At 46.0% G+C, this 216,636-nt stretch overlaps 4 protein-coding genes, 3 long non-coding RNA genes, 4 other non-coding genes and 3 pseudogenes across 391 annotated transcripts, besides 67 other annotated features; 9 read left to right on the top strand and 5 right to left on the bottom strand.

Moving 5' to 3' along the window:
• Window positions 1-5,435: 5,435 nt before the first annotated feature.
• Window positions 5,436-5,626, top strand: LOC124904137 (U2 spliceosomal RNA). The gene has a single exon (XR_007066010.1). It is a non-coding gene; the product is annotated as a U2 spliceosomal RNA (small nuclear RNA).
• Window positions 5,627-9,929: 4,303 nt separating this feature from the next.
• On the top strand, window positions 9,930-10,120 carry LOC124904136 (U2 spliceosomal RNA). The gene has a single exon (XR_007066009.1). It is a non-coding gene; the product is annotated as a U2 spliceosomal RNA (small nuclear RNA).
• Window positions 10,121-11,188: 1,068 nt separating this feature from the next.
• On the top strand, window positions 11,189-11,379 carry LOC124904135 (U2 spliceosomal RNA). The gene has a single exon (XR_007066008.1). It is a non-coding gene; the product is annotated as a U2 spliceosomal RNA (small nuclear RNA).
• Window positions 11,380-17,322: 5,943 nt separating this feature from the next.
• Window positions 17,323-17,510, top strand: RNU2-1 (RNA, U2 small nuclear 1). The gene has a single exon (NR_002716.3). It is a non-coding gene; the product is annotated as an RNA, U2 small nuclear 1 (small nuclear RNA).
• Window positions 17,511-20,030: 2,520 nt separating this feature from the next.
• Window positions 20,031-29,883, top strand: CCDC200 (coiled-coil domain containing 200). 2 transcript variants are annotated; one of them, NR_047479.3, is made up of 6 exons: window positions 20,031-20,042; window positions 22,289-22,531; window positions 22,754-22,850; window positions 26,751-27,136; window positions 27,686-27,744; window positions 29,703-29,883. NR_047479.3 is itself a non-coding variant. In NM_001363254.2 (4 exons), exons 1-4 carry the CDS (start codon window positions 22,746-22,748, stop codon window positions 29,727-29,729), a joined length of 507 nt encoding a protein of 168 aa, NP_001350183.1. In that variant the 5' UTR covers window positions 22,677-22,745; the 3' UTR covers window positions 29,730-29,880. The 2 variants fall into 2 exon arrangements, 1 of the variants encoding a protein (NP_001350183.1); NM_001363254.2 differs by lacking the exons at window positions 20,031-20,042; window positions 22,289-22,531 and having other exon boundaries at window positions 22,677-22,850; window positions 26,751-27,066; window positions 29,703-29,880.
• Window positions 21,266-21,940: an enhancer, noted in NCBI's record as "H3K27ac-H3K4me1 hESC enhancer chr17:41381411-41382085 (GRCh37/hg19 assembly coordinates)". NCBI's record gives its function as "activates a minimal SCP1, AML or CMV promoter by ChIP-STARR-seq in naive H9 embryonic stem cells {active_cell/tissue: H9 hESC(naive)}" and the evidence as "EXISTENCE:reporter gene assay evidence [ECO:0000049][PMID:30033119]".
• Window positions 23,858-24,047: a silencer, noted in NCBI's record as "fragment chr17:41379300-41379489 (GRCh37/hg19 assembly coordinates)". NCBI's record gives its function as "represses an EF-1alpha promoter that drives an FKBP-Casp9 reporter gene in an ReSE screen in K562 erythroleukemia cells {active_cell/tissue: K562}" and the evidence as "EXISTENCE:reporter gene assay evidence [ECO:0000049][PMID:32094911]".
• Window positions 29,884-31,258: 1,375 nt separating the features above from the next.
• Window positions 31,259-39,425, bottom strand: TMEM106A (transmembrane protein 106A). Of its 4 annotated transcripts, NM_001291587.2 has the most exons (10): window positions 39,378-39,425; window positions 38,906-39,073; window positions 38,255-38,279; window positions 38,048-38,110; window positions 37,409-37,472; window positions 35,359-35,512; window positions 34,711-34,851; window positions 34,560-34,603; window positions 33,988-34,041; window positions 31,259-33,619 (listed from the first exon to the last, which is right to left on the bottom strand). In NM_001291587.2, exons 3-10 carry the CDS (start codon window positions 38,256-38,258, stop codon window positions 33,499-33,501), a joined length of 645 nt encoding a protein of 214 aa, NP_001278516.1. In that variant the 5' UTR covers window positions 38,259-38,279; window positions 38,906-39,073; window positions 39,378-39,425; the 3' UTR covers window positions 31,259-33,498. The 4 variants fall into 4 exon arrangements, with proteins under 4 accessions (NP_001278516.1, NP_001278515.1, NP_659478.1 ...); NM_001291586.2 differs by having other exon boundaries at window positions 38,048-38,279; window positions 38,906-39,095; NM_145041.4 differs by having other exon boundaries at window positions 38,048-38,279.
• Window positions 34,236-34,530: an enhancer, noted in NCBI's record as "tiled region #10579; HepG2 Activating DNase matched - State 5:Enh". NCBI's record gives its function as "activates a minimal TATA promoter and a strong SV40 promoter by Sharpr-MPRA in HepG2 cells {active_cell/tissue: HepG2}" and the evidence as "EXISTENCE:reporter gene assay evidence [ECO:0000049][PMID:27701403]".
• NBR1 (NBR1 autophagy cargo receptor) lies at window positions 39,612-80,891 on the bottom strand. 9 transcript variants are annotated; one of them, XM_011524813.3, is made up of 21 exons: window positions 80,357-80,891; window positions 75,399-75,509; window positions 73,302-73,364; window positions 71,888-71,906; window positions 70,483-70,505; window positions 64,856-65,050; window positions 62,181-62,258; window positions 61,498-61,712; window positions 60,524-60,691; window positions 59,719-59,928; window positions 58,047-58,206; window positions 57,662-57,952; window positions 56,801-56,950; window positions 56,261-56,336; window positions 54,709-54,819; window positions 54,194-54,358; window positions 50,692-51,133; window positions 49,520-49,614; window positions 48,588-48,645; window positions 47,514-47,619; window positions 39,612-41,399 (listed from the first exon to the last, which is right to left on the bottom strand). In XM_011524813.3, the coding sequence occupies exons 2-21, from the start codon at window positions 75,498-75,500 to the stop codon at window positions 41,226-41,228; spliced, it is 2,901 nt and encodes a 966-aa protein (XP_011523115.1). In that variant the 5' UTR covers window positions 75,501-75,509; window positions 80,357-80,891; the 3' UTR covers window positions 39,612-41,225. The 9 variants fall into 9 exon arrangements, with proteins under 9 accessions (XP_011523115.1, NP_114068.1, XP_024306517.1 ...); NM_031862.4 differs by having other exon boundaries at window positions 80,689-80,891; XM_024450749.2 differs by having other exon boundaries at window positions 80,802-80,891.
• Window positions 79,946-80,055: an enhancer, noted in NCBI's record as "active region_12239". NCBI's record gives its function as "activates an Ori minimal core promoter by ATAC-STARR-seq in GM12878 lymphoblastoid cells {active_cell/tissue: GM12878}" and the evidence as "EXISTENCE:reporter gene assay evidence [ECO:0000049][PMID:35858748]".
• Window positions 80,336-91,012, top strand: LOC124900391 (uncharacterized). The gene is made up of 2 exons (XR_007065760.1): window positions 80,336-80,884; window positions 83,451-91,012. It is a non-coding gene; the product is annotated as an uncharacterized LOC124900391 (long non-coding RNA).
• Window positions 80,376-80,485: an enhancer, noted in NCBI's record as "active region_12238". NCBI's record gives its function as "activates an Ori minimal core promoter by ATAC-STARR-seq in GM12878 lymphoblastoid cells {active_cell/tissue: GM12878}" and the evidence as "EXISTENCE:reporter gene assay evidence [ECO:0000049][PMID:35858748]".
• Window positions 80,736-80,785: an enhancer, noted in NCBI's record as "active region_12237". NCBI's record gives its function as "activates an Ori minimal core promoter by ATAC-STARR-seq in GM12878 lymphoblastoid cells {active_cell/tissue: GM12878}" and the evidence as "EXISTENCE:reporter gene assay evidence [ECO:0000049][PMID:35858748]".
• LOC101929767 (uncharacterized) lies at window positions 80,897-102,934 on the top strand. The gene is made up of 2 exons (NR_110868.1): window positions 80,897-81,174; window positions 102,517-102,934. It is a non-coding gene; the product is annotated as an uncharacterized LOC101929767 (long non-coding RNA).
• Window positions 80,973-207,005, top strand: BRCA1 (BRCA1 DNA repair associated). Of its 368 annotated transcripts, none has more exons than NM_001407696.1 (25): window positions 125,936-126,029; window positions 127,185-127,283; window positions 132,035-132,179; window positions 135,521-135,574; window positions 140,720-140,835; window positions 144,767-144,844; window positions 146,344-146,432; window positions 147,039-147,178; window positions 151,420-151,525; window positions 154,011-154,056; window positions 155,378-155,454; window positions 156,440-159,865; window positions 160,268-160,356; window positions 168,725-168,896; window positions 174,686-174,812; window positions 176,779-176,969; window positions 180,062-180,372; window positions 183,605-183,692; window positions 187,349-187,426; window positions 187,927-187,967; window positions 194,165-194,248; window positions 200,183-200,237; window positions 202,106-202,179; window positions 203,597-203,657; window positions 205,498-207,005. In NM_001407696.1, the coding sequence occupies exons 6-25, from the start codon at window positions 144,774-144,776 to the stop codon at window positions 205,620-205,622; spliced, it is 5,451 nt and encodes a 1,816-aa protein (NP_001394625.1). In that variant the 5' UTR covers window positions 125,936-126,029; window positions 127,185-127,283; window positions 132,035-132,179; window positions 135,521-135,574; window positions 140,720-140,835; window positions 144,767-144,773; the 3' UTR covers window positions 205,623-207,005. The 368 variants fall into 368 exon arrangements, with proteins under 368 accessions (NP_001395387.1, NP_001394625.1, NP_001394656.1 ...); NM_001407727.1 differs by lacking the exon at window positions 132,035-132,179 and adding an exon at window positions 126,392-126,563; NM_001408410.1 differs by lacking the exons at window positions 132,035-132,179; window positions 140,720-140,835 and adding exons at window positions 129,624-129,742; window positions 171,901-171,966 and having other exon boundaries at window positions 125,936-126,563; window positions 156,440-156,556.
• Window positions 81,056-81,265: an enhancer, noted in NCBI's record as "active region_12236". NCBI's record gives its function as "activates an Ori minimal core promoter by ATAC-STARR-seq in GM12878 lymphoblastoid cells {active_cell/tissue: GM12878}" and the evidence as "EXISTENCE:reporter gene assay evidence [ECO:0000049][PMID:35858748]".
• BRCA1P1 (BRCA1 pseudogene 1) lies at window positions 81,346-83,230 on the top strand (annotated as a pseudogene).
• Window positions 91,358-91,888: an enhancer, noted in NCBI's record as "NANOG-H3K27ac-H3K4me1 hESC enhancer chr17:41311429-41311959 (GRCh37/hg19 assembly coordinates)". NCBI's record gives its function as "activates a minimal SCP1, AML or CMV promoter by ChIP-STARR-seq in naive H9 embryonic stem cells {active_cell/tissue: H9 hESC(naive)}" and the evidence as "EXISTENCE:reporter gene assay evidence [ECO:0000049][PMID:30033119]".
• Window positions 94,066-94,416: a non allelic homologous recombination region, noted in NCBI's record as "sub-region c', recombines with sub-region c in the BRCA1 intronic recombination region, resulting in a gene conversion event". NCBI's record gives the evidence for it as "EXISTENCE:nucleotide sequencing assay evidence [ECO:0000219][PMID:26171949]".
• Window positions 94,066-94,737: a biological region, named in NCBI's record as "BRCA1P1 intergenic recombination region". NCBI's record gives its function as "recombination_partner: LOC110485084".
• Window positions 94,180-94,416: a non allelic homologous recombination region, noted in NCBI's record as "sub-region d', recombines with sub-region d in the BRCA1 intronic recombination region, resulting in a deletion". NCBI's record gives the evidence for it as "EXISTENCE:nucleotide sequencing assay evidence [ECO:0000219][PMID:11880951, PMID:19405878]".
• Window positions 94,494-94,516: a non allelic homologous recombination region, noted in NCBI's record as "sub-region b', recombines with sub-region b in the BRCA1 intronic recombination region, resulting in a deletion". NCBI's record gives the evidence for it as "EXISTENCE:nucleotide sequencing assay evidence [ECO:0000219][PMID:11880951]".
• Window positions 94,550-94,737: a non allelic homologous recombination region, noted in NCBI's record as "sub-region a', recombines with sub-region a in the BRCA1 intronic recombination region, resulting in a deletion". NCBI's record gives the evidence for it as "EXISTENCE:nucleotide sequencing assay evidence [ECO:0000219][PMID:16772120, PMID:17561994]".
• On the bottom strand, window positions 97,629-125,743 carry NBR2 (neighbor of BRCA1 lncRNA 2). Of its 2 annotated transcripts, NR_138145.1 has the most exons (8): window positions 125,530-125,743; window positions 120,030-120,092; window positions 118,577-118,701; window positions 118,163-118,344; window positions 112,940-113,144; window positions 112,378-112,643; window positions 108,724-108,843; window positions 97,629-97,698 (listed from the first exon to the last, which is right to left on the bottom strand). It is a non-coding gene; the product is annotated as a neighbor of BRCA1 lncRNA 2 (long non-coding RNA). The 2 variants fall into 2 exon arrangements; NR_003108.2 differs by lacking the exons at window positions 97,629-97,698; window positions 108,724-108,843; window positions 112,940-113,144; window positions 118,163-118,344; window positions 118,577-118,701 and adding exons at window positions 106,072-106,572; window positions 111,017-111,484.
• Window positions 104,109-104,718: an enhancer, noted in NCBI's record as "OCT4-NANOG-H3K4me1 hESC enhancer chr17:41298599-41299208 (GRCh37/hg19 assembly coordinates)". NCBI's record gives its function as "activates a minimal SCP1, AML or CMV promoter by ChIP-STARR-seq in naive and primed H9 embryonic stem cells {active_cell/tissue: H9 hESC(naive and primed)}" and the evidence as "EXISTENCE:reporter gene assay evidence [ECO:0000049][PMID:30033119]".
• HMGN1P29 (high mobility group nucleosome binding domain 1 pseudogene 29) lies at window positions 105,977-106,455 on the bottom strand (annotated as a pseudogene).
• Window positions 123,744-124,557: an enhancer, noted in NCBI's record as "H3K27ac-H3K4me1 hESC enhancer chr17:41278760-41279573 (GRCh37/hg19 assembly coordinates)". NCBI's record gives its function as "activates a minimal SCP1, AML or CMV promoter by ChIP-STARR-seq in primed H9 embryonic stem cells {active_cell/tissue: H9 hESC(primed)}" and the evidence as "EXISTENCE:reporter gene assay evidence [ECO:0000049][PMID:30033119]".
• Window positions 123,744-126,805: a biological region, named in NCBI's record as "BRCA1 promoter region". NCBI's record gives its function as "regulatory_interactions: BRCA1 | LOC111589216 | NBR2".
• Window positions 124,138-124,161: a protein binding site, noted in NCBI's record as "Sp1-1". NCBI's record gives the evidence for it as "EXISTENCE:protein binding evidence [ECO:0000024][PMID:15252835]".
• Window positions 124,195-125,951: a promoter, noted in NCBI's record as "-1714/+42 promoter fragment". NCBI's record gives the evidence for it as "EXISTENCE:reporter gene assay evidence [ECO:0000049][PMID:21668996]".
• Window positions 124,564-124,581: a silencer, noted in NCBI's record as "18 nt h4 element". NCBI's record gives its function as "negative regulation of promoter activity" and the evidence as "EXISTENCE:reporter gene assay evidence [ECO:0000049][PMID:15777733]".
• Window positions 124,606-124,635: a transcriptional cis regulatory region, noted in NCBI's record as "E-Box Y". NCBI's record gives its function as "mediates promoter activation by Myc" and the evidence as "EXISTENCE:site-directed mutagenesis evidence [ECO:0005528][PMID:21668996]".
• Window positions 124,831-124,887: a protein binding site, noted in NCBI's record as "CTCF-1". NCBI's record gives the evidence for it as "EXISTENCE:protein binding evidence [ECO:0000024][PMID:15252835]".
• Window positions 124,847-124,868: a protein binding site, noted in NCBI's record as "Sp1-4". NCBI's record gives the evidence for it as "EXISTENCE:protein binding evidence [ECO:0000024][PMID:15252835]".
• Window positions 124,986-125,015: a transcriptional cis regulatory region, noted in NCBI's record as "E-Box X". NCBI's record gives its function as "mediates promoter activation by Myc" and the evidence as "EXISTENCE:site-directed mutagenesis evidence [ECO:0005528][PMID:21668996]".
• Window positions 125,333-125,356: a protein binding site, noted in NCBI's record as "EBS". NCBI's record gives its function as "positive regulation of promoter activity" and the evidence as "EXISTENCE:protein binding evidence [ECO:0000024][PMID:23433111]".
• Window positions 125,467-125,516: a protein binding site, noted in NCBI's record as "CTCF-2". NCBI's record gives the evidence for it as "EXISTENCE:protein binding evidence [ECO:0000024][PMID:15252835]".
• Window positions 125,486-125,575: an enhancer, noted in NCBI's record as "active region_12235". NCBI's record gives its function as "activates an Ori minimal core promoter by ATAC-STARR-seq in GM12878 lymphoblastoid cells {active_cell/tissue: GM12878}" and the evidence as "EXISTENCE:reporter gene assay evidence [ECO:0000049][PMID:35858748]".
• Window positions 125,542-125,565: a protein binding site, noted in NCBI's record as "Sp1-2". NCBI's record gives the evidence for it as "EXISTENCE:protein binding evidence [ECO:0000024][PMID:15252835]".
• Window positions 125,626-125,755: an enhancer, noted in NCBI's record as "active region_12234". NCBI's record gives its function as "activates an Ori minimal core promoter by ATAC-STARR-seq in GM12878 lymphoblastoid cells {active_cell/tissue: GM12878}" and the evidence as "EXISTENCE:reporter gene assay evidence [ECO:0000049][PMID:35858748]".
• Window positions 125,685-125,951: a promoter, noted in NCBI's record as "0.27 kb promoter; similar to L6 fragment from PMID:10773883 and -202/+20 fragment from PMID:10085126". NCBI's record gives its function as "bi-directional promoter" and the evidence as "EXISTENCE:reporter gene assay evidence [ECO:0000049][PMID:9261099, PMID:10085126, PMID:10773883]".
• Window positions 125,692-125,700: a transcriptional cis regulatory region, noted in NCBI's record as "Nfe2l2/Nrf2 site". NCBI's record gives its function as "mediates positive regulation by Nfe2l2" and the evidence as "EXISTENCE:site-directed mutagenesis evidence [ECO:0005528][PMID:23353771]".
• Window positions 125,700-125,740: a protein binding site, noted in NCBI's record as "HMGA1 site". NCBI's record gives its function as "negative regulation of promoter activity" and the evidence as "EXISTENCE:protein binding evidence [ECO:0000024][PMID:12640109]".
• Window positions 125,701-125,727: a protein binding site, noted in NCBI's record as "Ets site". NCBI's record gives the evidence for it as "EXISTENCE:protein binding evidence [ECO:0000024][PMID:12637547]".
• Window positions 125,705-125,729: an enhancer, noted in NCBI's record as "RIBS element". NCBI's record gives its function as "enhancer when multimerized" and the evidence as "EXISTENCE:reporter gene assay evidence [ECO:0000049][PMID:10773883]".
• Window positions 125,705-125,732: a protein binding site, noted in NCBI's record as "BRIBS GABP site". NCBI's record gives its function as "positive regulation of promoter activity" and the evidence as "EXISTENCE:protein binding evidence [ECO:0000024][PMID:10773883]".
• Window positions 125,705-125,732: a protein binding site, noted in NCBI's record as "BRIBS GABP site". NCBI's record gives the evidence for it as "EXISTENCE:protein binding evidence [ECO:0000024][PMID:10773883]".
• Window positions 125,708-125,743: a protein binding site, noted in NCBI's record as "PRR; single stranded DNA binding site". NCBI's record gives the evidence for it as "EXISTENCE:protein binding evidence [ECO:0000024][PMID:12748281]".
• Window positions 125,708-125,743: a protein binding site, noted in NCBI's record as "PRR; single stranded DNA binding site". NCBI's record gives the evidence for it as "EXISTENCE:protein binding evidence [ECO:0000024][PMID:12748281]".
• Window positions 125,708-125,747: a protein binding site, noted in NCBI's record as "YY1 site". NCBI's record gives its function as "positive regulation of promoter activity" and the evidence as "EXISTENCE:protein binding evidence [ECO:0000024][PMID:21666725]".
• Window positions 125,725-125,754: a protein binding site, noted in NCBI's record as "BRCREO AP-1 binding site". NCBI's record gives its function as "positive regulation of promoter activity" and the evidence as "EXISTENCE:protein binding evidence [ECO:0000024][PMID:17434164]".
• Window positions 125,734-125,743: a protein binding site, noted in NCBI's record as "CRE; binding prevented by cytosine methylation". NCBI's record gives its function as "positive regulation of promoter activity" and the evidence as "EXISTENCE:protein binding evidence [ECO:0000024][PMID:11536045, PMID:11704836]".
• Window positions 125,861-125,902: a protein binding site, noted in NCBI's record as "E2F A/B site". NCBI's record gives the evidence for it as "EXISTENCE:protein binding evidence [ECO:0000024][PMID:17106239]".
• Window positions 125,861-125,902: a protein binding site, noted in NCBI's record as "E2F A/B site". NCBI's record gives the evidence for it as "EXISTENCE:protein binding evidence [ECO:0000024][PMID:17106239]".
• Window positions 125,861-125,902: a protein binding site, noted in NCBI's record as "E2F A/B site". NCBI's record gives the evidence for it as "EXISTENCE:protein binding evidence [ECO:0000024][PMID:17106239]".
• Window positions 125,861-125,902: a protein binding site, noted in NCBI's record as "E2F A/B site". NCBI's record gives the evidence for it as "EXISTENCE:protein binding evidence [ECO:0000024][PMID:17106239]".
• Window positions 125,861-125,902: a protein binding site, noted in NCBI's record as "E2F A/B site". NCBI's record gives the evidence for it as "EXISTENCE:protein binding evidence [ECO:0000024][PMID:17106239]".
• Window positions 125,862-125,884: a transcriptional cis regulatory region, noted in NCBI's record as "UP element". NCBI's record gives its function as "negative regulation of promoter activity in context of native promoter" and the evidence as "EXISTENCE:site-directed mutagenesis evidence [ECO:0005528][PMID:17663789]".
• Window positions 125,862-125,884: an enhancer, noted in NCBI's record as "UP element". NCBI's record gives its function as "Gabpa-stimulated enhancer when multimerized" and the evidence as "EXISTENCE:reporter gene assay evidence [ECO:0000049][PMID:17663789]".
• Window positions 125,862-125,901: a protein binding site, noted in NCBI's record as "UPFR6 GABP site". NCBI's record gives the evidence for it as "EXISTENCE:protein binding evidence [ECO:0000024][PMID:17663789]".
• Window positions 125,865-125,888: a protein binding site, noted in NCBI's record as "53BP1 site". NCBI's record gives its function as "positive regulation of promoter activity" and the evidence as "EXISTENCE:protein binding evidence [ECO:0000024][PMID:15970701]".
• Window positions 126,134-126,161: a protein binding site, noted in NCBI's record as "Sp/AP-1 site". NCBI's record gives the evidence for it as "EXISTENCE:protein binding evidence [ECO:0000024][PMID:18377656]".
• Window positions 126,146-126,161: a protein binding site, noted in NCBI's record as "AP-1 (ERa binding site)". NCBI's record gives the evidence for it as "EXISTENCE:protein binding evidence [ECO:0000024][PMID:16229810, PMID:18377656]".
• Window positions 126,146-126,166: a protein binding site, noted in NCBI's record as "AP-1/CRE". NCBI's record gives the evidence for it as "EXISTENCE:protein binding evidence [ECO:0000024][PMID:18377656]".
• Window positions 126,605-126,640: a silencer, noted in NCBI's record as "36 nt BstNI/BseRI element". NCBI's record gives its function as "negative regulation of transcription" and the evidence as "EXISTENCE:reporter gene assay evidence [ECO:0000049][PMID:11313975]".
• Window positions 126,782-126,805: a protein binding site, noted in NCBI's record as "Sp1-3". NCBI's record gives the evidence for it as "EXISTENCE:protein binding evidence [ECO:0000024][PMID:15252835]".
• Window positions 131,000-131,350: a non allelic homologous recombination region, noted in NCBI's record as "sub-region c, recombines with sub-region c' in the BCRA1P1 intergenic recombination region, resulting in a gene conversion event". NCBI's record gives the evidence for it as "EXISTENCE:nucleotide sequencing assay evidence [ECO:0000219][PMID:26171949]".
• Window positions 131,000-131,671: a biological region, named in NCBI's record as "BRCA1 intronic recombination region". NCBI's record gives its function as "recombination_partner: LOC110485085".
• Window positions 131,114-131,350: a non allelic homologous recombination region, noted in NCBI's record as "sub-region d, recombines with sub-region d' in the BCRA1P1 intergenic recombination region, resulting in a deletion". NCBI's record gives the evidence for it as "EXISTENCE:nucleotide sequencing assay evidence [ECO:0000219][PMID:11880951, PMID:19405878]".
• Window positions 131,239-131,343: an enhancer, noted in NCBI's record as "CNS-1 (105 nt)". NCBI's record gives the evidence for it as "EXISTENCE:reporter gene assay evidence [ECO:0000049][PMID:15990270]".
• Window positions 131,239-131,563: a biological region, named in NCBI's record as "BRCA1 intron 2 regulatory region". NCBI's record gives its function as "regulatory_interactions: LOC111589215 | NBR2".
• Window positions 131,369-131,563: a silencer, noted in NCBI's record as "CNS-2 (195 nt)". NCBI's record gives the evidence for it as "EXISTENCE:reporter gene assay evidence [ECO:0000049][PMID:15990270]".
• Window positions 131,428-131,450: a non allelic homologous recombination region, noted in NCBI's record as "sub-region b, recombines with sub-region b' in the BCRA1P1 intergenic recombination region, resulting in a deletion". NCBI's record gives the evidence for it as "EXISTENCE:nucleotide sequencing assay evidence [ECO:0000219][PMID:11880951]".
• Window positions 131,484-131,671: a non allelic homologous recombination region, noted in NCBI's record as "sub-region a, recombines with sub-region a' in the BCRA1P1 intergenic recombination region, resulting in a deletion". NCBI's record gives the evidence for it as "EXISTENCE:nucleotide sequencing assay evidence [ECO:0000219][PMID:16772120, PMID:17561994]".
• Window positions 158,982-160,181: an enhancer, noted in NCBI's record as "BRD4-independent group 4 enhancer chr17:41243136-41244335 (GRCh37/hg19 assembly coordinates)". NCBI's record gives its function as "activates an origin of replication core promoter dependent on BRD2, P300/CBP, MED14 and CDK7 cofactors, and independent of BRD4, by STARR-seq in HCT116 cells {active_cell/tissue: HCT116}" and the evidence as "EXISTENCE:reporter gene assay evidence [ECO:0000049][PMID:35650434]".
• RPL21P4 (ribosomal protein L21 pseudogene 4) lies at window positions 171,484-172,039 on the bottom strand (annotated as a pseudogene).
• Window positions 179,057-179,262: a silencer, noted in NCBI's record as "fragment chr17:41224055-41224260 (GRCh37/hg19 assembly coordinates)". NCBI's record gives its function as "represses an EF-1alpha promoter that drives an FKBP-Casp9 reporter gene in an ReSE screen in K562 erythroleukemia cells {active_cell/tissue: K562}" and the evidence as "EXISTENCE:reporter gene assay evidence [ECO:0000049][PMID:32094911]".
• Window positions 187,786-188,321: an enhancer, noted in NCBI's record as "OCT4-NANOG hESC enhancer chr17:41214996-41215531 (GRCh37/hg19 assembly coordinates)". NCBI's record gives its function as "activates a minimal SCP1, AML or CMV promoter by ChIP-STARR-seq in primed H9 embryonic stem cells {active_cell/tissue: H9 hESC(primed)}" and the evidence as "EXISTENCE:reporter gene assay evidence [ECO:0000049][PMID:30033119]".
• Window positions 207,717-208,259: an enhancer, noted in NCBI's record as "H3K27ac-H3K4me1 hESC enhancer chr17:41195058-41195600 (GRCh37/hg19 assembly coordinates)". NCBI's record gives its function as "activates a minimal SCP1, AML or CMV promoter by ChIP-STARR-seq in naive H9 embryonic stem cells {active_cell/tissue: H9 hESC(naive)}" and the evidence as "EXISTENCE:reporter gene assay evidence [ECO:0000049][PMID:30033119]".
• Window positions 214,714-215,008: a silencer, noted in NCBI's record as "tiled region #8675; K562 Repressive non-DNase unmatched - State 23:Low". NCBI's record gives its function as "represses a minimal TATA promoter and a strong SV40 promoter by Sharpr-MPRA in K562 cells {active_cell/tissue: K562}" and the evidence as "EXISTENCE:reporter gene assay evidence [ECO:0000049][PMID:27701403]".

Raw genomic sequence — 216,636 nt, 5'->3', positions numbered from 1 at the left:
AAGTTCTGGGGTACATGTGCAGGACGTGCAGGTTTGGAACATAGGTACACGTGTGCCACGGTGCTTTGCTGCACCTATCCACCAGTCGTCTAGGTTTGAAGCCCCGCATGCGTTGGCTATTTGTCCTAATGCTCTCTCTCCCCTTGCCCCCCACGCCCCGTCAGGGCCCGGCGTGTGATGTTCCCCTCCCTGTGTCCCATGTGTTCTCGCTGTTCAACTCCCACTTAGGAGCGAGAACATGCGGTGTTTGGTTTTCGCTTCCTGTGTCAGTTTGCTGAGAATGAGGCCTTCCAGCTTCATCCACGTTCCCGCAGAGGTCATGAACTCATCCTTTTTTATGGCTGCGTAGTAATTCCATGCTGTATACGTGCCACACTTTCTTTATCCAGCCTATCATTCATGGGCATTCGAGTTGGTTCCAAGTCTTTGCTATTGTAAATAGTGCTGCAGTAAACATACGTGTCCACGTGTCTTCCTAGTAGGAACTTCTTCCTCTTCAGCCCGCTGAGTAGCTGGCACTTTAAGGCAGGTGCCAACGCACCGGCAGCAAGCTTCCTTTTTTGCCCGGGAAAAACTGAGGTGCAGGTAGTATAAGCCATTGATCACGGAACGCACAGGAGCAGAGTCGAGTCCAAGCATCGTGGCTCCACCCGTCATGCTGGATGCATCTTTAGGCTCCGCTCTAGGTATGTGTATCCTTTACGGGATCAGCCACCGGCAGTTGCCTTGCGAGCACGATGACAAACCTCTGCCGGCTCTTTTGGGTCTCATCCCTGTATCTATACGTTGCATCCCAACATAAAGACCGGAATGTTCCTTTCGCTGACCCAGTCTCTCACCCTTTCCAAACTCCAGAAATCTTGTCTGTCCTCGGAAGAACTCCCCCTGCTTCTTTCTCTAAAGGCTGTCTTCAGGCCGGGCACAGTGGGAGGATCGCTTGAGCCCAGAAGGCCGCAGTGAGGTGAGATCGCGCCATTGCACTGCAGCCCCCGGCGGCAGAGCCGGAGCCCCGTCTCGAAACAAACAAACAAAAACCAACCAACCAACCAACCAACCAACAAACAAACACAGACAAAGAAAGAAAGAGCCCAGGCAACCTAGTGAAAACCTGTTCGGGCTGGGGCGTACCTGTACCCCAGCTGTTCCGGAGGCTGAGGCCAGGAGGATGGGTGGACGCTGGGAGGTGGATGCTGCAGTGAGCAGTGATTGCACCACTGCACTCCAGCCTTGGGTGACAGAGCCAGACCCCGTCCCAAATAAATAAACATAAAAATAAAGGAACCAGTTTGTAGAAAGCGGGAGAGGGTCCCATTGAACTTCAAGCCTTCGAGCAACAGCTGTGGCTGGACAGGTTGGACCAGCAGGCTGGAGCAGTCGCCATCTTGGCAGGGATCATTGACCCTGATCTATCGTCGGGAGGAGGAAGAGCTGATCTTACGCAGGGAGGGCAGGTGGACTATGTGTGGACTCTGGTGACCTGTTTGGGTGCCAGGTGTTACTCCCAGGGCCACCGTAACTGTGAATGTGCAGGAACCCTGACTTGAGAAGGGCCTGGCACGGGGGGCTTAGCGCTGGGGAATGAGAGTTTGGTTCCCGGTACCCAGGGAAACCACCAGCATCGGCAGAGGTGATAGCTGAGGAGGAGCGGGGATTTGGACGAGAGACACAGGATGAGTACCGGGGGGCAGCCCGTGATCAACAACTGCTGCAAGAGGGGCCGTTTGTTCGACTCGCTAGTCTTCTGCGGCTCTATGCGGTACTAAAGAGCAGAAGACAGAAGATACAAAAACCACAAAAAGTAGCCGGGCGTGGTGCTGCCGTCAATAATCCCAGCTACTCGGGAGGCTGAGACAGGAGAATCGCTTGAACCCGGGAGGCGGAAGTTTCAGCGAGCCGAGATCACGCCGTTGCAGTCCAACCTGAGCGTCCGAGCAGGACTCTATCTCAGAAAATAAAGACAGAATGAAAGAGCCCGGCGCGGTGGCTTACGCCTGTAATCCCAGCGCTTTGGGAGGCCGAGGCGGGCGGATCGCCTGAGGTCAGGAGCTCGAGACCAGCCTGGCCGACATGGCGAAACCCCCTAAAAATACAAAAATTAGCCGGGCGTGGTGGCCTGCGCCTGTAATCCCAGCTACCCAGGAGGCTGAGGCAGGAGAATCGCTGGAACCCGGGAGGTAGAGGCTGCAGTGAGCCGAGATCGCGCCACTGCACTCCAGCCTGGGCGACAGAGCGAGAGTTTGTCTGGAAAAAAAAAAAAAAAAGCCAGGGTGAGCGGTGGCTCAAGCCTGTAATCGCAAGCAACACTTTGGGAGGCGGCAGCTGGGCAGATCACCGGAGGTCGGGAGTTGGAGACCAGCCTGAGCAACGTGGAGAAACCCCATCTGTACTAAAAATACAAAGTTAGCCGGGCGTGGTGGCACATGCCTGTAGTCCCAGCTGCTCGGGAGGCTGAGGCAGGGGAATCGCTTGAACCCGGGAGGCGGAGGTTGCAGAGAGCCTAGATCGCGCCATTGGACTCCAGGCTGGGTAACAAGAGCGGAACCTCCGTCTGAAAAAAAAAAAAAAAAAAAAAAAAATTGGGAGAATTTTGCTCCCACTGCCGTCAAAATCCCACGTGTATTTCACACTTAACAGCGCAGCTCCATTAGAACTGACCACATTTCCAGGGCTCCCTAGATACCTGTGGCTAGCGGCTGCCATACTACACCGTGCTGGGCTGTAGAATGGGGATGACAAGACAGGGCGGCGGAGATTGTGTTGGCGTGAAGCGAGGGAAACACTCGGCCGCAGGACAAAACTAAAACAGCAAGGGGGCACCGAAAGACTCAGTAGTCCACGTGAATATCCTGATTATGTTGTAGCTGAGATAATGTAGGGTCCACCCCTACCGGGTCTGTGGGTTTTCTCTTCGCGTGTGTGCGGAGACGAGAGATCGAAGAGATAAAGACAGAAGACAAAGAGATAGGAAGAAAGACAGCTGGGCCCGGGGGACCACTGCCACCAAAGCGCGGAGACAGACAGGTAGTGGCCCCGAGTGCCTGGAGGCGCTGCTATTTATTGTAGTCAAGGCAAGGGGGCAGGGTAAGGAGTGCCAGTCATCTCCAATGATCGATAGGTCACGCGAGTCACGTGTGCACTGGACAGGGGGCCTTTCCCTTTGTGGTAGCCGAGGTGGAGAGGGAGGACAGCAAACGTCAGCGTTTCTTCTATGCACTTATCAGAAAGATCGAAGACTGTGGTACTCCTACTAGTTCTGCTACTGCTGTCTTCTAAGAACTTAAAAGGAGGAGCCAGGTGTACAGGCTGAACATGAAAGTGAACAAGGAGCGTGACCACTGAAGCACAGCATCACAGGGAGACAGACGTTGGAGCCTCCGGATGACTGCGGGCCGGCCTGGCTAATGTCAGACCTCCCACAAGAGGTGGTGGAGCGTCTGACTCTGTCTCCCCTGGAGAGAGGGAGATTCCCTTTCCGGGTCTGCTAAGTAACGGGTGCCTTCCCAGGCACTGGGCCACCGCTAGACCAAGGCCTGCTAAGTAACCAGGGCCTTCCCAGGCACTGGCATTACCGCTAGCCAAGGAGCCTCCAGCGGCCCTTCTCTGGGCGTGAATGAGGGCTCACACTCTCGTCTTCTGGTCACCTCTCACTGTGGCCCTTCAGCTCCTAACTCTGTGTGGCCTGGTTTCCCCAAGGTAATCATAATAGAACAGAGATCATTATGGTAATAGAACAAAGAGTGATGCTACAAACTAATGATTAATAATAGTCAGATATAATCCTATCCGTTTCCTATCTCTAGTAAAACTTTTCTTATTCTAATTATTTTCTTCGCTGTACTGGAACAGCTTGTGCCTTCAGGCTCTTGCCTGGGCACCTGGGTGGCTTGCGGCCCACAAGATAAGATACATTGCGTTGAACTATAATTTATGTTGATTGCTGAATGATTTAGGGCGGGGGGTTGGGCACCCCCTGAAATTCTGCCCTGGAGGAGTGGCCTCACCCTAACCCTGGCCGTGGCTAATAATAAGGCCCACCTCTTAGGGCCGTGGAGTGAAATAAGTTTTCCAGGTAATGCGCAGTAGAGCCCTCAGCCCTCCGCTGAAGTTGCGTTAGGAAGGAGGAAGGGAGAGGTAAATGCTGAGCCCGCAGGCGGCAGTCTGTGCCTCGGAGAGAAACTTTATCCCAACCTTGCTGGGGGCCTTGACGCCCACCTTGCCCCAAGAGCACCCCGGCAGCCACCCCTGCCCTCTGGGGTCCTGCCACCCCGAGCCCGACCTTCCCCTTTTTCCCCCGCGCCGGGCCAATAGCCTCCTAACTGCGTCGTGCTCATCACCTTTGCGTCGTTTCTTCGCTCCACAAACGTTTACTGAGCGCCTTCCACACGCCAGGCGCCAGACTCGCGCGGGGAAACAGGGATAAGCACTGAGGAGGGGTCCCAGCCCTCAGCGATGGGATTTCAGAGCGGGAGATAAAGGGTTGCCCAGAAGGGTGGTGAGTGGAATGGCTGATATAAACAACGGGGGCGCGATGAAATACACAGGAGGGCTGCTAGTCACATATGGGGCGGGTGCCGAGGGCCCTTGACTAAGGGAGGCTTCCTGCACGGGTGACACCCAAGCGGAGTCCTGACGACCTGCGTCAGAAGTAGCCAGGCGAGGAGGAGGGGAAAGGAATCCACGTCCCGAGCAGAGAGGCAGCGTTCCCTACACAGCACAGGACACGGTCCGCGCACAGAAGCCGCAGGAGACGCAGGCACAGGGGCTGGGGAGAATCCTTGCTGGGCCCTCGCCGCCTCCCTCTGCCGGGTGTCTGGTGCCAGCCTCCTGCCTGGCAGAGGAACTCCAGCCCCTGCTCCCGGAAGCCCCTCCAGGCCTTCGGCTTCCCTGACTGGGCATGGGCCCCTCGTCCCCTCGTCCCCTCGGGTACGGGGCCGGTCTCCCCGCCCGCGGGCGGCGAAGTAAAGGCCCAGCGCAGCCCGCGCTCCTGCCCTGGGGCCTCGTCTTTCTCCAGGAAAACGTGGACCGCTCTCCGCCGACAGGTCTCTTCCACAGACCCCTGTCGCCTTCGCCCCCGGTCTCTTCCGGTTCTGTCTTTTCGCTGGCTCGATACGAACAAGGAAGTCGCCCCCAGCGGAGCCCCGGCTCCCCCAGGCAGAGGCGGCCCCGGGGGCGGAGTCAACGGCGGAGGCCACGCCCTCTGTGAAAGGGCGGGGCATGCAAATTCGAAATGAAAGCCCGGGAACGCCGGAAGAAGCACGGGTGTAAGATTTCCCTTTTCAAAGGCGGAGAATAAGAAATCAGCCCGAGAGTGTAAGGGCGTCAATAGCGCTGTGGACGAGACAGAGGGAATGGGGCAAGGAGCGAGGCTGGGGCTCTCACCGCGACTTGAATGTGGATGAGAGTGGGACGGTGACGGCGGGCGCGAAGGCGAGCGCATCGCTTCTCGGCCTTTTGGCTAAGATCAAGTGTAGTATCTGTTCTTATCAGTTTAATATCTGATACGTCCTCTATCCGAGGACAATATATTAAATGGATTTTTGGAGCAGGGAGATGGAATAGGAGCTTGCTCCGTCCACTCCACGCATCGACCTGGTATTGCAGTACCTCCAGGAACGGTGCACCCCCTCCGGGGATACAACGTGTTTCCTAAAAGTAGAGGGAGGTAAGAGACGGTAGCACCTGCGGGGCGGCTTGCACGCCGAGTGCCTGTGACGCGCCGGCTTGACTTAACTGCTTCCCTGAAGTACCTTGAGGTTCCTGATGTGCGGGCGGTAGACGGTAGGCTTATGCGGCACGCTGTCGTTTCCACCGTGGCTACTGCGCTTTGGGAAGGCCACGACCTCCTCCTTTGGGGAGGTCCTTAGGATCTCAGCTTGGCAGTCGAGTGGGTGGCGACCTTTTAAAGGAATGGGACCCACCCGGAGTTCTTCTTTCTCCTGTCTCTCTCTCTCTCTCTCTCTCTCTCTCTCTCTTTCTCTCTCTCTCTCTCTGTCTCTCCGTCTCTCTGTGTCTGTCTCTGTCTCTCTGTCTCTCTCTCTGTCTCTCTCTCTCTCTCTCTCTCTCTCTCCTCTCTCTGTCTCTCTCTCTCTTTCCCTCTCTCTCTCTCTTCCCCCCCCCCCGCCTCTCCCTCGCTCTTTTGGTTTCCCCCACCCCCTCCCAAGTTCTGGGGTACATGTGCAGGACGTGCAGGTTTGGAACATAGGTACACGTGTGCCACGGTGCTTTGCTGCACCTATCCACCAGTCGTCTAGGTTTGAAGCCCCGCATGCGTTGGCTATTTGTCCTAATGCTCTCTCTCCCCTTGCCCCCCACGCCCCGTCAGGGCCCGGCGTGTGATGTTCCCCTCCCTGTGTCCCATGTGTTCTCGCTGTTCAACTCCCACTTAGGAGCGAGAACATGCGGTGTTTGGTTTTCGCTTCCTGTGTCAGTTTGCTGAGAATGAGGCCTTCCAGCTTCATCCACGTTCCCGCAGAGGTCATGAACTCATCCTTTTTTATGGCTGCGTAGTAATTCCATGCTGTATACGTGCCACACTTTCTTTATCCAGCCTATCATTCATGGGCATTCGAGTTGGTTCCAAGTCTTTGCTATTGTAAATAGTGCTGCAGTAAACATACGTGTCCACGTGTCTTCCTAGTAGGAACTTCTTCCTCTTCAGCCCGCTGAGTAGCTGGCACTTTAAGGCAGGTGCCAACGCACCGGCAGCAAGCTTCCTTTTTTGCCCGGGAAAAACTGAGGTGCAGGTAGTATAAGCCATTGATCACGGAACGCACAGGAGCAGAGCTCGAGTCCAAGCATCGTGGCTCCACCCGTCATGCTGGATGCATCTTTAGGCTCCGCTCTAGGTATGTGTATCCTTTACGGGATCAGCCACCGGGCAGTTGCCCTTGCGAGCACGATGAAAAACCTCTGCCGGCTCTTTTGGGTCTCATCCCTGTATCTAAGGGGAATCGCTTGAACCCGGGAGGCGGAGGTTGCAGAGAGCCTAGATCGCGCCACTGGACTCCAGGCTGGGTAACAAGAGCGGAACCTCCGTCTGAAAAAAAAAAAAAAAAAAAAAAATTGGGAGAATTTTGCTCCCACTGCCGTCAAAATCCCACGTGTATTTCACACTTACAGCACAGCTCCATTAGAACTGACCACATTTCCAGGGCTCCCTAGATACCTGTGGCTAGCGGCTGCCATACTACACCGTGCTGGGCTGTAGAATGGGGATGACAAGACAGGGCGGCGGAGATTGTGTTGGCGTGAAGCGAGGGAAACACTCGGCCGCAGGACAAAACTAAAACAGCAAGGGGGCACCGAAAGACTCAGTAGTCCACGTGAATATCCTGATTATGTTGTAGCTGAGATAATGTAGGGTCCACCCCTACCGGGTCTGTGGGTTTTCTCTTCGCGTGTGTGCGGAGACGAGAGATCGAAGAGATAAAGACAGAAGACAAAGAGATAGGAAGAAAGACAGCTGGGCCCGGGGGACCACTGCCACCAAAGCGCGGAGACAGACAGGTAGTGCCCCGAGTGCCTGGAGCGCTGCTATTTATTGTAGTCAAGGCAAGGGGGCAGGGTAAGGAGTGCCAGTCATCTCCAATGATCGATAGGTCACGCGAGTCACGTGTGCACTGGACAGGGGGCCTTTCCCTTTGTGGTAGCCGAGGTGGAGAGGGAGGACAGCAAACGTCAGCGTTTCTTCTATGCACTTATCAGAAAGATCGAAGACTGTGGTACTCCTACTAGTTCTGCTACTGCTGTCTTCTAAGAACTTAAAAGGAGGAGCCAGGTGTACAGGCTGAACATGAAAGTGAACAAGGAGCGTGACCACTGAAGCACAGCATCACAGGGAGACAGACGTTGGAGCCTCCGGATGACTGCGGGCCGGCCTGGCTAATGTCAGACCTCCCACAAGAGGTGGTGGAGCGGAGCGTTCTCTGTCTCCCCTGGAGAGAGGGAGATTCCCTTTCCGGGTCTGCTAAGTAACGGGTGCCTTCCCAGGCACTGGGGCCACCGCTAGACCAAGGCCTGCTAAGTAACCAGGGCCTTCCCAGGCACTGGCATTACCGCTAGGCCAAGGAGCCCTCCAGCGGCCCTTCTCTGGGCGTGAATGAGGGCTCACACTCTCGTCTTCTGGTCACCTCTCACTGTGGCCCTTCAGCTCCTAACTCTGTGTGGCCTGGTTTCCCCCAAGGTAATCATAATAGAACAGAGATCATTATGGTAATAGAACAAAGAGTGATGCTACAAACTAATGATTAATAATAGTCAGATATAATCCTATCCGTTTCCTATCTCTAGTAAAACTTTTCTTATTCTAATTATTTTCTTCGCTGTACTGGAACAGCTTGTGCCTTCAGGCTCTTGCCTGGGCACCTGGGTGGCTTGCGGCCCACAAGATAAGATACATTGCGTTGAACTATAATTTATGTTGATTGCTGAATGATTTAGGGCGGGGGGGTGGGCACCCCCTGAAATTCTGCCCTGGAGGAGTGGCCTCACCCTAACCCTGGCCGTGGCTAATAATAAGGCCCACCTCTTAGGGCCGTGGAGTGAAATAAGTTTTCCAGGTAATGCGCAGTAGAGCCCTCAGCCCTCCGCTGAAGTTGCGTTAGGAAGGAGGAAGGGAGAGGTAAATGCTGAGCCCGCAGGCGGCAGTCTGTGCCTCGGAGAGGAACTTTATCCCAACCTTGCTGGGGGCCTTGACGCCCACCTTGCCCCAAGAGCACCCCGGCAGCCACCCCTGCCCTCTGGGGTCCTGCCACCCCGAGCCCGACCTTCCCCCTTTTCCCCCGCGCCGGGCCAATAGCCTCCTAACTGCGTCGTGCTCATCACCTTTGCGTCGTTTCTTCGCTCCACAAACGTTTACTGAGCGCCTTCCACACGCCAGGCGCCAGACTCGCGCGGGGAAACAGGGATAAGCACTGAGGAGGGGTCCCAGCCCTCAGCGATGGGATTTCAGAGCGGGAGATAAAGGGTTGCCCAGAAGGGTGGTGAGTGGAATGGCTGATATAAACAACGGGGGCGCGATGAAATACACAGGAGGGCTGCTAGTCACATATGGGGCGGGTGCCGAGGGCCCTTGACTAAGGGAGGCTTCCTGCACGGGTGACACCCAAGCGGAGTCCTGACGACCTGCGTCAGAAGTAGCCGGGCGAGGAGGAGGGGAAAGGAATCCACGTCCCGAGCAGAGAGGCAGCGTTCCCTACACAGCACAGGACACGGTCCGCGCACAGAAGCCGCAGGAGACGCAGGCACAGGGGCTGGGGAGAATCCTTGCTGGGCCCTCGCCGCCTCCCTCTGCCGGGTGTCTGGTGCCAGCCTCCTGCCTGGCAGAGGAACTCCAGCCCCTGCTCCCGGAAGCCCCTCCAGGCCTTCGGCTTCCCTGACTGGGCATGGGCCCCTCGTCCCCTCGTCCCCTCGGGTACGGGGCCGGTCTCCCCGCCCGCGGGCGGCGAAGTAAAGGCCCAGCGCAGCCCGCGCTCCTGCCCTGGGGCCTCGTCTTTCTCCAGGAAAACGTGGACCGCTCTCCGCCGACAGGTCTCTTCCACAGACCCCTGTCGCCTTCGCCCCCGGTCTCTTCCGGTTCTGTCTTTTCGCTGGGCTCGATACGAACAAGGAAGTCGCCCCCAGCGGAGCCCCGGCTCCCCCAGGCAGAAGGCGGCCCCGGGGGGCGGAGTCAACGGCGGAGGCCACGCCCTCTGTGAAAGGGGCGGGGGCATGCAAATTGGAAATGAAAGCCCGGGAACGCCGGAAGAAGCACGGGTGTAAGATTTCCCTTTTCAAAGGCGGAGAATAAGAAATCAGCCCGAGAGTGTAAGGGCGTCAATAGCGCTGTGGACGAGACAGAGGGAATGGGGCAAGGAGCGAGGCTGGGGCTCTCACCGCGACTTGAATGTGGATGAGAGTGGGACGGTGACGGCGGGCGCGAAGGCGAGCGCATCGCTTCTCGGCCTTTTGGCTAAGATCAAGTGTAGTATCTGTTCTTATCAGTTTAATATCTGATACGTCCTCTATCCGAGGACAATATATTAAATGGATTTTTGGAGCAGGGAGATGGAATAGGAGCTTGCTCCGTCCACTCCACGCATCGACCTGGTATTGCAGTACCTCCAGGAACGGTGCACCCCCTCCGGGGATACAACGTGTTTCCTAAAAGTAGAGGGAGGTAAGAGACGGTAGCACCTGCGGGGCGGCTTGCACGCCGAGTGCCTGTGACGCGCCGGCTTGACTTAACTGCTTCCCTGAAGTACCTTGAGGTTCCTGATGTGCGGGCGGTAGACGGTAGGCTTATGCGGCACGCTTTCGTTTCCACCGTGGCTACTGCGCTTTGGGAAGGCCACGACCTCCTCCTTTGGGGAGGTCCTTAGGATCTCAGCTTGGCAGTCGAGTGGGTGGCGACCTTTTAAAGGAATGGGACCCACCCGGAGTTCTTCTTTCTCCTGTCTCTCTCTCTCTCTCTTTCTCTCTCTCTCTCTCTCTGTCTCTCCGTCTCTCTGTGTCTGTCTCTGTCTCTCTGTCTCTCTCTCTGTCTCTCTCTCTCTCTCTCCTCTCTCTGTCTCTCTCTCTCTTTCCCTCTCTCTCTCTCTTCCCCCCCCCCGCCTCTCCCTCGCTCTTTTGGTTTCCCCCACCCCCTCCCAAGTTCTGGGGTACATGTGCAGGACGTGCAGGTTTGGAACATAGGTACACGTGTGCCACGGTGCTTTGCTGCACCTATCCACCAGTCGTCTAGGTTTGAAGCCCCGCATGCGTTGGCTATTTGTCCTAATGCTCTCTCTCCCCTTGCCCCCCACGCCCCGTCAGGGCCCGGCGTGTGATGTTCCCCTCCCTGTGTCCCATGTGTTCTCGCTGTTCAACTCCCACTTAGGAGCGAGAACATGCGGTGTTTGGTTTTCGCTTCCTTTCAGTTTGCTGAGAATGAGGCCTTCCAGCATCATCCACGTCCCGCAGAGCGCCCTCTGTGAAAGGGCGGGGCATGCAAATTGGAAATGAAAGCCCGGGAACGCCGGAAGAAGCGCGGGTGTAAGATTTCCCTTTTCAAAAGGCGGAAGAATAAGGAAATCAGCCCGAGAGTGTAAGGGCGTCAATAGCGCTGTGGACGAGACAGAGGGAATGGGGCAAAGGAGCGAGGCTGGGGCTCTCACCGCGACTTGAATGTGGATGAGAGTGGGACGGTGACGGCGGGCGCGAAGGCGAGCGCATCGCTTCTCGGCCTTTTGGCTAAGATCAAGTGTAGTATCTGTTCTTATCAGTTTAATATCTGATACGTCCTCTATCCGAGGACAATATATTAAATGGATTTTTGGAGCAGGGAGATGGAATAGGAGCTTGCTCCGTCCACTCCACGCATCGACCTGGTATTGCAGTACCTCCAGGAACGGTGCACCCCCTCCGGGGATACAACGTGTTTCCTAAAAGTAGAGGGAGGTAAGAGACGGTAGCACCTGCGGGGCGGCTTGCACGCCGAGTGCCTGTGACGCGCCGGCTTGACTTAACTGCTTCCCTGAAGTACCTTGAGGTTCCTGATGTGCGGGCGGTAGACGGTAGGCTTATGCGGCACGCTTTCGTTTCCACCGTGGCTACTGCGCTTTGGGAAGGCCACGACCTCCTCCTTTGGGGAGGTCCTTAGGATCTCAGCTTGGCAGTCGAGTGGGTGGCGACCTTTTAAAGGAATGGGACCCACCCGGAGTTCTTCTTTCTCCTGTCTCTCTCTCTCTCTCTCTCTCTCTCTCTGTCTCTCCGTCTCTCTGTGTCTGTCTCTGTCTCTCTGTCTCTCTCTCTGTCTCTCTCTCTCTCTCTCTCTCTCTCTCTCCTCTCTCCTGTCTCTCTCTCTCTTTCCCTCTCTCCCTCTCTTTCCCCCCCCCCGCCTCTCCCTCGCTCTTTTGGTTTCCCCCACCCCCTCCCAAGTTCTGGGGTACATGTGCAGGACGTGCAGGTTTGGAACATAGGTACACGTGTGCCACGGTGCTTTGCTGCACCTATCCACCAGTCGTCTAGGTTTGAAGCCCCGCATGCGTTGGCTATTTGTCCTAATGCTCTCTCTCCCCTTGCCCCCCACGCCCCGTCAGGGCCCGGCGTGTGATGTTCCCCTCCCTGTGTCCCATGTGTTCTCGCTGTTCAACTCCCACTTAGGAGCGAGAACATGCGGTGTTTGGTTTTCGCTTCCTGTGTCAGTTTGCTGAGAATGAGGCCTTCCAGCTTCATCCACGTTCCCGCAGAGGTCATGAACTCATCCTTTTTTATGGCTGCGTAGTAATTCCATGCTGTATACGTGCCACACTTTCTTTATCCAGCCTATCATTCATGGGCATTCGAGTTGGTTCCAAGTCTTTGCTATTGTAAATAGTGCTGCAGTAAACATACGTGTCCACGTGTCTTCCTAGTAGGAACTTCTTCCTCTTCAGCCCGCTGAGTAGCTGGCACTTTAAGGCAGGTGCCAACGCACCGGCAGCAAGCTTCCTTTTTTGCCCGGGAAAAACTGAGGTGCAGGTAGTATAAGCCATTGATCACGGAACGCACAGGAGCAGAGCTCGAGTCCAAGCATCGTGCTCCACCCGTCATGCTGGATGCATCTTTACGTGCCGCTCTAGGTATGTGTATCCTTTACGGGATCAGCCATACGCAGTTGCCTTGCGAGCACGATGACAAACCTCTGCCGGCTCTTTTGGGTCTCATCCCTGTATCTATACGTTGCATCCCAACATAAAGACCGGAATGTTCCTTTCGCTGACCCAGTCTCTCACCCTTTCCAAACTCCAGAAATCTTGTCTGTCCTCGGAAGAACTCCCCCTGCTTCTTTCTCTAAAGGCTGTCTTCAGGCCGGGCACAGTGGGAGGATCGCTTGAGCCCAGAAGGCCGCAGTGAGGTGAGATCGCGCCATTGCACTGCAGCCCCCGGCGGCAGAGCCGGAGCCCCGTCTCGAAACAAACAAACAAAAACCAACCAACCAACCAACCAACCAACAAACAAACACAGACAAAGAAAGAAAGAGCCCAGGCAACCTAGTGAAAACCTGTTCGGGCTGGGGCGTACCTGTACCCCAGCTGTTCCGGAGGCTGAGGCCAGGAGGATGGGTGGACGCTGGGAGGTGGATGCTGCAGTGAGCAGTGATTGCACCACTGCACTCCAGCCTGGGTGACAGAGCCAGACCCCGTCCCAAATAAATAAACATAAAAATAAAGGAACCAGTTTGTAGAAAGCGGGAGAGGGTCCCATTGAACTTCAAGCCTTCGAGCAACAGCTGTGGCTGGACAGGTTGGACAGCAGGCTGGAGCAGTCGCCATCTTGGCAGGGATCATTGACCCTGATCTATCGTCGGGAGGAGGAAGAGCTGATCTTACGCAGGAGGGCAGGTGACTATGTGTGACTCTGGTGACCTGTTTGGTGCCAGGTGTTACTCCCAGGCCACCCGTAACTGTGAATGTGCAGAACCCTGACTTGAGAAGGCCTGGCCACGAGGCTTAGGCCCCTGGGGAATGAGAGTTTGTTCCCGTACCCAGGAAACCACCAGCATCGGCAGAGGTGATAGCTGAGGAGGAGCGGGGATTTGGACGAGAGACACAGGATGAGTACCCGGGGGGCAGCCCCGTGATCAACAACTGCTGCAAGAGGGGCCGTTTGTTCGACTCGCTAGTCTTCTGCGGCTCTATGCGGTACTAAAGAGCAGAAGACAGAAGATACAAAAACCACAAAAAGTAGCCGGGCGTGGTGCTGCCCGTCAATAATCCCAGCTACTCGGGAGGCTGAGACAGGAGAATCGCTTGAACCCGGGAGGCGGAAGTTTCAGCGAGCCGAGATCACGCCGTTGCAGTCCAACCTGAGCGTCCGAGCGAGACTCTATCTCAGAAAATAAAGACAGAATGAAAGAGCCCGGCGCGGTGGCTTACGCCTGTAATCCCAGCGCTTTGGGAGGCCGAGGCGGGCGGATCGCCTGAGGTCAGGAGCTCGAGACCAGCCTGGCCGACATGGCGAAACCCCCTAAAAATACAAAAATTAGCCGGGCGTGGTGGCCTGCGCCTGTAATCCCAGCTACCCAGGAGGCTGAGGCAGGAGAATCGCTGGAACCCGGGAGGTAGAGGCTGCAGTGAGCCGAGATCGCGCCACTGCACTCCAGCCTGGGCGACAGAGCGAGAGTTTGTCTGGAAAAAAAAAAAAAAAAAGCCAGGGTGAGCGGTGGCTCAAGCCTGTAATCGCAAGCAACACTTTGGGGAGGCGGCAGCTGGGCAGATCACCGGAGGTCGGGAGTTGGAGAACAGCAAGCCAACGTGGCCCCCCCCCATACTTTTAAAAATACAAACTTAGCCGAGCGTGGTGGCACATACCTGTAGTCCCAATGCTTGGGAGGATGAGGCAGGGGAATTGCTTGAACCCGGGGGGCGGAGGTTGCAGAGAGCCTAGATCGCGCCATTGGACTCCAGGCTGGGTAACAAGAGCGGAACCTCCGTCTGAAAAAAAAAAAAAAAAAAAAAAAATTGGGAGAATTTTGCTCCCACTGCCGTCAAAATCCCACGTGTATTTCACACTTACAGCACAGCTCCATTAGAACTGACCACATTTCCAGGGCTCCCTAGATACCTGTGGCTAGCGGCTGCCATACTACACCGTGCTGGGCTGTAGAATGGGGATGACAAGACAGGGCGGCGGAGATTGTGTTGGCGTGAAGCGAGGGAAACACTCGGCCGCAGGACAAAACTAAAACAGCAAGGGGGCACCGAAAGACTCAGTAGTCCACGTGAATATCCTGATTATGTTGTAGCTGAGATAATGTAGGGTCCACCCCTACCGGGTCTGTGGGTTTTCTCTTCGCGTGTGTGCGGAGACGAGAGATCGAAGAGATAAAGACAGAAGACAAAGAGATAGGAAGAAAGACAGCTGGGCCCGGGGGACCACTGCCACCAAAGCGCGGAGACAGACAGGTAGTGGCCCCGAGTGCCTGGAGGCGCTGCTATTTATTGTAGTCAAGGCAAGGGGGCAGGGTAAGGAGTGCCAGTCATCTCCAATGATCGATAGGTCACGCGAGTCACGTGTCCACTGGACAGGGGGCCTTTCCCTTTGTGGTAGCCGAGGTGGAGAGGGAGGACAGCAAACGTCAGCGTTTCTTCTATGCACTTATCAGAAAGATCGAAGACTGTGGTACTCCTACTAGTTCTGCTACTGCTGTCTTCTAAGAACTTAAAAGGAGGAGCCAGGTGTACAGGCTGAACATGAAAGTGAACAAGGAGCGTGACCACTGAAGCACAGCATCACAGGGAGACAGACGTTGGAGCCTCCGGATGACTGCGGGCCGGCCTGGCTAATGTCAGACCTCCCACAAGAGGTGGTGGAGCGGAGCGTTCTCTGTCTCCCCTGGAGAGAGGGAGATTCCCTTTCCGGGTCTGCTAAGTAACGGGTGCCTTCCCAGGCACTGGGGCCACCGCTAGACCAAGGCCTGCTAAGTAACCAGGGCCTTCCCAGGCACTGGCATTACCGCTAGGCCAAGGAGCCCTCCAGCGGCCCTTCTCTGGGCGTGAATGAGGGCTCACACTCTCGTCTTCTGGTCACCTCTCACTGTGGCCCTTCAGCTCCTAACTCTGTGTGGCCTGGTTTCCCCCAAGGTAATCATAATAGAACAGAGATCATTATGGTAATAGAACAAAGAGTGATGCTACAAACTAATGATTAATAATAGTCAGATATAATCCTATCCGTTTCCTATCTCTAGTAAAACTTTTCTTATTCTAATTATTTTCTTCGCTGTACTGGAACAGCTTGTGCCTTCAGGCTCTTGCCTGGGCACCTGGGTGGCTTGCGGCCCACAAGATAAGATACATTGCGTTGAACTATAATTTATGTTGATTGCTGAATGATTTAGGGCGGGGGGGTGGCACCCCCTGAAATTCTGCCCTGGAGGAGTGGCCTCACCCTAACCCTGGCCGTGGCTAATAATAAGGCCCACCTCTTAGGGCCGTGGAGTGAAATAAGTTTTCCAGGTAATGCGCAGTAGAGCCCTCAGCCCTCCGCTGAAGTTGCGTTAGGAAGGAGGAAGGGAGAGGTAAATGCTGAGCCCGCAGGCGGCAGTCTGTGCCTCGGAGAGAAACTTTATCCCAACCTTGCTGGGGGCCTTGACGCCCACCTTGCCCCAAGAGCACCCCGGCAGCCACCCCTGCCCTCTGGGGTCCTGCCACCCCGAGCCCGACCTTCCCCCTTTTCCCCCGCGCCGGGCCAATAGCCTCCTAACTGCGTCGTGCTCATCACCTTTGCGTCGTTTCTTCGCTCCACAAACGTTTACTGAGCGCCTTCCACACGCCAGGCGCCAGACTCGCGCGGGGAAACAGGGATAAGCACTGAGGAGGGGTCCCAGCCCTCAGCGATGGGATTTCAGAGCGGGAGATAAAGGGTTGCCCAGAAGGGTGGTGAGTGGAATGGCTGATATAAACAACGGGGGCGCGATGAAATACACAGGAGGGCTGCTAGTCACATATGGGGCGGGTGCCGAGGGCCCTTGACTAAGGGAGGCTTCCTGCACGGGTGACACCCAAGCGGAGTCCTGACGACCTGCGTCAGAAGTAGCCGGGCGAGGAGGAGGGGAAAGGAATCCACGTCCCGAGCAGAGAGGCAGCGTTCCCTACACAGCACAGGACACGGTCCGCGCACAGAAGCCGCAGGAGACGCAGGCACAGGGGCTGGGGAGAATCCTTGCTGGGCCCTCGCCGCCTCCCTCTGCCGGGTGTCTGGTGCCAGCCTCCTGCCTGGCAGAGGAACTCCAGCCCCTGCTCCCGGAAGCCCCTCCAGGCCTTCGGCTTCCCTGACTGGGCATGGGCCCCTCGTCCCCTCGTCCCCTCGGGTACGGGGCCGGTCTCCCCGCCCGCGGGCGGCGAAGTAAAGGCCCAGCGCAGCCCGCGCTCCTGCCCTGGAGCCTCGTCTTTCTCCAGGAAAACGTGGACCGCTCTCCGCCGACAGGTCTCTTCCACAGACCCCTGTCGCCTTCGCCCCCGGTCTCTTCCGGTTCTGTCTTTTCGCTGGCTCGATACGAACAAGGAAGTCGCCCCCAGCGGAGCCCCGGCTCCCCCAGGCAGAGGCGGCCCCGGGGGCGGAGTCAACGGCGGAGGCCACGCCCTCTGTGAAAGGGCGGGGCATGCAAATTCGAAATGAAAGCCCGGGAACGCCGGAAGAAGCACGGGTGTAAGATTTCCCTTTTCAAAGGCAGAGAATAAGAAATCAGCCCGAGAGTGTAAGGGCGTCAATAGCGCTGTGGACGAGACAGAGGGAATGGGGCAAGGAGCGAGGCTGGGGCTCTCACCGCGACTTGAATGTGGATGAGAGTGGGACGGTGACGGCGGGCGCGAAGGCGAGCGCATCGCTTCTCGGCCTTTTGGCTAAGATCAAGTGTAGTATCTGTTCTTATCAGTTTAATATCTGATACGTCCTCTATCCGAGGACAATATATTAAATGGATTTTTGGAGCAGGGAGATGGAATAGGAGCTTGCTCCGTCCACTCCACGCATCGACCTGGTATTGCAGTACCTCCAGGAACGGTGCACCCCCTCCGGGGATACAACGTGTTTCCTAAAAGTAGAGGGAGGTAAGAGACGGTAGCACCTGCGGGGCGGCTTGCACGCCGAGTGCCTGTGACGCGCCGGCTTAACTTAACTGCTTCCCTGAAGTACCTTGAGGTTCCTGATGTGCGGGCGGTAGACGGTAGGCTTATGCGGCACGCTGTCGTTTCCACCGTGGCTACTGCGCTTTGGGAAGGCCACGACCTCCTCCTTTGGGGAGGTCCTTAGGATCTCAGCTTGGCAGTCGAGTGGGTGGCGACCTTTTAAAGGAATGGGACCCACCCGGAGTTCTTCTTTCTCCTGTCTCTCTCTCTCTCTCTCTCTCTCTCTCTCTCTCTTTCTCTCTCTCTCTCTCTGTCTCTCCGTCTCTCTGTCTCTCTCTCTGTCTCTCTCTCTCTCTCTCTGTCTCTCTCTCTCTCTCTCTCTCCTCTCTCTGTCTCTCTCTCTCTTTCCCTCTCTCTCTCTCTTCCCCCCCCCCGCCTCTCCCTCGCTCTTTTGGTTTCCCCCACCCCCTCCCAAGTTCTGGGGTACATGTGCAGGACGTGCAGGTTTGGAACATAGGTACACGTGTGCCACGGTGCTTTGCTGCACCTATCCACCAGTCGTCTAGGTTTGAAGCCCCGCATGCGTTGGCTATTTGTCCTAATGCTCTCTCTCCCCTTGCCCCCCACGCCCCGTCAGGGCCCGGCGTGTGATGTTCCCCTCCCTGTGTCCCATGTGTTCTCGCTGTTCAACTCCCACTTAGGAGCGAGAACATGCGGTGTTTGTTTTCGCTTCCTGTGTCAGTTTGCTGAGAATGAGGCCTTTTCCTCCCTCCACGTTCCCGCAGAGGTCATGAACTCATCCTTTTTTATGGCTGCGTAGTAATTCTGCTAAGTAACGGGTGCCTTCCCAGGCACTGGGGCCACCGCTAGACCAAGGCCTGCTAAGTAACCAGGGCCTTCCCAGGCACTGGCATTACCGCTAGGCCAAGGAGCCCTCCAGCGGCCCTTCTCTGGGCGTGAATGAGGGCTCACACTCTTGTCTTCTGGTCACCTCTCACTGTGGCCCTTCAGCTCCTAACTCTGTGTGGCCTGGTTTCCCCCAAGGTAATCATAATAGAACAGAGATCATTATGGTAATAGAACAAAGAGTGATGCTACAAACTAATGATTAATAATAGTCAGATATAATCCTATCCGTTTCCTATCTCTAGTAAAACTTTTCTTATTCTAATTATTTTCTTTGCTGTACTGGAACAGCTTGTGCCTTCAGGCTCTTGCCTGGGCACCTGGGTGGCTTGCGGCCCACAAGATAAGATATATTGCGTTGAACTATAATTTATGTTGATTGCTGAATGATTTAGGGCGGGGGGGTGGGCACCCCCTGAAATTCTGCCCTGGAGGAGTGGCCTCACCCTAACCCTGGCCGTGGCTAATAATAAGGCCCACCTCTTAGGGCCGTGGAGTGAAATAAGTTTTCCAGGTAATGCGCAGTAGAGCCCTCAGCCCTCCGCTGAAGTTGCGTTAGGAAGGAGGAAGGGAGAGGTAAATGCTGAGCCCGCAGGCGGCAGTCTGTGCCTCGGAGAGAAACTTTATCCCAACCTTGCTGGGGGCCTTGACGCCCACCTTGCCCCAAGAGCACCCCGGCAGTCACCCCTGCCCTCTGGGGTCCTGCCACCCCGAGCCCGACCTTCCCCCTTTTCCCCCGCGCCGGGCCAATAGCCTCCTAACTGCGTCGTGCTCATCACCTTTGCGTCGTTTCTTCGCTCCACAAACGTTTACTGAGCGCCTTCCACACGCCAGGCGCCAGACTCGCGCGGGGAAACAGGGATAAGCACTGAGGAGGGGTCCCAGCCCTCAGCGATGGGATTTCAGAGCGGGAGATAAAGGGTTGCCCAGAAGGGTGGTGAGTGGAATAGCTGATATAAACAACGGGGACGCGATGAAATACACAGGAGGGCTGCTAGTCACATATGGGGCGGGTGCCGAGGGCCCTTGACTAAGGGAGGCTTCCTGCACGGGTGACACCCAAGCGGAGTCCTGACGACCTGCGTCAGAAGTAGCCAGGCGAGGAGGAGGGGAAAGGAATCCACGTCCCGAGCAGAGAGGCAGCATTCCCTACACAGCACAGGACACGGTCCGCGCACAGAAGCCGCAGGAGACGCAGGCACAGGGGCTGGGGAGAATCCTTGCTGGGCCCTCGCCGCCTCCCTCTGCCGGGTGTCTGGTGCCAGCCTCCTGCCTGGCAGAGGAACTCCAGCCCCTGCTCCCGGAAGCCCCTCCAGGCCTTCGGCTTCCCTGACTGGGCATGGGCCCCTCGTCCCCTCGGGTACGGGGCCGGTCTCCCCGCCCTCGGGCGGCGAAGTAAAGGCTGAGCCCACTGCTCCCACCACCTCTGTCTCTTCCCACTCAGACCCCTCTGCCTATAACTGGAACCACCTCACAATGTGGTTACTGCCAGGGCAACTGGGCAGGCCCCGCCTGCTTTGTTGAGGGAGGGAGGCATTTTTCCCAAGGCTCCCAGGAAACATCTGCAAAGTATCTTTCTCTCCTGGGTCCTGATCAGATAGAAGACCTTCCCACCTTAGCTTTGAGTCTCAGTGGGCCCCATGGACAATTCAGCAGTAAAGTCTTTTCTCTGTGGCATCTTTCCCCCACTCTTCCTCAGAGGCTTTTTAGTACAGATTGGGGTTTCTCCATGTTGGTCAGGCTGGTCTCCAACTCCCAGCCTCTGGTGATCCGCCTGCCTGCCGCCTCCCAAAGTGCTGGGATTACAGGTGTGAGCCACTGGCCCAAGCTTTTTTTTTTTTTTTTTTGAGACGGAGTCTCACTCTGTCGCTGAGGCTGGAGTGCAGTGGCGCATCTCGGCTCACTGCAAGCTCCACCTCCTGGGTTCGCGCCATTCTTCTGCCTCAGCCTCCCAAGTAGCGGGGACGACAGGCACCTGCCACTACGTCTGGCTAATTTTTTTGTACTTTTAGTAGAGACGGGGATTCACCGTGTTAGCCAGGATGGTCTCGATCTCCTGACCTCATGATCTGCCCGCCTCAGCCTCCCAAAGTGCTGGGATTACAGGCATGAGCCACCGCGCCCATGCTTTTTTTTTTTTTTTTTTTTCAGAGACAAAGTCTTGCTCTGTCACCCAGGCTGGAGTGCAGTGGCGCGATCTCGGCTCACTGCAGCCTCTGCCTCCCGGGTTCCAGTGATTCTCCTGCCTCAGCCTCCTTGGGTAGCTGGGATTACAGGTGTTTGCCACCACGCCCAGCTAATTTTTGTATTTTTAAGGAGGTCTCGCCAAGTTGGCCAGGCTGGTCTCGAACTCCTGACTTCAGGTGATCTGCCCGCCTCGGCCTCCCAAAGCGCTGGGATTACAGGCGTGAGCCACTGCGCTGGGCACTTTAATTCTGTCTTTACTTTCTGAGATAGTCTCGCTCGGACGCTCAGGTTGGACTGCAATGGCGTGATCTCAGCTCGCTGAAACTTCCACCTCCCGGATTCAAGCGATTCTCCCATCTCAGCCTCCCGAGTAGCTGGGATTATTGACGCGCAGCACCACGCCCGGCTAATTTTTGTGGTTTTTGTATCTTCTGTCTTCTGCTCTTTAGTACCGCATAGAGCCACAGAAGACTAGTGAGTCGAACAAACGGCCCCTCTTGCAGCAGTTGTTGATCACAGGGCTGCCCCCGGTACTCATCCTGTGTCTCTCGTCCAAATCCCCGCTCCTCCCCAGCTATCACCTCTGCCGATGCTGGTGGTTTCCCTGGGTACCGGGAACCAAACTCTCATTCCCCAGGAACCTAAGTCAGGGTTCCTGCACATTCACAGTTATGGGTGGCCCTGGGAGTAACACCTGGCACCCAAACAGATCACCAGAGTCCACACATAGTCCACCTGCCCTCCCTGCATAAGATCAGCTCTTCTTCCTCCCGATGATAGATCAGGGTCAATGATCCCTGCCAAGATGGCGACTGCTCCAGCCTGCTGGTCCAACCTGTCCAGCCACAGCTGTAGCTTGAAGGCTTGAAGTTCAATGGGACCCTCTCCTGCTTTCTACAAACTGGTTCCTTTATTTTTATTTATTTGGGACGGGGTCTGGCTCTGTCACCCAGGCTGGAGTGCAGTGGTGCAATCACTGCTCACTGCAGCATCCACCTCCCAGCATCCATCCACCCTCCTGCCTCAGCCTCTGGAATAGCTGGGGTACAGATAGGCCGCAGCCCGAACAGGGTTTCACTAGGTTGCCTAGGCTCTTTCTTTTTGTTTGCTTGAACCCAGGAGGCAGAGGCCACTGTGCCCAGCCACTTGGGGTGATCTTAAATGCACAGTCCCAGGCTGGGCGTGGTGGCTCACACCTGTAATCCCAGCACTTTGGGAGGCTGAGGCGGGCGGATCACCTGAGGTCTGGAGTTTGAGATCAGCCTGACCAACGTGGAGAAACCCTGTCTCTACTAAAAATACAAAAATTATCCGGGCATGGTGGTGCATGCCTGTAATCCTAGCTACTTGGGAGGCTGAGGTAGGAGAATCTCTTGAACCTGGGAGGCGGAGGTTGCAGTGAGCCGAGATTGCGCCATTGCACTCCAGCCTGGGCAACAAGAGTGAAACTCCATCTCAAAAAATAAAAAATAAAATGAAAATAAAATTAAGAGGTAGACGCTAGGCTTGAGTCCAGAATTAGAAATCTCCAGAGCTAGGGTGTTTTCTAAGAAGCCCCTTTGCGTTCTGGGGGCTCAGACCTCAGTGAGGCTTAGTAGGATTTTGTATTTTCTTTCATTCTGACTCAGCACAGACATTTATGGGGGAGATGGAGAGAGGAGAGATTAAGGAGAAAAAGGTAATTCCGGAGACCTAAGTGGGGAGAGATGAGCAGAGGAAGGGTCAGATGATGATGCTGGAACCCTCTGAGGAAGAATGGGGGAAAGAAGCCAGAGAGAAAAGACTTTACTGCTGAATTGTCCATGGGGCCCATTGAGACTCAAAGCTAAGGTGGGAAGGTCTTCTATCTGATCAGGACCCAGGAGAGAAAGGTACTTTGCAGATGTTCCCTGGGAGCCTTGGGAAAAATGCCTCCCTCTCTCAACAAAGCAGGCGGGGCCTGCCCAGTTGCCCTGGCAGTAACCACATTGTGAGGTGGTTCCAGTTATAGGCAGAGGGGTCTGAGTGGGAAGAGACAGAGGTGGTGGGAGCAGTGGGCTCTGCCTGTCCCCACCCCCACCTGGGGCCTCATACCATCCCACTATCATGGGTAGTGCCTACCACTGGGAGGCCCGGCGCCGGCAGATGGCTTTGGACCGAAGGAGATGGCTGATGGCCCAGCAGCAGCAGGAGCTGCAGCAGAAAGAACAGGTGCATGGGATAGGCTGGGTTCTTCAGGGTCCTCTCTGGAGCAGGAAGGGAATGGAGAATGGAGAGAGATCCCTAGGAAGCTGCCTACTATTTGGTGAATGCTGTTTGCTGGGGGTAGGAGGAAAGCAAGGTCATTTGGCGTTCTCTCAGATAGACTGTGTCTGTGTTGGGGGGACCACTATCAGCTGACTCAATTTCCCTCTTGTAATAGTCTAGGGGAAGGCAAGGGTACTAGGCCTGGGAGGTTTAAAGATGTTCTGTCCAATAGGGTAACCCCCAGCCTGTATGCTATATTGAGCCTTGGAGTGTGACTGAGGAACCAAATTTTTTTTTTTTTTTTTGAGATGGAGTTTTGCTCTTGTTGCCCAGGCTGGAGTGCAATGGTGCAATCTTGGCTCACCACAACCTCTGCCTCCCGGGTTCAAGTGATTCTCCTGCCTCAGCCTCCCGAGTAGCTGGTATTACAGGCATGCGCCACCACGCCCAGATAATTTTGTATTTTTAGTAGAGACACGGTTTCTCCATGTTGGTGAGGCTGGTCTCAAACTCCCGACCTCAGGTGATCCACCCACCTCAGCCTCCCAAAGTGCTGGGATTGCAGGCATGAGCCATGATGCCCGGTCAGTGTTATATAAATTTAATTTAGTTTTTAAAAATGTTATTTTGGCCGGGCATGGTGGCTCACACCTGTAATCCAGCACTTTGGGAGGCCAAGGTGGGTGGATCAGTTGAGGTCAGGAGTTCAAGACCAGCCTGGCCAACATGGCGAAACCTGGTCTCTACTAAAAGTACAAAAAGTAGCTAGGCATGGTGGCGCTTGCCTGGAATTCCAGCTACCTGGGGAGACTGAGGCATGAGAATCACTTGAATCAGTGAGGTGGAGGTTGCAGTGAGCCAAGATAGTGCCACTGCACTCTGACCTGAGTGACAGAGTGAGACTCTGTCTCAAAAAAAAAATTAAAAACTTTATTTGATTTTATTATTGTAATACAGACAGGGTCTCACTATGTTGCCCTGGCTGGTCTGGAACTCCTGGACTCAAGCAATCCTCCCACCTCAGCCTCCCAAAATGTTGACAAGTGTGAACCACCATGCCTGGCCTTTAATTAATTAATTCACTTATTTATTTTATTTTTTTTTTGAGATGGAGTCTTGCTCCAGTCTTGCTCCCAGCCGGGCACAGTGGCTCACACCTGTAATCCCAGCACTTTGGGAGGCCAAGGCAGGTGGATCACCTGTGGTCAGGAGTTCGAGACCAGCCTGACCAACATGGTGAAACCCCATCTCTACTAAAAATACAAAAATCAGCCGGGCGTGGTGGCGCGCACCTGTAATCCCAGCTACTCGGGAGGCTGAGGTAGGGGAATCGCCTGAACCTGGGAGGTGGAGGTTGCAGTGAGCCAAGATCGCGCCGTTGCACTCCAGCCTGGGTGACAAGAGCAAAAATCCATCTTAAAAAACAACAACAACAACAACAAAAATATAAATATTTTAAAACAACATACATACTGGAAAAATTTTAAGCATGTTTGGGACAATTTGGATATGTACATCTACTTTTTCAACTGTAAATTTATGAAATCTAAATCAATGAAATATTTTTGATGAAAATTTAGTGTCCAAATTAAGATGTGCTGTTGTTTCAAATTCAAGCTAGGTTTTGAAGACTTAGTATGAAAACAAAGAATATAAAATACTTCACTGATATGTTCATATTGATGTTTTGGATGCATGGGGTTAAGTAAAATATATTATTAGGCTGGGTGCAGTGGCTCACGCCTGTAATCCCAGCTCTTTGGGAGCCAAGGCGGGCTGATCCTTTGAGCCCAGGAGTTTCAGACCAGCCTGGTATCATGGTGAAATCCGTCTCTAAAACAAATAGAAAAATTAGCCAGGCATGGTAGTGTGCACCCATAGTCCCAGCTACTCGGGAGGCTGCAGTGGGAGAATCACTTGAGCCTGGGAGGTCAAGGGCTACGGTAAGCCTTGTGATCACGCCACTATATTCCAGCCTGCGAGACAAAGTGAGACCCTGTTGCACACAAAAAAATAAATAAATACAAGTAATTAAAATTAGTTTCACTTGTTTTTTCTTCTTCTTCTTTTTTTGAGACAAGGTCTTCCTCTGTCACCAAACCTGGAGTGTGACGGCCCATTCATAGCTCACTGCAGCCTTGATCTCCTGGGCTCAAGCCATCCTCCAGCCTCAGCCTCCTGAGTAGCTGGGACTACAGGCATGCACCACCATGCCTAGCTAATTTTTTGTAAAGACCAGGTCTCACTATGTTGCCCAGGCTGGCCTCAAACTCCTAGCTTCAAACAATCCTCCTGTCTCAGTGCCACAAAGCGTGGATTACAGGCATGTGCCACTGTGCCTGGCCCTATTTCTTCTTCTATGTGGCTATTAGAAAATTTAGTGGCTGGATGCAGTGGCTCACGCCTGTCATCCCAGCACTTTGGGAGGCCGAGGCGGGTGGATCACAAGGTCAGGAGTTCGAGACCATCCTGGCCAACATGGTGAAACCCCGCCTCTACTAAAAATACAAAAATTAGCTTGGCGTGGTGGCACATGCCTATAATCCCAGCTACTCAGGAGGCTGAGGCAGGAGAATCGCTTGAACTCAGGAAGCAGAGGTTGCAATGAGCCAAGATCAGGCCATTGCACTCCAGCCTGGGGGACAGAACGAGACTCTGTCTCAAACAAAAAAAAAAAAGAAAAAAAGAAAGAGAATTTAAAATTACACATGTAGCATGCAATATATATATATACTTTTTTTTTTTTTTTTTTAGACGGAGTCTCATTCTGTCGCCCAGGCTGGAGTGCAGTGGCATGATCCTGGCTCACTGCAACCTCCGCCTCCTGGGTTTAAGCAATTCTCCTGCCTCAGCCTCCTGAGTAGCTGGGATTACAGGTGCCTGCCACCAAGCCCAACTAATTTTTGTATTTTTAGTAGAGACGGGGTTTCACCATGTTGGTCAGGCTGGTCTCGAACTCCTGACCTCGTGATCCGCCCGCCTCGGCTTCCCAAAGTGCTGGGATGACAGGCGTGAGCCACCGCGTCCGGCCCAGCATGAATTATATTTTTATTTGACACTGCTATTTCAAAGCACTTGTAAGGTTTAGAAGCACCCTTGGGCTATTAAAAAAATCACTTTGGGAGGCTGAGGTGGGAGGATCGCTTGAGGCTAGGAGTTCCAAACCAACCTAGGCAACATAGGGGGACCCTGTCTCTACAGAAAATTTAAAAATTAGCAAGGCATGGTGGCACATGCATTTAGTCCAAGCTGCTCAGGAGGCTGAGGTGGAAGGATCGCTTGAGCCTGGGAGGTTGGGGCAGCAGTGAGCCAAGATTGCACCACTTACTGCACTCCAGCCTGGGCAACATAATGAGTCCCTGTCTCTATTAAAAAAAAAAAATTAACCGGGCATGGTGGTGTGCACCTGTAGTCCTAGCTACTTGCGAAGCTGAGGCAGGAGAATCACTTGAGCCCAGTAGTTCCAGATTACAGTGAGTCATAAAAGTGCTACTGCACTCCAGCCTGGGTGACAGAGTGGGAACCTATCTCTAAAAAACAAAACACAAGACATTTGCAGGGAATTACTCTTTATCCTCCAGCACTAAAAACTGCTTTCAGTGCTGAGCTCTCAAGTGAGGAAGCAGGTGCTCAGAGAGAGTGCTATTTCCTGGGCTGGGGCTGTGCCACCCAGAAATCGTTCTTGGGTGTCACAGTGGGTGAGGCAGACAGCGTAGGCCCAATTTCAGCCTCCAGCTCTAGGGAACAGAGACCACTGCCACCTATACTTCTCTACTCACTTGCCTTGTTCCCTGAAGTTTCTCTGGCAGATGGGTGATTGGGTGGGGAGAGGATGATGCCACTTGCCCGGGGGCTTCTTGCCAGGAACTGAAGAATCACCAGGAGGAAGAACAACAATCGGAGGAAAAACTCCAGCCACATAAGAAGTTAAATGTGCCGCAACCACCAGTGGCGAAATTGTGGACATCACAGGAGCAACCACAGCCATCACAGCAGCAGCCATCAGTGCAGCCACCATCACAGCCACCACCACAGCCATCAACATTGCCACAGGCACAGGTGTGGCCAGGGCCACAGCCACCACAACCACAGCCACCACCTCAGCCAACACAACCAAGTGCTCAAGCCCGTTGTACTCAGCACACCTCCAAATGCAATCTCCAGGATTCCCAAAGGCCAGGTCACCAGCCTACTTCAGCGGGGATCTACTAAGCTGGAGGGCAATCTCTGTATCAACAACAGATTCCAGGGTGGGCAGAAAATCCTTACAGACTCTGGACTGGAGCCTGGGAGTGGGAGGTGGTAAGGAGAGGAGCCCTTTGCTTCCATCCCGGCCCTGTAGTGTAGAATCCATATCTACCACCCTACCCTCTCTGACTCTCCCAAGTACCCTCGGCCTTTAATGCCTTGCTGGTCAACTCCCCCTGGGTGGGTTAATGCCAACCTACGGCTGCAAAGGAGCCTTCCAACTTCTGCAGAGAGTGGTTGAGAAGCTGTCGGCCCTTCTTCCAGAGTAAGCGTGACAGAGGAGGTGGGGGTGATCAGAGGGTGGGACATGAGTTGTAGGCTTATTAACAGATATACTGAGCCCCGTGAGGTCTGGAACAGGGAACCACAGCACAGCTTCCTAGTTGAGAATCTTCAGGAAGGGCTCAGTCTGTGCCCTGTCCCAGGTAGGAGCCTGTCCTCACTGCACCCCCATCACCCCCTGGGTCACCAGACACAAGCACTCCAGGCTTGCAGTATTCCATCCTTGGAAAACTGCTGGATGAGTAACCTGTACTTTGTTTCATCATCAGGTCTCATGAACCCATGCCAATCTAGCCCCATCAGAAACACTGGGTATTCACAACTCAAGGTAAGATAGGGACACAGACTGTGAAAGACAGACTCTGGGTGACAGAAAGAAAGAGAGAGAGAGAGAGAGAGTGTGAGTGTGTGTGTGTGTGTGTGTAGTCCAGAGAAACCTCCTTAGCAGGAGTAAGGGGAGGAGACTAGAATTATTTCAAATTACTTCTGGATGGTCTATTCCTCTATTCTTTGCCACCATTAAAAATGTTTGGGTAGGAAGCTGGGTGCAGTAGTCTTGGCTACTTGGGAAGCTGAGGCAGGAGTATTGCTTGAGCCCAGGAGTTCAGGTTCAGACATCTCCAAAAAAAAAAAAAAATTGAAAAAAATTGAAAAAAATTGAAAAAAAGCCAAGTGTGTGGGGCTCATGCCTATAATCCCAGCACTTTGGGAGATCAAGGTGAGAGGATCGCTTGAGCCCAGAAGTTTGAGACCAGCCTGGGCAACAGAGTGAGACTCCATCTCAACAACAACAAAAAATTTTAAAAACTAGCTGGGTAGCCAGGCACGGTGGCTCACACCTGTAATCCCAGCACTTTGAGGGGCTGAGGCAGGCAGATCATGAGGTCAAGAGATCAAGACCATCCTGGCCAACATGGCGAAACCCCATCTCTACTAAAAATACAAAAATTAGCTGGGTGGGTGGCATGTGCCTGTAGTCCCAGCTGCTCGGGAGGCTGAGGCAGGAGAATCACTTGAACCCAGGAGGAAAAGGTTGCAGTGAGCCAAGATCGTGCCACTTCACTCCAACCTGGTGACAGAGCGAGACTTCGTTTAAAAAAAAAAAAAAAACGAAAAAAAAAAACAAAACTAGCTGGGCATGGTGGCACATACCTGGAGTCCAAGCTACTTGGGAGGCTAAGGTGAAGATCGCTTGAGCACCAGAGGTTGAGGCTGCCGTAAGTGGTGATCACACCACTGCACTCCAGCCTGTGCAACAGAGTGAGACCCTCCCTGAAAGAAAAAAAAAAAAAAAGGAAAAAATGCCTGGGTATGGATGGCCTATTGCTCAGCGCTATCCATAAAATGATAGATGATACAACTTCCTCAACAGAGGTGGCATGAGGACTGAATATGGCAATTATTAATAAAGGAAAGGGGCCAGGCGCAGGGGCCCATGCCTGAAATCCCAGCACTTTGGGAGGCCGAGGTGAGCAGATTGCCTGAGCTCAGGAATTTGAGAACAGCCTGGGCAACATGCTGAGATGCCATCTCTACTAAAAATACAAAAAATTAGCCAGGTGTGGTAGGGCGCATCTGTAGTCCCAGCTATTCGGGAGACTGAGGCAGGAGAATCACTTGACCCCTGGAGGTGGAGGTTGCAGTGAGCCAGGATGACACCACTGCACTCCAGCCTGGGTAAAAGAGTGAGATAGACAGACAGACAGACAGAGGAAAGAGCATTAAAAGCACTTAGCTTGGAGTCCAGCTCATTGTAGGCTATCAAACTCAGGATGGCAACCTTTTTCTTTTTTTTTGAGACACAGTCTCACTCTGTTACCCAGGCTGGATCTCAGCTGCACTCCACCTGCAACCTCCACTTCCCGGGTTCAAATGATTCTCCTGCCTCAGCCTCCCGAGTAGCTGGGATTACAGGCATGTACCACCACGCCCAGCTAATTTTTATATTATTAGTAGAGATGGGGTTTTGCTATGTTGGCCAGGCTGGTCTCAAAAGATCTACCCGTCTTGGCCTCCCAAAGTGCTGGGATTACAGGTGTGAGCCACCACGCCTGGCCTGGATGGCAACTCTTAACAAGAATATATAATTGTGCAATTGTGCAAGGCATTGGAAAGGTGTCTCTGACAGAGGTGCAACAGATGAAAGAAACTGATGCTAGCACTTCTAGGATGAAGAGTGGGCTGCTACATTTCACTTTGATTCCTCTGGACTCAAGGGATTTCACACAATGTTCTGAAACCAGAAGCTGCTAACTTGTTTTGTTTCCTGTCTCTCCCTCTTCTCAGTCTACCAATTACATACAGCAGTGGTGATCCAGAGATTGAACCCAGGACCCCATGGCCATCCCCAAAATGCAGATGAGCAACCACATCTTCTCAGCATCCAGCAATATCTCCACTCCAAAAGCCACCCACTCTAGAAGAGGAGGCTGCCAGGAATAAAATGTAATTTTTTTCCTGGGAAGAATCACGGGACCGGACAGCTTTATGAGACAGGGATGAGAGGAAGAGGGCAGGAGGACTCACGAAGGGGATGGAGAGGGTGGAAAGAGAGTGGAAGGCAAGTTTATGCTTCTCTAGGCAAAGCCAATGGGAGAACTGGGTCTTGGGTCCCCCCCAAGTATGCAACTCCTACTACTATCACTACCTGCCCTCATTCAGCAGTGATAAGTCTGTGGGGGGCTTCAGTTTATGACTGTCACTGGAGCCATCACCCATTCCCCCAAGCCCATGCTTACTGAGATATAGCCTGGGGAAGGAGGGGTCGCATCACATCAGAGCAGGCCTGCAGCAGCAGAAAGTGGTGGCAGGCAGTGATGCTCCCCACCTCCAAGCCCAGTGCAATGGCTGGCCTACAGTGGGCACTCAGCTGTCAAATGGACAATGGAGGCAGGGATGGAGCGAAAGAGCTTGGAGGAAACGGAGGCTATAGCCTCAGGAACATGACACCTGACCCTGGGAAGGGGAGGGAGTCTTGCCTTCTAAAACCCACAGCCCTCTCCCTTCCTGGCTCTCAGCCTCTCCATCTAGCAGAGACAACCCAGAGGTTCACCAGCCCAAGGTGAAGGAGTGGGTAGGGCTGGGGGCCCTGGGTGTTAGACTTCAGGAAGGTGCAAGCCCTGGGAAAGCCTTTCTTCCTCCATGCTGAGAAAGGCTGCCTCAGTCACCTCAATCACAAGCCCCGTCCGAGGCATCAGCTGCGTATTTCATTTTAGCCTACATAGCATTGCCTTTGGTCTGAAGGGGCCGTTTCAGTGCAACCCACGAAATTTCCTGATGAGAGCAGCTGGGGAAGATAACGGGATGGTGGTGGCACAGAACAGGAATAGTAAAATTGGAAGAGACTTTAGAGATACACAATGGGAGCAAGAGGGAGAGTGAGGTCCTGTGAGCAATCTCACGGAAAACAGAAGGGCAGGATATGTCATCAGTGGCTCAGAGGCCTGGGGAAGAAACCTTGCTGCCCGTTAGAACATTAAGGAAACAGTTTCTGCCAGGTGCAGTGGCTCATGCCTGTAATCCCAGCACTCTGGGAGGCCGAGGCGGGCAGATCGCTTGAGGCCAGGAGTTTGAGACCAGCCTGGCTAACATGATAAAACACTGTCTCTACTAAAAATACAAAAATTAATTTGGTGTGGTGGTGCATGTCTGTAACCCCAACTACTCAGGGAGTCTGAGGCACGAGAATCACTTGAACACAGGAGGCAGAGGTTGCACTGTGCCAAGATCATGCCATTGCACTCTAGCCTGGGTAACAGAGCGAAACTGTCTCAAAAAAAAAAAAAAAGAAAAGTTTGTGAAATAGGGAGTATCCACTAGCTCCCTTCCCACTCCCAGGAGACTTTTTTGAACACTCTTAAGTATAGTTTATTGAATACAATATAAATACTTCACATTTGGCAGTCTATACACAGCAGCTCCAGCCTGGCTTCCCTGGACTTTTGCGCTCTTGCCAACACCACCCTGACCTCAGCTTGGAGACAGCAGTCTCCTTCCTTCCCCTCGTTCCCCCAGCCAGCTAGTTACCAAGTTCTGTCACCACTTCTCCCTCTCCATGCATCCTACTTCAAAATTAGCTTTCCCTGCTCACCTGTGTTCATCGTTCTGTCTGAATGATAAAGAGACAGCCATCTTTTTTTTTTTTTTTTTTTGAGACAGAGTCTCGCCCTTGTTGCCCAGGCTGGAGTGCAGTGGTGCGATCTTGGCTCACTGCAACCTCTGCCTCCCAGGTTCAAGTGATTCTCCTGCCTCAGCCTCCTGAGTAGGTGGGATTACAGGTGTGCGCCATTACGCCCAGCTCTTTTTTTTTTTTTAAACGGGGTCTTGCTAATGTTGCTGCTCATGTTAAACTTGAATTCCTGGGCTCTAGAGATCCTCTCACCTCAGCTTCCTGAGTAGCTGGGACTACAGGTATATACCACTGCACCCAGCTGTAAGACCAAGCCACCTTTAATGAACAAATATCCTTCCTGTTCTGCTAAAGTACAGAAACTATTTCTACTAGGAGCCAGTGGGAACCTAGGGGTTATCTGGAGCTTAGCTCCAGCTAAGTGACAGGAAAGGGAGGGTCTAGACCAGTCCCTGCTGATGTGCTGCTCCACATTGTCAAAGCCCAAGGAGAGATGAGGCCTCTGGGACCAGAGAGGGCCCTGGTGCTAAGGTGGTGGTGGAACAGAACCCAGCAGCCTTCAGCTGGATACTGATAGCTTCATCTCCTGAAGGCTTTCAGATGACAGCAGCTGGACCCACCGTTTTACCTACCTGTGTCCACTCACATGGGCTCAGGATGTGGACTTAGAGGCTCTCCTTTAATAAATATCTTATACAATGATTCTGTCTTTGGCTCTGTTTTTCCTGTGCAGGCCCGCAGAGTGCCAGGTGCCTCTCTCCCCTCCTCTACTATTTTGGCTCCTGCTATGAAAAGAATAGTAAAACTACTTTATAGAGAGGAGACGCTTTAGCTGGAGAACAACTCTGTCTTCCTAGGAACCAGGGACAGTCAATAACCAGAAAGGACAGAGGGCTAAAGGGCCTTGGCTAATCTTACTATCAGATGGGTGGCAGACAAGTTACCAGAGAGAAGCAGACTATCACTTTTTCACATGGTCAAAGCAGATAGGCACAGAAAAGCATCTATGATCCCCTGAAAGTCCTTGGAGATGGCACTGGATATCCCCAAATTTTCTTATCAGAGGGTAGAAAACTTGAAAAGAGTCTTTTTTTGAGACAAAGTTTTGCTCTTTTGCCCAGGCTGGAGTGCAGTTGCACGATCTTGGCTCACTGCAACCTCTGCCTTCCGGTTTCAAGTGATTCTGCTGCCTCAGCCTCCCGAGTAGCTGGGATTACAGGCGCATGCCACCACACCCAGCTAATTTTTGTATTTTTAGTAGAGACAAGGTTTCACCATGTTGACCAGGCTGGTCACGAACTCCTGCCCTCAAGTGATCCACCCACTTCGGCCTCCCAAAGTACTGGGATTACAGGTGTAAGCCACTGCGCCCAGCCGGCAGGTCCATGTTTTAAAAGCCAGATAAAACTACAGCTCTCTCCACATTCAGACGGGACAGCCAGCCCTGATGGAGCTGGGGTGAAATGCCCCCTTCAGACTGACCAGGTGCTCAGTACAGAAAGGCCAGGTGCCACTCCAGGGAATCTAAGGTGCCTCAAGAAAATGCCAGGTCAGATTTTCCTCAAGAAAGACCAGCCAGGCACAGGCTCACATCTGTAATCCAAGTGCTTTGGGAGGCCAAGAAGGGAGGATCGCTTGAGCCCAGGAGTTCAAAACCAACCTGGACCAACAGTGAGACTCTGTCTCTACCAAAAAAAAAACAAAAAACTAACCAAGGGCAGAATCTGATGGCAGCCCCTGAAAGAATCTGGGGGAAACTGGAGGATATGAGTGTGTGTGTATGAAGTTAACTTCAAAGCAAGCTTCCTGTGCTGAGGGGGTGGGAGGTAAGGGTGTGATGAGGCAGGGCTTCTCCTTTGGCAAAGCCTCTGTAGTCCTTCCTTAGTCACCAGGGAGTTGTGGGAGATATAGACCAGGGTTGCAGGTGCCTGGAGTACAGGGACAGCAGACAGGTCATGGTGGGTGAGGGGTCAGCTGGTGGGGCACAGATGCGTTTCCTCGGCAGTCCACATATTCATAGCTCTGAAAGACCAGCTGCTCTGAATGGCTCAGGTATGAACAGGTCAGGGTGCCCCTGGAGAGGAAGCAGGCCTTGTTGCCATGGCTGGGAGGAAAAGGAAAGCTCTGGCCCCATTATACTGTCTGGGGGTGGGGAGCGGGGAGCTCCCTCATTTGCCCTTCCCTCTGGCTCCCCACTCTGCCAAGGTACCTGGGACAGCTGCCCCACCTGTTTTCCAGCAGCTTCCAGACAGCCCTATGCCTGTTGCCCCTAATAACTTATAGGCAAGGTGAGACTCAGAAAAGGGGCTAGACTTGCTATTCCCAAGAGCCAACAAAGATTCATGGGGTCAGCTTGGAAGACTCTCTGCCCATGAGGTGTAGCTGAGTGAGAATGAAGTCAGAAGTGAGAGCAGGGATACCAGAGCTCCAAGCTCTACTTACTGGATGTGCAAAAGCACATGGTGGACTTTGATTTCCAGCCAGGTACAGATTTTGCTGAGAGAGAAGAAAAGAGAACGTGGGACCACGTGTCACATGGAGCAGCCTGTCAGCTCAGAAGATGCCTGCAGGTCCCAGTTTCCTTACCCCACAGAACTCTTTCCTTCCATCAGGTGCCCCCAAAATGTCACTCCCACCCCTTCCCACCCTTCAGGTGAGTGTAGCAGCATGGCTGCACTATCACTCTGACCTCCACTCACTTGGCCCAGGCACATGCTGGACCCCCATTCAGGAGACAGACAAAACATTCTTCTTCCTCAGCAATGCAGGCTGAAGAGCCCAAGGTCACATATTGTAAAGATTAACCAAATTCCAGCCTGTTTTTCATTCTAATCAAGGTCCAAACAAGCAGAGGCTGGGGACCCTGAACCCTTGCTTATTACATTCTCGGCCATGGGAGGGCAGGCCAGATGCTGGCTGAAGAATTTGCTAAGCAATCAGGAAAGCTGGTGGGTATTAATTGGGTCCCTAAGCCAGGCAAGTGGCTAGGGGAGAAGAGATCAAGGGGTACTCACTATGTGTTTTCATCCCGTATCTTGGTAGCTACTGCGTAAAACATCTGTCAACCAAATGGGCACAGGGTTAGCCCCAACTCCAGCTGCCCCTTTCCCACTACCACACATCCACACACCAGTGGGCAGGGCTGGCCAGGGAGAGGGGAGTCACCTGTTCACTGGCCAAAGGGCCAATGTGTAGGAGAAGGTTGTTGGAAACCTGCCCCACCACGAGGGACAGGTGCAGAACCTCGAGGGTCAGCTGTGTCACCATAATGGGGTAGTAGTTGCCATTGGAGATGTTTAAGATATTCTGGGGATGAAGACAAGGGAAGGGAGGAGTGAAGATGGCCCATCCTTAGGAAAAGCCAAACAGTTGCAAAAGCCTGGCTGTCTGGCCTGAGCCCCATCTACCATGACAAGCTTCAGGTGCAGAGGATGAAAACTGGGAGCCCCTTGGAGGGGCATTGAATGGTGAGGGGTCAACTTTACGAAGTTAAGCTGCCTCAGGATCCAGGTCCATCCTGTACAGCTTCTTTCCATTCAGTCCTGTCCATCCAGAGAGTCTCAGGCACTGTCACCCCACTCCACCCCTGTGGTTTACTTATCTGGCCCGGATTCTGACCCCTTACTGTGTAGAGTCCCAATCCTTACCATCTGTCATGGAGCTCATGGTTGCTCCTACTTCTCTTCAGGCTCCCAACACCCTCTGGGTGCCATAAGATCTCTGGCTTCCCATGCCCAGGGTCATAACACTGGACAAAGGTTACAGCGAAGTATTGCTAGGAAGGGGGGTTTGGAGCCAAGGGCACCCACCCACCGTTATGTTGAGGTAGATATCAGCCTCATCAAAGGCCACTGTGGAGGAGTTGAGGCCTGCAGGCTGCACAATGACGGACCGGGGAAACAGGAAAAAGACGATGAAGGAGGAGGTCACCAGGCAGATGAGCACGGCCAGGAACACAAAGAGCTTCCTGTGGGAAAGCAGGACCCAGGATGGAGGAATGGAAAAGTCTGAACACCAAGGAAACTCGGAGAGGGGGTTCAGACACTCCTCTCCATATACAAAGCTTTCCCCTGCACACTACCCCAACAACATTTAGCTCCCCAGATGTGGCCCGGAATGAGTAGGAGCACAGGATTGGCAGGCAGGCAGCCTGGTTTCCACTCCCAGATCTCTGTTCCCATTGACCCAATAACATGGAGCAGCCCACTTAGCCTCCTTAAGTCTCAGTTTCCTTGTTGGTAAAAGGCAGATAATTGTACTGACCTCACAGAATTTGTTATCGGCTAATATATGAAAAAATACTAATCACAGGTCCCTGCACATGGCAAAAGCACAATGAATGCTAGTTATTATCACTAGAAGAAATAAGTCCATATTTGGAAGTTCTGAATTTTAACATTCAGAACAGGACACCATCCATCCAATTCAAAATTCAGATATGCATTAAAGAGATAGTACTTTGTTAGTATCTTATGATGTGCACTGCTAATTTCTTTTTTTTTTCTTTTTTTTGAGATGGAGTCTTGCTGTGTCGCCCAAGCTGGAGTGCAGTGGCACGATCTCGGCTCACTGCAACCTCCACCTCCCGGGTTCACGCCATTCTCCTGCCTCAGCCTCCTGAGTAGCTGGGATTACAGGTGCCTGCCACTATGCCCGGCTAATTTTTGTATTTTTAGTAGAGGCGGTTTTGCCATGTTGGTCAGGCTGGTCTCAAACTCCTGACCTCGTGATCTGCCCGCCTTGGCCTCCCAAAGTGCTGGGATTACAGGGTTTTTTTTTGTTTTTTTTTTTTTTTCAGATGAGGCCTCGCTCTGTTGCTCAGGCTGGAGTGCAGTGGCATGATCTTGGCTCACTGAAGCCTCCACCTCCTGGGTTCAAACAATTCTCCTGCCTCAGCCTCCCAAGTAGCTAGGATTACTGGTGTCTGCCACCACGCCCAGATAATTTTTCTATTTTTAGTAGAGACAGGGTTTCGCCATGTTGGCCAGGCTGGTCTTGAACTCCTAACCTCAGGTGATCCGCCTGTCTTGGCCTCCCCAAAGTGCTGGGATTACAGGCATAAACCACCACGCCCAGCCTGATTTCTAATTCTGGTATAGTGGGGTGGCGGAGAGGGTTCGGCTTGGTGGTGACTCCCAGGTTGACACCAGGACCTTGGGAGGAGGTTGAGGGAGCTCCATGTCAGATGGACTCAGATCACAAACACAGTAGGCCCCAGGTCTGCCTGAGGTTCTGAAGTATCCCAGAACAGCGGACAATAGGTTTTTCATCTCTACTAGAAGAAAAACAAGCAAATCTGAACTGCCTCAGCAAGGGAGGTGCTTAAGAAAAATAACATTTTCAAATCAATTGCAGCCAGGGCCACATGCTTGTTCCCTCCTTCCTGGGAGGACTTGCAGAGCTACCAGATCCTTCCTGTCTTGGAGAGGGGGCCATGCTTTCTGGAAGCAGTGATGCTTAAGGAAGCCCACCAGGTGGCCTCAAGTGACATCTGCTGTGCCCACAGCTGCTGCTTTTTTCTTTCTTTCTTTCTTTTCTTTTTTTTTTTCTTTTTTTTTTTTTTTTTGATAGAGATGGGGTTTCACCATGTTGCCCAGGCTGGTCTTGAACTCCTGAGCTCAAGTAATCTGCCTGCCTTGGCCTCCCAAAGTGCTGGGATTACAGGCATGAGCCACCACACCCGGTCCAGGAGCTTCTAAATCAGGAAAAAATCCTTGGACGTAAGGAGCTGGTACCTCTGAGGCTCAGGCTTTCTATGGAAGAACTAATAGGAAGAAATTAAGGGAGATCAAAACAGGGGAGACAAAGGGAGCAGCCCCCAGGGGCAATGGCTTGTGAAGCTAGGGGAGGAAGGGGGGCTTACGTGTGCTTGGGCTTCAGCCTCTGGTCCCCATAGGGAATGAGAGCCACCAACTGCTTCTCCAGCTCTAGAGAGAGAGAAGGTGAGAGGGAGGGCCAAGATGCAACTGTGACAAATATTTACTGTGCCAGCTTCCCAGAAGCACGCCTCCACCCACACCATAGAGCAATGTTAGAAACATGCCACATCTGCCCCAGAGCAGGACTGGAAGCACTGGACTCTGCTACCAAAGTTGGCAGCTCAGCTTTGCCATCTCTAGAATGGAAGTGAGATTTCCACTAATAGGTATGAAGAATCTCTGAAAGTCACCAGCAAATCAGAGATGCCCAGCATCTTTGGAAAGTTCATTTGTAACTTCCTGAACTGAATGAATCCTAGGACACACAGTGTTGCTCAGAAGCACAGTGGCTAGAATCCTTCTTTCCCACAAGGGGCTGGAGAATACAACCAGGGAAGGAGGGCAGGTTTTTGCAGGGAACCCAAGGATAGTTAAGTATCTCCCTGGCCAGCCTGAGACTGGGAGGTCAAGAGCTGGGAGCAGATCTAACCCCATCCAAGGAGACTCAGAGGGGCTGCCCCAGGCCAACAGGCTAAGAACTTTCCCTGGATTCCAGGCTATTTCCAGAGCCTTGGGCCACTCACCTTGGGGAATCTTGCCACTGCCCTGGCAGGTGGGACAAGTCACGAAGCTGGCATCAGCAGTTCCTTCACAAGGCACACAGGAACAAAAAGACTTGCTGCTACCGGTGCTGGAGTAGTTGACAGCCTTGCTGCCAATGGCTGGTTTGGAGGACAGGATTGACTTGTTCTCATCCTCCCGCCAAGAGCCCAGCTGGGAAAACGTCTTACCCATTCTTCAGGGGCGGGGGTTTCACTAATGAGAAAAGACCAAAGTTCAGTGCTAAGCTTGTTAGCACTGACGCCAGATGTAATTTTGGTTTGAAGTTCTCAAGACTGGCAAGGAGCTTCACCACAGTTTAAGCAAGCTCAAGCCTAAGGAAGATAGGATGTGAAAAACTGGGTGGTCACATGGGACTCTCAGAAGTCTCAATGCATTTCGACTCCTTTCATTATTTTAAAAGAGACCAATCTGCCTACAAAAGGGAAAACAAAAGAAAAGCAGAAGTTACTTCACTTTAAGGAACTTCCATAAGTGATTGTCAGAGCATTTAATTTTTCTCTGGAAAAGTTGCTGAGCTGTCATTCAGTTTAAGGGAAGGAAGTTGGATAGGGCAGAAAAGAGATTCTTTGAATCAAGGAGAGAGGAGGCCAGACTGGTCACAGGTGTGGTTAAGACCCCTATCTAAAGAAGCCCTGGGAGAAAGCAGACACCTCACTGCTTTCTGAGGCGGGGTAAGAAAGCCTGAGGAGGGTCATAGTGATACCAGGGTCTGTCTTTCACTAGGAAAACTCAAGGCTAAATCTGGACTCTGTGTGACAGAACGAGGCCGGCAAGTGAGCCACACAGATCTTTCTGGGCTAAAATATAGGGATGCTCACCTTGTTCAGGTCTGGGATCCCAGGCTCCTCAGCCGCACGAGGGCGAGACTTCTGGAGTGCGTCTTTGGGGAGAAGGGCCTCTAAGGGCAGAGTGGGCTGGGCTGGGCTGAGCTGAGCTGGGCGGTGGTGGGGAGAAGCACCGCCTGGGGCCGGCAACCGGCCGGAGTCCTAGGGGAACGAATGTGCCGCACTGGAGAGTGGGGATAGTAAGGACGCTGACCTCCCCGAAGGGCCAAGCCGATTCCTGGGCTACATGGGGGCTCTGCCATGGGCCGACCGGGTGGAAGCGGACGGAGAAGGTGTGACTTCATTAAGGGAGGATTTCAAGTCCCACCACACACCCCTAGAGGCCGTTAGTCAAGCTTGGTACCCGTGCGGGGGGCGCCTGTGTGTTGGGCGAGGAGGCGGCAACAGGAGGTGTCTTGACCTCCGAAAGGTAAAGTAGGTATAAAGGGTCTAGGGAGGGCCTTACCCGCGGACGACTGCAGCGACAGAAACGGAAGAGAGTGGAATCGAAAATGCGGGAGCGAACACTCCCCTCAAGCTTTGACTCAGTGCCCAGGGAAGTCCCGCCCCAGCCCCTAAGGGCCCACCCCCCCGTCCCCCGGTCCGCCCCTTCGCCACGCAGCAGCCTGAGACGCTGCCAGCTCTTCAAACGTTACCCGAGGGCCCGGACGCTGCTTCCGCAAGGACTAGCCAGTCCGGGTAGGAATTTCCAAGAACATTTATTTCACCATTCTTTAGGTGGTTATGTACAAGTACATACATAACCAGGAGAGCAACCCGGGCCCTCCTGGCCCTCGATTATAAAACTCCGATGGTCAAGACAGGTCCCACCCATCAACCCAATTACACCCTGCCGCTCCACCTTCTACCCGGAAGCCCCGATTAAAACGTTTTAAATAATGAACGGCCTGGCTGGCTTGCAGTTTGAATCCTGGTTTATTTAAGTAGCATTCAGGAGTTATACTGTAAATAAACATCATTATGGCTAATGACTAATTAAAATCACCATTCATTACAAATACCAACCAGGTTAGATAATACTATTAACTATCTTTTCCCCTTCGGTCTGGGGTTCATATTCTTCCTTTTCTGGAAGTCATTTTCATGGATAAAATATTTAGCATTTTTTGTTACCTCTTCCTTCACCAACTGTACTCAACACACTTCTGTAAACAGAGTGAGAACCTGGGTTCATGGACAAGCTCTTTTCCACTTATCTTCGGGTTAAACCAAAACTTTTTCAGCAACTTTGCCCCTGTCCAAGTTTTGCAGAACACCAGCTGCCTCTTCCTGTTCTAGGCATTCTAGGGCTAGATACCTGTGAACGGACTTCAAGCATTAAAGAAGTCATCAGCATTTCCTATACCTCACACACACTCATTTGCCCACCCTGAACTTCACTGACATTAATTTAGGAGCCTGCCTTTTGCCTTTCACATGTTTCTATTTCCCCCACTGTACTGTAAAATAAGATCTGCCCTGACATTAAGAAAAAAGGCAACTGTTAAATTTACTTTTCCCTTTAAATAACGGGATTTTTTCCTTTTCTATAAGATTAGCAAAATATTTCACAATACCTATATTTTTTCCCTTAAATAAAAATGTATGCAAAATTACTATAATAGACATTGCTCAATAGGTGCTGGTAGGTTTATCAGCACACTCTTCCTCCTTTCATTGAAATGCGGAGATTCCCTTGAAGTTGGATACTCTTGAATGCACCATGGAGTCTTTAGAAAGCAACGGTGCCAATTATTAAGTATTGCAGGAAAATTACTTTCTCCTTGAGAGAGGAAGAGTAACAACATTTCTATCATGCTCTGGGTGTTATTTCAATGCCAAATAACTATGAAGCTTGAGGTGGATTACAGAAATTATGAGAATAAGAATTATGAGAATAATTCTTAAAAACAACTTCCGAGGTTAATGTCTTTCAAAACCTGAAAATTAACAGATATCCCCATAAAAAATCCACATTAGCCAAAGAAAAATACTCAGTTTCAATAAAAGCAGAAAGAAAAATGGTTCTATATGAAGTTGAAGTTACACTTGTCAATGCACTAAAATAGTTTTATCCAAATCAACTGAAAAACTGTCTTCATACTATTCATCCAATGTCTAAAGTGAAAATTTAAGTTCTGGTCTTTAGTTTGCTCCCCAAAATACTGTAGCAGGTATTGTCTTGGTAACTCAACGATGGGCTCTATACAGATTCATCAGATTAAAAATAAGCAAGGGCTTCTATCCCATACCCCAATGACAGAATAAAGATCATCTCTGAGCAGCAGGCAGTTATTTAATACAAGGTCACTCCTCAATAGCGTTGGCTGTACCAGTCGTTGTTGTTTAACTGAAGAAGTTCTGTCACAACCTGCAGGATATTGTAATTGTGTTTCTTCAGCAGCCGTAGGTTCAGCTGCCTGTCACAGAATCCCATTTCAAAGAGATGGGCCATCAGGGCTGCTGTCTGATCTTCAGAAATTATTGGCTGTGTAGAGACAAGCAAAGCAAAAAAAAAAAAAAAAATTCTGTATAATTTAAATGTTTATTTTATACATTTGTATCATCTTGCAAGCATACTAGTCTTTCCAGATTTATTCAAAGTACTAGGTAATTAGATTCAAGGCTATGGCACTCCTGTGTACTTGATACCAACGGTTCGGACTGGGAAGGCCCTATTTTAGATTAGTTATCTGTGTACTTGAAGGAGGAGAAAAGGGAAACCGGGGAGCTAATGAACTGTACTTAGAACCAGGAGAATGCTTCACTCGGGGCTTTCAGGAAGAAGCATTTTTTGGCCAGATGAAGGAATGACAGCAAGCCCCAGAGACCCTGTGAACATAAGTGTAATTGTGATGATGGGGGAAGTATGAGCAAGATAAAAGTGTTACTGAAAGATGCTATGGGAAATTTTGTCAGATATGCAGAGGAGCTGGACAAAAAAAACAGCTTGGGAAATTACAACCTGGGAAGGCTTCTTGATTTTTTCTCCTCCAAAAGAATAGGTAAGAGGGGCTGGGTGCGGTGGCTCACACCTGTAATCCCAGCACTTTGGGAGGCTGAGGCGGGCGGATCATGAGGTCAGGAGATTGAGACCATCCTGGCTAACACAGTGAAACCCCATCTCTACTAAAAATACAAAAAATTAGCCAGGCGTGGTGGCAGGCGCCTGTAGTCCCAGCTACTCGGGAGGCTGAGGCAGGACAACGGCGTGAACCCAGGAGGTGGAGCTTGCAGTGAGCCGAGATCGCGCCATTGCACTCCAGCCTGGGTGACAGAGCGAGACTCCATCTCAAAAAAAAAAAAACAAGAATAGGTAAGAGGAAGTTAACATTCATTCATTCAAGCCCTGTGGTGGAAGCATTACCTTCCTAAATCCTTAAACGCTTGTTTTGTTGTTGTTGTTGTTTTGTTTGTTTTTTGAGACAGGGTGTCACTCTGTTCCCCAGGCTGGTGTGCAGTGGTGTGAACACAGCTCATTGCAGCCTCAACCTCCTGGGCTCAAGTGATCCTCCTGCCTCAGCCTTCCAAATAGCTGGGACCACTGGTCTGCGCTACCACGCCCGGCAAATTTTTAAATTTTTTACTAGAGATGAGGTTTCCCTATGTTGCCCAGGCTGGTCTTGAACTTCTGGGCCCAAGTGATCCTTGAACTTTGGTCTCCCAAAATGCTGGGATTATAGATGTGAGCCACCTCGCCTGGCCTCTGGTTCTGTTATTATCCCAATTTCACAGACTGGGGATACTGAAACTGTGCAGCAGAAAGATTATTAACTTGGGAGGCAGATAGGCTTAGACTCAAACCCTAATCTTCCATTTACTTACCAACTGTGCTATCAATTCCTTTATGAACTGAAGATATATCATACCTCCTACTTTGCAGGGTTGTTGAAAAAGTATGTAAAGATGAGAACAGTATGCAAACATGTTAAGCATTTCCCTCCAAACCTGATTCCACTGTTCCATTCTACCTTCTTATTTCAGAATAGATTATCCATCCTCCTTTGCAGGTTAATGGAATGTACCTTGCATTGTATCTTATTACCTCTCACCACTTCAGAAATCTTTCTCCATCTCCAATCTGTCTTCTCATCTTTATCATTAACCTCTTTCACTGCTGGCTTGCCCATCTCTAAAGTCTCACCCAACTTTAAAAATGCTTCCTCTTGTCTTATGTATCCTAGCTTCTGCCTGTTGTAGCCTGTCTATTTGAAAGTGTGGCATACTTCTACTCTCAAATTCCTCACCACCAGTTCATATCTCTCTGTAGCATCTAACACCGTTGACCATGTCCCCCTTATTAAAACACCCTTCCTTAAGTTCCAGCATAGAACTCTCTCTCTTCATTTTCCTCCTAGTTCCCAGCTTTCTTTCAGAGTATTCCTTTCCCTGATCCTTAAAGGTTGCTTCTTGCTTTCCCCATTATTCCTGGATCATCTCATTCCATCAGATGGCTTCTGCTATAATCTGTAGGCAAGTGACTCTCAAGCATGTATCACCAGGCCAAATCCCTCCCCTGTGATCTGGATGGATACCGTTGGCTTGCCATTATCTGTGGGTTCCTCATCTATGGATCAGTCACCAAAGGACTGAAAATATTTGGGGAGAAAAAAAGGAACACGTACAAACTTTTTTGTCATTATTCCCGAATACCGTATAACAACTATTCAGATAGCATTTACATTGTATTGGGTATTGTAAGTAATGTAGAGATGAAGTATATGAGATGGGCTGGGTGCAGCGGCTCAAGTTTCTCATCCCAGCAATTTGGGAGGCTGAAGTGGGAGGATTGTTTTGAGGCCAGGAGTTAGTTGCCCTAGGCAACACAGTGAAACCCCATCTCTTCAAAAAGATTTTTAAAAAACTAGCTAGGCATGGTGGTGCCCACCTGTAGTCCCTGCTACTCAAGAGGCTGAGGTGAGAGGATTGCTTGAATCCAAGAGTTCTAGGCTGCAGTGAGCTACAATCTAGTTATTGCACTCCAGCCTGGATGACAGAGCAAGACCCTGTATCTAAAAAACTAAAACTAAACAAGCAAGCAAGAAGATGTGCCTAGGTTATATATAAATACTACACTATTTTATATAAGGGACTTAAGCATCTATGGATTTCAGTATCCCACAGGGGGTCCTGGAGCCAACCGTCATAGATACTGAGGGACAACTATATATCCAGCTGCACTCTGGATATCTTTACCTTTACCTGGATATGCCACAAACTCAACACTGTCCAGCAAAACTGACCTAGTTCTCTTCTTCTGCTCTTAATGAATGGTACTAAGCCAGAAACTTGGGATTTATCCTTGACTTTTTCCCCTCCACCCCAAGATAGTGTCTGGCTTTGTTGCCCAGGCTGGAGTGCAGTGGCATGACCTCAGCTCACTGCAGCCTCTGCCTCTGGGGCTCAAGCTATTCTCCCACCTAAGCCCCCCAAGTAGCTGGGACTACAGGTGTGCGCCACCAAGTCCGGCTAATTTCTTTGTATTTTTTGTAGAGATAAGGTTTCACTATGTTGCCCAGGCTGGTCTCAAACTCCTGAACTCAAGTGATCTGCCCACCTTGGCCTCCCAAAGTGCTGAAATTACAGATGTGAGCCACCGTGCCCAGCCTATCCTTCTTTTTAGCCACTTAATCATCATCTCAAAGTTATGCCATTTCCATCTCTTAATTATCTTTTCTACCCTTCCTTTCCACCAATACATGGATTCTCTTAGGGATTTCCTTTTTTTTTTTTTGAGACGGAGTCTCGCTCTGTCACCCAGGCTGGAGTGCAGTGGCATGATTTCAGCTCACTGCAACCTCTGCTTCCCAGGTTCAAGCAATTCTTCTGCCTCAGACTCCCGAGTAGCTAGGACTACAGGCACGTGCCACCACGCCCGGCAATTTTTGTATTTTTAGTAGAGATGTGGTTTCACCATATTGGCCAGGCTGGTCTTGAACTCCTGACCTCGTGATCTGCCCGCCTCGGCCTCCCAAAGTGCTGGGATTACAGGCATGAGCCACCACGCCCAACTGGATTTCTTTACTGGCTCTACCAGCCTCTACAATGTAGCCGGTAATCTTACTAAAAACAGATCTCATCATGTCAATCACTTCCTTAAAACCCTTCAATTGCTCCTCCTATTAATTAGCCTTAAAATAAAATCCAAACCTCATAACACAGCATCCTGCCTACATATTTGGTCTGTTTTTCTTTTTCTTTTTTTTTTTTTTTGAGACAGAGTCTCGCTCTGTCACCCAGGCTGAAGTGCAGTGGCGCAATCTCGGCTCACTGCAACATCCGCCTCCCAGGTTAAAGCGATTCTCCTGCCTCGGCCTCCTGAGTAGCTGGGATTACAGGCACGTCACCACGCCTAGCTAATTTTTGTATTTTTAGTAGAGATGGGGTTTCACCATGTGGGTCAGGCTGGTCTCGAACTCCTGACCTCATGATCCACCCGCCTCAGCCTCCCAAAGTGTTGAGATTACAGGCGTGAGCCACCACACCCAGCCTTTTTTTTTTTTTTTTTTTTGAGACATGGTCTCACTCTGTCACCCACATTGGAGTTCAGTGGTGTGATCTCAGCTCACTGCAACCTCTGCCTCCCGGGCTGAAGTGATCTTCCCACCTCGGCCTCTTGAGTATCTGGGACCACAGGCGTATACCACCATGCCCAGCTAATTTTTTATGTTTTTAGTAGAGACAGGGTTTTGCCCTGTTGCCCAAACTGGTCTTGAACTCCTGGACGCAAATAATCGACCAGCCTTGGCCTCCCAACCTGTTGGGATTACAGGTGTGAGCCACCAAGCCCAGCCAGTCTTTTTTCGTCTTACTCCTCTTCTTAGACCGGATTCACACTCCATGCTCACATTTCCAAGTCTTTTTTACTGGCTACACTGTCTACAATACCCTTTCCCTCCCTCTTTCCTGATGAACATTTACTCCGTCCTTTAGGACTCAGTTCAGGCATCATCTACCAGAAAGCCTTACTTGGGCACACCAGGCTGAAGTGTTTCATCTGTCTGATAGCACTGGCATAGTATCTTTCTTTTTTTTGAGATGGAGTCTCACTCTGTTGCCCAGGCTGGAGTGCAGTAGCACAATCTCAGCTCACTGCAACCTCCACCTCCCAGGTTCAAGTGATTCTCCTGCCTCAGCCTCCCAAGTAGCTGGGATTACAGGCACACATCACCATGCCTGGCTAATTTTTGTATTTTTAGTAGAGACGGGGTTTCATCATGTTGGCCAGGATGGTCTCGAACTCCTGACCTCACGATCCGCCCGCCTCAGCCTTCCAAAGTGCTGGGATTACAGGCATGAGCCACCACACCCGGCCAGCATAGTATCTTACTATGTACTTTAAGTATCCATGCACCTCACTTGTTTCCCATAGTTTCTGGGCAAGACTCAGTGTCTTTTTTGTTGTTGTTTTTTGAGACAGGGTCTCGCTCAGTCACCCAAGCTGGAGTGCAGTGGCTCCATTGTGGCTCACTACGGCAGCCTCAACCTCCGGTGCTCAAGTGATCCTCCCACCTTAGTTTCCCAAGTAACTGGGACTGTAGGTGCATGCCATCATACTTTTTTTTTTTTTTTTTTAAGATGGAGTCTTGTTCTGTCGCCAGGCTGGAGTGCTGTGGTGCCATCTCGGCTCACTGCAAGCTCTGACTCCCTGGATCAAGCAATTCTCCTGCCTCAGCCTCCCGAGTAGCTGGGACTACAGGTGCCTGCCACCACGCCCAGCTAATTTTTGTATTTTTAGTAGAGACAGGGTTTCACCATGTTGGCCAGGATGGTCTCGATCTCCTGACCTTGTGATCCGGCCTGCCTCGGCCTCCCAAAGTGCTGGGATTACAGGTGTGAGCCACTGTACCGGCCATACTTATCTAATTTTTAAATTTTTTTGTAGAGATGGGGGTCTCACTATGTTGCCCAGGCTGGTCTCAAACTCCTGGGCTCAAGCAATCCTCCCACCTTGGCCTCCCAAAGTACTAGGATTACAGGTAAGAGCCACCATACCCGGCCAAGAACTGGTGTTTTATTCATGCCATAGTGCCAACACCTGGAATAGCTTCTCTCTATAGAAAATATTAATAGATCATCAATAATACATTCTTCTCTTTTCTTCCCTTAAGTAACTTGGCTAAAGTCATATAGTTAGAAAGTGGCAGAGTTGGCCAGGTGCGGTGGCTCACACCTGTAATCCCAGCACTTTGGGAGGCTGAAGCGGGAAGATCATGAAGTCACGAGATTGAGACCATCCTGGCTAACACGGTGAAACATCGTCTCTACTAAAAAATACAAAAAATTAGCCGGGTGTAGTGGCAGGCGCCTGTAGTCCCAGCTACTCGGGAGGCTGAGTCAGGAGAATGGTGTGAACCCAGGAGGTGGAGCTTGCAGTGAGCCGAGATCGCGCCACTGCACCCCAGCCTGGGCAACAGAGCGAGACTTCGTCTCAAAAAAAAAAAAAAAAAGTGGCAGAGTTGTGTTGTGTGTTAACTAAAGACTAAATCTAAAGCCTATGCCCTTTCCACAATGCCATGTTACTCTTCAACCCAGACAGATGCCATCACTTTCACTGGTGACATGGAGTTGAGATTCAGGAAAATAAAACACACACACTGACCTGTGCAGTGACTGGTGGCCCAGCAAACAGGGCCTTGTATGCAGAGGCAGCAACAGACAAAGCCCCCTTCACCAGTCCTCCAGCAATGCTGCTCCCATGATGGTGCCTGCAGAGGAAAACCAAATTATCTCCCCAAACAAACACAAATCATTACCTTTTTACAAGATAATCTGGGCTCTAATCCTTGGAATAAGATTTCCTTAAGAGAAAAAATTAGATGGAAAAAGAGAACACAATTGCTTTCATTATCAGCTTTATAGCTACAGATCATGGTTTGATGGAGGGCCCAGCTCTACTGGTGCAAGCAAGATAGGGGCACTGCAGGAAACACACCACTCTGGTAACCATGATGGCTCTCACTCCTAGCTGAAAATTAATGTGATCGAGGACACACAAGGATATCAACAGTTTGTCTGCTCAATTATTCTCTCAGAGAAAACACCTTGCAAAGGAAATGTGATTTTCTGGACACTGGCCTAATATGAGTGGAAGCAGAGAACCAGGTATGTCCAAGAAAAAATTATTTAAATGTATACTGGGCTTAACCTTTCTACCTTTTCCCCAGTGCTAAGAGTGAGGTAATTTGTGGACACTATTTCCTTGTCTGAAACATAAAACACTCTTTTTTTTTTTTGATGTTGTTTCACTTGTCAGCCAGGCTGGAGTGCAATGGTGCAATCTCAGCTCACTGCAACCTCCGCCTCCTGGGTTCAAGCAATTCTCCCACCTCAGCCTCCTGAGTAGCTGGGATTACAGGTGCCCGCCACCATGCCTGGCTAATTTTTGTATTTTTAGTAGACATGGGGTTTCGCTATGTTGGCCAGGCTGATCTTGAACTCCTGACCTCATGATCCACCCGCCTCGGCCTCCCAAACAGAACACTCTTAAACATCAGCTTTAGCCGTTTGTTCAGTGTTGCTCAAAGCCTTTAGAAGAAACAAGAATAAGACGGAACAAAGGCTCCCCTTCTCTGCTCTCTGAAGATGGGTACATACTGTGAGAGGCTCTTTTAAGCAGAAGGAATACAAGAATATCCACCTGCTTCTGAAAAAAGAGACTGCACAAGGTTGTTACCTTGAGTGGTCATAGCTCTTCTGTCTGCTGTTTACAAGTCCTGATGAGCCTCTGGGCTCTAAAAGCAAAAGAGCTGTTGGTTAGATGCAGCATCCATAAGCACCTACTGTTTCCTAACTCACAGCAAGGCTATTATTGAGGCAGGTGGCAATCTGATCACAGTGTTTGAAGTCTTTTTTTTTTTTTTTTAAAGTATTTGGGAAGTTTTAAGGGTAGTTTAAGTGATAAGGAGAAACTGTCCAGAAATGCAATGCAAGATGATTGTTTATTGAATCAGAAAAATCAACTCTATAATCCTAACACACTGATATATTTTGTAGTAAGAAAACAGACTCACAGCCATTAGAAACCTGCTGAACTGCTAGTCAGGAAAGGGGGAGATGGAGCTGGAACCTAGATTGTTTGGCTCCAAAGCCTGTGTTCTTTCCACTACCTCTATGAGGTCTAACAATATATTCAGCCAGAGAATAGAAATTAGAGTATGCAGGAGGAGCATGGAGAGAGTGAAGGGCAAGTTTTTTTTTTTTTTTTTTCAGACGGAGTCTCGCACTGTTGCCCGGGCTGGAGAGCAATGGTGCGATCTCGGCTCACTCCAACCTCCGCCTCCCAGGTTCATGTGATTCTCCTGCCTCAGCCTCCCAAGTAGCTGGGATTACAGGTGCCCGCCACCATGCCTGGTTAATTTTTGCTATTTTTTAGTAGAGACAGGGTTTCACTATGTTGGCCAGGCTGGTCTCGAACTCCTGACCCTATGATCCGCCTGCCTTGGCCTCCCAAAGTGTTGGGATTACAGGTGTGAGCCACCACGCCTGGCCTGTGAAGGGCAAGTTTCAAAAAACCACCAAGAATCACGAAGAGAGAGAGGCTATTTATACCTGGTTTCCATTAGACAGGAGCAGAGAAAAAGAGAAAAAGCTTAGGCTGATCATTACCTCCTCTGATCTGATCAGGGACTGAAGAAACTTCTGGTATGGTAACTGGTAAATCCACTCCTGGGGAACCATGATGATGTACACAAGGAGAGCTCCTTTCAGAAAGACACAATATGGAAAGTAAATTGAAAAGGCACTTATGGCAACAGTGGAGAAATAGTAAACACAGCACAGCAGTGCCAAATTCTCTACAGAGGCTTCACATTTCTGATCCAGATCACATGTCTGGATTTAGGGTTCCATCATAAGGGCTACATTCTACCCCATTTTCCTCTTTAGCCACAGGCAAGCTAGAAATGTTGGCTTCAGTCTGGTCATGTCCCCACCTATATCAAGTGGTGTCAATAAACGGAAATGTCTAGCTTTTGGGGAGAATGGTTTACATTATAGTCAAGGCTCCAGCATTTTCCCTACTATTAGGAGACAAGAATGATTCAGATAGATTCACCAGAGAATTAAAAATAATTAGTTTGGTTTTATAGTGTTTTTTCCCATAATGGATTTAACTTCCTAATTATGACTGTTTGGGTTGAGTTTTTGCTGCCTTTACTGAAGAGTCAATAAAACAAGGAGGGAAGGTCCAGGGATGTTTGTGTTTAAAAACTGGCTCTCAGCCAGGCATAGTGGCTCACACCTGTAATTCCAGCATTTTGGGAGACCCAGGCAGTTGGATCGCTTAAGGCCAGGAGTTCAAGACCAGCCTGGACAACGTGGCAAAACCCCGCTTCTACAATAAATACAAAAATTAGCTAGGTGTGGTGGCCCATGCCTATAGTCCCAGCTACTCAGGGGGCTGAGGTGGGAAGATTGCTTGAGCCTCAGAGGCAGAGGTGGCAGTGAGCCAAGATTGTGCCACTGCACTCCAGCCTGGGCAACAGACTGAGACCCTGTCTCAAAAAAAAAAAAAAAAAAACACAACCAGCTCTCAATAATCAAAATATAAGCAGACAGACTATACTCAGATAATTTAAGGCCAACTAAAACAAATATTTCTTTAAATCCAGAATCCACAAATACTGGGAAATACAACTTTTATTCATCTAAATTCAGACTTTGCTATGGAAAATAGTCTCTTTCCATACTGAGGAAAAAACAGGTTTTGAGATCAGGTCGATTCCTCTCTTTATTTCACCTCTGAAGAACACCCCAGCTGAGGGGGCTGTGAGTGGTACCTGGGCAGTGACGGTGGAAGCTCCACTACCTCTGGGATTAGGGGCACTGTTTCCAGAGTCTGTGAGGTCGTGAGGATGTCACTTATGCTGTGCTCCTGTGGCTGGTTCTCCCCTCCAGGGAGTCTTTCCCCAGCCTCAGCTGGTTCCTGCCCAGCCTCAACCCCAGGCTTGCCTTCAGCACCTCGCTCCAGGCCTGGCTGTGAGAGCGCAGAGCTGTACATAGAATCCCCCAGGGGGCGGCTGGTATCAAAGCACTCAGGCAGGATGATGATGTAATCCTCTGAGGAAGCAGAGGACTGACTTTGAACTTCATCTTTGAGCTCATCCTCCTCCTCCTCATCCTCCTCATCCTCCTCCTCCTCCATGACAGCTTCTTCCTCAGCGATATGGATAATCTCCTCCTTCTCATTTCCAAGTGGTCCTTCAGGCAAGGCAAATGTCACTAAAGGATGAAAGCAACCAATTTTAAGGTGGAAGCTAAAAGCAGGCCTAAGTACTATCCTTACTTGGTAAAGCCTTGTGGATCATAAGCTAGAATTATGAAAGCCAGAGGAGAGGGAAGAACTAAAGGGAAGGGCTGGTTCTGGAACTATGACCATATTCTAAGTTTGAAGACTATGCAAAACAAAATAGAATCAAAGCTCACAGAAACAAGGTAGGCAGAAACACTCAGGTTTCCAAGAAGCTCTATGAATCATAAAAGGAGGCAGCTCCATCCCTTTTTTCCTTTTTATGTGATGGTTAATATACTGAGTAGAGTTTAAACCAAAACTGATACACTAACAGTGCTATAAAAAGAGAAAAAGTTAGGAGATGAGTATTGCAGGATTATATGTCTATCTCCTCCTCTTCTTTACAAAGATGATGCAGTCATGGGAGAAAACTGGCCAATCATGTTTGAGAGGGTAAAAAAGGATAGAAAAAAGCTACCCAGGGCCAGGCACGGTGGCTCACGCTTGTAATCCCAGCACTTTGGGAGGCCAACGTGGGCAGATCATGAGGTCAGGATATCAAGGCCATCCTGGCTAACACGGTGAAACCCCATCTCTACTAAAAATACAAAAAAATTACCCGGGCATGGTGGCGGGCGCCTGTAGTGCCAGCTACTCGGGAGGCTGAGGCAGGAGAATGGTGTGAACCTGGGAAGGCGGAGGTTGCAGTCAGCCGAGACCGCGCTGCTGCACTCCAGCCTGGGTGACAGAGACTGTGTCCCAAAAAAAAAAAAAGCTACCCAGGCCAGGTGTGGTGGCTTACGCCTAAAATCCCAGCACGTTGGGAGGCCAAGGCAGGCAGACTGCTTGAGCTCAGAAGTTTGGGACCAGCCTGGGCAACGTGGCGAAATCCCATCTCTACAAAAAAAAAAAAATTTAGCTCATTGTGGTAGCATGTGGCTGTGGTCCCAGTTGCTTGGGAAACAGAGGTAGGGGGACCCCAGGATGTTGTGGCTGCAATGAGCCATAAACTTGCTACTCGCACTTTAGCCTGGGCGAGTGAGACCTTATCTCAAAAAAAAAAAAAAAATTACCCATAAATCCTATCAGAATAACAGCTGTGAACATTTTGGTACTGTCTTTCCAGACCTTTTTGTTATGTATTTGTACACACATGTGGAAAAAAATATAAAGATATACATGACTGATTGATTTGAGATGGAGTCTCACTCTGTTGCCCAGGCTGAAGTGCAGTAGCATGATCTCAGCTCACTGCAAGCTGCACCTCCCAGGTTCACGCCATTCTCCTGCCTCAGCCTCCCGAGTAGCTGGGATTACAGGTGCGCCCGCCACCACACCCAGCTTATTTTTTGTATTTTTAGTAGAGATGGGGTTTCACCGTGTTAGCCAGGATAGTCTTCATCTCCTGACCTCATGATCCGCCCACCTCGGCCTCCCAACGTGCTGGGATTACAGGTATGAGCCACCGCACCTGGCCACATGTACACTTTATTATTTTTTTTTTTTAGACGGAGTCTCGCTCTGTCACCCAGGCTGGAGTGCAGTGGTGCGATCTCAGCTCACTGCAACCTTGGCTTCCCGGGTTCAAGCAGTTCTCCTGCCTCAGCGTCTTGAGTAGCTGGATCACAGGCACACGCTACCACGCCCAGCTAATTTTTGTATTTTTAGTAGAAATGGGGTTTCTCCATGTTGGTCAGGCTGGTCTCAAACTCCTGAGCTTGTGATCTGTCCGCCTCGGCCTCACAAAGTGCTGGGATTACAGGCGTGAGCCACTGCGCCTGGCCTTACATGTATACTTTAAACAAAAGTAAGATAAATAATATTTAAAGATATAGGTCAAATTTGATTATAATAAAGAGATTCTCCAATATTATTTTGACATAGTATATTTGAATTTTTGGATACTTCTTAAAATATATGCTATTGGTTCTATCTATCTGATACCTAGAAGTTTCTGTTATAAAGGTATTTATTCCTTTTTTTTTTTTTGAGACGGAGTTTCACTCTTGTTGCCAGGCTGGAGTGCAATGGCGCCATCTCGGCTAACCACAGCCTTCGCCTCCCGGGTTAAAGTGATTCTCCTGCCTCAGCCTCCCAAGTACCTGGGATTACAGGCATGTAATCCTTGGCATGTAGCCACCACACCTGGCTAATTTTTAGTATTTTTAGTAGAGATGGGGTTTCTCCATGTCGGTCAGGCTGGTCTCGAACTCCCAACCTCAGGTGATCCACCCGCCTCAGCCTCATAAAGTGCTAGGATTACAAGGGTGAGCCACTGTGCCCGGCCTATAAAGGTATTTATTACAGCAGAATTTAACCTTGAGAAACTTTGTTGGTACTCCTGCTTCTATCCACTGTTTCTGGGACTGCTGCCCTTGGAGAAAGCAGACAACTCAGCTACCCATAGGGGTCTCTGCTAAGGAGCTCTGTCAAATTACAGGAAGATTCCTTACTGCAGAATCCAGGCAGCACAACTGGCTGCTATTCCACTGTGGAATGCAGCTGTAATTCTGCCCCTGAGAAGATGGAGAAATGAGTATGATGGCTTCTTTACTCCTGATGCTCTAATTAGAACAGTCAGGTAGCATACGTAGAGTCTAAAGACACAAACAAGATCAGAATTTCTTTTTTTTTTTTTGAGATGGAGTCTCGCTTTGTCGCCCAGGCTAGAGTGCAGTGGCGCAATCTTGGCTCACTGCAAGCTCCGCCTCCCGGGTTCATGCCATTCTCCTGCCTCAGCCTCCCGAGTAGCTGGGACTACAGGCACCCGCCACGTCGCCAGGCTAATTTTTTGTATTTTTAGTAGAGATGGGATTTCACCATGTTAGCCAGGATGGACTTGATCTCCTGACCTTGTGATCCGCCTGCCTTGGCCTCCCAAAGTGCTGGGATTACAGGCTTGAGCCACCACGCCCCGCCAAGATCAGAACTTCTAACTAAGATCACTCTCCCTTCAGTCTCAGTGAAGAAGAGCACATCTAACTAGTCAAGTCTGGCAGTCACAATTCAGGTGCCACCCTGCTAGGTAGGGGAAATGCAAGGACACTCACTCTGCAAGGACTTCTGTCTGCAAGGAGGGTTGTGGTCTGGGGCAGCATCCAAGGTAAGGGATCGGATTACTGTCTCACACACAAACTGGGTCCCACTCAGGTCTTCTTCTGCTTCCTCCACAGAAGCAATGTTCTCAGCCTTCCTCTTTACTGACACCATAGAATCTGAAAGACACACGAACCTTATCTGCACTGGGTGTTTAAAGTGCTGAGGAACATTCACCAGTCATTACCCATGCTAAAACTAAACCAAGGAATAGCTGCTATCTAAACTTTGTCTGCACTTGGTGTTTAAAGTGCTGAAGAACATTCACCAGTCATTACCCATGCTAAAACTAAACCAAGGAATAGCTGCTATCTGTGCCATGTGAAGGTGAGGAGACTTCAAAACATGAGATGCTACAGAAAGCAAGCCCATTTACATGCTAAGGTAGGGTCAGTAGGGGATAGCTGTAAAATAGGGTATGATATGGAAAGGGAGGATGCAAATACTTTACAAATGTTTAATCCCTTACCAGGAAGTGCTTTAAATCCTGCCCCTTCATTCTCTTCCTCTATCTGCCCCAAGCCTGGCTTCTCTATTAAAGGACTGTCATGTGGCAGAGGAGACATGCAGGGAGTCACATCTGGAGAATGAAGACAGGAGAACCATCAATCAAGAGAAAGCATCATATCATCAACAGTCAGTGTCCAGAAGTAGCAGTTTGTAGGCTTCTTGCCTCCCGCAGGGCTAAAATAAACCAAGATATGCTTTGAGGTCTGTTACAAAAAATTTCTCCAGACCAATAAGTAAGCAAAATATCTCAGATCAATCAATGCAGGAAGAATCACAGTTATTTAGCCTGGAAAGCTGTGGCCAAGACACAAAACCATGAACATAAAGGAACAAAAGGACACAAGTATCTAGAGGGAAAAAAGAGAAGAGGATTCCTTTATAGTGGAAAAGCCTTGCACGAACTTGTTTTATTGCTTTTTTTTTTTTTTTTGAGATGCAGTCTTGCTCTGTCACCCAGGCTAGAATGCAGTGGCACAATCTCGGCTCACTGCAACCTCCGCCTCCCAGGTTCAAGCAACTCTCTGCCTCAGCCTCCCGAGTAGCTGGGATTACAGGCACCTGCCACCATGCCTGGCTAATTTTTGTATTTTTAGTAGAGATGGGGTTTCACCATCTTGGCCAGGCTGGTCTTGAACTTCTGACCTTGTGATCCACCAGCCTTGGCCTCCCAAAGTGCTGGGATTACAGGCGTGAGCTACCGTGCCCAGCCTCTTTTTTTTGTTTGTTTTTTGAGATTGGGTTTCACTCTGTCATCCAGGCTGGAGAGCAATGGCACAATCCTGGCTCACTGCAGCCTCTGCCTCCTGGGATCAGGAGATTCTCCCACTTCAGTCTCCCTGGTAGCTGGGACCACAGGTGCAGGCCACCATGCCAAGCTAATTTTTTTTTTTTTTTTTTTTGAGACGGAGTTTTGCTCTTGTTGTCCTGGCTGGAGTGCAATGGTGCAATCTCAGCTCACCACAACCTCCGCCTTCTGGGTTCAAGCAATTCTCCCGCCTCAGCCTCCCGAGTAGTTCGGATTACAGGCATGTGCCACCATGCCCAGCTAATTTTGTATTTTTAGTAGAGAAGGGGTTTCTCCATGTTGGTCAGGCTGGTCTCAAACTCCCGACCTCAGGTGATCTGCCCGTCTCAGCCTCCCAAAGTGCTGGGATTACAGGCGTGAGCCACCGTGCCTGGCCACACCCAGCTAATTTTTAAAAGTAATTTTTGTAGAGATGGGGGTTTCACCATGTTGCCCAGGCTGGTCTCAAACCCTGGCCTCAAGTGATCCTCCTGCCTTGGCCTCCCAAAGAGCTGGGATTATAGACACGAGCCACCATGCCCAGCATGTTGTTACTTTTGACAAAGGACAGGAAAGAAGAAAAACGGATCCATGATTGCTGCTTTACTATCCTACTGTGGGAGAAATCCTTGCCATTTCCTCAGAATAAAACACTACCAGTGTCTAGGCTGTGGTACTTTTGTGCCTATTAGTAAGACGAACAAGATGAAATGAGTGACATTCTTACCCACAGGGGTGTTGTGGGGCACTCTCTCCAACTCTTGAACAATGTTTATATCCAACAGCTCAAAGGACAGCAGGTCCTATAAAAAAAGACAATGTTAGGCTGTTTGGAGTGCATGCTGGAGCCATGTCTTGATGGGACCTGTAGACCATTTCCACATCATTTCGTATTCAACTCTGTTCAAATTCATGCCTGTCCCCAGACAAGTGAAAACAAGAAGAGTTAAATGGGAATTAGATGTTGAAATAACCCAATAGCAGGAAAGAGAAAATGCAGCAGGTATGAAGGAGAATTAGCTAGGCCAAGGTGAAGAGGCAACTAAAGGGAGTTTGTGGGGAAGTACAGGATTGAGTTCCCAATTCAAAGAGGAAACATCTAGTTTACAAACTTGCTTCCATGGGTGATCTCCTTCCCATTAAATATACCTGACTAGATCAAAGTGGGCATATCTCTGATTTCCTGATTACTGCCTATGGCTCTACCACCTTCTCTCCTGTGCTCTCTCCCTCTGTCCCTTGCCCTTCAAAGTGCTGAATCTTCCACCTGGGCAGTCAGAAGATCCACAGATGGGATGTAGAGCTCCCTCTCACTGGCAACATTTTTTGCCTTCTGTGGGATGCAGGCTGCTGTCCCTTCTGTCTGCTCAGTCACTTCACCAAGCTGTCTTTCTTCTTTAGCCAGAAGAAAAGTTTCCTATAGAGACAAACCATTGAGACAAATTTTAGGCCTTCAACAGAACTGAAGAGGCAGGCTGACAATGCCCCCAAAAATAAAAACGCTGCTGTACCTCCATATTTTAAAAAACAATGTTTTTGATATATTTTTACAGTTATAGAAAAAGTTGTAAAAACAGCAGAGAGAATTCACATTCCCCAGCTTCCCCTAATGACGATAACTTATATTAACTATAATAGTCAAAACCAGAAAATTAACATTGGATAACTTTAAGCAGTAAACACTCTGCCCCACTAATACAGAGAAATTGCATTAAAAAACTGTTCACTAAGTAGCAACCAGGGCAAGACTTCATTAGTATTTAGGGAACATACACAGGGTATTTCAGGAGAGATGGATGTTAAGGAGTAAAGCTATCAGTTCAGCAGTTCCACAGGCCAGCCCAGGCCAGGAGTCCCTTTTTCCCTTGTGCAGCCAACAGGCTGACCATGCAACATCACAAAGAGGTACAAAAGTATTCAGTATGCAGCAAGACCCTAAAGACGCTAAAACAAACACCCTAAGGAAGAGGCCAAATATCAGCATAGAGATGTGTTGGGGCGGGGGGAGATGCTAACCTTTCAAGGTTTCTGGAAAACAACCAGCTATGAGTGGGTTCTTTTAGTTTTAGCCATCTCCTCTCTAACTAAGATTTGGATACTAGGCCAAAGCCTGTCAGTCAATGCTCACCTCTTGCTGGCAGGTGAGATCATCAGTTTTGCTTGAGCTGATCATGCCCTTTTCAATGTTATCAGGGCTCTCTTCGGAGGGGAAAGGATCTACTATGATACTGCACCAGACCCGAGGCCCAAATTGCTGGCCTTTGTGAGAAAGACGCCAATGGGAAGTATACGTTCCCTCCAAGGCTGGGGCAATGAACTCCACAGATACAACTCCCACATGGCCGGCCTTGAGGCAGGGAACCAAAACATCCTTCTTTTCTGTGGAAGCCAAAGTCAGGTTTCCCCACATGAACTTGAGCTGAAAAGAACAGTAAGAAGAGAAAGCAAGCTTGTCAGCTGAGCACTCTGCCACTTCAAATCACCTCATCTTTGCATTTTGTGGGAAAAATTACCTTTGTGTCTGCACTCCACTTTACATTTCCTGTATTTTTCATCCTCCAGTGTTTGATAAACTTGGTTCCTGGCTGAAGGTGAGTCCCATCAGGCAAATTCTCATCCACAAATGCTGCACTGAGCATTGGCATAACGGAGGTACAGGGCTGCAAAGGGAGCCTGAACAGAAATTCAGATGCTTAGTCACTTGCTGTTGGGTGTGAAGGCTTCTGAATACCTCACACTAGCTTGAGAGTCTGACTGTGACTCTTGAAAATGTGCTAACCCATTTGCCTTAAAAATAATACTGATATTACTAGTATAGGACCACATATTAGAAACAATAAATTTTCTGACAAACTTAAAACAATAAAACAAAACAGAGGATAGGTCTCACTCCTGAGCTAAAAAAGTCATGGTAAGAGTAATTAAAAGGGCCTATAAATACAACACCTAGAGAGTCAGGCTTTTAACACATTTGTTCCTTTTGCTTCAATTCCAGATTGCCTCCAATGAAGAGAGGGACCCCGCCATTTTGAACTTTAGTGGTTTCTATCTTTCTGAAGAAGGAAACAAAACAAGTGTCAAAAATAACTACGAAACTTGGCCAGGCGCGGTGGCTCACGCCTGTCATCCCAGCACTTTGGGAGGCCAAGGCAGATAGATCACGAGGTCAGGAGATCGAGACCATCCTGGCTAACACGGTGAAACCCTGTTTCTACTAAAAAATACAAAAAATTAGCTGGGTGTGGTGGCGGGCACCTGTAGTCCCAGTTACTCGGGAGGCTGAGGCAGGAGAATGGCGTGAACCCAGGAGGTGGAGCTTGCAGTGAGCCGAGATCGCGCCACTGCACTCCAGCCTGGGCAACAGGCGAGACTCCAAGACTCCGTCTCAAAAACAAAACAAACAAAAAACTACCAAACCACCCTTTAATAATACTAAGACCACGCCAGGCAGGCGCAGTGGCTCACACCTGTTATCTCACCATTTTGGGAGGCCAAGGCGGGCGGATTCATGAGGTCAGGAGTTCGAGACCAGCCTGACCAACAGGATGAAACCCCATCTCTACTGAAAAAATACAAAAATTAGCCGGGCATGGTGGCATGCACCTGTAATCCTAGCTACTCAGGAGGCTGAGGCAGGAGAATCACTTGAACCCGGGAGGCAGAGGTTGCAGTGAGCCTAGATCATGCCACTGCACTCCAGCCTGGGCGACAGAGCGAGACTCCATCTCAAAAAAAAAAAAAAAAAAGCCGGGTGCTGTGTGGCTCATGCCTGTAATCCCAACACTTTGGGAGTCCAAGGCGGGCGGATCACGAGGTCAAGAGATCGAGACCATCCTGGCTAACACGGTGAAACCCCATCTCTACTAAAAATACAAAAAATTAGCCAGGCGTGGTGGCGGGTGCTTGTAGTCCCAGCTACTCAGGAGGCTGAGGCAGGAGAATGGCGTGAACCCGAAAGCAGAGCTGGCAGTGAGCCGAGATCGCACCACTGCACTACCGCCTGGGTGACAGAGCAAGACTCTGTCTCAAAAAACAAACAAACAAAAAATACTAAGACCAGATAATGGAAAGTTTTAAAGATTTAGGTGTTAAGGGCTACCAATAAATAAGACGGAAATTGGTTGAAGTTCCAGTTTCAGAGAGCTGGGCCTAAAGTTTTGGCTCCCACCCCAGTCCTGGGCTTACATCAGGGTATTAGACTGGAGCAAGCTCTCAGGTCGGCCTAAAGGAGACTTGGGGCTCTGGAGTCCATGGATTGAATTCCACAGGTGAATTTTCCTATGGAGTTTAAGCTGCTTTTTAAGTTCCTTGACCTCTGCTTTACGTTGTTTCTTCTCAGCTCGCAACCTTTGCTTTTCTGCTTTAAGAAAGTTCTTATCAACCTGTTTCTGGAGCCTGTGAGATAATAAAAGCAAGTCTTAAAAGAAAGTCACAAATAAATTCTGAAGCTATGTGGAGCCAATTGCAATTTCCATCAGTGTCAGCTTCCAGTTTAATTTCTTTTTTTGTTTTAGAATTAGGGTCTCACTCTGTCATGTAGGCTGGAGTACAGTGGTCTAATCATGGCTCCCTTCCACCTCATATTCCTGGGCTCAAGCAATCTGCTCACCTCAGACTCCCAAGTAGCTGAAACTATAGGTACGCACCACCACGCCTGGCTAATTTTTAAATTTTTTTTGTAGAGGCGGGATCTTGCTATGTTGCCCAGGCTGGTCTCAAATATTTGGCTTCAAGCACTCCTCCCACCTTAGCCCCTCAAGTTGCTGAGATAACAGTTATGGGCCATTGTGCCCAGCCTACTTTAGTTTCTTAATTTCTTTTTATAGCTATTATTTCTATTTCACTAACTTTGGATAACTGTCTTCATTATTGCACATCAATTGAAAATGAGCAGAACTAAGGAGACTATCTGTAGTTTTGTGATTCATACCCTGTCACCAGAACCAAGAAGTCAATCAGAGAATAAGCATCTCCATGTAGAGGGTTTTACCTGACTTGTTCCAGAGCAGCAGGAAGACGAGGAGTAGAGTACTTTGAGTGACAGAACGGTTCAGAGGAGCCCACAACAGGTCTCCGCAACTTCAGCAGGACGTGGTTAGTGTCATGGCCATATGGCCCTGCTTCACAATCTTCACAGATATTGTAGGATGGGCATAGGCTGTGGGGAAAGAATGGCACAATACACAATGGCAGAATAGGAAGTACCTGGGGTAGGGAGATATAAGACCATACTTCTATGTTTGCTCCAGTACCAACTAGCAGGTAACCTGAGCATGCCATCTGACTATGCCATGCCTCAATTTTCCTCATTAATAAAATGAGGATAATAACACTTAACCCATATCCATTTTAAATGAAAATCTATGGGAGGAAGGTAAGATGTGAAAGTACATGGGGCCAGGCACAGTGGCTCATGTCTGTAATCCCAGCACTTTGGGAGGCCATGGAGAAGAGGATCATTTGAGTCCAGTAGTTTGAGACTAGCCTGGGCAATATAGGGAGACCCCATCTCCAAAAAAATAATTAAAAGGCAGTCTGTGATCCCAGCTACTTGGCAGGCTGAAGTGGGAGGATTGTCTGAGCCTGGGAGGGTGAGGCTGCAGTGAACCATGATTGCACCCTGCACTCCAGCCTGGGTGACAGAGACCCTGTCACCAAAAAAAAAAAAAAAAAGGCATTTGGAACAACCGAGGAACTACCCTTAGTGATCTAATTTTGTCCGTTCAGGGGAACATAATTTTGCCTGGCTTTGCTAATCCAAATGCACATTTGAACACAACAATCTGAATAGTTACAACATACAAAGCATGTGGGTGAAGAGTAGCTTGTGCTTCCAACTCACAGCTACAACATCTAATGCTCAGAAACAGGGTACAATTAATTTCCCTTTACCTACACAGAAAGCCAGGGAGGTAAAAGCTGTAAGGTCTATCACTAGCTAGCTACTCCCAAGCAACTGCTTACCTACACTGGTAGCGGACACCAACAATCCTTCTTTGGCAGTTGTTGCAAGCAATATGCCAGCTGAACTGGTTTTCTGGCAAAAACAATGTTTCTTCTGAAGTAGGCATTGAGACTTCTGAGGGACAAGAACCCAAGGATGGGTTCTGGAGGACAAGCTTTTCATGTAATTTCTGTTCAAGCTTCTCAACCGTTTCGTTAACCACTTGTTCTCTGAACTAGAATATGGAGCAGAAGGTAGGGAAAAAACTCAGTTCCAATATCAGAAAAAAATGTGAAGATATCAATAGATCTGAAACCTAACTGTCTCTGGTATAATACAAAAACACAATAAACAACTGCTACTGAATAGACAGAAACATAGCAAAAGGTCTATTCCTTCCACAGCTAAACTGGTTCGAAGAAAATATCAAAACATCCTTTTGATAAGTAAATTTCTAACTTTTTCTCAAGCAGAGAGTTGTCCCTCTCCCTTACATGCTTAGAATTAGACTCCCTCTTTTTCTGACACTTCACTGCAAAGGTTAGAGCTTTCTCGACTGGAACTGTTCTAAGTTTGGAAATTATAAGCTACCACTCTTCACCGGTACTAGAGGCAGCAGCCACCTGGGTTCAGTTTTCTATTTCTTCCACATTCCACCTGTGCCAACACCGCAGTTAAAACCCAAGCGAGACAGAACACTCACCGTCTCCAGGTAGCTTGTGAACCAGTCTGGGGGCTTGTCTTGAGGCTGGTCTGTGTCACATGGAACAAGTGGAAACGACTGGGAGAAAACACAAGCCGAGATGTTAGAGGTTACTTTTTCTATTTAAAATACTTTTCCTGGAGTGTATTATTTTGAGGTTTCTTTTGTGAAATCATACAAGTATATAATTTTTTAAAAAGTCACAGTATGAAGGCGTACTAAAGGAAAACAAAGTCTCTAGCCTGCTCCCCTTCTACAGAAGTAAACTATTACCAGTTTCAAAAGTCAGAGAGAGGAGCACACTAATTCCCAAATCTCTGATAAATGTGCAAATCTTACAACAAAGACAATGAGAAATAAATCTAGAAATTGGATAGACTGAAACAGGCAATGGGGAAAGGATTCCCTATTTAATAAACGGTGCTGGGAAAACTGGCTAGCCATATGTAGAAAACTGAAACTGGACCCCTTCCTTACACCTTATACAAAAATTAACTCAAGGTGGATTAAAGACTTAAACATAAGATCTAAAACCATAAAAACCCTAGAAGAAAACCTAGGCAATACCATTTAGGACATAGGCAGGGGCAAAGACTTCATGACTAAAACACCAAAAGCAGTGGCAACAAAAGCCAAAATTGACAATGGGATCTAATTAAACTAAAGAGCTTCTGCACAGCAAAAGAAACTATCATCAGAGTGAACGGGCAACCTACACAATGAGAGAAAACTTTTGCAATCCATCCATCTGACAAAGGGCTAATATCCAGAATCTATAAGGAACTTAAACAAATTTACAAGAAAAAAACAACCCCATCAAAAAGTGGGTAAAGGATATGAACAGACAATTCTCAAAAGAAGACATTTATTCGGCCAACAAACCTATGAAAAAAAGCTCATCATCACTGGTCATTAGAGAAATGCAAATCAGGCCGGGCGCAGTGGCTCACGCCTGTAATCCCAGCACTTTGGGAGGCTGAGGCGGGTGGACCACGAGGTCAGGAGATCAAGACCATTCTGGCTAACATGTTGAAACCCCATCTCTACTAAAAATACAAAAAAATAGCTAGGCGTGGTAGTGGGCGCCTGTAATCCCAGCTACTCGAGAGGCTGAGGCAGGAGAATGGCGTGAACCCGGGAGACAGAGCTTGCAGTGAGCCCGGATTGCACCACTGCACTCCAGCCTGGGCGACAGAGTGAGACTCCATCTCAAAAAAAAAAAAAAAAAAAAAAGAGAAATGCAAATCAAAACCGCAATGAGATACCATCTCACACCAGTTAGAATGGCAATCATTAAAAAGTCAGGAAACAGGGCTGGGCATGGTGGCTCACACCTGTACTCCCAGCACTTTGGGAGGCCGAGGTGGGCGGATCACAAGGTCAGGAGTTCCAGACCAGTCTCACCAACATACTGAAACCCTGTCACTGCTAAAAATACAAAAAATTAGCCAGGTGTGGTGGTGTGTGCCTGTAATCCCAGCTACTCGGGAGGCTGAGGCAGGAGAATCACGTGAACCTGGGAGGCAGAGGTTGCAGTGAGCCAAGATCACGCCACTGTACTCCAGCCAGGGCGAAGGTGCAAGACTCTGTCTCAAAAAAAAAAAAAAAAAAAAAAAAGTCAGGAAATAATAGATGTTGGAGGCCGGGCGCGGTGGCTCACGCCTGTAATCCCAGCACTTTGGGAGGCCAAGGCGGGCGGACCATGAGGTCAGGAGATCGAGACCATCCTGGCTAACACGGTGAAACCCTGTCTCTACTAAAAATAAAAAAAATTAGCTGGGCGTAGTGGCAGGTGCCTATAGTCCTAGCTACTCAGGAGACTGAGGCAGGAGAATGGTGTTAACCCGGGAGGCAGAGCTTGCAATAAGCCGAGATCGCGCCACTGCACTCCACAGCCTGGGCAACAGAGTGAGACTCCGTTTCAAAAAAAAAGAAATAATAGATGTTGGAGAGGATGTGGAGAAATAGAATGCTTTTACACTGTTGGTGGGAGTGTAAATTAGTTCAACCATTGTTGAAGACAGTGTGGCGATTCCTCAGGGATCTAGAACCAGAAATACCATTTGACCCAGCGATCCCATTACCGGGTATATACCCAAAGGGTTATAAATCATTCTGCTATAAAGACACATGCAAACGTATGTTTATTGCAGCACTATTCACAATAGCAAAGACTTGGAACCAACCCAAATGCCTATCAATGATAGACTGGATAAAGAAAATGTGGCACATGTACACCATGGAATAATACGCAGCCATAAAAAAGGATGAGTTCATGTCTTTTGCAGGGACATGGATGAAGCTGGAAACCATCATTCTTAGCAAACTAACTCAGGAACAGAAAACCAAACACAGCATGTTCTCACTGATATGTGGGAGTTGAACAATGAGAACACATGGACACAGGGAGGGGTACATCACACACGGGGGCCTGTCAGGGGGTGGGGTGATAGGGGAGGGATAGCATTAGGAGAAATACCTAAGGTAGATGATAGGTTGATGGGTGCAGCAAACCACCATGGCTCATGTATACCTATATAACAAACCTGCACATTCTGCACATGTATCTCAGAACTTAAAGTATAATAAAAAAATAAAATAAAGAAACCTGTTCAGCTTTATTTAAAAAAGAAAAAAGAAACGATATTGGATAGACTGGGCCATACCCTTCATACCTGCACTGCAGGATCCTCTGGGGTCTTCATGTCTGATCCCAAGACTCTCACCAGTGAAGAGTAATGTGCAAGTGGCTTCTTCCCTGCCCTGGCAGCTAGTCGTTTTGCTCCTACAACTGGGGGTGGGGCTTCATCAACGACATGGTGCCCTTCGTGGACTTGCATCTGCAGTTGGTTTCCCTGTTTAACTGCCATCTAAGAGCATACATTATGAAACAAAAACATGCGACGTGATTATCTTCTCCTAAATAACATTTCAAAGACATCAAAACAGAAGAGTGTGGTAAGTTATGCTAGAAAATACTAGGATTTGTGTTTGCTTTATTAAATCCAACAACAAATGTAATGTTTACACTCAACTTGCTATTTCTTTGGTAAGAATGTTAACTAGAAATTTATTTATTTATTTATTTATTTATTTATTTATTTATTTATTTATTTTTGAGACGGAGTTTTGCTCTTGTTGCCCAGGCTGGAGTGCAATGGCACGGTCTTGGCTCACTGCAACCTCCGCCTCCTGGGTTCAAACGATTCTCCTGCCTAAGCCTCCCAAGTAGCTGGTATTACATACAGGTGCCAACCACCACACCCAGCTAATTTTTGTATTTGTAGTAGAGATGGGGTTTCACTATGTTGGCTAGGCTGGTCTCGAACTCCCGACCTCAGGTGATCCACCCACCTCGCCCTCCCAAAGTGCTGAGATTACAGGCATGAGCCACCGTGCCCAGCCTAGAAATTTATTTTTATTTTTTTGAGATGGCAATTTGCTCTGTCACCCATGTTGGAATGCAGTGCATGGCTCACTGCAGCCTGTCTCTTGGGCTCAAGCGATCTTCCCACCTCAGCCTCCCGGGTAGCTGGGATTACAGGCGCATGCCACCACACCTGGCTAAGGTTTTTGTTTTAGTTTGGAGACAGGAGTCTCACTGTGTTGCCCAGACTGGTCTTGGACACCTGAGTTCAACTATCCTCCCACCTCAGCCTCCTGAGTAACTGGGACTACAGGTGCGCACCACCATACCTGGCTAACTTTTGTATTTTTGTAGAGGTGAAATTTCATGATGTTGCCCAGGCTAGTCTCGAACTCCCGGGCTCCGCCCACCTTGGCTTTCCAAAGTGCTAGTATCATAGGTTTGGGTCACTATGCCTGTTGGCTAATTTAAAAAATTTTTTGTCATACATTACCCAGGCCGGTCATGAACTTGGTTTTGTTATTAAAACCACAAAAGTATTGTGTTGCTTTATTCCACAAAAACAAACAAAAAAACCCATAAAAGTAGGTTTTAAGATGGCAAATTAGGTAAGATTCTCCTTAACTGGGTTACTATTTTTCTGTTTTTTTTTTTTTCTTTTTTTTGAGGTGGAGTCTCGCTCTGTCACCAGGCTAGAGTGCAGTGATGCAATCTCGGCTCACTGCAAACTCCACCTCCCGGGTTCAAGCGATTCTCCTGCCTCAGCCTCCCGAGTAGCTGGGACTATAGGCGCACGCCACCACACCCAGCTAATTTTTGTATTTTTAGTAGAGATGGGGTTTCACTATGTTAGCCAAGATGGTCTCAATCTCTTGACCTCGTGATCTGCCGCCTCAGCCTCCCAAAGTGCTGGGATTACAGGTGTGAGCCACTGCGCCTAGTCTAATTGGTTTTTATACAAGACTCTCTCTATGGAATCTTAACTCAGGTTTCCAAAAAGGTTAATTCTAGACTAACAAAACTCAAGAAACTTAAAGATATGTCCTATAATTAAGCATTTACTTTTCCAATAAAAATAGTATTTTGGGGCCAGGCGCGGTGGCTCATGCCTGTAATCCCAGCATTTTGGGAGTCTGAGCTGAGCAGATCACCTGAGGTCAGGAGTTCGAGACCAGCCTGTCCAACATGGTGAAACCCCATCTCTACTAAAAATGCAAAAATTAGCTGGGCATGGTGGCATGCACCTGTAATCCCAGCTACTCAGGAGGCTGAGACAGGAGAATTGCTTGAATCCAGGAGGCGGAGGTTGCAATGAGCTGAGATGGCGCCACTGCACTCTAGCTTGGGCAACAAAGTGAGACTCTGTCTCAAAAAAAAAAAGAATAGTATTTTGGGGCGATGAGAGGTGGGTCATGCCTGTAATCCGAGCACTTTGGGAGGCTGAGGCAGATAACTTGGGCCCAGGAGTTCAAGACAAACCTGGGCAACACAGCAAGGCCCTGTCTCTATTAAAAAAAAAAAAAAAGTTTAAAAATCATCGGAGCATGGTGGTATTTTCCTGTAGTCCCAGCTACACAGGAGCCTGAGGTAGGAAGACCACTTGAGCCCAGGAAGTCAAGGCTGCAATCACACCACTGCACTCCAGCTATGTGAGCTGTGATCATACCACTGCACTCCAGCCTGGGTGACAGTGAGATCCCGTCTCAAAAAAATATATCGAAGTGATTTTTTTTAACAAGTGCTGTCAGTGAAAAAAAACTTTTTAAAAATAAAAATAACTAGCCAGGTGTGGTAGCTGGGTACAGTGGCTCACACCTGTTATACCAGCACTTTGGGAGGCTGAGGCAGGCAGATCACTTGAGGCTAGGAGATTAAGACTAGCCTGGCCAACATAGCGAAGCCCTATTTCTACTAAAAATACAAAAAACAGTTGGGTGTGGTGGCACATGCCTGTAATCCCAGCTATTAGTGTGGCTGAGGTATGAGAATTGCTTGAATCCAGGAGGCGGAGGCTGCAGTGAGCTGAGATTGTACCACTGCACTCCAGTCTGGGTGACAGAGCAAGACTCAAAAACAAACAAACAAAACCAGCCAAGTGTGGTGATGCACACCTGTGGTCCCAACTACTCAGGAGGCTGAAGTGGGAGAACTGCTTGAGCCTGGGACGTTGAGGGGGCAGTAAGCCATAATTGCACCACTGTGCTCCAGCCTCTATGACAGAATGACACACGTGTCGCTGGGCGCAGTGGCTCATGCCTGTAATCCCAGCACTTTGGGAGGCTAAGGCAGGTGGATCATGAGGTCAAGAGATTGAGACCACCCTGGACAACATGGTGAAACCCCATCTCTACTAAAAATACAAAAATTAGCTGGGTGTGGTGGCGCATGCCCGTAGTCCCAGCTACTCGGGAGGCTGAGGCAGGAGAACTGCTTGAACCCGGGAGGTGGAGGTTACAGTGAGCCAAGGTCGCGCCACTGCACTCCAGCCTGGCAACAGAGCAAGACTCCATCTCAAAAAACAACAACAAAAGGAATGACACACACGTCAAAGAAAAAAAGAGGCCGGGCGTGATGGCTCACACCTCTAATCCTAGCACTTTGGGAGGCTGAGGTGGATGGGTTGCTTAAGCCTAGAAGTTCAAGACTAGCCTGGGCAACATGGTAAAACCCTGTCTCAAAAAAAAAAAGACGCCAGGCGCAGTGGCTCACGCCTGTAATCCCAGCACTTTGGGAGGCCAAGGCAAGAGGATCACCGGAGGTCAGGAGTTCGAGATGAGCCTGGCCAACATGGTGAAACGCCGTCTCTACTAAAAATACAAAAATTAGCTGGGCATGGTGGCATACACCTGTAATCCCAGCTATTAGGAAGGCTGAAGCAGGAACATCACTTGAACCTGGGAGGTGTAGGCTGCTGGTAGCCAAGATCGCACCACTGTACTCCAGCATGAGCAACAGGGCGAGACTCCGTCGCAAAAAAAAAAGAAAAAAAGCATTCAATGGGTAACTACATCTGAGGTGATGGATGTGTTAATTAACTTGATTGTGGTAATCATTTCACAATGTATACATATTTCAAAACATCACATTTTATACACATTTTTATATTTAAACATACAAATTTTTAAAAATTAGAAACTAAAAACAAAAAAAAAAGCATTCCATGTCCAAAAAGTGGCTGTCATCTCTGCCTTAAACATAACATTGTATGGGCTATAGAGAACAGAGTGACATAGGCTGTGCACAGTGGCTCATGCCTGTAATCCCAGCACCTTGGCAGGCCAAGGCAGGCGAATCACTTGGGTAAGGAGTTTGAGACCAGCCTGGCCAACAAGGCGAAACCCTGTCTCTACTAAAAACTACAAAATAAATTAGCTGGGTGTGGTGGCGCACACCTGTAATCCCAGCTACTTGGGAAACTGAGGCATGAGACTCACTTGAACCCCAGAGGTGGAGGTTGCAGTGAGCCAAGATTGCGCCACCGCACTCCAGCCTGAGCGACAGAGTGAGACTCTGTCTCAAAAAAAAAAAAAAAAAAAAAAAAGGAGAGAACAGAGTGAGGGAAAGAGGTGAAAAATGTGAACCAGTAAACATAGTTCTAGAACAGGCATGGTGGTGCACACCCATAGTCCCAGCTACTCGGGAGGCTGAGGCAGCAGGATCACTTGAGCCCAGCAGTTCAAGGCTGGCCTGGGTAACATAGCAAGACCCAGCCTCTTTAGGAAAAAAAAAAGGGGGGCATCAAGAGTTTTTTGGGTTTTTTTTGTCTTTGAGATGGAGTTTCCCTCTTGTTGCCCAGGCTGGAGTGCAATGGCGTGATCTCAGCTCACTGTAACCTCTGCCTCCCAGGTTCAAATGATTCTCCTGCCTTGGCCTCCCAAGTAGCTGGGATTATAGGCATGCACCACCACACCTGGCTAATTTTTTGTATTTAGTAGAGATGAGGTTTCACCATCATGGTCAGGCTGGTCTTGAACTGCTGACCTTGGGTGATCCGCCTGCCTCAGTCTCCCAAAGTGCTGGGATTACAGGCATGAGCCACTGCACCCGGCCAAGATATTTGTTTTTTGGTTTGTTTGTTTTTTTTGTTTTGAGACAGAGTCTCACTGTCGCCCAGGCTGGAGTGCAGTGGCACGATCTCGGCTCACTGCAAGCTCCGCCTCCGGGGTTCACGCCATTCTCCTGCCTCAGCCTCCCAAGTAGCTGGGACTACAGGCACCCGCCCACGCCCGGCTGTTTTGTATTTTTAGTAGAGACAGGGTTTCACCACGTTAGCCAGGATGGTCTTGATCTCCTGACCTCGTGATCCACCCACCTCGGCCTCCCAAAGTGCTGGGATTACAGGCGTGAGCCACCACGCCTGGCCAGTTATTTGTATTTTTAAACACTAGAACAGTAGCACAAAGACCAGCAAAGAGATGGGACTGTAACTGAGAAGGACCTTTTTATTATGAATTGCCTTTTGCTGAGTGTCGTGCCCATTCATCAGTCTCCCTATAAACAGGTTTCACTGTGTTTATACGTACTAGTCTCTCCCCATAACTAATGGAATTCAGGTTTGAGTTTCAGTCAATAAATATTTTAGGCCAGACGCAGTGGCTCATGCCTATAATCCCAGCACTTGGGAGGCCAAGGCCAGCAGATTGCTTGAGCCCAAGAGTTCCAGACCAGCCTGGGAAACATGGTGAAACCCTGTCTCTAAGAAAAATATAAAAAGTTAGCCGGGCGTGGTGACGTGTTTCTGTAGTTCCAGCTACTCGGGAGGCTGAGGTGGGAGGATCACTTAAGCCTGGGAGGTGAAGACTGCAGCAACCCCAGATTGTGCCACTGCACACCAGCCTGGATGACAGAGCACAACCTCATCTCAAAAAAAGAAAAAAAACCAACCCATAATAATATTTTTTAAATTATTTAAAAATGAGATTAAATAATCATTACCTTAAGCGCTTCTTCATATTCTCCTAAAAGAACAAAAAATATACACCATGATACTTCTTCACACACCCCAAAAGATTCTATTATTTTAAAATTATTTTTATTTTGTACACATCCATTCATTCATTCAAGAACCAAAGATTCCATAAGATTAAGGATAGCCAATCCTAAAGATGGACTGTACAACATGAGGAACATATTATAGTTAAATAATCGTAAATTATATTCATGATTTTTGCTAAATGAGTAGATTATGGCTGGTTTCTGGGGAGGGCTCAGGGCACCACAGGGCCACTATAATGAGATGATAGATATGTTAATTTGCTTCACTACAGTAACCATTGCCACATAACATTTTGGTCAACCATGTGTATGATGGTGATCCCATAAGATTATAATGCCACATTTTTACTGTACCTTTTCTATGTTTAGATATGCAAATACCATTGTGTTTCAACTGTCTATAGTATACAGCACAGTAACATGCTCTACAGGTTCGCAGCCTATAAGCAATAGGTTATACCATATATCCTAGGTGTGTACTAGGCTATACCATCTAGGTTTGTGTAAGTACACTCTATGATGTCCATATAATGACAAAATCACCTAATTGATGCATTTCTCAGTACAAATCTCTGTCATTAAGCGATGCATTACTGTATATGTATTTCATAACATCATGTTGTGCACCTTCAATATATACAATAAAAATTTGTTAAATGTACAGCTAATCCTGACTTTAAAGAATTCTTAGCTTATTATATATGAACAGCAACTATCTTTTTGCTGACAAACTCCCTTTTTGTTGCAAACAGCATCTACTGTAGATCAGTTCTTCCCCTTAAATCCCTCCTTCATCACTACTGGGAATCTTCCAGTTACAAAATCTCAACCCAGGTCCCTCACATTTACGCACTGAGAGTTCAATGTTAATACTATCATTTCACCTGATTAAATTAAGATTTTAGGGGCTATCGTGGGAAACTAATCTTCAACTATAACATGGTTCCTATGGGAAAATGCACTCCAAGCTCTGAACATCTGATAAATAAACTTTTGGAATACCACTTGTTTTATAAGTTGATATTAACATATATACCAAGTCAGAAACAAATGCAACACCATGGGAATACTTATATGTGTTGAACTGGGAGGCATATTAATTTCAGAGGACTGGCATCTTAAATATGAGAACCTCCCATTAAAGCTGTCCTTAGGGTCCATTCAAAGGCATCATCCTATATATAAAAAACTGCTATACAATAAAATCCCCTAGGTAACTAATGTCCATCAGTGCAATGTCACTCTAAAATTAATACTGCAATAAGGTTTGAGTATAAATAGAAATGCCTCAATGAGCAGATTAAGGTTTTTAAACAAGGCTGAACAGACTCTCTTAGGGACTCACCTTGACTGTTGATGGATACCTATAAAAGGAAAAAAAGCAACAGTGAATTATAAGTGTCTCATCAGTTGAGCATTTCTGTTACTAGGACCAGCCCCATAGGACAGACAAAAACTCAGGCCAAGCGTTCAGCTTTTCCATATCACTTGCTAGTCATGAATAACACTTAAGAAATTTTATTGCTTATCTACTGTGCCCTCCTTTATTTCAGATACATTAAAAGGCAGTGCAATATAACAGTTAGGAGCTTGAGTTCTACAGCCAGAGGGTATGGACTGAACGGCTACTTTACTACTTCCAAGTTTTTGTGCATTTGGACAAGTTATTTTCACCTCTCTGTGCCTCAGTTTCCTCATGAGTAAAATAGTGATGATAATAATGTACTCAATACATGGTACTGTGGCTAGTCTGACACACTGTAACCACTCAATAAAGCTTAGCCATTAGCCTGAGCAACAAAGTGAGATTCCATCCCTCCAAAGAATTAAAAAATTTTGCCAGATGCAGAGAGGTATGTCCTAGCTACCCAGAAGGCTGAGATGGGAGGATTCCTTGAACCCAGGAGCTCTAGGTTGCAGCAAGCTATGCCAATGCACACCAGCCTGGGCAACAGAGTGAGACCCTCTTTAAAAAAAAAAAAAAAAAAAGCTTAGCCATTATATTTGTATTATTATAAACTAAGTGGTAGCTTGTGCTATATGTGAACTTAAGGTCACTATATAATTTTAAAAGTTATCTTGGCCAGGTGTGGTAGCTCACAACTGTAATCCCAGCACTTTGGGAGTCCGAGGTGGGCTGATCGCTTGAGCCCAGGAGTTCGAGACCAGCTTGGCCAACATGGTGAAATACCGTCTCTACTAAAAATACAAAAATTAGCCAGGCGTGGTGGTATACACCTGTAATCCCAGCTACTCAGAAGGCTGAGACAGGAGAATCACTTGAACCCAGGAGCTGGAGGTTGCAGTGAGCAGAGATCGCACCACTGCACTCCAGCCTAGGTTATGGAGTGAGGCTTCATCTCACAAAAAAAAAAAAAGAAAAAAAAAAAAGGTTCTCTCAGGCCAGGCCAGGCATGGTGGGTGTCTCACACCTATAATCCCAGCACTTTGGGAGGCTGAGGTGGGAGGACTGCTTGGGCCCAGGAGTTCAAGACTGGCCTGAGCAACATAGTGAGACCCTGTTTCCTTTTTTTTTTTTTAAGTGAAAGTTATCTCTGAGATATTCTTCAGTGTTGCTTCTCCATTTCTCAACTCCATCTCAGATGCTGCAAGTCTTCTTAGAATATTCAGTTATCAAATATATTTAAACCACCACACAAATAAGCTAAACACTATTTTGAATTATTAAAGCCCATATCACTGGAGAAATAAGATCCCTATTCTGAACACCTAGCAATAAGTGCCATAATATATTTTACCTCTTCATTTTCCTCATCCAGGTATTTTATTTGAATAGTATTCAGATCAAATGAAACTTTTACCTATAAAAGAGATACATATTTAAAGGCAGGTTATAATGTACACAGAAGTCAAAGTAAAAAAAACCCACAAAATCAAAAGACAAACAACAAACAACCTTAATAACCCATAACAAAGGGTTAATATCTGCAACACACCCAGAGTACCAGCAAAACTGCTAATGATACAATTAACAACCCAGGTAAAAATATACATAAAATTCATACAAGAGGAAATCAGAACACCTAACAAATACATCAGAAGACTTTCAAACTTTCTGGTGGTCAGAACAATGCAAATTGAAGCAATGAGATGACATCTCATCAGAATACCAAACTGTGTGTGTGTGTGTGTGTGTGTGTGTGTGTGTGTGTGTGTGTGTGTGTTTTGGGTGGGGTGTGGGGTAGGGAACAGCAAATGTTTTTTAAAGCCATAACATCCAGTGTTGTCAAAACTTCAGGACACTGTCATGTATTTCTGTGTGCTGCTACAATTGTTCTGCAAAGCATTTGGCAGAATCTATTAAAATTTCAAATAAAATGCTTTGTGACCCATTAATCTCACATTTGTATAGGACAGAGTTTATCCTGTAGAACAGTGTATAAGTTATGTGTATAGATGGATATCTCCTGAAGTTTCAAGATAAGAAAAAAAAAAAACGAAAAATATCTTTTTTTTTTTTTTTTTGAGATGGGTCTCACTCTGTCGCTCAGGCTGGATTATAGTGGCTTGATCTTGGCTCACTGCAGCCTCAACCTCCAGCACTCAAGCAATTCGCCCACCTCAACCTCCGGAGTAGCTGGAACCACAGGTGCCTGCTACCAGGCCCAGCTAATTTTTGTATTTTTTTGGTAGAGATGGGGTTTTACCATGTTGCCCAGTCTGGTCTCAAACTCCTGAGCTGAAGTGGTCCACCCATCTTGGCCTCCCAAAGTGCTGGGATTCTAGGCGTGTGCCACTGTGCCTGGCCAAATAATGTTTATAGTATGATCCTAGTATGATATCTGCATGAACATGGAAAATTTAAAGTACATACAGGGCTGTTAACATTGGTTACCCAAAGAAGGTGGGAGTAACAGATGAGGGGGGGGAGAATGGAGGGCTATTAACTGCTTGAGATGGTTTCTCTTCTTAAAATGGGCATGTATTATACTTATACAATTTAAAATTTACAAGGAAGAAAAAAGGCAAGCTGTCAGCTCATTTAACTACTAGGAAAAGAAAGATAACTGATTTTCACATCTTTTGGCAAACAAGATCTAACTTCTTTCTGAATCCAATCTTTTTTTTTTTTTTGAGACGGGTCTCACTGTCACTGATAGGACAGTATGAACAGGTATTTGCTGGAAGGCAGACAACTACCTCAGATCATCTTTTAAGATCTACCATTTCTTTCCCTTTTTAGTTATCATCAGATATAACCAGGTAAACGTAGATTTTTACCAAAGGGTTTCAGAGAGAAACACAGTCAACACAGGAAGTAAAACATTCACCACTGCAAACTGAACAAAAACAGAAGAGTACAAAGGGCAAACCAAGAGGAGGAAAAGCCTTAGCAAAAAAACGGAACAGGTGAACTGCTGTCTAAGCAGGTATGAAAGTTTTTCCTGCTCAACTCTGAGATACTCAACCTCTGACCTAGCAATAAAAACAATTGATAGGCTCTTGCAAAACACAAGTTATATCCTTGTGCAAAACACAAGTCATATCCTCACACAAGAGAACATTTCCTTGGGATCTGGTTGGGTGGAGTCCACACCAATTCACTCCTCATACTGGTTCTAAAATTAATAGGTTTTCTAAATCCTATCTCACTAAAAACAATTTTACCTTCCCTTTCTAAAATGTTCAAAAGGAAATTTATGTGTTGGTTCCCTTTATTGGGGCACATCTCATATATGAATACTGAAACCCTATCAAAAGCAATTTTCCAAAAGGCCCAGAAATGGTAACTATGACAGACTTCACAGCTATGAAACAACACTGCTAAAAATAGCTACCTTTGGAAAAAATAACCATGCTTAAACCAAGGAGAAACAAAATAAAGTAACACTCACCATAGCTTCGATATCAGCCCAAGTTGTATTTTCTGGATCAGAAACCAGAAAGCTTTGAATTTCATTTTTAAAAGTCACATTTAGAGTAACCTGTGGTTCCATGCTGTGAGGCTAGGGTTGAGAAGGTTGGTGGGAGAGAGAGAAAAACACATTAGAAAGGGTTCTATAAGTTGCACTAAAAGTTCACTCAGCAAATACTTGTGAGGACCCAATATGGGCTGGGCTTGGGAGACAGCAATGAACAAAAGAAACACTGTCCCTGTTCTTACGAAACTTACCATCACTGTTAAATAGGAATTGTTTCAGGAAAGAAAGATAGGCTAAAACCATGCCATAAAGACTTGTACTTAAGTCACAAAAATTATTCTTGAAGTTATTAGGAACTTCCACATGTTGGAAACATGTGGAAACAGAAGTATGCTGAAAGTATTTAAATTTTGACCACATTCCCAGAAATCATCTAGCATTTGTAAAATCCTTACGGTACTTTATGATGACTGGTTAACTAAACAAATACTTACTAGTAGCAGGACATACCAACATGGATAAGAGAGATAAGGTCTCTGCCCTCAGGGAACTTGTATTCTTGTATGACTTGAGAGTGACATTCTACATTTTTCTTGCAGAAGGAGGGTTGTCCTAACTTGAGAACCTAGGTTTTCTACCAGTTTTACGAACTTACAGGCCAAAACACTAGCCAAGAAACTACACAGAGGTAGCATTCAATGCCCTCCATCCAAGTTACTATGTTTTTTCACAATCTACTGATTTTTTATTTTATTTTATTTATTTATTTATTTTTGAGACGGAGTCTCGCTCTATCGCCCCAGGCTGGGGTGCAGTGGCACGATCTCAGCTCACTGCAACCTCCACCTCCTGGGTTCACGCCATTCTCCTGCCTCAGCCTCTCGAGTAGCTGGGGTGCCCGCCACCACATCCGGCTAATTTTTTTTTTTTTTTTTGTATTTTTGGTAGGGACGGGGTTTCACCGTGTTAGGCAAAATGGTCTCGATCTCCTGACCTCATGATCTGCCTGCCTTGGCCTTCCAAAATGCTGGGATTACAGGCATGAGCCACCGCACCTGGCCTTGTACTGATTTTTTAAATGGGGGATTTCAAACATATATAAAAGTGGAGAGTAATAAACACTTAGTTAAACCAACAATCAACTCAAGGCTATCCTCATTCACATATACCCCCGCATCTCCCACTTCTGCCCCAACAATGAACTGACCATAGTCAACTAATGTTTTAACCAAACTATAATAATATAATTATTTTATATTATTGTATTTATTTATTTTGAGATAGAGTCTTGTTCTGTCGTCCAGGCTCAAGTGCAGTGGCACAATCTTGGCTCACTGCAACCTCCACCTTCTGGTTTCAAGCGATTCTCTCACCTCAGCCTCCTGAGTAGCTGGGACTACAGGCGCCCGCCACCACGCCTGGCTAATTTTTTTGTATTTTTAGTAGAGACGGGGTTTCACCGTGATAGCCAGGATGGTCTCGATCTCCTGACCTCGTGATTCCACCCACCTCGGCCTCCCAAAGTGCTGGGATTACAGGCGTGAGCCACCATGCCCGGACTATTTTTTAAAATATTTTTATGGGAAAATTTAAATCTATACAAAAGTAGAGAGAATATAATGAATCCCTATGGACCCATAAGCTAGCTTCTTTCATAATTATCAACTCAGGACCAATTTGCTGTAACCAAAGGTTTACAGCAATACCCTTTCCCTACTAGATTATTTTGACAGACATCTATGCTTTTATCCATTAAGAATTGAGTATGTACCTCTAAAAGATAAGAATTTTTTAAAAACAGTCTAGATATCATTATCATGCCTAACAAGTTAACAATTCCTTAATCAGATTTCTATTCTGATCATTATGTTTTTAATTAAGGATTTTGTTTACTGATGAATGGTTACGTTTAACTGGTTTTTATGACTTTATGAAAAAATAGCTTAGGTTGAGAGGAACAAGATATGAAAAAATAGCTTAGGTTGAGAGGAACAAGATTAAGTCCCAGGGATTTACAGCGTGGTCTGCGGGGGTGGGGGTGGGGGGCAGAGGGGAGGCGGAGGAGCACACAAACTGGGAAGACTTAGCTTCCAGACATACCTCCGGCCCATTACTAGACATAAAACTGTGAGCAGGTCAGTTCGCTTTTGAGCTTCGGTTCTTTAACCTATAAAATAGGTCTAATACGTCTGCTTTGACTATCTCACAGTGTTACCATAAGGATCAAATTAAAAATGTGTACGCAAGTTCTTTCAAAATGTCATTCAAATATAAAAAATATGATAATAAAGGCCAAGCACAGTGGCTCATGTCTGTAATTCCAGCATTTTGGGAAGCAGAGGCAGGCAGATCGTTTGAGTCGAGTTTGAGACCAGCCTAGCCAACATGGTGAAACCTCGTCCCTACTAAAAATACAAAAATTAGCTGCGTGTAGTGGCGCAGGCCTTTAATCCCAGCTACTCAGGAGGCTGAGGCAGGAGAATTGCTTGAACCTGGGAGGCAAGGTTGCAGTGAGCCAAGATCATGCCACTGCACTCTCGCCTGGGTGATAGAGCGAGACTCTGTCTCAAAAATAAAATAAAATAAAAAACTGGACGGGTGTGGTGGCTGATGCTGGTAATCTTAGCACTTTGGGAGGCTGAGGCGGAAGGATCATGAGCCTAGGAGTTCAAGACCAGCCTGGGCAACAAAGCCAGACCCTGTCTCCTTAAAAAAATTAAGTTCAATTAAACATTTTAAAAAATAATAGGGCCGGATGTGGTGGCTCACGCCTGTAATCCCAGCACTTTGGGAGGCCGAGGTGGGTGGATCACGAGGTCAGGAGATCGAGACCATCCTGGCTAACACGGTGAAACCCCGTCTCTACTAAAAATACAAAAAATTTAGCCAGGCGTGGTGGTGGGCGCCCGTAGTTCCAGCTACTCGGGAGGCTGAGGCAGGAGAATGGCGTGAACCTGGGAGGTGGAGCTTGCAGTGAGCCAAGATCGCGCCAATGCACTCCAGCCTGGGCGACAGAGCAAGACTCCATCTCAAATAAATAAATAAATAATAATAAACCAGTCTTTAGAACCATAAACCTGTACTGTTTTCCACAATGTAATGCACTGCCCTGTAAAATACTACAATTAAGACTGTCATTTAAAGGCACTTTTTTGAAACCCTAAGACAATTATCCCCCAATTTTCTCCATTCTTTGTTTCTACCAAGAACCAAGTTCACCACCAAAATAATATTAGTCTCTTAACAACAATCCTGCTGACATCTAGTATTCATTCATATGAAATGTAATTATTGGGGTCCTTAAAATTTGAGAATCTTTGTCAATTCCCCAGGACCTTAGGCAAAAAATCAAGGAAATGAAGTGACTCAGTCCGCCAAAAGTGGGTATTCTGAAATATCACTTTCCAACTTCAAGAAACACACTTCCCTACTTGTGAAGGAAATGAATCTTCCTCTCTTTTTCTCAAATTACACAATTGGAAATTTAGATACTCTGGAGCTCCTCCAGCTGGTGGGCCAACTAAGAGAAAACAGGAAGTGGGAGATTCTAGCTTGGCTGGACCATATCCAGGTCTTCATAAGGAACTCTCTTTGGCTGACATGTAAAAAAATTCTTTCAGCAGGAGCATTAATCTTAAACGTGTGTAAACACCAAAGCTATGGTTAACCCTATCTGCCCCTTAGGTCTACAGCCAGTAGAGTCAGATAGCTGGGTCTTAGGCCTTCAGCTTTCATAACTGGCATTATTGTAAGTCCATGCCACTGACTCACCTTTGCTTGGCACAAGTTAGCTTTTCCTCCACGTCGATTTTTTTTTCAGCCTCAACAAAATCCCTTTAATGAAACAGACCTGGCAACCTGAGCTTTGATTACTGTCTCCACCAGAGGCCTTTACAAGCCAAGTTATCCAGGCTTTAAAATGTGTGACCTGAGGCCGGGAGCGGTGGCTTATACCTGTAATCCCAGCACTTTGGGAGGCCAAGGCACGAGGATCGCTTGAGCTCAGCAGTTCAAGCCCAGCCTGGGTTGGTCTTTGAGAAAGCAAGACTCTGTCTCAAAAAAGTGTGGCCTGAAAGCTGAGTGTTTGACAAAAAGGAAAAACAGTGCCTTTCCAAAACCGAAGGTCCCTAACCAAGGAGATCTCTTTAAGGTCTCGAAAAAACGAGGATGGGATGAGAAGGATGTGTAAGTAGTGTCATTTTTTTACTTGCAGAGTTCATCCTAGTCTTCCAGTTTTCGTTTCCTAGCACTCCATGTTCCCAAGACAGTGTCACTACCCCGAGGGCTCTCTCATTTTCTTTGCCTAGGCCCTCATTCCACTGGGGAGTCGTGGCCTTCCATCAGTAGAAGCCGGATGTTCTGACCCACAGACTCTCCAACTCTCCGGCGCTTCTCGCCAACTCGGTCCCTCTGAACATGAAGGGCTCTCTCATCCTGTCACTAAAAAGATTAGCTGTCCCGAAACACGGAAAAAGTCGCCCCTCTTCTTTGCAGGATTCCTCCCTTGAACTTCCCCAAACCCTCTTAGCGTGACGTGACCCCACCCCTAGGTAACCGCAGCTGCTTCCTTACCAGCTTCCCGCCCCCGGGGGGCGCCTGCCGGAGGCCAATGCAAGGACCGTCCGCTACCGGCTCTGCCGCTATCCCTGTGGGGTGAATCTAACATGGCGGATAAAGACAGTAACTAGTCCCCTGTTTCTCCGAGTGTTCGCCAAGATGATTGGCTCTCACCACTTGTCCCTCAAAACGACCACGCCATTGATTGGTGGAGATTGCGTCGATGGGGCGGGGCAGAAGCAACCTGAACCCGAACAACAATAACAAACATTGAGGCTGAGGGGCGGAACTAGGAGTGCGCAGATGTGGGCCAGAGCGGATTTCCCCTTCCCCAGGCAAATTCGGCGCCCACTGCGTCCCCGCAGGCCACTGACCTTAGAGGACTACTTGCCCGAGACTCGTGGGGCTGGATGGGAATCGTAGTCTTCCTAGGAGTTGTAGGTATCTTTTTTTGGCCTAGTCTCTGCTCTCAAGATAGGAGAACATAACAACACTCCAATCCATTACTGTTGACATGTATAAGCCCGCGGAGGTCTCCAATCTATCCACTGGATTTCCGTGAGAATTGTGCCCGCTTTGGTATTGGATGTTCCTCTCCATAAGACTACAGTTTCCAAGGAACAGTGTGGCCAAGGCCTTTCGTTCCGCAATGCATGTTGGAAATAGTAGTTCTTTCCCTCCACCTCCCAACAATCCTTTTATTTACCTAAACTGGAGACCTCCATTAGGGCGGAAAGAGTGGGGTAATGGGACCTCTTCTTAAGACTGCTTTGGACACTATCTTACGCTGATATTCAGGCCTCAGGTGGCGATTCTGACCTTGGTACAGCAATTACTGTGACGTAATAAGCCGCAACTGGAAGCGTAGAGGCGAGAGGGCGGGCGCTTTACGGCGAACTCAGGTAGAATTCTTCCTTTTCCGTCTCTTTCTTTTTATGTCACCAGGGGAGGACTGGGTGGCCAACCCAGAGCCCCGAGAGATGCTAGGCTCTTTCTGTCCCGCCCTTCCTCTGACTGTGTCTTGATTTCCTATTCTGAGAGGCTATTGCTCAGCGGTTTCCGTGGCAACAGTAAAGCGTGGGAATTACAGATAAATTAAAACTGTGGAACCCCTTTCCTCGGCTGCCGCCAAGGTGTTCGGTCCTTCCGAGGAAGCTAAGGCCGCGTTGGGGTGAGACCCTCACTTCATCCGGTGAGTAGCACCGCGTCCGGCAGCCCCAGCCCCACACTCGCCCGCGCTATGGCCTCCGTCTCCCAGCTTGCCTGCATCTACTCTGCCCTCATTCTGCAGGACTATGAGGTGACCTTTACGGAGGATAAGATCAATGCCCTTATTAAAGCAGCCAGTGTAAATATTGAAACTTTTTGGCCTGGCTTGTTTGCAAAGGTCCTGGCCAACGTCAACATTGGGAGCCACATCTGCAGTGTAGAGGGGGGGAAAAAAACGTGACTGCGCGTCGTGAGCTCGCTGAGACGTTCTGGACGGGGGACAGGCCGTGGGGTTTCTCAGATAACTGGGCCCCTGGGCTCAGGAGGCCTGCACCCTCTGCTCTGGGTTAAGGTAGAAGAGCCCCGGGAAAGGGACAGGGGCCCAAGGGATGCTCCGGGGGACGGGCGGGGGAAAGTGAATTTCCGAAGCTAGGCAGATGGGTATTCTTATGCGAGGGGCGGGGGCGGAACCTGAGAGGCATAAGGCGTTGTGAACCCCCCGGGGAAGGGGGCAGTTTGTAGGTCTCGAGGGAAGCACTAAGGATCAGGTTGGGGGCACAGTGTGTCCGAGGAGGAATCCTCCTGATAGGAACTGGAATGTGCCTTGAAGGGGACACCATGTGTATAAGAACATCAGCTGGTCGCCGGGGATGGTGGCTTACGCCTGTATTCCTAGCACTTTGGGAGGCCAAGGCGGATGGATCACGAGGTCAGGAGTTCGAGACCAGCCTGACCATCGTGGTGAAACCCCGTCTCTACTAAAAATACAAAAATTAGCCGGGCGTGGTGGCGCGCGCCAGCTACTCAGGAGCTGAGGCAGGAGAATCGCTTGAACCCAGGAGGCGGAGGTTGCAGTGAGCCGAGATCGCGCCATTGCACTCCAGCCTGGGTGGCAGAACGACACTCCGTCTCAAAAACAAACAAAGAAATAAACACCGGCTGGTATATATGAGAAGATGGGCCCTTGCGGAAGAAGAAGTGCCAGGAATATGTCTGGGAAGGGGAGGAGACAGGATTTTGTGGGAGGGAGAACTTAAGAACTGGATCCATTTGTGCTATTGAGAAAGCGCAAGAGGGAAGTAGAGGAGCGTCAGTAGTAACAGATGCTGCCGGCAGGGATGTGCTTGAGGGGGATCCTGAGATGAGAGTGGGTCGCTGGGAAAGGCTAGGGGCAGGGAGGCCTTGATTGGTGTTGGTTTGGTCGTTGTTGATTTTGGTTTTATGCAAGAAAAAGAAAACAGCCAGAAGCATTGGAGAAAGCTCACCACTTACCCGGTCAGTCACTCCCCTGTAGCTTTCTCTTTCTTGGAGAAAGGAAAAGACCCAAAGGGTTGGAAGCAATATGTGAAAAAATACAGAATTTATATTGTCTAATTACAAAAAGCAACTTCTAGAACCTTTAAAGGATTTTGTATTATTCTAAAACCTTCCAAATCTTAAATTTACCTTATTTTATTTTATTTATTTTTGAGACGGAGCTTCGCTCTTGTTGCCCAGGCTGGAGTGTAATGGCGTGATTTGGGCTCACCGCAACCTCTGACTCGTGGGTTCAAGCGATTCTCCTGCCTCAGCTCCCGAGTAGCTGGGATTACACGCATGCACCACCATGCCTGGCTCATTTTTTTGTATTTTTAGTAGAAACGAGGTTTCTCCGTATTGGTCAGGCTGGTCTTGAACTCCCGACCTCAGGTCATCCGCCCGCCTCGGCCTCCCTAAGTGCTGTGATTACAGGCGTGAGCCACCACGCCCAGCCCAATTTACCTTATTTTAAAATGATAAAATGAAGTTGTCATTTTTCTAAACCTTTTTAAAAGATACATGTTTTTCTAATGTGTTAAAGTTCATTGGAACAGAAAGAGATAGATTTATCTGCTGTTTGCGTTGAAGAAGTACAAAATGTCCTTAATGCTATGCAGAAAATCTTACAGTGTCCAATCTGGTAAGTCACCAGAAGAGGGTATTAATTTGGGATTCCTATATGATTATCTCCTATGCAAATGAACAGAATTGACCTTACATAGAAGGGAGGAAAAGACATGTCTAATAAGATTAGGCTATTGTAATTGCTGATTTTCTTAACTGAAGAACTTTAAAAGTATAGAAAATGAATCCTTGTTCTCCATCCACTCTGCCTCTCCCACTCCTCTCCTCTTCAACACAAATCCTGTGGTCCCTGAAAGACAGGGACCCTGTCTTGATTGGTTCTGCACTGGGGCAGGAATCTAGTTTAGATTAACTGGCATTTTGGTTTTCTTCTAGCTCTAAAACCAGCTCCATCACTTGAAATGGCAAAATAAATCATGAATGAGGCCGGGGGCTGTGGCTCACACCTGTAATCCCAGCACTCTGGGGGGCCGAGGCAGGCAGATCACGAGGTCAGGAGATCGAGACCATCCTGGCTAACATGGTGTAAGGGAGGAGACCACCCCTCATATTGTCTTATGCCCAATTTCTGCCTCCAAAGAAAGAAAAAGTAAAAACTAAAGGGCAGAAATGACATCCACAAGCAGACACCCCAGGTGCCACACCCTGGGCCTGGTAGTTAAAAATCAACCCCTGACCTGATTGGTATGTTATCTATAGATTACAGACATTGTATAGAAAAGCACTGTGACAATGCCTTTCCTGTTTTGTTCCGATCTAGTTACTGGTGCATGCAGCCCCCAGTCACGTACCCCCTGCTTGCTCAATTGATCACGACCCTCTCACGTGCACCCCCTTAGAGTTGTGAGCCCTTAAAAGGGACAGGAATTGCTCACTCGGGGAGCTTGGCTCTTGAGACCGGAGTCTTGCCGATGCCCCTGGCCTAATAAACCCCTTCCTTCTTTAACTCGGTGTCTGATAAGTTTTGTCTGCAGCTCGATTTCTTGGTTCCCTGACTGGGAAGCGAGGTGAATGGCGGATGGTCAAGGCAGCTCCTTAGGCGGCTTAAACCTGCCCTGTGGAACATCCCTGCAGGGGACTCCAACCAGCCCGAGCAACACGGATCCTGAGGGCGCTCCTGGTTAGGCATTTGCCCCACTGGGACGCCTCGCCAGAGCACTGTATGGCAGGCCCCCATGGAGGATCAACGCAGTGGCTGAACACCGGGAAGGAACGGGCACTTGGAGTCTGGACATCTAAAACTTGGTAAGAGTAGTCTTTGAAACTTGCCCACTCCATTTGAGTGGAAGCATGGCCTGATCACCCATGGCGTGCCTTTATTGGCACTTTGGTTTTGGTTTGAATTGCTTGACAGGATTGGTCTTGGGAACTTGCCTACTCCATTTGAGTGGAAGTGTGGCCTGATCACCCATGGTGTGCCTCTCCTGGCACTTTGGTTTTTATTTTTGACTTGACTTGGATTGCTTGATACTTTGGTTTTGGTTTTGACCTGGCTTGGATTTCTGGATACTCTGATTTTGGTTTGGTGCAAACTGCAAAACTGTGTGTGCGCCCTTTTTACCGGTTCTTTGTTTTGTGGTGTGTTTGTGGTGTGAGCGTGGTGTTTTGTCTTGAAGAAGCATAGGTCAGGCACGAATAAGCCCACCCCACTAGGAACTATGTTGACAAATTTCAAAAAAGAATCTGAGGGAGACTATGGAGTGCTATGACACCAGGAAAACTTAAAACTTTGTGTAAGATAGACTGGCCAGCATTAGAGGTAGGTTGGCCATTAGAAGGAAGCCTGGACAGGTCCCTTGTTTCAAAGGTATGGCACAAGGTAACCTATAAGCCAAGGAACCCAGACCAGTTCCCTTACAGAGACACTTGATTAGAGCTGGTTTTAGACCCCCCACCCCCAACACATAGTGGTTGAGAGAACAGCAGCATAAGTGGCTGGCAGAGGCAAGGAAAGACCAGCAGAGAGAGAGAAAGGAAAGAGACAGAGAGGAAAAGAGGAAAAGAGAGAGAGGAAGAGACAGGAAGAGACAGACAGAGAGTCAAGGATAGAGAGAGAGAGAGAGAGAGAGACACACACACACACACACACAGAGAGAGAGGAAGAGGCAGAGGCAAAAGGAAAGTCAAAGAGAGAGACAAAGTCAAAGAGAGAAAGAAAGAGAGAAAGAGAGAGAGATACAAAGTTAAGAAAAAAAAGCCATCTATACCAATTCTAATTTAGACAAAACAAGGTCTTATTAATAGCAAAGGATAATTAAAATCCCAAACTTAGAAGGTTTTCTTTTTATTATTATTATTATTATACTTTAAGTTTTAGGGTACATGTGCACAACATGCATTTTTTTAAAATTTTTTTTAAAGGTTTTCAACTAAAGTTTGCTAAAAGTTAACAGTGTAACATGTATATAGTAACTTATATTCTTGTGGCCTAGTCCACAAGACACAAAAAAGGTTCGCTTTGGAAAAGAATGGTTATCATCTTCGAAAAAAAAAAGGAAAAAAAGGGGGGGCGGAATTTATATAAAAAGAGTATTATATGGTAAATTCTTGTCCTGAAACAAATTAACTGGTTGTTTAAAGAAATAAATATTTGTAATAAGTCAGAAAGTTGAGGCATATCGAAGAATTGTCTGCGAAAGTCACGAAAGAGAAAAATGTTATAAAAAAATTTATGCAAAAAATGTTGTATAATTTAAAAGTAACTAGGCCTCCTGAATGTAAAACTGTTGAAAAAAAAAACAGTTTATATGCAAGGTGTATAAGAAAAGTAAAATATATCTTTGGTAAAAGAATTGTAAGGAGGCATAAGGATGTACATTTTCACCTACATTAAAAGGTTAAAAATAATTATTGTTTTGAAGATTTAAGCAAGTTTCAAAATGTTAATTGTAAAGAAAATTCTGTGTGTAAACATATTAGCTAAAGTTAAAGAAGTATCATCCAGTTTTTCTGTGAACTGGACATTAAAGTAAAAGCATAACAGGTTTTTTCTTAAAGCACCAACCTGCTCTTTTGCAAAAATTATAAAGGGTTAAAAAGAATCTATAAAATCTTACCTTATGGTCAAACATTAACAATTAGATACATATGTCTACAAGGTTTTATTAAAATTAAGTTTAATATTAATAACACACTAATATAAAGATAAAATTTAGCTTATCTGGTATAAAAATCATACGAGAAGCACTGTTAAATGTAAAATGGTATTTGGCTTTCTTTGGTTTAAAAACTAATAAAAATAGGTGCTAAAGGAAATTTCTCAGGAAAAAGGCACTAAGGACTATAAAGTCCACTGCCAAGGTCCCCACATTTAAAACAAAAGGTCAGTTCCTTAGAATTATATGCTTGGTTTATTTTCCACTTTCCTTTCTCTCAAAAACTAAAAGTCTTTTAGCACATGTACCACCCCTAGAATTTCTAGTAAACCAGCACCAGCCTGAAGATCACATTCTCATCGAAAGGTGGAAAGAAGAAAAACTCGAGCCAGCCTGGAAGGACCCTACCTTGTGTTGCTAACCACCAAGACTGCTGTTCGTACAGCAAAAAAGGATGGACTCGTCACACCAGAATCAAGAAAGTGCCACCCCCTCCAGAGTCATGGGCCACAGTCCCAGAGGAAAACCCTGCCAAACTAAAGCTACGAAAAATCTCTTTTCATCTATTCTATTACTCTTCTTTCTTTCCTCGTGCTATTGCTGACCATCTAGTTATTAACATAACCAAGTCAATTTCACCTCAAACTATTGCATTTAATGCTTGCCTTGTTATACCCTGTGGGGACTTGCCAAGTCAAAGACAGCTCTCTACTTCAGAAAAGTACTTCTGTCCCTCCTGACTCTCCTCAGACTGGACATTAGTAAACTAGGACCATTTAATCCAGGGAGATTTCGATAAAGACCCCAGTGCCAACCAGGAGTCTTGTCCCCTGATGTAGAGTTTTTATGCCGTAGTTGGTCCAACGTTCTGTGGACCACTAAAGAGCAAGAATGGACTGCCCCAACCAGTTTTTGTAATTTCCTAAAACCATACATTCGTTTTACTAGAGGATCATAGAAGTTAAAGAGTTAAAACAAACTTTACCAATGAAGACAGGATACCAAGATGCAAATGCCTGGTTAAAATGCATCAAATATTCCATCTGCACGTTAAACAAAAGCAATTGTTATGCTTGTGCACATGGCAGGCCAGAGGCCCAGATTGTCCCCTTTCCACTAAGGTGGTCCTCCAGTCGACCAGATGTGGGCTGCCTGGTAGCTCTTTTCCAGGATTCTACAGCCTGTATTAATAAGTCATGCCAAGCTCTCTCTGCTATATCCCAAAGTCCAGCACCCTGCGGGTCAGCCCCCGAGGGCCATCCATCCTCCATCTCCCAACACTAAGTTCACTTCATGTCTCTCACAACAGGGAGGAAACTTAGCGTTCCTTGGAGACCTGAAAGGATGCAGTTAGCTTAAGAATTTTCAAGAGCTTATCAATCAGTCAGCCCTTGTTCATCCCCGAGCAGATGTGTGGTGGTATTGTGGTGGACCTTTACTGGGCACTCTGCCAAATAACTGGAGTGGCACTTGTACTTTAGTCCAATTGGCTATCCCTTTCACCCTGGCATTTCATCAACCAGAAGGAAAAAAAGAAAGACATTGTAAAGCGAGAGAAGCCCCTTATGGGTCTTTCGACTCTCATGTCTATTTAGATGCAATTGGAGTCCCACGAAGAATACCAGATCAATTTAAAGCTTGAAATCAAATAGCTGCAGGATTTAAGTCAATATTTTAGTGGGTGACAGTTAATAAAAATGTAGATTAGATAAACTACATCTATTACAACCAACAACAACGAGGTTTTCATGAGTTAAAAGAAAACCTCATGTTGGTCCCAGCCCTGAGGCTACCTGACCTGACAAAACTCTTTACACTCTATGTGTCAGAAAGAGAAAAAATGGCAGTTGGAGTTTTAACCCATACTGTGAGGCCCTGGCCAAGGCCAGTGGCCTATCTCTCAAAACAACTAGACAGGATTTCCAAAGGCTGGCCCCCAGGTCTAAGGGCCCTAGCAGCAACAGCCCTGTTAGCACAAGAAGCAGATAAACTAACCCTTAGGAAAACCTGAATATAAAGGCCCCCCATGCTGTGGTAACTTTAATGACTACCAAAGGACCTCATTGGTTACAAATGCTAGATTAACCAAGTACCAAAGCTTGCTATGTGAAAATCCCCACATAACCACTGAAGTTTGCAACACCCTAAACCCCACCACCTTGCTCCTGGTATCAGAGAGCCTAGTTGAACATACTGTGTAGAGGTGTTGGACTCAGTTTATTCTAGCAGGCCCAACCTCCGAGACTATCCTTAAACATCAGTAGACTGTGAGGGGTACGTGGACGGGAGTAGCTTCGCCAACCCCTGCAAAGTGACTCTGAAGAAGACGACAAGCTCTGCTCCAGTCACACCCAGAAGCTGACTGGTCCACGCACGGCCGAAGCATGAGAAAACTCATTGCGGAACTCATTTTCCTTAAAATTTGGACTTTTACAGTAAGGACTTCAACTGACCTTCCTCAGACTGAGGACTGTTCCAGTGTATACATCAAGTCACTGAGGTAGGACAAAAGGTTGCTACAGTCCTATTATTTTATGGTTATTATAAGTGTACTGGAACTCTAAAAATAACTTGTTTGTATAATGTTATTCTGTACAAGGTATGTAGCCCAGGAAGTGACCAACCTGATGTGTGTTATGACCCATCTGAGCCTCCCATGACCACGGTTTTTAAAATAAGATTAAGGACTGAGGACTGGTGGGGGCTCATAAATGATATGAGTAAAGTGTTAGCCAAAACAGAAGAAAAAGGGGTGCCCAAACAAGTCACCTTAAAATTTGATGCCTGTGCTGTCATTAATAGTAATAAGTTAGGAATAAAGTGTGGTTCTCTTAATTAGAAAAGAGGCTATATGGCAGAAAATAAGTACATCTGTCATAAATTAGGACTGTGTGGAAATAAATGTAAATACTGGTCTTGTGTCATTTAGGCCACTTGGATTTAAAAAAAATGAAAAGGATCCAGTCCACCTTCAGAAAGGAAAAAAATGGCCCTTCCTGTGCTAAGGGACAATGTAACCCCTTAGAGCTAGTAATAACCAATCCCCTTGATCCTCGCTGGAAAAAAGAGTAGCGTGTGACCTTAGGAATCAATGGGGCTGGACTGAATCCCCGAGTAAATATCTTGGTTCGAGGAGAAGTTTACAAATGCTCTCTTGAGCCAGTGTTTCAAACTTTCTATGATGAACTAAATGTGCCAATAACAGAATTTCCAGGAAAAACAAGAAATTTGTTTTTGCAATTAGCCGAGCATGTAGCCCAGTCTCTCACTGTCACTTCATGTTATGTATGTGGAGGAACTGTAATAGCAGATCAATGGCCATGGGAAGCCCGAGAATTAGTACCTACAGACCCAGTTCCTGATGAATTCCCAGCTCAAAAGAATCACCCTGATAATTTCTGGGTCCTAAAAGCCTCAATCATTAGACAATACTATATAGCAAGAGTGGAGAAGGACTTCACCCTTCCTGTAGGAAGACTACATGGTGGAGTTCAAACCACACAGAGAAAAATCCATTCAGTAAATTTCCAAAGTTGCAGACCGTTTAGGCCCACCCAGAATCCCACCGGGACTGGACAGCCCCCACTGGGCTATACTGGATATGTGGACATAGAGCCTACACTAAGCTGCCTGACAAGTAGTTGTGTTATTGGCACTATTAAACCATCTTTCTTCCTACTGTCCATAAAAACAGGAGAACTCCTGGGCTTCCCTGTCTATGCTTCCCGTGAAAAGCATAGCTATAAGAAATTGAAACAATGATAAATGGCCCCCTGAGAGAATCATACAGTATTATGGGCCTGCTACTTAGGCACAAGATGGCTCGTGGGGATACCGGATCCCCATTTATATGATCAACTGAATCATACGGTTACAAGCTGTCTTAAAAATAATCACTGCAACCGGCAGAGCCTTGACTATTCTGGCCCAGCAAGAAACTCAGATGAGAAATGCTATCTATCAAAATAGATTAGCTCTCGACTACTTGCTAGCAGCTGAAGGAGAGGTCTGTAGGAAATTTAACCTTACTAATTGCTGCCTACACATAGATAACCAAGGGCAAGTAGTTGAAGACATAGTTAGAGATATGACAAAAGTGGCACATGTGCCCGTGCAAGTGTGGCATGGATTTGATCCTGGGGCCATGTTTAGAAAATGGTTCCCAGCGCTAGGAGGATTTAAAACTCTTATAATAAGAGTTATAATAGTAATAGGAACCTACTTACTGCTCCCTCGTTTGCTACCTGTACTTCTTCAAATGATAAAAAGCTTCATCGCTACCTTAGTATACCAAAATGCATCAGCACAAGTGTACTATATAAATCACTATTGATCTGTCTAGCAAGAAGACATGGGTAGTAAACATGAAACAACTCCTGCTATTGAGTGAGAGTCTCAAAGTGGGGGAATAAGGGAGGAGACCACCCCTCATATTGTCTTATGCCCAATTTCTGCCTCCAAAGAAAGAAAAAGTAAAAACTAAAAGGCAGAAATGAAATCCACAAGCAGACAGCCCGGGCGCCACACCCTGGGACTGGTAGTTGAAAATCAATCCCGGACCTAATCGGTTATGTTATCTATAGATTACAGACATTGTATAGAAAAGCATTGTGAAAATCTCATTCCTGTTTTGTTCCAATCTAATTACTGGTGCGTGCAGCCCCCAGTCACGTACCCACGTACCTCCTGCTTGCTCAATCGATCACGACCCTCTCACGCACACCCCCTTAGACTTGTGAGTCCTTAAAAGGGACAGGAATTGCTCACTCGGGGCGGGGGCTCGGCTCTTGAGACAGGAGTCTTGCTGATGCCTCCGGCCTAATAAACCCCTTCCTTCTTTAACTCGGTGTCTGAGGAGTTTTGTCTGCAGCTCGTCCTGCTACAGGTGAAACCCCATCTCTACTAAAAAAATACAAAAAAATTAGCCAGGTGTGGTGGCGGGTGCCTGTAGTCCCAGCTGCTTGGGAGGCTGAGGCAGGAGAATGGTGTGAGCCTGGGAGGCAGAGCTTGCAGTGAGCCGAGATCATGCCACTGCACTCCAGCCTGGGCAACAGAGTAAGACTCCGTCTCAAAAAAAAAAAAAAAAATCATGGATGGTTGGTGTCATGGAGGGGATAGGTCTTTGGAAGAACCTTCCTCTGAAGCTGGCTCTGTACATTTAAATAAGAATACTGCAAATCATCAAAGCCTTTAGCAAGTCTGACTCTTGGAGTGAGCCTTTGTTTTTCTTCATTTATAAAAGGAAAAGGGGACTGTACTGTTCACATTTATTTATTTTTTTATTTTTTTAATTGATCATTCTTGGGTGTTTCTCCCAGAGGGGGATTTGGCAGGGTCATAGGACAATAGTGGAGGGAAGGTCAGCAGATAAACAAGTGAACAAAGGTCTCTGGTTTTCCTAGGCAGAGGACCCTGCGGCCTTCCGCAGTGTTTGTGTCCCTGGGTACTTGAGATTAGGGAGTGGTGATGACTCTTAACGAGCATGCTGCCTTCAAGTATCTGTGATGTGAGGAGCGCCTCTGCCCGGCCGCGACCCCGTCTGGGAGGTGAGGAGCATCTCTGCCCGGCCGCCCCGTCTGAGAAGTGAGGAGACCCTCTACCTGGCAACCGCCCCGTCTGAGAAGTGAGGAGCCCCTCCGCCTGGCAGCCACCCCGTCTGGGAAGTGAGGAGCGTCTCAGCCCGGCAGCCACCCCGTCCGGGAGGGAGGTGGGGGTCAGCCCCCGCCAGGCCAGCCGCCCCGTCCGGGAGGGAGGTGGGGGTCAGCCCCTGCCAGGCCAGCCGCCCCGTCCCGGAGGGAGGTGGGGGGGTCAGCCCCCTGCCCGGCCACATTTTGTTTTTGAATCGAGGTATAATTTACATACAGTGAAATGCAGAGGTTTTTTTATACAGGATCTCTGTCGAGAGGCTGGAGTGCAGTGGTGCTATCACAGCTCACTGCAGCCTCAACCTCGCCAGGCTCAAGCGATCCTCCCACCTCAGCCTCCAGAGTAGCAGGGACTACAGGTGTGCATCACCATGCCCAGCTAATTTGTGTGTGTGTGTTTGTGTGTGTGTTTGTAGATATAGGGTTTTGCCATGTTGGCCACGCTGGTCTCAAACTCCTGACCTCAAGTGATCTACCCACCTTGGCCTCTCAAAGTGCTGGGATTACAGGTATGAGCCTCTGCACCCAGCCATGGTCTGAAAATCTTGATTGAAATACCACCTTTTCATTTCCAGACACCGCTATTTAAAGTTACAACACCCTCAAGACACACTTTATCCTCCATTCCTGCTGCTTCTCCATAACACTTATTACTAGCTGACCTTCTATGTAATGTATCTATCCTTTATCTCTAGTCCCACAGAATGTAAACTCCAGGGCAGCAGAGATTTTTGTTTCGTTTATGTACATCTGTATATTCAGTAGTTAAAACAGTACTTGGGACCTAGTTGCCACTCAATAAACATTTGTTGAATAAATTAAATAATAAACTACATTAGTTCTTCAATTAATTTTTTAAAATATGGTGGTTAATAGTGAGTAACATTCAAAAAATAAGTTGAAAATTTATACCTATTGCCTCTTACCCACAATAAAAAAGGGTAAATTCAAGGAAATTTTCTTTTGTGCTTTATGAAAGTTGTTTTTCATATTTGGAGTCATGTCAATCAGATTAAGGAAAATGCAAGTTGTGTTTTCAGAGAGATACAAGATTTATAAATAACCATCCTCTCCCTTGCCCTTCAACATTTTAGCTAAACAAAAACAAGAGGAAAACAAGATTTACAATTTATCAATTCATTGAAAATCAGAGCCAGAGAAGCAGGAAATGACATTGTAGGAAAAAACTGCTTTTGAAAAAGCACAACTTACTCATGACAATCAGAGTGATCAAAAAAATCCTCAATAGTGTGGCATTTGGATCCATTTATCATTACATTTCCATGGGACAGAGTCATAAAAATAGGATGTTCTTTCTCATTATGGCAAATTAAACCATCAATTAAAAACTCAGATACATAAAAATTAAAGATGTAAGAATGAAAGTTAATGCTAAATTTTTATTTTCAGTCAACTATTGTATGTTTTCTAGCTTTTCATTGCTTTTTTCCTATTTTCTGTTAGATTAATATTTTTTTTTTTTTTTTTTGAGACAGAGTTTCGCTCTTGTTGCCCAGGCTGGAGTGCAATGGCACATCTCGGCTCACCACAACCTCCACCTCTTGGGTTCAAGTGATTCTCCTGCCTCAGCCTCCGGAGTAGCTGGGATTACAGGCATGCGCCACCAAGCCAGCTAATTTTGTATTTCTTAGTAGAGACGGGGTGTCTCCATGTTGATCAGGCTGGTCTCAAACTCCCAGCCTCAGGTGATCTGCCTGCCTCGGCCTCCCAAAGTGCTGGGATTACAGGCGTGAGCCACTGCGCCCAGATTTTTTTAATTTTTATTTTTGAGATGGATTCTTGCTCTGTTGCCCAGGCTGGAGTACAGTGGTGCCGTCTTGGTTCACTGCAACTTCTACCTCCCAGGTTCAAGTGCTTCTCCTGCCTGAGCCTCCTGAGTAGCTAGGATTACAGGCGTGTGCCACCATGCCCAGCTAATTTTGTATTCTTAGTAGAGACGGGGTTTCACCATGTTGTCAGGATGTTCTTGATCTCCTGACCTCGTGATCTGCCCACCTCGGCCTCCTAAAGTGCTGGGATTACAGGCGTGAGCCTCCGCGCCAGGCCTTAAGATTAATTTTTAATGGTTTTTTAGACTCATATGTATGGAAACTTCTAGGATGGGGACCATATTTCACTTCCTTTTAATACAGTACCCAGTATAGCACAATTTGCAGTTATGTCTTAATATGTGATTCCTGATCATGACTGGAAACAGTGTTATTTGTGGTAGCTATAGGGTAGGTAAGTTTTTCAGCCTGTTTTAGGTTTCTTGACCTAAAATTCCTTCTGCTGGACTCTAAGTCACTATTGGCAGCTATTTCTGACGATTGGTAGTTCTTTGTAACTTTTTACCTATGACTGTAACATTTTTGACTTTCAGAAGAATTTGCTAAAATGTGTTCCCCGGTGGGTTGTTGTTTTTCAACCTAAACCTAGCTGCTTTTTCCAGTCACTTATCCGTATTGGAAGCTCAAAATGCAAATATACAGTAGGCCTAAAATATTGCCTGGTTTGAAAAGTGTTTAAAATATTTGAATCATTTTTATAGTAAACATTTACTCTCATCAGGACCTAGAAGGGGAACATTTTAATTTTTTTCCTTTTCCCTTTTCACAGTCTTCCTTCAACATTCATTACCTTTTTACATATTGGAGTTTTCATCTGTTCACAGTTTATGTTTACAGTGTGTTTATATAGTGTAGATTATAATTACCATACTGAAATATAATTATTTCAGAATTGAGTCAGTGGTGAGAATGAAAGCCATCTGGTATGATAACTGAATCCAATTTTTCTTTTACGGAGAATTTCTTTGAAATGTAGCTTATCTCAGAAATAGGGATTTAGTAACCAATCAGAGTTTTCTTTGTCAAGGTTGTTTTTCTTTTTAAAGTCACATTTGGTCCCAGTAATAATACCCACATTGGTACAAGTCATCTCAGGTTGTGAAGTATTTTCCCAAGTAGCATTTAATTTTATTCTTGCAATAGCCCAAGGAGACTGGCAGGGTGAATGACAGAGAAGGAAACTGAGGTTCAGGTAAAGTGGTTAGCCCAAGGTGGCTCTGCTTATATACACAACTGGTAGTAGAAACCCAGCCTTCTGACTTAGTTCAGTGTTTCTCTTTTCACTGCCCTGTGCTACGTCAGAAACACCATGATTACAAGAGTAGTATTACTAAATCCTTCACAATAAGGTTACTGTCCCCGAGCTTTTCTTATGATTCTTTTTTTTTTTCTTTTTTTGAGATGGAGTCTCACTCTGTCGCCCAGGCTGGAGTACAGTGGCACAATCTCATCTGACTGCAACTTCCGCCTCCCGGGTTCAAGCAATTCTCCTGCCTCAGCCTCCCGAGTAGCCAGGACTACAGGTGCGTGCCACCATGCCTGGTTAATTTTTGTAGTTTTAGCAGAGGCGGGGTTTCCCCATATTGGCTAGGCTGGTCTCAAACTCCTGACCTCAGGTGATCCACCTGCCTCAGACTCCCAAAGTGCTGGGATTACAGTGTGAGCCACCGCACCTGGCCCTTGTGATCCTTTTCTAAAAAGTTAAATATTTAATGAAAAGAACCACATTCTTGTCGCACTACCAGGATACTTGTTCTTTGATGTCCTGCCTGGACTTTACCCAAAAAATCCATTTCAAAAGTTCACATTTAGGGCTAAGTGTAGTGGCTCATACCTGTAATCCCAGCTGAGGCAGGTGGATCATTTGAGGTCAGGACTTCAAGAACAGCCTGGGCAACATGGTGCAACCCCTTCCCTACCAAAAATACAAAAAAATTAGCCAGGCATGGCAGCATGCGCCTGTAGTCCCAGCTACTTGGAAGGCTGAGGCACAAGAATCACTTCAATCCGAGAGGCAGAGGTTGCAGTGAGCCAAGACCACACCACTGCACTCCAGCCTGAGCAGCAGAGTGAGTGAGACTCCATCTCCCCCCAAAAAAAGTTTCACTGGACATAGTAGCTCACACTTGTAATCCCAGCACTTTGGGAAGCCAAAGCAGGAAGACTGCTTGAGGCCAGTCATTCAAGACCAGCATGGGCAACATAGTGAGATCCTGTCTCTATAAAAATTAATTAACATTAAAAATTAAAAAGATGGCCGGGCATGGTGGCTCACTCCTGTAATCCCAGTACTTTGGGAGGCCAAGGCATGGTGGTGCATGCCTTTAGTCCCAGCTACTCGGGAGGCTGAGGCAGGAGAATCACTTGAACCCAGGAGGCAGAGGTTACAGAGAGCTGAGATTGTGCCACTGCACTCCAGCCTGGGTGACAGAGTGAGACTCTGTCTCAAAAAAAGAAAATTAAAAAGACCAGAATAAAGCTAAAGATTTAAAATAGCTGGCAGGTTCCTACCAAAAGTTACCAGCTACCTCTCTGATGCTCTTTCCCTACAATATCCTCCTGGATTATTACATTTTAGCACCTTGACCTATCTGATGTCCTGCATACACAGGCATGGTCCTGCTCAGGGTTTGCCTTCTCTGCTCCCTCTTTCCTGGAATGCTCTTCCCCTAATTGTTGCATAGCGTGTTTCTTTACATTATTAAGCTGTCCTCTAGTCTCACCTCAGTGAAACCTTTCCTGACTCCCCCCATGTACACCTACCCCCTATACATATTACACTACCTGTTTCCCCTTACCCTGCTTATTTTTTCTCTTTAATACACTTATTCCCATATATTCTTTAATTCTGCATCAACTGTCTACCACACTAGAATGTGAGAGCAGGTTTTATTTTGTAAACTGCTGTATTTCTATCTCCTAGAATAGTACTTGAATATAGTAGTAGATACTTAATAAACACTTGTTATATTAGTATAATAAATGAATTACTCTCAGGAATGCCTTGGTTTTGTGGATAGACAGGTAGGGATGGGAACTGGGGTGATGTATTTTCTAAAGTTTTTATTTTTTAAGCTTATTATTATTATTATTTTGAGACAGAGTCTAGCTCTGTCACCCAGGCTGGAGTGCAGCTTATTATTATTATTTTGAGATGGAGTCTAGCTCTGTCACCCAAGCTGGAGTGCAGTGGGGCAATCTTGGCTCACTGCAACCTGCGCCTCCCAGGTTCAAGCGATTCTCCTGCCTCAGCCTCCTGAGTACCTGGGATTACAGGCGCCTGCCACCATGCCCAGTTAGTTTTTGTATTTTTAGTAGAGATGGGGTTTCACCATGTTGGCCAGGCTGGTCTCGAAATCCTGACCTCGTGATCTGCCGGCCTTGGCCTCCCGAAGTGCTGGGATTACAAGCGTGAGCCCCCGTGCCTGGCCTTATTTTCTTTTTATTGAGACAGAGTCTTCCTCTGTCACCTAGGCTGGAGTGCAGTGGTGTGATCTTGGCTCACTCTGCAACCTCCACCTCCAGGGTTCAAGTGATCCTTCTGCCTTAGCCTCCAAGTAGCTGGCACCACAGGCATGGGACACCACGCCTGGCTAATTTTTGTATTTTTAGTAGAGACGGGGTTTCACCATGTTGTCCAGGATGATCTAGAACTCCTGAGCTCAGGTGATCCACCCACCTCAGCCTCCCAAAGTGCTAGGATTACAAGCATGAGGCACCACGCCCAGCCTTAAGCTTATTATTTTCTAAATTTCCTTTAGTGAGTACCTACTACACTGTTTTTACAAAGTAATCACAAACCAAACATGCGTCTTCTGAAGTGATCTAATAAGAGTACACAGTACCATCTGTAAAGTGTTCTTGCCAAAAGGTTAAACCTGAATTTGATTAGGCCTATAAGTCTAATTTACAGGAAATAAGGTTAGAGGGTTAGCAGGATTGATAAGGAATCAGAGAGACTGATGGGATTGAGGAGGATCTTTATTATTTAGGTGCACCAGCCCAGGTGGATTAACATCCAAAGGACTGAGCCCTGAACAAAGAGTTAAGTTACCTTTTAAGCATTTGGTGGGGTGGGGGAGATCTGTGCAGGGGGAAGCATATTACAGAAGTGAGAAACAAAGACGGTTATTCAATTAATTGAGACATATATTACATCATTTTTTACTTTTCAAGGAAAAACATTTTTTACAACTTGAGTTTATCTGTCTAGTGACCTTGCAGCTGCACAGCTAGGGAAACAGGATCTTCACAGTGCCTGGGAAAGGAGGAGAGATAAGGCTCACTAGCCACAGAAAAACAGGCAGTTAATTTTTAAAGGACTTCAGCTCCTTCTTTTTCTCAGGGGAAATTGGGTTTTCTTACATACAACTGAGTTTCTGCTTACACGTTCTTTAATTTCTTTTAATTCCTGTTCCAGAGGAACATGTTAAACCTCACCATGGGGTTATACAATCAGCAAAATCCAAAATGCACAAAACTCTACAGGTCGAGTGACCTGTCCAGCAGTTCGTCTCCTAAATCCAGAAGTAATCCTTCCCTTCGCTCTTAACCAGTGGAGTTCTCCATTTATTTATTTATTTTTATTATTATTATTTTTGAGACAGAATCTCACTCTATTGCCCGGGCTGGAGGGCAGTGGCAAGATCTCGGCTCACTGCAACCTCCGCCTCCTGGGTTCAAGGGATTCTCCTGCCTCAGCCTCTCGAGTAGCTGGGATTACAGGCACCCACTGCTATGCCCAGCTTATTTTTTTTTATTTTTTTATTTTTGAGACGGAGTCTTGCTCTGTCACCCAGGCTGGAGTGCTGGAGTACAGTGGCGCAATCTCAGCTCACTGCAAGCTCCACCTCCCAGGTTCACGCCATTGTCCTGCCTCAGCCTCCCAAGTAGCTGGGACTTCAGGTGTCCGCCACTATGCCCAGTTAATTTTTTGTATTTTTTAGTAGAGATGGGGTTTCACTGTGTTAGCCAGGATGGTCTCGATCTCCTAACCTTGTGATCCGCCCACCTCAGCCTCCCAGAGTGCTGGGATTACAGGTGTGAGCCACCACGCCCAGCCAATTTTTTGTATTTTTAATAGAGACAGGGTTTCACCATGTTGGCCAGGCTGGTCTCCAACTCCTGACCTCGTGATCCACCCACCTCAGCCTCCCAAAGTGCTGAGATGACAGGTGTGAGCCACTGCACCCGGCCTGGAGTTCTCCTTTTATACATTAACAAATTTCTCTTGCGTCTCTACTACGTCTTGCTAGATGTGTTGGAAAAGGATGAATAAATGCAGTTCTACCCTCCACTTGTAGGTGGAGTGGAAGTGTAAACAAGCAATTTCAACACAGTGGGAGAGGTGCTAAAGAGAGAACTGTGTGGTCACTGGGGCAGTGCACATAACCAAAAATAAAGAGAGACATATACAAGGCTCAGTGGTGGCTCAGTAGAGCAAAGCCAGGCAACAGATGACACAGCTGTAAACAAACCAAAATTCACCATCAACATATTTTGAAAGTATGTGGTGGTGCTGATTTCAAATCTTGGCTCCATCACACACTATGTGGCCTTGGGAAAGTTACATAACCTCTAAGCACCAGTTTCTACCTGGGGAGAATATTACCTATTCCAGGGTGTTATTTATGATGATATTTAAAGGAAATAATGCATGTAAAGTGCTTAGCACAGTCTCTGGCACTTAATGGTACTTCCAAATTACTACAGAAAAAAATGTATATTTTTATTTTTTAAGAGACAGGGTATTGCTCTGTCACCCAGGCTGAGGTACAGTGGTGCAACCATAGCTCATTGCAACCTTGAACAGTTGTGCTGAAGTGATCTTCCCTCCTCAGCCTCCCAAGTAGCTGGAAGGACAGGGGCGTGCCACCATGTGCGGCTAAGTTTTTTTAAACATTTTTTTGTAGAGATGGGGTCTCCCTATGTTGACCAGACTAGTTTCAAACTATTGGCCTCAAGCAATCCTTCTACCTTGGCCTCCCAAAATGTTGGGATTACAGGCATGAGCCACTGCATCTAGCCTGAAACAAATCTTACATATAGGGAAAAAAAACTTTTAGCACAAAGATGTATTTATAATAGGAACATTTCTGGAACACACTGAAAATCCTCTTTTGGTTTTTTTGTTTTTGTTTTTGTTTTTTTTGAGACAGAGTCCCAGAGCTAGGAATATAGGCATGCGCCACCACATGTGGCTCATTTTTGTATTTTTAGTAGAGATGTGGTCTTGTTATGTTGGCCAGGCTGGTCTCAAACACCTAACCTCAAGTGATTCATCTGCCTTGGCCTCCCAAAAATGTGGGGATTACAGGTGTGAGCCACCACACTTCATATAATATCCTTTTGATGGAGTATTATGTAGCTGTTAAACTGTGACAATGTTTGACAGTCATAGATACAAAAAGCACTAAATAAAATTTGAATCTGATGTTATCTTGGCTATGTAAATAGATACCCAAAGTCCCTGGGCCTCTCCAGCCTGTGATTTTAAATGAGGTCACATTAGCCTTATACCCGAATTTCACTGTCCCATTGCCCCCACCAGCTCTTACAGACCTCTGCAAAGGCCCTGAGGGCCCTAGGGAATAAAGCATATGCCCCACCCACCCAACTATTCATAAACTGTCTGTGTTTGATGGGCACAGCCACCCTTTGCCAAGCCTTCACTCTTGCCATACCTCATAAAGGACACCTCCCTGTCAGGTTGACCAAACCACTTGGTTTGCCTGGAACCGAGAGGTTTCCTGGGATTTAGGACTTTTAGTACTAAAACTGAGAGACTCTTTGGCAAACTAGGAGAACTTGGTCACCCTGACTCACTGTGCAAAGCTGCACATTTTTTTTGCACTTCCAAGCTGCAAAATTTTTAGATCCCCAAATGGAGTTGTTTTTTTTTAGCTAGAGCTCAGCTTCATTCTTCCCAAAACAGGGACTTATGGACCTCCCAGAGGACTGGGTGAGGTGAATATTCATGTTTGAATTCAGGGGACTTTTATCCCTGGTACCAGGGAAGTAAAAAGAAACAACAGTCAAAAGGTTGCTTGAGAAACAGCTAATTAGAGGATGGGTCTAGAGAAGAGATGCTGGTTTGGGAAACATGAGCACATTGGGTGGCAAATATCATGAGACTGGACTGGATGGCCCAGGACACCTGTAAACAGGAGAGAAGCCTGAGAATAATGACATTTGAGCCAATCTGCAGAGGTAAGTGAGTCCATAAAAGAAACTGAGGCTGGGCCTAGTGGCTCACACCTGTAATCCCAGCACTTTGACAAGCATATCACTTGAGGCCAGGAGTTCGAGACCAGCCTGGCCAACATGATGAAACCCTGTCTCTACTAAAAATACAACATTTAGCCAGGTGTAGTAGTGACAGCCCGTAGTCCCAGCTACTCAGGAAGCTAAGGTGGGAGGATTGCTTGAGCCCAGGAGGTTCAGGCTGCAGTGACCCATGATCACGCCACTACACTCTAGCCAGGGCAACAGGGCAAGACCCGGTCTCAAATAAATAAATAAATACAAATTAAGTAAAAAGAAACTTGCCGGACATGGTGGCTCATGCCTATAATCCCAGCACTTTGGGAGGCTTGAGGTGGGTGGATCACCTGAGGTCAGGAGTTTGAGACCTGCCTGGCCAAGATGGTGAAACCCCGTCTCTATTAAAAACACAAAAATTAGCTAGGCACGGTGGTGGGTTCCTGTAATCCCAGCTACTCGGGTGGTTGAGGCAGGAGAATTGCTTGAACCCAGGAGGCGGAGGATGCAGTGAGCTGAGATCATGCCACTGCACTCCAGGCTGTGCGACAGAGCAAGACTCCGTCTCAAAAACAAAAAAAAGAAACTGAGGGTAGTGGCCAAAGAGAAAGGAAGAAAACTAGGATTTGAGGTTTGTAAGTTTTGGTGCAGTTTCTGAAATTTGTCCACAGTTTCCAATTTGGCTATGCCTTCACCCTAAAGCTAGTATTGATACTGATTGATCATGCTTCATATCATCAAGTAGACCACTCTCTTTCTTTCCAGCTTCTGAAATGTAGGTGATTCCATATGAGGTGCTCTTACTCTCTCTGCTTTCTCTTTTATTATAGTTTAGTCTGAGGCTGGGTGCGGTGGCTCATGCCTGTAATCCTAGCACTTTGGGAGGCCAAGGTGGGCGGATCACTTGATGTCAGGTGTTCGAGACCAGCCTGGCCAACATGGTGAAACCCCGTCTCTACTAAAAATACAAAAATTGGCTGGGCATGGTGGCTCACACCTGTAATCCCAGCACTTTGGGAGGCCAAGGTGGGCGGATCACAAGGTCCACCCGCTAACATGGTGAAACCCCATCTCTACTAAAAATACAAAGAAAAAAAAAAAAAAAAAAACTAGCCCGGTGTGGTGGCGGGCACCTGTAATCCCAGCTACTCGGGAGGCTGAGGCAGGAGAATGGCATGAACCTAGGAGGCAGAGCTTGCAGTGAGCCGAGATCGTGCCACTGCACTCCAGCCTGGGCGACAGGGCAAGACTCTGTCTCGGGGGGGAAAAAAAGTAAAAAAGTTAATTGGGTGGTGGCGGGGGGATGTGTGTTGGTTATATTCAAATACTGCACCATTATATGTAAGGGATTGAGCGTTCACAGATTCTGGTGTGTGGGGGCAGTATCCTAGAACCAGTCCCCCGCAAAATATCAAGGATGACTGAACTATGGAAGAAACAAAGCACTGTTAAACAGCATACAATTCCTGTCTTCAAAAAAGTTATCTCATTAGGTAGATGAGACTTATAATGAATTAAAAGGAATGAATACAGATTTGGAGATAGTGGTTGTTGTGATGGAAAATCTTAATTGCGTTTTCTTCCAAAACAGAGTCATTCTTATAGAAGAGCATCAGAGGAAGATAAAAAAGAATCCTCAATGTCAGGCCCCTGAGCCCAAGCTAAGCCATCATAACCCTGTGACCTGCACATATACATCCAGATGGCCTGAAGCAACTGAAGAACCATAAACGTGAAATAGCCAGTTCCTGCCTTAACTGATGACATTCCACCATTGTGATTTGTTCCTGCTCCACCCTAACTGATCAATTGATCTTGTGACATTCCTTCTCCTGGACAATGAGTCTCAGGAGCTCCTCACCAAGCACCTTGTTACCCCCACCCCTGCCCACAAGAGAAAACGCACGTTAACTGTAATTTTTCCACTACCTACCCAAATCCTATAAAACTGCCCCACCCCATCTCCTTTTGCTGACTCCAGGTGATTAAAAAACTATTGCTCACACAAAGCCTGTTTGGTGGTCTCTTCACATGGATGCGCATAACACTCAAGGTAAATATTAGTCTGGTGATTTTTTTTTTTTTTGAGATGGAGTTCCCTCTTGTTGCCAGGCTGGAGTACAATGGCGCGATCTCAGCTCACCGCAACCTCCGCCTCCTGGGTTCAAGCGATTCTCCTGCCTAAGCCTCCTGAGTATCTGGGATTACAGGCTTGCGCCACCACTAGTCTGGCAATTTTTACATTAGAATTTTAGAATTAGAAGAGAGCTTAGAACTCTGCCCTCATTTGTCAGTGAGGAAACTGCCCAAGACAGGAAAAATAGTTACTTACCCTAATGCTTATCCTGGCTCCAGTGAAATTAGCTCCCCAGCCAAAGCTGAAATGGATGGAACTAACAAGGACACATCTGCTGTCCCCAGCCCTTTCCAGAGGTGGGGAGGGATAGGAAGGGGAAAGTTTGTCGTGCCTGTTCCTGCTGATAGTGGGCATCAGGCTAGGCCAGGGGCCTTCTTGGAGGCTTTGGGGAAGGGGTAGGGAAGGCCACCAGGTGTTGGAGAGGGCACTCATCTCCTTCAAGGCTGATGGAAGGTAGGATATGTGAGTCCTTCCTCTAAAGTGGCAGGAAACACTACTTTCTCTTTTTTATTTATTTATTATTTATTTCATGGATCCTAGAACTGAGCAAACAGTACTTTCTCATCTTACTGGTTTTTGGGCCCCCACTCTATTCCTTTTATACAAACCTCACAGAATTCTAACTAGAAAGGCCAGGCGGGATGGCTTACACGTGTAATCCCAGCGCTTTGGGAGGCCGAGGCGGGTGGATCACTTGAGGTTGGGAGTTTGAGACCAGCCTGACCAACATGGTGAAACCCTGTCACTACTGCCGGGCACGGTGGCTCACGCCTGTAATCCCAGCACTTTGGGAGGCCGAGGCGGGCAGATCACGAGGTCAGGAGATCGAGACCATCCTGGCTAACACAGTGAAACCCCGTCTCTACTAAAAATACAAAAAATTAGCCGGGCGTGGTGGCGGGCACCTGTAGTCCCAGCTACTCAGGAGGCTGAGGCAGGAGAATGGTGTGAACCTGGAAGGCAGAGCTTGCCGTGAGCCGAGATCGTGCCACTGCACTCCAGCCTGGGCTACAGAGCGAGACTCTGTCTCAAAATAAAAAAGAAACCCCGTCGCTACTAAAAATACAAAATTAGCCGGGCGCGGTGGCGCAGCCTGTAATCTCAGCTACTTGGGAGGCTAAGGCAGAATTGCTTGAACCCAGGAGGCAGAGGTTGCGGTGAGCCGAGATCACGCCATTGCACTCTAGCCTGGGCAACAAGAGTGAAACTCCATCTTAAAAAAAAAAAAAGCCATGAGGCTGCAGGACAAGGAGTCTTCCAGTGAGGATGAGATCTTCAACAGTGATGCGGGGTAAACGACGGGGCCCTCATGGTTCCCATCTAAAATGAGGAGGGGGTGAGAAACTTAATTGCTCCTTTCAAGAGTCAAAACCTTGGCATTGTTATTCTTATCCCAGGGATGTTGAATCCCCAACAGAGAAGATCTCAACAGGAGAGTCGGCTGCTGAGAGGGGAAGAGAGTGAGGCCCTGCCCTAGGAGGAGAACACAGAGTGACCCTAGCCCACCTCAGGCCTCCTGTAAAATTACTTATTTTTCTTTTTTTTTCTTTCATAATTGAGATTTTATTGGTTGAGGGTCAGTACAGACATTTCAATTTGTACACAATTCTTAACATATGTAACAAAAATCGGCCAGGTTTCATGGCTCACGCCTGTAATCCCAAGACTTTGGGAGGCTGAGGCAGGCAGATCACGAGGTCAGGAGATCGAGACCATCCTGGCTAATACAGTGAAACCCCGTCTCTACTAAAAATACGAAAAATTAGCCAGGCATGGTGGAGGGTGCCTGTAGTCCCAGCTACTTGGGAGGCTAAGGCAGGAGAATGGCGTGAACCCGGGAGGCAGAGCTTGCAGTAAGCCAAGATTGCACCACTGCACTCCAGCTTTGGCCACAGAGTGAGACTCCATCTCAAAAAAAAAAAAAAAAAAAAAAAAAAAGTAACAAAAATCTAAAAAGCCACGTACTGTAATTCTTTTTAAAAGTTATCCCAGTGACTTTCCAGCTTAAAATTTGGAAGCAAATTTTCCTTAAGAGACTAAGTACCCATATCTTCACATGTTGATCAGCTGTTATGTATGGCCCACAGTTCACAACTGAATAGCATGTATACTACATATTCAAATTTTTAGTATTTCACTTCACAATAACAAAGTTATTAGGAAAACAGGACTACCACAACCAAAGATGTTACAGAGTGCCCACAACTCCAACAGGGTGAGCCATAATCAAGGAGTTGTTTTCTTTAGGAAACAATTCTACTACAAAACAACATGGGGATGGAAGTAATTTAAAATGTTCAAGACATTAAATGCAGGACTGACTCCATATTGCCATTTAATATGCTTTGTATTACAGGATATAAAAACTAACCCCCATCTATGGAATGTTAAGCTGACACCCGAGACTGTCAAAGTCTCCCATAATTCAATATCCTACACAATTTTCTGGTTGTACCAAAAAATAAACAACCAGCAAATGATTTCACCTCTTAAAAAAAAGCATTTACACTTAAAAAATGGAATGAGGTGGGATTCCCTCCTTCTCAAAAATGTTTCTAGAGCTACTAAAAAACTTGCATTTACAAAATAGTTGATAAAAATATTCCTCTGGAGGCCGGGCGCAGTGGCTCACGCCTGTAATCCCAGCACTTTGGGAGGCCGAGGCGGGCGGATCACGAGGTCAGGAGATCGAGACCATCCTGGCTAATGCGGTGAAACCCCATCTCTACTAAAAATACAAAAAATTAGCCGGGCGTGATGGTGGGCGCCTGTAGTCCCAGCTACACGGGAGGCTGAGACAGGAGAATGGCGTGAACCCGGGAGGCGGAGCTTGCAGTGAGCCGAGATCGCACCACTGCACTGCAGCCTGGGCGACAGAGCGAGACTCTGTCTCAAAAAAAAAAAAAAAGAAAGAAAAAAAATTCCTCTGAATTGTAAAGAAGGGAGACAGGGACCACTGATAAGACATGGTCTATGGTATTCATCAGACTTGGCTTCTTTATCTCCTGCTTCATCAGAGGCTGGACTCTCCTCAGTTTTCGTTTCCCCTGTTTTCTGCAGGTAAATCTTCTTTAGTTTTTTGGTTAGCCACTTCGGCCTGTTTTCCCTTTGCTCCCCTTTTCCCTTTTTTTGCACTTTTGTGTCTGAAAATTTATCCTTCGCTGCTGCCTTTTTCGGCTTCGCTTCCACTTTTGCAGGAGGTTTAGCTGACAATTGCGCTGATCTCCTCTTGGGCTCTTCCATGGCAGCCCCTTCGGTGGAGCTGACCTTTTTCTTGGGCATCCTGGCAGCAGGGAAGGTGGGTGCCAGGTGCCTGCTGGCCGCGGTGTGCCTACAGCCTTCGCGAAGCTGGGCTGCCTGGCCGCTGCCACTCCTCCCGCCACCGGAGCTGCTCTCGCTATGTTGGCCAGGCTGGTCTCGAACTCCAGACCTTAGATGAACCACCTGCCTCGGCCTCCCAAAGTGCTGGGATTACAGGCATGAGCCACCATGCCTGCCCTCGGAGCTGCTCTTATTTTTCTTATATTAAAGAATATATATAACTAATTCTAGCCATGCAGTAAGACATTTAAATGTGTAGTTAAATATTTATGCATAAATAACAAGGGCCATCAGAAAGAAAAGCAGGACTGAAGCTGGCGGCCCACGCATCCACAAAGGCAGCAGGCAGAGGAAGCACAGGGCCATCTTTCCCTGCCTTGTTTCCCAGTCTAATTAGTCATCCAGACCTAAAAACATATCCTCAGAGGGTGGAGATTTTACAATTAAATATCGTTGTTCTTGGTGCCCTCTCCCCTGGTTCATCAAGTATAATACCACATACTTGACCTCCTGCCCACAGGGGACCTACCACCTCCTGGCCCCTCTCATAGGATCACTGGGCCTACCTGCACTGTGTGGCCAAGCCCTGTCTTTTTCCCAAGCCCTCAAGCCCATGCATGAATGTTCATTCAGACATGGTAGGGGGCTTTTCGCCCTTACAAGATGGAGGAAAATTCACTTTATTTTTTTTATTGAGATGGAGTCTCGCTCTGTCACCCAGGCTGGAGTGCAGTGGTGCAATCTCGGCTCACTGCAACCTCCGCCTCCCAGGTTCACGCCATTCTCCTGCCTCAGCCTCCCGAGTAGGTGGGACTACAGGCGCCCGCCAGCATGCCCAGCTAATTTCTTTTTGTATTCTTAGTAGAGACAGGGTTTCACCATCTTAGCCAGGATGGTCTCGATCTCCTGACCTTGTGATCTGCCCGCCTCAGCCTCCCAAAGTGCTGGGATTACAGGACTGAGCCACCGCACCCGGCCTGGTTTTTTTTATAATTTATTTTTCTTTTTAAAAATCCCAACCTTTGGATAGCAGGGAGGTGCTGGAGGGATAGGGTCAAGAAGAGTGTGTGAGAGCAGTAATTTCCCAAGACTGCCCTCTGCGGGACTGTATTTCAGAAAACATACTGGTGGGGCTACCTCTCCATTCACGTGTACTGCCCTAGCCTCTCCCCATCCCCCGCTGATGCACTTCCATAGATGCACTGTTCCATAACGGCAGCAGAATGCTGCAGAAGGCGCAAGGATTCCTCCACTCCATCTTCAAAAAAAAAGTCACTAATAAATCACATTTGGTAAGTTAGTGAACATGAAACACATTAGTGAGCAAAAGAAAATCTGAATGAACAAGAATTGGTAATCTACCTAACTGAACACAAATGAACGCTGGCAGTTCAGTAATAGGAAGTAAAGAACAGTGCTAACTGCAGAACAGCAGCACCCCCATCCCAGGAGCAGTGTGACTGGGAAGCAGCCCTGTGTGCGTGCTGTGGGGGTTCTAAGCAAAGTGAGCCGCCCATCGGTTTCCATGAGTTTGCTGATGTCAGACAAAAGACACCTGTTCTTTAGCTGCCTGCCCCAATTATCTCCCAAAGTTCCTTACTGAGAATGAAAAGTGTCTTTATCTGTGTGGTGACTTCAGTGGGCCAACAAATATTTGAGTCTAAAGCACAAGACTAGGCCGGGCATGGTGGTTTATGCCTGTAATCCCAACATTTTGGGAGGCCAAGGCAGGCGGATCACCTGAGGTTGGGAGTTCAAGACCAGCCTAACCAACATGGAGAAACCCGTGTCTACCAAAAAAAATAAAATAAATAAATAAATAAATAAATATACACACACACATATATATACATATATATATACACATATATACATATATATACACACATATATACATATATATGCACACATATATACATATATACATATATATATACACACATATATATACACACACACACACACATATATATATACACACACACACACACACACACACACAAAAATTAGCCGGGCATGGTGGCACATGCCTGTAATCCCAGCTACTCAGGAGGCTGAGGTAGGAGAATCACTTGAACCTGGGAAGTGGAGGTTGTGGTGAGCCAAGATCACGCCATTGCACTCCTGCCTGGGCAATAAGACTGAAACTCTGTCTTAAAAATAATTAAATAAAAAGTAAAGCACAAGACTAAATAGTCATAGGCAGAACAGCAGCTACCATTTACAATTTGCTTACTTGATGCCAAATCCTGGGTTAGGCATTTTACAGTCTTATATGATTTAGCCCAGCAATCCATGGAAGCATAGTTTTTAAAATCATCATCTGACAGATAAGGATACAGGGCTAGAAGGACGTAGGTGACCTGCCCAAGTGTCCAAGGCCACACATCCAAAACGACAAGTTACGGTTTTAAGCCAGCACTGTTAGGCTCAAAGCCTTGTAACCATTCCTCTGTCCGGCTGTAGGACATAGGGAGATAAAGGGGGATAAGCCATGGTTGCCATTGAAGAGTCAATAACAATAACATACGGATGGTGAGAATGATGGCAGCTGCTGTTTGTTGGGCACCAGCTGTGGTCAGGTACAGTGCTAAGCACTTTAATTACACTGTTAAGTCACCAGGACAGAAACTCCCCCACACCAGCTCTGTAATAGGGGTGAGTGTTGGACATAAGCAGGGAGTTGACAAGAAGCCAAGACTAGGCTGGGCACAGTGGCTCACGCCTGTAATTCCAGCACTTTGGGAGGCTGAGGTGGGTGGACCACCTGAGGTCAGGAGTTCAAGACCAGCCTGGCCAACATGGCAAAACCCCGTCTCTACTAAAAAATACAAAAATTAGCTGGGGATGGTCATGTGCTCCTGTAATCCCAGTTACTCAGGAGGCTGAAGCAGGGAGAATTGCTTGAACCCAGGAGACGGAGGTTGCAGTGAGCCGAGACTGGGCCACTGCACACCAGCCTGGGCAACAGAGCAAGACTCCATCTCAAGAAAAAAAGAAGCCAAGAGTAGAGATCCTTGCACTGCTGGGCTCCCAAAGTCTGGATTCCAAGCACCTCCAGGTTCCTATTTTGGCATATTTACATAATTTCACATTTTTATGCTAAATTTTTTTTTTCGGTCTGTCGCCCAGGTTGGAGTGCAGTGGTGCGATCTCGGCTCACTGCAAGCTCCGCCTCCCAGGTTCACGCCATTCTCCTGCCTCAGCCTCCCAAGTAGCTGGGACTACAGGTGCCCGTCACCACACCTGGCTAATTTTTTGTTTTTAGTAGAGATGGGGTTTCACCATGTTAACCAAGATGGTCTCGATCTCCTGACCTCGTGATCCGCCCGCCTCAGCCTCCCAAAGTGCTGGATTACAGGTGTGAGCCACCGTGCCCGGTGATAATTTTTTTTTATATAACAAAAAATTTTTTTATGTATCTCAAATGTGCACATTTTTCTTTTGAGACAGGGTCTTGATGTGTCACCCAGCCTGGAGTGCAGTGGTGCATTCATAGCTCACTGCAGCCTCAAGCTCTAGGGCTCAAAAGATCCTCCTGCCTCAGCCTCCAGAGTAGCTGGGGGTCTACAGGCATGCACCACCATGCCTGGCTACAATTCTTATTATTCCCCAATGCTACCCCAACCATATTTCTAAAAACTCCCAAAGTAAGATTCTATTTTGCCCAGTTTGTCCTCAATTGAGCAGTTTTGTCTGAGCCCAGAGTTTCTGCTGGGCCAGCCTGTGGATGAGCTGTCTCTCCCAGGCCGGTGCCCATCCCTGCCAGTAGCCTGGGAGGGGGAGGGGTGCCCAGGGTCAGGTGGAACAAAACATGACTGCCTAGGGCTGCCTCTGTCTCCATCTCACTGACGGCAAACCATAGCTCAGAGGGCCAGCTCTTAAGTGAGACCTGAGTGCCACAGAAAGGTGGACACAAGGCCAACAGCTACTAAATGAAAGAAAATTCTGATTCCAATGAAATCTGCCAGAGAAATAAAGCATTTTTTAAAGGATGATGAAATAAGGCGATGTCTGATTAGGGCAAACATGATGCAGACAGGAAATGCAGCAGTTCAGAGGAGGGAAGGTCAGGCCGCCTGGGGAGAGTCCATGAAAAAGATGGAACATGCCAGACGTTGTGCCTGGCGCTGGGAAAGAGTTGACTAGGACAGCATCCCTTTCCTCAAAGGGCTCCTAGACTAGGGAGAGGGCCGGACATCTGAATACATCCTGAGGAGACAGTGTGGGACAGCATGCTGGCAGTGGAGCCAGCCGTGGTTCTGCTCTTGGTCGGCTGGAAAGGAGTAGATATAAGGGATGGCTTAGAAGAAGGGAAGTGGAAGAAAAGTTTTCTGAGCAGAAAAGAGGAAGGAAAGGCCTTCTAGACAGGACACTACAAAGGCAGAGAAGCCCTAAGCAGAGTGAGCACCAGACTCCACAGGTTAAGGGCTCAGTCACACAGGACCGCCCTCACGTCAGACCCCAGGTGCAAGGCCAAGCATCACCTATGCATCTGACCAACTGGCTATAAATTGGAGGTCCCCACAACTCCCTCCTCAGGTTTGACCATTTGCTAGAACAGCTCACAAAACCCAGGAAAATAGTTTACTTACTATTGCTGATTTATTACAAAGGATATTTTAAAGGATACAAATGAACAGCCAGATGAAGAGATACACAGGGTGAGGTCTGGAAGGGTCCTTGTGGAGTTGGGGTGCACCATCCTCCCGGCACATGGATGTGTTCGCCAACCCAGCAGCTCTCCATGTCCTGTCTTTCAAGGATTTTTCTGGAGGCTTTGTCACGCAGGCATGATCGAGCTCCAGCTCTGCTCCCCACCCCAGAGGATGGGGAATGGGGCTGAAAGCACTAAGCTTCCAACCATAGTTAGGTATTTTTGGTGACCAGTCCCCAAATAAGGAGCCCACCAAGAGTCACCTCATGAGAACAAAGGACGCTCCTATCATGCAGAAAATTCCAAGGGATTTAGGAATCCTTGTGTCAGGAACCAAGGTGAAGGACCAAACGTTAGAACAAAAGATGTGCAATCATAAAAAAGAACAAGATCATCTCTTTTGTAGGAACACAGATGGATCTTGAGGCCATTATCCTCAGCAAACTAAGAAAGGAACAGAAAACCAAACACCACACGTTCTCACTTATAAGTGGGAGCTAAATGATGAGAACTCATAAACACAAAGAAGGGAACAACAGACACTGGGCCCTACCTGAGGGTGAAGGGTGGGAGGAGGGAGAGGAGCCAAAAAAACTACTGGGTACTGGCCAGGCACGGTGGCTCACGCCTGTAATCCCAGCACTTTGGGAGGCCGAGGTGGGTGGATCGCAAGGTCAGGAGTTCGAGACCAGCCTGGCCAAGATGGTGAAACCCCATCTCTACTAAACATAAAAAATTAGCTGGACGTGGTGGCAGGCACCTGCAGTCCCAGCTACTCAGGAGGCTGAGGCAGAAGAATGGCGTAAACCTGGGAGGCGGAAGTTGCAGTGAGCCGAGATCGTGCCTCTAGCCTGGGCAACAGAGCGAGACTCTATCTCAAAAAAAAAAAAGAAAAAAACTATCGGGTATTAGGCCTAGTGCCTGGGTGACGAAATAATCTGTACAACAAACCCATGTGACACAAGTTTAGCTATATAACAAACGTTCACATGTATCCCCTAATCTAAAATAAAAGTTAAAAAAAAAAAAAAGGAAAAAACACCTGGGAGAAAAGAAAAATGATAAATTTAAAAAAAAAAAAAGACAATGCTCCTAGCACCCCCATCTTTCAGGAATTTCCAAGGGTTTTAGGAGCTTTGTGTTAGGAACCGGGGGCAGAGACCAAATGTATATTTCTTCTTACGTTACACTACCCCAGATAGGAAAACAGAAATTACTCTAGATATTTCAAACAAAAAGGGGTTGTATATAGGCAATTAGTGCTTTTCATTGGAGGGGCTAGAGGTGGTGAAGGTTGTGGGGAGGGGGTTGTACCACTGGCTTTCAGGCTACTTTACCACAGCTGATTTCCAGAGGATGGAAGAAGTCAGGAAACTTGGGACACCGCTGCTGAGGTCCTTGCAGCCCCACGGTCCCCAGGCTGGTGACTGGTGGGGGAGTATGGAGTCCAGCTGACCACCAGAGCCTGCACGCCTGCTGCTACAGGGGAGGAAAGGATGACTTCTACCTCCTTTCCACATTCCAAATTCCACGTGACTACCTTTTATTGGCAGCACCCTGCTGGCAAGGGAGCCTTGATGTGTGCTTCCTGGGCTTCCAGCACCTGCACAGAAAGGGGTGAAATGAATGTCATGAGCAGCCACCACTCTGCAGCACAACTCCACATCCAGGCATGGTGGGGAGCCCTACTTATACTTGGAGGTGTCCTGGCACCCTACCCACTTTTGGTAGGTGTTTGGGTGTCCGAGGCTTTGCAAAAGAAGAAGGCATGGAGTCTACGGTGGAGTCACATGGTGGAGACCTAGCTAAGTCAGAGGCCTGGAGAGGTGTCATTCTAGCTGGGCAGCAGGTGACACACAACCATGCCCTGAGTTGATTGGAGAAACACCTGGGACCGACCTGGAGTTTGTTCTGGAATGTTTTCACTGGAATGAAAGCTGAGCGGTCCGCAGGCCATATAGTATCGGAGAAAACATAGCTCTCATTGAAAAAGGCTGCCAGAGAAAATGTGCCCGCAGGGAAGTTCAGGGGTTTTGTTTGTTTGGGTTTTTTCTCTTTTGCTTTTTTTTCCTTTTGAGATGGAGTTTCGCTCTTGTTGCCCAGTCTGGAATGCAATGGCACAATCTCAGCTCACTGCATCCTCTGCCTCCTGCGTTCAGGCAATTCTGCCTCAGCCTCCCTAGTAGCTGGAATTACAGGCATGCACCACCATGCCCGGCTAATTTTTGTATTTTTAGTAGAGACAGGGTTTCACCATGCTGGTCAGACTGGTCTCAAACTCCTGACCTCAGGTGATCCACCCGCCCCAGCCTCCCAAAGGGCTGGGATTACAGGTGCGAGACACCGCGCCCGGCCTATTTTGGGTTTTTGTTTTGTTTTGTTTTGGAGATGGTCTTACTCTGTCACCCAGGCTGGAGTGCAGTAGCATGATCTTGGTTCACTGCAACCTCTGCCTTCCAGGTTCAAATGATTCTCCTGCCTCAGCCTCCTGAATAGCTGGGAATACAGGTGCTCACCACCATGCCCGGCTAATTTTTATATTTTTTTGTAAAAACAGTTTCACCATGTTAGCCAGGCTGGTCTTGAACTGACCTCAAGTGATCCGCTCACCTTGACCTCCCAAAGTGCTGGGATTAAAGGCATGAGCCACTGTGCCCCGCCAGGAAATTCAGGTTCTGAAAATACACCTGTGGATCTCGAGCCTTGAACATCCTTGTATGCTGCTTTAAATGGCTGATCCTCAATGCCTCCCTTCCAACTCACACGCTCGCTCCCCTACATCAATCTCCCAGAAAAAGGGACCTCTTTTATTCTTTTTTTTTTTTTAATTATTATTATACTTTAAGGTCTAGGGTACATGTGCACAACGTGCAGGTTTGTTACATAGGTATACACGTGTCATGTTGGTGTGCTGCACCTGTTAACTCGTCATTTACATTAAGGATATCTCCTAATGCTATCCCTCCCCCCTCCCCCCACCCCACAATAGGCTCTGGTGTGTGATGTTCCCCACCCTGTGTCCAAGTGTCCTCATTGTTCAGTTCCCACCTATGAGAACATGTGGTGTTTGGTTTTCTGTCCTTGCGATAGTTTGCTCAGAATGATGGTTTCCAGCTTCATCCATGTCCCTACAAAGGACATGAACTCATCATTTTTTAGGACTGCATAGTATATTATGGTGTATATGTGCCACATTTTCTTAATCCAGTCTATCATTGATGGACATTTGGGTTGGTTCCAAGTCTTTGCTATTGTGAATAGTGCCGCAATGAACATACGTGTGCATTTGTCTTTATAGCAGCATGATTTATAATCCTTTGGATATATGCCCAGTAATGGGATCGCTGGGTCAAATGGTATTTCTAGTTCTAGATCCTTGAGGAATCACCACACTGTTTTCCACAATGGTTGAACTAGTTTACAGTCCCACCAATGGCGTAAAAGCGTTCCTATTTCTCCACATCCTCTCCAGCACCTGTTGTTTCCTTTTTAATGACTGACATTCTAACTGGTGTGAGATGGTATCTCATTGTGGTTTTGATTTGCATGTCTCTGATGGCCAGTGATGATGAGCATTTTTCCATGTGTCTGTTGGCTGCATAAATGTCTTCTTTTGAGAAGTGTCTGCTCATATCCTTTGCCCACTTTTTGATGGGGTTGTTTGATTTTTTATTGTAAATTTGTTTAAGTTCTTTGTAGATTCTGGATATTAGCCCTTTGTCAGATGGGTAGATTGTAAAAATTTTCTCCCATTCTGTGGTTGCCTGTTCACTCTGATGGTAGTTTCTTTTGCTGTGCAGAAGCTCTTTAGTTTAATTAGATTCCATTTGTCAATTTTGGCTTTTGTTGCCACTGCTTTTGGTGTTTTAGTCATGAAGTCTTTGCCCCTGCCTATGTCCTGAATGGTATTGCCTAGGTTTTCTTTTAGGGTTTTTATGGTTTTAGATCTTATGTTTAAGTTTTTAATCCACCTTGAGTTAATTTTTGTATAAGGTGTAAGGAAGGGGTCCAGTTTCAGTTTTCTGCATATGGCTAGCCAGTTTTCCCAATGCCATTTATTAAATAGGGAATCCTTTCCTCATTGCCTGTTTCAGTCTATCCAATTTTTAGATTTATTTCTCATTGTCTTTGTTAGAGACGGGCCTCACTTTGTTGCCCAGGCTGGTTTTGAACTCCTGTTCTCAAGTGACCCTCCCGCCTTGGTCTCCCAAAGTACTGGAATTACAGGCGGGAGCCCTGCGCCCGGCGAAGCCTGTATTAAGCCCTTTTATGCTCACTCTGCGGTACTGCAGAGAGCAGGGAGGAAGCAGAGGTGCCCTGGCATCTTCAGCTGGAGGTGAGCAGGGTGCTGAGGGTGTGAGAGGCCGGGCGCCTGGGGATGGGAGGCGGGACCGCATCTTCAAGGGGACGCTGCCACCCTACCCCAGAGGTCAGGGCCTCTCGCCCAGCTCTGGCTCTGATGTCCTGGAGGGAGGGAGATGCTGTTGCGATTCAGAAGATCAGGGGAGGGCCACCCCCATTCGAGAAGAGTGAAAATCCTGAGCCTGAAGCAGAAGTGGAATCGGTTGGAGCCGAGGCTTTAGAGGGTGGCGTTGGGAAGAGGGTCTGGCGCCGCCCTATGGACTGTTCGGGCTCACGAGGCTGAAGGCTCCGAAGACCGCGACCTGCGAACCATGGGAAGGTTCCACGCGGATGAAGGCTACAGCCCCGGCCAGAGACCCTACACTAGGCCTGGACTTCTCCACCGGCTTATGACATGATAGCTCAATAAGCTCCTTATTTAACGCACTGTTGTATCAGGTCCCTGTCGCAGCCACTGGCCCTATAGCCTAATAAAGGAGCGGGTGCATGCATTGGATTGGTGAGCTACCGCCACAGCAACGCGTCCTAATCAACCATCCCAAACGGCAGTTGGAAGAAAGTTCTTGCAGGCCTGTGCTTGGGCTTGAACGCTGGGCCGGCCGCTGCGCTCTGTGGCTCCCTGCAGGCCTGCGGATCGGCCAGGGGGCTCCGATCCTTTTGGACCGAGGCTGAAGCAACGGCTGCACCAGAGAAGGCCTTCTGGCTGAAGGTGGAAGTGCACGGGGTCCGCAGAACCGCCTAAGGCGTCTTCAGGCGTGGGTTAGGAACTAGCAGGCTCTCCTTTGTGCTTCATTCCATGGCCAGAGCAAGACACGTGGGCAAGCCCAAAGCCAGGGGCTGGGAAAGTACCCTCCACCCACAACGAAACCATGGCAAGGGGTGGGTGCATGTAGGGCTGAGGAATTGGGGCCAATAGTCTATCTATCCCGTGAGGAGACCTGCTGTGGGGGTTGCACAGCCTGGGTCTGCAAGCTTCACTGCCCTCGGCCTGGGCGTCCTGTGCTCCTTTGGCCTCTCTGGGTTAGGAAAGTATCCCTTTTATCTCTGCAAAGGTCAGAGTCCCAGTGTCTGCTTTCAAATATAAAACCAGCTATTGGGGGTATGACCCTGAACTGTATGAGGGCCGCCCTTTCAGTAATTCTCTCTCCAGGAGTGAGAACCTCCCTTTCTCAATTTTAGGTTAGATGGGTCTGAGTGTGTTTAGTGCAGTTCATGGTTGAGCAGGAAGATTAGAAATAAGGACATAGAGACAACTATTTTCTTGGTGTTAAACTCATTTTAAACAAAGTGGAAAGTAAAGGATTTAGTAGGGAAATCCTTTCACCTTGGCAAAAGTATAGTCTATCTGGTCACAACTGCCACAGCATGATCCTTGGTGGCTTGGCACAAGCATTCCCTGTCCTCCATCAAGCCCATAATGTCCCTCAGTAATTCCACTGCATTTTTTTTGCAGCTGCTGTGTGCTGGAGCTGTGGGGAACCCCTCGGTAATCTCTTGTCTGCTTTTTAGGAACTCCTATCTCCAGATCTTCTTTTACTTCCCAAGCCACCCCACTTCTTTGAAAGGTCTGCAGGCTTGTCTACCTCTTCTCAGCTTGCTCTGCATGCCTTGGGGAAGCTCTTAAAGCATGGATCATGAAGGAGGGGGGCGGAGGAGAGGGAAATGCATGTTTCCACAAATGGACCATGAGCCCACCAGGCAGGCTCTAGATGGGGAAAAAAACCCCTTACATTATCATGTGACTTGTACAAGAAAAAAGGTACCTGCAAAGGGTCAAGGGACCAGAGAGGAGAACTTGAGAGGTATTCTGGAGGAGGCGACTTTTGATGTGAGCTTTCTAGGTGAGTAAAGGGCATTGTAGATGAAAGGACTGGCTGGTAAGTGGCCAGCAGATAGAAATACAGGCTGAGCTCAGGGGAGGGTACACCCAGAGGTGGGGAGGAAGGTAGGAAGTGAAAAAGGAGGCTGGGCGTGGTGGCTCACGCCTGTAATCCTAGCACTTTGAGTGTCCGAGGCAGGCGGATCACTTGAGGTCAGGAGTTTGAGACCAGCCTGGCCAACATGGTGAAACCCCATCTCTACTAAAACTACAAAAATTAGCTGGGTGTGGTGGTGTGCGCCTGTAGTCCCAGCTACTCAGGAGGCTAAGGTATGATAATTGCTTGAACCCGGGAGGCGGAGCTTGCAGTGAGCGAAGATCATGCCACTGCACTCCAGCCTGGGTAACAGAGTGAGATCCTGTCTCAAAAAAAAAAAAAAAGGAAGTGAAAAAGGAAAGGGAGAAGGCCAGAATGGAAAGGAGCTAAAGACAGACTGAGCAAGGCAGAGTTGGAGGCCAGCGCAGGAAGGGCTCAAAACATTTGCAAGGACAGTTCACATCCCACTGGTATGTCAGCTTAGATTTAAAGCACTACCCAGAGTTATTCAAAGCCAGACAGGAGAACTGCAGGCATCAGAATGCCCTGGGGACGGGTCCAAAATGCAGAATCCTAAGCCCCTAAAGAGTCACTCTACGATGAGATCCAAGAATTTGGGCTGGATCCCACTTCTCCTGTCCCCTGCCCTCACCACTGAGGACCTAAAGCATAATAAAAGGGGACAATCTCTGCCCTAAATAATCCCTTTTGGCAGTTACTTTCTGTTTTCAAACTTCAAATCTGTCCTCTGGGACTAACCTAGGAGATGAGGGATAAGGGAATTAACATTTATGGAAAATGGAGGAACCCACATAGGCACCTGTGTTCACCTAATATTCCTTACCAAGCAGTGGGTGCTGCCATTATCTCCATTGTATGGATGAGAAAACAGGCTTAAAAGAGGTTAATCGACCAGGTGCGGTGGCTCACGCCTGTAATCCCAGCACTTTGGGAGACCGAGGACAGCGGATCACGATGTCAGGGGATCGAGACCATCCTGGCTAACACAGTGAAACCCCGTCTCTACTAAAAATACAAAGAAAAAAAAAAATTAGCTGGGCGTGCTGGTGGGCGCCTGTAGTCCAAGCTACTCAGGAAGCTGAGGCAGGAGAATGGCGTGAACCCGGGAGGCAGAGCTTGCAGTGAGCCAAGATCGCGCCACTACACTCCAGCCTGGGCGACAGAGCGAGACTCCATCTCAAAAAAAAAAATAAAATAAAATAAAGAAAAAAAGAATTAGCTGGGCATGGTTGCGCACGTCTGTAGTCCCAAGCTACTCGGGAGGCTGAAGCAGGAGAATTGCTTGAACCCGGAGGCAGAGGTTGCAGTGAGCCAAGATCACGCCACTGCACTCCAGCCTGGTGACAGAGCGAGACTTCGTCTCTAAAAAAAGAAAAAGAAAAAGGAAAAAAAAAAAAAGAGGTTAAGTAACTTGGGCGGGGGCGGCCAGAGCCACAGAACTAGTAAGTGATAGAAGTAGGATTCTCACCTAGTTCTTTCTGATGCTAGTTGGAGAGGCAGCTTTGTTCAGTGGGTTTTAGAGCCAGGGCTGCTTAGGTTTGGATCTCACCTCTATCCCATATTATTTGCTGGGACTTCCTTAAAACAGTGTGGGGCTCAGGGCAACCCAATGAGTATGGGGCTAAGACAGCTGCCACCGAGTCAGCATTTTTCACAGGCCCCTCGAGATAGCACTGAAGACAGAAATTTCTAAATTGAATTTTATTGATGTTCAGGAAAGAGAAGTCAGTCACAACCCCCCTTGGCCCTCAGCCCCAAGCAGAGAGCCCAGAGTGTGTGACCTCAGGCAAGTACCAAAACCTCTCTGTGCCTCAGTTCCTCATCTGTAAATTGGGGCAAATGTCAGTTGATGTGAGGATTAAATATGATGATATCCTGGCTGGGCACAATGGCTCATGCCTGTAATCCCATAACTTTGGGAGGCTGAGGCCGCTGGATTGCTTGAGGCCAGGAGTTCAAAACCAGCCTGGCCAACATGGTGAAACCCCATTTCTACCAAATATACAAAAATTAGCCAGGCATGGTGGTGCATGCCTGTAGTCCCAGCTACTTGGGAGGCTGAGGCACAAGAATCGCTTCAACCCAGGAAGCAGAGGTTGCAGTGAGCTGAGATTGCGCCACTGCACTGCAGCCTGGATGACAGAGTGAGACTCTGTCCCAAAACAAAAAGAAAAGCAAAGCAAAGAAAGAAAAGGAGAAAAGAAAAGAAAATAAAAAGCTGATATCCTTTTTTTTTTTTTGAGACGGAGTCTCGCTCTGTCACCGAGGCTGAAGTGCAGTGGCACGATCTCGGCTCACTGCAAGCTCCGCCTCCTGGGTTCACGCCATTCTCCTGCCTCAGCCTCCCAAGTAGCTAGGACTACAGGCGCCTGCTGCCACATTTGGCTAATTTTTTGTATTTTTAGTAGAGACGGGGTTCAATAAAATGAAGCGAAATGGGGATGAAACATAATGAACCACAGCAGTTTTCTGTCCCTACTGTTCCCACCCTTCTGGGGAGCAAGATTTCAATGGAATCTTCTGGTGCTTCTCCCGACATCTCTTGCATGTCTCATTGTTTTTATTATTATTATTATTATTTTGAGACACAAATGAGCTAAGCGCTACTTCGAATTATTAAAGCCCATATCACTGGAGAAATAAGATCCCTATTCTGAACACCTAGCAATAAGTACCATAATATACTTTACCTCTTCATCTTCCTCATCCAGGTATTTTATTTTAATACTATTCAGATCAAATGAAACTTTTACCTACAAAAGAAATACACATTTAAAGGCAGGTTATAATGTACATAGAAGTCAAAGGATGAGTTGGGCATATTTCATTACATACTAAATATTTTATATGGTTAAAAAAATCCACAAAATCAGAAGACAACAAACAACCATCACAACCCACAGCAAAGGGTTAATATCTGCAACACACCCAGAGTATCAGCAAAACTGCTAATGATACAATTAACAACCCAGGAAAAAGTATACATAAAATTCATAGAAGAAGTCAGAACACCTAACAAATACCTCAGAAGACTTTCAAACTTTCTGGTGGTCAGAACAATGCAAATTGAAAGCAATGAAATGTCATCTAATCAGAACAGCAAATTGTGTGTATGTGTGTGAGCACAAAAAATGGGAAGACTTGGGTTCTAGACACAGCTCTGGCCCATTACTAGACATAAAACTGTGAGCAGGTCAGTTCACCTTTGAGCTTCAGTTCTTTAATCTGTAAAATAGGTCTAATATGTCTGTTTTGCCGATCTCACAGTGTTACCATAAGGATCAAATTAAAAATGAATATGCAAGTTCTTTCAAAATGTCATTCAAATATAAAAATATTATAATACAGGCCAGGCACAGTGGCTCATGTCTGTAATCCCAGGATTTTGGGAAGCAGAGGCAGGCAGATCGCTTGAGTCCAGGAGTTCGAGACCAGCCTAGCCAACATGGTGAAACTTCGTCTCTAATAAAAATACAAAAATTAGCTGGGTGTAGTGGCGCAGGCCTGTATTCCCAGCTACTCAAGAGGCTGAGGCAAGAGAATTGCTTGAATCTGGGAGGCAAGGTTGCAGTGCGCCAAGATCATGCCACTGCACTCCCGCCTGGGTGATAGAGCGAGACTCTGTCTCAAAAATAAAATAAAAAATTGGCCCGGTGTGGTGGCTCATGCCTGTAATCCTAGCAATTTGGGAGGCTGAGGTGGAAGGATCGTGAACCTAGGAGTTGAAGACCAGCCTGGGCAACAAAGCCGGACCCTGTCTCCTTAAAAAAATTAAGTTCAATTAAACATTTTTAAAAATAATAAACCAGTCATTAGAACCATAAACCTGTACTGTTTTTGACAATGTAATGCACTGCCCTGTAAAACACTACAATTAAGACTGTTATTTTAAGGACCCTGAAGTCTGTGAAGATCAGGCACTTTTTTGAAACCCTAAGATAATTATCCCCCAGTTTTCTCCATTCTTTGTTTCTACCTAGAACCAAGTTCACCACCAAAACGCAGTCCTGCTGACGTCAAGTATTCATTCATATGACATGTAATTACTGGGGTCGTTAAAATTTGGGCAGAATCTTTGTCAATTCACCAGGACCTTAGGCAAAAAATCAGGAAAATGAAGTGACTGACTCAGTCTGCCAAAAGCGGATATTCTGAAATACCACTTTCCAACTTTAAGAAACACTTCCTGCCAGGTGCGGTGGCTCACGCCTATAATCCCAGCACTTTGGGAGGCCGAGGAAGGCAGATCACGAGGTCAGGAGATCGAGGTCATCCTGGCTAACGCGGTGAAACCCCCATCTCTACTAAAAACACAAAAAATTAGCTGGGCGTGATGGCGGGTGCCTGTAGTCCCAGCTACTCGGGAGGCTGAGGCAGGAGAATGGCGTGAACCCGGGAGACAGAGTTCGCAGTGCACTAGCCGCGATCGTGCCACTGCACTTCAGGCTGGGCGACAGAGCGAGACTCAGTCTCAAAAAAAAAAGAAAAAAAAGAAACACACTTCCCTACTCGTTAGGGAAATTAATCTTCGTCTCTTTTTCTCAAATTACACAATTGGAAATTAATTTAGATATTCTGGAGCTCCTCCAGCTGGTGGGCCAACTAAGAGAAAACAGGAAGTGGGAGATTCTAGCTTAGCTGGACCATATCCAGGTCTCCATAAGGAACTCTCTTTGGCTGGCATGTAAAAAAATTCTTTCAGCAAGAGCATTAATCTTGAACGTGTGTAAACACGAAAGCTATGGTTAACCCTACCTGCTCCTTAGGTCTACAGCCAGTAGAGTCAGATAGCTGGGTCCTAGGCCTTCAGCTTTCATAATTGACATTATTGTTAAGTCCATGTGACTGACTCACCTTGTCTTGGCACAAGTTAGCTTTTCCTCCACATCGATTTTTTTTTCTTTCAGCCTCAACAAAATCCCTTTAATGAAACAAACCTGGCAACCCGAACTTTGGTTACTGTCTCCACCAGAGGCCTGTACAAGCCAAGTTATCCAAGCTGAGGCCGGGAGTGGTGGCTCATGCCTGTAATCCCAGCACTTTGGGAGGCCAAGGCAGGAGGATCGCTTGAGCTCAGGAGTTCAAGACCAGCCTGGGCTGGTCTTTGAGAAAGCGAGACTTTGTCTCGAAAAAAAAAAAAAAAGTGTGGCCTGAAAGTTGAGTGTTTGACAAAAAGGAGAAACAGTGCCTTTCCAAAACCAAAGGTCCCTAACCAAGATCTCTTTAACGGGGTCTCGAAAAAAGGAGAATGGGATGAGAAGGATATATGGGTAGTGTCATTTTTTAACTTGCAGATTTCATCCTAGTCTTCCAGTTATCGTTTCCTAGCACTCCATGTTCCCAAGATAGTGTCACCACCCCAAGGACTCTCTCTCATTTTCTTTGCCTGGGCCCTCTTTCTACTGAGGAGTCGTGGCCTTCCATCAGTAGAAGCCGGATGTTCTTGTGTCCGAAATTGGTGGGTTCTTGGTCTCACTGACTTCAAGAATGAAGTTGCGGACCCTCACGGTGAGTGGTACAGTTCTTAAAGATGATGTGTCCAGAGTTTGTTCCTTCTGATGTTCGGACGTGTTCAGAGTTACCTCCTTCTGGTGGATTCGTGGTCTCGCTGGCTTCAGGAGTGAAGCTGCAGACCTTTGCGGTGAGTGTTACAGCTCTTAAGGCGGCATGTCTGGAGTTTGTTCGTTCCTCCCGTCTGGAGTTGTTCATTCCTCCTGGTGGGTTCGTGGTCTCGCTGGCTTCAGGAGTGAAGCTGCAGACCTCTGCGGTCGGTGTTACCAGCAGATAAATGCTATGCGGACCCAAAGAGTGAGCAGCAGCAAGATTTATTGCAAAGAGCACAAGAACAAAGCTTCCACAGCGTGGAAGGAGACCAGAGCGGGTTGCTGCTGCTGGCTCAGGCAGCCTGCATTTTTTTTTTTTTTTTTTTTTTTTTTTGAGATGGAGTCTCCCTCTGTCACCCAGGCTGGAATGCAGTGGTGCAATCTGGGCTCACTGCAAGCTCCGCCTCCCGGGTTCACGCCATTCTCCTGCCTCAACCTCCCCAGTAGAGGGGATTACAGGCACCCACCACCGCACCCAGCTAATATTTTGTCTTTTTAGTAGAGTCGGGGTTTCACTGTGTTAGCCAGGATGGTCTCGATCTCTTGACCTCGTGATCCACCCCTCTAGGCCTCCCAAATTGCTGGGATTACAGGTGTGAGCCACTGGCACCCAGCGGGGCAGCCTGCTTTTATTCCCTTATCTGACCCCACCCACATCCTGTTGATTGGTCCATTTTACAGAGAGCTAATTGGTCCGTTTTGACAGGGTGCTGATTGGTGCATTTACAATCCCTGAGCTAGATATACACAGAGTGCTGATTGGTGCATTTACAATCCTCTAGCTAGACATAAAAATTCTCCAAGTCCCCACTACATTTGCTAGACACAGAGCACTGATTGGTGCGTTTACAAACCTTTAGCTAGACACAGAGTGCTGATTGGTGCATTTGCAAACCTTGAGCTAGACACAGAGCACTGATTGGTGCATTTACAATCCTTTAGCTAGACACAGAAGTTCTCCAAGTGCCCACCAGATTAGCTAGATACAGAGTGCTGATTGGTGCATCCCCAAACCCCAAGCTAGACACAGAGTGCTGACTGGTGCATATAAAATCCTCAGGCTAGACATAAAAGTTTTCCAAGTCCCCATCTGACTCAGGAGCCCAGCTGGCTTCACCTAGTGGATCCTGCGCAGGGCTGTGCCGGGCGCCTGCACTCCTCTCAGCCCTTGGGCAGTCGATGGGACCGGGCGCTGAGGAGCAGGGGGCGGTGCCCGTCGGGGAGGCTCAGGCCACGCTGGAGCTCACAGGGGTTGGGAGGGGGCTCGGGCATGGCGGGCTGCAGGTCCTGAGCCTTGCCCTGTGCAGGGCGGCTGGGGCCCGGTGAGAATTCAAGCGGGGTGCAGGCGGGCCGGCAGTGCTGGGGGACCCGGCGCACCCTCTGCAGCTGCTGGCCCGGGTGCTAGGCCCCTGACTGCCCGGGGCCGGGGGTGCGGGGCCCGCTGAGCCCGCGCCCACCTGGAACTCGCGCTGGCTGGCGAGCGCTGCGCGCAGCCCCAGTTCCCACACCCGCCTCTCCCTCCACACTTCCCCGCAAGCAGAGGGAGCCGGCTCTGGCTTCGGCCAGCCCAGAGAGGGGCCCCCACAGCGCAGTGGCGGGCTGAAGGGCTCCTCCAGCACGGCCAGAATGGACGCCAAGGCCGAGGAGGCGCCGAGAGCGAGCGAGGGCTGCTAGCACGTTGTCACCTCGCATTCTGAACCACAGACTCTCCAACTCTCCGGCGCTTTTCGCCCACTCGGTCCCTCAGAACACGAAGGGCTCTCTCATCCTGTCACTAAAACGATTAGCTGTCCGGAGACACGGAAAAAGTCGCCCCTCTTCTTTGCAGGATTCCTCCCTTGAACTTCTCCAAACCCTCTTAGTGTGACGTGACCCCACCCCTAGCTAACCCAGGCTGCTTCCTTACCAGCTTCCCGCCCCCTGGGGAGGCGGCAATGCAAAGACCGTCCGCTGCCAGCTCTGCCGCTATCTCTGTGGGGTGAATCTAACATGGCGGACAAAGACAGTAACTAGTCCCGTTTCTCCGCGTTTTCGCCAAGAAGATTGGCTCTTACCACTTGTCCCTCAAAACGACCACCCCATTGACTGGTGGCGATTGCGTCGACGGAGACGGGGCAAAAGCAAGCTGAACCCGAAAAATAACAAACACTGGGGCTGAGGGGTGGAACTACGAGTGCGCAGACATGGGCCAGAGCGCATTTCCCCTGCCCCAGGCAAATTCGGCGCTCACTGCGTCCCCGCAGGCCACTGACCTTACAAGACTACTTGCCCCAGACTCCTGGGGCTGGATGGGAATTGTAGTCTCCCTAAAGAGTTGTACGTATCTTTTTAAGGCCTAGTTTCTGCTTTCAAAATACGAAAACATAACACTCCAGTCCATAACTGTTGACAAGTACAAGCGCGCACAGGTCTCCAATCTATCCACTGGATTTCCGTGAGAATTGTGCCCGCTCTGGTATTGGATGTTCCTCTCCATAAGACTACAGTTTCTAAGGAACACTGTGGCGAAGACCTTTCATTCCGCAACGCATGCTGGAAATAATTATTTCCCTCCACCCCCCCAACAATCCTTATTACTTATATTTACCGAAACTGGAGACCTCCATTAGGGCGGAAAGAGTGGGGGATTGGGACCTCTTCTTACGACTGCTTTGGACAATAGGTAGCGATTCTGACCTTCGTACAGCAATTACTGTGATGCAATAAGCCGCAACTGGAAGAGTAGAGGCTAGAGGGCAGGCACTTTATGGCAAACTCAGGTAGAATTCTTCCTCTTCCGTCTCTTTCCTTTTACGTCATCCGGGGGCAGACTGGGTGGCCAATCCAGAGCCCCGAGAGACGCTTGGCTCTTTCTGTCCCTCCCATCCTCTGATTGTACCTTGATTTCGTATTCTGAGAGGCTGCTGCTTAGCGGTAGCCCCTTGGTTTCCGTGGCAACGGAAAAGCGCGGGAATTACAGATAAATTAAAACTGCGACTGCGCGGCGTGAGCTCGCTGAGACTTCCTGGACGGGGGACAGGCTGTGGGGTTTCTCAGATAACTGGGCCCCTGCGCTCAGGAGGCCTTCACCCTCTGCTCTGGGTAAAGGTAGTAGAGTCCCGGGAAAGGGACAGGGGGCCCAAGTGATGCTCTGGGGTACTGGCGTGGGAGAGTGGATTTCCGAAGCTGACAGATGGGTATTCTTTGACGGGGGGTAGGGGCGGAACCTGAGAGGCGTAAGGCGTTGTGAACCCTGGGGAGGGGGGCAGTTTGTAGGTCGCGAGGGAAGCGCTGAGGATCAGGAAGGGGGCACTGAGTGTCCGTGGGGGAATCCTCGTGATAGGAACTGGAATATGCCTTGAGGGGGACACTATGTCTTTAAAAACGTCGGCTGGTCATGAGGTCAGGAGTTCCAGACCAGCCTGACCAACGTGGTGAAACTCCGTCTCTACTAAAAATACAAAAATTAGCCGGGCGTGGTGCCGCTCCAGCTACTCAGGAGGCTGAGGCAGGAGAATCGCTAGAACCCGGGAGGCGGAGGTTGCAGTGAGCCGAGATCGCGCCATTGCACTCCAGCCTGGGCGACAGAGCGAGACTGTCTCAAAACAAAACAAAACAAAACAAAACAAAAAACACCGGCTGGTATGTATGAGAGGATGGGACCTTGTGGAAGAAGAGGTGCCAGGAATATGTCTGGGAAGGGGAGGAGACAGGATTTTGTGGGAGGGAGAACTTAAGAACTGGATCCATTTGCGCCATTGAGAAAGCGCAAGAGGGAAGTAGAGGAGCGTCAGTAGTAACAGATGCTGCCGGCAGGGATGTGCTTGAGGAGGATCCAGAGATGAGAGCAGGTCACTGGGAAAGGTTAGGGGCGGGGAGGCCTTGATTGGTGTTGGTTTGGTCGTTGTTGATTTTGGTTTTATGCAAGAAAAAGAAAACAACCAGAAACATTGGAGAAAGCTAAGGCTACCACCACCTACCCGGTCAGTCACTCCTCTGTAGCTTTCTCTTTCTTGGAGAAAGGAAAAGACCCAAGGGGTTGGCAGCAATATGTGAAAAAATTCAGAATTTATGTTGTCTAATTACAAAAAGCAACTTCTAGAATCTTTAAAAATAAAGGACGTTGTCATTAGTTCTTTGGTTTGTATTATTCTAAAACCTTCCAAATCTTAAATTTACTTTATTTTAAAATGATAAAATGAAGTTGTCATTTTATAAACCTTTTAAAAAGATATATATATATGTTTTTCTAATGTGTTAAAGTTCATTGGAACAGAAAGAAATGGATTTATCTGCTCTTCGCGTTGAAGAAGTACAAAATGTCATTAATGCTATGCAGAAAATCTTAGAGTGTCCCATCTGGTAAGTCAGCACAAGAGTGTATTAATTTGGGATTCCTATGATTATCTCCTATGCAAATGAACAGAATTGACCTTACATACTAGGGAAGAAAAGACATGTCTAGTAAGATTAGGCTATTGTAATTGCTGATTTTCTTAACTGAAGAACTTTAAAAATATAGAAAATGATTCCTTGTTCTCCATCCACTCTGCCTCTCCCACTCCTCTCCTTTTCAACACAAATCCTGTGGTCCGGGAAAGACAGGGACTCTGTCTTGATTGGTTCTGCACTGGGGCAGGAATCTAGTTTAGATTAACTGGCATTTTGGCTTTTCTTCCAGCTCTAAAACAAGCTCCATCACTTGAAATGGCAAAATAAAATCATGGATGAGGCCGAGGGCGGTGGCTTATGCCTGTAATCCCAGCACTTTGGGAGGCCAAGGTGGTAGGATCACGAGGTCAGGAGATCGAGACCATCCTGGCCAACATGGTGAAACCCCCTCTCCACTAAAAATACAAAAATTAGCTGGGCGTAGTGGCATGTGCCTGTAATCCCAGCTACTCAGGAGGCTGAGGCAGGAGAATCACTTGAACCAGGAGGCAGATGTTGCTGTGAGCCAATATGGCACCACTGAACTCCAGCGACAGAGCTAAACTCCATCTCAAAAAAAAAAAAAAAAAAAAAAAAACATGGATGATCGGTGTCGTTGAGAGGATAGGTATTTGGAAGAACCTTTGTTTGAAACTGGCTCTGTACATACAATGAAATTACATACTTATTTACATACAATGAAATGCAGAGGTTTTTTTTTTATATAGGATCTCTGTCGAGAGGCTGGAGTGCAGTGGTGCTATCACAGCTCACTGCAGCCTCAACCTCGTCAGGCTCAAGCAATCCTCCCACCTCAGCCTCCAGAGTAGCAGGGACGATAGGTGTGCACCACCATGCCCAGCTAATTTTTGTATTTTTTTTTCTTTTTTTGAGATGGAGTCTTGCTCTGTTGCCCAGGCTGGAGTGCAGTGGCGCGATCTCAGCTCACTGCAAACTCTGCCTCCCGGGTTCATGCCATTCTTCTGCCTGAGCCTCCTGAATAGCTGGGACTACAAGCACCCACTACCACGCCCGGCTAATTTTTTGTATTTTTTTTTCTTTTTTAGTAGAGGCGGGATTTCACCGTGTTAGCCAGGATAGTCTTGATCTCCTGACCTTGTGATCCACCCGCCTGGGCCTCCCAAAGTGCTAGGATTACAGGCATAAGCCACTGCGTCCAGCCATTCTTGTATTTTTCTGTTGTAGAGATAGGGTTTTGCTATGTTGGCCATGCTGGTCTCAAACTCCTGACCTCAAGTGATCTACCCTCCCTTGGCCTCTCAAGGTGCTGGGATTACAGGCCTGAGCCATTGCACCCAGCCATGGTCTAAAAATCTTGATTGAAATACCACCTTTTCATTTCCAGACACCCCTATTTAAAATTACCACACCCCCAGCACACACTTTATCTTCTATTCCTGCTGCTTCTCCATAACACTGATTACTAGCTGACATTCTATGTAATGTATCCATTTTTTATCTCTAGTCCCACAGAATGTAAACTCCAGGATGGGATTTTTGTTTTGTTTACATACATCTGTATGTTCAGTAGTTAGAACGGTACTTGGGACCTAGTTGCCACTCAATAAACATTTGTCAAATAAATAATAAACTAAACTAAATTAGTTCTTTAATTTTTTTAAATATGGTGATGGTTAGTAGTGAGTAACATTCAAAAAATAAGTTGAAAAGTTGTACCATTGCCTCTTACCCACAATAAAAAAGGGTAAATTCTTTTCTGCTTTATGAAAGTTGTTTTTCATATTTGAAGTCAAGTTAATCAGATTAAGGAAAATGTATGTTGTGTTTTCAGAGCGATACAAGATTTATAAATAACCATCCTCTCCCTTGCCCTTCAACATTATAGCTAAACAAAAATAAGAGGAAAACAGGATTCACAATTTATCAATTTATTGAAAATCAGAGCCAGAGAAGCAGGAAATGACATTGTAGGAAAAAACTGCTTTTGAAAAAGCACAAAACTTACTCATGACAATCAGTGATCAGGAAAATCCTCAATAGTGTGGCATTTGGATACATTTATGTTTCATTTCCATGGGAGAGAGTCATAAAAATAGGATGTTCTTTCTCATTCTGGCAAATTAAACCATCAATTAAAAACTCAGATACATAAAAATTAAAGATGTAAGAATGAAAATGCTAAATTGTTATTTTCAATCAACTATTATGTTTTCTAGCTTTTCATTGCTTTTTTCTGTTTCCTGTTAAGATTAATTTCTTTTTTTTTTTTTTTTTTTTTTTTTGAGACAGACTTTGGCTCTTGTTGCCCAGGCTGGAGTGCAGTGGCACAATCTCGGCTCACTACAACCTCCACCTCCCGGGTTCAAGCAATTCTGCTGCCTCAGCCTCCGGAGTACCTGGGATTGCAGGCATGTGCCATCACACCAGCTAATTTTGTATTTTTAGTAGAGACAGGGTTTCTCCATATTGGTCAGGTTGGTCTCGAACTCCTGACCTCAGGTGATCCTCCTGCCTTGGCCTCCGAAAGTGCTGGGATTACAGGCGTGAGCCACCGCTCCCAGACTTTTTGTTTTGTTTTGTTTTGTTTTTTTGAGACACGGTCTCGCTCTGCTGCCTAGGCTGGAGTGCAGTGGCACGATCTTGGCTCACTGCCAGCTCCGCCTCCCGGGTTCAGGCCATTCTCCTGCCTCAGCCTCCCGAGTAGCTGGGACTACAGGCGCCCACCACTATGCCCGGCTAATTTTTTGTATTTTTAGTAGAGACGGGGTTTCACCATGTTAGCCAAGATGGTCTCGATCTCCTGACCTTGTGATCCACCCGCCTCAGCCTTCCAAAGTGCTGGGATTACAGTCCTGAGCCACTGCGCCCGGCCTGGACCTTTTTTTTTCGGGGTGGGGGGTTGGAGTCTGGCTCTGTCGCCCAGGCTGGAGTGCAGTGGCGCCATCTTGGCTCACTGCAACCTCCGCCTGCCAGGTTCAAGTTCAAGCGCTTCTCCTGCCTCAGCCTCCTGAGTAGCTGGGATTATAGGCGCACGCCACCGTGGCCGGCTAATTTTGTATTTTTAGTAGAGATAGGGTTTCATCACGTTGGTCAGGCTGGTCTTGAAGTCCTGATCTCGTGATCCACCCGCCTCGGCCTTCCAAAGTGCTGGCGTGAGCCACTGCGCCTGGCTTAAGATTAATTTTTGTTTGTTTTGTTTTTGAGACGGAGTCTCGCTCTTTCACCCAGGCCGGAGTGCAGTGGCGCCATCTCGGCTCACTGCAAGCTCCGCCTCCCGGGTTCACGCCATTCTCCTGCCTCGGCCCCCCAAGTAGCTGGGACTACAGGCGTCCACCACCACGCCCGGCTAATTTTTTGTATTTTTAGTAGAGACGGGGTTTCACCGTGTTAGCCAGGATGGTCTCCACTTCCTGACCTCGTGATCCGCCCACCTCGGCCTCCCAAAGTGCTGGGATTACAGGCGTGAGCCACCGCGCCCGGCCTTAAGATTAATTTTTATGGTGTTTTACATTCATTTGTATGGAAAGTTCTAGGATAGGGATCATATTTCACTTCCTTTTAATATAGTACAGTATAGCACAATTTGCAGTTATGTCTTAATATGTGATCAGGAATGATCATGACTGGAAACAGTGTTATTTGTGGTAGCTATAGGGTAGGTAAGGTTTTCAGCCTGTTTTAGGTTTCTTGAACTAAAATTCCTTCTGCTGTCTTCTAAGTCAATATTGGCAGCTATTTCTGACAATTGGTAGTTCTTTGTAACTTTTTACCTATGACTATAACATTTTTGACTTTCAGAAGAATTTGCTAAAATGTGTTCCCCGGTGGGTTGTTGTTTTTCAACCTAAACCTAGCTGCTTTTTCCAGTCACTTATCCGTATTGGAAGCTCAAAATGCAAATATACAGTAGGCCTAAAATATTGCCTGGTTTGAAAAGTGTTTAAAATATTTGAATCATTTTTATAGTAAACATTTACTCTCATCAGGACCTAGAAGGGGAACATTTTAATTTTTTTTCTTTTCCCTTTTCACAGTCTTCCTTCAACATTCATTACCTTTTTACATATCGGAGTTTTCATCTGTTCAAAGTTTGTGTTTACAGTGTGTTTATATAGTTTAGATTATAATTACCATACTGAAATATAATTGTTTCAGAATTGAGTCAGTGGTGAGAATGAAAGCCATCTGGTATGATAACTGAATCCAATTTTTCTTTTACGGAGAATTTCTTTGAAATGTAGCTTATCTCAGAAATAGGGATTTAGTAACCAATCAGAGTTTTCTTTGTCAAGGTTGTTTTTCTTTTTAAAGTCACATTTGGTCCCAGTAATAATACCAATGTTGGTACAAGTTATCTCAGGTTGTGAAGCATTTTTCCCAAGTCATCTCAGGTTGTGAAGCATTTTCCCAAGTAGCATTTAATTTTATTCTTGCAATAGCCCAAGGAGTCTGGCAGGGTGAATGGCAAGAGAAGGAAACAGGTTCAGGTAGAGTGGTTAGCCCAAGGTGGCTCTGCTTATATACACAACTGGTAGTAGAAACCCAGCCTCCTGACTTAGTTCATTGTTTTTCTTTTCACTGCCCTGTGCTATGTCAAAAACCCCATGATTACAAGAGTTGTATTACAACCCTTCACAATAAGGTTACTGTCCACAAGCTTTTCTTGTGATCCTTTTCTTTTTTTTTTTTCTTTTTTTGAGATGGATTCTCTGTCACCCAGGCTGGCCCGCCTTGGCCTCCCAAAATGCTGGGATTACAGCGTGAGCCACCGCACCTGGCCCTTGTGATCCTTTTCTAAAAAGTTAAATATTTAAGGAAAAAACCACATTCTTGTCACACTGCCAGGTTAGTCGTTCTTTGATATCTTGCCTGGACTTTATCCAAAAAATCCGTTTCAAAAATTCACATTTAGAGCTAAGTGTAGTGGCTCACGCCTGTAATCCCGGTCGAGGCAGATGGATCACTTGAGGTCAGGACTTCAAGACCAGCCTGGGCAATATGGTGAAACCCCTTCCCTACCAAAAATACAAAAAAATTAGCCGGGTGTGGCAGCACGCGCCTGTAGTCCCAGCTACTTGGAATGCTGAGGCACAAGAATCACTTCAATCCGAGAGGCAGAGGTTGCAGTGAGCCAAGACCACACCACTGCACTCCAGCCTGAGCAGCAGAGTGAGTGAGACTCCATCTCCAAAAAAAAAAAAAAAGGTTCACATTCAGAAGAAAGCTAAAGGCCGGGTATAGTAGCTCACACCTGTAATCCCAGCACTTTGGGAAGCCGAAGCAGGAAGATTGCTTGATGCCAGGCATTCAAGACCAGCATGGGCATCATAGTGAGATCCTGTCTCTACAAAAATTAATTAACATTAAAAATTAAAAAGATGGCTGGCATGGTGGCTCACTCCTGTAATCCCAGTACTTTGGGAGGCCAAGGCATGGTGGTGCATGCCTTTAGTCCCAGCTACTCGGGAGGCTGAGGCAGGAGAATCACTTGAATTCAGGAGGCGGAGGTTACAGAGAGCCGAGATGGTGCCACTGCACTCCAGCCTGGGCGACAGAACGAGACTCTGTCTGAAAAAAAAAAAGAAAATTAAAAAGACCAGAATAAAGCTAAAGATTTAAAATAGCCTATAGGTTCCTACCAGAAGTTACCAGCTACCTCTCTGATAGTCTTTCCCTACAATATCCTCCTGGATTATTACATTTTAGCACCTTGACCTATCTGATGTCCTGCATACACAGGCATGGTCCTGCTCAGGGTTTGCCTTCTCTGCTCCCTCTTTCTTGGAATGCTCTTCCCCTAATTGTTGCATAGTGTGTTTCTTTACATTATTAAGCTATCCTCTAGTCTCACCTCAGTGAAACCTTTCCTGACTCCCCCCATGTACATCTCACCCCCACATAGATATTGAACTACCTGTTTCCCCTTACCCTGCTTAATTTTTCTCTTTAATGCACTTATTCCCATGTATTCTTTAATTCCGTATCAACTGTCTACCACACTAGAATATGAGCTCTATGAGAGCAGGCTTTATTTTGTAAACTGCTACATTTCTATCTCCTAGAATAGTACTTGAATATAGTAGTAGATACTTAATAAACACTTGTTATATTAGTATAATAAATGAACTAATCTCAGGAATGCCTTGGTTTTGTGGATAGACAGGTAGGGATGGGAACTTGGGTGATGTATTTTCTGAAGTTTTTATTTTTAAGCTTATTATTATTTTGAGATGGAGTCCAGCTCTGTCGCCCAGGTTGGAGTACAGTGGCGCGATCTTGGCTCACTGCAACGTGCACTTCCCCGGTTCAAGCGATTCTCCTGCCTTAGCCTCCCAAGTAGCTGGGATTACAGGCGCATGCCACCATGCCCAGTTAGTTTTGGTATTTTTAGTAGAGACAGCGTTTCACTGTGTTGGCCAGGCTGGTCTCGAAATCCTGACCTCATGATCCGCCCGCCTCGGCCTCCCAAGTGCTGGGATTACAAGCATGAGCCCCCGTGTCTGGCCTTATTTTCTTTTTTTTGAGACAGAGTCTTCCTCTGTCACCTAGGCTGGAGTGCAGTGGCACGATATTGGCTCACTCTGCAACCTCCACCTCCAGGATTCAAGTGATCCTTCTACCTTAGTCTCCAAAGTAGCTGAGACCACAGGCATGCGCCACCACGCCCGGCTAATTTTTGTATTTTTAGCGTAGACAGGGTTTCACCATATTGTCCAGGATGATCTGGAACTCCTGAGCTCAGGTGATCCACCCACCTCAGCCTCCCAAAGTGCTAGGATTACAGGCATGAGGCACCATGCCCGGCCTTAAGCTTATCATTTTCTAAATTTCCTTTAGTGAGTACTTATTACACTGTTTTTACAAAGTAATCACAAACCAAACATCATGCCTCTTCTGAAGTGATCTAATAAGAGTACACAGTACCATCTGTAAAGTGTTCTTGCCAGAAAGTTGAACCTGAATGATTAAGCCTGTAAGTCTAGTTTATAGGAAATAAGGCTAGAGGAACAAGTTAAACCTCACCATAGGGTTATACAATCAGCAAAATCCAGAATGGGGGAAACTCCACAGGTCAAATGACCTAATTTTAAAAATAAATGACAAGGGAGAAAAAGTAAGAGACACCTATAGATCAGAAGACACTTGGGGCTGGGCATGGTGGCTCACACCTGTAATCCCAGCACTTTGGGAGGCCAAGGCAGGCGGATCACCTGAGGTCAGGAGTTCAAGACCAGCCGGCCAACATGGTGAAACCCCAACTCTACTAAAAATACGAAAAATCAGCCGGGCGTGGTGGCGCACGCCTGTAGTTCCAACTACCTGGGAGGCTGAGGCAGGAGAATCACTTGAACTTGGGAGGCAGAGGTTGCAGTGAGCCGAGATCGCACCATTGCATGCCAGTCTGGGCTACAAAAGCAAAACCCCATCTCAAAAAAAAGAAGACACTTGGGTTTGGGTGTGTTGGCTCATGCCTGTAAACCCCGTGCTGGGAGGATTGCTTGAGCCCAGGAGTTCAAGGCTGCAGTGAGGTATGTTTGCACCACTGCACTCCAGCCTAGGTGACAGAGTGTGACCTTATCTTAAAAGTAATAATAATTAAAATAATCTGGGGTAGGGGTGGATATGGGTGAAACAGCTTGGCCATGAGTTGATGGTTGTTGGACCAGGGTGATGGTCCATATAGTTCATTTTATTATTTTATTTACTTGAAATTTTGAAATACTTGAAATTTTCCATATTAAGTTAAAAAGGCATTTACAGTAAACAAAAAAAAGTTCTAGGAAGGAATTCAAAAGAAATATAAGCAGAAAATTTTGTCTTTATGGAGCTTAAAGATGAGATGTGCACCCACAGTGATAGTGCAGAAAAATATATCACTGGAAATGAATTCGTACGAACTATTATCAACTAATCTTTTAAATGCTGATGATAGTATAGAGTATTGAAGGGATCAATATAATTCTGTTTTGATATCTGAAAGCTCACTGAAGGTAAGGATCGTATTCTCTGCTGTATTCTCAGTTCCTGACACAGCAGACATTTAATAAATATTGAACGAACTTGAGGCCTTATGTTGACTCAGTCATAACAGCTCAAAGTTGAACTTATTCACTAAGAATAGCTTTATTTTTAAATAAATTATTGAGCCTCATTTATTTTCTTTTTCTCCCCCCCTACCCTGCTAGTCTGGAGTTGATCAAGGAACCTGTCTCCACAAAGTGTGACCACATATTTTGCAAGTAAGTTTGAATGTGTTATGTGGCTCCATTATTAGCTTTTGTTTTTGTCCTTCATAACCCAGGAAACACCTAACTTTATAGAAGCTTTACTTTCTTCAATTAAGTGAGAACGAAAAATCCAACTCCATTTCATTCTTTCTCAGAGAGTATATAGTTATCAAAAGTTGGTTGTAATCATAGTTCCTGGTAAAGTTTTGACATATATTATCTTTTTTTTTTTTTTTGAGACAAAGTCTCGCTCTGTCGCCCAGGCTGGAGTGCAGTGGCATGATCTTGGCTCACTGCAACCTCCGCCCCCCGAGTTCAAGCGATTCTTCTACCTCAGCCTCCCAGGTAGCTGGGACTACAGGCACCCGCCACCATGCTTGGCTAATTTTTGTACTTTTAGTAGAGATAAGGTTTCACCATATTGGCCAGGCTGGTCTCGAACTCCTGACCTTGTGATCCACCTGCCTCGGCCTCCCAAAGTTCTGGGATTACAGGCGTGAGCCACCACACCCGACTGACATATATTATCTATTAGGATGTAACATCATTTTGAACAGTGTTTTGTATTTTTTGTGTCCATCAGTGAAAGCAAACTGCAAGCAGTTTTGAAATAAGCACATTGTGTTTGAGCCTTCCCAGTTTCTCCTTTCTGTTCATTTCTGCATATCCTTATGCATTCCCCCTTCTAAGGGTCAGTGTTTGCCCGCTTTGTAATCATTGTGAAGACAGGAAAGGACCTGATACCAGTTTCTATTTAGGCCAAAATTCATTTATAGCAGTGATTCAAGTTATATTTACGTATTTGATGATCTTGTCTTTTGAAATGAAAATGTTTGTTTCTTAATAAAAGAATTTCAGAAAAAGTAGAGTAGGTAATTTAGTAGAACAAGTGGGCTTTCTCCTTTTCTTTATGTTAAGCTATGGCTCACATCTTACCTTAAATGTCAACTAATTTGTTTTTAAGTATTTATGTACCTGGTACATAACCTGGTACCAGGTACAAACTATGTACTTGGTAAAAAGTTTATTAGCACAAAAAGGTATATGATGCAAAGTATACTTCCCTCTTACCCTACAACCCCTGCCTCCCTGTTCCCTCCCCAGACAACCACAATGATCAATTTCTTATGTATCCTTTGAGGAATTTTTAAATTCCAGAGTTCTTAACTTGGGGTTTATGAATAGTCTTTATGAATTTCCTAGAATTATATTTAAATTGTATTCAAAACTATGGCCATGTACATTTTTCTGGGAAGATAGTCCATAATTTTCATCTGAGTGAGCTAAGATCATGCCACTGCATTCCAGCCTGGGCGACAAGAGGGAGACTCAAAAAAAAAAAAAAAAGTCCCAGTATTTACTACAGAGAGCTAAAGATTAACCTTTAAAGCCCTGGGGCTTTCAATTTATCTGGATGAGAATCTTTCTGGAATGAACTGTATGTTTTCTTGTCAGCTTGAGTAACAAATGCTGAACATACTATACTATTATTACAGGGACTCAAGGGCCCAGTGTGGTAGCTCCTGCCCATAACCCCAGCACTTTGGGAGGCCAAGGCAGGAAGATCACTTAAGGCCAGGAGTTCGAAGCTGTAGTGAGCTATGATCACACCACTGCACTCCAGCCTAGATGACAGAGTGAGACCCTGTCTTTTTTTTTTTTTGAGATGGTGTTTCACTCTATTGCCCAGGCTGGAGTGCAGTGGTGTGATCTCGGCTCACTGCAACCTCCACCTCCTGGGTTCAAGCGATTCTCCTGCCTCAGCCTCTTGAGTAGCTGGGATTACAGGCATCTGCCACCACACCCAGCTAATTTTTGTATTTTTAGTCGAGACAGGGTTTTCACCATGTTGGCCAGGCTGCTCTCAAACTCCTGACTTCAGCTACCTTGGCCTTAAAAAGTGTTGGGATTACAGGTGTAAGCCACCGCGCCTGGCTGACCCTGTCTCTTAACAAAAAAAGAGAGATTAAGTTATGAATATAGTTGCTTTGAGAACTTGTGGAAGAAGGAAATTATAGGCTTATAGGCAGAGATAATAATACGAGCAAATGTACAAATAAAAGAAAATAGAGGACGGGCGCGGTGGCTCACGCCTATAATACCAGCACTTTGGGAGGTCGAGGTGGGCGGATCACGAGGTCAGGAAATTAAGACCATCCTGGCCAAAATGGCGAAACACTGTCTCTACTAAAACACACAAAAAACTAGCCTGGCATGGTGGCACGTACCTGTAGTCCCAGCTACTTGGTAGGCTGCGGCAGGGGTATCACTTGAACCTGGGAGGCAGAGGTTGCCCTGAGCCGAGATCATGCCAATGCACTCCAGCCTGACAACAGAGTGAGACTCTGTCTGAAAAAAAAGAAAAGAAAAGAAAATACATCCAGGAAAAATAAGCTAACTTTGCATATGTGTATAGGAGTTGTGTTAGAAAAGGAAGAAGCCCTCAAAGATGGGAAGCCATTTGCAAGAAAGAGAAGGTCCAAGAGGAGGCAGAAGGGATTGGAAATAGAAAAAGGATGTAAGAAAGAGTTGATTATTACTCATAAACAGTAATGAAGGAAAAGGAGAGTAATTCTACAGGAAGATGCTGAGGTGCTTTGAGCCCAGTGAAGTTGGAGGTAAAGACAGCTGTTGAGGCCGGGCACGGTGGCTCACGCCTCTAATCCTAGCACTTTTGGAGCCCAAGGCAGGTGGATCACCTGAGGTCAGGAGCTCAAGACCAGCCTGACCAACATAGAGAAACCCCATCTCTACTAAAAATACAAAATTAGACGGGCGTGGAGGCGCATGCCTGTAATCCCAGTTACTTGGGAGGCTGAGGCAGGAGAATCACTTGAACCTGGGAGGCGGAGGTTGCAGTGAGCCGAGATTGCGCCATTGCACTCCAGCCTGGGCGACAAGAGTGAAAACTGTCTCAAAAAAAAAAAACAACAAAAAACAGCTGTTGAGATTGAGAGGATTAGAGTTGGCAACTGGAGAAGAGTGAGAAGCTTGGTTTCAAGCTTGTGATAGTCAGGATTGTGATAGTCAGGAAAGAACCAGTCATAAAGATATATGTGTGTGTATACATATAAATATGTTATATATATGTGTGTGTGTGACACATATATATTTTTGTTTGTTTCTTTGAGACAGTGTCTCCCTCTGACACCCAGGCTGGAGTTCAGTGGTGTGATCATAGTTCACTTTTACCTTGCAATCTGGGTTCAAGCAATCTCTCATCTCAGCCCCTCAAGTAGCTAGGACTACAGGTACATGGCATTTGCCCAGCTAATTTTTAAGTTTCTTGTAGAGATGGGCCAGCCATATTTTAAATTGTGTTTTGAATGTTATATTAGAATTAAAAGTCCAAAGCCGGGTGTGGTGGCTCACGCCTGTAATCCCAGCACTTTGGGAGGCTGAGGTGGGCGGATCACGAGGTCAGGAGTTCGAGACCAGCCTGGCCAATATGGTAACACCATCTCTACTAAAAATACAAAAATTAGCTGGGTATGGGGGCACATGCCTGTAGTCCCAGCTACTCAGGAGGCTGAGGCAGAGGAACCTCTTGAACCCAGGAGGCAGAGGCTGCAGTGAGTTGAGATCGTGCCACTGTACTCTAGCCTGGGCGACAGAGCAAGATTCCGTCTCAAAAAAAAAAAAAGTCCAGTATAATGCCCATGTGATAGATCGACTTTTTCATGAAATCTCTTCTGTAATATCAATATAATCTGAATAACACTTTGATCTATATGATGAGAAAGCTGGGAGCCTGGGAGCGATACCCCCATGCTTTTGTTGTATTAATTGTATTTTCTACGGATAAACTCTAATTGCTAAAAATAAAACAACTTTATTGACCCAAGCAAGCCTAAAGTTCTGAAATCTTTTTTTTATTTTTGTTTGTTTGTTTGTTTGTTTTTGTTTGTTTTGTTTTGAGACGGAGTCTCGCTCTGTCGCCCAGGCTGGAGTGCGGTGGTGCAGTCTCGGCTCACTGCAAGCTCCACCTCCCGGGTTCACACCATTCTCCTGCCTCAGCCTCCCAAGTAGCTGGGACTACAGACGCCTGCCACCACGCCCAGCTAATTTTTTTGTATTTTTAGTAGAGAAAGGGTTTCACCGTGTTAGCCAGGATGGTCTCGATCTCCTGACCTCGTGATCTGCCCGCCTTGGCCTCCCTAAGTTCTGGGATTACAAGTGTGAGCCACCACGCCCGGCTGTTTTTTTTTGTTTTGTTTTGAGACGGAGTCTCACTGTGTTGCCCAGACTGGAGTGCAGTGGCATGATCTCAGCTCACTGCCACCTCCATCTCCTGGGTTCAAGCAAATCTCCTGCCTCAGCCTCCCGAGTAGCTGGGACTACAGGCATGTGCCACCACACCTGGCTAATTTTTGTATTTTTAGTAGAGACGGGGTTTCACTATGTTGGCCAGGCTGGTCCAAAACTCCTGACCTCAGGTGATCTGCTCGCCTTGGCCTCCCACAGTGCCAGGATTACAGGCATGAGCCACCTTGCCCAGCCAGTTCTGAAATCTTTTATGAAGCCTATAAAAAAAGATAATAATACCAATCTAGAAAATATTTCTTAAGGCAGTCATGCATTAGTTTGAACTTTCCAAACAAAAAAATGCAATGTGTAATACTTTTTTTTTTTTTTTTGAGATGGAGTCTTGTTCTGTTGCCCAGGCTGGAGTGCAGTGGTACAATCTCGGCTCACTGCAGCCTCTGCCTCTCTGGTTCAAGTGATTCTCCTGCCTCAGCCTCCCAAGTAGCTGGGATTACAGGCGTGCACCACCATGCATGGCTAATTTTTGTATTTTTAGTAGAGACAGGGTTTCACCATGTTGACAAGGCTGATCTCGAACTCCTGACCTCAGGTGATCCGCCCACCTCAGCCTCCCAAAGTGCTGAGATTACAGGCATTAGCCACCACGCCCAGCCTTTTATTTTAGTAGAGACCATGTTTCACCATGTTGACCAAGCTGGTCTTGAGCTGACCTCAAGTGATCCGCCCACCTCCACCTCCCAAAATGGTGGGATTATAGGCATGAGCCACCGCACCCAGCCTGTAATACTTTTTTGAAGATCTAGAACCACATTGTTCAAAGAGATAGAATGTGAGCAATAAATGTAACTTAAATTTTTCAACAGCTACTTTTTTTTTTTTTTTTTGAGACAGGGTCTTACTCTGTTGTCCCAGCTGGAGTACAGTGGTGCGATCATGAGGCTTACTGTTGCCTTGACCTCCTAGGCTCAAGCGATCCTATCACCTCAGTCTCCCAAGTAGCTGGGACTGTAAGTGCACACCACCATATCCAGCTAAATTTTGTGTTTTCTGTAGAGACGGGGTTTCGCCATGTTTCCCAGGCTGGTCTTGAACTTTGGGCTTAACCCGTCTGCCCACCTAGGCATCCCAAAGTGCTAGGATTACAGGTGTGAGTCATCATGCCTGGCCAGTATTTTAGTTAGCTCTGTCTTTTCAAGTCATATACAAGTTCATTTTCTTTTAAGTTTAGTTAACAACCTTTATACATGTATTCTTTTTCTAGCATAAAGAAAGATTCGAGGCCGGGTGCGGTGGCTCACGCCTGTAATCCCAGCACTTTGGGAGGCTGAGATGGGCACATCACGAGGTCAGGAGATCGAGACCATCCTGGCTAACATGGTGAAACCCCGCCTCTACTAAAATTACAAAAAGTTAGCCAGGCGTGGTAGCGGGCACCTGTAGTCCCAGCTACTCAGGAGGCTGAGGCAGGAGAATGGCGTGAACCCAGGAGGCAGAGCTTGCAGTGAGCAGAGATTGTGCCACTGCACTCCAGCCTGAGAGACAGAGCGAGACTCCGTCTAAAAAAAAAAAAAAAGATTCGAATCCTTATCTTGGTTGATTTTTGCGTATCTAGTTCCACTGAATTATTTATATAATTGTATAGACTACAGCACGAGACAGCTTAGCTTGTCACTCTACTGTACTATATTCTGCAGTACTATCATAAGGGAATTTCCTCCCTACCCCTGCTCTGAATTGTTCAATTGTACTATTTGCTGGAGTAATGCTTGATGCCTTCTTGATCCATTATACTAGAGTATATGTAGTATTTGTAGATTCTGAAGGAGTGGGAGCCTCTATTCTGAGTTTTAAAGGTACTTATGTACAGTGGAGGTAGCTTTTTGACAGCCTCATCTTCCAAACTATAGAGTCATTGTTTTGTTGAGTGCAATATGGTACTTGAAGCATCTATATCGGCGAAGAAGGACCCAAGTCTCCTTGACCTTACCTACCTACATTCACTTTCTCTGGTAGGAAGATTGTGGGTGCCTCTCTCCAGACTTAGTTTCCATGTCAAAAAAGAAAAAAGGAAGATTGTGGGCTTTGCTACAATCCAATTCTGGATCCAATATAACCTTCATTGCTTAATTACTGTGTGATCTGGGACAAGCCTCTACTCTATAAAAATGAAGATAAGGCCAGGCTTGATGGCTCATGCCTGTAATCCCAGCACGTTGGGATGCCAAGGCAGGAGGATCACTTGAGGTCAGGAGTTCGAGACCAGACTGGGCAATATAGTGAAACCACATCTGTACAAAAATAAAGATAGAAAGTAGCCCAGCGCAATGGCTCACACCTGTAATCCCAGCACTTTGGGAGGCTGAAGCAGGCGATCACTTGAGGTCGGGAGTTCAAGACTGTAGACAGATAGATAGGTAGGTAGATAGATAGAGATATAGATATAGTTGGGGTTTTTTTGTTTTGTTTTGTTTTGTTTTTGAGATGGAGTTTCGCTCTTGTTGCCCAGGCTGGAGTGCAATGGCGCGATCTCAGTTTACTGCAACCTCCGCCTCCCGGGTTCAAGAGATTCTCCTGCCTCAGCCTCCTGAGTAGCCAGGATTACAGGCATATGCCACCATGCCCGGCTAATTTTTGTATTTTTAGTAGAGACAGGGTTTCTCCGTGTTGGTCAGGCTGGTCTTGAACTCCTGACCTCTCCCAAAGTGTTGGGATTACAGGCGTGAGCCACCGCTCCTGGCCTTTTTTTTTTTTTTTTTTTTTTTTTTGAGACAGAGTCTTCCTCTGTTGCCCAGGGTGGAGTGCAGTGGCACTCTTCTCAGCTCATTGCAACCTCTGCCATCCTGGGTTCCAGTGATTCTCATGCCTCAGCCTCCCAAGTAGCTGGGACTCAGGCGTGTGCCCACCACGCCTGGCTAATTTTGTTGTATTTTTAGTAGAGACAGGGTTTCACCATGTTAGCCAGGCTGGTCTCAAACTCCAGGCCTCAAGTGATCTGCCTGCCTCAGCCTCCTGGGATTGCAGACATGAGCCACTGCACCCGGCCAAGAGAGGGTAATAAATGTTAAATTACCTGGCTAGTAAAAAATATTCTCTAAGTGTCTTTTCTCACAATTCCCAATGCCTTTTTTTTTTTTTTGGCACAATCTCACTCTGTTGCCCAGGCTGGAATGCAATGGTGCAATATTGGCTCACTGTAACCCCCGCCTCACAGGTTCAACTTATTCTCATGCCTCAGCCTCCCGAGTAACTGGGACTACAGTGCACCACCACCACACCCAGCTAATTTTTGAATATTTAGTAGAGACAGGGTTTCACCATGTTGGCCAGGCTGGTCTTGAACTCCTGGCCTCAAGTGATTCACCCACCCCGCAAGTGCTGGGATTACAGGTGTGGACCACCGTGCACAGCCCTAGTGACTTTTTTTTTAGCCCCTTAATCTTTTCTTTCCTGGGTCTCTTCATTGTCAGTGTCTGCTATTTACTCCCTACCTAGTCACCCCCTTCACCAGTATATTATGTCCTTTATGTTTTATTTTGCAGGATCTTATTTTGCTTTTCTATTGAATCCCCTCCATCTAGAATAGTACTAGACATAGTAAATATTGGTTGTATGAGTGAATCGCTGCTTTTAATTATCATCACCATTGCTCTCTCTACTTCTGGTCTATGATCCACTTTGAGTTAACTTTTGTTATTTGGTGTGAGATAGGAGTATAATTTCATTCTTTTACATGTGGTTATACTTTTGTCTCAACACTGTTTGTTAAAAACACAAAAAGTATTATTTTCCCATTTAATCATCTTTGGCCTGGGCACGGTGGCTCATGCCTGTAATCCCAGCACTCTGGAAGGCCAAGGCAGATGGATCAATTTGAGGCCAGGAGTTCAAGACTAGCCAACATGGTGAAACTAAAAATACAAAAAATTAGCTGGGTATGGTGGTGCATGTCTGTAATCCCAGCTACTCGGGAGGCTGAGGCACGAGAATTGCTTGAGCCTAGGAGGTGGAGGTTGTAGTGAGCTGAGATTGTGTCACTACCCTCCAGCCTGGGTGATAGAGTGAGTCTGTCTCAAAAAAAAAAAAAAAAAATTAAGAAAATAAAAATCGTCGGCCAGGCATGGTGGCTCACACCTGTAATCCCAGCACTTTGGGAGGCAGAGGCGGGCAGATCACGAGGTCAGGAGATGGAGACCATCCTGGCTAACATGGTGAAACCCCGTCTCTACTAAAAATAAAAAAATTAGCCGGGCATGGTGCTGGGCGCCTGTAGTCCCAGCTGCTCGGGAGGCTGAGGCAGGAGAATGGCGTGAACCCAGGAGGTGGAGCTTGCAGTGAGCCGAGATCGTGCCACTGCACTCCAGCCTGGGAGACAGAGCGAGACTCCGTCTCAAAAAAAAAAAAAAAAAAAATTGTCTTGGTATTTATTATTGTTGAAAATCGCTTGATCACAGATGTATGTATGAGTTTATTTCTGTACTGTCAATTCCATTTTATTGATGTATGTGTCTATTCTTATGCTATTACCACACTTTCTTGATTACTATAGCTTTGTGGTGAGGTGTTGAGATTTTAAACTAATTATAAGCATCTTACATGAACTACTTACCGTTTATATTTGATTATGCAGCATGAAATAATTATGAATATATCATTAAATATGCCATATTAACTTTTATTAAGTTTTATGTGATCATAACAGTAAGCCATATGCATGTAAGTTCAGTTTTCATAGATCATTGCTTATGTAGTTTAGGTTTTTGCTTATGCAGCATCCAAAAACAATTAGGAAACTATTGCTTGTAATTCACCTGCCATTACTTTTTAAATGGCTCTTAAGGGCAGTTGTGAGATTATCTTTTCATGGCTATTTGCCTTTTGAGTATTCTTTCTACAAAAGGAAGTAAATTAAATTGTTCTTTCTTTCTTTATAATTTATAGATTTTGCATGCTGAAACTTCTCAACCAGAAGAAAGGGCCTTCACAGTGTCCTTTATGTAAGAATGATATAACCAAAAGGTATATAATTTGGTAATGATGCTAGGTTGGAAGCAACCACAGTAGGAAAAAGTAGAAATTATTTAATAACATAGCGTTCCTATAAAACCATTCATCAGAAAAATTTATAAAAGAGTTTTTAGCACACAGTAAATTATTTCCAAAGTTATTTTCCTGAAAGTTTTATGGGACATCTGCCTTATACAGGTATTAGAAACTTACTGCCTTTCTCTAATGCTTCTAGTGTAAAAACTTGCAGACTTATGTAAAGTAGGGCTGTATCGCCGTGCCCCCATTGTCTGTTAATCTTGTTTTTATATTTTTGATTGTGTTTCCTTTTCTTTTTTTTTTTTTTTTTAAGACAGGGTCCTGCTCTGTCACTGAGGCTGGAGTGCAGTGGCGTGATCTCGGCTCACTGTAGCCTCTGTCTCCCAGCCTCTTCCTGCCTTAGCCTCCCAAATAGCTGGGACTACAGGCACACGCTACCATGCCCGGCCAATTTTTGTATTTTTTGTAGAGATGAGGTTTTACCATGTTGCCCAGGCTGGTAACTCCTGAGCTCAGGTGATCTGCCCACCTCGGCCTCCCAAAGTGCTGGGGTTCACAGGTGTGTGTTTATTTCTATCTAATTATTTACACAAACACAATGTATTTATATATTGTGTATCTCTTCTGCTACAATGTAAATTCTATGAGAGTAGTAATTTTGTCTGTCTCAACACTGTTTTTCCTAAGTTTGGTACATAGTAGGCACTCAGATGCTTAAAGGAATGAATGAATTGTGCTTTAATTCCACTTTACTAAACCCAAATCTCCCTTTGGACATTGTTATCTATGTGTTTTCAAAGAAGTATAATCATAATTTGACAGAAATCCTTGAGAGGCAGAACTAAGTGAGGGATTGGGCAGGGTTCAGATGTTAAGAACAGTAAGCTCAGCAGGGTGTGATTGCTCATGCCTATAACCCTAGCACTCTAGGAGGCTGAGGTGGGATGATTGCTTGAGGCCAGGAGTTTGAAATCAGCCTGGGCAACATAGTGAGACCCCATCACTACCAACAAAATAAATAAATAAATGTACATGGTGGCATATGCCCATAGTCCTAGCTACTTGGGAGGCTATAGTGGGAGGATAGCTTGAGTACAGAAGTCTGAGGCTGCAGTGAGCTATGATTGTGGCACTGCATGCTAGCCTGGGCAATAGAGCAAGACCCTGTCTCTAAATTAAACAAAAAAAAAAGTACTCTAGTTTTCTATGCAATGCATTATATCTGCTGTGGATTTAGGGCAGTATTATATCAGATAATTTTAGGCATTTGGTAGGCTTAAATGAATGACAAAAAGTTACTAAATCACTGCCATCACACGGTTTATACAGATGTCAATGATGTATTGATTATAGAGGTTTTCTACTGTTGCTGCATCTTATTTTTATTTGTTTACATGTCTTTTCTTATTTTAGTGTCCTTAAAAGGTTGATAATCACTTGCTGAGTGTGTTTCTCAAACAATTTAATTTCAGGAGCCTACAAGAAAGTACGAGATTTAGTCAACTTGTTGAAGAGCTATTGAAAATCATTTGTGCTTTTCAGCTTGACACAGGTTTGGAGTGTAAGTGTTGAATATCCCAAGAATGACACTCAAGTGCTGTCCATGAAAACTCAGGAAGTTTGCACAATTACTTTCTATGACGTGGTGATAAGACCTTTTAGTCTAGGTTAATTTTAGTTCTGTATCTGTAATCTATTTTTAAAAAATTACTCCCACTGGTCTCACACCTTATTTTATCAATCGTAAGGTGCACATTTTTCACATCTTAACATCTCTGAAATTGGGAACATTTTACTATTGAGGGTGTGTCATTTGTTTAATTTGTGTGCTTTCTTTCTTAGTGATACAGAAAATAATAGTGCAACTTACATTGTTGGTGTCTTAGCTTTAGTGAAATACAGTATTGATAGGCAAATTTCTTAGTGTTAAGGTAGAAAACAAGGACTCTAAATAACTTTGATGGTCTGTGTATTTGTTTTTGTTTCCTAGGAGTAAAATTTCCAGTTGATTTTTTAAAATTTGATTTTTAAAAAAAATCACAGGTAACCTTAATGCATTGTCTTAACACAACAAAGAGCATACATAGGGTTTCTCTTGGTTTCTTTGATTATAATTCATACATTTTTCTCTAACTGCAAACATAATGTTTTCCCTTGTATTTTACAGATGCAAACAGCTATAATTTTGCAAAAAAGGAAAATAACTCTCCTGAACATCTAAAAGATGAAGTTTCTATCATCCAAAGTATGGGCTACAGAAACCGTGCCAAAAGACTTCTACAGAGTGAACCCGAAAATCCTTCCTTGGTAAAACCATTTGTTTTCTTCTTCTTCTTCTTCTTCTTTTCTTTTTTTTTTCTTTTTTTTTTTTGAGATGGAGTCTTGCTCTGTGGCCCAGGCTAGAAGCAGTCCTCCTGCCTTAGCCCCCTTAGTAGCTGGGATTACAGGCACGCGCCACCATGCCAGGCTAATTTTTGTATTTTTAGTAGAGACGGGGTTTCATCATGTTGGCCAGGCTGGTCTCGAACTCCTAACCTCAGGTGATCCACCCACCTCGGCTCCCCAAATTGCTGGGATTACAGGTGTGAGCCACTGTGCCCGGCCGGTAAAACCATTTTCATTTATTCTGGCAACATCTCTTTATTGAGCATTGTGAATATGTTAGTGAATGTGCTAGATGCTCATAGATTTATATAAAAAGTTAGTGAAGAAGGAAAGATGGTATATTAAGTGGTTAGACAAGTGTTCTAATCAGTTAGAGTTCAGAGAAGGTCAGGGTACCTGATATAATCAAGAGAGAGACCTTACAGCCAGGTGAGGTGAATGTACCTATAATCCCAGCTACTTAGGAGGCTGAAATGGGAGGATCACTTGAGTCCAGGTTTGAGACCAGCCCAGGCAACATAGCAAGATCCCCATCAGATACACCAAAAAGACAGATTTCTTTTTTTTTTTTTTTTTTGAGACAGAGTCTCGCTCTGTCGCCCAGGCTGGAGCGCAGTGACACGATGTCAGCTCACTGCAACCTCCGCCTCCCAGGTTCAAGTGATTCTCCTGCCTCAGCCTCCTGAGTAGTTGGGACTACAGGGGTACGACACCAGACCTGGCTAATTTTTGTAATTTTAGTAGAGTCGGGGTTTCACCATATTGGTCAGGCTGGTCTCGAACTCCTGACCTCAGGTGATCCACCCTCCTTGGCCTCCCAGAGTGCTGGGATTACAGGCGTGAGCCACCAAGCCCGGCCAAAAAAGAGAGCTCTTATAGGCCCTTCCTTGCTTTGGAGCTTTATCTGCTCTGTGATGCTTATCTAAAATAGCCATAAGGTCACTGATATTTTTAAGCATTTGGAAATTACTTCAGCTGGGTGCCATGGCTCATGCCTATAATCCCAACCCTTTGGGAGGCTGAGGTAGGAGGTCCTTTGAGCCCAGCTTGGGCAACACAGTGAGACACTGTCTCTGCAATTAAAAAAAAAAAAAAGTAGCTGGGTGCCGTGGCTCACGCCTGTAATTCCAGCACTAGGAGGCTTGAGGATTGCCTGAGCTCAGGAGTTCAAGACCAGTTTGGGCAACATAGCAAGTCCTTGTCTATATTAAAAGTTTTTTTAAATTATCTGGGCATGGTGGTGTGTGCCTGTAGTCCCAGCTACTTGGGAAGCTGAGACAGAAGGATCACTTGAGTCCAGGAGATGTAGACTACAGTGAGCTATGATCACTCCACTGCACTTCAGCGTGGGCGGCAAAGCAAGATCTAGTTGCAAAAAAAAAAAGAACTGGCTGGGTGCGGCGGCTAACACCTGCAATCCCAGCACCTTGGGAGGCTGAGGCCAGTGGATCATGAGGTCAGGAGATTGAGACCACCCTGGCCAACATGGTGAAACCCGGTCTCTACTAAAAATACAAAAATTAGCTGGGTGTGGTGGCACGTGCCTGTAATCCCAGCTACTCCAGAGGCTGAGGATGGAGAATCACTTGAACCTGAGAGTCGGAGGTTGCAGTGAGCCGAGATTGCGCCACTGCACTCCAGCCTGGCGACAGAGCGAGACTCCGTCTCAAAAAAAAAAAAAAAAAAGCTTCACGCCTGTAATCCCAGCACTTTGGGAGGCCGAGTCAAGTGGATCACGAGGTGTGGAGATCAAGACTATCCTGGCTCACATGGTGAAAGCCCGTCTCTACTAAAAACACAGAAAAATTAGCTGAGCGTGATGGCGGACTCCTGTAGTCCCAGCTACTCGGGAGGCTGAGGCAGGAGAATAGCATGAACCCGGGAGGTGGAGCTTGCAGTGAGCCGAGATCCCGCCACTGCGATCCAGCCTGGGCGACAGAGTGAGACTCTGTCTCAAAAAAAAAACAAAAAAACTTAGCTGGGCGTGGTGGTATGCACCTGTGGTCCTAGCTACTTGGGAGGCTGAGGCTGGAGCATTGCTTTAACATAGAGAGTCAAGGCTGCAGTTGAGCTATGACTGTGCCACTGGACTCCAGCGCAGGTGACTGAGACCCTATCTTTTAAAAAAAGGGAAAATTACTTGAACTTAAAAGGTGTAATTGTTAAAGAAAATGTAGTGATTTGCTCTGTTGTTACTTATATGTGCATGAATGATGGAGATCTTAAAAAGTAATCATTCTGGGGCTGGGCGTAGTAGCTTGCACCTGTAATCCCAGCACTTCGGGAGGCTGAGGCAGGCAGATAATTTGAGGTCAGGAGTTTGAGACCAGCCTGGCCAACATGGTGAAACCCATCTCTACTAAAAATACAAAAATTAGCTGGGTGTGGTGGCACGTACCTGTAATCCCAGCTACTCGGGAGGCGGAGGCACAAGAATTGCTTGAACCTAGGACGCGGAGGTTGCAGCGAGCCAAGATCGCGCCACTGCACTCCAGCCTGGGCCGTAGAGTGAGACTCTGTCTCAAAAAAGAAAAAAAAGTAATTGTTCTAGCTGGGCGCAGTGGCTCTTGCCTGTAATCCCAGCACTTTGGGAGGCCAAGGCGGGTGGATCTCGAGTCCTAGAGTTCAAGACCAGCCTAGGCAATGTGGTGAAACCCCATCGCTACAAAAAATACAAAAATTAGCCAGGCATGGTGGCGTGCGCATGTAGTCCCAGCTCCTTGGGAGGCTGAGGTGGGAGGATCACTTGAACCCAGGAGACAGAGGTTGCAGTGAACCGAGATCACGCCACCACGCTCCAGCCTGGGCAACAGAACAAGACTCTGTCTAAAAAAATACAAATAAAATAAAAGTAGTTCTCACAGTACCAGCATTCATTTTTCAAAAGATATAGAGCTAAAAAGGAAGGAAAAAAAAAGTAATGTTGGGCTTTTAAATACTCGTTCCTATACTAAATGTTCTTAGGAGTGCTGGGGTTTTATTGTCATCATTTATCCTTTTTAAAAATGTTATTGGCCAGGCACGGTGGCTCATGGCTGTAATCCCAGCACTTTGGGAGGCCGAGGCAGGCAGATCACCTGAGGTCAGGAGTGTGAGACCAGCCTGGCCAACATGGCGAAACCTGTCTCTACTAAAAATACAAAAATTAACTAGGCGTGGTGGTGTACGCCTGTAGTCCCAGCTACTCGGGAGGCTGAGGCAGGAGAATCAACTGAACCAGGGAGGTGGAGGTTGCAGTGTGCCGAGATCACGCCACTGCACTCTAGCCTGGCAACAGAGCAAGATTCTGTCTCAAAAAAAAAAAACATATATACACATATATCCCAAAGTGCTGGGATTACATATATATATATATATATATATATTATATATATATATATATATATGTTATATATATGTTATATATATATAACATATATATATGTTATATATATGTTATATATATATAATATATATATGTTATATATATGTTATATATATATATACACACACACACACATATATATGTATATATATATACACACACACACACAAATTAGCCAGGCATAGTTGCACACGCTTGTAGACCCAGCTACTCAGGAGGCTGAGGCAGGAGAATCTCTTGAACTTAGGAGGCGGAGGTTGCAGTGAGCTGAGATTGCGCCACTGCACTCCAGCCTGGGTGACAGAGCAGGACTCTGTACACCCCCCAAAACAAAAAAAAAAGTTATCAGATGTGATTGGAATGTATATCAAGTATCAGCTTCAAAATATGCTATATTAATACTTCAAAAATTACACAAATAATACATAATCAGGTTTGAAAAATTTAAGACAACAGAAAAAAAAATTCAAATCACACATATCCCACACATTTTATTATTACTACTACTATTATTTTGTAGAGACTGGGTCTCACTCTGTTGCTTATGCTGGTCTTGAACTCCTGGCCTCAAGCAGTCCTGCTCCAGCCTCCCAAAGTGCTGGGATTATAGGCATGAGCTACCGCTCCCAGCCCCAGACATTTTAGTGTGTAAATTCCTGGGCATTTTTTCCAGGCATCATACATGTTAGCTGACTGATGATGGTCAATTTATTTTGTCCATGGTGTCAAGTTTCTCTTCAGGAGGAAAAGCACAGAACTGGCCAACAATTGCTTGACTGTTCTTTACCATACTGTTTAGCAGGAAACCAGTCTCAGTGTCCAACTCTCTAACCTTGGAACTGTGAGAACTCTGAGGACAAAGCAGCGGATACAACCTCAAAAGACGTCTGTCTACATTGAATTGGGTAAGGGTCTCAGGTTTTTTAAGTATTTAATAATAATTGCTGGATTCCTTATCTTATAGTTTTGCCAAAAATCTTGGTCATAATTTGTATTTGTGGTAGGCAGCTTTGGGAAGTGAATTTTATGAGCCCTATGGTGAGTTATAAAAAATGTAAAAGACGCAGTTCCCACCTTGAAGAATCTTACTTTAAAAAGGGAGCAAAAGAGGCCAGGCATGGTGGCTCACACCTGTAATCCCAGCACTTTGGGAGGCCAAAGTGGGTGGATCACCTGAGGTCGGGAGTTCGAGACCAGCCTAGCCAACATGGAGAAACTCTGTCTGTACCAAAAAATAAAAAATTAGCCAGGTGTGGTGGCACATAACTGTAATCCCAGCTACTCGGGAGGCTGAGGCAGGAGAATCACTTGAACCCGGGAGGTGGAGGTTGCGGTGAACCGAGATCGCACCATTGCACTCCAGCCTGGGCAAAAATAGCGAAACTCCATCTAAAAAAAAAAAAGAGAGCAAAAGAAAGAATATCTGGTTTTAAATATGTGTAAATATGTTTTGGAAAGATGGAGAGTAGCAATAAGAAAAAACATGATGGATTGCTACAGTATTTAGTTCCAAGATAAATTGTACTAGATGAGGAAGCCTTTTAAGAAGAGCTGAATTGCCAGGCGCAGTGGCTCACGCCTGTAATCCCAGCACTTTGGGAGGCCGAGGTGGGCGGATCACCTGAGGTCGGGAGTTCAAGACCAGCCTGACCAACATGGAGAAACCCCATCTCTACTAAAAAAAAAAAAAAAAAAATTAGCCGGGGTGGTGGCTTATGCCTGTAATCCCAGCTACTCAGGAGGCTGAGGCAGGAGAATCGCTTGAACCCAGGAAGCAGAGGTTGCAGTGAGCCAAGATCGCACCATTGCACTCCAGCCTAGGCAACAAGAGTGAAACTCCATCTCAAAAAAAAAAAAAAAGAGCTGAATCTTGGCTGGGCAGGATGGCTCGTGCCTGTAATCCTAACGCTTTGGAAGACCGAGGCAGAAGGATTGGTTGAGTCCACGAGTTTAAGACCAGCCTGGCCAACATAGGGGAACCCTGTCTCTATTTTTAAAATAATAATACATTTTTGGCCGGTGCGGTGGCTCATGCCTGTAATCCCAATACTTTGGGAGGCTGAGGCAGGTAGATCACCTGAGGTCAGAGTTCGAGACCAGCCTGGATAACCTGGTGAAACCCCTCTTTACTAAAAATACAAAAAAAAAAAAAAATTAGCTGGGTGTGGTAGCACATGCTTGTAATCCCAGCTACTTGGGAGGCTGAGGCAGGAGAATCGCTTGAACCAGGGAGGCGGAGGTTACAATGAGCCAACACTACACCACTGCACTCCAGCCTGGGCAATAGAGTGAGACTGCATCTCAAAAAAATAATAATTTTTAAAAATAATAAATTTTTTTAAGCTTATAAAAAGAAAAGTTGAGGCCAGCATAGTAGCTCACATCTGTAATCTCAGCAGTGGCAGAGGATTGCTTGAAGCCAGGAGTTTGAGACCAGCCTGGGCAACATAGCAAGACCTCATCTCTACAAAAAAATTTCTTTTTTAAATTAGCTGGGTGTGGTGGTGTGCATCTGTAGTCCCAGCTACTCAGGAGGCAGAGGTGAGTGGATACATTGAACCCAGGAGTTTGAGGCTGTAGTGAGCTATGATCATGCCACTGCACTCCAACCTGGGTGACAGAGCAAGACCTCCAAAAAAAAAAAAAAAAGAGCTGCTGAGCTCAGAATTCAAACTGGGCTCTCAAATTGGATTTTCTTTTAGAATATATTTATAATTAAAAAGGATAGCCATCTTTTGAGCTCCCAGGCACCACCATCTATTTATCATAACACTTACTGTTTTCCCCCCTTATGATCATAAATTCCTAGACAACAGGCATTGTAAAAATAGTTATAGTAGTTGATATTTAGGAGCACTTAACTATATTCCAGGCACTATTGTGCTTTTCTTGTATAACTCATTAGATGCTTGTCAGACCTCTGAGATTGTTCCTATTATACTTATTTTACAGATGAGAAAATTAAGGCACAGAGAAGTTATGAAATTTTTCCAAGGTATTAAACCTAGTAAGTGGCTGAGCCATGATTCAAACCTAGGAAGTTAGATGTCAGAGCCTGTGCTTTTTTTTTGTTTTTGTTTTTGTTTTCAGTAGAAACGGGGGTCTCACTTTGTTGGCCAGGCTGGTCTTGAACTCCTAACCTCAAATAATCCACCCATCTCGGCCTCCTCAAGTGCTGGGATTACAGGTGAGAGCCACTGTGCCTGGCGAAGCCCATGCCTTTAACCACTTCTCTGTATTACATACTAGCTTAACTAGCATTGTACCTGCCACAGTAGATGCTCAGTAAATATTTCTAGTTGAATATCTGTTTTTCAACAAGTACATTTTTTTAACCCTTTTAATTAAGAAAACTTTTATTGATTTATTTTTTGGGGGGAAATTTTTTAGGATCTGATTCTTCTGAAGATACCGTTAATAAGGCAACTTATTGCAGGTGAGTCAAAGAGAACCTTTGTCTATGAAGCTGGTATTTTCCTATTTAGTTAATATTAAGGATTGATGTTTCTCTCTTTTTAAAAATATTTTAACTTTTATTTTAGGTTCAGGGATGTATGTGCAGTTTGTTATATAGGTAAACACACGACTTGGGATTTGGTGTATAGATTTTTTTCATCATCCGGGTACTAAGCATACCCCACAGTTTTTTGTTTGCTTTCTTTCTGAATTTCTCCCTCTTCCCACCTTCCTCCCTCAAGTAGGCTGGTGTTTCTCCAGACTAGAATCATGGTATTGGAAGAAACCTTAGAGATCATCTAGTTTAGTTCTCTCATTTTATAGTGGAGGAAATACCCTTTTTGTTTGTTGGATTTAGTTATTAGCACTGTCCAAAGGAATTTAGGATAACAGTAGAACTCTGCACATGCTTGCTTCTAGCAGATTGTTCTCTAAGTTCCTCATATACAGTAATATTGACACAGCAGTAATTGTGACTGATGAAAATGTTCAAGGACTTCATTTTCAACTCTTTCTTTCCTCTGTTCCTTATTTCCACATATCTCTCAAGCTTTGTCTGTATGTTATATAATAAACTACAAGCAACCCCAACTATGTTACCTACCTTCCTTAGGAATTATTGCTTGACCCAGGTTTTTTTTTTTTTTTTTTTGGAGACGGGGTCTTGCCCTGTTGCCAGGATGGAGTGTAGTGGCGCCATCTCGGCTCACTGCAATCTCCAACTCCCTGGTTCAAGCGATTCTCCTGTCTCAATCTCACGAGTAGCTGGGACTACAGGTATACACCACCACGCCCGGTTAATTGACCATTCCATTTCTTTCTTTCTCTCTTTTTTTTTTTTTTTTTTGAGACAGAGTCTTGCTCTGTTGCCCAGGCTGGAGTACAGAGGTGTGATCTCACCTCTCCGCAACGTCTGCCTCCCAGGTTGAAGCCATACTCCTGCCTCAGCCTCTCTAGTAGCTGGGACTACAGGCGCGCGCCACCACACCCGGCTAATTTTTGTATTTTTAGTAGAGATGGGGTTTCACCATGTTGGCCAGGCTGGTCTTGAACTCATGACCTCAAGTGGTCCACCCGCCTCAGCCTCCCAAAGTGCTGGAATTACAGGCTTGAGCCACCGTGCCCAGCAACCATTTCATTTCAACTAGAAGTTTCTAAAGGAGAGAGCAGCTTTCACTAACTAAATAAGATTGGTCAGCTTTCTGTAATCGAAAGAGCTAAAATGTTTGATCTTGGTCATTTGACAGTTCTGCATACATGTAACTAGTGTTTCTTATTAGGACTCTGTCTTTTCCCTATAGTGTGGGAGATCAAGAATTGTTACAAATCACCCCTCAAGGAACCAGGGATGAAATCAGTTTGGATTCTGCAAAAAAGGGTAATGGCAAAGTTTGCCAACTTAACAGGCACTGAAAAGAGAGTGGGTAGATACAGTACTGTAATTAGATTATTCTGAAGACCATTTGGGACCTTTACAACCCACAAAATCTCTTGGCAGAGTTAGAGTATCATTCTCTGTCAAATGTCGTGGTATGGTCTGATAGATTTAAATGGTACTAGACTAATGTACCTATAATAAGACCTTCTGTAACTGATTGTTGCCCTTTCGTTTTTTTTTTTGTTTGTTTGTTTGTTTTTTTTTGAGATGGGGTCTCACTCTGTTGCCCAGGCTGGAGTGCAGTGATGCAATCTTGGCTCACTGCAACCTCCACCTCCAAGGCTCAAGCTATCCTCCCACTTCAGCCTCCTGAGTAGCTGGGACTACAGGCGCATGCCACCACACCCGGTTAATTTTTTGTGGTTTTATAGAGATGGGGTTTCACCATGTTACCGAGGCTGGTCTCAAACTCCTGGACTCAAGCAGTCTGCCCACTTCAGCCTCCCAAAGTGCTGCAGTTACAGGCTTGAGCCACTGTGCCTGGCCTGCCCTTTACTTTTAATTGGTGTATTTGTGTTTCATCTTTTACCTACTGGTTTTTAAATATAGGGAGTGGTAAGTCTGTAGATAGAACAGAGTATTAAGTAGACTTAATGGCCAGTAATCTTTAGAGTACATCAGAACCAGTTTTCTGATGGCCAATCTGCTTTTAATTCACTCTTAGACGTTAGAGAAATAGGTGTGGTTTCTGCATAGGGAAAATTCTGAAATTAAAAATTTAATGGATCCTAAGTGGAAATAATCTAGGTAAATAGGAATTAAATGAAAGAGTATGAGCTACATCTTCAGTATACTTGGTAGTTTATGAGGTTAGTTTCTCTAATATAGCCAGTTGGTTGATTTCCACCTCCAAGGTGTATGAAGTATGTATTTTTTTAATGACAATTCAGTTTTTGAGTACCTTGTTATTTTTGTATATTTTCAGCTGCTTGTGAATTTTCTGAGACGGATGTAACAAATACTGAACATCATCAACCCAGTAATAATGATTTGAACACCACTGAGAAGCGTGCAGCTGAGAGGCATCCAGAAAAGTATCAGGGTAGTTCTGTTTCAAACTTGCATGTGGAGCCATGTGGCACAAATACTCATGCCAGCTCATTACAGCATGAGAACAGCAGTTTATTACTCACTAAAGACAGAATGAATGTAGAAAAGGCTGAATTCTGTAATAAAAGCAAACAGCCTGGCTTAGCAAGGAGCCAACATAACAGATGGGCTGGAAGTAAGGAAACATGTAATGATAGGCGGACTCCCAGCACAGAAAAAAAGGTAGATCTGAATGCTGATCCCCTGTGTGAGAGAAAAGAATGGAATAAGCAGAAACTGCCATGCTCAGAGAATCCTAGAGATACTGAAGATGTTCCTTGGATAACACTAAATAGCAGCATTCAGAAAGTTAATGAGTGGTTTTCCAGAAGTGATGAACTGTTAGGTTCTGATGACTCACATGATGGGGAGTCTGAATCAAATGCCAAAGTAGCTGATGTATTGGACGTTCTAAATGAGGTAGATGAATATTCTGGTTCTTCAGAGAAAATAGACTTACTGGCCAGTGATCCTCATGAGGCTTTAATATGTAAAAGTGAAAGAGTTCACTCCAAATCAGTAGAGAGTAATATTGAAGACAAAATATTTGGGAAAACCTATCGGAAGAAGGCAAGCCTCCCCAACTTAAGCCATGTAACTGAAAATCTAATTATAGGAGCATTTGTTACTGAGCCACAGATAATACAAGAGCGTCCCCTCACAAATAAATTAAAGCGTAAAAGGAGACCTACATCAGGCCTTCATCCTGAGGATTTTATCAAGAAAGCAGATTTGGCAGTTCAAAAGACTCCTGAAATGATAAATCAGGGAACTAACCAAACGGAGCAGAATGGTCAAGTGATGAATATTACTAATAGTGGTCATGAGAATAAAACAAAAGGTGATTCTATTCAGAATGAGAAAAATCCTAACCCAATAGAATCACTCGAAAAAGAATCTGCTTTCAAAACGAAAGCTGAACCTATAAGCAGCAGTATAAGCAATATGGAACTCGAATTAAATATCCACAATTCAAAAGCACCTAAAAAGAATAGGCTGAGGAGGAAGTCTTCTACCAGGCATATTCATGCGCTTGAACTAGTAGTCAGTAGAAATCTAAGCCCACCTAATTGTACTGAATTGCAAATTGATAGTTGTTCTAGCAGTGAAGAGATAAAGAAAAAAAAGTACAACCAAATGCCAGTCAGGCACAGCAGAAACCTACAACTCATGGAAGGTAAAGAACCTGCAACTGGAGCCAAGAAGAGTAACAAGCCAAATGAACAGACAAGTAAAAGACATGACAGCGATACTTTCCCAGAGCTGAAGTTAACAAATGCACCTGGTTCTTTTACTAAGTGTTCAAATACCAGTGAACTTAAAGAATTTGTCAATCCTAGCCTTCCAAGAGAAGAAAAAGAAGAGAAACTAGAAACAGTTAAAGTGTCTAATAATGCTGAAGACCCCAAAGATCTCATGTTAAGTGGAGAAAGGGTTTTGCAAACTGAAAGATCTGTAGAGAGTAGCAGTATTTCATTGGTACCTGGTACTGATTATGGCACTCAGGAAAGTATCTCGTTACTGGAAGTTAGCACTCTAGGGAAGGCAAAAACAGAACCAAATAAATGTGTGAGTCAGTGTGCAGCATTTGAAAACCCCAAGGGACTAATTCATGGTTGTTCCAAAGATAATAGAAATGACACAGAAGGCTTTAAGTATCCATTGGGACATGAAGTTAACCACAGTCGGGAAACAAGCATAGAAATGGAAGAAAGTGAACTTGATGCTCAGTATTTGCAGAATACATTCAAGGTTTCAAAGCGCCAGTCATTTGCTCCGTTTTCAAATCCAGGAAATGCAGAAGAGGAATGTGCAACATTCTCTGCCCACTCTGGGTCCTTAAAGAAACAAAGTCCAAAAGTCACTTTTGAATGTGAACAAAAGGAAGAAAATCAAGGAAAGAATGAGTCTAATATCAAGCCTGTACAGACAGTTAATATCACTGCAGGCTTTCCTGTGGTTGGTCAGAAAGATAAGCCAGTTGATAATGCCAAATGTAGTATCAAAGGAGGCTCTAGGTTTTGTCTATCATCTCAGTTCAGAGGCAACGAAACTGGACTCATTACTCCAAATAAACATGGACTTTTACAAAACCCATATCGTATACCACCACTTTTTCCCATCAAGTCATTTGTTAAAACTAAATGTAAGAAAAATCTGCTAGAGGAAAACTTTGAGGAACATTCAATGTCACCTGAAAGAGAAATGGGAAATGAGAACATTCCAAGTACAGTGAGCACAATTAGCCGTAATAACATTAGAGAAAATGTTTTTAAAGAAGCCAGCTCAAGCAATATTAATGAAGTAGGTTCCAGTACTAATGAAGTGGGCTCCAGTATTAATGAAATAGGTTCCAGTGATGAAAACATTCAAGCAGAACTAGGTAGAAACAGAGGGCCAAAATTGAATGCTATGCTTAGATTAGGGGTTTTGCAACCTGAGGTCTATAAACAAAGTCTTCCTGGAAGTAATTGTAAGCATCCTGAAATAAAAAAGCAAGAATATGAAGAAGTAGTTCAGACTGTTAATACAGATTTCTCTCCATATCTGATTTCAGATAACTTAGAACAGCCTATGGGAAGTAGTCATGCATCTCAGGTTTGTTCTGAGACACCTGATGACCTGTTAGATGATGGTGAAATAAAGGAAGATACTAGTTTTGCTGAAAATGACATTAAGGAAAGTTCTGCTGTTTTTAGCAAAAGCGTCCAGAAAGGAGAGCTTAGCAGGAGTCCTAGCCCTTTCACCCATACACATTTGGCTCAGGGTTACCGAAGAGGGGCCAAGAAATTAGAGTCCTCAGAAGAGAACTTATCTAGTGAGGATGAAGAGCTTCCCTGCTTCCAACACTTGTTATTTGGTAAAGTAAACAATATACCTTCTCAGTCTACTAGGCATAGCACCGTTGCTACCGAGTGTCTGTCTAAGAACACAGAGGAGAATTTATTATCATTGAAGAATAGCTTAAATGACTGCAGTAACCAGGTAATATTGGCAAAGGCATCTCAGGAACATCACCTTAGTGAGGAAACAAAATGTTCTGCTAGCTTGTTTTCTTCACAGTGCAGTGAATTGGAAGACTTGACTGCAAATACAAACACCCAGGATCCTTTCTTGATTGGTTCTTCCAAACAAATGAGGCATCAGTCTGAAAGCCAGGGAGTTGGTCTGAGTGACAAGGAATTGGTTTCAGATGATGAAGAAAGAGGAACGGGCTTGGAAGAAAATAATCAAGAAGAGCAAAGCATGGATTCAAACTTAGGTATTGGAACCAGGTTTTTGTGTTTGCCCCAGTCTATTTATAGAAGTGAGCTAAATGTTTATGCTTTTGGGGAGCACATTTTACAAATTTCCAAGTATAGTTAAAGGAACTGCTTCTTAAACTTGAAACATGTTCCTCCTAAGGTGCTTTTCATAGAAAAAAGTCCTTCACACAGCTAGGACGTCATCTTTGACTGAATGAGCTTTAACATCCTAATTACTGGTGGACTTACTTCTGGTTTCATTTTATAAAAGCAAATCCAGGTGTCCCAAAGCAAGGAATTTAATCATTTTGTGTGACATGAAAGTAAATCCAGTCCTGCCAATGAGAAGAAAAAGACACAGCAAGTTGCAGCGTTTATAGTCTGCTTTTACATCTGAACCTCTGTTTTTGTTATTTAAGGTGAAGCAGCATCTGGGTGTGAGAGTGAAACAAGCGTCTCTGAAGACTGCTCAGGGCTATCCTCTCAGAGTGACATTTTAACCACTCAGGTAAAAAGCGTGTGTGTGTGTGCACATGCGTGTGTGTGGTGTCCTTTGCATTCAGTAGTATGTATCCCACATTCTTAGGTTTGCTGACATCATCTCTTTGAATTAATGGCACAATTGTTTGTGGTTCATTGTCTCCTTAAATTAGACTGTAAGCACCTTGATGGAACTCATACTACCTTTTATTTCACACACACGCACACGCGCACACACAGCCTACACATACACTGCCTAGCTCATTGTAGCATACTAAATACTGATTTTAATGAATAAGCTAAACCTTCGAAACCCATTTGCTAATCCCAGCACTTTGGGAGGCCAAGGTGGGTGGATCACCTCAGGTCAGAAGTTTGAGACCAGCCTGGCCAACATGGTGAAACCCCACATCTACTAAAAATACAAAAATTAGCTGGGCGTGGTGGCCAATGCCTTGTAATCCCAGCTATTCTGGAGGCTGAGACAGGAGAATCGCCTGAACCTGGGAGGCGGAGGTTGCACTGAGCTGGGATTGTACCACTGCACTCCAGCCTGGGTGACAAAGTGAGACTCCATCTCAAAAACAAACAAACAAAAACACATCATTTCCCCTATAGCAAAAACATGACGGCACTTACTGTATCAAGAGAGGTGAGAAAAAGGAGCCACAGCAGGATGATTCAAGGGACTCTGCATAGCTCCATTTTAAGAATATGCCTACTGCAGGTCAGAGAAGGTAAGCAAACTGCCTAAGGCCACACAGCCAGGTACAGAACTCTCACCAATATTATTGCCAGCAATCGCAATTTTGGTGTTTATTCTTGGTACCAAGTTGGAGACTATAGGGTTCTCTTCCTAATAGAGACCATCTAGCCTTTCACTGTTTTGTGGATACTTCTTTCTCTTCTTCTTTTTTTTTTTCCCTTTTAAAATCTAGTTATTTTTTTCTTTTTGGTTTCTTTGACACAGGGTCTCTTACTCTGTTACCCAGGCTGGAATGGAGTAGTGCAGTCATGGTTCACTGTAGCTTTGACTTCCTGGGCTCAAGCGATCCTCCTACCTCAGCTTCCCGAGTAGCTGGGACCACAGGCGCCCACCAACACCTCCAGCTAATTTTTAAGTTTTTACTAGAGACAACATCTCACTATGTTGCCCAGGCTGGTCTCAAAATCCTGGGCTCAAGTGATCCCACCTCAGCCTCCCAAAATGCTGGGATTACAGGTGTGTGCAACCACGCCTGGCCTATTTTTTTTTTAATTGCTCATAAATCATCTTTTTTCTTTAAAAAAAAGAAAGATGGGAGGCTAAAGCAGGAGAATCACTTGAACCCAGGAGGCGGAGGTTGCAGTGAGCTGAGATCATGCTGCTGCTCTCCAGCCTGGGCAACAAGAGTGAAACTCCATCTCAAAAAAAAAAAAAAAGAAAGTACACAATTTTACTTTCTGGACCTAATGGTCAAGGCCAATAATTTGGTCACCTATGAAATAAATAAAAGCTTTACCATATATATGACCATTTGATAATGTAATATGAAATGTTTATGTACTAAAGGCAGAATAGTCTAGAAAAAACATTCTGTATCACAACGTCTAAAAATGAATATCATCTTCATCATAGAACCAGGCTCTTTCTCCTAATTTTTTTTTTTGAGATGGAGTTTTGCTCTGTCACCCAGGCTGGAATGCAGTGGCACAATTTTGGCTCACTGCAACCTTCAGCTCCCAGGTTCAGGATCAAGTGATTTTCGTGCTTCAGCCTTCTAAGTAGCTGGGATTACAGGTGACTGCCACCACACCCAGCTCATTTTTTTGTATTTTTTTAGTAGAGAGAGGGTTTCACCATGTTGGCCAGGCTCGTCTCGAACTCCTGACCTCAAATAATCCACCCGTCTCAGCCTCCCAAAGTGCTGAGATTACAGGCGTGAGCCACCAGGCCTGGCCTCCTAATTTTTATTTGTAGAAGTGGCACCAAAATTTTCCAAGTTCTCATGCAAAAATTCAGGCTCATCTCAGTTTATTTTTTTCATTTATTTATCTCCCACTAAATTGACAACTTCTAATAATTAGGTTGGTTCTTTGTATTCCCAGCACAGGGTTCTATGCAGAATACACACACAGCAGTTGCTGGCAATAATATTGGTGAGAGTTCTGTACTGGGCTATGTGATCTTAGACAGTTTGCTTATGTTCTCTGACCTGCCGTAGGCACATTCTTAAAATGAAGCTGTTCAGACCCCCTCGATTCATCCTGCTGTGGCTTCTTTTTCCCACCTAAATCTTAAATACCCTTTTAGCTGCTAGTAAGTGAATGATGTTTTTTTATGAACTTTCTGAAGTCAGATTAGATGAAGTTGAGAAAAGCCTGATATTCTTATAAAGTTATATATGTGCATCATAGAAAACTTAGAAAATACAGATAAACAAAAATCATCCATGGACGAACCTTGAAGACATTGTGTTAACTGAAATAAACCGGACACCAAAGGACACATGTTATATGCTTCCACTTATATGAGATACCTAGAATAGTTACATTTGGTTACTCTGGGTACATTGCCTATAGATAAGCCTTGCTCCACAAGGAGCAGTTAAAAAAAAAAAAAAGATAAATTCATAGGATGGAAGGTAGAATAGTGGTTACTAGGGACTTGGGGAGGGGGAAATGGGGAGTTACTGTTTGATGAGTGCAGATTTCAGTTTGGGATGATGAAAAAGTTCTGGAGATAGATAGTGGCAATGGTAACACAACAGTGTGAAAATAATGCCACTGAACTGTACACTTAAAATGATTAAAATGATAAGTTAATTGTAATTTGTGTTATCCAGAAATGGTTAGCAATTTATTGGTGTATATTCTTTTAGTATTCCTGTGTGTGCACAGGGGTGCTTGTATATACTTTATCTTTAAAATATATCCAGGAAGCTAGGCACAGTGGCTTACACCTGTAATCCCAGCACTTTGGGAGGGTGAGGCAGGAAGATTGCCTGAGCCCCGGAGGTCAAGGCTGCAGTGAGTTGTGATCACGCTACTGCACTCTGTTCTGGGCAACCCCTGTCTGGGAAAAAAAAAAAAATTAGTGAGGCTTAGTGGTGCACACCTGTAGTCTCAGCTACTTGAGTGGCTGGGGTAGGATTGCTTGATCCCAGCAAGTTGAGGCCGTGGTGAGCCATGATGGTGCCACTGCACTCCATCCTGGGTGATATGGTGAGACCCTGTCTCAAAAACAAGAAATCCAGATAATTCTGTGCATTATAATCTAGCTTTTACTGGATCATTAAAATTCTTTTTTCTTTTTTTTTTTTTTTTTCTGAGATGGAGTTTCACTCTTGTTGCCCAGGCTGGAGTGCAGTGGTGTGACCTTGGCTCACCGCATCCTCTGCCTCCCGGGTTCATGCGATTCTCCTGCCTCAGCCTCCCGAGTAGCTGGGATTACAGGCATGTGCCACCATGCCCAGCTAACTTTGTATTTTTAGTAGAGACAGGGTTTCTCCATGTTGACCAGGCTGGTCTCAAACTCCTGGCCTCAAGTGATCCACCCACCTCGGCCTCCCAAAGTGCTGGGGTTACAGGCGTGAGCCACCGCACTCAGCCTGGGTCGTTAAAATTCTTAAGTGACTTCATTTTTAATTACTATATGGGATTCTATCTTTCCAGTGTATCATGATTTATTTGACCTATTGCTGAATGTTGGAGGTTTCAGGGTAAGAGGCACAGTTTGCTATTATGTACATCACTATAGTGGCATCCTGATAGCTAAATATTTGCCTACATCCCTGATTATTTCCTTAGTCTAAATTACTGGGACTAGGATTTTGGTGTTTGATACATGTTACTAAATTGTTTTTTAGAAAGATTAAACCAGTTTATGCTCTTCCAGCCCCTGTGGTATATGATAGTTCCCATTTTCCTGTACCTTGCCAACACTGGGTGATATCCAGTTTTAAAATCTAAATCTTGCATTGCTATGAGAACTACAATTAGAGAAGGCTTATCTTCTACTGCCCATTCTCTGTACAGAGCAAATCCCTCTAGACCTGAAGCCCCTTGGAGTTGTCAAGAAACCTTTGAGATGACTCCCCACTCTGTATCTGAGCTGTCACCAGTATTCTCCACTTCTTCAGGATTGCCATGGCAACTAAATTGATGAAAAGATTTAGGAGGCCTTTTCTCTCTTTGCAATTCCTATGATCCTTTTTGAATGTGGGTTTGGGACTCTGTCAATATACCCATCATCTAATTCTGTCCATTGTGTTTTAAAGTTTAAGGTTGCAATTTCTGATTACATCTGCCTTAGCCATACTGTATTATATTTGACATTCAATATACAATGTCCTTGTTTTTCTGTATTTCTAATCTTATTCCCAGAGATGTGTCTATTTGTTCAGGATTCATTTTGCAACGTGTTTTTACTAAGCATCTACCCAAAACCGTTGAAGTCAGATTTCAGGCTGTCTTACGTCTAAAGTAGCACAGGCAGGAAAAACTATTGAAGTGGGATTTTTTTTTCCCTTTTTGTACTGAACCGAGAAAAAGTATATAGATGATAGAGAATTCCTAATTTGGTATCATTGATATCTGGGTTTTTGTTTGTTTTTACAGAAGACTGATTAACTATACTTATTTATTAATTTATCTTCTCATTAATAAACACTTGCTGAGTGCTTACTGTCTGCTAGGCATTAGGGAGACAAATATGATTAAGGGAAGCTTCCTCCTATCAAGGTCATGTGTTCCATTTGGGTATACTAATGCATTAGCAATGTAAATCAAGTAGTGAGAGATCATCTGTTCCCGATAGGAGATGGATTATTGGTGGGGACTTCTGTGTGTGTGTGTGTGTGTGTGTGTGTGTGTGTGTGTGTATGTATGTGATAAAATAAATATAGGAAATGTTAATTATAGATTCTAAGTAGTAGATATATAAACACTCATTGCAAAGTTGCTTCAAGTTTTCTGTATATTTGAAAATATTCACAACATGTCGACAAAACTAGCATGATAAAGCCACTATTTGTGCTAAGACTTCAGCTTGTATCTGGATTAGGCTTATTATGTAGTAGTAGGAACATTAGAAATAGTTTTAACTCATTAAATACACATGTTTTATGGGAAGGTTTTATATATATATTTATATGTAATGAATGTGAACAAACAAGGGTCAGATATACACTCTGCTTCCCTCCAGACCAGTTCCGGCTGCTCTGCTGCACATTTCAGGAGTCTTATTAGAATTAGCCACATTCTGCCCACTTGCCCTTACTTCTCATATTTCACAACTCCTCCTGGTGGGGACTTAAGGAGACATTCAAACTAGGCCTTGAAAGATGAGAATTTTTCCAAGTGGAAAAAGAGGAGTGGCAGCAAGTAAGGTAAAGGTACAGAGTCATGGAATTCCCAGGAAACGTAAAGTTGTCATGTGTTATAGGAAAACAACTTGTGTGAGGGGTGTTGGGAGAAATGAGAGATAATACCAGGGTATAAAGGGCCTTTTGAATGCTATGTTGAGGAATTTTATCCTAATGGCAGTAATGACTAACAATTATATAGTGTTCAAAAAGTATAAATCAGCAGTGGTATACCACTAAGGGTTTTTTTCTTTTCTTTTTTTTTTTGAGACAGAGTTTTGCTCTGTTGCCCAGGCTGGAGTGCCGTGGCACGATCTCAGCTCACTGCACTTCCGCCACCTGGGTTCAAGTGATTCTTCTGCCTCAGCCAGTGTTTCACTGTGATGGCCAGGATGGAGCACTAAGGGTCTTTATGGAAGAAAAAGACATGATAAACAAGGCTTTTAGGGAACTTCTACAGTAATGTAGCTGTATTAAAAGTAGAGATCAGAGCAGCATAGTAGAAGTAGAAGGCTAGAGCTAATTGAAGGAGCACTTCAGAATTAGAATCAAGAAGTCTTAGAAACCTATTGGTTTTATTCTCCCTAATGTATTTGGCCACTTACCTGCTGGGGAATTTGTCTAAGTTATAAAAAATAATTCCTTTGGGAAACCCAAAGGAAAGTTATCTATTAATAATTACCCCACTACTTTTTCTGATTTATGTAATGGCCACGTAGAGGTTAGATGTGATGGTTGTGACAGTAGTGACTAATACAGCCTGTGAAGCATTTTGGTCAGATATCTATGTGCTTTCATTCCAGGTTGACTGAGGCAAGACTTTGGCTAGGGTTTGATCAGTGATGTAACTACTCACGAGTACCACGTGGTGGCAATGGCATTGCTGCAGACCTTGGCAGCAAAGCAGTGTTAGAGTAGCAGTAGAAACCTTTGTGAAGCTAGGAATACATTTTCTGGTCATAAAAACCTCCTGAAAATTGTGAACTCAGTGTAGCAGGAGAAAGAAGATGGCTTGTTTTTAGTAAAGGGCAAAGTCATTTTTAAGGATCAGAAGAAGAAACGGAGAGTGAAACAATGTGTTCCTGCCCTACTCCCCCACTGGACTTTTTGGCAACCATTGCTGTTCCTTCTAAAAGTGATTTTTAAACATGTATATTTTGAAGCCAGGCACAGTGACTCACGTCTGTAATCCCAGCACTTTGGGAGGCCGAGGCGGGCAGATCACCTGAGGTCAGGAGTTCAAGACCAGCCTGGCCAACATGGTGAAACCCCGTCTCTACTAAAAATACAAAAATTAGGCCAGGTGTGGTGGCTCACGCCTGTAATCCCAGCACTTTGGGAGGCCGAGGCGGGAGGATCATGTGGTCAGGAGATCCAGACCATCCTGGCTAACACGGTGAAACACCATTTCTACTAAAAATACAAAAAATTAGCTGGGCATGGTGGCGGGCGCCTGTAATCCCAGCTACTCAGGAGGCTGAAGCAGAAGAATGGCTTGAACCTGGGAGGCGGAGCTTGCAGTGAACCAAGATTGCGCCACTGCACTCCAGCCTGGGCAACAAAGTGAGACTCCGTCTCAAAAAAAAAAAAAAAAATTAGTCGGGCATGGTAACAGGTGCCTGTAATCCCAGCTACTTGAGAGGCTGAGGCAGGGAGAATTGCTTGAACCAGGTAGGCGGAGGTTGCAGTGAGCCAAGATCGCACCACTGCACTCCAGCCTGGGGCAACAGAGCAAGACTGTCTCAAAAAAAATAAATAAATAAAATAAATTCTTAAGAAGGATATTTTGGAAAACTCCTTACATACCTAAATTCTTTGTTTATCAAATACTTGGACTTAGCACACTCTTCTTTGAAATGGACCAATAAACAACAGGAGCCCATAAGCAAAAAGAACTCATTATTTTAAAAACAGTAACTATCCTTACAGGCTTTCTCAGGGCTCTTTCTGTTGGATCCTTCCCTCTCACAGGTCCTTGCTAATGATCTCTAGGTGGACACATTCTAGATGAGATGTCCCTGTCTAGAATGGCAGCACCATGAGGGCTATATCCTCAGTACTAGGACAGCGCCTGGTGCTTAATAGATAGTAAATAGTTGTCTAATTAACTGAGCAAACAGATAGATTCATGAATTAGCTTTTTGCTTTTTCTGTTAGAAACTAAAGGTTCAGGTCAGGCACAATGGCGCATGTCTCTAATCCCAGCACTTTGGGAGGCCGAGGCGGGCTGATCACTTGAGGTCAGGAGTTCAAGACCAGCCTGGCCAACATAGTAAAACCCTGTTTCTACAAAAATTACCAAAATTAGCCGGGCGTCTTGGCAAGCACCTGTAATGCCAGCTACTTGAGAGGCTGAGGTGGGAGAATCGCTTGAACCTGGGAGGAAGAGGTTGCAGTGAGCCGAGATGGTGCCAACCTGGGTGACAGAGGGAGACTTAAAAAAAAAAAGAAAGAAAGAAAGAAAAGAAACTAAAGGTTCAAAGAATCCCAGAAAAGGAAGAGTCCTCACAAGCCAGTAATCTAGGCAGGATTACTGATAGTATTTTTATATTTGTTGTATTTTTATAAAATGCCATAGATAGAGGGCTTTTTTCAACATTACATCAGTCTAAAAATCACACATTTTTATATGAACTAACCTAAATGTCTGATGAATCTCACAACACCAAGTCTTTGAAATGTGCCCATATAAATAAAATGTTAACAGATTCATGCTAATTTTAAATATCGATAGTGTTTAAATGCCTTAATTATTTTTTCACTCCCTAGCTTTAAAAGAAAATAACCAACTTCAAAAGGACATCACAATAACATCAAGTCTATTTGGGGGAATTTGAGGATTTTTTCCCTCACTAACATCATTTGGAAATAATTTCATGGGCATTAATTGCATGAATGTGGTTAGATTAAAAGGTGTTCAGCTAGAACTTGTAGTTCCATACTAGGTGATTTCAATTCCTGTGCTAAAATTAATTTGTATGATATATTTTCATTTAATGGAAAGCTTCTCAAAGTATTTCATTTTCTTGGTGCCATTTATCGTTTTTGAAGCAGAGGGATACCATGCAACATAACCTGATAAAGCTCCAGCAGGAAATGGCTGAACTAGAAGCTGTGTTAGAACAGCATGGGAGCCAGCCTTCTAACAGCTACCCTTCCATCATAAGTGACTCTTCTGCCCTTGAGGACCTGCGAAATCCAGAACAAAGCACATCAGAAAAAGGTGTGTATTGTTGGCCAAACACTGATATCTTAAGCAAAATTCTTTCCTTCCCCTTTATCTCCTTCTGAAGAGTAAGGACCTAGCTCCAACATTTTATGATCCTTGCTCAGCACATGGGTAATTATGGAGCCTTGGTTCTTGTCCCTGCTCACAACTAATATACCAGTCAGAGGGACCCAAGGCAGTCATTCATGTTGTCATCTGAGTACCTACAACAAGTAGATGCTATGGGGAGCCCATGGAAGATACATGGTATACAACATAGCTCTTGCTCTATTGGAAGCTAAGTGGAATGGGAGAAATTGGTGACAGGCAACCCCATAATTTCAGAAAGCTATGAAAAAGTACTCAGACATATTCCTTATAACACTGGTGTCACATCACAAAGACCTATTTAATGTGCTTCTGATTTATAGGGAGAGACATCCTATACTTCAGGAACTGCACTTTGATCCACAGAAAGCCTAGTGATGTAGAGCTCCTGTTAGTTCAAAAGGAAAAGAAAAGAACAACACAGAAAGCCTAATTATGCAATAGAGTCAAGTGCTTTATAGCAATGTTACAGTTATCAAAAAAAATCCAGATGGACCTCTGAGAGGATGCCATTGGAGTAACCAGGCAGATGCAGTTGATCAGAGCTGACTTCCTATAAGAAGTGAGCACTGAGCTGAGGAATAATGGCATAAATGAAGGAAAGTGAGATGGAAATTTGAGTTTTTAATTGGAAAGACAATACATCAGGCAGATTTTTAAATAGGGGCAAACAAACAGACACATAGGAGATGCTAGGCATGGGGTCCCCACTAGGATGCTGCTTAGAAACATGCAGGGGTGGTGAGTACTCCCAAAGTACACTTCATTCCTAGCTCAGTGATTCTTATCTGAGTGTTAAAGTTCCTTCTTCAGCACCCCGTTCCACAGTCCAACTGGGAACTTTAAGACCTTTCTTGGAGTCTTTCTAGGAACTCAAGTCTGCTACTTATACAGAACAGTGGCTTTGGTCCCCAGTTGTGCCTTGCAGTATTTTTGTGTTCAGGAAGAAACAGTAGCTCTTGGATAAAGAAGCTAGCTAGAAACTCTGTTGCTATGGCAGTGCTTCAAAATGTATTTCCTTAAATGCTTTCTTTGTAACTATCTTCATTTAGTTCATCTCTCAGATAATGAGAGATCAGAGTCCCATCCCCAGTATAATACTCTTCTTTAGGGTACTTTCACCATCTTCAGTCTAAACACAGACTAGACTTTCAATTATAATGTGTAAGATTTAAAATGTTATTATTGTGTGACTTTGAATATCTGTGTAAATCTACTATCTCCTCTTTGGTATATACGTGTGTTTATTTTTTTCTGGAGATCTGTAACTGAAATGCTTAATTTCTGAATTGTTTTGGATATCACAACTTAATACCAACATAAGTTTTGAGCCTTTTTCTCCCTAAATCTGGTGTGAGTCTAACTGAAACTCAAATGAACTTTTTAAAAATAATTTTTTCTTTTCTTTAATTTTTTTTTTAAGTAGAGACAGGGACGCACTGTTAACTAGGCTGGTCTTGAACTCCTGATCTTGAGCCATCCTCCCCGACCTGAGCCTCACCTTATAGAGAGGGTCTTGCTCTGTTGCCCAAGCTGGAGGGCAGTGGCATAATCACAGCTCACTGCAGCCTCTCGACCTCCTCAAGCGATCCTCCTGCCTTAGCCTCCCAAGTAGCTGGGACTATAGGCGTCCACCACCATACCCAGCTAATTTTTTTTTTTATTTTTTGTAGAGACAAGGTCTCCCTATGTTGCCCAAGTTGGTCTCAAACTCCTGGACTCAAGCAGTCCTCTCACCTCAGCCTCCCAAAGTGCTGGGGTTACAGGTGTGAGCCATGGCACCTGGCCAGAACTTCTAGTAAAAAGAATATTGTTGCCGGGTACGGTGGCTCACGCCTGTAACCCCAGCACTTTGGGAGGCCAAGGCAGGCGAATCACCTGAGGTCGGGAGCTCGAGACCAGCCTGACCAACATGGAGAAACCACATCTCTACTAAAACTACAAAAAATTAGCCGGGCGTGGTGGCACATGCCTGTAATCCCACCTACTTGGGAGCTACGGTGCCTGGCCTAGTTTATTATTTCTTAATATCTGTTGTCTTCCAGTGTCTTCCTTAATTCTTCACAATACCCTGTACAATGCTTAGCACACAGTGGGCAGTCTGTAAGTTTATTAAATGTTTGGTGTGGCCCATACTTCCTATCCACAAAGAATGTAACATGTTAAGACATCTAGATGAGGGAATGATTTAAGAGGAACTACAATAATATTCTGAAACTTGGACTCTGGATCTCTGCATTTAGACTTTCCTAAACCAGCCAGCAAGTAGATCATCATGTCACAAGGCTTAGGTTGGGCTTGCTGTTCAGAGAATGAATTAAGGATTAAGGAGAAAAAAAAGCAGAAAGGTTTTGCTCTGTTTTTCAGGTTCTATTGAGTTGTTAACTTCTAACAAGTTATCTTATTTGCTTCATTGCATGAGGCCCATTGTAGTAAGAAGAGGAATTTATATGCTAAATGTTCTGGTGATAGAATGACTTTTCTTTTTTTTTACAGTCCAAAGGTCTTTTTTTTTTTTTTTTAACACCTATTATGCCATGAATTCATAGGGAATAGGTTCCAGCTGCTCAGGCTCCTTCCCATTGGTTCTCACAAAGTGTGCTTCTCTGGGTGGAGCAGGCTGGTGCTTCAGTTGAACCCACGTACCTTTCTCTTTGGCTTCTTTCTTTTTCTGATCATTTTCCTTCACGCGTTTCAGGAAGCTGTCTTGGCTCTTAGAGTGTTTAATGTGCTCAATACGCACATTAATTCTCTTGGCAAGAATCTTGCCCTTAACTTGTTTACAGCGATGCCAACAGCATGCTGGGTCACGTTGTAGACTTTTCCAGTTTTGCCATGGTAACACTTGTGGGGCATTCCTTTTTGAACAGTACCCGTTCCCTTGATGTCTACAATTTCACCTTTCTTACAGATTCGCATATACATGGCCAAAGGAACAACTCCATGTTTTCTAAAAGGCCTAGAGAACATATATCAGGTGCCTCTCCTCTTTCCCTTTGTGTTCGTCATTTTGGCAAATTACTGAAAGATGGTGGTTCTGGCCAAAAGGAGGAATGACTTTTTAATAGCTGTGTTTGTATCTGAGCCTTCCCTCTGCCTTTCATTTTTTTTGTTTTGTTTTGTTTTGTTTTTGTTTGAGATGAAGTTTCACTTTTGTTGCCCAGGCTGGAGTGCAATGGTGTGATTTCGGCTCATTACAATGTCCGCCTCAGCCTCCTGGGTAGCTGGGATTACAGGCACCCGCCACCACGCCCAGCTAATTTTTGTATTTTTAGTAGAGACAGGGTTTCACCATGTTGGCCGGGCTGGTCTCAAACTCCTGACCTCAGGTGATCTGTCCACCTCGGCCTCTCAAAGTGCTGGGATTGTAGGCGTGAGCCACATCACCTGGCCACTTTTTTAACTCTTTCCAATGGTTAATTCCGTTTGATATGGTTCCTTGGAACTTGCACATTACCCTTTATCAATTATCACCCTGTATTGGGGGTGGGGAGGATGATACCTCTCTTCATAGTTAGATCCTACTTACTTTCAACAGAGTTCTTAACAATCCTAGAAACTCACAGGTCCAGAAAAGACAAGCATAAAGGAAACTATAAATAATGCATTTGAAGACTAACTCAGGAAATCAATGATTATTTCCCCCCAGGCTACCCAGTGTCTTAAAAAAACAGTTTAATTAATACAATCTTTTGTTTCAATTTTCTACCTATATTTATGGCTTTTAGCTTTTCTAATAAAAGCTCAAAATGAATTACAGTCATCAGTGACTTTTTAATGAATAGAAGACTTTTGCAATTTTTAACTATTTGTTTTTACTTATTAAATATTTCCGCCTTGGCCAGGCATGGTGGCTCACGCCTATAATCCCAGCACTGTGAGATGCCAAGGCAGGAGGATCACTTGAGTTTAAGAGTTCTAGACCAGGCTGGGTATGGTGGCTCATGCCTATAATCCCAGCACTTTGTGAGGCCAAGGTTGGCGGATCACCTGAGGTCAGGAGTTTAAGACCAGCCTGGCCAACATGGTAAAACCCCATCTCTACAAAAAATACAAAAATTAGCCAAGGGGTGGTGGTGGGCACCTATAATCCCATCTTCTTGGGAGGCTAAGGCAGGAGAATCGCTTGAACCTGGAGGCAGAGGTTGCAGTGAGCCGAGATCATGCCACTGTATTCCAGCCTGGGTAACAGAGCAAGACTCTGTCTCAAAAAAAAAAAAAAGTTTGAAACCAGCCTGGTCAACACAGCAAGACACCCATCTCGTTGAAAAATAACGGTCGGGCGCAGTGGCTCACGCCTGTAATCCCATCACTTTGGGAGGCCGAGGCAGGCAGATCACCTGAGGTCGGGAGTTCGAGACCAGCGTGACCAACATGGAGAAACCCCATCTCTACTAAAAATACAAAATTAGTTGGGCGAGGTGGTGCATACCTGTAATCCCAACTACTTGGGAGGCTGAGGCAGGAGAACAGCTTGAACCTGGGAGGCAGAGAGGTTGTGGTGAGCCAAGATCATGCCATTGCACTGCAGCCTGGGCAACAAGAGCAAACTCCATCTCAAAAAAAATAAATAAATAAAAATAAATAAATAAGTACTTCTGCCTTTAAGCCACTTCCTAGAAGGCAGTGGCACAAAGTGATACATTTGGAGGAGTAAATATATTACAAAATGAATTAGGCTGGGCGCAGTGGCTCATGTCTGTAATCCCCGCACTTTGGGAGGCCAAGGCGGGTGGATCACTTGAGGTCAGGAGTTCGAGACTAGCCTGATCAACAGGGTAAAATCCCATCTCTACTAAAAATACCAAAAAAACTAGCTGGGCGTGGTGGCAGGCACCTGTAATGTCAGCTACTAGGAAGGCTGAGGCAGGAGAATCGCTTGAACCCAGGAGGTGGAGGTTGCAGTGAGCCAAGATTGCACCATTGCACTTCAGCTTGGGCAACAGAGTGAGACTCCGTCTCAAAAAAAAAAAAAGAACTAACATGCCAGAACTTTGCCTTCAGTATGTTTTGTGATTTTTCCCTTCTTGTGCCATTTCATCATTAGTTCCATGTATTATTTAAGATTTCTTATCAACCAGCACCTTGGGATTTTTTTGTGTATGTGTTGGTTTAGGGGGTTTATTTGTTTTTTTCTTTTTTTTCGGTAATTGAAAATGTGAAGCAAAATGTCACCTGTTTTTTCTTTCATGTCTGACACTCATGTCTTGTTTACCCCCGACATGCAGAAGCTGAAATCCCCATTTCATACAGTCTTCAATGTGGAGGCAGTAGGGATGGAGAAAATAATGTACTTTGTGCTCTCCGGTACTCTTTCTTTCCTATTGTCTGAGGGGATTTGGGCATAATTTATTTTGCTGCAGAGATAAAAATTTGTTATATATATTTTTTATCATTCAGGGCCAAGGAATATAGATTTTTTTTTTCAGCCTTGTCTCAGCTGGGTGTCTTTATTTACTCTGTCTTAAAGTGTTCCTTTTATTATCATTATTATTTTTTAATCATTGAATTCCATTTGGTGCTAGCATCTGTCTGTTGCATTGCTTGTGTTTATAAAATTCTGCCTGATATACTTGTTTAAAAACCAATTTGTGTATCATAGATTGATGCTTTTGAAAAAAATCAGTATTCTAACCTGAATTATCACTATCAGAACAAAGCAGTAAAGTAGATTTGTTTTCTCATTCCATTTAAAGCAGTATTAACTTCACAGAAAAGTAGTGAATACCCTATAAGCCAGAATCCAGAAGGCCTTTCTGCTGACAAGTTTGAGGTGTCTGCAGATAGTTCTACCAGTAAAAATAAAGAACCAGGAGTGGAAAGGTAAGAAACATCAATGTAAAGATGCTGTGGTATCTGACATCTTTATTTATATTGAACTCTGATTGTTAATTTTTTTCACCATACTTTCTCCAGTTTTTTGCATACAGGCATTTATACACTTTTATTGCTCTAGGATACTTCTTTTGTTTAATCCTATATAGGTTTTTTGAACCTATAACATAAGCTACAACATGAGAAATGTGCGGTTAGATAGATATGTCCCTTCTGAAGGTCAGAAAAAAATATAATGGAGGTAAAACCTGAACAAGCTTGGAAACTGATGGTAGACTTCTTCAAGGCAGCCCTTGCCCTAATTAAAATTCTTGTCTTTCTAGAAAAAGTCTAGCTGTTGATTTACCACAGAAAATAATAATAATAATTACTATTATTATTATTTTTTGAGACAGGGTCGCCCTGTGTCACCTAGATTGCAGTGGTGCAGTCATGGCTCACTGCATCCTCCGTTTTTCAGGCTCAAGCAATCCTCCCACCTTAGCCTCCTGAGTAGCTGGGTCCACAAGCATGCGCCACCCACACCCACTAAGTTTTTGTATTTTTGGTAGAGATGGAGTTTTACCTTGTTGCCCAGGCTGGTCTCAAATTCCTGGACTCAAGTAGTCCGCCCGCCTTGCCCTCCCAAAGCCAGAAAACATTTAGAATATCTTTCAGAGATGTGTATTTACACCACTATTAACACAGGGCTGTATAGCAGTCCAGTACTGGACTATGTAGTCCAGTACTATTCTTTTCCTTACTGGAGGGCCAGGCGTGGTGGCAGGTGCCTGTAATCCCAGCTACTCAGGAGGCTGAGGCAGGAGAATTGCTTGAACCTGGGAGGCAGAGGTTGCAGTGAGCTGGGACCGTGCCATTGCACTCCAGCCTGGGCGACAGAGCAAGACTCCGTCTCAAAACAAAAAAAAAAAGAGAGAGAGAGCAGTAATTCAGGTCTCACCCATCTTCAATCCAGGGGGCCTAGCCTTAGTATTTGACCCATAGTAAGCACCCAATAATTGTTTAAATTAATTAACCTCTGAGGCCCTTTAAATCTGTTGATAAGTATCTTATTTTGCAAAGTCCTAAGCACTTGGAAGAGCAGAGGAACTATTTACTGGGTGTGTATGCTTTTCTAACAATATTTTATAGCTGGCTTTTGTTTTTAGAATGAATTTGAACATTGAAAAGGCAGGCAATAGGGATGATTCTGTGAATTCTGCTAAAACTGAGTAGAAAGAATGAGTGTAGAGATGTCGACATTGATCAACTTTCTATCTTCATAAGAGATCTGATTCTAACATATCCATTTAGACTCAAGTAGAATATTGTGTATAGAGTGAGTGGCAGTGAGTAATTTGGTAAAAATTTGCTGACCTGCTTTTATTCTTTCCTCCTTTCTTTCTTCCTTTCCTTCCTTCCTTCCTTCCGTCCTTTCCTTTCCTTTCCCTCCCTTCCTTCCTTCTTTCCTTCTTTCTTTCCTTTCTTTCCTTTCTTCCTTTCTTTCCTTCCTCCCTTCCTTTTCTTTTCTTTCTTTCCTTTCCTTTTCTTTCCTTTCTTTCCTTTCCTTTCTTTCTTGACAGAGTCTTGCTCTGTCACTCAGGCTGGAGTGCAGTGGCGTGATCTCGGCTCACTGCAACCTCTGTCTCCCAGGTTCAAGCAATTTTCCTGCCTCAGCCTCCCGAGTAGCTGAGATTACAGGCGCCAGCCACCACACCCAGCTACTGACCTGCTTTTAAACAGCTGGGAGATATGGTGCCTCAGACCAACCCAACCCCATGTTATATGTCAACCCTGACATATTGGCAGGCAACATGAATCCAGACTTCTAGGCTGTCTTGCGGGCTCTTTTTTGCCAGTCATTTCTGATCTCTCTGACATGAGCTGTTTCATTTATGCTTTGGCTGCCCAGCAAGTATGATTTGTCCTTTCACAATTGGTGGCGATGGTTTTCTCCTTCCATTTATCTTTCTAGGTCATCCCCTTCTAAATGCCCATCATTAGATGATAGGTGGTACATGCACAGTTGCTCTGGGAGTCTTCAGAATAGAAACTACCCATCTCAAGAGGAGCTCATTAAGGTTGTTGATGTGGAGGAGCAACAGCTGGAAGAGTCTGGGCCACACGATTTGACGGAAACATCTTACTTGCCAAGGCAAGATCTAGGTAATATTTCATCTGCTGTATTGGAACAAACACTTTGATTTTACTCTGAATCCTACATAAAGATATTCTGGTTAACCAACTTTTAGATGTACTAGTCTATCATGGACACTTTTGTTATACTTAATTAAGCCCACTTTAGAAAAATAGCTCAAGTGTTAATCAAGGTTTACTTGAAAATTATTGAAACTGTTAATCCATCTATATTTTAATTAATGGTTTAACTAATGATTTTGAGGATGAGGGAGTCTTGGTGTACTCTAAATGTATTATTTCAGGCCAGGCATAGTGGCTCACGCCTGTAATCCCAGTACTCCAGGAGGCCGAGGCAGGTGGATCAGCTGAGGTCAGGAGTTCAAGACCTGTCTGGCCAACATGGTGAAACCCTGTCTCTACTAAAAATACAAAAAAATTAACTGGGTGTGCTAGTGCATGCCCGTAATCCTAGCTACTCTGGAGGCTGAGGCAGCAGAATCACTTGAACCCGGGAGGCGGAGGTTGCGGTGAGCCAAGATCACACCACTGCACTCCAGTCTGGGTGACAGAGCAAGACTCCATCTCAAAAAATATATATATATATATATACACACATATATTTTATTTCAACTGTTAGACAAGAGTCCAAAGGCCAAAGAATAAAGTTTTAGGCCAGTCCTTTATTAGAAAATGAGTCAAATCCCAAAGCAAGTTTTTTTTATGAGTTAATGAATATAAATGACTACATATTTTATGCCTTAAAAATCACTTTTAATGAATGGTGTTTTATGGCTTGTAAATCAGAGTTTTAATCAGTAAAGAAAGTTTTTAATCCTCAAAAACACGTTATCATAAAAGACACTGTTTGGCATCAAATGTGGTATTTGGCCATGTTCATTAGGGTCATTTTAGGAATCTCATACATTCTACTTAGCTATGCTTAATTCCTGATACCATGGCATTTTCTGAAATGTTTCAAGGATGACATCTCTGCTGTTTTTAATTTGGTAATGATATCTGCTGATTTATTAAGTGAAAAAAGTAATGGTGTCATTACCTTGGATGAAGAAACAAAAATAAAGCATTTGCCACATTTTTCAACTTTTTTTTCCTTTCTTACAAAATTGCTATAAGCTCATTGCCCCCAAATTGGACAATATAGGGAATAAAAAAGATAATTTGGGGTGGGGTTAGACACGGGTCTTGTTATGTTGCCGAGGCTGGTCTCTAACTCCTGGCCTCATGCAATCTTCCTACCTTGGCCTCCCAAAGTGCTGGGATTATAGGTGTGAGCCACTTCACCAAGCTGAGATGCCACCTCTTAAAAGATAAAATAAGGACAGATTACAGCCACTGCTCATGCCTGTAATCTCAGTACTTTGGGAGGCCAAGGTGGGAGAATTGCTCGAGGCCAAGAGTTCAAGACCAGCCTGGGCAATGTAGCGAGACCTGATCTCTATAAAAAGTAAAAAAAAAAAAAAACTAGCTGGGGCCAGGCGTGGTGGGTGGCTTACGCCTGTAATCCCAGCACTTTGGGAGGCCGAGGCGGGCAGATCACCTGAGGGCAGGAGTTCAGGACCAACCTGACCAATATGGAGAAACCCTGTCTCTACTAAAAATACAAAATTAGCCAGGCTTGGTGGCTTATGCCTGTAGTCCCAGCTACTCGGGAGGCTGAGGCAGGAGAATCGCTTGAACCTGGGAGGCAGAGGTTTCAGTGAGCTGAGATCGCGCCATTGCACTCTAGCCTGGGCAACAAGAATGAAACTCCATCTCAAAAAAAAAAAAAATCAGCTGGAAGGTGGCAAACACCTGTGGTCCCAGCTACTCAGGAGGCTGAGACAGGAAGATCACTTGAGTCCAGGAGGTCAAGGCTGCAGGTGAGCCATGTTTGTGCCACTGCACTGCAGCCTGGATGACAGACCGAGACCCTTCTCAAAAAAAAAAATATTACCCGTACTCTTTTTTGAGACGGAGTTTCACTCTTGTTGCCCAGGCTGGAGTGCAATGGCGCAATCTCGGCTCAGCGCAACCTCCGCCTCCTGGGTTCGAGCGATTCTCCTGCTTCAGCCTCCCCAGTAGCTGGGATTACAGGCATGCACCACCACGCCCGGCTAATTTTTTGTATTTTTAGTAGAGACAGGGTTTCTCCATGTTGGTCAGACTGGTCTCGACCTCTTGACCTCAGGTGATCCGCCCACCTTGGCCTCCCAAAGTGCTGGGATTACAGGCCTGAGCCACCGCACCCGGCCTGTACTCTTATTCTTTAATAATAAAATATTTCTGTGTTTCTTTAGTCATTTTACATAAACTTTTATTTATTTATTTATTTTTATTTATTTATTTTTTTGAGACGGAGTCTCGCTCTGTTGCCCAGGCTGGAATGCAATGGCTCAATCTCAGCTCACTGCAAGCTCTGCCTCCCGGGTACACGCCATTCCCCTGCCTCAGCCTCCCTAGTAGCCGGGACTACAGGCGCCCGCCACCACGCCCAGCTAATTTTTTTTTTTGTATTTTCAGTAGAGACAGGGTTTCACTGTGTTAGCCAGGATGGTCTTGATCTCCTGACCTCGTGATCCACCCGTCTCGGCCTCCCAAAGTGCTGGGATTACAGGTGTGAGCCACCGTGCTCGGCCCATAAACTTTTATTTTTAAAATAATGTCATGATAAATAATATTGCTTAGGTGTCTTTAATATATTAGTAACATTTCTGTTTTATTGTACATCAACATTTATATTCAAATTAATGGGTGAAGAGTACTCCATTGGACTAGGTATATCGTAATTTAATCTCCTATTATTGGACAACTACATTGTTTCTAAAATTATACTATTCCTATGACTAAACCTTTGCATATATCTTTTATCTCCCTAGGATATATTTCTAAAACTAGCATTGTTGACTGAAAGTGTAAATACGTGTTAAGGTGTTTGCTACATAATGCCATATTTCCTTTTTAGGAAACTAAGCTACTTTGGATTTCCACCAACACTGTATTCATGTACCCATTTTTCTCTTAACCTAACTTTATTGGTCTTTTTAATTCTTAACAGAGACCAGAACTTTGTAATTCAACATTCATCGTTGTGTAAATTAAACTTCTCCCATTCCTTTCAGAGGGAACCCCTTACCTGGAATCTGGAATCAGCCTCTTCTCTGATGACCCTGAATCTGATCCTTCTGAAGACAGAGCCCCAGAGTCAGCTCGTGTTGGCAACATACCATCTTCAACCTCTGCATTGAAAGTTCCCCAATTGAAAGTTGCAGAATCTGCCCAGAGTCCAGCTGCTGCTCATACTACTGATACTGCTGGGTATAATGCAATGGAAGAAAGTGTGAGCAGGGAGAAGCCAGAATTGACAGCTTCAACAGAAAGGGTCAACAAAAGAATGTCCATGGTGGTGTCTGGCCTGACCCCAGAAGAATTTGTGAGTGTATCCATATGTATCTCCCTAATGACTAAGACTTAACAACATTCTGGAAAGAGTTTTATGTAGGTATTGTCAATTAATAACCTAGAGGAAGAAATCTAGAAAACAATCACAGTTCTGTGTAATTTAATTTCGATTACTAATTTCTGAAAATTTAGATCTAGATAAAGCTATAGTGTGGATTATTTTATGTATATTTACTTGAGAAAATAATTATTAAATATTAGTGGAAAAGCTATACTTTGGGTATGATATAGGACTTTCGAATTGGAATTTTCCTTTCTATCTGTAAAAGCAAGTAGGTATAGTTTTATTCCCCAGAAGGCATCTTTTTCTCCCCCTTGTCTCACATGGGTGAATTTACCAGCATATTTAACTAAATTCAGACTGGTTCCAAATGTACTGCCAGATAGTAGCATTTCTCTAGTGTTTGTTTTCATCCTGGCTTGTAAGAATGCCCTGCCACTTCTGCCCTGCAATATCCCTTGCTATTAGGATTTTGGCATCACCTTGGGTCCTTAATGCCAGAAATGGGAATTGCTTCATACTGTGGAAAAATACCCATTAAAATATTAAGACCAGTAAAACCTCGTTTCTGCTTGGGCTATTTGTGGATTTCAGACATCCTGAGAAGTTTACCACCCCTGTAATTAATTGTCATTGTCATCACTTCATAATAAAAATAATTGCATGGCCGGGCATGGTGGCTCAAGCCTGTAATCCCAGCACTTTGGGAGGCTGAGGTGGTCAGATCACCTAAGGTCAGGAGATCAAGACCAGCCTGACCAACATGAAGAAACCCCATCTTTACTAAAAATACACAATTAGCCGGGCGTGGTGGCGCATGCCTATAATCCCAGCTACTCAGGAGGCTGAGGCAGGAGAATTGCTTGAACCCGGGAGGCGGAGGTTGCGGTGAGCCGAGATTGCACCATTGCACTCCAGCCTGGGCAACAAGAGCGAAACTCTGTCTCAATAATAAGAAGAAGAATTGCGTGAATATTTCTTTAAAACTATGATGAGATAACATACCAGATTATCAAATGGATTCAGTAGTGGGTGTGCCATTTATTGCACACTGAGAGATGACCAAGTCATTCTGAAATATCTTTATTAATATATCCTTCCTAGGATTTTTCATCCTAACTTCTCCATAGGTAGTTACTTAGCATAACATCTCTGTGGCCAGATGTATCCCACTACTAAAAGGGCAAAGTAAGCTGTGGCTGCCCTGGTAGATACAATGAGTAAGTGCACAGTGATGGCTATAAATGTTTTCATCTCATAATCCCATGTCCAGACCAGCAATTTGCTCTGAAAGCTCTTACCTGTGTCTGTTTCAATGGCTCTTGATCACTTGCCTGCACGTCCAGAATTCCTTATTTATTCATTGAAAATTAGCGTTCTTTATCCCTTTGTTTTGCAAGTTCAGCTTTTTAGAGATGGCTAAAATGGTCTAATCTTTCTTGGCAAAGGCAATTCTGAGCTGCAGATTAGACTACAAGTGGCTTGGGTACATGTTGTCTTTAAACAAGCGAAGAGGAAAACTTTGAGCTCTATTCAGACTTGGTGAAGTGTGGTAAATTTATGATGAAAGCTACTGACTGTATTACACATGATTAATTCTGAAGCCCATATTAAGATGATCTTTTCAGCAGTTCAGCATTGCTCTTCTAACTGAACAGTTTCAAGGCTGGGATTTCAGCAATTAATCAGTTCAGAATTGCTAATGATCCTGGCGGAGGGTGGTAGCAAAAGGGGGAGGATGTCATTAGCTTCTCTAGCCTGCCTTTTTTCAGTGCCCTGTGGCAGTATGGAGTGAGGCAACATGAAAGAAAGATGGCCTGACCTTCATGGCAGTATTGTGCAACACGTAAATACTGGTGTGAGTGGCTGTGGCTATGGCTAGTAAATGATGGCCCTTGGTAAACAAAGTTATTTATCAGACAATACCTACCAGCTAGGTCAACTGTGCCCATAATTGATCTGGTTAATTTCTTTTGCTGCCTATTGATTTTTATTTGGTTGATAGATAATAGCTAGAGGACTCTAAATTTCTTTGGGGAAGAACATGAACCCCTTCTAAGCCTTCTTACGAGAGAATTGATCGCTTTTGCACTGACCTTTAGTAACATCCTGATTTCAGTGTTTTGTAACTATCAGAGGGTTGAGTCTTGGTTTTAAGCCATGTATATCTGTAGCATAACTTTCTGTGTAGGCTAGTTACCTCTCAGCTTATAAAGTGTAGGCTGATAAATTTATAGTACAGTAGAGTGTCACTATGCAAAGAAACGATCTTAGGGAATCGAATGATATCTGCTATTAAAGCAAAATTAATATATATTTTTTCTTTTTACTTTTTTTTTTTTTTAAAGACATGAAATCTCACTGTATTGCCCAGGCTGGTCTTGGTCTCAGACTCTTGAGCTCAAGCAGTCCTCCCACCTCAGCTTCCCAAAGTGCTGGGATTATAGGCATGAGCTGCCGTGTCTGGCCCAGTATATATTTTTTAAGTTTTAAGTTTTGTGGTACGTAGTAGGTTTATAATATTATTTTGAATCCTTAGTTGTAATTTTATGTCTGCTGATGTGTACATAATTTTTATTAAACTATTTATTTGAGACTTCAGGTATCTTTTTTTTTTTTTTGAGACGGAGTCTCGCACTCTCGCCCAGGCTAGAGTGCAGTGGCGCCATCTCGGCTTACTGCAAGCTCTGCTTCCTGGGTTCACGCCATTCTCCTGCCTCAGCCTCCTGAGTAGCTGAGACTACAGGTGCCCGCCACCACGCCTGGCTAATTTTTTGTATTTTTAGTAGAGACAGGGTTTCACCGTGTTAGCCAGGATGGTCTCGATCTCCTGACCTTGTGATCTGCCCGCCTCAGCCTCCCAAAGTGCTGAGATTACAGGCGTGAGCCACCGCGCCCAGCCGAGACTTCAGGTGTCTTAGAATTTTTTAAATGTACCCTTTCTGAGAAAAACAGAGACTTAAAGCTAGGATAACTGGTATTCTATTTTTTTTTTTTTTTTTTTTTTACCTCCAGCCTGGGTGACAGAGCAAGACTCTGTCTAAAAAAAAAAAAAAAAAAATTCACTTTAAATAGTTCCAGGACACGTGTAGAACGTGCAGGATTGCTACATAGGTAAACATATGCCATGGTGGAATAACTAGTATTCTGAGCTGTGTGCTAGAGGTAACTCATGATAATGGAATATTTGATTTAATTTCAGATGCTCGTGTACAAGTTTGCCAGAAAACACCACATCACTTTAACTAATCTAATTACTGAAGAGACTACTCATGTTGTTATGAAAACAGGTATACCAAGAACCTTTACAGAATACCTTGCATCTGCTGCATAAAACCACATGAGGCGAGGCACGGTGGCGCATGCCTGTAATCGCAGCACTTTGGGAGGCCGAGGCGGGCAGATCACGAGATTAGGAGATCGAGACCATCCTGGCCAGCATGGTGAAACCCCGTCTCTACTAAAAAATAAAAAAATTAGCTGGGTGTGGTCGCGTGCGCCTGTAGTCCCAGCTACTCGTGAGGCTGAGGCAGGAGAATCACTTGAACCGGGGAGATGGAGGTTGCAGTGAGCCGAGATCATGCCACTGCATTCCAGCCTGGCGACAGAGCAAGGCTCCGTCTCAAAAAAAAAAAAAAAAAACGTGAAAAAATAAGAATATTTGTTGAGCATAGCATGGATGATAGTCTTCTAATAGTCAATCAATTACTTTATGAAAGACAAATAATAGTTTTGCTGCTTCCTTACCTCCTTTTGTTTTGGGTTAAGATTTGGAGTGTGGGCCAGGCACGGTGGCTCACACCTGTAATCTCAGCACTTTGGGAGGCCGAGGCGGGTGGATCACCTGAGGTCAGGAGTTCGAGACCAGCCTGGCCAACGTGTTGAAACCCCGTCTCTACTAAAAATATAAAAATTAGGTGGGCGTGGTGGCAGGCACCTGTAATCCCAGCTACTCAGGAGGCTGAGGCAGCAGAATCGCTTGAACCCAGGAGGTGGAGGTTGCAGTGACCCAAGATCGCACCATTGCACTCCAGCCTGGGGACAAGAGCGAGATTCTTGTCTCAAAAAAAAAAAAAAAAAAAAAAGGTTTGGAGGGTGGTGAGCTGAGATAGTCAACTATTAACTCCTATCTACCTGCTGGGACTACACTGGTGAGGTGGAGCCTAAGTCCTAAAACAACAAGTGAGGCAGCTGGACGCGGTGGCTCGCATCAGTAATCCCAGCACTTTGGGAGCCTGAGGCGGGCAGATCACAAGGTCAGGAGTTCGAGACCAGCCTGGCCAATATGGTAAAACCCAGTCTCTACTAAAAATACATAAATTGGCTGGGCGTGGTGGTGTGCACCTGTAATCCCAGCTACTTGGGAGGCTGACACAGAAGAATTGCTTGAACTCTGGAGGCTGAGGTTGCAGTCAGCTGAGATCCTGCCACTGCACTCCAGCCTGGCGACAGAGTGAGACTCTGTCTCAACAACAACAAAAGAAAGAACAAGTGAGGCAAAACCTGGAGACCCCAGCTTCATGTAACACCTAGTTTGAGTATTGTTGAGAGTTTTTCAGGAAAAAAGTCTGATAACAGCTCCGAGATAGTCTTAACATATGAAAAAGCAAAAAAGGGAGGAGACAGATCATTTGTCCTATACCTTTCTCTTTTAAGGTTTTAATTATAACTTGTGTAATACAGGAGACCTCTGGGTGTTTTTAGTTGACTATAAACTAAATCTGAGTACACATTTCAGGGCTGCTAAAAATGCTTATTTGAAACTGGGCCGTATTAACACAAGCAGAGGCTCTGGAGCAAGTGAAGTACAGATCCAGAGCCCCACTGTATTCTCCAATGGAGTGATTGCCTGAAAGATGATGTCAGTTTTAAGCACCGTGCTTGGTTTTTAACATGGTCACTGACAAATTGGAGAGTGTTTATCCAGAGGTAGATGGTAAAGATACATAAAAGTAACTTGAAATACTGTCTTTTGAAGAAGAAATGAGAAGATTTAAGGAAATAAGACACTGTCTTCAAGTATCTGAAGAACCGTTACCCGGAAGAGAACTGTTATCTGGAACAGGATTAAGACTCACTCATGGGGCTCCAGAAAGCAGACGAGTGCATGGAGGACGCAGAAGATGCAGATTGTGTGGCTCAACTCTAAAATCTTTCTAACAAAATTAGTTCTCTGGATGTGTTCCAGTTCACTTGATGATGATTCTTTTGTTTTTGTTTTTGTTTTTGAGGTGTAGTTTTTCACTCTTGTTGCCCAGGCTGCTGGAGTGCAATGGCACGATCTTGGCTTGCTGCAACCTCCCCCTCCCGGGTTCAAGCGATTCTCCTGCCTCAGCCTCCCGAGTAGCTGGGATTACAGGAATGCACCACCATACCTAATTTTGTATTTTTAGTAGAGACAGGGTTTTTCCATGTCAGTCAGGCTGGTCTTGGACTCCCGACCTCAGGTGATCCACCTACCTCGGCCTCCCAAAGTGCTGGGATTACAGGTGTGAGCCATCGCGCCTAGCCTATGATGATTCTTTTCACAGAGATACAGGCACTTAAGGAGAGGATCTAAACCCCTTGGACACATTGCCGTTGAACTTCTAAGATCTTAGGTTTCCACTTACTCATGAAAATTATACCACAGGGTCAGAGGGTAGTGTTCATTGGAGCCAGGTGCCAGAACAAGTTATTACAAACTACTATTTTAGAGAAAAATGTCATTAAAGTTTAAGATACCTTAAGCTATAGGTTTGCATCAAAGTTAATGAAAGGTAAAAAGATGCCAAGCGTGGTGGCTCAGGCCTGTAATCCCAGCGCTTTGGGGGGCCAAGGCGGGCAGATCACGAGGTCAGGAGATCGAGACCATCCTGGCTAACACGGTGAAACCCCATCTCTAGTAAAAATACAAAAAATTAGCCGGGCATGGTGGCGGGCATCTGTAGTCCCAGCTACTCAGGAGGCTGAGGCAGGAGAATGGCATGAACCCAGGAGGCAGAGCTTGCCGTGAGCTGAGATCCAGCCACTGCACTCCAGCCTGGCTGACAGAGCAAGACTGCATCTCAAAAAAAAAAAAAAAAAAAAATGCAAATCAAATCTAAAGTAGTTCAGTCTTTAAACTCAAAGCCAATACATTTGCTTTGAACTACAAATGAACTGAAGTTTTTAAGTGTAATAAATGTTACTAAATCGGCTTTTGTAGCAGTTAAACAAAAAACTTCAAAAATTGTAAGGATTCTGTGAGGGAGCATGGCTGCTGCTGCTGCTGCTGCTTGCAGATAGCCTGCTGTGTTTAGGATTTAGTTAAATACATTTCTCCTGTTTAAAACTAAATGGTCTTTCCTTAGTTTGCTTAGTTCTTCAGAAGGGCCTTTGAAACACTGGGAAATAAACAAGTGATTCTTTAGCTACTGCTTTCTGAAATACTTATATAAAAGCTCTGCACTGTATTCTCCCATCCCTCTCAGGGGAATATTAGAGGGTTAGGACTCCCCAGGTAGACATTCTAGGGGTGAAAATTTGTCATTACATTGACATTTCAGATTTAGGTTTTCAACAATACTGTTTTCTTCTTTCACATATTGCCATCTAGTAATATAGATGTTCTCCGTCCACATTAATCAAAACTATTGACATGGATAATTCCTAATTCCTTGAACACTATAATGGAGATCTATAGCTAGCCTTGGCGTCTAGAAGATGGGTGTTGAGAAGAGGGAGTGGACAGATATTTCCTCTGGTCTTAACTTCATATCAGCCTCCCCTAGACTTCCAAATATCCATACCTGCTGGTTATAATTAGTGGTGTTTTCAGCCTCTGATTCTGTCACCAGGGGTTTTAGAATCATAAATCCAGATTGATCTTGGGAGTGTAAAAAACTGAGGCTCTTTAGCTTCTTAGGACAGCACTTCCTGATTTTGTTTTCAACTTCTAATCCTTTGAGTGTTTTTCATTCTGCAGATGCTGAGTTTGTGTGTGAACGGACACTGAAATATTTTCTAGGAATTGCGGGAGGAAAATGGGTAGTTAGCTATTTCTGTAAGTATAATACTATTTCTCCCCTCCTCCCTTTAACACCTCAGAATTGCATTTTTACACCTAACGTTTAACACCTAAGGTTTTTGCTGATGCTGAGTCTGAGTTACCAAAAGGTCTTTAATTGTAATACTAAACTACTTTTATCTTTAATATCACTTTGTTCAGATAAGCTGGTGATGCTGGGAAAATGGGTCTCTTTTATAACTAATAGGACCTAATCTGCTCCTAGCAATGTTAGCATATGAGCTAGGGATTTATTTAATAGTCGGCAGGAATCCATGTGCAGCAGGCAAACTTATAATGTTTAAATTAAACATCAACTCTGTCTCCAGAAGGAAACTGCTGCTACAAGCCTTATTAAAGGGCTGTGGCTTTAGAGGGAAGGACCTCTCCTCTGTCATTCTTCCTGTGCTCTTTTGTGAATCGCTGACCTCTCTATCTCCGTGAAAAGAGCACGTTCTTCTGCTGTATGTAACCTGTCTTTTCTATGATCTCTTTAGGGGTGACCCAGTCTATTAAAGAAAGAAAAATGCTGAATGAGGTAAGTACTTGATGTTACAAACTAACCAGAGATATTCATTCAGTCATATAGTTAAAAATGTATTTGCTTCCTTCCATCAATGCACCACTTTCCTTAACAATGCACAAATTTTCCATGATAATGAGGATCATCAAGAATTATGCAGGCCTGCACTGTGGCTCATACCTATAATCCCAGCGCTTTGGGAGGCTGAGGCGCTTGGATCACCTGATGTCGGGAGTTCAAGACCAGCCTGACCAACATGGAGAAACCCCGTTTCTACTAAAAATACAAAATTAGCCGGGCTTGGTGGCACTTGCCTGTAATTCCAGCTACTCGGGAGGCTGAGGCAGGAGAATCACTTGAACCTGGGAGGCGGGGGTTGCAGTGAGCTGAGATCGCATCATTGCACTCTAACCTGGGCAACAAGAGCAAAACTCCATCAAAAGAAAAAAAAAATCGGGTGCAGTGGCTCATGCCTGTAATCCTAACACTGTGGGAGGCCAAGACAGGCAGATTGCCTGAGCTCAGGAGTTCGAGATCAGCCTGGGCAACATGGTGAAACCCTGTCTCTACTAAAATACAAAAAATTACTCAGCGTGGTGGCATGCGCCTTTAGTTCCAGCTACTCAGGAGGCTGAGGCAGGAGAATCTCTTGAACCCGGGAGGTGGAGGTTGCAATGAGCCAAGATCGTGCCACTGCACTCCAACCTGGCAACAGAGCGAGACTCCGTCTTAAAAAAAAAAAAAATTTTGCAGCGCAAACCAGGATATCCTCTGTTCTCATTTGTTCTAGATTTCAAAAGAAACAGTCCTTTCTTTGGGGAAAAGAGAAAGGAAAAGGAGTTTTATAAAAGGAAAGAAAAGATTCATAAGAACAAGAAGTGGGCCCACTTGCATATACCTTTGTAGAAAACTGTTCACTGTTGTTGAAGAAAAGCTCTTCATATTAATATGCAGTCCAGATGCAGTGGCTCACACTTATAATCTCAGCCCTTTGGGAGGCTGAGACAGGAAGATTACTTGAGGCCAGGAGTTTGAAACCAGCCTGGGCAACATAGTGAGACTCTGTCTCCACAAAATTTTTTTTTAATTAGCCGGGCATGGCAGTGTGCTTCTGTAGTCTTAGCTACTGAGGAAGCTAAGCCAGAAGAATCACTTGAGCCCAGGAGTTCAAGGCTGCAGTGAGCTATGATCATACCATTGCACTCTTGCACTTGCACAGAGCAAGACCCTGTCTCTTAAAAAAAAAAAAGTGTGTGTGTGCATATGCATATATACATATATATACATGCAAATGTATCTGTTTATAATTCAGATTGCTTCAAAAAGATGTTGCACTTTATGATACTGAGAACAGTGAGAAGTAAATAAGATAGAGTGTAGGAGGAGGAATAATTTCAGAACAGCCATCTGAGAACTTCTGTGACAACAGATCAGGCAAAATGAAATGTGAAAGTAATTTTATAGGCCAGGCGTGGTGGCTCATGCCTATAATCCCAGCACTTTGAGTGGCCAAGGCAGGTGGATCACTTGAGGTCAGGAGTTCGAGACCAGCCTGGTCAACATGGTGAAACCTTGTCTCTACTAAAAACACAAAAAAATTAGTCGAGCGTGGTGGCATGTGCCTGTAATCCTAGCTGCTGGGGAGGCTGAGGCAGGAGAATCACTTGAACCCGGGAGGCGGAGGTTGCAGTGAGCCTAGATTGCACCACTGCACTCCAGCCTGTGAGACAGAATGAGACCCTGTCTTAAAAAAAAAAAAAAAGTAATTTTATAAACTATTGTGCACAATTCGATGTATTCATAATTAATTAAATGATTATTTTTGTTGGTTTTAACTTTTATTCAGTGGCTATTTATTGGGAGCCTACTGTGTTCTGGGCACTAGGAATGCAACAGTAAATAAGACTAACTAAGTCCCTGGTAGGATTCAGGTTCTGTCGAGGGGAGATACACAATAAAGATGAATTTAAGATAACAATAAATGCTATGGAGAAATATACAGAACAGTGGAATAGTATTAGCTGTCAAAGGTTGTTGATTACTTTCGTTTAAGGAGGCCAGGGAAAGCCTTTCTGAAAAAATTGAGCTGAGACCTAAATAACAAGAAATAATTGTCCTTGAAAAATGAAGGGAATGCATCTTATAGGCAGAGGAATAGCAAACATAAAGGTCTTGAGGTAATAATGAGTGTGGTTTTTTGATTTCTGTATTTTGGTTTTTTTGAGATGGTGTCTCCCTCTATCCCCCAGGCTGGAGTGCAGTGGCACAATCTTGGCTCACTGCAAACTCTGTCTCCTGGGTTCAAGCAATTCTCCTGCCTTGGCCTCCTGAGTAGCTGGTATTACAGGCACGCGTGCTACCACACCCGACTAGTTTTTATTTTTAGTAGAGATGGGGTTTTACCACGTTGGTCAGGCTGGTCTCAAACTCCTGAACTCAAGTGATCCAACCACCTCAACCTCCCAAAGTGCTGGGATCACAGGTGTGAGCCACTGTGCCCGGCCAGAGCTTGGTTTATTTTTTAAAAGATAGGCCAATGTTGGTCGTGTGTGGTGGCTCGTGCCTATAATCCCAGCACTTTGGGAAGCCAAGGCAGGCAAATCACTTGAGGTCAGGAGTTCGAGACCAGCCTGGCCAACATGGTGAAACCCCATCTCTACTAAAAATACAAAAAACTAGCATGGTGTGGTGGTGTGTGCCTGTAATCCCAGTGCCTGTAATCCCAGCTACTCCAGAGGCTGAGGCAGGAGAATCACTTGAACCGAAAGGTAGGAGTTACAGTGAGCCAAGATCGCATCACTGCACTCCAGCCTGAACGACAGAGCAAGACTCCTGTCTCAAGAAATAATAATGATAAAAGGTTCGGGCACAGTGGCTCACACCTGTAATTCCAGCACTCTAGGAGGCCGAGGCAGGCAGATCCCCTGAGGTCAGGAGTTTGAGACCAGCCTGGCCAACGTGGCAAAACCCCATCTCTACTAAAAAATGCAAAAATTAGCTGGGCACGGCTGGGTGTGGTGGCTCATTCCTGTAATCCCAGCACTTTGGGAGGTCAAGGCGGACAGATCACTGAGGTAGAAACCCTGTCTCTACTAAAAATACAAAAATTTGCCCAGCGTGGTGGCGCGTGCCTCTAATCCCAGCTACACGGGAGGCTGAGACAAGAGAATCACTTCATCAACCCGGGAGGTGGAGGTTGTGGTGAGCTGAGATCGCACCATTGCACTCCAGCCTGGGCAACAAGAGTGAAACTCCATCTCAAAAACAAAAAAAAATTAGCTGGGAATGGTGGCATGTGCCTGTAATCACAGCTACTTGGGAGGCTGGGGCAGGAGAATCGCTTGAACCCAGGAGGCGGAGATTGCAGTGAGCTGAGATTGCGCCACTGCACTCCAGGCTGGGCGAAAGAGCAAGACTCCGTCTCAAAAATAATAATAATAATAATAATAGGCCAGTGTAGCTGGAGTAATTTGCAAATTATGTGTGGAGGCAGAGATTACACAAGGAATGGGAGAAGGTCATAGATGAGGGCCAGATCACATAGTATTTGGTGGTAAGGAATTCAGATTTTATCCTTGTGGTAATTGGTGGTGTGGAGATGGTTAAAAACAAGGTTGGTTTGGGATGGGTTTGAAGAGAGGACTTGCTAATGGATTAAATTTGGAGGATAAGGTAAAGAGAAATTGAAGGAGTGACACTTGGGTTTTGGCTTGAACAATAGATCTTGTTAGTAATATTAAATTAGATGAAGAAGGCATGGTAGGGAATATGGGGGAGTGGGAAAGGCAGGAAGCAGGAATGGAACCAGGAACTCTGTTTTAGATGTGAGAATTTGTTGTTGTTGTTGTTGTTGTTGTTGTTGTTGTTGTTGTTGTTGTGACAGCATCTCGTTCTGTTGCCCAGGCTAGAGTGCATGGAGTGCGGTAGCACGATCTCAGCTCACTCCAACCTCCGCCTCCCGGTTCAAGTGATTTTCCTGCCTCAGCCTCCCGAGTAGCTGGGATTACAGGCACCTGCCACAATGCCTGGCTAATACTTGTATTTTTAGTAGAGATGGGGTTTTACCATGTTGGCCAGGCTGGTCTTAAACTCCTGACCTCAGGTAATCCACCCACCTCGGCCTCCCAAAGTGCTGGGATTGCAGGTGTGAGCCACTGTGCCCGGCCAGATGCATGAATTTTGAGATGTATACTAGACTTCTGGATAGAGAAGTTAAGTAGGCAGTTGGACACATTGTATGAAGCTCAGGGGTACAAGGAGGACTATGAACATGGGAGTCTTCTGACAAATTTATCACTAGACTCCTCATTCAAGTAACTAGGAAATGTCAGATATTCTTCCCCTAGTAATAGCCAGTGGTTATACTCTTGCCTTTAGTTTTCTTCACAATACTCTTGGCAACACATAAGGCCTTCCCTACAATCTGAGTTTCAGTCAGAATTGTTTCTGAGCGTTCTTCCTCAAATTTCTCCCCAGTCTCATTATTCTTTATTCTCATGTCCATGACCAGTCATAATAGTAATTATGAAAAACCTCTAACTTTCTTTAGTGCATTGAATGTATATTTTATCATTTTGGTTGTGTTAACTGTAAATCTCTCAGTGGAAATCTGAAAAGCCTTTATTTCCTTAGATGATAATATACAATTGATTTAGGAGATAGGGAATTTTTCAGTTACCTTTATAACAGCACAGTATTAGCAGTCTAATCTAAATGCTAAGTGAATGTTTTGAGAGGAGATAGATGTTGAAAATTAAAATACATTAAGTCCCAGTGAGGTGAAAAGCCGATTGTTAAGTTCTGCACACAAAAGATTTGCTTCAGTGAATTGATTTCAACAGCTGAGATCCTAGTCATTTCACCTGGTCTACCAAAAAGAATGATTTTACTTGCTTTTGGTCAAATCTCTGCCCAGCAATTCTTTTTCTTTCTTTCTTTTTTTTGTTTTATGTGTGTGTGTGTGTGTGTTTTTTTTTAGCAGAGTCTCACTTTGTCACCCAGGCGGGAGTGTGGTGGTATGATCACAGTTCACTGCAGCCTCCAACTCCTGGGCTCAAGTGATCCTCCAGCTTCAGCTTTTCAAGAAATTGGGACTGCAGGCACATGCAACTATGCCTGGCTGAGGTTTTATGTATCTTTTTTCTAGAGAAGGGGTCTCACTGTGTTGCCCAGCTGGGTCTCCAGCTCCTGGTCTCAAGCTGTCCTCCTGCCTCAGCCTCCCAAAGTGCCAAAGTGCTAGGGTTATAGGTGTGAGCCATTGGTGCCCAGCTACTGCCTGCCTGGCAATTCTGAATGCCTTAAATTTTTTTTTTTTTTTTTTTTTTTTTTGAGACAGAGTTTCACTCTGTCACCCAGGCTGGAGTGCAGTGGCATGATCGTGGCTCACAGCAACCTCTGCCTCCTGGATTCCAGCAATTCTCATGCCTCAGCTTCCCGAGTAGCTGGGACTACAGGTGCATGCCACCACGCCCAGCTAATTTTTGGTTTTTTTGTTTGTTTGTTTGTTTGTTTTGAGACGGAGTCTCGCTCAGTTGCCCAGGCTGGAGTGCAGTGGCGTGATCTCCGCTCACTGCAAGCTCCGCCTCCCGGGTTCACGCCATTCTCCTGCCTCAGCCTCCCGAGTAGCTGGGACTACAGGCGCCTGCCACTACACCCGGCTAATTTTTTTGTATTTTAAGTAGAGACGGGGTTTCACCGTGTTAGCCAGGATGGTCTCGATCTCCTGACCTCGTGATCCGCCTGTCTCGGCCTCCCAAAGTCCTGGGATTACAGGCGTGAGCCACCACACCCGGCCTAATTTTTTTTTTTTTAATTTTATTTTTAATTTTTTGAGATGCGAGATGGAGTCTCGCTCTGTTACCCAGGCTGGAGTGCAGTGGCACCATCTCAGCTCACTGCAACCTCCACCTCCTGCATTCAAAAGATTCTCCTGCCTCAGCCTCCCAAGTAGCTGGGATTACAGGTGCCTGCCACCACGCCCAACTAATTTTTTGTATTTTTAGTAGAGATGAGGTTTCACCATGTTGGTCAGACTGGTGTCGAACTCCTGACCTCAAGTGATCTGCCTGCCTCAGTCTCCCAAAGTGCTAGGATTACAGGGGTGAGCCACTGCGCCTGGCCTGAATGCCTTAAATATGACGTGTCTGCTCCACTTCCATTGAAGGAAGCTTCTCTTTCTCTTATCCTGATGGGTTGTGTTTGGTTTCTTTCAGCATGATTTTGAAGTCAGAGGAGATGTGGTCAATGGAAGAAACCACCAAGGTCCAAAGCGAGCAAGAGAATCCCAGGACAGAAAGGTAAAGCTCCCTCCCTCAAGTTGACAAAAATCTCACCCCACCACTCTGTATTCCACTCCCCTTTGCAGAGATGGGCCGCTTCATTTTGTAAGACTTATTACATACATACACAGTGCTAGATACTTTCACACAGGTTCTTTTTTCACTCTTCCATCCCAACCACATAAATAAGTATTGTCTCTACTTTATGAATGATAAAACTAAGAGATTTAGAGAGGCTGTGTAATTTGGATTCCCGTCTCGGGTTCAGATCTTAGCTGATAAGTGGAAGAGCTGGGACTTTAAGCAGATGAGAATCTAAAGACTTTGCTCTTTTCACTTCACTGGGGTGTCTTTCTCTCTCTCTCTCTTGCTCTCTCTCTCTCTTTTTTTTTTTCCCAAGACGGAGTCTCACTCCATTGCCCAGGCCAGAGTGCAGTGGTGCGATCTCAGCTCACTGAAAACTCATCTTGCCCAGGCTGGTCTTGAACCCCTGACCTTGTGATCCTCCCGCCTTGGCCTCCCCAAGTGCTGGGATAGGCGTGAGCCACCGTGCCCAGCCAATAATAGCTAAAATTTATATAATGTTCACTGGGCCAGGCACAGCGGCTCGTTCCTGTTATCCCAGCACTTTGGGAAGCTGAGGCAGGCAGATCGCTTGAGCCAAGGAGTTCGATACCAGCCTGGGCAACATGGCAAAACCCCATCTCTACCAAAAAAAATATACAAAAATTAGCCAGGCGTGGTGGCATGTACTTGTAGTTCCAGCTACTCGGAAGGCTGAGTTGAGAGTATCTCTTGAGCCCAAGAAGAGGGGACTACAGTGAACGGAGATTGCGCCACTGCACTCCAGCCTAGACGACAGACAGAAGATCTCAAAAGAAAAAAAAAAAAAAAAGATCACTTTATGCTGGGACTGCTCTAAAGGCCCAACCATGTTTTAACTAATTAACAATTTTATGACAACTCTATGAGCTATGTACTGTAATTATGCCTATATTACAGATGTGAAAATTGAGGCTCAGAGAGGTTGAATAAGTTGCTCAAAGTCACACAGGTAATAAGTGATGGAACTAGAAGTTGAACTCAGGAAGTCTAGCTCCAAGTCTAAATTCTTTGTTAATTTATTTTTCGGGCCAGAGTCTTACTCTGTCACCCAGGCTGGAGTGCAGTGCCACTATCTCTGCTCACTGCAACCTTCACCTCCCAAGTTCAAACCTTGTTCAATTCTTGTGCCTTGGCCTCCCAAGTGGCTAGGATTACAGGCATGTGCCACAACAACTAGCTAATTTTTTGTCTGATTCTGTTGGCCAGTCTGGAGTGCAGTGGCGCAATCTCAGCTCACTGCAGTCTCCAGCTCCCAGGTTCAAGTGATTCTCGTGCCTTAGCCTCCCAAATAGCTGGGATTACAGGCACGTGCCACCACACCGAGATAGTTTTTTGTATTTTTAATAGAAACAAGGTTTCAACATGTTGGCCAGGCTGGTCTCAAATTCCAGACCTCAGATCATCTGCCCGCCTCAGGCTCCCAAAGTGCTGGGATTACAGGCATGAGCCACTGCACCCGGCCTTAATTTTTATATTTTTATTAGAGATGGGGTTTTGCCATGTTGGCCAGGCTGGCCTTGATCTCCTGGCCTCCAGTGATCCACCCGCCTTGGCTTCCCAAAGTGCTGGGATTACAAGCATGAGCCACTGCACCCGGCCTCCAATTCTAAACTCTTAACAACAATACTATAGTTTCTTGAAAAGTTGTTGAAGGCTTCACGGAGGGAAAAAAAATGGAGCATTCTAACAACTTTGCAGATGAGACCCAAGAAGACTCAATGACTTTCTCCTGATCATATTGTAGCAGATGACTTAGCCAGAACTCTGACTTCCTCACAGGGAGAAAGTCTGCAAGATTTCACACTTACCTGTCAGGCCTGAGCTGGCTGCTTTCTCAGCTCCCTAAGTGCTATGTTCCCAGTCTGCTTTTCTTCCTTTTTCAAGTGTGCACTACCAGGCATTTCAGAACATCCCAGGCTGGTCGCGGTGGCTCACACCTGTGATCCCAGCACTTTGGGAGCCCAAGGCGGGTGGATCACCTGAGGTCAGGAGTTCGAGACCAGCCTGGCCAACATGGTGAAACCCCATCTCTACTAAAAATACAAAAGTTAACTGGGCGTGGTGGTAGGCACCTGTAATCCTAGCTCAGGATTACTCGGGAGGCTGAGGCTAGAGAATCGGTTGAACCCAGGAGGCGGAGGTTGCAGTGAGCCAAGATTGCGCCACTGCACTCTAGCCTGGGGACAAGAGGGAGACTTCATCTCAAAAAAAAAAAAAAAATCCCAGCTGGGCACAGCGGCTCACTTCTGTAATCCCAGCACTTTAGGAGGCCAAGGCAGGAGGATCACTTGAGCCCAGGAGTTCAAGACTAGCCTGGGCAACATAGTAAGACCCTGTCTCTACAAAAAAATTTAAAAATTAATTGGGTGTCGTAGCACACTCTTGTATTCCCAGCTACTCAGGAGGCTGAGGTGAGAAGAATGCTTGAGTCTGGGAGGTCGAGGCTGCAGTGAGCCATGATGGTGCTACTGCACTCCAGCCTGGCCAACATTGTGAGACCTTGTCTCAAAACAAAACAAAACATCCTTCTACTGAGCACTTTCTGTCCCTTTATAGAAACTTAAGAGGGAACCAGTAGAGGTAATTTCCTAAGGAAAACTGCTTTGGGACATGATCACAAATGAAGCCTGGAGTTTTGAACTGCTGAGGTCAGCCTGTTTTTACCTTCTGAGCCTATCAAGTAATTGTTCCAGATGCCAAGAAAAGCTGCTGGCCTTATTTCTGCTTCTGCCTTTACCACAGGGGAGCGCCATGTGAGCCAGTCCTCTGTTTTTCCTCCACTGTATGCTAGGCAGTATTAGCACCAGATTCTTCCCCTCTTTAAAAAGAAATTCTAGTGCTTTGGATTTTTTCCTCCATGCAGAATAGCAATGATGGAAAGTATGTGGTCAAAGTAATGACATTCTGAAAATACTAAATGTCACCATAGTATTTTTCTCTGGAAGAGAAATGTATATGTAGAGGTGAAACTTCAAATTTCTTTTTTTTTTTTTTTAAGACGAAGCTTTGCTCTTCTTGCCCAGGCTGAAGTACAATGGCGTGATCTTGGCTCACCGCAATCTCTGCCTCCAGGGTTCAAGTGATTCTCCTGCCTCAGCCTCCTAAGTAGCTAGGATTACAGGCATGTGCCACCACGCCCAGCTGATTTTGTATTTTTAGTAGAGATGGGGTTTCTCCATGTTGGTCACGCTGGTCTTGAACTCCCGACCCCAAGTGATCCACCCACCTCGGCCTCCCAAAGTGCTAGGATTACAGGCCACCGCGCCCGGCCTGAAACTTCAAATTTCTTTTTTTTTTTGAGACAGAGTCTCGCTATGTCACCCAGGCTGGAGTGCAGTGGCGCCGTCTCGGCTCACTACCAGCTCCACTCCACCTCCTGGGTTCACACCATTCTCCTGCCTCAGCCTCCCAAGTAGCTGGGACTACAGGTGCCCGCCACCATGCCCAGCTAATTTTTTGTATTTTTAGTAGAGACGGGTTTTCACTGTGTTAGACGGGATGGTCTCCATCTCTTGACCTCGTGATCCGCCTGCCTCAGCCTCCCAAAGTGCTGGGATTACAGGCGTGAGCCACTACGCCAAGCCCGAAACTTCAAATTTCTTATCTCATAACTAGGCATCCTCATCACTGAGTGTTAGCCTGGATATAAACATTCCTAATCTTTTGTACTTTTCATGTCAGCATTTGGCTCCACTTGGCTGCCTGGGGAGAACTTCTAGCATTATGAGCATGCAGGTCCTATCAACAGGTTGGGGGTGCGGTTTATTCATACAGGTAGTGAGAGTGGCACAGATGGATGCTGTCCCTTAAAACAAACAGACTTGTCTTTGGGAGCCTGAGGCGGGTGGATCATGAGGTCAGGAGTTCAAGACCAGCCTGGCCAACATAGTGAAACCCCGTTTCTACTAAAAATACAAAAAATTAGCCGGGTGTGGTGGTGTGCACCTGTAATCCCAGCTACTAGGGAGGCTGAGGCAGGAGAATCACTTGAACCCAGGAGGTGGAGGTTGCAGTGAGCCGAGATGGCACCATTGCACTCCAGCCCAGGCGACAGTGCAAGACTGCGTCTCAAAAAAAAAAAAAAAACACACAGACTTGTCCTACTGCCATTTCTTTTCACTCTGGCGGTAAAGTAAGAGAGTGTGTGTGTGTGTGTGTGTGTGTGTGTGTGTGTGTGTGTGTGTTTCTGTCCGTCTGTCTGTCAAGGGGGAGGGTGACCACTTTCTAAAAGGCCATCCGTGTATTTTTAGCTTCCTGATTTTTTTCTCTATCGCAGTCTCTTTGAAGCCAGGTGAATTTTAGGCCTTGGCAATTTTCTTTTTATTGCAATGGGAAGGTCAAGACACTGAGAGTCACCCAAAACATATCCATCCAAAATGATACAATTTTAGGGTTTATTTTTAAGTGATACCCAAGTTATTTGCTAAGAACCTATGCCAGTGTGTTTATGAGAATTTGCACTGTCCCACACTGTTGCCACCAGCCACATGGGACTGTTTAAATTTAAATTTTACAAATTAGCCAGTCATGGTGGTGTGCACTTGTAGTCCCAGCTACTTAGGAGGCTGAGGCAAGAGGATTGCTTGAGCCCAGAAGTTCAATACTGCAGCAAGCTATGATCGTGCCACTGTACTCCAGCCTGAGTGACAGAATGAGACCTCATCTCTTCAAAAAAAAAGAAAAAAATTAAAATATGAAGTTTAGTTCTTCATTCACCCTAACCACATCTCCAGTGCTCAATAACTATATGTGACTCATGGCTACCTTATTAGCATAGATATAGAACATTGTGACTATCACAGAAAGTTGTTTTGAACAGTGTTGCCAAGCCCTGTAAGTGGAAGAGGCAGTGCAGTGTGATCTGTGTCTTCAGGAAACCAGGTAGTCAGACTAGTTCAATGAGGAGAGGCAGAACCTGGCTTCACTTCTAGATTAAAAACTGCTTAGGTGGCCTAAAGATACAATGGCCATTCTCAGAGTAGTGAGAAGGAAGGAACAGATGTTTAGGGGGCTAGAAGAAAGTCAGAGAGGGCCGGGCGCAGTGGCTTATGCCTGTAATCCCAGCACTTTGGAAGGCCAAGACAGGCAGATCACGAGGTCAGGAGTTCGAGACCAGCCTGACCAACATGGTGAAACCCTGTCTCTACTAAAAATACAAAAATTAGCCGGGCGTGGTGGTGCGCGCCTGTAATCCCAGCTACTCAGGAGGCTAAGGCAGGAGAATCGCTTGAACCCTGGAGGCAGAGGTTGCAGTGAGCCCAGATCGCACCACTACGCTCCAGCCTAGGTGACAGAGAGAGACTCCGTCTCAAAAAAAAAAAAAAAAGTCAGAGGAGACAAGGAGCATGTACACCTAAAATCAACATAGACCCCTCTGTTGATGGGGTCATAGTGAGTACTTGAGGTACCAAGTCTGGATAAACATCAAACTTCAGCCAATAACTTTGAGTTTCTAGCCATCCAAGCCTCTTATTAAACATACAGAAGGACCTTTTTTCCCTTGCATCTAACAAGTTAAAGCACCTGCAGAGATCATTAGGGAGGAGCCTTGGCCTGATTGGTGACAAAAGTGAGATGCTCAGTCCTTGAATGACAAAGAATGCCTGTAGAGTGCAGGTCAACTACATATGCACTTCAAGAAGATCTTCTGAAATCCAGTAGTGTTCTGGACATTGGACTGCTTGTCCCTGGGAAGTAGCAGCAGAAATCATCAGGTGGTGAACAGAAGAAAAAGAAAAGCTCTTCCTTTTTGAAAGTCTGTTTTTTGAATAAAAGCCAATATTCTTTTATAACTAGATTTTCCTTCTCTCCATTCCCCTGTCCCTCTCTCTTCCTCTCTTCTTCCAGATCTTCAGGGGGCTAGAAATCTGTTGCTATGGGCCCTTCACCAACATGCCCACAGGTAAGAGCCTGGGAGAACCCCAGAGTTCCAGCACCAGCCTTTGTCTTACATAGTGGAGTATTATAAGCAAGATCCCACGATGGGGGTTCCTCAGATTGCTGAAATGTTCTAGAGGCTATTCTATTTCTCTACCACTCTCCAAACAAAACAGCACCTAAATGTTATCCTATGGCAAAAAAAAACTATACCTTGTCCCCCTTCTCAAGAGCATGAAGGTGGTTAATAGTTAGGATTCAGTATGTTATGTGTTCAGATGGCGTTGAGCTGCTGTTAGTGCCAACATGTTAGTGAGAAAATATCTTTGGATAGGTAAAAATCAAGGAGGAGTTCTCCTCTTCCTAAACCATCTTAATTTACTTACATAGAAGAAAGCACAGCAGCTGGCCCACCACGGACGGGCCCAGAGCAGGGGAAGATTCTCGGTGAACATTTCTTTTTTTTTTTCTTTTTTTTTGAGGTCGAGTCTCTGTTGCCCAGGCCAGAGTGCAATGGCGCGATCTCGGCTCACTGCAACCTCCACCTCCCGGGTTCAAGTGATTCTCCTGCCTCAGCCTCCCAAATAGCTGAGACTACAGGCGTGTGCCACCACGCCCGACTAATTTTTTGTATTTTTTTTTTAGTAGAGACGGGGTTTCACCGTGTTAGCCAATATGGTCCCGATCTCCTGACCTCGTGATCCACCCGCCTCAGCCTCCCAAAGTGCTAGGATTACAGGCATGAGCCACTGTGCCCAGCCCTCTCCATGAACATTTTCTAATTAAACTTGACACTTAATACAATGTTATGCTTAGGACTGCTATAAAGCTTACCTCTGGAGTTGCGCAGCACAAAGGCCTTGGTGTGTGTATAAATTTGGTTTGTTCTTTTCACAGCAAAAGCTACCCACCTTTGCCTCCTGTGCCTGCTTCTGCCCAGGGACTTAGGTCCTCTTACACCTTAGAGAAAGGCCTTAGCATCTGGTCACAGGCAGATGAGTGACAGCAAGAAAACCTGGCTGCAATGTAATTTTGTTTCCATCCTCTTTATTAGTTATCAATTGGATTTTTATGAAATTTCCAAGTTCCACTCAAGGATTTCTCAGTGTTTTTTTACTTTGGTATAGTGGAAACCAGGGTTGCCAGAAAGTATTATTTTGGGGGTGAGTTAGTCAACCTTCGTTCAGTCAGACAGACAGGAGCACCTCAGCAATTCCCAGAAACGGGCTGATGGGAAAGAGCAACATACATGAATGTCTTGAAGAACACAGCCAACAGAGCCCATTGGGCAGTTCTGATTTTCCAGGTACACAGCATCTCCACAGTCTCTTCTGATTTTTATTCCCCTGAGTATATGGATTCCAGCTCAGCATGTAGCCTTTCCCTGCTGAGTCTCTAACCAGGATAACATGTATTTTTTTGACTGGATGAATTATCTTCCCATCTCTTGACATTTACAGTAATTACCACCAAGTATGGTATTTTCAGTGGCCGTGATTATCAGTTACCAACACAGAATTAGGATGAAGGGAGGAAGGGAGGGAAGGAAGGTGGGTGTTTTTTCACACAGTGTCTTAGCCAGCAATTTAGCAAATTAATGGAAATTAGATCTTTGATTTTTTTTTCTTTCAAGCATTTTATTTGAGAGACTATCAAACCTTATACCAAGTGGCCTTATGGAGACTGATAACCAGAGTACATGGCATATCAGTGGCAAATTGACTTAAAATCCATACCCCTACTATTTTAAGACCATTGTCCTTTGGAGCAGAGAGACAGACTCTCCCATTGAGAGGTCTTGCTATAAGCCTTCATCCGGAGAGTGTAGGGTAGAGGGCCTGGGTTAAGTATGCAGATTACTGCAGTGATTTTACATCTAAATGTCCATTTTAGATCAACTGGAATGGATGGTACAGCTGTGTGGTGCTTCTGTGGTGAAGGAGCTTTCATCATTCACCCTTGGCACAGTAAGTATTGGGTGCCCTGTCAGAGAGGGAGGACACAATATTCTCTCCTGTGAGCAAGACTGGCACCTGTCAGTCCCTATGGATGCCCCTACTGTAGCCTCAGAAGTCTTCTCTGCCCACATACCTGTGCCAAAAGACTCCATCTGTAAGGGATGGGTAAGGATTTGAGAACTGCACATATTAAATATACTGAGGGAAGACTTTTTCCCTCTAACTCTTTTTCCCATATGTCCCTCCCCCTCCTCTCTGTGACTGCCCCAGCATACTGTGTTTCAACAAATCATCAAGAAATGATGGGCTGGAGGCTGGGCATGGTGGCTCATGTCTGTAATCCCAGCACTTTGGGAGGCCGAGGCAGGTGGATCACTTGTCAGGAGTTTGAGACCAGCCTGGCCAACATGGTGAAACCCCATCTGTACTAAAAAAAAAAAAACAAAAAGTAGCCAGGCCTGGTGGAGCATGCCTGTAATGCCAGCTATTTGGGAAGTTGAGGTGTGAGCATCGCTTGAACGTGGGAGGCAGAGGTTGCAGTGAGCCAAGATTGCACCACTGCACTCCAGACTGGGTGACAGAGTGAGACTTTGTCTAAAAAAAAAAAAAAAGAGAGAGAGAGAAAAGCTAGGTGCGGTGGCTCACGCCTGTAATCCCAGCACTTTGGGAGGCTGAGGTGGGCAGATCACGAGGTCAAGAGATCGAGACCATCCTGGCCAACCAACATGGCGAAACCCCGTCTCTACTAAAAATACAAAAATTAGCTGGGCGTAGGGGCGCACGCCTGTAGTCCCAGCTACTTGAGGGGCTGGGGCAGGAGAATCGCTTGAACCCCGGAGGCGGAGGTTGCAGTGAGCCAAGATCGCGCCACTGCACTCCAGCCCGGGCGACAGAGCGAGACTCCGTCTCAAAAAAAAAGAGAGAGAGAGAAATGATGGGCTGGGCCAGTGCCCCACCCCTGTAATCACAACACTGGGAGGCCAAGGTGGGAGAATCGCTTGAGCCTGGGAGCTGAAGACCAGCCTGGGCAATACAGTAGGACCTCATGTCTACAAAAAAATTATTAAAAATTAGCCAAGGCTGGGTGCGGTGGCTCATGCCTATAATCCCGGGGGTGAAGTTGAGCCCAGGAGTTTGAGACCAGCCTGGGCAACATGGCAAAACCCTGTCTCTACCAAAAATACAAAAAAATTAGCCAGGGGTGGTGGTACGTGTCTGTAGTTCCAGCTACTTAGGAGGCTGAGATGGAAGGATTGCTTGAGCCCAGGAGGCAGAGGTGGCAGTGAGCTGAGATCACACCACTGCACTCCAGCCTGGGTGACAGAGCAAGACCCTGTCTCAAAAACAAACAAAAAAAATGATGAAGTGACAGTTCCAGTAGTCCTACTTTGACACTTTGAATGCTCTTTCCTTCCTGGGGATCCAGGGTGTCCACCCAATTGTGGTTGTGCAGCCAGATGCCTGGACAGAGGACAATGGCTTCCATGGTAAGGTGCCTGCATGTACCTGTGCTATATGGGGTCCTTTTGCATGGGTTTGGTTTATCACTCATTACCTGGTGCTTGAGTAGCACAGTTCTTGGCACATTTTAAATATTTGTTGAATGAATGGCTAAAATGTCTTTTTGATGTTTTTATTGTTATTTGTTTTATATTGTAAAAGTAATACATGAACTGTTTCCATGGGGTGGGAGTAAGATATGAATGTTCATCACAAAAACATAAATCAAGGCCGGGCATGGTGGCTCATGCCTATAATTCCAGCACTTTGGGAGGTCAAGATGGAGGTCAAGGTGGGAGCCTAGAAGTTCGAGACCAGCCTGGGCAACATAAGGAGACTTCATCTGTACAACAAATTTAAAAAGTAGCTGGGTGTGGTGGCAGATGCCTGTAGTCGCAGCTACTTGGGAAGCTGAGGTGGGAGGATCACTTGAGCTCAGGAGGTTGATGCTTCAGTGAGCCACGATCACACCACTGTACTCCAGCCTGGGCGACAGAGCGAGACCGTGTCTCAAAAAGAAAAAAGAAAGTATAAATTTACACAAAAACAATAAAATAATCCCAGTAATTCCACCACTTGGAGATGATCACCATAAAACTCCACCAGGCATATGTGCGTATATATACACGTGTATTTTATAAAATGTGATCATAATTACACTGTTTTGCTTTTTTCCTTAAGATATTACATACATTTTTCCACATCGTTAAATTACAGTGCTGTTTTCCTGGTGGCTTTCCTTTAACAGATTGAAGTTCATGTTAATACAGTTGCCAGAGGCTGTGGGCTTTCACTGTCACCAGGAGTCACTCCTAGGGCCTCTTCAGAGCAAGGCCTTATGTCCTGAAGCATTGCCTTTTTTTTTTTTTTTTGAGGTGGAGTCTCACTCTGTCACTTAGCAGGCTGGAGTGCAGTGGCCCAGTCTTGGCTCACTGCAACCTCCGCCTCCTGGGTTTAAATGATTCTCCTGCCTCAGCCTCAGGGCGGATCACCTGACATCAGGAGTTTGAGACCAGCCTGGCCAATATGGCGAAACCCCATCTCTACTAAAAATACTAAAAAAAATTAGCCAGGCATGGTGGCACGCACTTGTAGTCCCAGCTACTTGGGAGACTGAGGCAGGAGAATCGCTTGAACCCAGGATGTTGAGGTTGCAGTGAGCTGAGATCACACCATCACAATCCAGCCTGAGTGACAGAGTGAGACTCCATCTGAAAAAAAAGAAAAAACAATTAGCCTGGCATGGTGGCAGGCACCTGTAATCCCTGCTACTTGGGAGGCTGAGGCAGGAGAATTGCTTGAACCCGGGAGGTGGAGGTTGCAGTGAGCTGAGATCGTGCCATTGCATTCCAGGCTGAGCAACAAGAGCAAGACTCCGTCTCAAAAAAAAAAAAAAAAAAAAAAAAAGGCCAGGTGCAGTGGCTCACGCCTGTAATCCCAGCACTTTGGGAGGCCAAGGTGGGTGGATCACCTGAGGTCAGGAGTTCCAGAGCAGCCTGGCCAACATTGTGAAACCCCCGTCTCTACTAAAAATACAAAAATTAGCTGGGTGTGATGGCATGTGCCTGTAATTCCAGCTACTCAGGAGGCAGAGACAGGAGAATTGCTTGAACCCAGGAGGCGGAGGTTGAATGAGCCGAGATTGCGCCATCACACTCTAGCCTCGGCGACAGAGCAAGACTCCGTCTCAAAAAAAAAAAAAAAAAATTAGCTTCTACCTCATTAATCCTAAGAACTCATACAACCAGGACCCTGGAGTCGATTGATTAGAGCCTAGTCCAGGAGAATGAATTGACACTAATCTCTGCTTGTGTTCTCTGTCTCCAGCAATTGGGCAGATGTGTGAGGCACCTGTGGTGACCCGAGAGTGGGTGTTGGACAGTGTAGCACTCTACCAGTGCCAGGAGCTGGACACCTACCTGATACCCCAGATCCCCCACAGCCACTACTGACTGCAGCCAGCCACAGGTACAGAGCCACAGGACCCCAAGAATGAGCTTACAAAGTGGCCTTTCCAGGCCCTGGGAGCTCCTCTCACTCTTCAGTCCTTCTACTGTCCTGGCTACTAAATATTTTATGTACATCAGCCTGAAAAGGACTTCTGGCTATGCAAGGGTCCCTTAAAGATTTTCTGCTTGAAGTCTCCCTTGGAAATCTGCCATGAGCACAAAATTATGGTAATTTTTCACCTGAGAAGATTTTAAAACCATTTAAACGCCACCAATTGAGCAAGATGCTGATTCATTATTTATCAGCCCTATTCTTTCTATTCAGGCTGTTGTTGGCTTAGGGCTGGAAGCACAGAGTGGCTTGGCCTCAAGAGAATAGCTGGTTTCCCTAAGTTTACTTCTCTAAAACCCTGTGTTCACAAAGGCAGAGAGTCAGACCCTTCAATGGAAGGAGAGTGCTTGGGATCGATTATGTGACTTAAAGTCAGAATAGTCCTTGGGCAGTTCTCAAATGTTGGAGTGGAACATTGGGGAGGAAATTCTGAGGCAGGTATTAGAAATGAAAAGGAAACTTGAAACCTGGGCATGGTGGCTCACGCCTGTAATCCCAGCACTTTGGGAGGCCAAGGTGGGCAGATCACTGGAGGTCAGGAGTTCGAAACCAGCCTGGCCAACATGGTGAAACCCCATCTCTACTAAAAATACAGAAATTAGCCGGTCATGGTGGTGGACACCTGTAATCCCAGCTACTCAGGTGGCTAAGGCAGGAGAATCACTTCAGCCCGGGAGGTGGAGGTTGCAGTGAGCCAAGATCATACCACGGCACTCCAGCCTGGGTGACAGTGAGACTGTGGCTCAAAAAAAAAAAAAAAAAAAGGAAAATGAAACTAGAAGAGATTTCTAAAAGTCTGAGATATATTTGCTAGATTTCTAAAGAATGTGTTCTAAAACAGCAGAAGATTTTCAAGAACCGGTTTCCAAAGACAGTCTTCTAATTCCTCATTAGTAATAAGTAAAATGTTTATTGTTGTAGCTCTGGTATATAATCCATTCCTCTTAAAATATAAGACCTCTGGCATGAATATTTCATATCTATAAAATGACAGATCCCACCAGGAAGGAAGCTGTTGCTTTCTTTGAGGTGATTTTTTTCCTTTGCTCCCTGTTGCTGAAACCATACAGCTTCATAAATAATTTTGCTTGCTGAAGGAAGAAAAAGTGTTTTTCATAAACCCATTATCCAGGACTGTTTATAGCTGTTGGAAGGACTAGGTCTTCCCTAGCCCCCCCAGTGTGCAAGGGCAGTGAAGACTTGATTGTACAAAATACGTTTTGTAAATGTTGTGCTGTTAACACTGCAAATAAACTTGGTAGCAAACACTTCCACCATGAATGACTGTTCTTGAGACTTAGGCCAGCCGACTTTCTCAGAGCCTTTTCACTGTGCTTCAGTCTCCCACTCTGTAAAATGGGGGTAATGATAGTATCTACCTCCTAGGATTTATTGAGGCAGCTTAAATACCTTTTGTATTTCCTGTTGCTGCCAAAACAAATTGTTGCAAGGTCAGAAGTCTGAGGTGGCTCAACTGTTTCTTTGTTTCAGGTTTCATGAGGCCAAAATAAAGGTGTTCGCAGGGCGTGTTCCCTTCTAGAGGCTCTGGGTCCTTGCAGTTCTAGGACTAAGATCCCTGTTTCCCACTGGCTGTTGGCTGGGCATCATTCTCAGCTTCTTGAGGCTCCCCACATTCCTAGGCTCCTGGCCTGTCTGCCTCCATCTTCAAAACCAGCAATGGGTGGTCAAGTTTTTCTCACACTGAATCTTGCTGACTACTGTATCTTTCTAACTCCTGCCAGAGACATTTCTCTGTTTCTAAGGGCTCAAGTGATTAGATTGCACCCACTTGGTAATCCAAAGTGATCTTCATATCTTAAGGCCCATAGCCTTAATTATAGCTGCAAAGTCCCTTCGCAGCAGTACCTAGATTACTGTTGGAATGAATAACCAGAAGACAGCAATCAAGGGAGGACATCTTTAGAATTCTGCCTACCACTTGTATTTAACATGCTTAATCCACAGATGACACTCTCTACCATTATTTCCTGGTCCTCACACTGCTCAGAGATTGGAATCCTTTTTGAGCAAAGAGAATGAAGTCATCACATAGTTCAGTCCTGCTGTATTTGCTGGAAACAGTGAAGGAAGATAGAGAAAATGGAGCTAACTGCCAATATTACATTTTATATCAGTCTTCATCATAGCCCTATGAAGTGGGTATTTGTTACCTCATTGGAAAAATGGGAGTTGAATCTCAAGTTCCTTGTTTGTAAGATTTTACTCAGATTTGCACAGCTAAAAATGACTACATGGAGACCCAAAGCCACCTTTCTGTTCCCATCATCAGCTTTCCATCTGCCTCTGTCACTGACCCCGGGACAGAAGGTTCAAGCCTTAAGGGAATTTGGAGAGAGAACTAGATTTTGAGGGGAACTCACACTCACTTCCCTTTTGGGCCACAGTAGGAGACAGTAAAAGCAGCCCCATGTCAGGCAAAGGGTCTTACAGGAGTGGATCATGGCTGCTGTTTCCACTTCTCTCTGGCTTCCCAGCTTATGACTGTGTATCTTAGTTGTCAAAGCCTTCCAGTTCATCCTCACCTACAGCTTGACTTCCCAAGGGCCCATGCCAGCTCCCTGTCTACCTGCCAGTGAGTTGATGAGTCTCGGTGTTAGTAGTAAAGGCAGGCGGGAAGCAAGCAGAAGTGCTACTGGGCCTTGAGGGTAAGCCAGGCCTCAGCCTTCTGACCCCATCACTAATGGGTTAATAGGAAAAGCAGTATCCATCTAGTACAGCCTGCCTTTTCAGGAATAGTGAGTAAAAGCAAAGATGACTAAAATACATTAAAGTTTTCTGTAATTGTCTCTAAGGTCTCCCAACAAACATATACCCCATCTGTTTCAAGCTCTGCATAACCTTTCCCAGAAGTCAAGTTCAGGCCCTGGCCTCATGGTGCCTGGCCCAGGTTAAGAGTGCTACCTGATGATGGAGTTAATACACGTTGCTTTGACCTCTGACTTTAAGATGTCCTCCCACTTTTCCACCCCGCAATCTCTAGCCCTCTCTGGGCACAGCAGCAATTGGGAACTAGTTCCTGTACTGCCTTTATCTCATTTTACAAAACAAACTTCTACAAAGAAGCTGGAAAGGAAGGAGGAGAAAGGATTATCATGCAGGCACAGGGAGGGGGCCTAGAGAAGAGCTCTGGCAGATTATGTCCCTCTTAAAAAATGCAACCAGAATCATCAACAAAGTATCACCTCAAAAATATGCAGGAGAAAAAGAAAGGAATCAATGTTGGGGTGGTTGGAGCAGAAGGAGCCAAACTGCCCAGAAGGTGTCCTCTGAAGGCTGCGAGGAGCAGATAAGGTCAGCCCCAGAGGCAGATGGCACACACAGAATGGCAGGATGAGGGGGAGCTGCAGATTTATGCAAAGAAGCCCTAGAGAATGGGGCCTGCTGCCCAGGGAATGTGGGGGCTCACTTATCAAAGACTACTGGAAAATGGCTGAGCCGGCAACCCCTTCCACTACAGTGATGCCTGGTTTTCTTGAACAGCCTGTAACTCTGCCTGTAACAAGGAGAAAATTAAAGCAACGAATCTGGCCAAATAGAAAATTAAGGAAAACTAGAAACAGCTCCTATGGAGAGCAGGGATTGGGGAGGTGTAGAGGGGCTGATCCTGAATGTCTGGAGGATCAGGAAAATGTAAGCAATTGTTTAAGGGACTGGTAGGAATCAAGATCTGGAGAGAGATCCTCCCGACTCTGGTGGCTGGGGAATATGAACTGTGGAGACATGGTTTCAAGGACTCAAAATGATATGACAGCTTAACATTTACAGTTCAGTGCAGAGGCTCTCAAAGCATGATCCCCTGATAGGAGTGTGAGGGGGCAACACCATCACCTAGGAATTTGTTAGATATGCAAATTCCCAGACCCACTGAATCCCAGACAGGTGGGGCCAGCAACCTGTGAATCTACAACAGGCTCAAGTTTGAGAACAAATGACTTAGTGTAAGGGGCTGCTAATTGATATAAAATGTTACCTGTGGTCTATTATTTTGTCTGTAGTGAATATTGGGCTTGTTAAGGATAAATAAGGTTTGTGGGCTGGTAAGTGGTTCTTCTCTACAAGGTTGCAACAGCTGGCTTCAGTTAACTTCAAAAAGGCCCTTTAAGCAAAGACAGTAGTCCCCCCACTCATCCATGGTTTTGATTTCAGTTACTTATGGTCAACCATGGTCCAAAAATATTAAAAGGAAAATTCCGGAAACCAGTCACTCGTTTTAAATTGTACACCATTCTAAGTATTGTTTGACTTGTTCTATTTTATTATTAGTTATTGTTGTTAATCTCTTACTGTGCCCAATTTATAAATTAAATTTTATCATAGGTATGTATGTATAGGGAAAAACATAATATATATAGGGTTTGGTACTATCCGAGGGTTCAGGCATCTACTTGTGGTCTTGGAACATATGCCCCGCAGATAAGGGGGGACTGCTGTACAATGCAAAGGACAAAGATTAAATTATATTAGCAATCTAGGAGCAGAAGGGCAAGACTGCTTTTTTAAAAAACAGCTAAAGGTTTAGGAGGTTTTATTAATATTTAAATTGTATTGAAACCACAGCTGCAGCCTTTGACTCCAGCATAGAGATATGCAAATATGGCTTTCAAAAGAAAGGCAATTTCAGACAGCCCTCAAAGTAACAAGAACAAATAAAACAAATGATTTTGTAATTTATCTTTATTGACTGATGTTGCACAAGGCACAGCCCATACCCTGTGAGAGTCAGCAACAGCCGAGCTCTCTGAGGAGAGAAGAGAAAGCCAGGCTGGAGGGAGAGGCAGGCCGACCCATAGACAGGTGACAGGAAAGACACAGAGCAGGCAGATGGGAGAAGAAGACAACTAAATTAAAAGGGAAGGAAAATAAAAACCCAGCCCTGGGTCCTGTAGACCATCTGATCTTGCTGGCTCTCAGCAGCAACAACAATAATCATTAATGACTATCATTTGCCACACTACTACTAAGTGCCATGCACTATTCCTCACATACAAATGAGGAAAATGAAGCTTTGAGAGGTCAAGCAACTTACCCAAGGTCACACAACAAAAGGAAGGGGCAGAGCCCAGATTCAAAGATTTGTGTGAGGCTGAAGCCCTGTGCTCTTTCCAGTGCATTATGCTGGGAACCAGTCCTGGGAGGCAGTGAATAACAATAAGGTTAATGGGCCGGGCGCAGTGGCTCATGCCTGTAATCCCAGCACTTTGGGAGGCGGAGGCGGGCAAATCACGAGGTCAGGAGATCGAGACCATCCTGGCTAACATGGTGAAACCCTGTCTCTACTAAAAATACAAAAAATTAGCCGGGCGTGGTGTCGGGCACCTGTAGTCCCAGCTACTCAGGAGGCTGAGGCAGGAGAATGGCATGAACCTGGGAGGCAGAGCTTGCGGTGAGCCACGATCGCGCCACTGCACTCCAACCTGGGTGACACAGTGAGACTCCGTCTCAAAAGAAAAAACAAAACAAAACAATAAGGTTAATGATTGAGGGGACACTTTGTGCCCAGTTCTGTGGTATTCTGTATGGGCATGCGTGTGTCTGTGTGTGTGTATATGTATGTAACTGTGGAAAAGAGGGTGAAAACCTCCATTTCTGACCTTCAAATTGGTTACTATCCAATGAGTAAGGCAAGAAAAGAAAGCCAAAGAAAACTTGCAGAATTCTGGTGTAAAAGTTCTTTTGGGGCCGTGTGGTGGGGCCAGGCTCTGCCTGTTGTGGGAGACTTCTGGTGGAGGCATCTCAGCTGGGCCTTGGGCCTTGAGTAAAATTTAGCCAGATGAAAAGGAAAGCTGGAGATTACACAGGCCCAGGTGAGAGCCTCCAGCTGCTAGAATTGGAGGAAGGAGCACCTGATTCAGAGAGATGAGAAAAGGCAAGAGAATCCTGAAAGGATACATATCTCTGACCCTTTGTCCCCATCCAATCTCCCCAGACCTTCCATCCCAAGCCCAAACACAACCTTACCTGCTGCTCCTTTTCAGGCACCCTGGCCACCAAATATAGGAACCCATAAATTTTGCTCATACTCTATGTTCTACTAGGCAAGTCCTGATCTGTCATCTCTACAGGCCCCAATCCTTCCCGCTCACCCCTACAGAGCCTTCTCCAGGTTTTCTAGGCCAGAATCTCTCCCCACTTAGAATACTCCAGAAGTTTTGCTTTATTTGTGAGACTTTATTCAATTGAAGTTACTTGTGTGCATATGTTATCCTCTCTATTTGACTAGAAGGTCCTTATAATCCCTTATGACCATAATTATTTTATCTTTGATATAACCCAGCTCTGTAACTAGCAGATACTTTGTTAGGCATCCAGTGGGTTTTTCCTAAATGAATGAAGTAAAGGATGAATGAATGGACTCAGTGCATTGAAGGGCTTATCCAACTATTGGTTCCACTCTCAAGACCTTTGGAAAACTAGCCATGTTCTGGAATGCTAATTCCCTTCAATGCCTTTCGCCCATTTTTCTATGACCCTGATTTACTCCAAAAACAATATAAGGGATCTAAGTGTCCAAGAATGACTCCTTCTAAACCCACACCTAAGGATTTTCTCTCTTTTTGTGTGTGTGTGTGTGAGACAGAGTTTCACTCTTATTGCCCAGGCTGGAGTGCAATGGTGCGATCTCAGCTCACTGCAACCTCCGCCTCCAGGGTTCAAGTGATTCTCCCTGTCTCACCCTCCCGAGTAGCTGAGATTACAGGCGCCTGCCATCACACCCAGCTAATTTTTGTATTTTTAGTAGAGACAGGGTTTCACCACGTTGGCCAGGCTGGTCTCGAACTCCTGTCCTCAGGTGATCCACCCACCTTGGCCTCCCAAAGTGCTGGGATTACAAGCATGAGCCACCACACCCGGCCTCTTTGATTCTCTTTTGCCTATCATGAAGTCTACCCCTTTGTAATTAATTAGACCAATGTCCACCCAGACAGAATAACATTTTCCCCTATCCATCAGCGAGGTCTTCTCCGTGATGGACATTCAAGGCAGACAGAGAGACTGCTGCTGCAATAACTGGGGAAATAATTATGGTGTTCATGATGATTTCTTTGCAGGTTCAAAGCACTAGCCCAGCCATTATCTCTCCCACTTCACTAGGATAAAATTGCTAACCCCACTTTATAGGTGCTAAAACAGGTCCAGGGCCTTGTCAAAGGTCACTCAGTGAGCTGGTGGCAGACCTGGAAATAACTAGCCTAGGAGTCTCGATATTCATTAGGCCACAGATGGAAATGCCCTCATTATGCTGTCTGGGCTATGTCTGAGAGAGAGTCAACTAACTGGACTCCAGTTAAATGGAGATATGCACTGGAAGATAAGTTTGTGACTACAGAGTGTTTTTCTCTGCAATGCTGCAGCAGTTGGCACTGGTTAATTCCAGAGGGTGTGTGTGTGTGTTTGTGTGTGTGTGTGTGTGTGTGTGTGTGTGTTTAAAGCATTATCACGCGTCCTAGATGAGGGAAGAGAGGGTGAATCCAAGGTAACACAGACACACAGGTAAGCAGATGTTTGCCATCTTCTCTTGAAAGTCATATAAAACCAAATGACAGTGTATATTAGCAGGAGAAACTCAGGAGGCTCTTCCCAGCTGTTAGGCTATACGACTCTGGAATAAGCTAGTACAAATTAGGTAGAAAGTCTAGGATTGTTCCTAGAGCCTGGTGGCGGGAGGTCTTTCCTGGAGGCAAAGGACTGTGGGGCTGTCTCAGGGCCTTCTGCAGCTGCTAAAGTGAGAAGCCTGCCGACGGGATCATCCCCAAGCCCACAGAAGCTCTGAAAGCTATGGAAACCAAGATCTGTACAGGAGCCACTTCTGGTTTCTAATGCCTGAGAGATTAAAATGGAAAAAAAAATTCCCATGGAAATTCAAGAATGCAAGAATGTTCTGGGGCCAGGCACGGTGGCTCATGCCTGTAATCCCAGCACTTTTGGAAGGCCGATCACCTAAGATCAGAAGTTCAAGACCAGCCTGGTCAACATGGTGAAACCCCGTCTCTATTAAAAATAGAAAATTAGCTGGGCGTGGTGGTGTGCACCTGTAATCCCAGCTACTCAGGAGGCTGAGGCCAGAGAATCACTTGAACCCTGGAGCCAGAGGTTGCAGCGAGCTGAGATCATGCCATTGCACTCCAGCCCAGGCAACAAGAGCAAAACTCCATCTCAAAAAAAAAAAAAAAAGTTCTACAACGTGGCCACAGGTCCGTTCTGGCTAAGGCAGTGATGTCCCCCTCCCACCAAAGCCCAAACCTTCTAACATCATCCTAAAGTGTGGGAATCACCTCTTCACCTCAGGCCAGCTCTGGGCTTTTCTCAGCCTATTCATCAGCCTCCATTAGTCCTCAGCTCTGCTGAGGCCTCAGCAGCTTCCCAGTCCCACTGAAGGCTGTGGGGCATAGAATGGGCAGAGGGCAGGCCGGGCGTGGTGGCTCAAGCCTGTAATCCCAGCACTTTGGGAGGCCGAGGCGGGCAGATCACGAGGTCAGGAGATCGAGACCATCCTGGCTAACACGGTGAAACCCCATCTCTACTAAAAATACAAAAAATTAGCCAGGCGTGGTGGCAGGTGCCTGTAGTCCCAGCTACTTGGTAGGCTGAGGCAGGAGAATGGCATGAACCCGGGAGGCGGAGCTTGCAGTGAGCCAAGATCCTGCCACTGCACTCCAGCCTGGGCGACAGAGCAAAACTCCGTCTCAAAAAAAAAAAAAAAAAGAAAGAATGGGCAGAGGGCATAAAACCTGAGTCCAGAGGTGGTGGTTGCACAACATTGTGAATGCACTAAATGCCCCTGAATTGTACATTTTAAAATGGCTAATTGTATGTTATGTGAATTTCAATCGATTTTTAAAAAAAATAAAACTGAGCCACCTTTGGGGTGGGGAGAGGAGCTGGGCCAGGCTCTGAGGATTTGAGGGTTGAAACTCCTTGCAGGGAGTGAAATGAACGACAATGGGGAGGCCAGTCTGGGCCTCCCAACTCCTCCTCCAGGACCAGATGGGAACTGGGGCTAGGGAGAAAGGCCCAACTGGGGCGGCGCCGGGCTCTGGGCAGAAGAGAAGCACTCAGTGAATGTGAGGAGGCTGCAGCCGTCGGCTCATTTGCATCATAAGTGATTGGTTTTCCCTGCTCGTCCCTCATCAGGACACAATGGACAGTTGTTTGCTGGCGCAGCAGATCCATTTACCAAGGGAGAGAGGAGACAGAGCACAAGTGACCGATGGGTAATAGTGTTGAAGGGTGGGCAGCCGCCTCCCCTCCCCTGTGCTCCCAGGCCACTGGGACTCTTGTTCTCACACAATGAGAAGGGACCTTAGAGAGCAAATCACCGCTTCACTTTATAGAAGAAGAGACTGAGGTGCTGAGAGGAGGTGAGCCTTGCTGTGGTCAAACAGCAAGAACATAGCAAAACTAAGCATTTTAAACTCTAACCTCTGGATCCTTTTTCTTTGAGACAAGGTCTCGCTCTGTCACCCAGGCTGGAGTAGTACAGTGGCACAATCTCAGCTCACTGCAACCTCTACCTCCCAGGCTCAAGTGATCCCCCCACCTCAACTTTCTGTGGGCCACGACACCTGGCTAATTTTTTGTAGAGACAAGGTCTCACTGTGTTGCCCACATTTTTCTCGAACTCCTGGGCTCAAGTGATCCTCCAGCCTTGGCCTCCCAAAGTGCTAGGATTACAGGTGTGAGCCACAGCACTGGGCCTGTTTGGTTTTTGTTTTGTTTTGTTTTTTTGAGATAGGGTTCCACTCTGTCATCCAGGCTAGAGTGCAGTGGTATGATCACTGCTCACTACAGCCTCACACTCCTGGTTCAAGTGATCCTCCCACCTCAGCCTCCTGAGTAGCTAGGACTATAAGTATGTGCCACCACGCTTAGCTAATTTTTATTTCTTTTATTTTTTCTAGAAACAGTGTTTCCCTATGTTGCCCAGGCTGGTCTCACCTGGGTTCAAGTGATCCTCCCACCTCAGCCTCCTGAATAGCTGGGATTACAAGTGTGAGCCACTGCACCAGGCCTGGATTCTAAACTGTCATTTGAGGGTTCACTTCGTTTCCCCATAATACCTTCTCTGTGCCCTTATTCCCATCTCTGTGGTCTCCTGTTCCCGGGGCCTTCGTTTCCATCATTCTGTCTCCTGGGTCTATTTCTTTTTCTCTGTTTCTGTTCCTCTCTGTATCTTTTCCTCTTGGTTTCCAGGCAGCTAGGATAATTACTAGACTTTTAATTAACCCCTGCCCTAACAAAGGTGGGTCTGGCATGAGGCAGCAATTTAGCAAGTGTCTTGGTTTGTTTTGGGGATAGGTGGGGAGAGAAAAATATGTGTTGGGGCCTATTATAAACCAGGCACTAAGACAGACACATAATGCACTTTATCTCATTTCATCCTTTCAATCTTGCAAGGTAGGTGTTCTTAGAGACAAAAAGGGTGAGGCTCAGAGAGGTTAAGTAACTTGTGCAAGGGCACCCAGCTAGCAAATTGTAGTTACCTGACTCCAAAACCTCTGTTCTTCCATCTCACACCCTGGCACAGGGTCTAACTCAGGGTAAGGGGCTCATTGATTTCAGGCGCAAGGGAGGCACAAAGTCACTGAAGGAGACCACTGTTTTGTTGCTGTCCTCTAGGCAGCGACTGCGTCCCCCCAGAGCCCCCTCCTTCTCTGAGCCCCTTCTGCAGCGTGGCGAAATCTCACAAATGCAAGCTTTTGCCCCCAGGGAGGTGGGGAGGCAGTGATCAAGAAAGAAACCTGACAAACCCAGACCAACCATGGGGGTCTCCCTCCTGTTAACACCCCTCCCTAACAGCCCTCCTGGTGGTTCCCTGTCTGCCCCTCCCCTTTATGGGTCAAGCCTGCTGGCGTCTGTTTCATTGTGCTGTGGGGGAAGGGGAGA

This window comes from Homo sapiens, chromosome 17, assembly GCF_000001405.40.
Source record: "Homo sapiens chromosome 17, GRCh38.p14 Primary Assembly".
Classification (NCBI taxonomy): domain Eukaryota; kingdom Metazoa; phylum Chordata; class Mammalia; order Primates; family Hominidae; genus Homo; species Homo sapiens.
Note: the sequence above shows the minus strand (reverse complement) of the source record. Positions and strands in the feature narration are given on the sequence as shown.

Coding starts and splice junctions, on each gene's coding strand:
- CCDC200 (NM_001363254.2), top strand. CDS start 22,746: ATGGGTAGTGCCTACCACTGGGAGGCCCGGCGCCGGCAGATGGCTTTG. Junction 27,067..27,685: donor CCAGGATTCCCAAAGGCCAG/GTCACCAGCCTA, acceptor TTTCATCATCAG/GTCTCATGAACCCATGCCAA. Junction 27,745..29,702: donor CTGGGTATTCACAACTCAAG/GTAAGATAGGGA, acceptor CCCTCTTCTCAG/TCTACCAATTACATACAGCA.
- TMEM106A (NM_001291586.2), bottom strand. CDS start 38,258: ATGGGTAAGACGTTTTCCCAGCTGGGCTCTTGGCGGGAGGATGAGAAC. Junction 34,852..35,358: donor ATATCTACCTCAACATAACG/GTGGGTGGGTGC, acceptor CTTCATCCCCAG/AATATCTTAAACATCTCCAA. Junction 33,620..33,987: donor CATGTGCTTTTGCACATCCA/GTAAGTAGAGCT, acceptor CTTCCTCTCCAG/GGGCACCCTGACCTGTTCAT.
- NBR1 (XM_011524813.3), bottom strand. CDS start 75,500: ATGGAACCACAGGTTACTCTAAATGTGACTTTTAAAAATGAAATTCAA. Junction 62,259..64,855: donor CAGAGGATCCTGCAGTGCAG/GTATGAAGGGTA, acceptor GTTTTCTCCCAG/TCGTTTCCACTTGTTCCATG. Junction 56,951..57,661: donor ATCTCACCTGCCAGCAAGAG/GTGAGCATTGAC, acceptor TTGTCTCTATAG/GAAACTTTTCTTCTGGCTAA.
- BRCA1 (NM_001407581.1), top strand. CDS start 127,204: ATGGATTTATCTGCTCTTCGCGTTGAAGAAGTACAAAATGTCATTAAT. Junction 154,057..155,377: donor AATAAGGCAACTTATTGCAG/GTGAGTCAAAGA, acceptor TTTTCCCTATAG/TGTGGGAGATCAAGAATTGT. Junction 155,455..156,439: donor TTTGGATTCTGCAAAAAAGG/GTAATGGCAAAG, acceptor GTATATTTTCAG/CTGCTTGTGAATTTTCTGAG.